Source organism: Pleurodeles waltl, chromosome 7, assembly GCF_031143425.1.
Source record: "Pleurodeles waltl isolate 20211129_DDA chromosome 7, aPleWal1.hap1.20221129, whole genome shotgun sequence".
Taxonomy (NCBI): domain Eukaryota; kingdom Metazoa; phylum Chordata; class Amphibia; order Caudata; family Salamandridae; genus Pleurodeles; species Pleurodeles waltl.
Genome location: NC_090446.1, coordinates 833080192 through 833368549, shown reverse-complemented (window position 1 = coordinate 833368549; position 288358 = coordinate 833080192).

Genomic DNA, 288358 nt, shown 5'->3' with positions numbered 1-288358 from the left:
ATGAATAGTGATGATGAAAATTCTAAGCCCCAGAGATAGAATGTGAAACTACAAATCAGGAATAACCTTTGATTGCATTTTTCCAGATGTTCACAGTGAAAGAGCTTCATCCTGATTTGCAGGGAACGGTTAAAGAGAAAGTGTGGTATTTGACGGGAAAGGAAGAAGGTTTGATAAAGGGAGTTGAGCCAGTTAAAGTTACTGTGAAGCCGAATGCAGTTTTCTCTCAACTTCCACAGTGCCACATGCCGCAAGTTCTCCTTATGAAGTTTGCCCAGATAATTGAAGACTTTATAAGGCAAGGGGTTCTGAAGAATGTATTGAGCAGCCCATGTAATTCACCAATAACAGGTTTGCAAAAGCCCTGTGGGAAAGTTTGGGTTGTTCAGGATTTGATAAAAATAAATGAGATTGTGGTCAAATTTTGTCCTGTGGTGCCAAATCCAGCTGTGATAATGTTTCAGATTTCATGAGATGCTGAGTGGTTTGCTGTCATTGATTTGTCACAAGCTTTCTTTTCTGTGTCTCTTCATGAGGATAATCAATTTCTCTTTTGTTTCAAATTCCTGGATTGTTTATTGCTGGTGCAGAATTCCTCAAGAGTTTTCAGAGTCACCTTCCATATTCAATCAGATCTTGAAAAAGAATTTGGAGTTGTTGGAATTGCCTTTCCAATCAACCTTAGTGCAGTACATTGATGACTTGCTGATTGCGTCCAAAACAAGAGACGAGTGCAAGTATGATACTATTGCCCTGTTGAATCATTTGGGAAAGAATGGTCAGAAAGTGTCTCCGCCTAAATTGCAGTACTGTCAGAAGGTAGTGAAATACTTGGGTCACCAGATTGAGATGGGTTCAAGAAAGATATCCAGAGAAAGGATTACCACCATATTGCAGATAAATCACCTAACCACACACTGAGATGTCAGGATGTTTTTAAGGATGGTAGGTTATTGTCGAACAGTGAATTCCAAATTTTTCAGTCATTTGGAGACCATTGCTGAAGCTGACTCATAAGGAAGTCACTGATCCCATAGTGTTAGATCAGGCTGGAATGAAAGCGTTCACTGAATTGAGAGAGAGTCTGTGGAATGCTGCAGTACTGGGTATGCCTGATTACACAAAACCTTTCACGTTGTTTTGTCATGAGCGTGATGCATGTTCTTTGTCTGCCTTAACAGAAGTTTATGGAGGTGTAAACCACCCAGTAACACATTTTTCAGCTACTTTGGACCCAGTTGCAGCAGCCTTACCAGGTTGTTCGCATGCAGTTGCAGCAGTTTGTCAGAGCCTTACACAGTGTGAAGGGATTGTGATGTGACATCCCCTGACTGTAATGGTCCCTCACTCTAATGAGATTCTACTTCCAAGGATGAAAACACAATATTTGACTGGTGCGAGATTGACCAGATATGAAGTGAGTATTTTAGGGACACCAAGGCCCATATTTATACTTTTTGACGCAAAACTGCGCTAACGCTGTTTTGCGTCAAGAAAATTAGCGCCGGCTAATGCCATTCTGAAGCGCCATGCGGGCGCCGTATTTAATCAATGACGTTAGCCGGCGTTAGCCGCCGGCGCTGCCTGGTGTGCGTGGAAAAAAACGACGTACACCAGGCAGCGCCGGCGTAGGGGAAAATGGAGTTTGGGCGTCAAAAAATGGGGCAAGTCAGGCTGAGGCAAATTTTTCGCCTCAACCCGATTTGCGTCATTTTTTTCCACTCCCAACCCCCATTGAAATGACTCCTGTCTTAGCAAAGACAGGAGTCATGCCCCCTTGCCCAGTGGCCATGCCCAGGGGACTTATGTCCCCTGGGCATGGTCATTGGGCATAGTGGCATGTAGGGGAGCACAAATCAGGCCCCCCTATGCCACCCAAAAAAAAAAAAAAAATACCTACCTGAACTTACCTTAAGTTTCCTGGGATGGGTCCCTCCATCCTTGGGTGTCCTCCTGGGGTGGGCAAGGGTGGCAGGGGGTGTCCCTGGGGGCATGGGAGGGCACCTCTGGGCTCCTTCCGAGCCCACAGGTCCCTTAACGCCTGCCCTGAGCAGGCGTTAAAAAGTGACCCTAACGAGGGTAGACGTCATTTTGTTTGACCCGCCCACTCCCGGGCGTGAATTTTGCCCGGGAGTAATAATACGACGCACATGCCTCGGAGTCAATTTTTTAAACGTGAACGCCTACCTTGCATCTCATTAACGCAAAGTAGGTGTCCACGCTAAAAAATGACGCAAACTCCATGGACTTTTGCGCTAGACGCGTCTAACGCCAAAGTATAAATATGGAGTTAGTTTTGCGTTGGAATTGCGTAAAAAAAAACGACGCAATTCCGGTGCAAACGGAGTATAAATATGCCCCCAAATGTGTTATTAAAAAGATGTACAGTGCTGAACCCAGCAACCTTACTTCCAAATGAAAATGTCAAAATTGAGCAAGTGGAAGATGTTGAGCATGATTTTCTTGAAGTAACTGTTTTGTACACAAAACCGAGACCTGACATTAGAGATACCCGATTGGAAGAAAATGACCAAATCATCTTCCTTGATGGATCTTGTCTGAGAGACAATGCAGGGACACTGAGAGCAGGATATGCTGTGTGCAAAATTTCAGGTATTTTGGAAGCTTCCTGGCTTTGAGGAGTGTATTCTGCCCAAGTAGCGGAACTGACAGCCCTTACTAGAGCGTGCCTTGTTTCTGCTCAGCTGAAGGTTACAAACTATACAGATAGCCAGTGTAGATTTGGAATAGTCCATGACTTTGGCCAGTTGTGATCACAGAGAGGTTTAACGGCTTCTTCTTGTTCACCAGTGAGAAATGGTGAGAGAATTAAAGAATTGTTACATGCTATTCAAATGCTTGACAAGATTGCCGTGGTGAAACACAGTGCACATCTGAAGTCGCAGGACTTTGTGTCAGTGGGAAATGGATATGTGGATCATTTTGTAAGGTTTTGCACATTGAACTGTATCTCATTCAAAGATATGTGGGAACTTTTATCTGAAGAAGACAAAACTTGTACAAGCTATGCATTGAAAATAGTTGACACTTTGGAAGAGTTGAAAACGTTGCAGAATAATGTTGACAGGGAGGAAAAACGTTCATGGAGCAAAATGAAATGTGTGCAAAGACAATATGAATTGTGTGTTTCAGAAGAAGGTCAATTGGTTTAAACAAATAGCCTGTTGTCTCAAATGACGAGGTACTATCATGGTCAAGCACATATTGGGAGGGATGCAATGATTCGATTGTTCAAAAATGATTGGTTTAGCCCAAAGTTTACACAAGTTGCTGAAGCAGTTTGCCATCGTTGTGTCATTTGCCAACTCCATCTTCCTTGCAATAGATGTCTGCTGCATCTGTGATCCGAATAGCTGTGGCTCTACCCAGATGATTTCCTCTACCATTACCCTTAGCTCCTCCTCTGAGAACCTGGGGTGTCTTTGTGGTGCCATGGGTGTAGTGTGAGTGGTATGTGTGAGGGTGTGTGGGGTCATGTGTTGGGGTGTGTGCTGTGCGGTGCGTGGATCTTGTATTGGTGATGGTGTTATGTGGCTCAGATTCAGTGGATGCTCCTGGCTTGTCTCTCTTTCACTTGCCAAAATGTTTGGGGTGTAAAGGGTTGTGGGTATTGTGGGTGTGTGCTTTATAGTGTTGTGGGTGTGTGGGTGTGGTGTGTGTATGTGTGTCAGGTGTGTGTAGTATGAATTGTCCAATGTGGTGTAGTTTTGTTAGTGTGTGTGTATTTTGAGAAAAGCGGTGTGTACCGCCAATGGTTTACCGCTGTTGAATGTCCGCTGCAGTGATTCGTGGGTCATGGTGCTGTGGGTGTATTTCTGTTGGCGTAACTGTGTGGGTTTTGGTACCACCAGTTTATCACTGACCTTTGGGCTGGCGGACTTGTGTGGGTGTCTGTTTAGTGGCGGATATCTCTGTGTGGGTCATATTACCCGTAGCGGTATACCGCCGCGGTCACAATATGTTGGCAGCAGTCAGCATGGCGGTAAACGGCACTTACCGCCAATGTTGTAATGAGGGCCTTAGTGTCTTATCTATGTACAGCCCCATTATTTGTAACTGCTGACTATTTCTCGGACTTTGTCTCCCAGCTTGATCTTAAGTGAAGTTGACTCCTGATTGACATTATTTTTGTTTTATATGTGTTCATTTCTAATTTGCTGGCCTTGGCATATTCTGCTAATTCTGTAAGTGAGCACTGCAGACCCACTCTTGTTTGGCTTAGTAAGACAATTTTTTTGCATAGGAGAGGTGAGTCAGAGTTAATGGGCATTGTTACAGTGGGTGAGAGTTTATCTGGTCAAGCCTTGGGGACAAGCCAGCCTCAAAGAAATTGAACAAGCGTAGGGTTAGAATGCACCCTTGTTTGAGGCTCACTTCTGGATAAACCTCCCCCCATTTTAACTTGGATCCAAGTGCTGGTGTACAGCTGCACTATAGAATTCAGCATCCTATTCTGGAGTGCCCACTGCCTGAGCTTTCCCCACAAAAGACCTAAATCCGCACAGTCAAATGCTGCTTTAAAGTCTACAAGGCCTAGATGCAGCTTTTTTCTTTAGGCTTTTGCTTTTGTCTGCAAGTACTGTGTTGACTAAGATATTCACAGTGTACCAAATCCTCTCTGGAAACCTGTTTGATTCATGGGAACAAGGTTATTGCTGTTAAACCATTCTATACATTTCTCCCAAAACAGCATTGCATAACGTTGGGCCTCTGAATCTACAAGTGCGACGAGCCTGTAGTTTGCAGGATCAGATCGATCTCCACCCTTGAAGATCAGATTTATTATTGACCCTCTCCAGCTGCTCGGGATCGTGCCAGTTCCTTCCACCTCAATATAAAATGGTGATAGCGGATTTGCCCAGGATTCAGGGTCAAGCTTGAAAATTGCCTGTGGGTTGCTATTTGGTCCTGGAGCACCATCTGTATGTACTGCCTGTAACACTTGTACCACCCTCGCTGGTCTGTAGTGTTTACCCGGGGGTAGGTGGACAATCCGGGATGCTACAGATGTCGGATGTATCCAATAGAACATTACTTTGTACTGGGTTTCCAGATTGCAGGCTCTTGGTGAATACCTGGGTCAGATGGACTACCCAGGCTTTCTATGGCACGCTTGGGCCTCTGTTGATACTGTTTACTGTTTCCCAGAAAGCTCTGGTGTTAACATGGTTAACATTGAAGAGCAATGTTGCCAAAACTCATTGAAGGTTTTTTTTCTGGTCTTTTGTATAATTTCCTTATATTTTTTATTCTCTCCCATCCATGATTTGGAGCATTGAGTTTTCCTGCCTCCCTTATTAACTGTCTTAGCTCTTTTCTCAGGGTTGTGGTCTTTCCTCTCAGGCAGTCCTTCTGCTGGATCACATACCTCCTGTTGGAATGTAGAATGGGTAAGTGTGTCAGCAACCTTGTTGAAAATAATGCCCAAGCTCCCATTATAGTACTATTGGAAGCACTGCTATTCTCCAGTATTTCCTTTGCATTGTTAGCCAGCCTCAGTAGAGAGAGATGTGTCCACCTTAAGTGCTTTAGGTTGGTTTTATTTAGGATTCCTACTTCCACTGGTGCAGTCGAGTGATTTGGAGGGTTCAAATTTAACTCAAGATGCTGATACGTTTGATCACTTCGTTATATGTATTTAACTATATATTTCTTTAAATGTTTTAATAGTGGCAGGGAAAGGGTTGTATAGTTAATAATTGGTCTTGCACCATAGTGTGTAAACCTGGGGGGGGGGATTGTCATCCTGGCTTAGACCATTATTAACTAATGCCCAGATGTTCCAGGGCAGTGACTAACATTTTCCTTTGAGGTCTGTGATTGTTCCTGGGTAGCCTGCCTGGAAATACCTGTCCAGATTGCATTGTCCGCTGCAAAGTTATCATCTTCATCTGGAGCATCTGGAGTATGTAATAGATTAGTGTTAAAGTCACCTGTCATTAGTATTTCCCAGGTGGGATTTGTTAACCTTAACTCCATTATCTAATTGATTAATTTGTTGAAAAGTGCTGACTTTTCCAGTTCATTAGGATGGTCATACACATTAAATAGATCACAGTTCTTGCAAGCTGATTATATTGCACGGTGAACTTAACTATTTGCAGATTTTAGCCAATCTGGAAAATTGCTCAGAGGTGGCTTTTGTGATGTTGACACATAGACCATAGGCCTCCTTTTGGTCTCCCAGTTCAGTGTGGCTTCCTGGATGCAACATGATGTAGGACTTAACCAGCCAGATGAACTGGATTGATCAGTCAAGTCTCTTGAAGTGCAATAATGTCATATTTTCCCCAGTTTTTGGGGAGCGCCATCACTGAGTTTGCATTTCGCTTCTGCGAAGTTCCAAGACAGGATGCATAAAGTACTTTGTGAGAATTACTTGTTGCTGGTTTTGGAAGCCTTTCCTGGGGATTGCTGGTCTCTTAATTTGGAAGTCACTCTTTTCTTGGAGCGTTTACAGCTGAGGCAAGCTGATGCAGTTGGTCATGATTTACATCCCCTGGCTCTTTGATTTCTGATTGTGTGCCTGTTCCAATTGACCCACAGATTCTTATAAGAATGACTACACTGAGGAGAGTCTTGGTTCGAATATTGATCGTTGGACCTGTTTTTGTAAAGTTGAAGGGTAGAGTAGTTTAGTTGGTTTTCAGAGTGCTATACCCCATAATTCAAACTGCTGGGCTTCACTGTTAATTAAGAGCACTGTGCCTTCTATTGTCCATGTAGTAAGAGTTTGTTACAGCTGACCGTGATCTTCAGTGGTTAAGAATTTGACTGATAGCAGGTTTAATGATTTGATGGGGTTCAGTGTAGGTATGGTAGCAAACAGCCTCATAATATTGCCTCTTTTCAGAATGTCATGCTGGCCTTGTGAGGTATACTGAGGCTAGATGACTTGCTGATAATTATTTGTTGTTTCCCAAGGAAACATGGTTGAGACTGGAGAATGATGTGGAAGATCTAGGCCGTTATTTAGCGGGTGCATGATGTTGCTTAATCTGGCCATCCTTTGGATATTGATTGTTGCTTCAATCTTGTCATTTGAAGGGGAATAGGTGAAAGACTGTCCCCTATGAATGGCTTCCTGAGGATTATCCACCAGTGAGCTGTTTGATAATGTGACAGTACAGCCTACCAAAGAATGGCCACCTGCATTTCTGTTCCTATTGGCACTGGTTTTATTTGTAGAGGAAAGTGAATTTTCAACTACCTGGTTCGGCATCTGCTGCGGGTTCTTTTTTATAACAAGGGGGATAATCCTGTTTGGTTCAGAGGTTTGCATGTGATACTGAAGGTGGTTGCTCTTCAAACCATCTTTCTGTGCTGCGGCAGGTGTTTTTAAAGCAATTTCATGGCCTCTCTGCACCATATCTGTTCTGTAGGTTATTACGTATGATGAATTTGATAGATCTAAGCATAACTACTTTGACTTCTGTAGGCTCTGATCCAAGCCCAGTTCCTTGAATGTAATTTAACGCACCTTTTGCAATGAATAAGACCTTTCGGTTGATGCTTGTCAAACAATCAATCAATCATAATACTTGTGAAGCACGACTGGCCACCCGCTAGGGTCTCAAGGCGCTGGGGGTGGGGGAAGTGAGCGAGAGGCTGTCGATGAGCAGAGGGGATCAGGTGAAAAGCTAAGTCTTTAGGTCCTTTCTGAATTGTGATAGGGTGGGAGATCTTCTGAGGTGGATGGGAAGGGAGTTCCAGGTCTTGGCGGCGTGGTGGGAGAAGGATATTCCTCCAGCTGTGGCCATCCAGATGCGTGGGATGTGGCGAGTGCGAGGTCAGTGGAGCGGAGCTATCTGGTGGGAGTATAGAAGTGGAATCCTTGGCAGAGGTAATCTGGTCCATTGTTGTCGATGGTTTTGTAAGTGTGCATGAGAAGCTTGAATGTGATTGTCTTGTCTATTGAGAGCCAGTGCAGGTCTCTCAGTAGAGCGGAGGTGTGGCTGTGTTTGGGGGTGTTCATGATGAGATGGGCAGAGGTGTTCTGAATGCGTTGCAGTCGGTTCTGTAACTTAGTGGTGGTTCCGGTGTAGAGTGCGTTTCCGTAGTCTAGGCGGCTGCTGACGAGGGCCTGGGTGACTGTTCTTTTGGATTCGGTTGGGATCCATTTGAAGATCTTCGGGAGCATGCGCATGGTGTTGAAGCAGGCAGAGGAGACTGCATTGACTTGACCGTTCATTGAAAGTGTCCAGGATGAAGCCGAGGTTGCAGGCATGGTCGGTGGGGGTCAGATCGCTTCTGAGGGCAGTTGGCCACCAGGAGATGTCCCAGGCTGGGGGATTGTTGCCGATGTCGAGGACTTCTGTTTTTTTGGTGTTAAGCTTGAGGCAGCTCTCCTTCATCTAGGTGGCGACTGCCCTCATTCTGTTGTGGAAGTTGGTTTTGGCTGTGTGCGGGTCATTGGTGAGGGAGATGATTAGCTGAGTGTCGTCGGTGTATGAGACGATGTTGAGTGTGTGGTGTCTGGCGATGGTGGCAAGGGGGGCTATATAGAGGTTGAGGAGAGTGGAGCTCAGAGAGGAGCCTTGTGGGACGGTGCAGATGATCTTAATGGCCACAGTAGAAGGGGGAGTCAGACTCTTTGGTCCTGTCGGAGAGGAAGGAGGTGATCCATTCTATGCTTTGTCTTGGATGCCGGCATCGTGGAGACAAGTCTGTAGCGTGCAGTGCGAGATGGTGTCGAAGGCGGCAGACATGTCGAGGAGGATGAGAGCCACAGTCTCACCCCTGCCTAGGAGGATGTGGATGTCGTCTGTGGCGGCGAGGAGTGCGATCTCGGTCTGTAGTTGCTCCGGAAGCCTGACTGTGAGGGGTCCAGGATGTTTTTGAGTCCGATGTGTCTGGTGAGTTGTCTGTTGACAGCCTTTTTGATGACCTTAGCTGGGAAGGGTGTTATGAGTCTAGTGAGCTTGAGTGAGACCACTTTGTCTCTGGGTTTTTTAAATCCTCTGGTTCTTCATTCCTGTATGAGATTAATGAAGTGTTTGCTGTTACTAATCCCTGATTCCGCTGCCTCACTTCAGAAATGGGGAATAATTTATATCACTCATGTCACCCTTTGCTTTCCATCGAGAGTTTATTCTTGCCTTCCAGGCCTGCTTCTTATGCCTTTTTGTTTGCACTAGAGTCATGGGTTCACTCTGTTTACTGGCACTTGACATGGATGTCTCAGCGATTGTACCATCATGCTCTGTTGTCCTTGCGTTCGTGAGCCTATTAGCTATAACGTCCATTTCACAGTCCTTCCTCTCCATTATGATACTAGTTATTATGGCTAGAATTGTGTTTAGCTTATCAATGACTGGACGCACCCACAGACATCTTGCTGAACTGAGTTTTTTTTCCCTTTACACCTCTTCAAGTCTTTCATCCAGTGTGGTGTTAATGCCAGAAATGTGGATGGCTATAATATTTATGAGGTCAATAAGAAGATCAAATTTGTCTGAATACATGTTTAGTGCCATTATTATGGTTTGTAGAATATTTACTAGTGAGAGGTGTAAGTTCTAGATACTCTCCACCTGTAAGAGAGAGTGATTCACATTGCAATGTATGCCTTCTTGTACATCGTTTGTGTCAATGATTGAGTTTGAATATTTCTCTGCTGGGGACTACACAGAGGATACTGAGACTTTACCAGTCGGCTTCACATCCATACTTGTATCTGGTTGGATTACTGGGTCAAGGTGACGCGAGATTTCTATGATTGAGTGGGTGGTTGCCCACCATGTTGATGGTCTTGACCTCCATCACTTGTACAAGATCCATGTTGAGACTGAATGTAGCCAGGAGTTATCTGCCTCTCTGGCTGAGTTTCTGTCACTTTCATGGATGTGTAACTTCTGCATAGGAGAGTACAAAGGAGTGTGAGTTGAACCTGTGGCTTGGGTCTTGGAGCTGAGTGTTGTCATTTTGGAGCATGGACCTGAGCCTGCTGATGTTTCTCCCTGAGGTTTCACCTGTTACTGTGGCTTTTATTAGCACTACCTCTCTTGTGTGTTGGAAGAGCCACTGATCTGTTGCAGTTGACACTGATTTATGTGGCATCAATGGGATTAGCAGAACCTCAATGTTTTCTGGCATTGCATAGATAGCTGCAGCTGGATCGTGAATTTACTAATACTGTAATTGTTTGTGTTACCAAAGAATGTTTGAATGAGCAACATAAATGGGCTAGCTTTGCCTGTGCTAGTCTTTGTTGTGTCGAGTGAAACTCCATCCATCTTAAGCTTCTTTGAGGGCTTTTTTAGATTCCGGTTCTTTTGCAAAATGTGTTGTGTGCCCTTGCCAGATTTCATGAACCCTTTTGGCTTGAAGTAATTTCATTTTCCTGTGCCTTAATAGGCTTCAGGGGACTTTACAGCTTTGAACTTAATCAAGCACAGTCAATCACAGCTAAGCCCCACCCTGAGGAGCAGAGGAGAGAGAGTATACTTCCTGAATCTGCTGGGAACTGCTTCACTTCCCCACTCATGTTTTCAGTTGCCGAAGAGTGCTGAAGGGTGGGGGAACAGGCACAGACACGCCTTCCTGAATGGAGCCAGTGGATTGGAGAACAAGACAGGGGAGAGCTGGCTCTAAGCTCCTTGGTCTTTTGGTCCTGAGGCACCAGTCTCTGCAAAGGAGCAGAAGGGTGACGGTGTACAATGGCACCTAGGCAGGCCACTTCTGTAAACCACAGGGCTCATCCCACACTGTGGAAGCTAGACCACAGCGTCGCCTTTACAACTTTGATGCAGTCCTGTTGTGGCTGTATTTATAGCTGTAGTTGCTGTCAGTGCCAGATGGTGATGGATGGTGCCTTTCCCTGCTGTGGGGCTGCTACTGGGCTGTTGCTGGGCACTCTAGTTCCCTGCTGGCGTTGGATTCTGCAATTGAGGCAGATTAGAGGGACTAATAATGCACCGTCCGAGGCTCTACTCTGTGCACAATTGTGCTTTATCACTTCCTGTTTGTGTCGCATCGTTTCTTGCTCTGTGCTGTCTCACCAGCACAGATGCTTCAACAGGGCAGGACAAGCCAGTGCGTCAATGTGGCCGTGGACCTCTGCGGACCTCTGTGTCCGTGGACCTCTGCGGGTGACTGATGGTGAGTAGACAGCAAATAGATAAAAACTTTGGAGGTGTGGGGAGGCTTGTGGAGGTGTCAGGGCAGAGACTGCATTGCAGCGGGGGCGCAACAAGAGTTACCTAATTTGTGATGTTTCAGTGTTCCAGCAGCTCGGAAGCCAGCAGCCATAAGTGACCTCCCCTTGACCTCCTTGCAACGTCCTTGCTTCTTGCAGTGTCCCGGCTTCTTGCCTCATAGTATCGTAGCGTATTAGCATCTCGGAGTAGAAAGTAGTACTCAAAACGCAACATAGAGCCATACTAAGGTAGAGTCAACCCTTCCAATCTGGTTACACAATGGGCATATTGAGGATTAGGAAAACAGGCAGATAAGACAAATACTGGACAATTAGGCATACTGGAACATTTTGGAAACAGGTTTGAGGGTATTGTTTTGCATATCTGTGTTGTAAACTAAGTGTGAAGCCATAGACCACATTTTTTCTGTAATAAAAGTATACAAAATATAGCTTGAAGATAAATATTGCATACAGTTTTTGGGTGTTGATTGACAGTCCAGGCAGTTATTGCAACTAGATCATGCACCAAACACTCATTTGCAGCTAATAAATGCAGGTCATGTTTAGTATGCCTCAATGATGGACCTACTGAACAACAATACATCAATTATATTGTATACCATTGCATACCACACGCAGTCGCTAAACAGTTCACACAAAGGGAAAGTCAGTGATGTTTAGGCCTGGGTGCAATTGTATTTATTTACTAGTAATTAAGGACATTTGGTAAGTCTACATTATTGTGAGCTCCAATGACTAGACAAATGTAATCAGAAGATTCAGCTGTCATTTCACACTCAGGCTGCAGTACTTTAGTGTGAGGGTCACTAGTCAGCATTTCGAGTAGATTTTTTACTCAAGCAACAGGGAAATAAGGTTGAAATATATTTTTGAGTTGATATGTTATCCTTTGGGGGTTGTTTTAGCACAAAATGCACTTTTTATTTCATTTTGGTAAGCAGGAAGGAAGTGCCGTAAAGAGTGGGAGGCTATTGTACATACAGTAGTAACTTCCCCTTCTTCTCCTAAAGACTCCTCTCTCTTCTTTGCCCATGTACATGGGAATCTAAACTTGTTGGGAAAAATAAAATAAGCGTTTTATGGAGGTGGCCTGTAATTTGGGCTGGAGTAGAGGGACATGTAGGATTAACCTTTTTTTAAGGGGCAATGCTTGCATGTTTTGATGGTGGAGGCCAAGGTTTAAATTTACATTTTCTGCTTTTTCTTTTATGTTTTTTTAACATTTAAAGTTATTTGTTTTTCATTTTACTGTGATGTAGTTTTCTTGGTTGATGCCTAGTCTCCCTACTCAAGGCCTTGGGACTATTTTATATGCATTTTACACATTCTCACTACTGCTGTGCTATATACTTTTTAAAAACATTTAGGGGGTTGTGGATGGCTTTAGATTAAATGCAAAAAGTAGTTTATTGTAAGAAATTATGATATTGCCTGGGGGGGGGGGCAGAAGCCTAATGCAGTCAACTACCACGATCCACTTTTCTTTGTCTAGGTGTCACTAAATTAACCTGTGCTTAACCCTCTGGTAGCTTGGCAAAAAGCTGTCAGGCTTAACTTAGAGGAAATGTTTGATGCATTTAAGCAGCACACAGATAGCAATAATGTGAAAGCAGAACATAAAATACGTTTTAATAAATAAAATGATAACAGAATGACAAAAATCCATAACTGGATATGTTCAATTTTAAAGTTTTAAGTGGAAATAGCACCTAAAAATACAAAGTGCTACTCGTGGTCACCTGGTCGTAATAGACAAAGAGAAAGTCACAAGTTCAGGCCAATCACGGGAGATTGGGCATAGGATACAGGGACCAGATTAGTCCCACATAGAGTTCCAATCATGGTAGAGGAGTCCGCAAGAAGCATGTAGAGTATTGCGGATAGTTGTTGCTGTAGCACGAAAAGCAGGCTGAGCAGCATGGTCTGTTGTCTAAGTATTGTGAAGAGCTGGTTGGGCATTGCAGAAGGCTGTTGTTGTAACATTGCACTGGCAGTCACTGCGGGCAGTGGTTGATGTAGTTTGAAGTGTTGCTCTCATGCTGCTGATCATTGCTGGTGGTCACTAAAGCGCAAAGAGTGAATCTCTCTTAATCTTTGTGTTAGCGGCTATCGTGGGTGGTGGTGTGTTGGTACGAACTGACTCGTTTGTGCTCACGGGGAGCTCAAAGTTCAGCATTTTCACTTTGGCTTTCAGAGGAGTACTCTCTGATGCCCGCCAAGGGTGCAGTACCTGGGAAGGCACCGCTTAGGGATTAAGGAATCAGTCCAGCAGAGGTGTTGCATGGCTCACATTAGGTCTCCATTTTGGAGATTCCCTTTTTAACTTGACATCTTTTTCTAATGGACATTTCTCATAGTGTTCTACTAACACAAGAATGTACAGCTTATATGTTATTTTCTTGGTAGACACTGTCACCCTTTAGTCTGCAGATCCATACCAGGCATATAAAATCAGTAAGCGATGACTTTGTTTTCCTTTTCTGTGGTCGTTAGGATTCAACTCGCTTTTGCTAGACAAACCAAAGTGTCAGTTCTGCACCTCTGTCACAGTATGATAGAGAGAGATTATTATATATACAAGATACGTGCTACACTTGTTGAGAGGAACACTTCACACCAGCTGATCATGGAACCGCTGTGAACTGTGACTGAGATGCAGCCCTACTGACTTTGACCTCCAACCTGCTAAGGAAGATAACCTATACACAGAGACTGACTTCCTGACACATAACACCAAGGTATGGGGGTAAGACTATCCCAACTGATCTGGCAGAAGTGTACTCCCGCTATGCTCTCTTTAGTATTGTATTTGATACAGATAGGAGCCAGCAAACATTAGTAACAATTAGCATGGTTGAATTGTTTGTATTATTAACCATTCTAGCGACACTGATTGCACTAACATGCCCTGCTTTTTATGCAAGCATGCAATGCTTTCAATAAATGTTTCAAAATGCTTTTTCCAATCTTTCATATGTTTACCTTGGGCATGCAAGAGTGGCCAGTTGGAAGGGTAGATCTTTTTCCATGAATTCCTTGGGAATCAGAGTATCATGTTCGGAGTTGCCAACAATCTCTATTTTTCTGGTAAATTTAGGGGTTTTGGGTGTGGCACCATGAGATAGCCAAAACAAACCAATAATTTCATGGTTATATAGCTAACCTAAGGGCCTGATTTAGATATTGCCAGACGAGTTGCTCTGTCACAACAGTGAGGGGTATCCAGTCCGCAAAAATCAAATTCCTATTATATCCTATGAGATTGAGATTTCAGCAGACATAATATTTGTCACCGTTGTGACAGAGTAACTTGTCCACCAACATCAAAATCAGGCCCTACGTTTCTATATTCTGAAGTATTTGTTGTTGTATACACAGTCCTACTAACCTCATAGGAACCGTGCAACAGAGGCTAGAGGGCTCAGGCAAGTCCAGTTGCAGGTCAGGCAGGTTCAGTTATGGCAGATATGTTGGGCAGGTGCATGGAGGCCTCTGGAACCTGTTGCATCCCTGTAGCTCACACAGGAGGTCAACCAACTGACAAATGAAGTCACTCAGGTTAGCCTGCGATGAAGGCAAGCAGGTCCACTCTTCCTTCTCAAACAGTAAGGGAGTCCTCAGCAGCAGGACAGTCCTCCTTCTCTAATGTTCGCATGGCCAGGAATGTTCAGAAGAGTTGGTCTGAGTGTCAAAAGTTTTGTCTGGTGCTAGTCTTCATGTGTAAGAAGACACCCTGTCCTATCTCCACATCTGGTTCTAAAACGTTCTTTCCTTCCCCTGTCAAGGCTCCAAGAAGTAGAAGTCTGGGGTGATAAAAGGCAGGTGTCAGGTTCATTTGTGTGTGCCGGAGGCAAGTCTATTGGAGTACAAGTTGGGCAAGGTACAGCTCTGTCCCCACTCATCCTGGGAGGATGGCCCATCGTTCCCACATGTAGTTCCCTTTATGTCACTGTCTGAAAAGAATACACAATCCAACAGCAAGGCCTCTGACAGATATGTGGCCAAGGATACTGGTGGAAAGCAAAAATGGTTAGAATAAGAAAATGTCAACTTTCTAAGTGTCATTTTCAGAACTATGACTTAAAATCTGACTTTAGAAGTAAAGATGGTTGTAGATTACAACTCACTTACAGCTTATCAGCATGTCTCTCTATTTGCTCCCAATTAAATGTTAGCATCTATTAAATTCAATAAGGTAACCCAGTATTACCCAAAGGGAGATATATGCCTTAAAACAGTGAAAAATGGCTTAAGGGGTTTTCACTACCAGGGCATGTAAAACTTAAGCCCTCATGTCCTACATTTTAAATGCAATGCCCCCTGACCAAAGAGTCCTTAGAGGTGGCATGAAATAAAAAAAGGAAGGTTTATTTTTCAAAGTCAGATGGTAGTTTAAAACTGCACAACAGGCTGCAGTGGTCAAACCTGAGACACGTTTAAAGTGCTACTTTAAGAGTTGGCATAACAGGTGCTACAGACCCATTAGTAGCATTTAATTTAAAGGCCCTGGGTACAATGTAGTACCATATACCAGGGACCTACAAGTAAATTAAATGTGTCAAACAGATGTAGTCCCATTTTATCATGTTTTCAGGAGTGAGCACAAACATGTTATTACCTGTTAGCAGTGATGAATTGCACAGAGTAATAGAGCCAACAAAAGTGAGTTCAGCAAAACAAGAGGGATAAAAGCAAAACGTTTGGGGGGACTCTGCAGAGGGCAAAACATTTGGGGGGACTCTGCAGAGAGTGCTAGGTCAAACAGTTCTTTATTTTTATTTTATTTTTTTGGGGTGAGCCTGTTGCTGGCTAGGTTTAGTGTGGTTCCTGAATATAAGTTCCATGTAGCCAGACATCTTCCTTTGTTCTCGGCTAACTTCTTCTTGCCCACCATTGTTTGTGAGTTTGTATATCTGACATGGTTGACATTGCGGTTGAGGATTTTTTTAAATTAAGTTAATTTTCATTTTTTGGTATTGCTGATTTCATGTTGGCGGGTAAAGGGCAGTTGCATTTGAGGGACCAGACACATTAGGTACATAGGGGGTCATTCTGACCCTGGCGGTCACCGACCGCCAGGGCCAACGACCGCGGAAGCACCGCCAACAGGCTGGCGGTGCTTCCTGGGCCATTCTGACCGCGGCGGTAAAGCTGCGGTCAGAAAAGGGGAACCGGCGGTTTCCCGCCAGTTTTCCCCTGGCCCAGGGAATCCTCCATGGCGGCGCTGCTTGCAGCGCCGCAATGGGGATTCCGATCCCATTCCCGCCACCCTGTTCCTGGCGGTTGTTACCGCCAGGAACAGGATGGCGGGAACGGGTGTCATTGGGCCCCTGGGGGCCCCTGCACTGCCCATGCCACTGGCATGGGCAGTGCAGGGGCCCCCTAACAGGGCCCCATAATGATTTTCAGTGTCTGCTTTGCAGACACTGAAAATCGCGATGGGTGCCACTGCACCCGTCGCACACCAGCAACTCCGCCGGCTCCATTCGGAGCCGGCTTCATCGTTGCTGGGTCTTTTCCGCTGGGCCGGCGTGCGGCCTTTTGGCGGTCGCCCGCCGGCCCAGCGGGAAAGCCAGAATGACCGCCGCGGTCTTTTGACCGCGGTGCGGTCATTCGGCGGTTCCTGCCAGGCAGGCGGCTACCGCCGCCCGCCGCGGTTGGAATGACTGCCATAATATCTTAGGAATCCTTTTTCTGCAATGGTACAATATGTTTTTTTCTGAGGGGGGAAGGTTCTCAAGACAGAACAGGGTAACTGCCCTTTGCTCTCCATGCCCTTTCTTTGCTGGCCATACAGAAGTGGCCATTTTGTGGTGCCAGTGTGTGTTTGCAATAGGATGCTGTGGGAAAACTGGGATGATTGCAGAAACCCCCTAACTTTCTTCCCCCAGTTTTCACTCATACTTGTGTTTTTCTGACTCTGATGGTGCCCTGGGCACTGCTAAACAGTCCCGGGGCTTGTGCTCTGGTTAAAATAGATATGCAAATTAGGCTAATTACAATTGTCTGTATTGCCCTATCTACAAGTCCATAGTATATGATAGGGCATGTAGGTTTAGGGACCCCAGCATAGGTAGTACACCAATGGTTGCACTACTGTGGTGCCCAGTGTCATTTCAAAGGTAGACTTGCTTTGTTGGCTGCTTTTAGGTTAAAGGTAACCCCAAAACCAACTTTGGAATTAAAAGTACTCCCAAAGTCCTAAGCCACCTCATTTTTACATATAGGTCGCCCCTAAGGTGTGCCCTAAGTGCTTCCAGGTTTGGGTGCATTATAACTATAAGCAGGAATTTATAAATTCCAATTTAGAATGTTTTATAAGCCCTGGTGAGAGAAAAAAAAAGCTACATTTGTTTGCCCCCATTGCAATGAACGGCCTCCATAGGCTAACATGGCAACAATTTAGTTTACAATAATAAAGTCTGATTTTCCATAGGAAGGAGCTTAATATGGCAAGTGTAGTATCAAATTAAAAGTTATAATAATTCCAACAACTTGCCAATGTTGAACTTAATATAACTTGTACCTAGAAAGAGTAGTTTTAGAACCCTTATCAAAAGTTAACAACTTCAGCCATGTAGTGCACTTCTCTGATTGCTTTTCCTCTGGCAGCCTGATCCAGGCTGCCTTGATGAGGTGTGAAGTGGCCTGGGCTGAAACAAAGGAAGCACCTGGTGGTAGGAAATGCCTCAGCCAGACAACCCGGTGCCCCTTGATTAGATTAAGAGAGTGCCGGAAAGGGGTGTGGTAAGGGAAACTTAGCAACACTAATGGGTGAACTCAGCCAGATCTAAATTCTAAGGTTGTTTTTTTTCCATCTTGGATTTTGGAGGAATGTTGTTCCCTAGGATTGATTTTTGCCACACTTCCCAGGATGTCATCACTCAAGAGGGAGATGGCCTGCGCGTGATTGGACAAAGCCCCCCTGCTCCTCCACCTGCCACCCCAGAAGCAAGGATAAATATGGCAGAGCTGCATCCAACTTCACATCCCTACAGGAACAAGTCAAGAAGAAGAAGGACTACCCTTTTGGACCATTGGCCTACAATTGCACACTGCACTCAGAAGTACTGCACCAGCTGCACACTTGGGCTTCACCAAGAAAGGGACTTTATCTGACTTCTACTGCTTCAAGAAGGCATTCCCTGTATGTTACAGGTAGAAAATTTCTGACCAGAGTCCCCCGCATCAAGCCCTGAAGAAACTGACCAGCTGACCAGTGGTCATTTTTGGATTGAAACAGGTGCATACTGGGAGTTGGAGTCCTTACCCCCAGGGAGCAAATCAGAGCTTCTGGAAACTTTGGGTAAGTTTTGGACACCTAAAGAACCCTAAAATAATTTCTGGAAAAGATCCAGAAGTTTGGCACAACTTTAAAAAAAAAGCTCCATAAGTGGACCAACCCGACTTTGTGAGCCAAGCCGGCCAACGTCGACCCTGACCCAGACTCACTTGCGGGTTCATCCCATTGAAAAGCTCTGGAGCCCCAGACTTTCAGGATTTCACCAGGGGCTTGTGGAAAGCCAATCTGACGATGTCACATCAAAATTGGCTTGCTGTGGAGGGTTGTCTGATGTCAGAGAGGAAAAGCCCCCATAAAATGTTTAAGTCCGAAGGTAAAAAGTTGACCGAGGCCTCCCACGCAGTGTATCAAAGAAGGGCTCCAGAGAGGTCGGCTTCAACTTCGACTTTGTCCCGGCCGATGATTTCCGTCCTGAAAAAGTGTCTAAGTCCGAATGTAAAACTCTTCTCCAAGGCCTCCTGTGACACATATCTGAAGAGGCTCCAGCGAGGTCGGCCTCAAATTGTGACTTTGTCCCAGTTGGTGAAAGATCTTCAAAAATTCTTCTAAGTCCGAAGGCAAAACTTTAACCGAGGCCTCCTGCTCAGTGCAGCAGAACAGGGCTCCATCGTGGTAAGCCTCATCTTTTGACTTTGCCCTGGTCAAATGCGACCAGATGATCGGATTCGCGCTTTTGTTTTTTAAGCACTGGAAAACAGTTAATCTTTCAAAATGTATATCTCTGGTTCCCTTTATTGGATTTTTGTGTTTTTAGTGTCATTCTAAAGATATACATATAATCTAATTTTATAAATTGGTGTTGGATTTTTATTGTTTTTTGTTTTACATATTTACTATTTTGTGAATGCTAAATGGTTTACACACCTGTCTCCTAAGTTAAGCCTCACTGCTCATTGCCAAGCTGCCAAAGCTTGAGCTGGGATTAATTTATTGAGATCCTGACTGGAACTATTGGGGGTTTGTGGCCTATTGCTAAATGTAGGTACTTACCGGCCCTAACCAATAATCCACTTTCCCACAGATGCCATGTGTTCTTTGTTTTCCATGCCTCCTACCTGCTGGCCCTGTGACAGTGGCTATTTTATGTAGCCAGTAAGCTTGTGTGTGTGGTGGCCATTTTGTCTTTGTTTTCTTTGCCCCCTTCTTTGCAGGCCCTGGCGTGACCACCATTTTGTGGAGTCAGTTAACATGTGTGTGTTTGGTGTATTTTTTGTCTTTGTTTTCAATGACAGCCAGTGTGTGCTTCATTTAATTTGTTCTACTGTTGAAAGCCATTTTTCTAGTAATATTGATAAATGAGGCCTATGACATTTGTGCTCATTTTTTTCTATTATCATGATATTTATTTGTGCTTGCTCTGTCACACCCACTCTCACACTTAGACACACACTCTTACACCCACTCTTACATGCAGATACACCCTTCACAACTACTCTCACAGCAAGACACACACTCTCACACCTACTCTCACACCCAAACATGCATTCTCACACCCACTTTCACAACCAGGCACAGCCTCTCACACCCACTATCACACCCAGATAGACACTCCCACACCCAGACAAACACCTACAGACTCAGTCTCACACCCATACAGACAGACAGTCTTGGCAGGCCACAGCCTGTGAGGGAAATTGTGGCCACCGTTTTTGTTTTATTGAGAAAAGGTTCCCAGGACTAAAATGTACACAGAACTGCATTTGAAGGAACTCCATATATATATGAAACAATACTTAATAATGGATATAAAATTAAATACATGTGTCGATTTTTGTTGTTTTTGACATCCGTGGGTGGATTTGTGGATCTGAATAACGTTTTTTTTTAAAGGGAATTAAAAAATAAATATATCTATGGTAAATGGATTGTCTCTGAAAAGATCCCTTGTGCTTATGATGTGTAGGTGATCACTGCACTTGAAACAGGTGGGAGTATATTAAGTTCTGCAGGAACATCCTGTTGCCTTTGTCTGTTAGGTGAATTCCATCATTTCTATATATACTATCAATATTAAAGAGTAAATTATTGTGGTATATGGAGCTCATGTTATGTTCTCTGAGGAATGCAGAAACAGATGTATTAACATGTTCCTGAATTTATCTATTTGCGGACAGAATTAATTTGACCACTTCCACTTCTGCCTTTGCCAAATGTTAGAAAATACTAAGGCAGTGTGCGGGAAAAGTGCACTTTTTCCAAAGGTGTCCTTCATTAGGATTTCCAATCCTACCCCAGTAACTGTGCCCAGGTCATTGGCACCATAGTGCACAAGCATGATGCCCAGATGTTGGCAATCCTTAATGCTTTCAACCAGGGTAAGCAATTCATGCCACTTTAAACATCTCTGGGTTCTATTAGGCAGTTTTGACATTAAATGCAGTTCAAATGGAGGGTACTAGTTACAATTCGAAAGAACACATTTGTTTGTCTGTTGTAAATATGTTGGTGCATGAATCTAGGTAGTGATTTTGTGAGAAAAGTTACTATATGTTGGATTGGGTTTTAAGAAATTAGAGAAATTATCTGTGTTTAGGATATGTTTATTATTTGTAATATTCAACCACACCTGCTACATTTGCTTTAAAAGTAAGCTTGGCGGTCTCAGAAACTGTTATGAACGTGTGACCTCCTGCTGCAAGAAAATGTAGCAAACTATGTTACCATGGTAGCACAGCTAGAGGAGCACGAGCGGAAGGAAATGAAAATAGACTAGACTGTGACTATGTAGTTGTTGTTCTACTGAAAAAGACATATTTAAAAGTGTGATTAGGTATGAATACATTTCTTATTCAAACAAGAATATATATGGCATTGTTTGACAATAAATAGCAAAAATAAATGTTGTACTTCTGTGTGGATCTGCAGATCCCTCACACATTTACATGGGGTCACTCTGAGCAGCACTGCAGATTAACGGATCCGGCCTAAACCCCTATCTAATTAGGCTATCTTTTGGAAAGTGTTGGAAAGGGTTAACTATTGCAGCCAGTCATAAGTGGTATAAGTTAAATATGAAAGAGAGATTGTGATTGATATTCTGACTGAGTAACCTTGAAAGCAAAGTTGAAAAGGCTGCCATTTAGGTTGCCTTGTATGAAAGTGGTGTACCATTCTTCTGCTTGGCTTTTGCACATTTTCAGTGAGAAGAAATTCTAACTGATACTAATAGACATAGAGACCAAGAAACACACTTTACAGGTATGTGTACTAAAATTAAGTTTAATTCAAAATGCATTAGTAGAGGCATGAGTGTATATAAGGTAAATGAAGAAGACTAGCATGTTGATAAAAAGTACAAAGTAGAAGGCTTGTGATTAAAATAGAGAAACTAGAATAATCATCAAAGAAAGAACTAAATGCTCTACATGGACTTAGAAAACTTACTTTGCAAGCATTAAAGTTTATTTTTACGTTAGAACAGTTACCCCTCAGCTAGGTTGTAGCTGGGCCACATAGTAGGGTGCTTTGTGATCGAATGGTGAAACATGTCCTTCTGACTTTCACAGACTTAGATGCACACTTGAAGACCAATATGGCTAGTTATATATGCAATCTCCCACTCATACTCCTACACACACACCAATCTACAAAAGGGTAGAGCTTCTCACATACCCAGTCAGAAACAGAAAGAGTTATTTATACAATCATGCAAACACCACACAGCAGGTATTATTGGAGCAGTGTCAAATCCAGTTGGGTACTCTTACAGTCTCTCCAATATGTTGTGAAGAACTCACACAATCTAGTCTATTTACACAAGTAGTCATTTAAACACAGTTTGGTTGTACTAATGCAGAGGCACAATGCGCAGTTTTACTGACAAGTCGACTTGGTATTCAAGTGTGCTTTGCCAAGAATTAAACTCTCCTTTTACTATACAAAACTTACACCTCAGCTATTTTGTAGCTAGGCAATATAGCAGAGCCCTTTGTGCTAAAAAAGTGAAATGTCCTTCTGAGTTTAACTGAGCTAGATGAACACTATCACACCTCTATGCCCTGTTCATAGGTTGTTTCTCCCCCATACTGCAACTCACATAGCTATTTATTAAAAGATAGATTCACTCACACACCCAGACAGACACTGAGGCCCTCATTACAAGTTTGGTGGACTTTTCGGAAGACCGCCATGCTAATGGCCGCCAAAAGACCCCCAGTGTTGGCTATATACCTACCACCGTATTATGAGTCACATACTGGAGACCGCCCAAAAACAGTCACAAATTCGACACCGCCAGGCCGACCAAGGTTGAGAGAGAGGCGGTCCAACCACCAGCCCGCCACGCTGACAATACCCTGCCCTCCATATTACAAGCCACAAATCTGCACAGTGGTCATTGCATGGCAGAAAACCATTGGCATTATGAACTTCTGCACTCAAATTGTCACCTGTACCAGAACCCAACACCACATTGGACAGTATGAATATCCCACACCTGAGACACATACCCATACTACAGAACCTACACCCTCCACTATAATACACACCACCACACAACCCACAATCCTTTCCAACTACAACCACAGACAGACAGTGAGGAGCCACAAACCCATCACCTACCACTTATACTCCATAGGCAAATATACACCACACACACAGCACACATCACACAACTGCACCATCAACACCGCACACACATCACAACTTCACTCAAACCTCACAATACACCAGCACACAAAACTAAGTACCCTCCACACCCCATCAAGCACCAAACAACCCACCCATGCAAACAACACCCCCCAAAACAACAGCACAACCACCATGTCCCCTCAAAAGCACCCATGAGTCACAGACAAAGAGTTGAGAATCAAGGTAGATGAAATTGTCAGGGTAGAGCTGCAACTGTTGGGAGCACATATCCAGCAAACATCCTTAGCCAAGAAAATTGAGTTATGGTGGAGGATAGTTGACTAGGTAAACTCAATGGGTACCCATCCATGCACAAGGGAGGACTTCAGGAAGAGGTGGAATGACCTCATGGGGAAGGTGTGTTCCATGGTTTCACTACACAAAATTGCCATCAACAAGACTTCACACCGTGGGAGGAGAAGGTCCTGGACATCATGCATCCACAGGGCTTGACTGAAATAACTGGAGGATTGGCTTCTGATAAGTCAACATAACTACCCTGCACCAACGACTTCTATATAGCATGCATCCCCACCACCCCATCATTCCCCAATTTACCCAAACTCAAATTTCCGGTCGCTACGCCTGTGCTGCATCGATCTTCTCCTTGCGAAGTCGGGCTGAGTCATTCCGGTTTGGCGTGCAGTGAAGTTTTCACTGCGATGCAGGCTGTGTGTCGTTTTCTGCAGGCTGTGCATCGATTTCTACTGCACAGAGAGTTCTTCTTGCAGGAATGAAGTCTTTTTGGTCCTGAGACTTCAGGGAACAGGAAGCAAGCTCTATCCAAGCCCTTGGAGAGCACTTCTCAGCACAGCCAGAGAGCAACAAGGTATCAGGGCAACAGCAGGGCAGCAATCCCTCTTAGAAAAGCAGTCAGTTGTGTCCTTTGGGCAGCCAGGCAGTTCTTCTTGGCAGGTTGCAGGTTCTGGTTCAGGTTCTTTTCAAGTGTCTGTGACAAGAGTGTCTTGTCAAGAAGTGTCTGAGTTGGTAGGGTCAGAGACCCTGCTTAAATACCCAAATGTGCCTTCAAAGTGGGGAGACTTCAAAGAGTGGCTGAGAAGTGCACAAGGTCCCATTTCAGTTCCATCCTGTCTGCCAGGGTCCCAGTAGGGGGTGTGACAGTCCTTTGTGTGAAGGCAGGCTACTGTCCTTTGACATATAAGTGTCAGGCCCTCCACCCTCCCAGCCTCGGAAGAATGATTCAATATGCAGATGGATGCAATTGTGACTGAGCATCCTGTGTTTTGGGTTGTCTGAGTGAATGCACAAGAGAACTGTCAACTAAACTTAGCCAGACGTGGATTGGAAGACACGGAAGGATTTAAGTGTAGAGAAATGCTCACTTTCTAAAAGTAGCATTTCTAAAATAGTAATATGAAAATCCAACTTCACCATTAAGCAGGATTTTGTATCACCATTCTGGCCATACTAAATATGACCTGGCTACTCCTTTCAGATCAGGATCTACCAATAAAACAGTGCATGAGAGCAGCCCTAATGCTATCCTATGAAACTAGCAGGCCTCACAGAAGTGTAAAACGAATTTAGGAGTTTTACACCACCAAGACATTTAAAACACACATGTTCATGTCCTGCCTTTTCCTTACATAACACCCTGCCCTATGGGCTAACTAGGGCCTACCTCTGGGGTGACTTATATGTAGGAAAAGGGAAGTTTAAGGCTTGGAAAGTACGTTTAAATCTCAAGTTGAAATGGCAGTGAAACTACACACACAGGCACTGCAAAGGTAGGCCTGAGCCATGGTTAGTGGACTACTTATGTGGGTGGCACAACCAGTGCTGCAGCCCACTAGTAGCATTTAATTTACAGGCCCAGGGCACATGTAGCGCACTTGACTAGGGACTTCCAAGTAAATTAAATTAGCCAAGTGGGTATGAGCCAATGTCACCATGTTTTAAGGAGACGGCATATGCACTTTAGCACTGATCAGCAGTGGTAAAGTGTGCAGAGTCCTAAAGCCAGCAAAAATGAGGTCAGAAAAAGAGAGGAAGGAAGGCAAAAAGTTTAGGGGTGACCCTGCAGAAAGGCCATTTCCAACACACACCCTCTTGACTGTCCCCTGTCATGTTCCTATGGCCACTTGGATACTGGGCCAGTACTAATCACAACTGGTCCCACTACTCTGCAGATGTCATCCACCATGACCCCACTCATCACCCATTTCACTTGTGTATCACAATAAACAGCATTGAGCACAGCTACTGCTTACCTGTCTTTATTGTAACAAGTATGATTTACTGTTGTACAAAATGTCATTACATTTAACACATTTAAAATTAAAAGTCTGGAAGATGGACAGAAGAGGGTGCAATGTGCAGGGAGTATGACAGTAGAACAGACATATTCTGAAATCTTGTGTCAAGGAAGCCAATAGTCAAGCCAGGAACCAGAGCAGCACCACCCAACAGTCCTGCAAATAGACCAAGACAGGGACCACCATCACTATAGGTGTCAATGTTGCACAACCAACATAAATGCAGTACACTGTTGAGCTTCCTAGTGCGAGTAGCAAGTGGAATGTTAACACATATTAACATCTCAGACCCACAAGTTCCAGACATTCCTTCCCAATGTTACATCTCTCACAGCTGATGTTACTCCACTAAAGGGAAGTCCCACCGTCAGTAAAAGTTATGTTTCATAAACGTCCATTGTCTACATTCAGCATAGGTATCAATACTGATAACCACTATCTGTGTGGCCATCCAATAGCAGTTGACATTGCAGTACAGGGAACATACAACATGCCCAAGTCATTGCAGATGTGATTCAAGACTACAGCACAGTAAAATTAGCTCTGACATCAGAACAGTAACACCCCTCCTGATGGCCAGCATGTTCTCCCCCAAACCCACACCGTGGGATAGCTACACTGATGGCACACATCAGGAGGAGCAATTTCACAAGGCAGACAGCAGTACAGTACATATACAACAGAATGAACACAGACCTGTATGTCATAGGAAGTATTGTTGGATCAACTCTGTTCTAATGTCTGTTGCATCCTTATTATATGCGTCCTCATCACTGTCTATGTCACCATTATCAGCCAGTTGTCCAGCGGCCACCTCCTCAACATCCAGTAATGGGATATGAAATTTCAGGGCAGCAACTATCTAGCAGATGTTTAGTGGTCTGTAGAGCAGGGCACCTCCTGAGACGTGTAGACACCAGCATCTGGGCTTCAGTAGCCCAAAGGTCCTCTCGATGTCATGCCTGGTCCTGCCGTGGGCCTCATGGAAACAGTCCTCCCCATCTGTAGTTGGGTATCTCACTGGTGTCAGCAGTCATGGCAGATTAGGATAGCTAGAGTAACCTGTGTGCACAAAGATTGGACACATCACAATACCAGTAGAGCAGATGGCAGAATGTGAAGAGAGGTGAGATAACAGATGCACACATACAATTGGATACATACCAATGAGCCAGGCCCTCTCTCTCTGCAGTTGGGCTATCATGTGTGGGACATTGCTGTTCCTCAGAATGTAGGAGTTGTGCACAGAACTAGGAAACTTGGCCGTCACTTGAGAGATATACTGATCAGTGAGACAACCACCTAGACATTTATGGAGTAAAAGTTTTTCCTGTTCCTGTACACTTGTTCATTGGCCCTGGGAGGAACACAAGCAATGTGAGTGCCATCTATGGCCCCTATCACATATGGGATATGTGCCATATCATGAAAGTCAGCTTTAACAGTGGGCAAATCTGCATGTTGGGGGGACCTGATGTAGCTGTCCAGATGTTTGAGTAAAGCACACAGTATATCCTTCAACACATGGCTGAACTTGGGCTGTGACATCCCTGCTACCAAGCCCACTGTGATCTGGAAGGGGCCTGAGGCAAGGAAGTGTAGCACAGACAACACCTGAACTGTTGGAGGTATTGCATAGGGATTACGTATGGCAGGCAAGAGATCTGTCTCCAACTGGGTACACAGTTCCATGATTTATGACGGTTCAGATGATAGATCTGCATGATGTGTCTTCCTTCCAGGGTAGCAGGATCAACAAGGGTCCGGTACAAAGGTGCATGTCTCATTGTCACCATATCACAGAGTCTGGGAATGGGAGAGAGGAATAGCCACAAGTTCACAAGCCACTGAACACAATACACGTACCACACGTACCACACAAGAGTAGTGTGGACATCACACTTAATCCATATGCCCATGTTGACAGACCCTATATGCCATCATTGATGACAGTTTCATGGACAGACAGACAGTTTGGCAGACACAATACACTCAAAACTTCCATGTAACAACACCCTAGCTGGGGATGTCCTCCCAATGAGGGAGGAGTGCCCATCGGACCCTGACCCCCTTAATGGCCTGCATTTTGGCGGTGGCCTACCCTGAGGTGGATGGGCACTTGAGGGCAGCACAGCAGCCGCAAGGGGGTAAGTACACACTCACAACTCGCTAATGGTAGGCATGTATGGGGCTGGGTAGCCTAGTGGTATGATGTGGTATAGATTATTGGTACTTGCACATTGGCTAATAGTAGGAGCCACCCTGGCAGGATTTGTCTCGATTACGTCTGCCAATACATAGCAGATAGTGACTCATGAGGGGACTTACTCCTATGTTTGAGTTTGTCTGTTTACATTACACATCTTTTGAGTGACCAGCTCAATTGCAATCAGTGATAGTCTGCCACTATGACAAAGGACATTGGTGAGTTCTTAATCAGCTGCCTCATACCAAAGGTTTAGATGGCTGGAGGGGTCAAGATATTACTGTAAACATTAACATTGTTTGTTGGCATGATACCTTGCATTGCAGGAATCATATGGGTAAGGAGTACAGGGTATGTCAATGTAAACGACCATGGTATTATGGCAAGTACTGTGCTACTATGCATTGTATGACCCTTCATCAAGTCAAAGTGTGCCAAATGTTACCACACCAGTAAGTTTTTACGGCTTAGCTTCAGTTTGCCCTGTGATTTCACCCAGATGTGCATGTCAATGTAAAGGCATACAATGCCATGGCACACCACAGACTTTAAGATTGTTACTCTGGGTGAATGATGGGTAAGTATTGACCCATTGCACCTTTTCTTTCTCTCCAACCCACCCTCCCTCTCCTCCTCTGTTTTTGTGTACATCAGCATCATCAGGCAAAGGAGAAGGGGCACCGGCGAGTGGGGAAGCTGCAGCCTACCGGACCCAGGAGGCTGAGACTAGTGGAGCTGAGGGGACCAGTGGGACAGAGGGTAAGGGGAGTAGCAAGGGGGGAGACCGGATCATCAACATCCTCTTTGGATTCCTCCTCCAATGGATGCTCCCTGGCAGTGGTGGACCCATCTGGGACCAGCCCAGTACCATCCTTGTCCACTACCCCCCTTACCAGCAGAGCCCTCCCTGTAGCTCCCTACCCAGTTGCCTGTGCTGGCTCACCCAGGAGGGTGGGCATCACCTTCTCCACAGGCACCTTTGCCCCTGTCCCAGTCAATCCTGCTGCCCTCAATGAGGAGACTATTGACCTCCTGAGGTCCATCTCTGTGGGACAGTCAACCATCATGAATGCCATCCAGGGACTAGCATGGCAGATTCAACAGACAAATGCCTACCTGAAAGGCATTCACAGTGCTTAGGCTGGCCTGCACAGATCCTGTCAGGCTCTGGCCTCCTCATTGATGGCAGGTAGTGTCCCTTCGTCTTCTGTCTCCCCTCCAGATACCTGTGCCCAATCCCTCACCCCTCTCCCCACACCCATCCATAGTACACAGTCAGACTGCCATTTATCCACCTCAACAGACACGGTTTGAAAGACAAACACAGGCACCACAAATCACACTACTGTCATGCACACAGACAACATACACATGCAGACACAATAAAATCCACTCCCTACACAGACTCCTTTACCACCTCCTCCCTCACAGATACTACACCACTCAGACCTGATATCACCACATCAACACTCATGCATCCACCCTGGCATCTCCCTGCATCTTCTCCCCCCTACTCCCAGTACACATAAACACCCGTACACACATACCCAGCAGACACTCAGCACACACATGGCATCCACCCACACACCAGCACCCAATGCAAATACATGTTCACATCTCTCAAGCACTCCACTCCCAAACGTTTTCCCCATCACCGCCCTTGTGTTCCAAAAAAAGATTTATGGATGAGTTTTCCCCTATTCCCTCTCACTGACCCAGTCCCGGTTTCCCCCAAGCACCCTGCTACCTTCCCCAGACCCAGTCTTTCCACCTCCCAGTCTTCCCATCGACCCCCCGGTACTGCCCATCCCCCTACAACACCAACAACTTTGACCCCCACAAATGCTAGGGAGGGCCTTACCAAACTCAAAACAGAGGGCCCTCTCCCTAAGTCAAACCCCTCCAAACCCCTCCAAAACCTAAACCAAATCCCCCACACCCCCCATCACCCCGAGGTGCCTGTCTGCCCCATTGATGTCCCTGCCATGTGGAGACCACTGCAGTCAGGAGTCATTGAGAACATTTGGACTGGCCAGTAGGCCCTTTTTGTGTATAATTATTTTTTCACATCTATTTATCTATTTTATGATATCTGTACCACTTAGCCATTGGTGTTGATGGTTACAAACGTGTTCTGGCTTACCTTCCACATGTATGTGTTGTACATGTACGATTTGGTGTGTGTCTTCTTTGTATGTGATGTGTTTGTGTAGCAGCATGAGTTGTGTAGGTGAGTTGTGCTATTAACTTGTTGTGATGTATTGTGTTGGTGTTGTGTGGCATTGTGTGGTAGTGGTGTGTGTGTTGTGATGCATCTGTGGTGTACTTTGTGTGTTGGGTGGACAGGGTATTTGATCAGACACGTTGTTTGGTCATATTATAGTTTGTATTGGTTGTGTGCTGTGGTTATGTGTTGCTGCCAGTATGTGTTTTCCTGTAGAGGTGTGCTATGTGCCTCTCTGAGTATGCGTTTGTGTGGTTATGATTGTGTTGTTGTTGTGTGACTCGGTGGTGCTGTGTGTAGATGTGTTTGACAGTGCTGCTAGGGCGCCGTGTGGTGTGTTTATAGAAAGTGTATGTTAGCCATGGTATGTTTTATTTGTGTGTGGGTGTGTGCATGTAGATGTGTTTGTGTGTTGGTACCAGTGTATTTTTGTGTCTGTGTGTGGGCATGGTTAGCCGTGCCGGGGTTTTGTGTTGTGTATTGGTGTGAACTGATTGCCTTCCCTCCTGTGTGTGCTAGGTGGGTGTACTTATAGTTGTTGTCTTTGTCGCTGGTTCTGGAGTAGTATGGTCGGCAGAAACATGGTCTCTGCTGGCCTAAAGATACCTGCAGTCGGCCGTGGCGGTCTGTCTGCACTGGTGGTACTGGCTGTATATTGGTTGTGTTCTGTTTGGAACATCGCCACCGGGCCGCCAGCGGTGCGACTGTCATCTCCACTGTGGCGGTCATGTGACTGCCAAACTCGTAATGACCACCTGAATGAGCCACTTATACATTCATAGACACATACAGACAGCAGCTATGTGTGCTGCGGTATCCGACCTAGTTGGCAACTGATACAGTCAGTCTCATATGTATTAAACTACTCTCATAACCTAGTTGCTCATTCAGACAATTAGTCCTTTAAACATGGTCCGGGACTACTACTGGTGAGCCTGAGTGTACAGTTTTACTGTCAGCTAAACTTGGCATTAAAAAAGCTGCTTGACAAACCTTAAACTCCTCATTTAGCACACAAATCTCAGCCCTTAGGTAGCATGGAGGTAGGGTATAGACCAGGGTGCTTTGTAATTTAAATGTGAGACATGTCCTTCTGAGTTTAGCTTCCTTAGATATCCACTTACAGACCTCTGTGTCAACGATATATACACTCTGCCGCTGTTGGAAAATGGGCTATTTGTGAGGGCAGGTAGGTACCTACACTTACTTAGGTCCAGTTAGGTCTCAATAAATTAAACCCAGCTCAACCCTTGGTAGCTTGGCAATGAGCGACAAGGGTTAACTTAGGAGACAGAGTTTAAAGCACTCAAAAATCAAAATACAGTAATTAAATAAAACACAGGAAACAGTTTAAAAATCCAAAACCAATTTGTAAAAATAGATTATATTTTTATCTTTAAAATGACATAAAAACGAATAAAATCGGATAAGGGGAACTGGACATATGATTTTTTAAAGAATTATTGTTTTTTAGCGCCTAAAAACAAAAAGCGCCAACCGGGTCATCTGGTTGCACCTCGACCGGGGCAAAGTCAAAGTTTAAGGCCAACCGCGATGGAGCCCGACTCGGCTACAGCCCGCGGGAGGCCTCAGTCAAAAGTTTACCTTCGGACTTAGGGGGTGATTCCAACCATGGCGGTCGGTGATAAAGCGGCGGCCAACCCGCCAACAGGCATGCGGTCCAAAAAATGGAATTCTGACCCTGGCGGGAACCGCCAACACAGCCCGCCACCTTAACACTCCGACCGCCACGGCGGGACACACAAACAGCGCGGCGGTCACCGCCAACAGGCAGGCGGCAGACAATGTACCGCCCACACTATCACAACTCACCAATCCGCCACCTTTTCCGGGGCTAGAGCCCCGCTGATAAAAACACGGCGGAAACAGACTACGAACGGGAAAACGCTCACCTATACACACTCCACGAGGACGGAGAACAGCATGGAACCCGAATTAAACATCCTACCAGCTATTGTCTACCTGCTCATCAACCACGAGTACGAACGCCGGCGCAGACAACAACGGTGAGTACTGCACCTACGACACAGGGGAAGGGGGAGGAGGAAAGCTTACGGGCACACACATATGCGACCCCCCCCAACTATCTACACACCAATGCAGAGCACCAAGTCACAGTGACACCACCCAAACCCCCCGGAATAATGCAAAGACATAATTGAAGTGAGAAACAAAATTTATGTATAAAATAGGTTCTTTGAAGTCATGGTAAAATAGCAATATGAATTGTAAAAAATCAAGTAAGAACATTGCGAAACCGATAAACATAGGCAATAAGTCCTGCACAGTCACTTAAATTTCCACTGTCCGTGGGCCAAAGTGTATCAACACATGGGCAAAGCCCACACAGGAGACCTGAGTCCGTTGGAGAGAACACTGCTGGGGCATCAGATGACAAAACTACAGGCACCTCAGGGGGAAGGGAAGGGGGGGCACCTCAGCCACATGAGTCCACGACGCCAGATCCACGAAGGGTCCACCATGCCCACTGCTTTCTCCTGGGGAGTGCAAAGCCACAGTCTCACAAGTCTCTACAGTGGGTGGTCTGCCCACTGTGCCATCCTGGGGAGTGCAGAGACACAGGCCATCAGGTGGATTACAGACTCCACAGGTAATGGAGGAGGCAGGGTGTCCCGAGTGCAGCGTGAACACTAGCTCGACACAGAACCCGCACTGTCAATGGGCCATCGGTGCTTGACAGGAAGGGCCCAGCGGAGCGGTGCTTGACAGGAAGGGCCCAGTGGAGCGGTGCTTGAGACGGCGGGGCCCAGCGGAGCGGTGCTTGAGACGGCAGGGCCCAGCGGAGCGGTGCTTGAGCCGGTGGGGCCCAGCGGAGCGGTGCTTGACAGGAAGGGCCCAGCGGAGCGGTGCTTGAGACGGCGGGGCCCAGCGGAGCGGTGCTTGACAGGAAGGGCCCAGCGGAGCGGTGCTTGAGACGGCGGGGCCCAGCGGAGCGTTGCTTGACAGGAAGGGCCCAGAGGAGCGGTGCTTGAGACGGCGGGGCCCAGCGGAGCGGTGCTTGAGACGGCGGGGCCCAGCGGAGCGGTGCTTGACAGGAAGGGCCCAGCGGAGTGGTGCTTGAGACGGCGGGGCCCAGCGGAGCGGTGCTTGAGACGGCGGGGCCCAGCGGAGCGGTGCTTGAGACGGCGGGGCCCAGCGGAGCGGTGCTTGACAGGAAGGGCCCAGCGGAGTGGTACTTGAGATGGCAGGGCCCAGCAGAGCGGTGCTTGAGACGGCGGGGCCCAGAGGAGCGGTGCTTGAGCCGGCGGGGCCCAGCGGAGCGGTGCTTGACAGGAAGTGCCCAGCGGAGCGGTGCTTGAGACGGCGGGGCCCAGCGGAGCGGTGCTTGAGACGGCGGGGCCCAGCGGAGCGGTGCTTGACAGGAAGGGCCCAGCGGAGCAGTGCCTTACTGCATCGCGGGGCCCTCTTCAGCGGTGCCTTTATGCACAGCGGGGCCCTCTTCAGTGGTGCCTTTCTGCACGGCGGGGCCCTATTCAGCGGTGCCTTTCTGCACGGCGGGGCCCTATTCAGCAGTGCCTTTCTGCACGGCGGGGCCCTATTCAGCGGTGCCTTTCTTCACGGCGGGGCCCTCTTCAGCGGTGCCTTTCTGCACGGCGGGGCCCTCTTCAGCGGTGCTTGTCCAGTCATTCAAGGGAGCCAGACCTGGCCAGGACTCCCTGCTTAGTCGCCCTTCGACCATGCAGTTGCTGGACCCTTCTGTGACGGAGTCCTGGGCCCGTGGGTGTCCTCCCTCACACCCGGGATGGGGCTTGTGGGGCCCTCCTGGTCCGCGCCCCTGCTGGCTGACTTCTCTGCCCTGCTGCCCTTGCCCTCCTTCGATGAGGCTCTCTGGCCCTTGCCTCCCCTGGATGTTGTGGCAGGTGACGGCCCAGGACTTTGCTCCTTGGGGGCATCTGTGTCAGTCTTCTCGCGGCGGCCCTTGATTTTACGGGTCCTCTTTCCAGGGGGGGGCTGGCTGTCCCCTTGCTGCTGGCCGATGTATCAGTGCTGGGAAAGGGTGGACTCCAAAACCCGTGCACAATGGTGACACTTGAAGCAGGGCTGGTGGTGGCTGAGGTGCTCTTGGGACTCTTAGCAGATGGAGTAGGTGGGTCAGGTGGGGCAAAGAGGTTAAGTTTGGAGAGGTAAAGTTTTTTAGGACCAATGTAAAGGGTAGGTGTAGTGGGTATGGGAGTGGAGGAAGAGGATGTGGTTGTAGGAGAGTCAGGTGTGCTGTCTTTGGGTGCAGGTGCTTGTGAGGTAGGCTGTCGTGAGGTGGTTGGCTGTTGGGTGGGTGGCTGCCTGCGTTAGTGTGTCTTGGAAGAGGGGGTGACAGACACAGTGGGAGAGGACTCAGGGAATGTGTAAATGGCAGTGGGGGTGGTGACTGCACGTGTGCGGACTGTACTGGAGGGTGTGCTGGTGATGGAAGTACTGGCTGATGGTGGTGTGCATGCAGGTGTGAGTGGAGACGTCACAGGGAGGGAGGAGGGAGACGAGGAGGAGGGGGACACAGAGGTGGTGGTGACTGTTGGCATGTCTGCATCTGGGTGTTGCTTGGGTGATTGCTTGTGTGATCTGTGGTGCTTATGTCTGGATGAGCTGCCCTTGGGTGTTGCGGTGTGTGCAGGCTGGTCTGATGGTGTGGATGGGATAGGCTGAGGAACAGGAGACAGAGACAGGGTGTAGGCAGTTAGAAGAGGGAGGCTGGAAACAGGGACAATGGCTGCCGTCAGTGCTGAGGCCAGAGCATTGAACGATCGTTGATGGGCAGCCTGACCCGAATGAATGACCTCCAGGTATGCATTGCTCCGATGCACCTCCCTCTCTACCCCCTGGATGGCATTCAAAAGGGTAGACTGCCCAACAATGATGGTCTGTAGCAGGTCAATGACCTCCTCACTGAGGGCAGCAGGGGTAACAGGGGCAGGGCCTGAGGTGCCTGGGGCGAAGGAGATGCCCGCCTTCTTGGGCGAGTGGGCACGGAGCGAAGGCTGAGGGGCTGCTGGGAGGGCGGAGCTGGTGCGCTGGGTGGCGGCTGTACCTGTAGAGGCGGGGGGCCCGGATGTTGCCGCCACCGCTAGGGAGCTCCCATCCGAGGACGTGTCGGTGTCGCTGGTGTCACCACCGGTCCCTGTTGTGGTGCTCCCCTCGCCCTCCGTATCACTGGTGACCTCGGTGTCTGTACCATGGCCCACCCGGGCCTTGTGAGTTGCAGCTCCCTCGTGCTCCGATGCCAATTCTCCTCCGCCTGATGATGCTAATGCACACATGCACAAGAAGATAAAGAAAAAGGGTGGGGGGAGAAATAAGAGCAGGTTGAGTGCATGCATTGTCAACACCGTTGGCGGAGAGGACAGACACAGGAGCCTCATGCACTACGCCACGCAATCGGGGTACACTACTCAGTACTTGTGACTAAGCCAACAGGTCTATGGACAACAAATGCGCACATGGGTGATGCTGGACCATCGATTGCTGTACTTGGCACCCTACAGAGGTGGGGGGCGGGGGCACAGGGCCATGCCTAAAGGAGGGGACTACACTACAGAAAGCGCCCAGGCCTAATGTCACCCACAGCCCTCCTCCCCCACCCAGACGCCTCCACTGCGTGTAAAGATAGCAGAATGTGCTGGTACTCACCCCCTTGTGTCTGCTGTGATGTCCTCACGCGCCCATCCAAATCGGGGTAGGCCACCGCCAGGATCCGGGACATCAGGGGGGTCAAGGTACGACTGGCACCCCTCCTACGTTGGGAGGCCATCCCCAGCAGTGACTCGGCGGTCTTCCTGGTCCCGCGGCGGATGTCCTCCCACCTCTTTCGGCAGTGGGTGCCCCGTCTGTTGTGGACCCCCAGGGCCCGGACTTCCTTGGCGATGGCACGCCAAATGTCGACATTCTGATGGGCGCTGACCTATTTGACATGTACAGGGTGGAATAGGAAATATCATCATTTTTCTGCATGTTAGATGTGATTGCCCCCCCTCCCTAACCTTGCCATGTGGCACATGCTCTCATCTGTCGTGCCTTGCACTACTCATTCTCTCCCCACCCCACCATCTTACATCCACCATACACAACCCAGGCATAGCCCATTCAACGTGCACCCAGTGTACTTACCTGTTGGTCTGGAGGACCGTAGAGTAGCGCATACTGGGGGAGGACCCCATCCACAAGTTTCTCCAACTCTTCAGAAGTGAAGGCAGGGGCCCTTTCCCCAGTCGCAGCAGCCATTGTCTCTTCCAGACCGAGGTCACAGCAGCACTTGCAGTATAGGTCCTCTCCTGTGGATGATCAGGTCTCGAGTGATTAATCAGATAGAAAATGGCGGTCACGCCCGCAGCGGTGCGTGCCGCCGCGGTGCGTACCGCGACCGCCGGCGCACCTCGTCATTGGCTCCTGAAACCCATAGGGTTCAATGTTAACCAATGCGGCTTCGCACAGCGGTCTTCGACCGCCTACCGCCATGGTGTGCCACGCCAGCGCATTGACCTCACATCCCACTGTCACACTTCTCAGGTCAGGCAGCCACCATTTCAAGGGCCCTCATGGCTTAATTTCTACTGCGTCACACAGGCCTAGGCCTTGCATTGCCACTCATACAAGCCATTCAATGCATAGCGATTCGTGTACTGTGCAAGCTGTGGTTACGTACCTGTGGGTTGCTTGACTCTGTACTCCATGTTGTCCTTCCTAGGCACCGTCCGCTGGGACTTGCGAGGAGAAGGAAGAATCCTCCCGTGTACCGACCGCTGGTGGACCTGTCGACAATGGAAGAACGACATATTATACTTCGATACCGACTTGACCGAGCCACTATACATGAACTGTGTGCCCAGCTGGAGCCAGCCCTGATGTCCCCCATCCGCCAACCCACAGGAATTCCCCCTCTGGTGCAGGTTCTGTCAGTCTTCCATTTTTTGGCAAGTGGGTCTTTTCAGACAACAGTGGCCATGTCATCAGGGATGTCTCAGCCTATGTTTTCTAAGATTTTGTCCAGAGTGTTGTCTGCCCTGATGAAATACATGCGGAGCTACATTGTTTTCCCTGAGGAGGGTGATTTGGCCACTGTGAAGGGTGATTTCTATGCCCTTGGACATATCCCCAACATCATTGGTGCCATTGATGGGACCCATGTGGCTTTAGTACCCCCAAAAGACAATGAGCAGGTGTACAGAAACAGAAAAAATTACCATTCGATGAATGTGCAGGTGGTCTGTTTGGCTGACCAGTACATCTTCCATGTAAATGCCAAGTTCCCTGGGTCAGTGCATGATGCGTATGTTATGCGAAATAGCAGCATCCCTTATGTGATGGAACAGCTACAGAGACAACGTGTGTGGCTAATAGGTGATTCTGGTTACCCCAACCTGCCTTGGCTATTGACCCCAGTGAGGAATCCCCGGACCAGGGCAGAGGAACGGTACAATGAGGCCCATGGGAGAACTAGGAGGATCATAGAAAGGACCTTCGGGGTCCTGAAGGCCAGGTTCAGGTGCCTGCATATGACAGGTGGATCCCTAATGTACTCACCAAAGAAGGTGTGCCATATCATCGTGGCCTGCTGTATGCTTCACAATCTTGCATTGCGACGCCAGGTGCCTTTCCTGCAGGAGGATGCTCCAGATGGTGGTGTTGTAGCAGCTGTGGAGCCTGTGGAGAGTGAAGAGGAGGAAGACGACGGGGACGACACGGACAACAGGGACACAGTTATACAACAGTACTTTCAGTAGCACACAGGTAAGAATCACCCACGCCATTTTACATTTACTTCAGGCCTCCTGCATCTCTACTTTCTGTGTTTCCCCCCAGTTCCTTTTAACAGATTTTTGACTTTCCCTTCCCTTTTCAGAGCTGTATGACCCACTGCGTGACTTCTGCTTTGTTTGCCCATGGACTAAAGCTCTTTGACATAGGTATGTTGTCATCACAATGTAACTGAACATTATTGAACCGTTATGTGTAATACATTTGTTAAGAATACAAGCAGACTCCAGATTTTTGAAGTGCAATTAGTGATTTCTTTTTAGTGCTACATATAGGTCCATGATAGTAAAACGGTGATGGGTGGGGGTGGAGTAATGTCCATGGCAGAGTCCAGTTCTCAGTTTCACAGGTGCATTGTCCATATGCCTGTGGAAGGATGGAGCAGGGGCTGTTTAAGGTTGGACAGGGTGACAATGTGGGACAGTGGGATGACATCAGGGGGTATCTTATGCTGGCGGGGGTCTTGGCATCCTACTCTGTCTTCTTTTGTGATCTCAGGTTCCTCTTGCGGGGTGGTTGTTCTTCAGCAGGAGGTGGGGTTCTGGTGGCCTGTCGTTGTGTGGGGGCCTCCTGTCCACTAGCGCCGGCGGAGGTGGTAGGCTGTTCCTGGTCCAGGCTAGTGACAGGGGCTCTTTGGGGTGCCACATGGTCCTGCAATGTGGTGACTATCTGGTTGAGGGCCAGGACTATGGTCCCCATTGCGGAACCAATGTTCCTGAGTTGGTCTCTGAACCCCATGTACCGTTCCTCCTGCTGTGCCTGGATCTCCTGGAACCTGGCAAGTACCGTCGCCATCGTCTCCTGGGAGTGGTGGTATGCTCCCATGATGGTGGTGAGGGCCTCTTGGAGAGTGGGTTCCCTGGGCCTGTCCTCCCCCCCCTGTCGCACTGCAGCCCTCCCAGTTCCCCTGTTTCCCCGGGCCTCTGTCCCCTGGACGGTGTGCCCACTACCAATGCCCCCAGGACCCTGTTGTTGGCGGGGTGGTGGGTCAGCCTGGGTGCCCTGTAGTGGCGGACACACCGCTGATTGACACGTCCTGGAGACAGAGGCATGGGCCCGCTGGGTGGGAGCTGTGCTGATATTCCCAGAGGGGGTTAGGTCTGCTGTGGCCTGTGTCTGTGTGTGGGGAACCGACTGTCCAGAGGTCCCCGATGGTCCGGGCTGGTCATCAGGTTCTAGGTGGACAGAGCTGCTGTCATCACTGGGGGCCTGTTCTGGGGGTGGCATGGACAAATCTGGACCCTCCTGGCCAGTGTGTTGGCGTTCGGGCCCTGCAGGGGTAAAAGAGTATGGTTATTGCTTCTGTGTGTGCCATGGCGTGCGATTTGTGGGTGCCCTTGTCCCCCAGTGCTGGCATTCCCTTGTGGGAGGAGATGTGAGGGTGGTTTGTGGGGGGGGATAGGTATGTGCAGTGGTCATGCATAGGTGATGGGTGTCCATGGTTTGTGTTGGCATTCAGGGTTTGGTGTTGGGTTGGGTGGGTTGTGCTGGTGAGACATTGGCAGGGAGGATGTGTGCTGGGGGTGAGGGTGGGGGTGTGGGTTGGCATGCTGGTGGTTGGGGGGGTGAAGTAGTTGAGATTAGACTTACCAGAGTCCATTCCTCCGGCTACTCCAGCGAGGCCGTCAGGATGCAGGATGTTAAAGACCTCTTGCTCCCATGCTGTGAATTCGGGTGGAGTGGGTGGGGGTCCGCCGCTAGTCTTCTGCACAGCGATGTTGTGTCTTGACACCATCGAGCGCACCTTCCCCCGTAGGTCGTTCCAGCGCTTTCGGATGTCTTCCCGATTTCTGGGATGCTGTCCCACAGCGTTGACCCTGTCGACGATCCTTTGCCATAGCTCCGCCTTCCTGGCTATTGTGGTGTGCTGCACCTGTGTGCCGAAGAGCTGGGGCTCTACCCTTATTATTTCCTCCACCATGACCCTGAGTTCTTGGTCCGAGAACCTGGGGTGTCTTTGGGGTGCCATGGGGTGGTGTGGATGAGGTGTGGGGTGCTGTTTGTGGTGATGTGAGTGGTGGTGTGTGGTGATGTGTGCGTAGATGTGGTGTGGGTGATGATGTTGGGTTCCTGTGTGTGTTGTGGTTTGCGTTCCCTGTGCTCTCTCTCTGTGTATTGTGCCTTGTCTCTGAATTTCGATTTGTGGGGGTTTGTGGGTGATGTGGGTGTGTGTTTTATATGGTGATGGGTGTGTGGGAGTGGTGTGTGTATGTGTATCAGGTGTGTGTATTTTGAATTGTCCAATGTGGCTGTGTTTTGTATGTGTGTGTGTGTATTTTGACCGCGGCGGTGTGTACCGCCAATGGAATACCGCGGTTGAAAGACCGCCGCCGGGATTCGTGGGTCGTAATGGCATGGGCGTGTTTGTGTTGGCGTGACGGTGGAGGTTTGGTCATCTCTAGTTTATCGCTGCCCGCTGATGAGGCGGCCTTCCGTGGATGTCGGGTTTTTGGCAGTTTGCCAGTTGGAGGTCAGAATGACCGTGGCGATTTACCGCGGCAGCGGCGGTATAATGGCGGACTTCTGACCGGCGGTAAGGGCCTTTTACCGCTGAGGTCAGAATGACCCCCTTAGTCTCTTTTCTGAAGATTTTCTTCAGCGGGACGAACCTGCCAGTCCAATACCACCTCCTGGAACTCTTCTCCGGATCCGCATCGCGGGAATCCTGGGTGGAGATTTTTACCATCGGACTTAGTTGTTTTTTCGAGGTGAAAATCCATCAACCGGGGTAAACCTGGATCTTGATCCGACGTCCTTGGAGCCCTCCTCGGATGCGCTGTCTGGGAGGTCCCGGTCAACTTTTTACCTTCGGACTTAGGGCCTGATTACAACTTTGGAGGAAGGTGTTAATCCGTCCCAAATGTGACGGATATGCCACCAGCCGTATTACGAGTCCATTATATCCTAAGGAACTCGTAATACGGCTGGTGGTATATCGGTCACATTTGGGACGGATTAACACCTCCTCCAAAGTTGTAATCAGGCCCTTATTCTCTTTTTTGGAGATTTTGTTCACTGGGACGAACCTGCAAATCAGGCCGGGTCGCGGTTGAGGCAAGCCAGCTAGACTTGCTGCGGCGGGTCGTTCCCTCTATGGAGCTTTTTTTAAAAAGTTCTCCGAACTTCTCCAAACTGGAGGGGACTCTGGTTATCAATTTTTCACCTGTAGCAAACAGGGAGTCCCTCCTTGAACCAGTTGAAGCCAGGCAAAGTCCTTCTTGTGGTGAAGCCCAAGTGTGCAGCTGGTGCAGTCCTTCTGAGTGCAGGTTCCAGATGCACGCCAGGGGTCCAGCAGGGCAGTCCTTCTTCTCCTTTGGTTCTTCCTTGTTGGATGTGGTAGGGAACTGAGGTGTGCGTGCAGGTCTGCCAGTTTTATCCTTTATCCTGGGTGAAAAACAGGGGGGTCCTGATTCTCCAATCAGGTGCAGGGTCCTTCCCCCTGTGATGACCACTTCCTGGGAAGTGTGGCAAAAATCTGTCCCAGGAGGCAACATTCTTCAAAAATCCATCATGGCTGAGAATTATTTTTGGAGGTTACATCTGGTTGAGCCCAACCACTGGTGTGGCTAAAAATCATAAACACACCCCTCTCCTGCCCTCTCCTAATCTAATCAAGGGGGTACCTAGTTGTCTGGGGTTGCAGGATGTGGGTGTGTTGCTCCAAATGTCTTTCTCTGCCTTTGAAGACCAGTTTGGCAGCCCTCCCCCTTCCTGCCTCACCATCTGCTGAGGGGAAATTCCCTCCCACAAGCACATCTCTTTGTGTGAAGCCAGGCCACTTCACACCTCATCAAGGCTGCCTGGCCAGGCTGCCAGAGGCTGGCCAATCAGAGCACAGCAGCAAAAACAATGCAGGGCTGAAATTGGCAACTTTTCAGGTAAAGTTTAAAACTTTTTACCTGAAAAAGTTATATTAAATCCAACAACTGGAAGTTGTGGGATTTATTATAACAATTAATTTGATACCAAACTCTTGGTATCCCTTACTTAAGGGGACTTTTAAAATTAAAATAAAGTCTCCCCATTCTAGCCTATGAAGGCCATTCACTACAATGAGGAAAAAACAACTTTGGCTTCTTATAGTTGCATGGCACCCAGCCCTAGGGGCACATAGGGCACACCTTAGGGGTGACTTATATGTAAAAATAAGGTAGTTTAAGGCTTTGGAACTACTTTTAATTCCAAAGTCGAATTTGCATATAACTTTAATTTAAAGCAGCCAGCAAGGCAGGCCTGCCAAATGCCCCTGGGCACCTCAGTAGTGCACCTATGGGTGCACTACCTATGCTGTGGTCCCTAAACCTACATCCCCTACCATATACTAGGGACTTATAGGTAGGTTGACTTAGCCAATTATAATTAGCCTAATTTGCATATTGATTTTACACAGAGCACAGGCCCTGGGACTGGTTAGCAGTACCCAGGGCTCCCTCAGAGTCATGAAAACACCAGCAAAAAGTGGAAAATGGGGGCAAAAAGTTAGGGGGGGTTCTGCAATCAGCCCTGCTTTCTCACACAAGCCCCCCCAGCCCCCCCAGCCCACACGCCCAGGAGACTCAGCCCAACCCCGGGAGAGTCTTCCTGGCTTGTCAGGCGAGGAAGACAGTGAAGAGAACAGGCTGTCCCTTTGCAGGGCCTACTCTGCCTTACATCCTCCTGCCATGGCCACTCCCTCTGGGTAGTGAACCCATCCCAACAGTGAAAGGACCCATCTCAAACTGAAACTCCCCTCTAGGGGGGTCTTCCTCCTCTCTCTCTGCCAACTTGGGTAGTGAGGTGCCCACCTCCCCTACTCCTAACTTTGCTAGGGCAACACCTAGCTTACCCAAAGAGGTCACCAAACACTTGAGCAACCCCACAGTGACCAACAGGGTCAGGGGGCCTACTTTGCTTTTGGCTCTGGGGTCTGCCTCCCAGGCCAAGTGCAGTGCTGCCAGAAAGGTTAGCACCCAGCAGAGGCTACTGACAGCTGTCAGTACCCAGAACCACACCATAAGCTCTCCACTGACAGGTGGCTGAGCTACTTTAGGGGCAACTGTGGGGTCCTGGCACCTTGCTTGCTGTCTTGAGTAGGGGGTACCACCTCCTGTGGTAGACACCCTCCTTCCACTCTCCCTTCTGTCAGTGTAGGGGCAACACCCTGCATCTGGACAGCTGCCTGACTACTCAGGACTTCCCCTGGGGTCAGGTGAGGCCTCACCAGTGCCAACTCTGGGCTCCCCCCCAACGGGGGCAGAAGGCCTTTGGCTCTCTGGAACTCTCTTTAAGAGTGGCCTACCCTTCCTTTTCTTCTTTCCTTATCTTGGGGACCCCTGTCTCCTAACTGTAGGGACTGACTCCCAAGGACTTTGGGCTGGGGGGCGCCCTGGGCGACTGCCCCATCTGGGACCAGACTCACCTCTAGGAGGTCATTGGCCAGGATACAATCTAGGGGGAGGTCAGAACTGACTACCACCCTAAACCAGTCAAGGATACCCTCCCTCTCTAGGGGCACTATGGCTACAGGTTTGTAGGTGACCTCCCCTGTGGCTATCCTGACTTTCCTGGTCTCTCCTGGGAGATACATGTCTGGGGTCACTAACCGATCACTCACTATAGTATGACTGGCACAGGTGTCTCTCAGGCCAGTGGTAGGGATTCCATTCACCTGAATTGGGTGGAAGTGCCTACTCCCACCCTCAGGGATCACCAGCTTACCATTTGGTCCTGTCTCCCAGGTCAATGCTAGGAGGACTTCATCATCTGAGGAGTCGTCCTCCATGTCTACACTGGACGTCCCAATGCTAACCACCTTCTTTAGACAGGCTGCATCTCCCCTGAAATGACCTGTCTGCTGACAGTCAAAGCAAGCCTCACTGTCCAAGAGTTTTTTAACCCTGGGTCTCCCTGTCTCTGCTTGTCAGAGTAGGAGTTGGATTTACTCCTCTCCTTCTTAGGGTTCTGGGGGTAGAGAGAGAGAGCTTCTATGGTGGGCTTACCACCTCCCTCCTTAGGTGTTTGGGGACCTGACCCCCCCTTCTTGGAGTCTTCCCCCTGGGACTTTACAACCACCCTGGTTTTCAACCACTCATCAGCTGCCTCCCTCAGCTCTCTAGGGTTGGTCAGCTTAGAGTCCACTAGATGCTGGCGTAACCTTTCTTGGATACAATTGGTCAAGATGTGCTCTCTCATTATCAGATTTTTATAACCCCTCATAAGTATTTACTTTGTCACCATGAATCCAGCCCCCTAGTGCCTTAACTGAGGTGTTTACAAAGTCAACCCAAGACTGGGTATTGACATTCTGGGTGTCCCTGAACTTCATCCTATACTGCTCTGGGGTCAGACTAAACTTCTTGGTTAAGCACCTCTTCATACTAGGGTATGAATCTGCCTCCTCCCCACTTAAGGTCAGAAGCCTATCCCTCCCTGAGTTGGGGACCAACTCCCATAAAAGTGAACCCCAGTATTGAGGCCTAACCCTTCTCATTTGGAGTGCCCTCTCAAAGGCCTCCAACCACTTGTATAAGTCATCCCCCTCTACATAAGCAGGAACCACCCCCTTGGGTAATCTGGGGCAAAAACCCCCACCCATGGACACCTCAGCTTCTCTGTCGCTGCCGCCATCTCTTTTCTCTTTCGTTGCCCACTTTTTCTCTTCTAGGGCCAGCTTCTGTGCCTCCGAAGCTATAAATGCTAGCTGGGTCTCCAGCTCTCTTTCCCTGAGGGACAGGTTCTCTCCTCCTGAAGGGACCCCCTTACCCCAACTAGCTTTGGGTCTGCCCCTAGTTACTGTATGTAATGAGGACCGGTCTTCCTCATCCTCTCTTAGGCTCAGATGCCCTCCCTCCCCTGAGTGGTTAGAGCTAGCATCCTCCCCTACTTCTCCCTCCTCTGGAGCTTCCTCTGGGTCTACCTTTTGGGCCTCAGCCCATGCTGTCAGGGATTTGATCAGGACATGCTTCCTGAGGTCAGTGGTTGCAGGCAACCCCCTTGCAGTACACAACCCCCTAAGCTGGACTACTGTCAGTGTGGGTAGGCTAGCCAGATCAAGCTCCATGGTTCCCTAGTTTTGTGTCAACAAAAACTTTTTGCAAAAATTGGAAACAAGAATTTAGAAAAATCACAAAAATTCAATAATTGAAAACTCCAAATTAAAACTTTAAAACAAAAATTGCACTAGGACAATTTAAAGGATTTTTAATTTGTTTTACTTAAAACTGTAATGTGATACTGAACACCAAAACAGGATCCCACCACTGCGCACCAAACATTTTGGAAAATGGGCTATTGGTAAGGGCAAGTAGGTACGTTCACTTAGCAACAGGCCACTAACGTCTACTTAGGTCCAGTTAGGTCTCAATAAATTAAACCCATCTCAACCCTTGGTAGCTTGGCAATGAGCGACAAGGCTTAACTTAGGAGACAGTGTGTAAAGCATTAAAATATCACAAAACAGTAATTAAATAAAACACAGGAAACCGTTTAAAAATCCAAAACCAATTTATAAAAATAGATTATACTTTTATCTTTAAAATGACACAAAAACGAATAAAATCGGATAAGGGGAACCAGAGAGATGATTTTTTAAAGAATTATTGTTTTTTAGCGCCTAGAAACAAAAGGCGCCAATAGGGTCATCTGGTTGCACCTCGACCGGGGCAAAGTCAAAGTTTAAGGCCAACCGCGATGGAGCCCGACTCGGCTACAGGCCGGGGGAGGCCTCGGTCAAAAGTTTACCTTCGGACTTAGGGGGTCATTCCGACCCTGGCGGTCCATGACCGCCATGGCGGAGGGCAGCGGAAGCACCGCCAACAGGCTGGCGGTGCTATCTGGGCTATTCTGACCGCGGCGGTAAAGCCGCGGTCAGAAAAGGGGAACCGGCCATTTCCCGCCGGTTTTCCCCTGGCCCAGGGAATCCTCCATGGCGGCGCTGCTTGCAGCGCCGCCACGGAGATTCCGACACCCTTCCCGCCAGCCTGTTTCTGGCGGTCTTCACCGCCAGAACCAGGATGGCGGGAACGGGTGTCGTGGGGCCCCTGGGGGCCCCTGCACTGCCCATGCTACTGACATGGGCAGTGCAGGGGCCCCCTCACAGGGCCCCATACAGATTTTCACTGTCTGCTTAGCAGACAGTGAAAATCGCGACGGGTGCCACTTCACCCGCCGCACCCCTGCAACTCCGCCGGCTCCATTCGGAGCCGGCTTCCTCGTTGCAGGGGCTTTCCCGCTGGGCCGGCGGGCGGCCTTTTGGCGGTCGCCCGCCGGCCCAGCGGGAAAGTTGGAATGGCCGCTGCGGTCTTTTGACCGCGGGGCGGTCATTCGGCGGTAACTGCATGGTGGGTGGCGGTCCGCGGTCAGAATGACCGCCTTAGTCTCTTTTCTGAAGATTTTCTTCAGCGGGACAAACCTGCCAGTCCAATCCGACCTCCTGGAACTCTTCTCCGGATAAGAGTCACGGGAATCCTCGGTGGAGATTTTTACCTTCGGACGTAGTAATTTTTTCGAGGTGAAAATCCTTCGACCGGGGTAAACCTGGATCTTGATCCGACGTCCTTGGAGCCCTCCTCTGATACGCTGGCTGGGAGGTCCCGGTCAACTTTTTTCCTTCGGACTTAGGGGGTCATTCTGACCCCGGCGGGCGGCAGGCGCCGCCCGCCGGGCGGAAACCTCCAAAAGACCGCACCGCGGGCAAATGACCGCGGGGGTCATTACACCTTTCCTGCTGGGCCGGCGGGCGATCTCCAAAAGATCGCACGCCGGCCCAGTGGGAAAGCCCCTGAAAAGAGGAAGCCGGCTCCGAATGGAGCCGTCGGATTTGCAGGGGTGCGACGGGTGCAGTGGCACCCGTCGCGATTTTCAGTGTCTGCAAAGCAGACACTGAAAATCTTTGTGGGGCCCTGTTAGGGGGCCCCTGCACTGCCCATGCCAGTGGCATGGGCAGTGCAGGGCCCCCAGGGGCCCCACGACACCCGTTCCCGCCAGCCTCTTCCTGGCGGTGTAAACCACCAGAAACAGGCTGGCGGGAAGGGGGTCGGAATCCCCATGGCGGCGCTGCAAGCAGCGCCGCCATGGAGGATTCCCTGGGCCAGGGGAAAACCGGCGGGAAACCGCTGGTTCCCCTTTTCTGACCGCGGCTTTACCGCCGCGGTCAGAATGACCCGGGAAGCACCGCCAGCCTGTTGGCGGTGCTTCCTCTGCCCTCCACCCTGGCGGTTTGAAATCGCCAGGGTCGGAATGAGGGCCTTAGCCTCTTTTTGGAGATTTTCTTCACCGGGACAAACCCGCAAATCAGGCCGGGTCGCGGTTGAGACAAACCGGCTAGACTTGCTGCGGCGGTTCGGTCCCTCTATGGAGCTTTTTTTCAATAGTTCTCCAAACTTCTGGGGCTTCTCCCAGATGTTCTTTTAAGGTTCTTTTGGGGTCCACAGCTCACCCCAAGGCTCCAGAAGCTCTGAGATGACCCTTGGGGGTGCGGACTACAACTCCCTGAATGCACCTGGCGCAAACTCCTTTCTGGCCACTGGGCAGTGGTCAGTTGGTTGATTTCTTCAGGAGTTGGTGTAGGGGACTCTTGTTATCAATTTTTCACCTGTAGCAAACAGGGAGCCCCTCCTTGAACCAGTTGAAGCCAGGCAAAGTCCTTCTTGTGGTGAAGCCCAAGTGTGCAGCTGGTGCAGTCCTTCTGAATGCAGGTTACAGGTGCAGGCCAGGGGTCCAGCAGGGCAGTCCTTCTTCTCTTTTGGTTCTTCCTTGTTGGAATCTGATGGGGATCTGAGGTGTGGGTGCAGGTCTGCCAGTTTTATCCTTGCTCCTGGGTGAAAAACAGGGGGGTCCTGATTCTCCAATCAGGTGCAGAGTCCTTCCCCCTGTGATGAGCACTTCCTGGGAAGTGTGGCAAAAATCAATCCCAGGAGGCAACATTCTTCAAACATCCATCATGGCTGAAAATTATTTTTGGAGGTTACATCTGGCTCAGCCCACCCACTGGTGTGGCTAAAAATCATAAACACACCCGTCCCTGCCCTCTCCTAATCGAATCAAGGGGGCACCTAGTTTTCTGGGGTTGGAGGATGTGGGTGTGTTGCTGGGTTGCTCCAAATGTCCTTTTCTGCCCTTGAAGACCAGTTTGGCAGCCCTCCCCCTTCCTTCCTCACCAACTGCTGAGGGGAAATTCCCTCCCACAGGCACATCTCTTTGTGTGAAGCCAGGCCACTTCACACCTCATCAAGGCAGCCTAGCCAGGCTGCCAGAGGCTGGCCAATCAGAGCACAGCAGCAAAAACAATGCAGGGCTGAAATTGGCAACTTTTCAGGTAAAGTTTAAAACTCTTTACCTGAACAAGTTATATTAAATCCCACAACTGGAAGTTGTGGGATTTATTATAACAATTAATTTGATACCAGACTCTTGGTATCCATTACTTAAGGGGACTTTTAAAATTAAAATAAAGTCTCCCCATTCTAGCCTATGAAGGCCATTCACTACAATGAGGGAAAAACAAATGTGGCTGTTTTTACCTCACCAGGGCTTATACAACTCTTTTTATAAGGTCCCTGTTTATAGTTAATTGGCACCCAGCCCTAGGGGCACATAGGGTACACCTTAGGTGCGACTTGTATGTAAAAATAAGGTAGTTTTTATTCCAAAGTCGAATTTGCATATAACTTTAATTTAAAAGCAGCCAGCAAGGCAGGCCTGCCTTTACAATGACCCTGGGCACCTCAGCATTGCACCTATGAGTGCACTACCTATGCTGTGATCCCTAAACCTACATGCCCTACCATACACTAAGGACTTATAGGTAGGTTGACTTAGCCAATTATAAATAGCCTAATTTGCATATTGATTTTATACAGAGCACAGGCCCTGGGACTGGTTAGTAGTACACAGGGCACCCTAAGAGTCAGGAAAACACCAGCAAAAAGTGGAAAATGGGGGCAAAAATCAAAGCAAAAAGTTAGGGGGCCTCTGCAATCAGCCAGCCCTGTTTTCTCACAGCCACCCACACTGCAAATTATATTCCTACCAGCAAAAGGATAGAGGCACTCACACTCACACTCCCAGTCAGATACTGAGAAAGTCACTTACGTATTCAAGGACACACCCAAACACCAGTTATGTATTTAGCATCATTGGAGCCAGTTGTAGGCACAGTTAAATACCCCTGTACTCACTAATACAGCCAATGAACAATTTATGTAGTCACTTACATTCAGATTTAGTGGTCTATATAATTACTAAAAGAGCCATATATTTATATACTGTCAAATCAACTTAAACATCTAGTACTCACCCATAGAGTTTCTGATACTCTCCTTTACACATGGAGGCAATTACTGACACATCCTAGCTATCTATCTAGAAAAATAGTCCTTTAAACATGGCTTGGGCTTAGTACTGTACTTCCTGAGTATCACCTATTTATAAAAGGATGGAGCCACTGACACACCCAGTCAGGCACAGAAAGAGTCACTTATACATTCATGCTCACATACAGACAGCAGGTATGTATGCTGCAGTATAAGACCTACTTGGTAACTGATACCGTCACTCTGAAATTTAGTCAAGTACTCTCATAATCTAGTTGCTCATTTAGATAAAACGTCCTTTAAATATGTTTTGGGCCTACTACTGGTTAGCCTAGTGTGCAGATTTACTGTCAGCTCAAATTGCCAATAGAAAACCTGCCTGACAAGCTTTAGACTCTCCTTTTACTACACAAAAGTCACTGCTTAGTGAGGCTGTAGGTAAGCCATAGACGAGGGTGGTTTATCATTAAAGGGCAAAATGTCCTTTTGAATTTAACTGACTTAGATTTGCACTTGCAGACCCTTATGCCCAGGTATATATGCGCTCTGCCACCCATACTGCAAGTCATATACTGGTCAGACACTGAAAGAGACACTTAGGCCCTCATTACAACCCTGGCGGTAAATCCCACTTTCCGCCATGCTGAAGACCACCAACATACCGTTGCGGCTGTGGAATTCCGCTACAGGTATTACGACCCACATCTCGGAATACGCCACAATACAGACACCCACACAAGTCCGCCACAACAAAGGTCAGTGATAAACTGGTGATACCAAAACCTACACCGTCATGCCAACAAGAATACTCCCACACTATCACGACCCACAAATCAATGGGGCAGTCATTCAGCTGCGGTAATCCATTGGCAGTACACACCACCATACTCAAAATACACATACATTTACAAAACACAACCACATTGGACAATTCAAAATACACACACCTGACACACATACACACACCACACCCACACACCCTCAACACTATAAAACACACACCCACATTACCCACAAACCCTTACAAAGAACAATTTTGGAAGAAGCCCAGAGAGAGAGATTAGCAAACACAACACCAGCATCTACAGGCACACAACACCATCACTCATACAACATCCACGCACCTCAAACAACACACACCAACACATCCCCCCACACATCACAACAAACAGCACCTTACACATCACCCACAACACATCATGGCACCTCAAAGACACCCCAGGTTTTCAGAGTAGGAGCTCAGGGTCATGGTGGAGGACATCATCCAGGTAGAGCCACAGCTTTTCGGATCACAGGTGCAGCACACCTCCATTGCTAGGAAGATGGAGCTAGGGCGGAGAATCGTCGACAGGGTCAATGCAGTGGGACAGCATCCAAGAACACGGGATGACATCAGGAAGAGGTAGAAGGACCTACGGGGGAAGGTGCGTTCTGTGGTTTCAAGACACCAGATTGCAGTACAGAGGACTGGCGGTGGACATCCACCTCCTCCCCCACAACTAACAACATGGGAGGAGCAAATTGTGGCAATAATGCATCCTGAGGGCCTCGCAGGAGTAGCAGGAGGACTGGACTCTGGTAAGTCATATCTTTACTACTATATCCCTCCAACCCACCTGCATGCCATCACATACCCTCACTCTCACTCCCTTCACTCCATCATCTCACATATGTCCCACTATCACAACCCACTCATCCCAATACCAAGGCCCAGCTTGCAACACCTATGCATGGACCACCATCACCAAAGCATGTCCAGTACAGATACCCACACAGACCCCAAACCAACTATCACAAAAGAGCAAACACAATGATGCAAGCACAAGAGTAGAGGGTACCTCACCCAATGCACAGGATGGCACACACAGATACTAAAACAATGTATTTACACCCCAACAGGACCCATACCAAACATCACCGGACAGGAGGTGCCAGACATATCCAGTCCCCCAACAGAAGAGGCCCACAGTGATGACAACAGCTCTGCACGTCTGGATCAAGATGACCAGCCCGGCCCATCAGGGACCACTGGACAGTCGGTTCCCCTGCCACTGTCACAAGCCACAACAGAGCCTCCGCCCTCAGGAAACACCACCACAGCACCCACCCAGTGGGCCCATCTCTCTGTCCCCAGGACACGTCAATCAGAAGTGTGTCCACCACTACAGGGAACCCAGGCAAACCCACCAAACCAAGAAAATCAGGGACCTGAGGTCAGTGGCAGTGGGCACACAGTTCAGGGGACAGAGGCACAAGATAACAGGGACGCTGGGAGGACTGCTGTGTGACAGGGGGAGGACAGGCCCAGGGAACGCACTCTCCATGAGGCACTCTCCAACATCATGGGAACATATCACCATTCCCAGGAGACATGGACATGGTACTGGCCAAGTTTCAGGAGACTCAGCGGCTGCAGGAGGAACACTACCTTGGGATCAGGGAGGACTTGAAATCCATCAACAACACCCTGGTCACCATTGCAGGGGTGCTGGCAGACCTTCTCAACACCAGAAGGGATACAGTGGGACACAAATGGGCTCCTGACACTAGCCTGGACGATGAATAGCCCTCCACCTCCGCCGGCGCTAGTGGACAGGAGGCACCGACAGAGGACCAACAGGCCACCCGCATCCAACCCCCTGCAGAAGGAGAACCACCCCGCAAATGGTCCCTCGAATCCAGGAACAAGAAAGAGAACATTGACAAGACTCCCGTCAGGAAATAAGACCCTCCTGAATGTCATCCCTTCTGTCCGACTTTGTCACCCTGCCCACCTTAAACTGCCATTGCTCCCCTTCCTATGCCCCATTGGACAATGCACCTGTGAGACCAAGAGACTGGACTCTGCCATGGACAATCCTCCACCATTACCCCAGCCCATTGCACACCCCCCTCCACTTATTAGCACAGAAATAAACACCCTTGAATCATAAAACAATTACGTACTGGGACGGGTAGATGGAGGGGGTTTGGGAGTGGAGGAAGAGGTAGTGGTTGTAGGAGGTGTCCGTTTGCTGACTTTGGGTGAAGGTGCATGGGCTGGAGGCTGTCATGAGGTGGATGGCTGGTGGGTGGGTGTGTGACTGCGTTTGTGTACTTTGGGAGGAGGGCTCACAGACACACTGGGAGAGGACACAGGGGATGTGTGAATGGTAGTGGGGGTGGTGACTGCACGTGAGCGGTGTGTGGTGATGGGCGTGCTGGTGATGGAGGCAGTTGCTGAAGATGTAGTGCATGCAGGTGTGAGTGGAGACGTGACAGGGAGGGAGGAGGGAGACATGGAGGAGGGGGACACAGTGGAGGCAGTGGATGTTGGTATGTGTGCATGGGTATGATGCTTCTGTGAGTGTCCGAGGGATGTGTGGTGCTTATGTTTGCCAGAGCTTCCCTTGTGTGTTGAGGTGTGTGCATGCTGGTCTGATGGTGGGCTTGGGATAGGCTGAGGTACTGGGGATTGGGTCTGGGTGGAGGAAGTTAGAGGGGGGAGGCTGGACACAGGGACAATGGCTGCCATCAGTGTTGAGGCCAGAGTCTGAAATGCTCGCTGTTGGGCTGCCTGGCCAGAATGAATGCCCTCCAGGTATGCATTTGTCTGTTGCAACTGCCTCTCTACACCCTGGATGGCATTCAGAATGGTAGACTTCCCAACAGTGAGGGATCTGAGGAGGTCAATGGCCTCCTCACTGAGGGCAGCAGGGTTGACTGGGGTAGGGCCTGAGGTGCCTGGGGCGAAGGTGATTCTCACCCTCCTGGCTGAGCGGCCACGGGGCACAGGCTGAGGGGCTGCTGGGAGGGCGGTGCTGGTAGGAGGGGTGGTGACTGTACCTGTAGATGCGGGGGCACAGAGGGGCCCACTACCGCAAGGGAGCTCCCATCAGAGGAGGAGTCAGTGTCGCTGGTCTCTGCTCCAGTCCCCGCCGTGGAGCTCCCCTCGCCCTCCATCCCACTGGTGAATTCTGACTCTGTTGTCTCGCCCTCCAGGGCCAAGTGGGATGCAGCTCCCTCCTGCTCTGGTGGCACAGCTCCTCTGCCTGATGATGCTAATGCACACAAGAACATCGAGACGACAAAAAAGGTGGGGGAAAGAAAGTAGAAAGACATGTTCAGTGCATGCAACACCGCTACCGTTGGTGGACACTACAGACACAGCAGCCCTCTGCACTACCCCATGCACTTAGAGTTCCCTAATTTATCAGAGGGACATGGGGTACATGGCCTATGCCCGATTGCTGCACACATGGAAGTAACAGGAGCCTGACTAGGTGTAGATGGCTCTTACTACTGGTGGGGTTGGGGTGCCACTTAGACTGCCTCACAAAGGGTCCTTGCCTACAAAGCTCGCCCTAGCCTAGGGGAACCCACTGCCCACCTCTCCCACCCAGACACCTCCAAAGCACGCAGAGTCAGATGGATGTGACGGTACTCACCCCCTTGTGGCTGCTGTGATGCCCTCAAGCGCCCATCCAACTCCAGATACCCCACCGCCAGGATCTGGAACATCAGGGGGGTCATGGTGCGACGGGCACCCCTCCCACGTTGGGAGGCCATCCCCAGCTGAGCCTACGCCATCTTCTTGCTCCAGCGGCGAATGTCCTCCCATCTTTTCCGGCAGTAGGTGTTCCATCTGTGGTGGGCCACCAGGGTCCGGATGTCCTTGGCGATGGCACGCCAAATGTCCTTCTTCTGGTGGGCGCTGACCTACAGGGATAGTACAGGGGAAAAGGAAAACCTTAACCGTCCGGACCGTCACAGTCATTGTTCCCACCCTTGCCCTGACGCACATACACTCACTGTTGTATCATGGACGCCTCATCTGCCCCCCTATCTCCCATCCACACCACTCCAAACAGGCACTGCCCATGCAGCATGCTCACAGTGTACCCACCTGTTTGTCTGGAGGACCATAGAGTAGCGAGTTCTGGGCGAGGACCCCATCCACTAGTTTCGCCAACTCCTCCGATGTGAAGGCAGGGGCCCTTTCCTCAGACACTTGAGCCATTGTCGCTTCCAGGCTGAGGTCACAGCAGCACTTGCAGTGTAGGTCCTCTCCTGTCGAAGATCAGGTATCAAGTGAGTGAACAGAGAGAAAATGGCGGTCACATCCGCGGCGGTGCATACCGTCACCACCGGTGTACATCGTCATTGGCTCCTGGGACCCATATGGTCCAATGTTAACCAATGCAGGATTGCACCGCAGTCTTTGACCACTTACTGTGACGGTGTACAACGCCAGCGCAGTTACCTCATATCCCCTTGTCCCACCTTACAGGTCAGGCAGCCGCCATTTCAGGGGGCCACATGGCATTAATTTTTAATGCGTCACACATATCTAGGCCTTGCATACACACTAAGACAGGCACATAGCGGATTGACAATTGTGTGAAATAAAGTTGTTTTTTGGTACCTCAGTGTTGGCTGAACCTCTGATCCCTGTTCTCTTCCATAGAGCACGTCCGCTGGGGCACGTGAGAAGATCGCGGCATCCTCCGGTGTACAGACCGCTGGTGGACCTGTCGACAATGAAAGTGCGACATGTAATAGTCTTCTACAGACCTGATCGGGCCACAATCCAGGAACTGTGTGCCCAGTTGGAGCCAGACCTGATGTTAGCTATCCACCATCCCACATGAATCCCACCTCTAGTGCAGGTCCTGTCAGTACTCCATTTCCTGGCAAGTGGGTCTTTTCAAACAACAGTGGCCATACCATCAGGGATGTCCCAGCCAATGTTCTCTAACGTGTTGTCCAGAGTGTTGTCTGCCCTGCTGAAACACATGCGCAGCTACATCGTTTTCCCTCAGGTGGAGGATTTGCCTACAGTGAAAGGTGACTTCTATGCCCTGGGACATATCCCTAACATCATAGGTGCCATTGATGGGACACATGCAGCCTTGGTACCCCCCGCAGGAGTGAACAGGTGTACAGAAACCGGAAAAGCTACCATTCTATGAATGTGCAGATGGTGTGTTTGGTTGTCCAGTACATCTCCCATGTGAACGCCAAGTTTCCTGGCTCAGTGCATCACGCTTACATTCTGAGGAATAGCAGAATCCCTTATGTGATGGGGCAACCCCAGAGGCACCGTGTGTGGCTATTAGGTGAGGACAAGGACCCTATACAGTGTGAATAGTTGTCTGGGTCTGGGGTTGTCCCTAAGGGTTAGTGTGTGTCTAACAGTTGTCACTCGACATTTGCAGGTGACTCTCGTTACCCCAACCTGTCATGGCTACTGACCCCAGTGAGGAATCCCAGGACAACAGCAGAGGAACGCTACAATGAGGCACATGGGTGATCTAGGAGGGTTATAGAGAGGACCTTTGGCCTCCGGAAGGCCAGGTTCCGGTGCCTCCATATGACAGGTGGTTCCCTTTACTACTCACCAAAGAAGGTGTGCCAGATCATCGTGGCCTGCTGTATGCTGCACAACTTGGCTTTGCGACAACAGGTGCCTTTTCTGCAGGAGGATGGTCCTGAAGGAGGTCTTGTGGCAGCTGTGGAGCCTGTGGACAGTGAAGAAGAGAAGGCAGAAGAAGAGGACATAGACAACAGAAACACCGTGATCCAGCAATACTTCCAGTGAGACACAGGTAAGAAGACATCACTGCCTCCTACATCTGATAAAATTGTTTCACCTCCCATCTGTCTGTCACTTTCACCCAGTGTATGGGCCCCTATTTGTCACTTTCCCTTTCGATTTCACAGATGTGGGTCCCACTGTGTGACTTCTGCTGTTACCTCATGGACTAGAGCTGTGTGACATAGGTATGTTGACAATAGTATGGACATTGCTGTTTCCCGCAGTTATTGCAAATACACATTTGTGAAAGCACAGGCTGACTCCAGATTGTTTTATGGTTCAAGAGTGTTTATTTAAGTGCTAAATAGTGGAGGGGTTGTAAAATGGTCAGGGGAGTCCAGTCTATTGGTCTCACAGGTGCATTGTCCAAAGGGTCATAAGAATTGGAGCTAGGGCAGTTTAAGGATGGACAGGGTGACAAAGTGGGACAGAAGGATGACATTCAGGGTGGTCTCATTTCTTGGTGGGGGTCTTGGCATTGTTCTCTGTCTTTGTCCTGGATCTCAGGGACCGCTTGCAGGGTGGTTCTCCATCTGCAGGGAGTGAGGTGTTGGTGTCGTGGTCCTGTGGTGGTGCCTCCTGTCCACTAGCACCGGCGGAGGTGGTGGGCAATTCATCGTCCAGGCTAGTGTCAGAGGCCCCTTGTTGTGCCACAGTGTCCCTCCTGGTGTTCACGAGGTCCTTCAGCATCCCTACTATGGTGCCCAGGGTGGTATTGATGGATTTGAGTTCCTCCCTGAACCCCAAATACTGTTCCTCCTGCAGCCACTAGGTCTCCTGAAACTTGGGCAGTACTGTTGCCATTGTCTCCTGGGAATGATGGTACACTCCCATGATGTTGGAGAGTGCCTCATGGAGAGTGGGTTTCCTGGGCCTGTCCTCCCCCTGTCGCACAGCAGACCTCCCAGTTCCCCGGTTTTCCTGGGCCTCTGTCCTCTGAACCGTGTGCCCACCGCCACTCTCCCCCAGGTCCCTGTTTTTCTTGGGATGGTGGGTTAGCCTGGGTTTCCTGTAGTGGTGGACACACTGCTGCTTGACATGTCCTGGGGACAGAGGTATGGGCCCGCTGGGTGGGTTCTGTGCTGGTGTTTCCTGAGGGGGGAGGCTCCGTGGTGGCCTGTGACTGTGTGAGGGGAACTGACTGTCCTGAGGTCCCAGATGGGCCGGGCTGGTCATCTAGATCCAGTTCGACAGAGCTACTGTAATCAGTGTGGGCCTCTTCTGTGGGTGGAGTGGACATGTCTGGAACCTCCTGTCCAGTGACGTTGTATAGGGGTCCTGCAGGGGTGTAAAGGCATGATTATTGCATCTGTGTGTGCCATGGTGTGCAATGGGTGGGTGACCCTGTACCCCAGTGTTACTTTCTTGTGTAGGACCTTGTGTGATAATTGTTTAGGGGTCTGTGTGGATATGTGTAGTGGACATGCATTGGTGATGGGTGTCCATGCTTTGTTGTTGCATGCAGGGCTTGGTGTTGGGATGTGTGGTTTGTGATAGTGGGACATATGTGAGGAGTTGGAGTGATGGGGGTGAGGGCGAGGGTGGGGGTATGTGATAGCATGCAGGTAGGGTGGGGATACGGTAGTTAAAGATTTGCCTTAACAGAGTCCATTCCTCCAGCTACTCCTGCGAGGCAGTCAGGATGCAGTATAGCCAAGACCGGCTCCTCCCATGTTGTTAGTTGTGGGGGAGGAGGTGGGGGCCAGTCCTCTGAACTGCAATTTTGTGTCTTGTGACCACGGAACGCACCTTCCCCCATAAGTCGTTACACCTCTTCCTGATGTCATCCCGTGTTCTTGGGTGCTATCCCACTGCGTTGACCCTGTCCACGGTTCTGCACCATAGCTCCATCTTCCTAGCTATGGTGGTGTGCTGCACCTGTGATCCGAATAGCTGTGGCTCTACCCGGATGATTTCCTCCACCTTGACCCTGAGCTCCTCCTCAGAAACCCTGGGGTGTCTTTGTGGTGCCATGGGGTGGTGTGGGTGATATGTGAGGTGGTGTGTGTTGTGATGTGTGGGGTGATGTTTAGGGGTGTGTAGTGTTTTGTGCGTGGATGTTGTGTGATTGATGATGTTGTGTGCCTCTGCACGCTGGTGTGGTCTTTGCTTTGCTGTCTCTCTGCTTCTGCCAAATTTTTGGTTGTAAGGGTTTGTGGGTAATGTGGGTGTGTGCTTTATATTGTATTGGGTGTGTGGGAGTGGTGTGTGTATGTGTATCAGGTGTGTGTATTTGGAATTGTCCAATGTGGTTGTGTTTTGTAAATGTGTGTGTATTTTGAGCGTGGCGGTGTGTACCACCAATGGAATACCGCAGTTGAAAGACCGCCGCATGGGTTCGTGGGTCGTGATAGTGTGGGAGTATTCCTGTTGGTGTGACGGTGGATATTTGGTTATCGCCAGTTTATCACTGACCTTTGGTGTGGCGGACTTGTGTGGGTGTCTAGATTTTGGCAGATTCTGAGCTGTGGGTTGTAACAGCTGTAGTGGATTTCCGCTGCTGCAGCGGTGTGTTGGTGGTCTTCTGCACAGCGCTAAGTGGGATTTCCCGCCAATGTTGTAATGAGGGCCAAAGTTTTCTAATTATACAGTAACTAATATAAAATGTATAGATGTATATAGATTTCTACAACCATTTAGAAACGTAATTGACCACTTATGTGGAAGAAGTACATAGGCCCTCCTTACGAGGCTGGCGGTCATGAGAACACCACATTACGAGTTGTGGGGCTTGGCAGACGCCAAGCCTCCACAACTCCACCTGGCCCGCTGATGCGGTTGCACCGATATGGCCGGCAATAAGCACCTCCAACCCGGTGGCAGACCTCAGCCTTACTGCCGGATTACGAGGCTGCAAACCTCCAGGCTTTCTGTGGTGGTCACCACGCCACGAAAACCCTGCCGGTCATACACCCAGAGACAGGAATCTCCATTCCTGTCACTGGCACACACATGCACACATGTCCCCACACATGCACACATCTCCCCCACCCGTCCACACACTCACAAACACCTCTTCACGCACGCACGCATTCACATACACACCCATTCAGCATATGCATACATCCACACAGACACCCCCACTCACTCACAAACAGGCACTCAGACACCCTCACTCACTCACAAACATGCACTCAGACACCCCCACTGACTCGCGTTCATCCACACCGACACCCCCATACACACCCCCATACACACACACACACATTCACATTCACTCACATACATGCATGTATTCACCATGTCCTCCACAGACACGCACACATGCACCACCAAACACAGACACCCTCTTTCGGACGCCCACTTACCTTCTCCGTCAAGGAGGATGTCTGGGAGAGGATGGGTCCTGCCAGTCTTGCATCGCCAGCACCACCATGCCAGCAGGACTCCACCAAGCCGTATTACGGCTTGTAATATGGTGGGCGGAGTCCTGCTGCCGTGGTGGTGTTGGCGACGCAACCACCAATTCAGAGTCGGACTTCTGCCCAGAAATGGGAAGAAGTTCTCCAAGGACTCCAAATATGGTGGGCAAAAGACCGCCAGCACTGACTGTGTTTTGCCTGCAGTGGCTTCGGCGGTCTTGGAAAAGTACCACCAAAGTCATAATGAGACCCATAGGCCCGGATTAAAACCACCGGGACCACTGTGGGGAGAAACCGCTGGTCCCGGTGGTGCGACCAAGGTGTTTCCTCTGCGGTCGTAATTCCCTGTGAAGCACCGATAGCCTGTTGGCGGTGCTTCCTCCAGAACAGCCCTGGCCGTCTTTGACCGCCAGGTTTGTAATGACCCCCATAGTGTTAAAAGTAGTAAATCTAATGAGAAAACAGAGATTTTGACTTGCAGACAGAAACAGTTTAAGGAATTAATAGTAAAATGTCTCGAAACAGAAGAATTGAAAATTTGCTAAAGAAAATGAAAAAGCATAAGAGAAGAAGTGCAGTACCAAACCAAAAACAACATATTGAAACTATTGTTCAGAAAACAATTGCTGTGAAGGGGAAATTTGTTTTCTTAATATTGAACAGAATGAAGACACTAGACAAAACAGCATTGTACTTGAGGAAAAGAACATTAAGATAAAGGCTTATTAACAAAAGTGTTTGTAAAGATTTTAAAGGTGAATGGATGCACACATCTAGTACAGAACTGTTTTTTAATGAAGAGCACTACTTACAAGAGAGCACACATGTGAATGCAGTTGACACAACTAGTCATTTCTATAAAGTAAAAGATGGTACTCCCAAAGAAAAGGAAGAGATAGTTTCTAGGAATGAAGAAGAAGTGATAGCTGATGAGGTACAAAGAAGACATAGGCAGGCCCCCGTGTACAAGTGGAAGTTAGCAGTATCTGCACTGTACATCAGAAATCAAATGATAAATCGAGAACTTTCCTAGGATAATTTTCATGCAGAAAACTGAACCAGAAAATTATAATGCTGCAAGGATTAGATCCATTCACAGTTGGGGAAATGCACAAAGTTACAAGGGCATTCGCTGGCATGTCTTTCAGAGAAATTGTGCAAAAACACTTTTCCTCATTTTAGAATGTGAACTGTGCATTATTAAAAAATGTAAAATGTAGTAAGGAGACTTTACTTTTTAAAAGACACAGCTTTATGTTCAGGAGAGATGAATAGAGCACTATTACATGGTACCATGGCAGAGGTAGAGAAAGTTTATGAAGATGTTCCGTTTTGTTTCTTCAATCCCGGAGAGGCGTGTAGGGAATATGAGGAGGTAATGACTGCAGATGTGGAGTGATAGGACACAGAGATTAGTACTGATAAATTTGCACAAGAGATAGTCAAGTTCAACCCAGTAACTTCAGAAAAGAAGAGTGTGTTTGCATTTGTTGCCGCCGCACTCACTACAAAAGCCAAACACGTAAAGTGATTGTAATTTCTAAAACTGAGACGACCACACACAATTATCCTTCTAGTAACTGACCCATGCAAACATTGACTGACACACTAATACAGTAATTCACACACTTATAACGTATTCTGTGTTTACAAAATCCTAGATATTCACTGAAAAGACATAGGTTACAGGTATGTTAGAGTAAGGAAACAGAATTAAACAAATACAAATTTACTGAAAAAAGGGTATTAGGACTCTATAGTTGCGTGAATGGCTCTTTGGGTGTATAAGTTGGTGTTTCAGTAATAGGATGAATGTGCTTGAGTGAGTGTTTGTGTGAGTGAGCGAATGGGTGTCTCAGTGGTTGCAAAAATGAGTGAGTAGGTGTTTGAGTACTTGTATGGGTCTAGGAATGGGTATGTGAGTGGTTGTATAGGTGTGTGAGTGAATGTGTGTGAGGTTGTATGGAAGTGTGAGTGGGGGTGTGAGTAGTTAGGTGGTTGATGTCACCAGAGATGTCATCTGAAATGTCATCAGTGATGTCACTGACAATGTCATGAGTGATGTAATATGTGAGGTCATAAGCAGTGCAGTGCAGGGGTGTAAATTATAGTTAGGTGAGCTAAAACTGCTGAATTTCTTTGGTTTTGTAAGTTTGAAATGTCAGCCTAACTATAACAACCTTGAAGCATTTGTTTTTTTTAGTGAAAAAAATATATGTGTTACCTATTTGCAGTCACCAGAAGGTAATGGTTAAGACTTAGTTTCCATAGGAAGAGCGATTTTTGTTTGGCCAATAAGTTTGACACTGCTTGACGATTCTTCACAAAGTTTTAAAACATATACTTCAGTGGGTTCAGTTGCTTGATCTGTCAAGCGGGGCCGAGAAACAGGGGTGTCCTAAAACATGTTTTCCCATGCATTCTCCCAAAGGGATTTTAATCATGGCTGAAGCTGGAACAGCTGGACGGACTTATACCAAATTTGGCAGACAGCTAGCTCTTGGTTCGAAAGCACACTTTTTGTGATTTGGTGTATATCCATTCAGTGGCCTCAGAGATATTAAGGCCCATATTTATACTTTTTGACGCAAAACTGCGCTAACGCAGTTTTGCGTCAAAAAAATTAGCGCCGGCTAACGCTATTCTGAAGCGCCATGCGGGTGCCGTATTTAATCAGTGACGTTAGCCGGCGTTAGCCGCCGGCGCTGCCTGGTGTGTGTGGAAAAAAACGACGTACACCAGGCAGCGCCGGCGTAGGGGAAAATGGAGTTTGGGCGTCAAAAAATGGGGCAAGTCAGGCTGAGGCAAATTTTTCGCCTCAACCCGATTTGCGTGATTTTTTTTCACTCCCAACCCCCATTGAAATGACTCCTGTCTTAGCAAAGACAGGAGTCATGCCCCCTTGCCCAATGGCCATGCCCAGGGGACTTATGTCCCCTGGGCATGGTCATTGGGCATAGTGGCATGTAGGGGGGCACAAATCAGGCCCCCCTATGCCACCCAAAAAAAAAAAAACCTACCTGAACTTACCTTAAGTTTCCTGGGATGGGTCCCTCCATCCTTGGGTGTCCTCCTGGGGTGGGCAAGGGTGGCAGGGGGTGCCCCTGGGGGCATGGGAGGGCACCTCTGGGCTCCTTTCGAGCCCACAGGTCCCTTAACGCCTGCCCTGAGCAGGCGTTAAAAAATGACGTAACGAGGGTAGACGTCATTTTTTTTGACCCGCCCACTCCCGGGCGTGAATTTTGCCCGGAAGTATAAATACGACGCACATGCCTCGGAGTAAATTTTTTAGACGTGAACGCCTACCTTGCATCTCATTAATGCAAAGTAGGTGTCCACGCAAAAAAATGACGCAAACTCCATGGACTTTGGCGCTAGACGAGTCTAACACCAAAGTATAAATATGGAGTTAGTTTTGCGTCGGAATTGCGTAAAAAAAAACGACGCAATTCCGGTGCAAACGGAGTATAAATATGCCCCTAAAGGGCATAGATATCTAGGGATGCAGATCCTTCGTGAATCCAACTGTCCCCCTGCTGAAATCTCATTGGCTGCCAAATTTACCAACAAGGAAGTGTTGGAAGCCATTTCGGTAGGAGGCAGAGCGCCAGCTGAGTCCATGGGGGCTTTGAAGCTCTCCGCACAGTCCTATTGCACACAGGGTACCTAGGACACCTAGGAGAGATGGCCAGGCCCTGTGAGATGGGTTTCCTAGGGCCAAAATTTGCCCCCCTTCCCCAGAACCCATAGTTCTCACTTTTAATTGCTACAAGTATGCAAATGGTCAAATCACCAGGATGCTGCACCTGCTTGGCTGGCACTGTCCACCTCAGTAGTATGGAAAGGTGTTAGACCTGACAGCCTTAGGGTGGTCACCCCCAACTTTTTGCCTGCCTCCCTCCACTTTTTGGACACTGTTTTTGCTGGTTTTTAGACTCTGCGCACTTTACCACTGCTAACCAGTGCTAAAGTGCATATGTTCTCTCCCTTTAAACATGGTAACATTGGATCATAACCAATTGGACTATTTAATTTACTTAGAAGTCCCTAGTTCTGTGCATTATATGTGCCCAGGGCCTGTAGGTTAAATGCTACTAATGGGCCTGCAGCACTGGTTGTGCCACCCACTTAAGTAACCCCTTAACCTGGTCTCAGGCCTGCCATTCAAAGGCCTGTGTGTGCAGTTTCACTGCCAATTCGACTTGGCATTTAAAAGTACTTGCCAAGCCTAAAACTCCCCTTTTTCTACATATAAGACACCCCTAAGGTATGCCCCAGGTAACCCATAGGGCAGGGTGCTGTGTAGGCAAAAGGCAGGACATGTACCTATGTAGTTTACATGTCCTGGTAGTGTAAAACTCCCAAGTTCGTTTTTACACTGCTGTGAGGCCTGCTCACTTCATAGGCTAACATTGGGGCTGTCCTCATATATTGTTTGAGTGGTAGCTGTTGATCCGAAAGGAGTAGGAAGGTCATCTTTAGTATGGCCAGAATGGTGATATAAAATCCTGCTGACTGGGGAAGTTGGGTTTAATATTACTATTTTGGAAATGTCACTTTTAGAAAGTGAACATTTCTCTGCACTTAAATCTTTCTGTGCCTTACAATCCACATCTGGCTGGGTTTAGTTGACAGCTCCTTGTGCATTCACTCATACACACCCCAAACACAGGATACTCAGCCTCACTTGCATACATCTGCATTTTGAATTGGTCTTCCTGGGCTGGGAGGGCGGAGGGCCTGCTCTCACACAAACGACTGCCACATCCCCTTCTGGGAACCTGGCAGACAGGATTGAACTGAAAGGGGACCTTGTGCACTTCTAAGCCACTCTTTGAAGTCTCCCCCACTTCAAAGGCATATTTGGGTATATAAACAGGACCTCTGCCCCTTCCAACTCAGACACTTCCTGTAGAAGAAACTTGTAACCAGAACCTGCATCTTGCCGAGAAGAACTGCCTGGCTGCCCAAAGGGCTCATCTGACTGCTTTCTGTGAAGGGCTGCTGCCTTGCTGTTGCCCTGCTGCCTTGCTGCCCCCTGGCTGTGGTGAAGAAGTGTTTTCCAAGGGCTTGGATAGAGCTTGACTCCTGTGCCCTGAAGTCTCAGGACCAAAAAGACTTCTCTCTTGCACTAGACTCCTTGTGCGGTGAAAATTCAATGCACATCTTGCTAAAAACGACCCACAGCCTGCCCCGCAATGAGAAATTCATTTGCACGCCGAACCGGAATGGCACAGTCTGACTTCGCAAGATAAGATCAACGTGGCGCCTGCGTTGCGACCGGAACATCGACGCACAGGCCACCGGATCAACGCACAGCTGACCTGGGATGTCGCAGCACAAATTCCAGAGGGGAAATCGATGCAACACCTGCCACACGGAAGAAACTTCCACGCAATGCCCACTGGAATGACTCCACTCCAGAAGCCCAGCATTCCACGCACAGACCCCCGGGCATCTGAAAACCCCGCAACCCAAAGAGGATCCATGACCGAGCACCGGAAATCAACGCACAGCCATGCCTGCGTGGGAACTGAACAAAGCATCACAGTGTGCAGCCCGAGAAATCGACGCACACCCCCTTTGTTTCCACGCTTCTCCTCCTCTGCGGCCCATTGCGGAGATTTTTCATGCGAACCAGGAACTTTGTGCTTAAAAGAGACTTTGTTTGCTTTTAAAAGACATAGGCCCTCATTCCGACCCTGGCGGTTTGAAACCGCCAGGGTGGAGGGCAACGGAAGCACCGCCAACAGGCTGGCGGTGCTTCCAGGGCTATTCTGACCGCAGCGGTAAAGCCGCGGTCAGAAAAGGGGAACCAGCGGTTTCCCGCCGGTTTTCCCCTGGCCCAGGGAATCCTCCATGCGCCGCCATGGGGATTCCGACCCCCTTCCCGCCAGCCTGTTCCTGGCGGTAAAATCCACCAGGAACAGGATGGCGGGAACGGGAGTCGTGGGGCCCCTGGGGGCCCCTGCACTGCCCATACCACTGGCATGGGCAGTGCAGGGGCCCCCTAACAGGGCCCCACCATGATTTTCACTGTCTGCTATGCAGACAGTGAAAATCGCGACGGGTGCTACTGCACCCGTCGCACCCCTGCAGCTCCGCCGGCTCCATTCGGAGCCGGCTTCCTCGTTGCAGGGGCTTTCCCGCTGGGCCGGCGGGCGATCTTCTGGAGATCACCCGCCGGCCCAGCGGGAAAGTCAAAATGACTCCTGCGGTCATTTGACCGCGGTGCGGTCTTTGGGCGGTGCCCGCCGCCCGCCGGACTTGGAATGAGCCCCATAATGCACTTTATATCACTTTTCAGTGATATCTCTACATTTACTTATTGCATCTTTGCTCGTTTTGACCTGCAACTATCCAGATAAACATTATATATTTTTATGAACACTGTGTGGTATATTTTTGTGGTGCTATATTGTGTTATTGTATGAGTTATTGAACAAATACTTTACACATTGCCTTCTAAGTTAAGCCTGACTGCTCAGTGCCAAGCTACCAGAGGGTGGGCACAGGATAATTTGGATTGTGTGTGACTTACCCTGACTAGAGTGAGGGTCCTTACTTGGACAAGGGGTAACCTGACTGCCAACCAAAGACCCCATTTCTAACAAAAGGTCTTCCCGCCTTTTGCCAGGATGATGTAAAGCTTACCCAGAGGGCCCCAGTGCACTTCCTGCTCATTTTTGTGGCGTGTTCTTGATGCCAAGGGATATGAGGACATCTCCAGAAAACAAAGAAGCATTTACATCAAATAGATAAGAGGAAGGACCCTGGTTCGTGGAGCTTTACGTCTAGTCCCATAGAGAAAGAAGCAACAGGAACAATCATGTTGCCAAACCACATAAAACGTCACTGGTGACAATTCCTTGTGCTACTTTACACAGCTGTAGTGTAGAATACACACTGGACATTTACCCAAGGAGGCAGAAAGAACTACACTTGGGTAGACATTTTGTGCAAAGCTGTGGACTCTGGTTGGATAAAATGGAGCTGAGGTTCCTTTGTGGCTGAGTCACTCACACAGCTACTGACACACCCACACAGACACTTATACACCCACTCACATAGGCACTCAGACACTCATGCAACCATTTGCAGACCCACTAAGAGATTCATGCACCCACTCACAGACCCACTCAGACACTCACACACCCATTTACAGACCCACTGAAACATTCATGAACCCACTCACAGACTCACTCAGGCTCAGACACCCACTCACAGACCCACTCAGATATTCGTGAATTCACTCCCAGTCCCAGTCAGAAACCCATGCACTCACTCACAAATGCACTCAGACACTCATGCACCCACTCACAGACCCACTGAAACACTTTTGCACCCTCTCATAGACCCACTCAGACTCACACACTCACTCCAAGACCCACTCAGAAACTCAACCCCCCTAACAGACCCGCTCAAACACTTATGTAACCATTCAAAGACCCACTCAGAGACTCAGAGACTCACTGACAGACCCACTTAGATACTCAAGCACCCACTCACAGACCCACTGTTACATTTATGCACCTAATCATACACCTAACCACAGAGTAGTCACTCACATACCATTCACAGAGACACTCTCACAACCACACTCACACCCAGAGACTCCCTCTCACACCTATGTGAACACCCAGTCAGACTCTCTCACACCTACTCTCACACCCACATAGACCACCTCATACCCACTCTCACACCCAGAGACACCCTCTCACATCCAGAGAAACAGGCCCTGTGGCCAATGCCAACTGCGCAAGGCTGAAGGCTGCGCACTGTGTAAGGTTGGAAGGTTCCGGGGTTGGTCACAGGGCCTGGTTGCAGGTTCTGAATTTACTCATACAAAACCTTAGAAATTCAGCAGTTAGAGTCATTTCAAGTAACTATAACTCATGGCCTAAGGTAACTGTAACTTGCGCCCCGCCATGCACAGTTTTTTCTTCATTAATGTGACTACTAATGATTCATTTATATTTTTTAAATTGTTATTCACATTATCATGAGTGCTGTAATATATGGGTTATAGTTACTTGAAATAACTCTAGCTATATCTGCTGAATTTCTATAGTTTTGTATGAGTAAATTCAGAACCTAACTATAACATCCCTGTAACCCTTTTTTTTAGTGAATTTCTAAGTTTTTTCAATTCTACTTCCTAACTATAACATCCCTGTAACCTTTGGTTTATTCAGAGAATTTTTATGTTTGTTTAGCATAAAGTAATTTAAATTAAGACACATTAATCCAACCGCTGGCCTTAAGCTGTGCATGGCAGGGGATTGCCCCAAGGCCTGCAGCCAAGGCCCTATAACTACCCAACCCTGCACTGCCCTGTGGCCAACCCCTATAACCACCCAACCCCATGCCACACACCAAGTCCCTATAACCACCCACTGCCATGCGGCCCCCCTCCCCAGGCCCATCTCATCCCCAGGGACCCCATCCCCTGATGCCCAGCGGTAACATTGTTCTTTTTGGGGTGAAGGAGCCAAAAGAGCCCCCTGGGCCTATTTTGGCCCCAGGGTCCCCATCCCCGGGATCCACCACTATTAATGGTAAAGGGAGACCACATGGCACCCCCTCCCTTGGCCAATTTTGGCCCCAGGGACCCCAATCCCCAGGCCGGGTCATCCCACCTGGGTGGCCTCCTGGGCACCCAGTGTGCAATGGGACCATGGGGGAGCCTCTAGGCCATGGTCCAAGGCAGCTCCCTGCCTCCTGCAGGAGCTGCCATTTCTGTCACAGAGAGGGAGCTGCTAAAGAAGCAGCTCCATCTCTGTGAGATCAACAGCTTAATCTAATTTCCTGCCTGCATCTCTGCGGATAGGGAAAGAGATGAAACCTTTGCTTCCAGAAGGTGAAAACACTTTGGCAGCTCTCGCCTTCTGGTTTGCTCTGACTTGGCAGAAGCTGTCAAAACTCCCATTAATTCAGAGCAAACAGTTTTGTCCCAGGGGTGGGCACCCCTGGAGATTGCAGGAGCCGGTCCCGGAGGATGGCAGTCCCCAGTGCCATCTGGTTCTTTGAGTGGGGACGCGTGGTACCTTCTAACATTAGCCCCGGGGAGGTGGTGGTCCCTGAGGCGAGGGGTCTGCAACATACCCCCTTATCTTTCTTTAAATGCAGCTCCAGGGAGGTGGCGGTCCCTGGGGCTATGGGGGGCTGCATGGCTGCCCTTAAGTTCCATCAATAGTCCCCGGGGACGTGGCACCATAGAAATTCAGTTATAGTTAGAGTCCTTTGAAGTGACTATAACTCTCTCCCTAAGGCAACTATAACACACGCTCTTGCCATGCACAGTTTTTTTATCAATAATATTATTTCAACCATTACAGTGATATTAAAAATGCAATACAAGATTTCATCAATGACATAATATGTGGAGTAATTAGCTGTTAATAGCGAAGGCGCTAGTTATAGTTACCTTAGGCAGTGAGTTTTAGTTACTTGAAAGAACTCTAACTATAACTGCTGAATTTCTATGGTTTCTATGGTTTTGTATGAGTAAATTCAGAACCTAACTATAACGTCCCTGCAACCTTTGTTTTTTTCAGTCAATTTCTATGTTTTTTTTAATGTAAAGTAATTTAAATTTCTATATGTTATTCCAACCCCTGCCTCTGGCTGTGCACAGTCGGTATTGGTCGCAAGGCCTGGCCTTGCAGCCAGGCCTTGCAGTCAAGCCCTTATAACCACCCATCACTGCACCACGCATGGCCTTTGGCCGTGCACAGCACAAGTTGACCACAGGGCCTGTCTCTGTCAGAGGATGTCTGAGTGGATGCATGAGTGTCTGAGGGGGTGTATGGGTGGGTGTCTGAGCCACTGAGTGACTGTATGAGTGAATACATTAGTGTATGAACGAGTCTGTTGTTTTTCATTCAAATTTTTCTATATTGACAAATGTTTTGCAAATATTTGGTGGAAATTTGCAAATTTTCACAAATATTGCACGCCTTGGTGCAAAATTATATTAAACCTAAATTTTGCCCATAAAACACACCTACATCATACCTTTGTGCTCAGTGTACCTTCACCATAACCCCTTGTGCCACTTTCAATTTGAATTTTCACCCCCAGGAACCGTGTCCCGTGAAATAAATTGCAGTCGCAACATTCTAGCCAGAATCCGGTCTGCCAATTGCAATGCTTCTTTTCGCACGTGTAGTCTCGAAAATCTGTGAAATACGCAAATTATTCGAAGCCAGAGATATACAAATGCATTTGCCCTTAAATATCTCCTAAACTACTGAACGGATATACACCAAATAACGAAAAGCATAATCTGTGTACCAGCAGCTAGCTTTCTAACAAATTTAGTGTAATTCCGTCCAGTGATTCGTCCAGTGATTCGGGCTGTAGACGTGTTGACAGGCCCTACGGAAATTAACATGGGAAATGCTGCCTTTTTCTCTGCCCCCCCTTGACAGATCACCCTGAAACTTCCTGTGTGCAGCAAGAATCACCTGGCCAACTTTTTTGGGAAAGTTTCATCAAACGGTGCCAAAGATCTAGGCAAGTCAAAAAATGCTGTTTCTATGGAAACATGGTCCTTTTTATAACTACCTACTGGTGATCTCCAGTAGGTAATATATCTAAATATCTATCTATCTAGATATTATATATATATATATATATATATATATATATATTTTTTTTTTTTTTTCTTCTTTTTTTTTACATATATATCTCTATATATATAGATATATCTTACATATTGGCGGTCACCACTAGGTAGATATAATTAGGATCATTTTTTCCATAGACTGAGCATTTTTTATTTTGCCAATAGCTCTGCCACCGCTTGACGAATTTTCAAATTGTTTTTCAAAACGTATAATTTGGTCAGTTTATCTGCTGTCTTGAAAGTTTCGGTGAGATCCGTGAAGTGGGGGCCAACATAAAGGAGGGGGTCCCAAAACACTTTTTCTCCATTCTGTCATTATGGGGATTTTTAATTCTTTAGACACGCCCACAGCCCGAACCGCTGAATGGAATTACACCAAATTTGACATGAAGCTAGATTCTGTTCCGCAGATCACGCTTTTTTAGTGTAAAACCATTCAGTAGATTTGGAGTAATTTAAGGACAAAAAATATAGATATCTAGCACAGCCAATTTGCGACCTAAAGTAACTATAACTCGTGCCTTCACAATACGCAGCTATTTACTCCACATTTTATATGATTGATGACACCTTCTATGGCATCTTTGATGTAATCACTGCAACATTTGCAATAAAATTATTGATCAGAAAACTGTGCATGGTGAGGGTGAGAGTTATAGTTTCCTTAGGTCGTGAGTTATAGTTGCTTGAAATAACTCTAACTATAACTGCTGAATTTCTAAGGTTTTGGCAAGTAAATTCAGAACCTCACTATAATGCCCCTGTAACCTTTGCATTTTTCAGTCAATTTAGATATATATAGAGATATATCTGTATATATAGATTTATGGCTATAAATATTTAAATGTATATATAGCTATCTAAATGTATATAATAGCTAGCTATATATATATATATATATATATATATATATATATATATATATATATTAAATTTGGCAAGAGGGTTATACCACCTATTGTAAATAATAAAATGTGATAGAGTGGACCAGTGTGCATGGCACAGATGGTCAATCAAGGAGGGCACACCTACTATTTGTCCCCAGTTGCCTTACAGTTAGAGATAAGAATGACTATTTTAAAGTTTGGTTTAATCATTGACTTTGAAATGAGCAAATGCTGTCTGTTGCAGAAAAAGTCTTTGTTTCCTAATATGAAGCTAAAGAACAAAATATGTCTCCAATCCTGATACTTTGTTTAATTTCCTTGTTGGGCTGCCAGTGAAGATTTAAAAGATCTCCTTATATTATGTATCACTTCCATTAATGAAGCAAACAAAAAGGGACTTCACACTATTAACAGATACCTTATTTTCACAAATGAGTATTACCAAATGAATGCATGTTGTGGCGGATGGGATGGTCTGGTAATATACACTTGGGAATGTCATGTTTGAGGAGACCATAATGCTTGCCTTTCACATAATGGGATATATACTTTTAGTTTTCTTCTGTTAACTGAAGCCCATCATCTCTAGGTTCTTCTGAGAACAACTTGTGTATTTACAAAGACTAAACTAATCATCAATTTATTTTAATTTTCTTGTCAACACTACAGGACTATCTATTTCAAGTGAAATTTTAAATTCCATTGACAACAACCAGAAGAAGGACTATTGACTATCTGCTTCTGTGAAAAACAAGAGACCTCATGGAGGACTATCCCTGTATACTTGAGAGGTGATTGTATTAGGGAAATGCAGAGCAGTGCAGATGTATTTATGGTAAACTGTAAGTGTCTGAATTGTGGACTGCATGACTGGATGCAGCACAATTTTGTTCTTTTTAGAGTGATAGCCGGATACATGAAACTAGTTTGCTAGGATTGGTTGTACAAATTGTCTACTCCCACTAGTTAATAGAACACCCCTGCAGCAGCCTATGCCGTCTTGCTGTTTAGGCACCATCAGGCTGACATTGACTCACCAATATCCACTTTTTAATTTTGCACTCCATTGGTCATCAACTCTGCCATAAGAATGCTCCAAAGTGCGCCAACTCTGCGATTTAAGGATGCACCCAGAACGAACAATGCCAGAAGAACACACATGCACCGTCCATTTGCATACAGTATAATTTTTGATTTCCTAGCTATAACTTTTTTTTAATTGAGGGTCCTCCCTATTTTGCATTTTGTAGGCTTAGATTGCAAATCGCTTAAGTAATTTTGGAGTCTAGAGGATAAAGAACTGTTTGTGTTTGGTAACAGAACTGCCAACTTCCTTCCACAACAGATGTCATAGGCTCCTCAATTTCATCAATGTTGTGTCTGTCTTCCACTCACCTTTACCTAATGCCCTCTACCAATCTGTTCAGAAAATCCCTAAACATCTTTTTCCAGGTTGTGTGATCAGTTGAGTTGTGTGTTAAGTTCCACCATCAACAGATCTCACATTTAGTGGGGTGCCACACCTCCTAGCCAGGCATGAAAGCAACATTGTAGAGCAGAGACTTAAATATCCAACAGGTGTGCACTTTTTTCCACAATCTATGCCCCTTGTATTCTACTGAAAGAACCTTCTTCTGAGACCTCCTGACAATTTCGGAGACGTGAGGTGCCCATTTTGCTTACTTCACTAAGTAACTCCACACTATGTTGGAATTTTTGTTTTATTAAGGTAGTCACAATCTTGGATTTGTCATGTATTCTGTGTTTTCTTCACAACACACAATCTTATTCATAAGAGTTTACTTTTTACTTTGGAAAATCAAACACCTTTTTAGACTCTTCTCCTGTTTGTTGTCTGTTCAGGCTTTGGTGCTCTGACCGGTGGTCAGACTAATAACCATAAACTTATAGTTACCTGACTCACGTTTTCCGTTCTGGTGAAAGTCTTGTAGGTAGTTAGACATGATTACTTGAAGAGTTATATGCCCCAGTAATCAAAGCAGTTAACTCAACTCCATATACAAGTATGTACCAATAATCACAACAGTTTACTGAACTTATATTTAAACCTTGGCATCATATATATCATTGAGGTACATAGATGTGGAGCTCTGAATAGTAAATCTTTACTTCCCTATGTATACCTGCATTCATTATGTTCTGGTAGTCAATATTTTGGCCATGATATTTTGGCAGGTTGATATTTTTGTTCTCAGTATTCTTGGATGCAACTGATGGAGCGAGGATTCTTAAATCGCAAATGTTGGGTTTAATCATCACACAAATCCTGCTACTAGTCGCTTAAACCTGTGTTTCGTCACCGTCAAGGGAGATTTGGGAGCAATCATTTGCATACATTTCCATAACAAACAAGACCAATGGGGCTCCACAGGCAATGACCAAGAGAATTATAGTAAGTAAAAGAGATGTATCAATATAACAAATTTATTTAATCTCAGGTCACCAATTCATCAAGTATTCACATTTAAGCATCATTACTACAAGTTTAAATGGTCCAGGAGTCATTATCTCAGAATAAGGAAAACTAGAACATTAACAAGAACTACACAATGAATACAAAATATCCAAAAAGTATGTTCTATAAAATTATTTTCTAAATTAAGCAGGTATAGATTGGAAAATGGCATTTTGTTAGCCAAATAAGGTAAGGTGTGAGCTTCAGAAAACTAACAAAGGTCTCTGATGAGAGAATCTTAATGCTTTGGGATAAAGCATTTGCTCATGGGTAGTAGAAATAAGTTGAGGAAGATCTTCTCAGTTCAAAGTCAACAAACATTTCCTCTCTAGTTCAAGGAATACACACTAATATTATTATTATTATTTAACAAGGCGCTAGTTTGCAACATTACAGCTTGTTCTCACTCTCAGGAGCCAGTCATATTACACAGACTCTGGGAGCAGGTAAATGCTCCTCTTTTCCAGGGCTACGGAGTAGTCCATGCATGGCTGTTTCCTTGAATTGTTACACTGGACAGACTGCTAAGTAGTCAGCTCTTCTGATGAGTTGGTCTCCCATCCTGGCACCTCTTACTTTAGATGAGACCCTTACTATCAGCCATGTAATACCTAACAATAAACTATTCAGTAGCTAGCAAAAGGCATTTGGAAAATCTCAGCATGTGCAGTGGAAAAACACAGGAAGTGTTCAGGTCTCTTAGCCTTAAACATGTAAAATACCACATTCAAAATGACAAAGAAGTGGTTAACCTTAAGTTACACAGCATGTTAACTCGAGTGCCGCAAATAATGACTAAATGTGATCACTTTACTACAAATCATATAATAAATATGCATACGTTACTCAATAATGTAAATCACACTTAGCTAATAAGTGGGTTAATTGTACAACTTACAAAATTGTGATTCTCCACAACCATCAGACAAATTATATCATTGCTCCTGTTCCTTTCTCAAAGCCGTACAGTAATCTTCCTTGCATGCGATATGAAAACAACCAAGCTTACTATTTCTACAGGGCAAGCTCCAACAGTAAGGGCACTGTGAGACTGGACACTGTAAGAGGAAAGTATTATTATTTCCTTATCAGTATTCTCTACTTTAGAGTGCTGAACTGCAACATTCATTCTTATTATCCTTTCTCCTGAATTTTCCTAAGGAAACAATTGCAAGTGTTTCTTTTTCCCAAGATCTTCCTATAGAAGTAAAATGTTCAGACCCATACTTATACTTTTTTAGCTCCGCATTTGCGTCATTTTTTTTATGAAATACAATTATATTTTGTGTTTACACCACTTTTGAGTCAAAAAATGATGCAAATGCGGCGCAAAAAAAGTATAAACATGGGCCTCAGTTTCTTGGAATTAGGATGTTGTTTAATATCCAGTCTATTCGCATGCCTTTGCTTATTTTATTTTTGCTTAGTAACAAAATGCACGGATATTTGCTGTTGAATGATGTAGGACCTTACAGCTCCAATAGCTAACCGGGATTTAGGGAATGTGCACTATTCAGAGAAGACCTACTCGCCTTAAAGCATTTGTATACCCTACTCAGTTCTCACTTCTCTAAAGTCTCAGAGGATCCTTACTGCATTGTGAGAAGGTATGTGGAGAGAGGGAGTATCATAATTTTACGTAATCCCACTTCTAATAAACTATTCCCTTGTAATAAAGCTGATGCAGTTACCTTCTCTCTCAGTGTTTGTTTCCTTCAGTTTTAGAAGGTGTCATTACCCCCCTCTTAAAAAATGTACCAAAATGTTACAATCATTGATATTATTTCGTATCCTTTCTAAACTCCGCACAAGGAAGTCCTGCTGACCCATGGTCTGAATAAAAAAGGCATCACAACAACACACAGTGCAATGTTTCTTGATATAGTTATTCTTCCCAATCCATTCACACATGAAAGATATCTGACAGCACTGCATGCGTAACTGTGATGCCACCACTGTGAAGGATCATTCTGCTCACAGCTATAAAAGATTAGATGGACTTCTTTTGGAGCTAAGCATATGATTAAATCTCAGATAGAGAAATAAAACAGAAAAATAATTGCACAGAAAGCTTTGTCCGGTAATCGTGGGATTGTGAAGCAAAATGACTGGCTTGGAATCAATAATCCATCCTTTAGGCAAGAAGGCACCCAGCGCATGAGAAATGAACTATTTTAAACTGATTCAAGATAACCTACGAATCTCAACGAGCACTTGTATTATTTTATTATTTTTCTGAAGATGTTCTTCTTTTAACTGCTCAGTTGCTTTATTTCTTCTTCCATTCTATATTACTTTTATTTCTTCTATTTTCCTTTCTTTGTTTACCTTTTCACCTTTCTTTGTTTTTCAGTCTTTCGTTTTTCCTTTGAGCAGCATGGACAAACAGCAGGAAAATACCACGAGTCCACTTTTTACAAACTAAACACCATTTCCCTACACTCCTGATGTTCACTACAGGCACAGGCAGACACCCGCCATTCAAGAGGCCCCTCTCAGCCTAAAGCCTACGAATATATGTGAGATATAAGAGTCAGAGGGGCCCTCTCCTAAAATTATGCATGGGGCCCCCATCGTTTTGTGCTACACTACTAATTCACTGCTGATCCCTATTTGCATCTAATATCCTTCGCTCCATTATTTTTCCTCTTGAATTGTTTTATTTTTTTTACTTCAGAACCTAATGTTCAATTCTTCTGACACCTCCATAGTTTTTACTGCTTCACTAATGTTTTCCCCTTTCAACTCATTGGCCTGCAGACATCTAACCATTTCTTCACAACATTTTCATTTTCAGGGAACGTCCTCTCTACAAATCACAATGACTTCTAGCTCTTCATTTGGTAGAATCCTGATTACTTCTGCCTCTTCGGCTTCCCACTCTAAATGCATCTGTCTTCCTATGTGCCGTCTGGGGACCTTCAGGCAATCTTAATATCATAGTCATGAGGAACAGAAGATCCCCCTTTAACCTTCACAGCTATACATAACTTCTGGCTCACACTGCACCCCCATTGGGCTTTGGCATTTCTTTGTGTAGATTTTGATACCTTCTGTGAATTATGTTTCATATGCCTGATATTCTGTGGCATGCCTCTGACTGATTGATGGCCAATGGCTCGTCTTTCCTAGCACAGCCAGAAGAACTTCTTATATGGAAAAGCGTCTGTGATCTTCTTGGTATCAACGTTTAAAGCATTGTTATGTATGGCTTCCATAGGAAGCCCCCATTGTTTACACTACATTTTAAATCTGTAACTCAGCGATATGATGTTGCAACCGTTGATAACAAAATTTGTTACCCAAAGCACAACTGCACCACGAGGGACTAATAAGGCAGGGATGATGATAGGGGTTTTATAGGAATGGCGGATGAGGTATTTTATTCACATTTGGGTCAGGGAGGAGATGCCATATTATGTATGGATCACTATTACTTCGCCCCTGTGTAGCTGTTGAATGCAGCTGCAGATCATTTGGACAGCCAAACATAACATAAAATCAGGGACAGGCAAAATGTGAATTACAGGGATGTTTTTCACCTCAGGGATCTTAGTGACTTCATAGACAACTCAAGCTTTGTTTTTGTTATCTATTTGATGTCAGTCAGAACCTCTCAGAGTACAACATCTCCATAATTTACAGTTCCTCATCTATTATTCTATATGTTAATTTGTTTTGTCATTTTCATTTGCACATGCAAGTGATCCATATATCACCTGTTGATCTATAGAATAATGTAGCTTTCCTTGTGATTGAAATTTGAATTCATCATTGTTATAAATGAGATTTCTGTTATCAGAGTATGCACTCTGTACAAGCAGGAACCACCATTCTAGTCAGGGTAAGTCAGATACACATGTTAAATTAACCTGTGCTTACCCTCTGGTAGGTTGGCACAGAGGAGGCAGGCTTAACGTATGAAGCAATGTGTAAAGTATTTGTGCAACACACACATCCACACAATAACACAATGCAAACACCACAAAAAGACTCCACACAGGCTTAGAAAAATTGAGAATTTTTATCTGAGCAAAGTATGACCAGAACTAAACCGAATCAAAAATAGTGCTTAGAAGTCACTAGCAGTCAAAAGGTTACTTGACATCATGAGTGAACGGTGTAAATCCAAAGTTCAGGCCAACTTCGATGGAGGGTAGTCCGGCTTCAAATTCCAGACAGGTCCCGCTGACAAAGTACCTTGGTTGGAGCAAGAGTTGATGTCGAAGAATCAATGTGAGGAGTCAAGGAGGTGCTGCATCATCATTGATCTAATGGATGGAGGCAAAATGTTGGTGGCAGTCCATATAGTCAGTGAAGGCTTTGGCATGAAAACCCTTTATGATGCTGGCTCTGCATTGATGTCGAGTCACGCTGTCCATCGTCGTCTAGCATCCAGTCCGTCAAGGCGATGTTGTTGAGCTGCGTCTGTGTCGGGAGGTGATGCATCAGCTCTGGTTGGCACAAAGCTCCTGATGCATTGACACTAAGGTGAAAGAACCTGCAGAAACCTACGTTTGAGACCCTGGAGGGACCACCTCAGGCAAGGGTAGGACTCACAGCTGGCACAGTTTAGCAGCACCAGGAGAATTGCTGGCAGTCTTTGATGTCCCTTTGTCTGCAGAAGAAAATGGGGCAAGTCAGCAAAACCTTGGAGTCACTCTGGCTTCAAATGAGACGGGTCCAGTCTTTGTCCTAAGCAGTGCAGATATCTGCAGGCAGCAGGGCACCTCAGCAAAGCAGAGAAACAGTTCCGTAGGTCAGTTGATTGAGGCAGAGTGGCTATCCTTTACTCCAGCAGAGTTCTTCACAGTTACGGTAGTGATCTGATTTTAGGGGATCAGAGACCAGGTTATTATACCCTAAAGTACCTTTGATGTAGGGGATGCCTTCTAAGAAAGCCTCTGAAGAGCACATGGAGCCTTTTCAGCCCAGCCCTGTCTGCCAGGCTATCTGTGGGGAGGGGGTAATCAGTCCTTTATGTGGGGTCAGGCCATTACCCTTCAAAGTGTAAGTGTGAGGCAATCCAATCCTTTCTGGCCAGGAAGACTCTTCAGTTTGCACATGAATGTAGATGCATTTGAGAGTCCTGTATTTGTGGCAGTCTAGAGGGAATGCACACATGCAGCTGTCAACCAGCCCAGCTCAGATGTCAAGTGGAGACAGGCTGTCAGGCACACAGAGCAGTAAGAGCAGTTTACTTGCATTTCTAAAATAGTAATGTTCAATTCAACTTTAGCAGGAAATAGGATTCATCATTACCTTTCCAATGATATCACACATGATGTAACTACTCATTTATGATCAGGAGTTACATCTTAAACATATATTAAGGAATTCCACATGCTGGCCTATGAGATGTTTAGGCCTCACAGTAGCGAAAAACTTTGGAAATATTTCACTACCAGGGCATGTAAAATGTAAAAGTGCATGTCCTGCCTTTTACTTACATAGCACCTTTCCCTATAGACTACATAGCTTCTAGCTTAGAGGTGACTTGTCTGTAATAAAAGGGGAGTTTAAGGCTTGACAAAAGATTTTAAATGCCAGGTCAAAGTGGCAGTGAAACTGCACACACGGGATTTGCAATGGTAGACCTGAGACATGTTTAAGTGCTGCTGAAGTGGGTGGCTCAATCAGTGCTGAAGGCCCACTAGTAGTATTTGATTTACAGTCCCTGTGCATATGGTATACCATTTTTCAATGGACATATAAGTAAATTAAATACTGCAATTGTGTACACACCCCTATTAGCATGTTTTGGGGAGAAGCACATGCACTTTAGCACTGGTCAGCAGTGGTAAATTGCTCAGAGTTCTAAGGCCAACAAAAAGATACAGCAAAAACTGGAGATAACAGGCACAAGGTCTGGGGTAGTATGACCCTAAGGATGCAAGGTCTAACACATATCCTCCCAGCTCAAAATGGTGAGAGCTACCAAAACTCCAGGGAGTTTTCGTCTCTAAGGTGGAAAAACTTAGATAGACCAACAGCATTGGCGTAGTCTGCCCCAGGTCTGTGTTCAACCCTGAAGTCCATACCCTGTAGGGAAATGGACAACCTCAAACGTTTTGCATTCTCACCCCTCATTTGCATGAGCCACTTGAGAGGCCTGTGGTCAGTCTGAATCAGGATTTGAGTTCCAAACAGGTATTGCCTCAACTTCTTCAGGGCCCTAACCACAGCAAAGGATTCTCTTTCTAAAGCACTTCACGTCTGTTACCGGGGTGTTAACCTCCTAGAGACAAAGGCTACAGGTTAGTCCAGGCCTTCCTCATTGAGCTTTGATAACTCTCTGCCTATGCTATGCTCTGAGGCATATGTATGAATGTTAAACTCCTTGGAGACGTCAGGGGCCTTGACCACAGGGGCTGTGTAATGGCTTGCTTCAGAAAGCCAAATGCTTGTCAGTATGCCTCTGTCCAAATCACATTTCTTGGCTGTTTCTTAGAAGTCTTCTCTCTTAAGGCTGGCCCTCACCTTATCTGACAACCTGTAAAAAATATTCTTGAAAGGAAGGTTGTCTCCTTTGTCCTCATCATGGGTACATAGGTGGGTAATCTCAGGAGTAAAGGAGAAGCAAGAGGAGTGCTGGCAGTTCCTCTGTTGTTCAGAGTTAGAGAGGTGCAAAGGATTACTCCTTCCACAGATTCATCCTTGGAGGCTAAGATGTCAGGGAGCGGTTCAATTTTTTAATCCTCTTCTCCATCTGTCACCTACAGCATGGTGAACTCAGACCTCTGAAAGTGTGGTTTGAGGCAACTGATGTGGTGCAACCTGTAAGGTTGCCTGAGGGTCTTAATGTCCACCCTGTAGACGGCCTTATCCTTCTTCTCAATTACCTCATAGGGCTCAGTCCATCAGTCATGAAGGGGACTGGGTTCCACAGTTTCAATTACCCACACATTCTGCCCAGACTGTAACTCAACAGTGGTAGAATTTTGGTCACACCACTTCTTCATCGCAGTTTGGCTGGCTTCTAAGGTGTCAGAAGCTAGCTTTCAAAACAAAGCCAGTTGGCTTCAGAAGGGCAGCATGCAGCTCACTACATCCTGGAGAACTTTCCTGGGTGCTTGCTCTTACCACTCCTTCACCCAGCTGAGAGGTCCTCTAATAGGGTCACATATAGAAGCTCAGAAGGGCTTAAGCACATTCCCTTCTGTGGTACCTGCCTGTAGGAGAACAACAGGCAGGACAGGAGGATATAGCATTTTTTTATCAGGCCCTCAGTCAAACTTCTGAACATGCCTTTCAGGGTCTTGTTGAGTCTCTCAACAAGCACATTGGTTTGAGAGTGGTAAGGGGTAGAAAACATGTAAGTTACTTCACACTGTTTCCACATGGACTGCAAATATACAGACATGAAGTTTGTGCCCCTGTCAGACACCACTTTATTGGGGAAACCAAGTTAGGTAAAATTCCTCATCAGAGCCTTTGCCACTGCAAGTGCAGTGGTAGTCCTCACAAGGATGGCCTCTGGGGACCGGCATGGCATGATACACCAGAGCCAGGATAACCCTGTTTCCTGAAGCAGTCTGGGGATCCATAGATCCAGCAATGTTGATGCCCTCCCTCTTAAAGGAGGTGTTTAAGGCAGGTAAGGGGGTGGTTTCAGCCTGTACCTTGTCTTCCCACTGGCCTGGTTGGTCACACAGGTTCTACAGAACGCATCTGAGAGGTCTTGATCCTAGCCCAATAAAAGTGGGGAACAAGCCTTTCAAAGGTCTTGTCTTGACCCTAGTGTCCTGCTAGGGAAATCTCATGAGCCAGCTCCAATAGAAAGGTCCTGTAGCATTGGGATACCACTAGGATCCTTGATGTTCCACGCACAGGAACCTTAGGCTCACTGTAAAGAAAGTTGTCCTCCCAGTCATTGTGAAAACTCCAAGAGACATCGCCTGCTGCTTGGCTTGTTTCCTCATGCCCTTAAGAGTTGGGCACTTCCTCTGTGCCCTACAGAACTCCTCCTTGGTGGGCTCTTCTTCTACATGCTAATCAACAGGTGTGGACAGGTCACTAAGAGAATAGGTCCCTCCTCAGTGGACTCTGGGGCACCCACCACAGGTGCCCCATTCATTTCACTAGGCGTACACCGAAAGGCTGGTTTCCCACACCCTGTGCCTTTCCCTTTTTTTAGCAGCTGGCTGGGCCATTATAGGAGGCCCCAGCCGTTTCTGACTCCCCTCCTGGACAGCCATGGACCTTATGGTAACACAGGTAACACAAATCCTATCAGGTAACCCCAACATCTCCACATGAGCCTTGATTTCCACTTCTTTCCAGATAGAAGACTCCAGGTCATTACCAAATAGTCTACAGGGATGGCTAGGCTCCCAGCATCCTTGAGAAGATCTGAAACCCCCCCTCCTACTTTAATGGAATAAGTGCCACTGGATATTGACCATCTCTGTTGTCAGCTACCACAACTTGGTGGAATTCATGGGGAATCATTTGCTCTGAGGATACCAGCTGACCCCTTACTATAGTCATGCTGGAAACTGTTTCTCTCAGAACTTCAATGTCTATCCCCATTGATGATGACACATTACCTATACGTGTTAGTATTTGATAGCACATGGCTCTTAGGAACCATCTCACTGTCACCCAGTGACACTAGGTTAACCCCACTTAAACTATCCTCCATTACCTGAGATATACTCCTCCCCCACAGCACCATGGTAGCCACCCCTTGGTTCTTACCTCCAGTGGGAGGGTGTGATCTTTTTGGACATTTGGGGTCCCCTTTGTAGTTTCCATACTCACTGCACTCATAACACTTGAGATTTAGGCTGCTGACTTTTGTCAGGGTAGCTTTGTTTCTGGTGGCCAGATTGGGAATACAAACTGGACCCTTTCCCCTGTGAGTTGTTTTGGGGGGCTTTCAAGAATCTCCTCCTTTTTATCTCCCCCCTCTTTCTTCTGTTGGGAACCCTGACCACCTCTTTAGGAGTACCCTGCAGATACCTTCTTGGACAGTATGGTGCTGAATCAGAGGTCTGTCTCTTCAGCAAGCTTCCTGGAGTCAGTCGGCTTGCTAGCCACAAGGTCTTGGTGCAGCTCCAGAAAATAATTATCAAGAATGTGCTCCTTTAAGAATAAGTTGTACGGGGGGCGTGGCTGGACGCCATGATGGTAGTAGCCTCTCCGTGAGGCTCCCGTCCTTCTCTCCCCATCTCGGGGGATTCTGACCTGTGTAGGCTCTACAACCCAGCTATCAGTGGGGCTAAAGATACGTGGAGTCCAGCGTCCACATTGTCTGAGTTTTTTTGGACCTGATGACCGGCTCCTGGGACGTCTAATTCGGGCAGCTTGGAGCCGCGAGAGATCCAAGATGGCGGCCGCCATCTTAAATGCCTCATGGACGTCTCCTGAAAGCAACCAGGAGCATCTCGACAGCCAGACTCCGAGGAGGTGAGTCCTAGAGCTGCCGGAGGTGGGGAGCCGGCCCGGGGGAGCTGCGCGGGGGCCGTGGAACACCTGGGGCCCCAGTGAAACCCTGTCTGACGAGAAACTTCCGGTTGGGGAGCTCTCGACCAATTCCGACCGCAGCGGAGACCTGGGGTGACTCCGGCCGTGAAGAGCAACTGGACTGCAGTTGACATTGCGGTCAGGCGTCTGGATCGGAACTGCTGTGACTGAGCAGCTCGGTGTTACGGGAAACGCAGAACAGTGGCCACCGCCCTGAAACCATTCTAATTGCTGCCTGAACACGCGCGGGAGCCCTTCGCTTTTCTTGCTACGAGGTGAGGGGCTCTAGAGTTGTCGAGGGCCGGGAGCTGAATTTGGGAAGCAGTATGAATCCCTGGGCCTGCTAATAGCCAAGCAGAGACCATACCTTCACGGCGAGTTGGGGGGCCCTGCCGGTCCTCGACCCCTAGGGGGCCCGGAGTGGATCTCTTCACTGTGCGGGTCACACCCTCTGTTCTGTACATATGGGAGCGGGGGTCTCCCTCACTCCGTCTCCCTGCTAATGAGGCTACCCCCCTGGCATTAGAGGGAGAGGCCGAGCTGTGCTCTCCGGAGGCCCTTTTGGAGTGGATCGACGCTAGGGGTGGAACACAGACACTGTGGTACTGAAAATTCTGGACCCGTGTTATAAGCGTCGTCGTATCACAACGATTTTGGTATCAGCAGACCGGGAATGATTAGAATAGTATGCACAAACATTGTATTCATATTCGGGTAACGAAATCACCCGAATATCAGAGTTTCCGTCTTGAACCCTCGTGTTCCATTTAAAAGACAGCCATTTTGTGATTGCCCTCAAATAGGCCAATGTCTAACGCTGAAAACGAGTCTGAAGGACACGTACATCTTTGCTGACTCCTCTGTGACCTGGGCAAGCTGACTCCACTGCCTGAAGCCAAACCTGTTCGGCCAGTTTCTTTCCCAGTGGCCGAATGAGATTAGTATCAAGGCACAACACATCATAAAACCTTTCATCACACACAAACCATGCCTAATCCTACACACACCTGTCCCTGTTTCTTTCTTTATGACTTGCTTTACAAGGAGGAGGTGCCCGTTTATATTGGGGGTCCGTCGATATCTGATGAAAGTACTAAGCCTTGCCGGGTAATTGATTGAGGGCTGGACAAACTGAAATATGGGCTTGTCATCATAACCCTGCTATTTCTATGTAGTGAAAATATGTGAATGGTCAACTGTAAAATAAGGAATGTTTGCCCAAAGCATAATATTTTGTATAAAAGAGAAGGTTAGCTTTGCAAAGAGAGCAGTCTCCTGAGAATATACACCGTGTTGTACTTCTAGGATACCTGTTGCTGGCTGCAGCCAATAAACAAGATCTTTGACTTCACCAAGAAGACTCTGTGTTTCTGTAGTCTGAAACAGGAAGGACTCGAAGTCTTAGGGTGTGTTCCCTGGCACCACTGGGTTCTGAAAAACCCAGTACTTCAACACCCTGGGCGGTGAACTGACCGGGGAATCGATTGGGAATCCTCCTAGAGACTCCAAAGGAAAAGATTTGCTGAGCAGAGAAGGATAGACCCATATGCAGCACAATCTGATCCTTTGCATGAATGGGGTCCCACTGAACAGAGGCATAACTACCCACAGTGAACGCACTGAAGGATACACAAGATGGGTAAAACGGGCCAGAGAAGAGATACTGAAACTAAAAATTGACCTTCCTTGTGAGAGATGACTGACCTGGGAGATCCCATGGACCCCACCCCCGGGGGGGGGAGAGGGGACCTTACCCTTCAGCATGACCTTTTAGCTATCTCGGCCTCCTGAGTGGCGCTGGAAGGAAAAATCGACGCAGTGGCCTCTGACCTCACGGTGCTCATGGATGACCACCGTCGCCTGGCCGAGAAAGTGACTGCTACAGACAAACAGCTTTAGGATCTACATCCTGAGATTAAAGACAATCCCAAAATGACACAACAAATGGAGAAACGGATCCGGGCGCTAGAACTACATGCAGAAAACGCAGAAAATCGATCTTGACGAAACAATATCCGAGTGATTGGACTACCTGAATGAACTGAAAAATCTAATCTGGTGGAGTTTCTTGAGCGCTGGCTGAGGGAGGAAGTGGCCGAGGATGGTTTGTCTCCCTTCTTCACAATTGAAAGAGTGCACTGAGTCCCGGCTCGTCCCCCTCCCCCGCGGGCTCTCCGGAGACCAATAATGGCTAAACTACTTCATTACAGGGACTGAGACTACTTTCTTAGCCAGAGCAGGAGGAGAGGAGACAGCACGCTAGATAACCAAGTGGTCCGCATCTTCCCAGACTTCTCTAAGGAGGTACAGAAACAGAGAGCTTCCTTTAGGGACGCCAAACAAAGACTCCGCAAAATGGGGATCCAATATGGAATGATGTTCCCTGCCAGACTGAGAGTAGTGACCAAAACTGGCATACAATTCTTCAACACAGCAGAAGAGACCTGGCAATAGATTGACATGCAGCCCCTGGAATAGGGTCCGTACAGACCTGAGACCTCCCAGCCGGAACTACAGAGGAAAAACAGTCACAGCCGAACCAGCAGGGTGGGTAGCCCATCTCCGATGGAAATACTGAAAGAGAGACAAAAAGCGATGGAGGCAGCTGCTTCCCTGGGGAATTCTGACCGGGGCTCCTATAGACAGACCCAAGAAGAACCTGAGCAATCGGAATCTGAGCAGGAATCGGAGCTGTCGCATTCGTCGGACAGGATCGGACCTGACGTGACACCTGGCACTTCAGACTGTATCACCTGAGGGGACCCCTTCCGGGCCCGCTCAAAGAGAACAATAATGCCCAGGAATGGGAAAATGCTGCAGCTATAGTGATGACAAAGGACTATACCGGGATTGTCTCATGGCCCTGCGGCACAACGGCAGCTGAGTCTGCAGGAGAACAGGAACAATGTTAGCCCCGTATATCATTCACCCTGAGACGGGGAGACGGTGTCACGGTGCACTTTTGATTCAAGATAAGAGCACCCCCTACTTTGACACTCTGGTTACATCTTTTTTGGTTTGGGCGAGAGAAGTTCCTACTTTTGTCCTGGGGATGGGGAGTTGGGTTGTTAGTTGTAGGGATTTAAGGGCGGGGATAACTGAGCTTTTGAAATAATTTATTAAGAAAATGGAGCTAACATGTGAGTCTATTAAAATGGGAGGAGTGAATGTTAATATAGACAAAGTGATATTTAACCAAGGAGGGGGGAGAAGTCTCCAAAATGATAATGCTAAACTCATATAAATACCTCACATGGAATATAAGGGGCATGCATTCGATGGCAAAAAGATATAAGGGGCCGTATTTATACTCCGTTTGCGCCGAATTTGCGTCGTTTTTTTCGACGCAAATTCGACGCTAAACTAACGCCAACTAACGCCATATTTATACTATGGCGTTAGAGGCGAATAGCGCCAAAGTTCCCGGAATGTGCGTCATTTTTTAGCGTGAACCCCTTCCTTGCGTTAATGATATGCAAGGGAGGCGTTCCCGTCTAAAAAATGACTCCCAGGCCTTTACGTGGTATTTATACTCCCGGGCAAAAGAGACGCCCGGGAGTGGGCGTGGCTAAAAACGGCGCATTTGCGCCGCTTTTTAACGCCTGGGTCAGGCATGGCGTTAAGGGACAAGTGGGCTCAAAATGAGCCCAGAGTGCCCTCCCCTGCCCCCAGGGACCCCCCCTGCCACCCTTGCCCACCCCAGGAGGACACCCAAGGCTGGAGGGACCCACCTCAGGGACATTCAGGTAAGTATTTTTTTATTTTTTTTTAATAATTTTTTTTGGCATTCGGGGGCCTGATTTGTGCCCCCCTACATGCCACTATGCCCAATGACCATGCCCAGGGGACAGAAGTCCCCTGGGCATGGCCATTGGGCAAGGGGGCATGACTCCTATCTTTACAATGATAGGAGTCATGTTGATGGGGGATGGGCGTCGAAAATAAATGGCGCAAGTCGGGTTACGACGATTTTTTCGACGTAACCTGACTTGCCCCATTTTAAGACGCCCATGCGCCATTTTCCCCCTACGCCGGCGCTGCCTGGTGTACGTGGTTTTTCTCGCGCACACCAGGCAGCGCCGGTCTGCTTGCGCCGGCTAACGCCATTCAATAAATACGGCGCCCGCATGGCGCTTCAGAATGGCGTTAGCCGGCGCAAAACTTTTTGACGCTAAACTGCGTTAGCGCAGTTTAGCGTCAAAAAGTATAAATATGGGCCAAGATCTTTTCATACCGACAACGAAGGGGAATTCAGATAGCAATGCTCCAAGAAACGTATCTGACCCAGGCAGAGGGAAAGGCATTACAAAAGCGATGGAGAGGTCAGGCATACTTCACCTCTTACTCTGCGTTTGCCAGGGGAACTCTAATTTGGATCCGGGTGGGGGTCCCCTTCCAGATGCTGGATAGCCTCGTAGACCCTGAGGGCAGATTTGTGGCAATTCGGGGCAGGTTGGAGGGTAGGGACCTGGCGTTGATTAAAGTATATGTGCCCAACACTGATCAAGGAGAGTTCTTTACAAGCATATCTGGCTTATTGGCCCCTTACTTACAATCCTCAGTAATACTGGGGGGATTTCAATTGTGTGGGAGACCTTATTCTGGACATACCGCACCCGCCACTGCATGATTCACCACTAATAAGAGTGGCCCGTCATATCACGACCTGGCAAAGGAACTGTGGGCTGATTGACGCCTGGTGCAGATTACATCCAGATGAAAGGGATTACTCTTTCTTTTCTCAGCTACATGAGTTGCATGTTAGATTAGATGCATTCCTCTGCACCTCAGATGTATACCCCCAGGTACACAATGCGGAATACTTAACCCGCACACTTTCTGATCACAACCCCCTTTTATTATCAATGAGAAGGGGATCCCCCATCCCCAGCATTCCCACTTGGAGGCTAAAACCCGAAACTCTCTAGGACCCGCTCTTCCGAGAAGAGTTGCGGCAACAGATCACTCAGTTCTTTGAAGATAATGACACATCTGCTGTTAATCCCTTGAACAAATGGAATGCTTTTATGGTGGTGATAAGGGGAGGTGTATAGCGGGGGTGGTGGAGGTGCGTAGGACTCTATTAGGGGACACAGAACGTGCTGAGGACAAATTGCGGGAGGCTGAGAGAAACAGACCTGGGAACCCACACCTACAGAAATACATTTTGGAACTTAGGGCGGAAGTAGCAGATTGTACAGAACGCCTCCAGTGCTTCGATTATAGAAGTTACCTTGCACGTGTGCATGGAGAGAGAGACAAAGCGGGCCGTCTACTTGCATGGGTAGTATCACAATCCCTCAAGTCTCCAGTCATAATGGACTTAACCACGGAGCAGGGGGTTCACATATACAGACAAGAGCAAATCAACTCACCTTTCACATCCTTTCACGAACACCTATATAAGAGTAGAGGCAATCACTCCACGGGGACCACAATGGGTTACCTAGCAGGGCTGCAGTTGGGCTCACTAATGCCTGATGTCCCAGGACAACCAGAAGGGCCCATCACACAAACAGAAATCAGAGAGGCCATAAAAAGTCTGGCTAGAGGGAAAACCCCGGGGACAGATGGTCTCCCTATCAAATTTTACGCCACTTACATAGACATACTCTCGCCGGGGCTAGAAAGCCTATGCAAACTGCCAAAGAATGGGGCAAACTACCAACAACGGCCCGGGAGGCGATTATAATTCCCCTCCTCAAACCCGGTAAAAACTCTACAGAGGTAGGGGGCTATAGACCTTTGTCCATGTTAAACCTTGATCATAAAATTCTCAGTAAAATGTTAGCAACCAGACTGCTCCCATATATGACCACATTGATACATCTGTATCAGGCAGGCTTCATCCCGGGGCGAAGCAGTGCCAGCAACATCTGCAGACTGCTAACCATCATGAGAGGCCAGTCGGCCAGGACCTCACCCACCGGAGTTCTTGCAGTAGACATAGAGAAAGCTTTTGACAGTTTGGACTGGGAGTTCCTCTATACAGTGATGGCCTGACTTAAAATAGGGCCCGATTACATCTCCTGGGTGAAACTCTTATATACTAAGCCCACGACCAGAGTGCGCACGGGACAGACAATATCCAGAAGCTACATGGTTGAACAGGGTACCAGGCAGGGCTGCCCCTTGTCTCCGCTTCTATTTGTCTTGGCAATGGAACCTTTGGCAGCTGCAGCTAGGGTGGGAGGGGGGGTCCGGGAATATTGGCAGGAGGCGAGAGATATCGTATTGCCCTTTATGCAGGCGACCTTTTAATATTTCTAGAAGACGTGCAGAGAGATCAGCCCCGGGCACAACGTCTGTTATCTCGGTTTGAGGGATGCTCGGGTCTGAAGGTAAACTGGGACAAAACTGGTCTATTCCCGCCAGGCACCCCCACTGAACTTAGATCTGGGTATCTCTGATTAAACTTCAGAGACAATCCTCAGACGGCGGCCTGGCAGTACCGGATTTTAAATCTTACTACTGGGCGTCTCAACTTCAATGGTTAGCTCAATGGAGGTCAAGTAGAGCGGAAGCGAGATCAGCTGTGAAGGCGTTTACGCCCCCAGAACCCAGATTGGTTGAGGTCTTGTTGGGAATCCCTGGGGATGCTAAACAAGACCCTCCTGAATTAAAAATCCTGACTCAATGCTGGAGGACTTTTCTGCGAAAAAGCGAGGTGGAGTTTCCCTACTCTCCAGAACTGTCCTTTTGTCACTATGGGCCCTACGGCACCGGGGCTCGTGGAATGACCTTAAATATTGGGTGGAGGCCGGGATCCTTACGGTAGGTGAACTATTTAAAGACGGGATGCTGATGCCCTTTGAGGCACTTAGGGTGGAATTTGGACTACCAGGGGGGGCACTTTTTACTGCATGGGGCATCAGTGGCCTGCATCCGTAGACACTGGCGGGAGAAGGGGGGAACCCCCTACACAAGCTGCATGCACTTATCTGGCTTCCGCAACTAGCAAACACAAGGCAGTTTTGACTCTCTACGGCCTATTACGGGCAGACAGAATGGTCCCCCTGACCCTACTAAGACAAACATGGGAGAAAGACCTAAACCAAGATATTCCCGAAGAGGAATGGGAGCGCATCCTGAAGGGTCTAAAGCAAAACGAAATGCTAGATTCAAACTCATAAATGTTTAGGTGCTCCACCAAGCATACTTGACACCAGCACGTATTAGCAAATATTTTGGGAAGGTGACCAAGTGTTGCCCCCGATGAGGCTTGTTGGGGCTGAATTTAAGCACATGTTCTGGGATGGTCCCAGCCTGGACCACTACTGGACGGAGGTACTCCTAACCCTGTTGCGACTTATAGAAAGAGAAATGCCCTGCACTATGGGTCACTGCCTCTTGCACTGGTTTCCACACTCTGCTAAGAATAAAGTCTCCGACAGGTTTCAAGACCTGGTCCTCTCACTGGCTAGGCAAGAGATCGCGGCATCTTGGAAAAACCCAAGGGGACCCAGAACGTCCCAATGGAAAAATGAGTTGTCTAAGTGGGCAAGTAGCGAAGGGACTATTCTACACTGAGAAGCCAAGCGAGGAATCAGACCTCTAGAAGTTGCTGCGGGATGGGAGATTTTACTTGAGACCCTTAAAGCCAAAACCCAGATTTGATCACCCCCCCGGTGGTTCACTTTTCACCTCAGGATTCTGTCCTTAAAGTGTCATGCTATGCACAGCGCCACAAAGAGACCTTAAGCACACCATAGAGCTCAATAAGGGAGGGAATAGGGGTGGGATAAGGGGGGAAGTTAATGCTTAGTATTAAGTTAGAATTTCACTGTGTATGAACATTTGATTTGATATTCACAAAAGTCACATGACTCGCCTGTTAATTGTAAATGTGAGTGATAATGAATAATTTTCGATTGTCTGTTTGCAAATGAAAACTTAAAATCACAATAAAATATGGCTTAAAAAAAAGAATAAGTTGTACAACCCTTCAACATCATCAAACTTGCTGTCTCTTACTCAGTGTCAACATCAGGGCAGTGGGTGACTAAAATGCAAAAACCCAGCCTTTATGCAAGAGCATAATTCATGCATTGTGTTTATATGCAGTATGTTAATCTTTTGCATTGCAGACTTTAACCTTGAAAAAACACTAGTAATGATGTTTGCATTAACTGTTCTTTTGTAAGGTATTGCTGCAGACTTACTGAGTGTGTTATGGTGTGGTCCATTTCTAGGGCCTTCCAGAAGCTTTCTCTGCAGCATGACTGGGTGTGGTTGTGGGCTGGGCCAGACTCTCTATAAGGGAGCTAGCCCAGCTCCACATGGTCACTATTCAGAGGTTCCAGCGCAGAGCAGCAGCATTTTCCTGAGCTCCTGTTCCGGAGGCCTGCCTTGGCATTCCAGGCCTGCCCCACATTCTTTTGGTGATCGTTGAGGAAGGTGGTAAGACGGAGGTCGGGCTGGGCACCCGACGCCCTTCTAAGAGACTCTTGAGTTTTGGGGCCTACTCGTAAAACTTTCAGAGTACGCAAATCATTGCTCTGATTCAGATCTTGGTGTTCGGATCGGCAAAGGCTTGCGCGATTCATTCCCACATTTAAACCTTGATGTTCAGATCGCTTAAAGAGTGCGCGATCATTTCATGGCATTTGCATATTCTTGTTGAGATCAGCAGTGTGTGCGATTCATTCCCGCATTTAAATCTTGATGTTCAGATCGCTTACAGAGTGTGCGATCATTTCATGACATTTGCATATTCTTGTTGAGAGCGGCAGTGTGCGCGATTCATTCCTGCATTTAAACCTTGGTGTTCAGATCGCTTACAGAGTGAGCGATCATTTCATGGCATTTGCATATACTTGTTGGAATCGGCAGTGTGCGTGATTCATTTCCCGCATTTAAATCTAGGTGTTCAACTCGCTTACAGTGTGCGCGATCATTTCATGGCATGTGCATGTACTTGTTGGAATCGGCAGTGTGCACAATTAATTTCCCGCTTTTAAACCTTGATGTTCAGATCGCTTAAAGTGTGCGCAATCATTTCATGGCAATTAAAACTTTGATGTGTAGTGTTTCCTGAAATGCACACGATTATCCAGGGCCTTTGAATTTTCTGCAAAGGAGTTAAATTCAAGATGTTACATTCTATGTGCATGTTAAGTCCTTAGTACAATTCCTATTGTTTTCCAGGGAATGTTCAGATTACCTTTTGTCCTCATGTAAAGAGGCAATGTTTGTTCTGAAACATAATTCTAGAAGGTTCTTATATTCCTAGACAGTATGTGACATTTCATGAAAAGTTCATATGAAACATTGTATGAACCATTCTTGATTCCTTCCCAGGTACCCAGACATCTTGAGGTCTAGTTATAGTCCTATCTAAAGTTATCCATGGTTACAGTATGACAATGCTTAGAATCATAGTCTAGTGAAAATCAATGTGATAATATCTTGAAATTGTGTTGTTTAACCTTTTGCTTCCTAAAGGTCTCCTTCCCAGCTGTTCACATCCTAATCCCCTTTTCCCCCGCTTGGACTCTTTCAGGCTATGTGATATTTCTGTCAGAGTTTTGGAGCTGTCTAGTGGTGGACATGTTGGGAGCGTACGCAGGCCCCGAGGATCTGGTCTCCCTGACACCCAGCCCTTCAGTGCCTTACCAGCATAGTTCAAGAAATCCACCATGTTTGTGTAGAGAGCTTGTGACTAGCCCTAAACTGCTGCTTACACTTCTCAGGTGTAAATCCAAACGTACTGATTAAAATGGTCTTCATGGCAGTGTAGTTGGTTTGGTCTTTCACCTCTAGTGTAAGGAGGGTTTCCCTCCCCACTGTAGGATTGTACCGCCAAAGACTACTCCCCAGGCCCCCAGGACTTCTCTGGGACCATGTGCACTTTCAAAGTCAGTTCATAGGCTGCCAACCATTTATCTATGGCATTCCCCACATTGTAACTGGCCACCATATCTTTTGGGATATGGAATTTGGACTCATGTGCAGACACTGCAGGTATGCTGCCAAAATTAAGGATGTTGCTGGACCCCACTTGAAGAGCTCTAATATACAGCTCCCTGAGGCTTAGCTTATTGGCCATCTGTCTTTCCTCCATGGACAGCTTCTTCTCCTCAAGCGTTGCTTCTTCTCAACCTTGGCAAGGATCACTCCTTGTCCTTCTGCATCCTGACTCTAGTCTTTGTTTCCTCTTCTCCCTCCTGTCTGCCAGCTCCTCTAAGGACAGGCTTCTTGAAGAAACACTACTGCTTGTTCCATAGTAGACTACTGGTCCTGAGAGGAAATTACTCCCCCTACTCACTGGAAGGTCTTGTATGTGATCCTTCCTCAGTAGCAGATCTCTCATCATCCACTTCTCCATCTGGGTGAGCCTCTGCCCTTGCTCTCAGGCTTTCTGAAACTCTGCCTTCTTGGCACTTCCCTTGTAGAACACTCCTTTATCCTGACAAAACTCCTTAAGCTGAGCCACTGTACATGCTTCTAGATTGGCCAGCTCAAATTCCATGTTGCCAGGTAGGACCACAGAGGTTGTATAAAATAAAATCGGACTTACAAGGTCATTGAAAAATGAAAAAGAAAAGCTCAAACTGGTCTCAGAATAGAGTTGCAGTGAACAATAAGTTACTATATGGTATTACACAAACACAAATCCTATTCTCACCGCTGATCACAAGTGTTGGAAATGGGGTTTCTGGTTGTCAGAATGTTAATATTGGGAAAGTCGATGTTGTGCTCCATGACACAATCACATATACCAACAAAACCACATCACTATTAGGTAATAGACCTGCTATGAACTCTCTATCAATACCAACTCCAAGACATGTGGTCAGGTAGGCTCTGAGACCTAGGCCTGAGATTACTGACTACAGGTCACAGGTGGGGCAGCACAAAGCTGGCAGACAAACGTGTGAACATGAAACACAGATCACAGATAGGGCAGCAATACCACAATGGTCCGAGTAGATTGGTCCCCATAAAACACACGTGGCCGGAGGAGTACAAACATTCCCAAACACCATAAAGTCAGATGCCACATGAAGTTAGGAAACACAACAAATCAGAACACAGCACACACTGCACAACAGTGATCACATGCCCCTCAGACCTGACATCTGGAGACATTACTTACTGGCCCACACAGTGTCCATGCAAGATCAAGGCTTACCTGTCTTTGTTATCAGGACCTCATTTATGACTTCATGACAACTGTTCACATTGTTCACCCCAAAAGGAATTCTGTAATTGTTTTATTATACCCAAAGAAATGTATACAACACTGTGCAGAACACAAGTACTTTGAGATAGTCCTCAGACTCTGGTCGTGTAACTGTTCTCCCAGACGTAGGGGCTCTTATGACTTTGGTGGGAGGCAGAGGCTCCCTGCCAAAGTCCCCCATAAGGATGACCACCTATGTGGACGTCCCTCCGTGGGCCCTAGCAGGAGTTTCCTGAAGGGTGGCCCTCAGCCCGGCAGGAAACTCACAACACATTGACACCAGCTCATAATCGAGCCGGCGGCAATTTTGTAGTGCGTCAGTTGCGACAGCACACATTGCGTTTTTCACTGCCCGTAATTTGGGCACTGTAAAAAAGAATGGGACTGTCCATGGGGGCCCCTCCACTGCCCATACCAAGTCCATAAGGCTCCCAATGTCCCCTTTCCACCAGCCTTTCCATGGCGGTCGGATTGCCATGCAAAGGCTGGTGGAAAGGTGACTCGTAATGAGGAGGGCAACGCTGCTTGCAGCACTGCCCTTGTGGATTATGACTACTGAGACAACCAGGCTGTCGACTGGCAGCAACCTCGCATTCCCAGCAGTCAGACTGTAGCGGCTCCACCAAGGTCATAATGTGGAGGTTGGACTGCCACTATGGCAGCGGTCCGACTGCCATACTCGTAATGAGGGCCGTAATGTTTAATTAAACAAACCTTCCTGTTTTGCCAAATGCCACTTGTCTTTTGTTTTTTCAAGGTAAATTCCCATTCAAGCAAAAAGGGTATACACCCTGTACAAGCAGGAACCACCACTCTAGTCAGGGCAAGTCAGATACACACTTTAAATTACCCTGTGCTCACCTTCTAGTAGCTTGGCACAGAGGAGGCAGGCTTAACTTAAGAAGCAATGTGTAAAGTATTTGTGCAACACATAAACACAAACAGTAACACAATTCAAACACCACAAAAGGACTCAATGCAGGATTAGGAAAACAGAGGATTTTGGTCTGAGTAAAATAACACCAAAATAACAAACATCCAATCAGCAGAAGTCGAGATATTACTTTTTAAAGATTAAACTAAAAATAATGCTTCAAAGTCACTAGCACTCAATGGGTTACTCGAGTTCACAAGGGACCGGTGCAAATCTAAAGTTCAGGCTGACCGCGATGGAGGGTAGGCCGGCTACAGAATCCAGACATGTTCCGCTGACAAATTACCTTGGCTGAAGCAAGACTCAATGCGAGGAGTCGAGGAGGTGATGCGTCATTGTCAATCCCGTGGATGGAGGCGAAATGTCAGCCCCAAACCGTGCAGTCAGTGAAGGCTTTGGCATTAATCCCTTTTACTATGCAGACACTGCATTGATGTCTAGTCACACTGTCCATCAGTATCAAGCCTGCATTCCGTCAAGGCTACTTCAGCATCAGAAGGAGCAATGCTCTGGCTACAGTCGATGCAAACCCCCTGATATGTCAAGGTGGAAAATGTTGCAGAAACCCACATCTGAGGCCCAGGAGTGGAGGAGGGCACCTCAGGCAAGGGTATAACTCACAGATGGCAAAGTAGTTCAGCAGCACCAGGAGAGTTGCAGCATTTTGTGATGTCTCTGAGGCTGCAGAAGATCAGGGGCCAAGCCAGCAAGTCCTTGGAGTCCCTCTGGGTTCAAATAAGATGGGTCCAGTCCTTGTCTTCAGCAGGGCAGAGATCAGCAGGCAGCAGGGCAGCTCAGCAAAGCAGAGAAGCAGTACCTTAGAACAGTCAATACAGGCAGAGTGGTAATCCCTACAGCACAGCAGTCATTACTCCAGCAGAGTCCTTCCCAGGTCCAGTGGTGATCTGATTTTAGAGGGGCAGATACCCTGTACCTATTCCCAAAAGTGCCTTCGATGTAGGGGATAAGTGTACCCTCTGAAGAGCATATGGATCCCTTTCAGCCCAGCCGTGTCTGCCAGGCTATCTGTGGGGGGAGGGGGAGTAATCAGCCCTTTGTGTGGGGTCAGGCCACTACCCTTTGAAGTGTGAGGCCCTCCCATCCTTCCTGCCCAGGAAGACTTATCAGTATACCTATGAATGCAGATGCAGTTGAGTGTCCTGTGTTGTGGCTCTCTGAAGGGAATGCACAAATGTGGCTGTCACTCAGGCGAGTATTGGAGACAGCCTGTCAGACATACAGATCAGTAAGAACAGAAAAAAGGCCAATTTTCTAAAAGTGACATTTCTAAAATAGTATTGTTAAATCCAATCGTACATTCCAATAATATCACACATAATGTAACTACTCCTTTGATCATGAATTACAGCTGAAACATATACTAAGGAATTCCCCATGCTGGTTTATGATAAGAGTAGGCCTCACAGTAGTGGAAAACCATTACCAGGGCATGTAAAAATTAAAGGTACATGCCCTACTTTTTACTAAAACAGCACTGTGCCCTATGGGCCTACCTTAGAGATAACTTATATGTAATAAAATGGGAGTTTAAGGCTTGACAAGAGATTTTAAATTCCAAGACGAAGTGGCAGTGAAACTACACACACAGGTTCTGCAATGGCAGGCCTGAGTCATGTTTAAGGGCTATTGAAGTGGGTGGCACAATCAGTACTGCAGGTCCTCTAGTAGCATTTCATTTACAGGCCCTGGGTATGTTGTATATCACTTTACAAGGAATTTACAAGTAAATCAACTATGCCAATTGTGCATCCACCAATGGTACCATGTTTAGGGGAGACATCCATGCCCTTTAGCACTGGTCAGCAGTGGTAAAGTGCTCAGAGTCCTAAGGCTAGCAAAAGGACACATCAAAACAGGAGATAAAAGGTTAAAGATCTTGGATAAGACCACCCTAAAGATTCCAGGTCTAATAATCATGCATTCTGGCACAATACAAAGCAGCCTGAATTAGAATTTTCTTGACATGAGAACTGAAGCACAATAATGCATATCTATCACCTAGATAAAATGTGGCATGATTGTTAGAAATATAAATAAGACTTCCCTTGCTTCTTTAAAAATAAATATGTGACATTTGCAAAGTTGGCTGCTGTTAAATTTTCAACATTTGTTCAAAAATCTTTCAGCTGGGAAGCTTAAAAAAAATCCAGCTGTACAATCCTCAATAAAGTAGGTTTTGCATATTTACCTCTTCCCACAAAAGACCTTGGTTATTACCTGAAAAGTTGTAACCAAAACATTTTGGCAGCAATCATTTATCCACATAATTCTTTCCTGAGGTTTTCTCATAAGGCACAGTTTCGTGAAAGGACCTGCAGTTTCGCCATTACACAAAGCACTAATTTTAACTACTTCACTGACAGGGTGTGCTTCCCTGGTACTAAGCTCGTTTTGCCATTCAATGTTGTGTGTGCTTAATAAATCATATTTATTTTCTATCAAAGATACCAAGGTCAAATATGCATCCTTTTTTCTTTCGTCTTGGCGATAAAAAAAGTATCTAGCCTTAGCAGTTTTTGCTATAGAGACCAAAAAGGATACCCCAAAAGTGTGATTTTTTAAATGGAAAATGAGGACCAGAGCTGTGCAAAAAAAAGTCTATGGGGGTCATTCCGACCCCGGCGGGTGGCGGAAGCCGCCCGCCTGGCGGGAACCGCCAAAAGACCGTACCGCGGTCAAATGGCCACAGCGGTCATTCTGACTTTCCTGCAGGGCCGGCGGGCGACCGCCAGAAGGCCGCCCGCCGGCCCAGTGGGAAGGCCCCTTCAAAAATGAAGCCGGCTCCGAATGGAGCCGGCGGAGTTGAAGGGGTGCGACGGGTGCAGTGGCACCCGTCGTGATTTTCAGTGTCTGCATTGCAGACACTGAAAATCATTATGGGGCCCTGTGAGGGGGCCCCTGCACTGCCCATGCCAGTGGCATGGGCAGTGCAGGGGCCCCCAGGGGCCCCACGACACCCGTTCCCGCCATCCTGTTCCTCGCGGTATTTACCACCAGGACCAGGATGGCGGGAAGGGGGTCGGAATCCCCATGGTGGTGCTGCAAGCAGCGCCGCCATGGCGGATTCCTTTGGCCAGGGGTAAACCGGCGGGAAAACGCCGGTTGCCCTTTTCTGACCGCGGCCAGAATGGCCCAGGAGGCACCGCCAGCCTGTTGGCGGTGCTTCCGCGGTCCCCGGCCCTGGCGGTCATGGACCGCCAGGGTCGGAATGACCCCCTATGTCTTTTTTTTACAAATATGGCTTTGAAAAAAATTGTTGCTTGCTAAGACTGCGTTTTTCCCAGCTTTCAGAAAGAAAATTGAAAGCACGTTTTTTGCAATTTTGTAAGTGGTGGTCTATCTTTTTATTTTTGCAGTTTTCTATCTACTTTGTTTCCTATATATTTTATTGGGGAAAGAGGTGTGAAAAGCACGGGTCAAGCCAGAAAACTAAACATTTCTGAAAAGTAGACCAATTATGAATGTAGCAAAGCGTTATTTGCATAGAGCACTCAAGATTTTCCCAAAATAAAGATTTTTGCAATAAGAATATAGTGATTAGGCGACACATAATTAGGAGAAACAGACATTAGAACAATGTTTGAATGAAGGATTGCTGTGCATTTTTCAAATATAATGTATGCAAGTATCTGAGTTTAGGAATGTGGGTTATTCGTTTAACCACCAAATTTGGAAAATCAACAACACTCTCATTGCTCTCATGGCTTTTTAAAAATGTGTTTTTGTCACCACTGACTTATAATTGGAGGCTAAAAAATCTACTGAAATTCAACAGATAGCAATGGAGGTGTACCCCATCCACCTTCCCACATGCTTCCTAATAGGGAAGCCTCCTAAACCACGATCCCTAAACAACAAGGTGCGTTGTCCACAAAAGCGGAACACCACTTTCATGAACAACGACCCTGTTTTCCTCCGCCTTAACCACGGGTGTCCTGACAATCAACATCCATGGTTAAGGCAGACGAAAACAGACTCAGGATCGGCTTACCTGACGCTGTCAGGTAAGTGGGGCTGGGGTAGTTTTAGGGGTGGGGGCAGTTTTATTTTTTTAGGGGCAGTGATAGGGGGTCGGGGTAATTTTAGGTTTTAATGGTGGGGTGGGGGGTCGGAGTAGTTTTAGGGGGGTTGGGGTAGTTTAGGTTTTAGGGGTGGGATTGGGCTAGTCTTAGGTTTTAGGGGCCGGGTAGGGGCCAGGTAGTTTTAAGTTTTAGGGGTGGGGACGGGGGATCAGGATAATTTTAGTATTTAGGGGTGGGTTGGAGGGTCAGGGTAGTTTTAAGTTTTAGGGGCTGGGGTGGCAGGGTCACTGTAGTTTTAGGGGCGGGGTGGGGGTTAGGGTAGTTTAGGTTTTAGGGGCAAAGGTGGGAGGTCAGGTAGTTTTAGGTTTTAGGGGTGGGGGTGGGGGGCTGCAGTAGTTTTAGGGGTAGGGTGGGGGTCAGGGTGATTTTAGTTTTTTGGGACGGGTGGAGGTTTGGATAGTTTTCGTTTTTAGGGGTGTGGATGGGGGTTACGGTAGTTTTAGGGGCAGGAGTGGTGAGGTCGGGGTAATTTTAGATTTTAGGGGGCGAGGTTGGGGAAGTTCTAGGTTTTAGGGGTGGGATGTGAGGGTCGGTGTAGTTTTACGGGGCTGGGGTTTTGGGTAGTTTAGGTCATACAGGTGGGGTGGAGCGTCACGGTTGTTTTCAGTTTTAGGGCCGGGTGGGGGGGTTGTGGTAGTTTTAGGGGCAGGGGTGGGGTGTTGGGGTAAATGTAGGTTTTAGGGCTGGGGTAGGGGATCACGGTAGTTTTCGATTTTAGCAGCGGGGAGGAGGGTCGGGGTAGTTTTAGTGGTGGAAGTGTGGGGTTGGGGCAGTTTAGGTTGTAGGGGCGGGGTCATGGTAATTTTAGTTTTTAGGGGTGGGGTGGGAGTCAGGGTAGTTTTCAGGGCAGGGGTGGGGGTTCAGGTAATTTTAGTTTTTAGGAGAGTGGGTGGGGGTCTGGTAGTTTTAGGTTTTAGGGGCGGGTCAGGGTAGTTTTAGTGGCGGGTGTGGGGTTGGGGTAGTTTAGGTTTAGAGGGGGTGGTGGGTCGCAGTAGTTTTAGGGGTGGTGTGGGTGTCAGGGGGGTCTCATGCTGGAACCATGAATGCCGTTCCACACATGCCTTTACAACGAAAAATCGCTGTTAAGGCATTCGTGGTAAAGGCATTAGTGGTAACAATGCGGTCATTGTTCCGACCGCATTGTACAGGCATGAGTGGTTCCAGCATGAGTTGTTCCAACATATAGTCTTCCTAATATGTACAGTTGCCCTGTTGGCAGGTATGGTAAAGAGTAGAAATACACTGTGGAAATGTGAATATTTTTTCTTTTAATTAAAATCTTTCTTGGCATGTGGGTACTGTAATATTTGGGGGTTTAGCTAGTACCAAGGTAACATACAAATCTGAGACATTTCTAAAGAGTAGAAGCCTACAACAGTCCAAGGTGGTGTTGCTTGCAAAAGCCCTGCCACCCACTGTTTCCACTTTACTTCGAATAAATATGCTACACAATGTATGTGGATGGGCCTATCCCCCAGGACAGGAAAGCCCCCAAAACATACAGAGGAATTTCAAATAATTACAGTCATTCTTGGGATTTGGGTAGCTGCAGTATTTGAACCTGGGGTTGGTAGACAGAAAGAGAAACATGCCTGCTTGAAATGTTTCCAAAAACTTGACACATGGAGACATCCAGGCATTGTTTAGATCCTGTTATTTCTTCTTACCTATAAGGTCCAGCAAATATAAAACCTTGGGTAAAATCACAGAAGCTCCTAACACTTTTGAGAGGAAATGTTCTAGAATCTATCTGTGCACTATTTATCTCAGGAGAAACCACACATTTGCATCATGGCTTTTATGGTCAAAAGGAGGTTGGCATACTTGTGCTTGGGACAAGCCAAGGCTGGTTTAAAGAGTGCTTGTGCTAGTCACTTCTGGGTGAGCTGGTGCAGAATTTCTGTGAGGAAAGATCAGAGACAGAATGAGAAGTCACACTCTCATAAGCCTAACACCTCTCAACTGTATTTGATGGGTTTTTCTTAACTGTTTGTTTATTTGACCAATGGGTAATTGTTTTGTTAAGGTTCCTATGCCCCTTACCATCCTATACAGGTCTGAGGTCCCTAATCAGCATCATGTTGAATAGTCTGGAAATACCTCTCCTTGCATGTGGTAGCTCATAGGTTGTCACATCTTTAGTCCTTACCACTATAATCAGCCAGTCTCTGGCACCACTTGTTTTTTTGCTTGTTCTGGATTGACCAAGGTAGGGGCGACCCTTTCCAGTAGCCATGATTCTGCTGATAATAAAACACCAAGCAGGCCGTAACTTCCAGAAAGAGTCCCAGAGGAAATCCCAACTTGGGAAAAACCTCAGAATCAAGGACTCCTGGAAAAAGAAGAACCAATAGCACAAACAAGAACTGGTACAATCTGCAGGTGGAAAAAGAACAGGAGGAATCCAAATTCACAGGATACGGGAGCGAGGAGCACAACCACGAAGGAAGTGTTTGCAATGCAAGGAATAGAAAACCAACTTGTGCTTATATACTGAAAAACAGGAAGTGACATACAGGAATTATTGAAGACACCATCTTGGATTGGGAAAGACCACATTCGGATGAATGAAAAAATAGCCATAGTATAGAAAGGTAGTGAGCAAAGCAGTAAGGGAAAGGAACACACACTCTTGGGAAGAAGAAACATGGCTAAGACAAGGAAAAGAAAAAAGTAAGAAAAAAGAAGAAAAGAGGAAAACAGCAAGAACTGGTAAGCAACTAAAGAGGGCAAGAGTGAGGGCAGCATAAACAGTGTCCAAAGGGAAAGTTTAGCCAAAAAGCGGACCGTGGCAGAAATGGCCATCCAAAACATGGACCACCGATCTGACCGCGGCCCGTACGTGAGGCGCCACCAGTCTTCGCAGCGTTACATAAGTAGTACTTCAGTTCTGAGTTTCCAACTGCAGCCTACCTTCATCTTGTTCAGTCCGCCAGTGGATTTCAGGTAGATGAGGTACTAGCTACAGTGGGTGCACTATTTTGGAGGGTAAGTATGGTCATTTACTCACAGTGATGGCCGTATATTTCCTTCATCCATTGTGGCTTCTGATGTTTCCTAAACTTTAGTACTATTCCTCATGGCAGAGAGATTGTCTATTTGTAACAGTCTATGCATTATGTTAATCAAAGTACTAATGGTTTGATTGTAAAATGATGCACTGAGACTGCATTTTAGGGTACATTAGTTTGAACTAGAGACATAGACATAGGTGATATTGAAGTTTAATTAAATGCTTGAAGGATATAGCTGAGATTATGTTATAGTTTAGACTCTAACAATATTGAATTTCTAATAATTATTGCTTTACATATGTTTTACATACATATGCAAAAATAGAGAATTACAGCTCTGGGTTATACTGACTAAAATGCACTAACAGGGTCATTTTGTTAAACGTTACTGTAAGACAAGTGTTAGTGAAGACTTATAAATGTAAAATTTATAGTTTGTGTGTTAAAATGTTGTTAGACCTGACAGCCTTAGGGTGGTCACCTCTACCTTTGTGCCTGGATCCGTCCACTTTTTAGATACTGTATTTGCTGGTTTCAAGTCTCTGCACACTTTACCACTGCTAACCAGTGCTAAAGTGCATATGCTCTCTCCCTTTAAACATGGTAACATTGAATCATACCCAATTGGATTATTTAATTTACTTATAAGTCCCTAGTAAAGTGCACTATATGTGCCCAGGGCCTGCAGATTAAATGCTACTAGTGGGCCTGCAGCACTGATTGTGCCACCCACTTAAGTAGCTCCTTTACCTTATCTCAGGCCTGTGTGTGCAGTGTCACTGCCAATTCGACTTGGCATTTCAAATACTTGCCAAGCCTAAAACTCCCCTTTTTCTACACATAAGTCACCCCTAGGTAACCAATAGGGCAGGGTGCTGTGTAGGCAAAATGCAGGACATGTACCTATGTAGTTTACATGTGCTGGTAGTATACAACTCCTAAATTCGTTTTTACACTGCTGTGAGGCCTGTTCTCTTCATAGGCTAACATTGGGGATGCCCTCATATGTTGTTTGAGTGGTAGCTGCTGATCTGAAAGGAGTAGGAAGGTCGTATTTAGTATGGCCAGAATGGTGATATGAAATCCTGCTGACTGGAGAAGTTGGATTTAATATTACTATTTTAGAAATGCCACTTTTAGAAAGTGAGCATTTCTCTGCACTTAAATCCTTCTATGCCTTACAATCCATGTCTGGCTGGGTTTAGTTGACAGCTCCCTTGTACATTCACTCAGACACACCCCAAACACAGGATACTCAGCCTCACTTGCATACATCTGCATTTTAAATGGGTCTTCCTGGGCTGGGAGGGCGGAGGGCCTGCTCTCACACAAACGACTGCCACATCCCCTTCTGGGAACCTGGCAGACAATATTGAGCTGAAAGGGGACCTTGTGCACATCTAAGCCACTCTTTGAAGTCTCCCCCACTTCAAAGGCACATTTGGGTATTTAAACAGGGCCTCTGCCCCGACCAACTCAGTCACTTCCTGGAGAAGAGAACCTGAACCAGAACTTGCATCCTGCCAAGAAGAACTGCCTGGCTGCCCAAAGGACTCACCTGTCTGCTTTATGTGAAGGACTGCTGCCTTGCTGTTGCCCTGCTGCCTTGCTGGTCGCTGGCTGTGGTGAAGAAGTGCTCTCCAAGGGCTTGGATAAATGTTGCCTCCTGTTCCCTGAAGTCTCAGGACCAAAAAGACTTCTCTCTTGCAACTGGACTCCTTGTGCGGCAAAAATTTGATGCACAGTTTGCTAAAAACGACGTACAGCCTGCTGCCGTGGTGAGAAGTTCACCGCACGCTGTACCGGAACGACACAGCCCGACTTCGCAAGGAGAAGATCGACGCAGCGCCTGCGTTGCGACTGGAACTTCGAAGCACGGCCCACCGGATCAACGTACAGTCGGCCTGGGACAACGCAGCCAGACTTCCAGAGGGGAAATCGACGCAGCGCCTGCCGTGCAGAAGAAACTTCCATGCAACGCCCACCGGAACGATGCAGTGCTTGTGACTACGCTCCACAAGCCCAGGATTCCACGCACAGACCCCGGGGCATCTGAAAACCCCACAACCCGAAGAGGATCCATGACCGAGCACCGGAAATCGACTCACAGCCATCCCTGCTTGGAAACTAAACGACACATCAACGTGTGTGGCCCGAGAAATCGACGCACACCCCCTTTGTTTCCACGGTTCTCCTATTCTGCGGCCCATTGTAGAGATTTTTCACGCAAACCAGGTAACTTTGTGCTAAAAAGAGACTTTGTTTGCTTTTAAAAGATTTAAGTCACTTTGGGCCTCATTACAACCCTGGCGGTAAATGCTGCTTACCGCCTTGCCAAAGACCGCCAATATACCGCTGCAGCTGCAGAATTCCGCCATAATGCAGACACCCACACAAGTCTGCCACACCAAAGGTCCGTGATAAACTGGCGATATCAAAGCCCACACCTTCATGCCAACAATACGCCCACACTATCACGACCCATGAATCAATGCGGCGGTCTTTCAACAGCGGTAATCCATTGGCGGTACACACCTCCGTGCTCAAAATATACACACATATACAAAACACAACCACGTTGGGCAAATCGAAATACACACACCTGATACACATACATACACCACACCCACACAACCAATCCAATATAAAGCACACACCCACATTACCCACAAACCCTTACTACTCGAAATTTGAAAGCAGGCCAGAGAGAGACACTACCTAAAACAACACCAGCATCAACAGACACACAGCACCATCACCATCATTACACTTACTGCAGTCTCTGGCCTCAGCACTGAGGGCATCCATTGTCACTGTGTCTAGCCTCCCCCCTCCAACTTCCTCGACCCAGACCCAATCCCCTGTACCTCTGCCTATCCCAAGCACACCATCAGACCAGCCTGCACACACGGCAAACACACAAGGGAAGCTCAGGCAAACATAGGCACCACACATCCCACAGGCACTCACACAAGCATCACCCACATACAGACACAGCAACATCCACTGCCTCCACTGTGTCACCCTCCTCGTCGACTCCCTCCTCCCTCCCAGTGTCGTCTACACTCTCACCTGCATGCACTACTACTACAGCCACTAGGACTCGCACCAGCACACCCACCACCACACCCCGCTCACCTGCACTCACCACCCCCATTACCATTTACACGTCCCCTGTGTCCTCTCCCAGTGTGTCTATGACGCCCCCTCCAAAAGTACACAAACGCGGGCACACACACACACCCAACATCCATCCACCTCACGACAGCCTCCAGAACATGCACCTGCACCCAAATCATCAAAAGTTACACCTCCTACAACCACCTCCTCTTCCTCCACTCCCAGACCCCCTCCAGCTACCCGTCCCAGTGTTCGTCAGAAACTTTTCCTGAGCAACGTTGACCTCTTTCCCACCCCCCCTCCAATTCATAGGTCCCGTACTAGCACCTCAGCCAAAAAATCTCCGGTACCAGTGGTGCCTGTTAGAGATATGTGGAGTGCACCGGGTACCAGGGCAGCCAGTGAGACACAGAGCTAAAGCACAGCCAGTCCCCCCATGTGAAGCACCAGAAGTTGGACAGTGCTCGACGGGATAGAGGGAAGACTCCAGCCGGCAAAGCCGCTCACAAGGGTCACGGGGGGAGTGTCGACTCAGCTGTGACTCCTCCCAAGGTGGGGAAGGGGCAGAAGAAAGTGCCACCAGTCCCCCTCTATAACCAGTGGAGAACAGCATCCACTACCTCAGTCCTTAACAGGATGAAGCACTTTGGGCACCAGTCCCCCTCCAGAACCAGTGGAGACTCATCCACTTGAGAGACTGTGGCTTTGCACTCCCCAGGATGGTACAGTGGGAAAACCACCCACTGTAGAGACTTGTGAGACTGTGGCTTTGCACTCCCCAGGATAAAGCAGTGGGCAAACCACCCACTGAAAAGACTTGTGAGACTGTGGCTTTGCCCTCCCCAGGATAAAGCAGTGGGCAAACCACCCACTGGAGAGACTTGTGAGACTGTGGCTTTGCACTCCCCAGGATAAAGCAGTGGGCAAACCACCCACTGAACAGACTTGTGAGAGTGTGGCTTTGCACTCCCCAGGATAAAGCAGTGGGCAAACCACCCACTGAACAGACTTGTGAGACTGTGGCTTTGCACTCCTGAGGATAAAGCAATGGGCAAACCACCCACTGGAGAGACATGTGAGACTGTGGCTTTGCACTCCCCAGGATAAAGCAGTGGGCAAACCACCCACTGAACAGACTTGTGAGACTGTGGCTTTGCACTCCCCAGGATACATCAATGGGCATGGAGCCCCCTCGTGGATCTGGCGTGGTACAGTCATCCGGCTGAGGTGCCCTCCCTTCCCTTCCCCCTGAGGTGCCTGTTGTATTTCGATCTGATGCCCCTGCAGTGTTCTCTCCGTTTTGCTCAGGTATCGTGTGTGGGCCTCACCCATGCATTTTGGGCCCATTGGTCCACGGACATTGAATGGTGCATACCTGCACTACTAACCGTGATGTATATTTTGTTTAATGTGTATATATATCTGTATATATTAGCTTACTGTATTTTGATACATCACAATGGTTGCACTCATTTCCTTTTGTCTTTGCATTCTTCCGGGGGTGTTGGGGGTTGTTACTGTGATGTTTGGATATGCATTGGTGTGTGTGTTGTAGTGGGTGAGGGTGGGGGTGGGGGTGGGGGTGTTGCGTGTGTGTGTCCCTGACTTTTGCCTCCCCCCTCCCCTATGTCGTAGGTGCAGTACTCACCGTTCTCTTCAGCGCCGGCATTGCTGATGATTGTACAGGAGCAGGAAGACTATTGCAGGGAGTATTTGGAGTTCCGGCTCCATGGTGCCCTCCTTCCTCGTGGAGTGTGTAGAGGTGAGCGGTTTCCCTTTGAAATGGCTGTTTCCGCTGTGTTTTTATCCACGGTGAATCCGCCCCGGAAAAGGTGGCGGATTGGTAGGTTGTGATACTGTGGGCGGTACTTTGTCTCTCGCCTGTCTGTTGGCGGTGACCGCCCCGCTGCTTGTCTGTACCGCCGTGGCGGTCGGAGTGTTAAAGTGGCTGTCTTTGTTGGCGGTTTCCGCCACGGTCATAATTGCCTTTTTTTTCCGCCGACCTGTTTGCTGTCTTACCGCCGCTTTAACACCGTCCGCCAGGGTTGTAATGACCCCCTAAGTCCGAACGTACAAAGTTGACTGGGACCTCCCAGCCAGCGTATCCGAGGAGGGCTCCAAGGATGTCGGATCACGATCCAGATTTACCCCGGTTGAAGGATTTTCACCTAAAAAAAATGACTACGTCCGAAGGTAAATTATCCACTGAGGATTCCCGCGACACGTATCCAGAGAAGAGTTCCAGGAGGTCAGATTGGACTGGCAGATTCGTCCCGCTGAAGAAAATCTTCACAAAAATGACTAAGTGCGAAGGTAAACTTTTGACTGAGACCTCCAGCGGCCTGTAGCGAGCCAGGCTCCATCTCGGTTGGCCTTAAACTATGACTTTGCCCCGGTCGGGGTGCAACCAGATGATCTGATTGGCGCTTTTTGTTTCTAGGTGCTAAAAAAAACGATAATTATTTTTCAAAAATCATATCTCCGGTTCCCTTTATCTGATTTTATTCGTTTTAATGTAATTTAAAAAATAAAAATATAATCTATTTTTATAAATTGGTTTTGGATTTTTAAACTGTTTCCTTTGTTTTATTTTATTTCTGTTTTGTGATATTTGAATGCTTTACACTCTGTCTCCTAAGTTAAGCCTTGTCGCTCGTTGCCAAGCTACCATAGGTTGAGCTCGGTTTAATTTATTGAGACGTAACTGGACCTAAGTGGAGGTTAGTGGCTTATTGTTAAGTGTAGGTACGTATCTGCCTTTACTAATAATCCATTTTCCAACACCTGCAAATATCGAGGGACAACTGTTAGACACACTCTAACCCTTAGGGACAACCCCATACCCAGACACCTATTCACATTGTATTGGGTCCTTGGCCTCACCTATTAGCCACACACAGTGCCTCTGGAGTTGCCCCATCACATAAGGGATGCTGCTATTCCTCAAAATGTAAGAGTAATGCACTGAGGCTGGAAACTTGGCATTCACATGGAAGATGTACTGGTCTGCCAAACACACCATCTGCACATTCATCAAATGGTAGCTTTTTCTATTTCTGTACACCTGTTCACTCCTGCCGGGGGTACTAATGCCACATTAACACCCCCTCCAAAGTTGTAATCAGGCCCTAAGGGGGTCATTACAACATTGGCGGTAAAAAACGCTTACCGACGTGCAGAAGACCGGCAATACACCGCCGCGGCCCCGGAAATCCGCCACAGCTATTATGACCCACATCTCGGAATCCGCCGAAATTCAGACACCCACACAAGTCTGCCACACCAAAGGTCAGTGATAACCTGCCGAAAACAAAACCTCCACCGTCATGCCAACAGAAACACACCCATGCTATCACGACCCACGAATCCACGCGGCGGTCTTTCAACCGCGGTATTCCATTGGCAGTACACACCGCCACGCTCAAAATACACACACATCTCCAAAACACCGCCACATTGGACAATTCCAAATACACACACCTGATACACATACACACACCACTCCCACACAATCAATACTATATAAAACACACACCCACATCACCCACAAACCCCTACGACCAAAAATGTTGACAAATACCAGAGAGACAGCACAGCATAGACAACTCCACCACACAGAGGCACACAACACCATCACCCACACAACATCCACGCACAAAACACCACACACCACTACACATCACCACACTCATCACCACATACACCACCCCACACATCACCTACACCACCCCATGGCACGGCAAAGACACCCCAGGTTCTCCGAGGAGGAGCTCAGGGTCATGGTGGAGGAAATCGTACGGGTAGAGCCACAGCTATTTGGATCACAGGTGCAGCACACCTTCATAGCTAGGGAGATGGAGCTATGGCGAAGAATAGTCGACAGGGTCAACGCAGTGGGACAGCACCCAAGAAATCGGGACGACATCAGGAAGAGGTGGAACAACCTACGGGGAAGGTGTGCTCCGTGGACTCCAGGCACAACATTGCGGTACAGCGGACTGGCGGCGGACCCCAACTCCTCCCCCACAACTAACAACATGGGAGGAGCAGGTCTTGACCATTATGCATCCTGAGGGCCTCGGAGGAGTCGGTGGAGGAATGGACACTCGTAAGTCAAACCTTAACTATCATATCCCCCACCCTACCTGCATGCTATCACACACCCCACTCTCACCCCCTTCCCTATCTCTCCAACTCCTCACTAATGTACTAATAACACAAACCACCAATCCCATCACCAAGCCCTGCATGACACAATAAAGCATGGACACCCCTCACTAAAGCATGCCCACTGCACATACACATAACACCCCCCCAACCATCATCACACAAGCCCCTACACAGGAATGCTAGCACTGGGGTACACGCTCACCAACCCATTGCACACCATGACACACACACATGCAATAATCATGCTTTTACACCCCTGCAGGACCACTACCCAACGTCACCAGACAGGAGGGTCCTGACATCTCCACCCCACCCACAGAAGAGGCCCACAGTGATGACAGCAGCTCTGGCCAACTGGATCCGGATGACCAGTCTGGACCATCGTGGGCCTCGGGACAGTCGGTTCCCCTTGCACAGGCACAGCCCAACACAGACCTTCCCCTCTCTGGAAACACCAGCACAGCACCCACCCAGCGGGCCCATACCTCCGTCCCCAGGACACGTCAATCAGCTGTGTGTCCACCACTACAGGGAACCCAGGATAACCCACCACCCCAACAACAACAGGGACCTGGGGACAGTGGTAGTGGGCACACGGTCCAGGGGACGGAGGCACAGGAACACAGGGGAACTGGGAGGGCTGCCGTGTGACAGGGGGCGGACAGGCCAAGGGAACCCACTCTCCACAAGGCCCTCTCCTCCATCATGGGAGCATACCACTACTCCCAGGAGACGATGGCTACAGTCCTGGCCAAGTTTCAGGAGACCCAGTGCCTGCAGAAGGAACAGTATTTGGGCTTCAGGGAGGAACTCAGAACCATCAGCTCCGCCCTGTGCACCATCGTAGGGGTGCTGAAGGACATACAGAACACCATGAGGGACACTGTGGCACTCCAAGGGGCCCCTGACACTAGCATGGATGATGAACTGCCCACCAACTCCACCGGCGCTAGTGGACAGGATGCCCGCCACAGGACCACCACACCAGCACCCCACCCCTGCAGACAGAGAACCACCCCGCAAGCGGTCCCTGAGATCCAGGAACAGGACAGAGCACGATGGCAAGACCCCCGCCAAGACATGAGACCACCCTGATTGTCATCCCACTGTCCCACTTTGTAACCCTGTCCATATTGGAACTGCCCAGCTCCACTTCCTATGCCCATATGGGCAGTGCACCTGTGAGACCAATAGACTGGACTCTGCCATGGACATTCCTCCACCATCACCCCTCACCATTTTACCACCCCCTCCAATAATTAGAACTTCAATAAACACCCTTGAACCACAAAACAATCTGGAGTCAGTCTGTGATTTAGAAAATGTGTATTAACAATGACAGTGACAAAATCCGTTCTCAATAGTAATGTCAACATACCTATGTCACACATCACAAGCCCACGACGGATGCACGTTGGTAACCACACCTGTGAAACCGTAATGGAAATGTACAACTCAGTTACCAAATACTGGTTGAAATTGACAGACAGGATAGAGGTAGAAGTGTGAAAGTACTTGTAGTAGTCAAGAAAGTGTTCTCACCTGTGTGTCACTGGAAATATTGCTGTATGACTGAGTCCTTGTTGTCAATGTCTTCTTCCTCTGCTTCCTCCTCATCACTGTCCACAGGCTCCACAGCTGCCACAACACTGTCATCTGGACCATCCTCCTGCAGAAAAGGCACCTGGCGTCGCAAAGCAAGATAGTGAAGCATACAGCAGGCGATGATGATCTGGCACACCTTCCTTGGTGAGTAGAATAGGGAACCACCTTTCATATGGAGGCACCTGAACCTGGCCTTCAGGAGGCCGAAGGTGCGCTCGATCACCCTCCTTGTCAGCCCATGGGCCTCATTGTAGCGTTCCTCTGCCCTTGTCCTTGGATTCCTCACTGGGGTCAGTAGCCATGACAGGTTGGGGTAACCAGAGTCCCCTAATAGCCACACACAGTGCCTCTGGAGTTGACCCATCACATAAGGGATGCTGCTATTCCGCAGGATGTAGGCGTCATGCACAGAGCCAGGGAACATAGCATTTACCTGGGAGATGTACTGGTCTGCCAAACATACCATCTGTACATTCATTGAATGATAACTCTTCCGGTTCCTGTACACCTGTTCACTCCTGTGGGGGGGGACCAGAGCTACATGGGTCCCATCAATGGCACCTATGATGTTAGGGATATGTCCAAGGGCATAGAAGTCACCTTTAACTGTAGCCAAATCCTCCACCTGAGGGAAAACGATGTAGCTCATCATGTGTTTCAGCAGGGCAGACAACACTCTGGACAACACGTTGGAAAACATAGGCTGGGACATCCCTGATGCCATGGCCACTGTTGTTTGAAATGACCCACTTGCAAGGAAATGGAGCACTGATAGCACCTGCACTTGAGGGGGGATTCCTGTGGGATGGCGGATTGCTGACATCAGGTCTGGCTCCAACTGGGTACACAGTTCCTGGATTGTGGCACAGTCAAACCTGTAGGTGATGATTAAATGTCGCTCCTCCATTTTCAACAGGTCCACCAGCGGTCGGTACACCGGAGGATTCCGCCATCTCCTCACATGTCCAAGCTGACGGTGCCTAGGAAGGACAACAGCGACCACAGAGTCAAGCAACTCAGAGGTATGTACCCACAGCTACACTGAACACGAAACATAATCCAAAAAGTTGTCTGTAAGTGTGTTGAGTCCAGGCCTAGGTATGTGTGACGCAGTTGAAAATGAAGCCATGTGGGCCCCTGAAATGGTGGCTGCCTGACCTCTAAACTGGGACAATAGGATGTGAGGTACCTGCGCTGGCATTGTACACCGTCGCGGTAGGCAGTCGAAGACCGCTGCGCAATGCTGCATTGGTTAACATTGGACCCTATGGGTCCCAGGAGCCAATGACGAAGTGCGCCGGCGGTGATGATACGCACCGCCGCGGACGTCACCGCCGCAGACGTGACCGCCATTTTCTATCTGTTGAATCACTCGATACCTGATCTTCGACAGGAGAGGACCTATACTGCAAGTGCTGCTGTGACCTCGGTCTGGAAGAGACAATGGCTCGTGCGTCTGGGGAAAGGGCCCCTGCCTTCACGGCACAGGAGTTGGAGAAGCTCGTGGACGGGGTCCTCCCCCAGTACACGCTACTCTACGGTCCTCCAGACCAACAGGTGAGTACATAGGGTGCAAGTTGTATGGGCTATGCCTGGGTGGAGAGGGCTGGTTGTAAGAAGGAAGGGGGCAGAGTTCTGAGAGCATGAAGGACTGTGAATGCATGTGCCACATGGCAAGGGCAGGGATGTGGGCCACTCACTTCGACGGTGCAGTTGGTAATGACTTCTCTACTTCCCCTGTACATGTCATGTAGGTCAGCGCCCACCAGAAGAAGGATATTTGCCGTGCCATCGCCAAGGACGTCCGGACCCTGGAGGTCCACCAGAGACGGAGCACCCATTGCCGTAAAAGATGGGAGGACATTCGCCGCTGGAGCAAGAAGACGGCGGAGGCTCAGGTGGGGATGGCCTCCCAACGTGGGAGGGGTTCCCGTCGCACCATGACCCCCCTGATGTTCCAGATCCTGGCAGTGGCCTACCCTGAGTTGGATGGGCACTTGAGGGCATCACAGCAGACACAAGGGGGTGACTACAGTCTCATTCAGCTGACTTTGCGCGCAGTGGAGGGGTCTGGGTGGGGGAGGAGGGATGTGGGTTTCCCTAGGCCTGGGCGAGTTCCGTAGGGTAGGCCCCTCCGTAATGCAGGCCATGTGCCACTCCACCCCACCTCTGTAGAGTGCCAAGTACAGGTATACATGCCCCTGTGTCATCTATGTGTGCAGATGTCGACCATAGCCATGTAGGCCATATCCCAGGAACTGCATCTGTAGAGCCCAACAGCAGGGCGTAGTGTAGGGGGCAGCTGTGTCTGTATTGTCCTCCAACGGTAGCGGTAAGCCATGCACTCAACCTGTCTTTCTTCTGTCGTCCCCCCTTTTTGTGCTCTCCCTGTTCTTTTGTGCATCAGCATCATCAGGTGGAGGTACAGTGGCACCGGAGGACGAGGGGGCTGCATCCCACATGGCCATGGAGGGCCACACCACGGACTCAGAATACACCAATGGGACGGAGGGCGAGGGGAGCTTCACGGCGGTCACCGGATCAGCAACCAGCGACACGGACTCGTCCTCCAATGGGATCTCCCTTGTGGTGGCGGCAACATCTGTGCCCCCCACTTCTACAGGTACAGCCGCCACCACCCCTACCAGCACCGCCCTCCCAGCAGACCCTCAGCCTTCGCCCCCGTGCCCGCTCACCCAGGAGGGTGGGCATCACCTTCGCCCCAGGCACCTCAGCCCCTGCTCCTGTCACCTATGCTGCCCTCAGTGAGGAGGCCATTGACCTCCTCAGGTCACTCACTGTTGGGCAGTCTACCATTGTGAATGCCATCCAGGGTGTAGAAATGGAGTTGCAACACACTAATGCATTCCTGGAGGGCATTCATTCTGGTCAGGCTGCCCATCATCGAACCCTATAATCTCTGGCCTCAGCACTGATGGCAGCCATTGTCCCTGTGTCTAGCATCCCCCCTCCAACGTCCTCCACCCAGACCCAATCCCCTGTACCTCTGCCTATCCCAAGCACACCATCAGACCAGCCTGCACACACGTCAACACACAAGGGAAGCTCAGGCAAACATAGGCACAACACATCCCACAGGCACTCACACAAGCATCACCCACATACAGACACAACAACATTCACTGCCTCCACTGTGTCACCCTCCTCGTCGTCTCCCTCCTCCCTCCCAGTGTCGTCTACACTCTCACCTGCAGGCACTACCACTACAGCCACTAGCACTCGCACCAGCACACCCACCACCACACCCCGCACACCTGCACTCACCACCTCCACTACCATTTACACGTCCCCTGTGTCCTCTCCCAGTGTGTCTGTGACGCCCCCTCCCAAAGTACACAAACGCGGGCAAACACACACCCAACATCCATCCACCTCACGACAGCCTCCAGAACATGCACCTGCACCCAAATCATCAAAAGTTGCACCTCCTACAACCACCTCCTCTTACTCCACTCGCAGACCCCCTCCACCTACCCGTCCCAGTGTTTGTCAGAAACTTTTCCTGAGCAACGTTGACCTCTTTCCCACCACCCCCCCTCCAATTCACAGGTCCCGTAATAGCACCTCAGCCAAATAATCTCCGGTACCAGTGGTGCATGTTAGAGGTATGTGGTGTGCACCGGGCACCAGGGCAGCCAGTGTGACACGGAGCCAAAGCACAGCCAGTCCCCCCCCTGTGAAGCACCAGAAGTTGGACAGTGCCCGACGGGATAGGGGGAAGACTCCAGCCGGCAAAGCTGCTCACAAGGGTCCCGGGGGGAGTGTCGACTCAGCTGTGACTCCTCCCAAGGTGGGGAAGGGGCAGAAGAAAGCGCCAAAGTCTGGGAAGGGCAGCACGGCGGAGAAGGCCGCCATCATCTCCACTGCCCAGGAGGCCACCGCCAGCCTGATCGTCACTGGTCAGGAGACCACCGCCAGAGTCAGTGCCCAGGAGGGCAGTCCCATCATCACTAGTCAGGAGACCACCGCCAGAGTCAGTGCCCAGGAGGGCAGTCCCATCGTCACTGGTCAGGAGACCACCGCCAGAGTCAGTGCCCAGGAGGGCAGTCCCATCGTCAGTGGCCAGGAGGCCACCGCCAGAGTCAGTGCCCAGGAGGGCCCCGGCAGCCACAGCCCCGCTGGGCAATGAGGGACCGCCATGGCAAATACCGCTGCACATGTCAGAGACAGCAAAGTCAAGCTGAGCAGGGCAAGCACCGCTGAATAGGGCAAGCACCGCTGAACAGGTCAGAAACTGCAAAGTCAAGCACTGCTGAACAGGGCAAAGACCGCCATGGCAAGCACCGCTGAACAGGGCAAGCACCGCCAACTCAAGCACCGGTAGTCCATGTGCGGCAGGGGCAGTGACATAACTGGGACCGTCACGGGGAGAGTGAGGCACTCTGGGCACCAGTCCCCCTCCAGAACCAGTGGAGAACAGCATCCACTACCTCAGTCCTTAACAAGATGAAGCACTCTGGGCACCAGTCCCCCTCCAGAGCCAGTGGAGAACAGCATCCACTACCTCAGTCCTTACCAGGATGAAGCACTCTGGGCACCAGTCCCCCTCCAGAACCAGTGGAGACTGTCATCCACTTGAGAGACTGTGGCTTTGCACTCCCGAGGATATAGCAGTGGGTAAACCACCCACTGGAGAGACTTGAGAGACAGTGGCTTTGCACTCCCTAGGATAAAGCAGTGGGCAACCCATCCACTAGAGAGACTTGAGAGACTGTGGGTTTGCACTCCCCAGGATAAAGCAGTGGGCAAACTACCCACTGGAGAGACTTGAGAGACTGTGGCTTTGAACTCCCCAGAATAAAGCAGTGGGCAAAACACCCACTGGAGAAACTTGAGAGACTGTGGCTTTCCACTCCCCAGGATAATGCACTGGGCAACCCACCCACTAGAAAGACTTGAGAGACTGTGGCTTTACACTCCCCAGGATACATCAATGGTCATGGAGCCCCTTCGTGCAGCAGTGGCATTGTGCGTTCATCTAGCTGAGGTGCCCCTCCTCCCCCTCCCCCTGAGGTGCCTGTTTCATTTCGATCTGATGCCCCAGCACTGTTCTCTCCGTTTCCAGCCAGGTATCATGTGTGGGCTTTGCCCATGCATTTTGGGCCCAGTGGTCCACGGGCAATGATTGGTGCACTATCCGGAATTGTGTAGTTGGTGTACATAATTGTGTTTACTGGATTTTGAACTTTGATAATGAGATTTCACATGATTACATTTGTTCAAATCAATTCCTTTTGTCCTTGCGTTCTTCCAGGGGTTGGGGGGTGTATGTGTTTTGCAACCACGAAAGGAGCTAGGAAGTTCTTCTTCATGCAGAAGATGTCCCAGGGTTTGCTGGAGGATGCAGAGTTGTTTTTTTGGCAAAATACCACAAACAAGCCTTGCTAGCGGCAAGAGTTGCGGTTGAAGAAAAAGGGTGCTGCCCGGGCCCAGGAAGGACCAGGATGTCGCCACTTGGGAGAGGGAACAGAGGGGTCCCTCAGCAACATAGAGAGCCCATGCACAGGCAGGAAGCACCCGCAGAAGTCCTTGAACATGGGTACAAGAAGACTGAACACAGCGGTGGCCTCAACACTGCAAATGGAGGTCCCACGACACTGAAGATCAACTCAGGGAGCTGAGCATCGCAGGACAGAGTGCTGGGGACCTAGGCTCTGCAGTGCATGCAGGATTGTTTGGAAATGTGCACAGAAGCCTTTGTAGCTGTAGAACATGCGGTGCACAGGATTACTGTCTGGGAGGGGAAATTCCTCCAAATTCGAACACTTGGACCACTGGACAGCCTGAGTCACTTGGGTCCACCACCTGTGTTCCAGGGGCCACGCTCATCAAGATGAGAGGGGTCCCAGAGTACCAGTGAAGCTGAAGTTTGGTGCCTGCTGAAGCAGGGGAAGATTCCGTCAACCCACAGGAGATTTCTTTGTGGCTTCCAGTGCAGCATGAAGGCAGGCATCCCCCAGAGCATGCACCACCAGGAAACAGTCGAGAAAGCTGGCAGGATTAGGCACTGCAATGCCGCTGGTAGTCTTCTGGCTACTTTGTTGCAGTTTTGCAGGCGTCCTGGAGCAGTCAGCGGTCAATCCTTGGCCAGAAGTTGAAGAGAGAAGTGAAGAGGAATCATGATGAATTCTTGCAAGTCGTTATCTGAGGAAAAGCCCAATATAGAGACTCTAAATAGCCTTCAGAGGAGGATTGGCCACCCTGTCAGGTAAGCACCTATCAGGAGGGGTCTCTGACATCACCTGCCGGCACTGGCCACTCAGAGGCCTCCAGAGCACCCTCACACCTCTGGAAACAAGTTGGCAGAGGTCTGGGACACACTGCAGGAGCTGTGGGCACCACCTCTGGGGTGGGGATGGACAGGGGAGTGGTCACTCCCCTTTCCTTTGTCCAGTTTCACACCAGAGCAGGGACTGGGGTTCCCTAAACCCGTGTTGACTGGCTTATGGAAGGAGGGCAGCATCTGTGCCCTTCTAAGCATTTCTAGAGGCTAGGAGAGGCTACCCCTCCCCAGCCTTTAACACCTGTTTCCAAAGAGGGAGGGTATAACACCCTCTTTCAGAGGGAATTCTTTGTTCTGCCTTCCTGGGCTGCCCAGACCCCAGGGAACAGAACCCTGTCTGTGGGGTGGCAGCAACTGTAGCTGCAGAGGAAACCCCAGAGAGCTGGTTAGGTAGTACTGGGGGTCCATAGTGGAGCCCCCAGGGTGCATGGAACTGGCTCCCCAATACCAGATTTGGAATGGGGGCAATTCCATGATCTTAGACATGTTACAAGGTCATATTCGGAGTTACCATTGTGAAGCTATATATAGCTATATAACCTATATGTAATGCACATGTTTAATGGAGTCCCCGCACTCACAAAGTCCGGGGAATTGGCCCTGAACTATGTGGGGGCACCTTTGCTAGTGCAAGTTTGCCCTCACACTTAGTAACTTTGCAATGGCAGTCCTGTGTAAAGGTTTGTCTGAGCTCCCTATGGGTGGCAAAAGAAATGCTGCAGCCCATAGGGATCTCCTGGAACCCCATTACCCTGGGTACCTAGGTACCATATACTAGGGAATTAGAAAGGTGTTCCAGTTTGCTAATTTAAAGTGGTCACTAGCCTATAGTGACAAATGTAAAGGCAGAGAGAGCATGAGCGCTGAGGTTCTGGTTAGCAGAGCCTCAGTGACACAGTTAGTCACTACACAGGTATACACATTCAGGCCACAAACTATGAACACTGGGGTCCTGGCTAGCAGGATCCCAGTGAGACAGGCAAAAACATACTGACATACATGTACATTTTGGGTAACATGACAAGAAAAATGGTACTTCCCTACTCAAACCCCCCACCAAACGAGGGACAATAAGGCTAACCTTGTCCAGATGAGTCTTCATTGTCTAAGTGGAAATATCTGGAAAGTCCATCTGCATTGGAGTGGGTACTCCCAGGTCTGTGTTCCACTGTACAGAGCATTCGCTATAGGGAGATGGACCACCTCAACAATTTAGGGTTTTCACCTTTCATTTGTTTAAGCCATAACAGAGGTTTATGGTCTGTTTGAACAATAAAGTCAAATCAAATCAAATCACAAACATTTATAAAGCGCGCTACTCACCCGTGAGGGTCTCAAGGCGCTAGGGGGAGGGGGTTACTGCTCCTCGAAGAGCCAGGTCTTGAGTTGCCTCCGGAATGCGAGGTGGTCCTTGGTGGGCCTGAGGTTGGTGGGGAGGGAATTCCATGTCTTGGCCGCCAGGTAGGAGAAGGATTTCCCACCTGCCGTGGTGCGGCAGATGCGAGGGACGGCGGCGAGTGCGAGGTTGGCGGAACAAAGTTGACGGGTGAGCGTGTAGAAACTGAGGTGACGGTTAAGGTATTCAGGTCCCTTGTTGTGAAGGGCTTTGTGTGCGTGGGTGAGGAGCCGGAAGGTGATCTTTTTGTTGACGGGAAGCCAGTGCAGGTGTCTCAGGTGGGCGTAGATGTGGCTGTTGCGGGGTATGTCGAGGACGAGGCGGGCGGAGGCATTTTGTATTCGCTGCAGACGTTTCTGGAGTTTAGTGGTGGTTCCTGCGTATAGGGTGTTACCGTAGTCCAGGTGGCTCGTGACGAGGGCGTTGGTCACTGTCTTTCTGGTGTCGGCGGGGATCCAACGGAAGATCTTTGGGAGCATGCGGAGGGTGAGGAAGCAGGAAGATGATACGGCGTTGACTTGTTTGGTCATGGTGAGAAGTGGAATACCAAAGAGGCATGGTCACAACTTTTTCAAGGCCCAAGCCACAGCAAAGGCCTCCCTCTCTATTGCAGACCAACGCTTTTCTCTAGGGGTCAACCTTCTGCTGATAAAAGCAACAGGTTGATCCTGGCCCTCAGTGTTTAGCTGTGATAGAACTGCCCCTACCCCTAATTCAGAAGCATCAGTCTGAACTATGAATTATTTGGAGTAACAAGGGCTTTTTAGGACAGGTGTAGAGCACATGGCCTGTTTGAACTCATCAAAAGCCTTTTGACAGCTAGCTGTTCATAATACCTTTTTAGGCATTTTATTAGATGTAATGTCATTAAGAGGGGCAGCTATAGTGCCATAATTCTTTTTGAACTTCCTGTAGTACCCAGTGAGGCCTAGGAAGGCTCTCACTTAGGTTTGAGTTGTAGGATCTTCCCCTGCAGTGGTGCAATCTGTTCTCCACCTACCAGGTGGCCCAGATAAACCACTTCCCCCTTCCTTCCCTATCTGGCACTTTGAGGCCTTGATATTGAGGCCTGCCTTTTGCAGGGCCTCTAAAACGTTCCACAGGTGGACCAGGTGATCATCCCAGGTGGAGCTAAAGACAGCTATATTGTCTATATATATACTGCACTAAGGGCTTCCAATCCTTGGAGGACTGTATTCACCAACCTTTGAAAAGTGTCAGGCGCATTTTTCAATCCAAAGGGCATAACTGTGAACTGATAATTCCCCCCATGGTTAAAAATGCAATCTTTGGTTTAGCATCTTCTGATAATTTAATCTGCCAATACCCTGTAGTTCAATCAAAAGTGCTTAGATACGTGGCAGAAGCCAGTGTAACTATCAGCTCATCTGCCCTGGGTATAGGGTGAGCATCAGTTTTTGTTACTTGATTGAGACCCCTATAGTCCACACAAAACTGCATTTCCTTTTTTCCATCTTTACTATGAGGTTTGGGGACAAGCACCACTGGGTTGGCCCAGGGGCTTTCAGAGTGTTCAAACACTCCAAGATCTAACATTTTCTGTACCTCTTGTTTAATACAGTTCCTGACATGGTCAGGCTGTCTATAAATCTTACTTTTGAAAGGTAAACTGTCTTCAGTATCAATTGTGTGCTCACACCAGGTAGTTGTACCTGGTACTAGTGAGAAGAGGTCAGAGAGCTGATCAAGGTGATTTATGCAGTTGTCCTTCTGCTCATCAGTAAGGCAGTCTGCAAGTACAACTCCCTCCACTAAGCCATCAGCTTCAGTGGTAGAAAAGAGGTCAGGAAGAGGGTCACTCTCTTTCTCCTGCCCCTCACCCGTGGCCATAAGCAGAGAGAACATTATCAACAAGTCTCTATGACTAAGGAGGAAACACAGAAAAAGGAAATTGAAAAAGTGATTAATGAGGGTTTAATGAAGGGATGGATTTGTGAAAAAAGGGGGAAAGTTCCTTATGATTGAGAATTCCATCATTCCAGCCTTCTAGGGATGACCTAAAATTCATAAGAACTTGCTGAACCCACTGTTGAGACCAATAATATCATGTATTGGGTCCCTGTTGGAACCTCTCAATAAATATGTAGATAGTTTTTTAAAACCTTTGGTCTCACAACAAAAATCATATATTAGAGATTCAGCTCATATGATATCTACAGTGGAAGGTAGGGAATTCAATAAACATAGGCAGTTCCTTGTTACTTTAGATATAGTAGCACTTTATAGAAATATTTCACAAGACAACACGATTGAAGCAATTAGGAACAACAGATATGAGGGGAGCCAACAAGGAATTTATTATGAAGTGTGTGACCTTGGTGCTCAAGAATAATTTTTATTTTTATTCAAGAATGATCTCTACTTACAGCTCAAAGGGACAAGTATGGGGGCTACTTGTGCTCCGAGTTTGGCCTGTCTCTATGTGGGGGAATTTGAGAAGAAACATATATAATGAGGTAGCCCCTTTCTTTGAAAATATTTTGATTTGGCATCGGTTTATAGATGACATCTTCCTTATCCCCTTCTGTGCCAAGGACGTAATGGTTACGTCCAGAGGCACAGTTCTCGTGTGCCCTGGACGTAATCATTACATCCTGGGCACAGAGCCCAAAGGGAGCACTAGCGCTCCCTCTGTGGGGTTCCCCTCCTCCCCCCAAGGCAGGGATGGGAGGGGAATCCCTTCCCCTTCCACCCCCGACCCCCCCAACCCCCGTGACTTCAGCGCACAATTGCGTGCTGATTGTCACAAGGCCTCCTCCCATTGCGTTGGAAGCTCAGCTTCCAGTGCGATCGGAAGAGAAATGCTTTGCATTTCTCTTCTGATCACGTGGAGGAGGCTGGAGAGGCTTCAAAGGAAAGGAAATGAATTTCCTTCCCTTTGAGGTCTCTCTCAGCGTTTTAGCAGCCGGATTGTAAAGCAATCCGGCTGCTAAAACGCCCACTAGACACCAGGGATTTACATTTTTAAAGGAAATTGGCATAAGGGAGCGACCCCTTGGGCGGGGGAGCATTTTTTTAAAGGCCTTTTCTGCCCCCCCCCCCTCTATTATTAGGCTGATCTGCCCCAGGGGGGCAGAAGCCTTTAGGCACCAGGGATCATTTTTTGTTTTTTTAAATGTTTTTTTGTGTGTGTTTTTTTAGAGGTGGGGAGCGACCCCTTAGGCAAGGGTCGCTCCCCTAGAGGGCAAATTATGTTTAGGCCATTTCTGTCCCCCTTGGGGGCAGATTGGCCAATTTTTATAAGGCCAATCTGCCCCCAAGGAGGACTGAAACCACTAGACACCAGGGAGTTTATTTTTTTTTTTGTGTGTGAATTTCACGCAAGGGGAGCGACCCCTTAGGCAAGGGTAAAAGTTCCCCTGGGGGGAACATTTATTTTAGGCCATTTCTGCCCCCCTAGGGGGCAGATCAGTCTATTTTAATTAGGCCGATCTGCCCCCAAGCGGGGCAGAAACCACTAGGCACCAGGGATATTTTTGTTGTTGTTGTTGTTTTACAGATGGGGAGTGACCCCTTAGGCAAGGGTCGCTCCCCTGGAGGGGCAAATTGTCTTTAGGCCATTTCTGCCCCCTTTGGGGGCAGATCGGCCAATTTTAGGTCAGAAACCACTAGGCACCAAAGTTTTTTTTTTTTGCACCAACGTCAGGCAAGGGGAGCGACCCCGTAGGCAAGGGTCGCTCCCCGGGGGGATGAAGAGCAAATTTATTTTAGGCCATTTGTGCCCCCCCGGGGGCAGATCGGCCTATTGTTATTGTTTGTTTTTTAGGGATGGGGAGCGAGCCATTAGGCAAGGGTCGCTCCCCTGGGGGGGCAAATTTTATTTAGACCATTTCTGCCCCCTTTGGGGGAAGATCGGCCGATTTTAGGTCAATCTGCCCCCAAGGGGGGCAGAAACAACTAGGCACCGTTGATCTTTTTTTTTGCGCCAATGTCACGCAGGGGGAGCGACCCCGTAGGCAAGGGTCGCTTCCCGGGAGGGGGTTGGGGGGCAAATTAATTTTAGGCTATTTCTGCCCCCCCGGGGGCAGTTCGGCCTATTGTTAGTAGGCCGATCTGCCCGGGGGGGGCAGAAACCTCTTGGCGCCAGGGCTAATTTTTTTTTGTGTTTTTTTTTTTGTTTGTTTGTTTTGTTAGAGATGGGAGCGACCCATTAGGCAAGGTTTGCTCCCCTGGGGGGCAAATTGTATTTAGACCATTTCTGCCCCCCTTAGGGGCAAATCGGACGATTTTAGCTCAATCTGCCCCTAACGGGGGCAGAAAAAACTAGGCACCGGGGATCTTTTTTTTTTTGCGCCAATGTCACTCAGGGGGAGCGACCCCATAGGCAAGGGTCGCTCCCCAGGGGGGTCAATTTATTTTAGGCCATTTCTGCCCCCCCTGGGACTGGCTGAGCTAGAGGCTAAAATCCACAGGTAGGCACTTTGCAAAAAACACATCTATTTTCTGTGAAAAAATGTGATGTGTCCACGTTGTGTTTTGGGCCATTTCCTTTTGTGGGCACTAGGCCTACCCACACAAGTGAGGTACCATTTTTATTGGGAGACTTGGGGGAAAGCTGGGTGGAAGGAAATCTGTGGCTCCTATCAGATTCCAGAACTTTCTGTCACCGAAATTAGAGGAAAAAGTGTTTTTTTGGTCAAATGTTGAGGTTTGCAAAGGATTCTGGGTAACAGAACCTTGTCAGAGCCCCACAAGTCACCCCATCTTGGATTCCCCCAGGTGTCTAGTTTTCAAAAATGCACTGGTTTGGTAGGATTCCCCAGGTGCCGGCTGAGTTAGAGGACAAAATCCACAGGAAGGTACTTTGCAAAAAACACCTCTGTTTTCTGTGAAAAAATGTGATGTGTCTACATTGTGTTTTGAGCCATTTCCTTTCGTTGGCGCTAGGCCTACTCACACAAGTGAGGTACCATTTTTATTGGGAGACTTGGGGGAACACAGAATAGCAAAACAAGTGTCATTGCCCCTTGTCTTTCTCTACATTTTTTCCTTCCAAATGTAAGGCAGTGTGTAAAAAAGACGTCTATTTGAGAAATGTCTTGTAATTCACATGCTAGTATGGGCACCCCGGAATTCAGAGATGTGCAAATAACCACTGCTTCACAACACCTTATCTTGTGGCCATTTTGGAAATACAAAGGTTTTCTTGATACCTATTTTTCACTTTTTATATTTCAGCAAATTAATTGCTGTATACCCGGTATAGAATAAAAACCCATTGCAAGGTGCAGCTCATTTATTGGCTCTGGGTACCTAGAGTTCTTGATGAACCTACAAGCCCTATATATCCCCACAACCATAACAGTCCAGCTGACGTAACGGTATGTTGCTTTCAAAAATCTGACATTGCAAGAAAAAGTTACAGGGTAAAACGGAGAGAAAAATAGCTGTTTTTTTCACCTCAATTTCAATATTTTTGATTTCAGCTGTTATTTTCTGTAGGAAGCACTTGTAGGATCTACACAAATGACCCCTTGCTGAATTCAGAATTGTGTCTACTTTTCAGAAATGTTTAGCTTTCTGGGATCCAGCATTGGTTTCTCACCCATTTTGGTCACTAACCGGAAAGAGGCTGAAAGCACAAAAAATAGTAAAAATGGGGTATGTCCCAGTAAAATGTCAAAATTGTATTGAAAAATTGGGTTTTCCAATTCAAGTCTGCCTGTTCCTGAAAGCTGGTAAGATGGTGATCTTGCCACCACAAACTCTTTGTTGATGCCATTTTCAGAGAAAAAATCACCTTCTGCAGCTCTTTTTTCCCATTTTTTTGAAAAAAAACAAAATTTTCACTGTATTTTGGCTAATTTCTTGGTCTCCTTCAGTGGAACCCACAAAGTCTGGGTACCTCTAGAATCCCCAGGATGTTGGAAAAAAAAGGACACAAATTTAGCATGGGTAGCTTATTTGAACAAAATGTTATGAGGGCCTAAGCGTGAACTGCCCCAAATAGCCTAAAAAAAGCTCGACACAGAAGGGTGAAAAGACCTGGCAGCGAAAGGGTTAAATGGGAAGGATCTTGTTTAGATCTAGATGAATTTGTGTCATGGTAAAATTTAGGTGATACTAACTTAAGATTTACAGCTCATGTTAGTAATTCTACAGTGGATTTTTTGGATGTCTCTATTAAGGAGAGTGATGGCATTTTGGAGGTTGAGTTATTTGTAAAACTAACAGATAAAAACACTCTCCTTCACTACTCTAATTTCCACCCAAGAACACAACAGGAATGCATCCCGTTTGGACAATTTCTGAGACTGAGGAGAAATTGTACCACCCTTGATGATTTTCATAAACATTCTACGGTTCTGAAAAAGAAATTAAAGAATAGAGGGTATCCACATAAATTAATCAGTCATTCTTTTAAGAAGCTTGTTTTTACAAAAGGGAGAGCATGTTCGAAAATGAATGGAGGAAGAAGCAATTGGATAGGATTGTATTTGCTAGCCAATTTAATGGTATGAGTAGTAAGATAAAAAATATTATAAATAGGAGTTGGCATGTACTAAATATAGAAGGAGGAATCCCATTAGATAAACCTATTTATGCGTTCAAACTTAATAATAATTTGAGAAATAGGTTAGTTCATACCTACAGAAAAGAACATCAAGGGAGACAATTCAATCTGACGGGTGGTGAAGTGAAGGGGAACTATAAGTGTGGGAATTGCAGTAGTTGTGAGACTCGCATAGAAGAAAAGTTCATTGAATACCGGGGTTTCTAAGTTACACCAGGAAATATGAATAATTGCCATAGTAAAAATATTGTATATTTAATTTTATGCCCGTGCATTTTGGGTTACGTGGGTGAAACAGGGACAGAATTAAGGACCCATTTATGCGAACATAGATCAGCAATTAGAACAGGGAAAATGAATGCACCGTTGGTGGAATTTTTTTTAGAGAAGGGACACACAGAGAAGAATGTACAGTGGTTTATTTTAGAGAGAATTTGTCCTTAGAAAAGATGTGGCAATTGTGAAATATTGAGAAAGCAGTGAGAATTGTGGTATATTATTAGGTTGGAGAAGGTGAAGACAGGGCTGACTAGTAAGGAAGATTGGGATAAGGCAGTCCACCTTTACTCTTAATAAGAATCTTGAACAGTTGGGCATTTTATCTGAACTAGGTCCCTTTTTGTAGTAATAATGGGAGGGGGAAGAAGATGGATTGTGGAACCTTGTCATACAGGGACAGGTTTAGATAATTTTGCAGTAAGACATGAATCTTATGGGACTCTGTAGTAAAGAGTATATGAAATTAGGTATTTGGGTTGGTATACAGTTATATTATATCTTTCTATATAGAGATTATGAGAGTAGATTATCATGTTCATATATTTCTTTGCGCCTCAATGAGTGAATAGTGTAGTTGGTTATTGTATATACCGCGATTGCAGGAATCCAAGATGGAGGGTATTTTTCCATGCAAATGGGGTTAGCGGTATAGTCTTGTAATAAACAGGAAGTGGACCTCATGGGAGAGGAAATGAGTATGAGGTTGGAGGTTTCCCCTGATTGGTGCATGCAGGGGTTTAAACTCTCCCCCTCTAGGAATAAAGGAAGTGCGAGGAGCAAGACGCTATAATAGAGAAAAAAAGAGAAGCACGAGGATGCTGGTTTGCAAATAAACAAGCACAAGTTAGAGTTTAGATTATGGGGTACGGATATAGATATCCGTTGTTTAATCTACATAATAGTATGGTTATTCTCTTTATATATTATGCCTAAGTGTTATTTAGCAGTGTAGCTCAGTATAGCTTTGGGAACAAAATTGGCCGCCATTTTGGAACGTTCACATATGATGTACAAATGTTTGGCAGTAGGCTATATTAAAACCGAAATGTGTTGCCATTTGCAAGTTTGTAGAATACAGGTGTTTTTAACAATATAATAGGGCATTTTGGAAATATTTATTGTTAAATAGGTAAATTCTGTGTCTACATTTAAATAATGAAGCTCACATCTGGAGGGAATAGATGGGGTGGGATGTGGACCCAGATCCTAAGTGTGAAGTCTTAGAAAACAATTGTTTTTGATGTTCGAAATAAAAAAATATATGGATTGGGAAGGTGGTCCATGGCGGTGTAAACGGGGTATTCTGAAGTATAGAAGTGTGTTGGTTAGAGTTCCTAGTACCCTATAGGCAGAAATGGGAGAGACGGATTTATTATTAAATAAGATGTTAATTTACACCCACTTATATTTGAGACATATATCTAATTGGATGATACTGGACTCTATATATTATTTAAAAGAGTCTGGAGAAGAAGTGGACTCCTTGGTAAGTCCTATGGACAACATGGGTATTCACTTTTAAGGTGTTTTACTATTTCTGGTAAAGGTTTCTCTCATCTTTTATCTTCAGAAAAGACTAATGTATAATGAAATGAAACTGGCTACGCATGTGATGTGTAACCTTTAGTGTCACTTTTCTAGTATCTCTACATTCTACTTAAGGGTGAGATAAATGGGGTGATTCATGTGGTGTATAAGTCATACTGGACAGCATGATATAATGTCTAGAATACTATGAAATAATTGGAATCATTAAGAGACGGGACCCCAATAACTTATTGCCTGACTGCATTTGTTTTGTCCATTCAGAAACTATTCACTATTTTCTTTTTTGAATATTGCGGAGTAAAAGCAAGACTCGGATATGGACTTGTGATATGGTGAGAGCAGTGATCTGTCTTATTTATGTTTGATGCAGGTGAGTGTGGAGATGCACCGATGGGAGAGTAGTAGATCTGTTTTGTTGTTTTTTTAAATTTAATTTAGATTAATGATTGTTTGAAGTGCTTACTTCCATGAGACTCTCATTATAAAGGAATCAGGATTTTTTCCTCCTTTATAGTTTTATATGTAAGAAATGGGGACTTTTAATTGGAATACTTTTCGATTGGAGAGGTGGAAGGAAGAAAGGGGTTATGTGATATGTGGGAGATTTATATATTTTTGTTGTCTGTCCCCTTAGAGACCTGAACAGTACAGGTTGGGAGCATATTCATTTGTCCTGAAGAACGTGGGGGAAGAATTTGTGTATAACCACTGAAACGCGTCAATGCTAATTGGACTGCTGGACCCACTGGAACGGGCCAAAAATTCAAATAGGGATTGTGCATAAGAATTGATTGGCCTGTATATATCAAGACTGGGACAGCTGGAAGACAATAAATGAAAACGGATGTCTTGTTTTCTCCTGTGTGATGGTGTCTTTTATATGTTTGGTCTCTATTTAAGAATTTCTATGTCTTTTCTTGTTATGGAGAGTTTGATATTGTAATTTTAAGGGATTTTGTAATTTTCTGGAATTATTTCATTGAATTAACCATTTTACTGATTCCTTTATTTGAGATTAATCATTGGAGTGAGTGATTGGGCGATATAGTATGTGGTATATTCGTGAACAGTTGTTGAAGTGAAAGCGTGTGTTGATTGGTTGTTATTTCCCCTGGGGACTTTTTATCCTTTTTGCTGTGTCACGGTGCCCTGTCCCCGTGGGGTGGTCTACTAAGGAGGTCCTTTCTCAGTTTTTTGGCATGAGCAGGGTTAAGTCAGCCCTGTCATAGTAAGGTTTAAGGCGATTGACATGAAGCACCCTAGGGGGGCTTCTGGCAGTGCCCAGGTCTAGCAGATAGGTGACCTCACCTTTCTTTTCCACAATCAGATGGGGTCACCCCATTTGTCCTGGAGAGCACTTGGTGCCACAGGCTCCAATACCCACACCTTCTGTCCTGGGTTGTCCTGAGTCAGGGCAGCCTTCTGGTCATGCCATTTCTTTTGGAGCTCTTGGCTGGTATGAAGGTTTTTACTGGCCTTTTTTCATGTACTCAGCCATCCTTGAGCTGAGGCCAAGAACATAGTCCACAATGTCTTGTTTGGGAGCTTTTAAAGGTTGTTCCCAACCCTCCTTCACAAGAGCAAGGGACCTCTTACAGGGTGACCAAAGAGGAGTTCAAAGGGGCTAAAGCCCACTCCTTTCTGGGATACCTCCCTGTAAGACAAAAATGAGGCATGGTAACAGGACAGCCCATCCCCTGCTGAGTTTTTCAGGGAGTCCCATGATCATAGCTTTGAGACTTTTATTAAATCTATCAACCAACCCATTTGTCTGTGGATGATAAGGAGTGGTGAACTTGTGGGTAACACCACACTCCTTCCACATTGCTTTTAGATATGCAGACATGAAGGTACTATCTCTGCCTGATACCACTTCCTTAGGGAAACCCACTCTGGAAAGAATTCCCAGGAGGGCATTTGCCACTGCCGGAGCTGTAGTGGTCCTTCAGGGTATAGCATCAGGATCCCTAGTGGCATGGTCCACTACCACTAAGATGAATCTGTTTCCTGAAGCTGTTGGAGGGTCAAGGAGGCCAACAATGTCAATCCCTACCCTCTCAAAGGGCACCCCAACCACTGGAAGTGGAATTAAGGAGGCCTTAGGTGTGCCACCAGTCTTGCCACTGGCTTGGCAGGTCACACAGGAGCGACAAAACTCCTTGATGTCCTCTGACATATGAGGCCAATAAAACAGTGGAACAAGTCTGTCCCACGTTTTACTTTGGCCCAAATGCACAGCCAAAGGAATGTCATGTGCCAAACTCAGAAGAAACTCTCTATACTGCAAAGGGATGACCAATCTCCTGGCAGCTCCAGGTTTAGGGTCCCTTGACTCTGTATAGAGAAGGCTATCTTCCCAATAGACTTTGTGGGTATCAGTGACATCCCCATTCTGCTGTTTGACAGCTTGCTGTCTGAGACCCTCTAGTGTGGGACAGGTCTGTTGTGCTACACTCAGCTCTTCCCTAGGAGTCCCCCCTGCACCTAAAAGCTCAACAGTGTCTGCTGTCAGCTCATCTGGTGTAGGTTCTGCACAGGGAGAGTATTCCTCTTCCTCAAAAGGAGAATCTTCTGGAGAGGGAGTGATAGTGGGCAAGGATTTACCCTTTCTACCCCTATCTTTTGGGAACACTTAGTCCACTTTTCCAGGATCCAAGATTCCCTGTCCTAATTGCTTCTGGGCCTGAGCCCTTGTGAGAGCAGAGATATGCCCTGGAATGCCCAGCCTTGCTGCATGAGCCTCCAACTCCACTTCAGCCCAAGCTGATGTCTCCAAATCATTTCCTAGTAAGCAGTCTACAGGTAAATCAGTGGCTACCACAACTTTCTTTGGGCCAGTAAACCTCCCCCACCCCCAGTTGAGATTCACAATAGCCATGCGGTGGCTAAGAGTGTTGTTATGGGCATCAGTCACTTGGTACTGCTGACCAAGTAGGTGTTGTTCAGGGCCAACCAATTTCTTTATCACCATGGTGACACTGGCTGTTGTGTCCCTGTAGGCCTCAACACCATTTATTAGGGGTAGTTGCTTGTATTTACCCATATTAAGGGGACAAGCAACTAAGGTGGCAAAATCAACACCACCATCAGAGACCAAAACAGCCTCTGTGGTCTCCATAACTAGACCAACCCCCACTACATTACCAATGGTGAGCCCAGCTACACCCTTTGGCTGGCTTTTTGTAGTGTTCTTCCTACCACCATTGCTATTACTAGGGGCACTAGTTGGCGCAGTGGGGGTTGTGGGGGTGGGAGCCTTGGTGTTTTTCTTTGGACAAGTGGGATAACTTGCCCAATGGCCTTTACTTTTACATAGATAACACCATGGCTTCTTTTGATTGTGTGAAGAGCATTTGGACCCACCTCCCCAGAGGATTTTTGTGGCCTGATGAAGACTTAGACTTCTTTTTGTCTTTGTCCCCACCCTTGTCATTAGAATGACCATCCTTCTTCTTGCCATCCTTGTCACCCCCTGTATGAGCTTTTCTGCTCACTCTTGTTCTAACCCATTTGTCTGCCTTCTTTCCCAATTCTTGGGGAGAGGTCAGATCTGAGTCTACCACGTACTGGTGCAACAAGTCAGACACAATTAGATTATGCAGGCTTTCTTAGTCAGTCACCTTACTGTCATGTAACCATCCCTCCAAGGCCTTCACTAAACAGTCTACAAAGTCTGTCCAATCTTGAGAGGACTCTTTTCTGGCATCTCTGAACTTTATCCTGTATTGTTCAATAGTTAAGCCAAATCCATCTAAGGGTGTATCTTTCAAAACTTTGTAATTGTTGGCATCACTCTCCCTGACAGTAAGGGGTCTGTCCCTACCTTTGCCAGTGAAAGATAGCCACAATATAGCAGCCCACTGCCTTTGAGGGACCAACTGTCCCATACAGGCCCTCTCAAGTGCAGAAAACCACTTGTTTATGTCATCCCCCTCCTTGTAAGAGGGAGGGGCAATCTTATGCAGGTTTCTTGAATCTGTTTCTCTAACAGGATGACTATCAAGATTTCTGCTGTTGCTTCCACCATGGGGAACTAACCCCAACTTTTGTCTTTCTCTCACTATATCTAAGGATTCCCTATCTAAGGCCAACTGATGATTTCTTAGCCTCAGTCTGGCCTCTTCCAACCTCAGCTTTCTGAGTTCCCTGTCTCGGGTGTTATGCCCAGGGTGGGAGGTTTGGGAATTCTCTGACACAGAGGTCATGTGAGAATGGGCAGAAGTGGACCTTTCTCTGACTACATGAACCGTAGTGACCTGGCCTTTTGGAGTGAAAGGTGCCCTACTGTTGTGTGACCCCCTCCCACTACCAGCTTCACTAGGTGGCCTGACAAGTGAAAGGTCTTTGGAAGTGCCCTCCCCTGAGTTCTCAGGACTCTCCCCTCAATCTATCTGGGTACCCCCCTCCTCTACCTCCTGATCCTGGGTTTGACCAGTCTGACTCTGGTCACTTTCAAGGAGAAGGCTAAGAAGGAAATCCCTAGTAGTGTTCTTACCAATCCCCAAACTTCTTTCTATACAGAGACCCCTCAAACTTTGAAAGTTTAGATTATCATAAGTTGTCTTCACAACTTTGGGAGTGGCCTCTACCACAGACATGGTGAAAACAAAGAGGTTAGGAGTTAGAGAACAAGTTTAGAAAACTTTTAAAGAAAAGAGAAAAACTTTTAAAAACTTTTTAGAAACTTTTTAGAGGGAAAGTAAGACTGTTAAGTTTACTTGTGTATATTTTTAAGCATGTAGAAAAAGGTTTTCTTATGAAAAGCACCAATGACAAAGTGGTAAAGCAATTACCAGTACTTATCCCGCCGCTGCACCACCAATGTAGGAGGCTGGCCTGGCTTGTAGTGGGCACCAATGGCATTTACACCTTATGCCAGGTCCAGTTATCCCTTATTACGAGAGTGTAGTAGTGTTCCAGCAGAGCAGCTTAGGCTGATAGAGGTAGCTATAGCAGAGCAGCCAAGGCTGAACCAGGAGACATGCAAAGCTCATGCAATACCACTTATATCACATAGGAACTTTTTCATAAGAAAGACAATACTCATAGTTACTAAAAATAAAGGTTTTTTATTTTGGTGACAATGTACCAAAAATATCTCAGAGTATATACTCCCTTAGGAGGTAAGTAACATACACAAAATATACACAACTAACCAAATCAGGTAGGTAACACAGTCAGAAAATAGTGCAAACACTGTAGAATGCAATAGGATGCCTAGGGGCAACACAAACCATATACTAAGAAAGTGGAATGCGAACCACGAATGGATCCCCTAGGATAGTGTAGTGTGTAGAGGGTTTCTGGGAGTGTAAGAAAACACTAAGAGTGTAAAAGATACCCCACCCCAAGACCCTGGAAAGTAGGAGTAAGGTACTACTATTTCCCCAGGAACACACTAAAGTCGTGATAAAGGATTTTGCAAGGACCACAATAGACTGCAAAGCACTTAAGACGGATTCCTGGACATGAAGACCTGCAAAGGAAGGAGACCAAGTCCAAGAGTCACTAAAGTGTCCAGGGGGGGCAGGAACCCACTAAACCCCGGATGAAGGTGCAAAATGGCTGCCTCTGGTTGGAAGAAACTGCAGGTTTTGCAACCACGAAAGGAGCTAGGAAGTTCTTCTCCAAGCAGAGGATGTCCCACGGCATACTGGAGAATGCAGAGTTGTTTCCTTGGCAAAATACCACAAACAAGCCTTGCTAGCGGCAGGAGTCACAGTTGGAGAAAAAGGGTGCTGCCTGGACCCAGGAAGGACCAGGATGTCGCCACTTGGGAGAGAGGACAGAGGGGGCCCTCAGCAATGTAGTGAGCCCATGCACAGGCAGGAAGCTCCCGCAGAAGTCCTTGAACACGGGTTCAAGAATACTAAACATGGCAGTCTTCTCAACACTGCAAAAAGAGGTCCCACGACACCGGAGATCAACTCAGGGAGCTGAGCATCGCAGGACGGAGTGCTGGGACCTAGGCTCAGCTGTGCATGCAGGATCTCTTGGAAATGTGCACAGAAGCCCTTGTAGCTGCAGAACACGCGGTGGACAGAATTACTGTCTGGGGAGGGGAGGCAAGGACTTACCTCCTCCAAATTCGGACACTCGGACCACTGGACAGTCTTGGTCACTTGGGTCCACCAAAATGTAGAAATGCACATATCTCCCCTATGTATTTCATAAACGTTAGAGTTAAATCACAATTAATTAACACATCAATATTTTATTTCCACAAAATATATAGTTGTGATATCATGAAAATATGGGAAAAAACTGATATGCAACAATTCCCCCATATAATTACACATACTGAACATATATATATATATATATATATATATATATATATATATATATATATATCGCTATGACCAAACATATGGAAAACATATATACATATATAGTATAGATCTAAAACATCAAAGACTGAAGCCAGACAACACCAAGACAACAAAAAAAAGAACAAAATATCACATACATATAATCAAACACAGGTTTCCTATATACAAAAAGATATCATACTACATATACCAAGAAAAACTATTCAAATGTAACAATACAGTGAATCTGTGCACCTCGTTGAGCAAAACTGAACCATGATCAACACCATCGTTGTTCTCCAAACTTTTCTGAGAATCAAATATAAATGTTGTTCAAAAATAAATGTCCATAAAGCATGTTCATGTCATTGTACAGAATGTTCCAAAGATTGTAAATACAGGTTCATATAAATCCAATTTGGCCTTTTCCTGGTCTTTGAATCAAACCACCATCACAAGCCTGGATAGTGGTTGTTGTTTCGGTGGACTTACACCAACTAATTTGGTCCAATTTATTTATGCCACTTTCGTCAGGGCAATACATCAAAATGAACAACGTGCTATGTTTCTGAATCTAGATATAAATTCAAACATAAATATAATTTCAAATTGTATAACTATTACACAGGGAATTATTGTTTGTTCCATCTGTTCCCCTGATATACATAGGTGTGGGAGTGAAAATTCAGCTTAAACGAAAACCAATCATTCTGTCTTACTACCCAAGTGACCCGCAGTAGCATCACTACGCGTGAGCTTCACCAGTTAGAAACACAATAACATACCTCTCATAGCTGATTATGTCTAAAATAGGGAGCAATTCCATGAAAGACTCCCAAATACGAGGGACTGTAGAGCTAAACAGAAAAGTCATGGACATCAAACTTTACCAATATCATTCCATCCATATCAAACCTATATGCAATATGAATACTCCAAACTCCAGATACCGCCTTTGGTATGACCCCCAAGTCAAGCATTACCAGAACTACCAAAACAAACTGACATATATGTAAAATTGGGGGTAACATGCCAAGAAAGATGGTACTTTCCTACAGCAACTGTGCACCCATGTGCTTCAAATGTGTAGAATCTGACGCACTGGGGTGCCCCTGCATTCGCAAACATTTTTTGCATCAATCTATCTGAATTCTTGTCAAATGCAGTGACTCCTGTACTAATAGTCAGATGTTTTCAGAGTTTTTCAGGCATTTGAATTATGATTCAATACAACACAAGCTGCTGGTAAAGCAAACAACTGCCTCCGAAGAGGTGCCCAGGTGCTAGCAGTAAAGGTCAGGAAAAAGAAGGACTGAGGTTGCTATACAGCTTCTATAACATAAATGGAAGGGAAGCACAGCACTGTACCACCAGTGACTGTTTAGGCCAATAGGACACTGGTGTGAATATTTAAATGGGGATTATGATGTTCACCAGATCTTAAGGGCGTGATTTTCAAAAGTTCATTGGATTGGATGCTGCTAGGTTTAGAGAGCACTTCGAATGACTTGAGAATCATAAAGAATCCCTACAGTGCTCTATGCAGTCTGCAGGAGTCTTTGAATATGCATTGAACCCCGTTATGTCATATTTCTCCATTTGAAACTTACAGAAGGTGGAAAATTCTGCATACATAAATCTGGTGCAAATGTGCTATACCATGCAGAATATTTGACCTCACAACGATTTTCTCCTTAGGGAGACCTCTTTCCCTACTTTACCTGCAAGTACTACTTTATCACTTCTATACTCTTATCCTGGAAAATGCCTGTTCCTGACAGGAACACAAATGTGTTTCCAGGAAGTACTTAATTTGTGAAAAAGAGGAAGAGGTGCAGTGTGCCAACGTTTTTCTGAGGAACCCACTATAAATGTTTCTAAGTTCCATTTAATGCCTTTTTTCGCTCCCCAACCATGCGCATTCTGGGGGTCATTCTGACCCCGGCCGGCGGCGGAAGCCGCCGGCCTGACTGGGACCGCCAGATTACCGCTGCGCGGTCAAAAGGCCGCTGCGGGTATTCTGGGTTTCCCGCTGGGCTGGCAGGCGACCGCCAGAAGGCCGCCCGCCAGCCCAGCGGGAAACACCCTTCCATGAGGATGCCGGCTCCGAATGGAGCCGGCGGAGTGGAAGGGGTGCGACGGGTGCAGTTGCACCCGTCGCGATTTTCAGTGTCTGCATGGCAGACACTGAAAATCTTGGTGGGGCCCTGTTACGGGGGCCCCTGCAGTGCCCATGCCATTGGCATGGGCTCTGCAGGGGCCCCCAGGGGCCCCACGACACCCCATACCGCCATCCTGTGCCTGGCGGCCAAAACCGCCAGGAACAGGATGGCGGTATGGGGGTCGGAATCCCCATGGCGGCGCAGCAAGCTGCGCCGCCATGGAGGATTCCCCAGGGCAGCGGAAAACCTGTGGTACACCGCCGGTTTTCCGTTTCTGACCGCGGCTGTACCGCCGCGGTCAGAATGCCCAAGGGAGCACCGCCAGCCTGTTGGCGGTGCTCCCGCGGTCGTTGGCCCTGGCGGATTTTACCGCCAGGGTCAGAATTACCCCCTCTGTCTCTTAATACATTCTTGCTGGTTTCCTTTCATCCACGCACTTTTTGGGGGTCATTCTGACCCTGGCGGCCGGTGGCCGCCAGGGCCACCGACCACGAGAGCACCGCCAACAGGCTGGCGGTGCTCCCACGAGCATTCTGACCGCGGCGGTTCAGCCGCGGTCAGAAGCGGAAAGTCGGCGGTCTCCCGCCGACTTCCCGCTGCTCGGGGGAATCCTCCATGGCGGCGGAGCGCGCTCCGCCGCCATGGGGATTCTGACACCCCCTACCGCCATCCTATTCCTGGTGGGTCTCCCGCCAGGAACAGGATGGCAGTATGGGGTGCCGCGGGGCCCCTGGGGGCCCCTGCAGTGCCCATGCCAATAGCATGGGCACTGCAGGGGCCCCCGTAAGAGGGCCCCACTGTGTATTTCAGTGTCTGTAATGCAGACACTGAAATACGCGACGGGTGCAAACTGCACCCGTCGCACCCCTGCAACTACGCCGGCTCAATTCTGAGCCGGCGTCCTCGTTGCAGGGGCATTTCCTCTGGGCCGGCGGGCGCTCTTTTGGAGAGCGCCCGCCGGCCCAGAGGAAATGTCTGAATGGCCGCCGCGGTCTTTTGACCGCGGTGCGGTCATTTGGCGGCTCCCTCCAGGCGGGCGGCTCCCGCCGCCCGCCGGGCTCAGAATGAGCCCCTTTATGTCTCTTCAGTACATTCTTGCTGTTTTCTTTCACCCACGCGTTCTCCAGTTTTTTTTCTCTGCTTCACTATTTTCTGTTGCTCCTTTCTTTTTTTCTAATCTATTTTGCCCTCTATTTGGTCCTGGTTCAAAGTCTGGCGAGTTAAAATAAGACCCATTCCCCAAAAACGAATGCTGGCCCACATCATCAACAGCTACCAGAGATAGATCCATCCCCGTTTCGACGGTGGAAAGCTGTCAGCAAAGGTAATATGAAAATCTACATACATAGAAGTCTCCTCATTCGCAAATTCGCTGTTACTTTAAAAGAAAGTAGCATGCTTACACATTTATCTTTAACGTAGATTTGCTAAAGTTTGTGTGAATGGTTTTTCTTGCAGTATAACTTGCCATGATTGCCATGATAGTAACAATAGGCTGCGTTTCTCTGAGATGTGTTCAGTCATCAGAGAGGCACGTACAACATTGTGCTTACATTGTGAATAAATGTTATCATGATCTAGTTTCAGCATCCGAGCAGAGCTCACATTCTGACTCAAAGCCAGATTTCGGTGTTCGTTGTTTCCCCTAACGTGGGAAGGCAGCTTTCAGGGAATGTGAACCTCGCCGACAAGTCAGACCCCAGCCTTAGAGCTGCCCGTGGCTTCGAAACAAGTTGCTTACAATAAAAAGAATCCCATTAATATTAAGCACTGTCCTGCTGTGGCAAACAGAGAACAAAATCAGAGTCCTCGCAGAGCCCTTGGACCACAATCAAAGGGAAGCTCGTATTCATTTCCACTGCATGAGAATTGATGTATTATTTAGAGATCGTGGGCTTGAAGATTCACAAACGACTTATTTTGAGCTTCCAAAAAATCCACTTTTTGCGTTATTTTTGAGTTATTTGTAATTAAGCTTTAATATCACTTCACCTTTTTTTCCACAGAAATATAGATCATATTTTTAAAATTCACAAGAGAGGATGGGGAGAATATCTCAGGAGACCACGGCATGAGAGAAGTGTGAACTCATAGCCACCATTCCGTCCGGTGAGAATTAAGGGAACCATCTCATCGTATATATTGAATACACGCGTTCCTTTCAAAACTAGAGTTATAGATCGTGAGCATTTTTGTTATATAACATTGCAAAACAGTTTGAAAATGCAATATATGTGTGGTCTAAATGGAAAGAGTTGATAATATTTTTACACTTTTACCAGGCGTTTTGAAGCAATGAGAATTTTATTTGAAATAAAAGGAAATGCGTCCACGTCGCTTCAGTGAGGATTCAAATTGATCTTAACTTCATATTTGTAGTTTAGATTTATTATTATTATTAGTGTCAGAAAGAAGGAGATGGGGCTTTATCAAGATGCTGCTCACTGGATCTTCAATAGCTGCTGACCACTCAGCCATAAAAAAGAAAAGTGTTTCCAGTTGTGTGTGTAGCCAAACACCGTCTGAAGCTCATTGCTGACAGCGATAGAGAATTCATGTAACTGTCCCAGGGCACGTGCACCAGGCCCTTTTTTATTAGCAGGGTCACCTGACTGAGAAGGACAGTCCCAGGGCACGTGCACCAGGCCCTTTTTATTAGCAGGGTCACCTGACTGGTCATGCCTGTGATGGTTGGGTGTGGGATGAGGGTAGAAGCCAGCCCTTAACAGAGTGGCTGGTGGAAACTCTAGAATGTGTCCAGCAGGACACTACAGGTTTCGCTGTCTGATCAGATCTCAGGCTTGTATGATGTCTGTTTAGGCCTCACTGAAGTAGCCGATGGGGACAGTAAGATGGGGCATGTCTCTGTTTGTAGCAACATCATCATTGCTTTCCAGGAAGAACCCTAATCATAAAACTTCTCTTGAGTAGCAGTGATTAAATCCTGCAGTTCCTGGAATAGGGTAGAGTAGTTCATGCAATGCTAATATATATATATATATATATATATATATATATATATATATATATATATATACACACATATATATTCAGTATATTCACTGAAAAAACCAAAGGTTATAGGGACGTTGTATTCAGGTTAACACTTCAAAGCTACAAAACCAGTGAAATTCAGCAGTTATAGTTAACTGAACTAACTATAACTTGTGCCCCCACAGTGCACTGCTCAAGACTTCACATATTCCATCACTCATGACATGGTCAGTGACATCATGCATGCCCCGGAGCGTGATGGTCCCACTTTTTTTTTTTTTTTTAAAGATTTGCTCTGAGGTGGTGGTCCCCACCCCCAGTAGCTTTGCATAAATGCCACCAGGACTTGGCCCACCCGGGGGCTTCACGATAACAAGGCGCGAGAGCCAGTGCTTCATTTCTTTTTTTTTAACCTTAGGTTGGATTTGCAGATCTGCCGTGGATCTGTCTGTATAAGCCTGGGGGGGTTCCACCAAAGCTAAGGGTCAGGGTGTGCATACCCTAGCCACTTTTGTATTTTTTAATATTTTGTTTTGGGACTCAGCTTCAGCCAAGTCCCAAGATGGCTGACAACTCTTCCGTTGTTGAAGTGTTATCAGCCAATCATATCTCTGCACAAGATCATATGGCGTCGCAAATCCTTTGCGTCCCTATATATTCATGTTTGGATTTCTTTAAATTTCTCAAAACTACTGAATGGATTTACACCAAATAACAGAAATGGCTCTTTCTGGACCAAGAGCTACCTTTCTGCTAAATTTGGTGTAATTCCGTCCTGTGGTTTTTGCGCTATCACTGTTCAATTTTCATTTTAATTTTTTTCAATTAACTTTAGAAAAGCTCTAAAGTTCAGCCCCCTTTATCTCAGCCCCTACTTGACGGATCACCACAAAATTTCCCAGACAGCAGCTCATGTGAATGACAAATGTTTTTGGAAAATTTAGTGAAGATCCGTTGAGGGGTGTAAAAGATATAGGCAAGCAAAAAACAGCTTTTTCTATAGAAAGTAGGTCCTAACTATAATTACTTGCTGGCTGCCGCCAGTGGGGTATCTATCTATCTATCTATCTATCTATCTATCTATCTATCTATCTATCTATCTATCTATCTATCTATCTATCTATCTATCTATCCATCTATATGTGTATATATGTGCATATGTATATATATACAGAAAAACACTTCAGTTCGGCATTCCCTCTCTGCACCAGAACGTCAACGGTGCCAGTCTATGTATGCGCGCCACTGCATCTTAAATCAAACACTTTCTTCCGTATTTTGGAAGGACAGCACTCCACGAGCATAAAAGATTTGAATGTTTATTCACCAACAGGAACGCGTTTCGGCGTTGCCGCCTTCGTCAACCTGGGGATCGCCATCTTGGCTGCATTTAAATATCATCTAATCACAATACACACTATCAAAATGCACTGAAAAGAAACCAAATTTCCAACATTTGTCAAAAATGTTGCCTTTGTTACACATTAAATCATTTGTCTGTTCTAACAATTATTTCGTTTTAAAAGTCTTTCTTGAATTCGTCTCCCTAACGATGTTGTTGGGTTACACAATAACTATACGCTAGCAACTGTAATCGCTTCATTTCCAACATTTTTTCCCCCAAAGAGCTAATAATGAATATACACAACTTCTCAATGATAATTCACTCAAAATACCTTGTATCATATTACATAACTTTGCTGGATTAAAATATTTTTTGCTAACATTAACAATAAATTAAACACAGTCGCTCGACCTGTAATGTAAAAACGTCCAAACTTGTGTGATGTCAACATGTATACATCAAATTTCCATAATATCCAGCATTATTTCATGTAATTCATTAATAAAATCTAATCTTTGTAATACTTAAGTTCGTTTGGCTGGTCTAACACTTATTGACTTTTAAATGTCTTTCTTGAATTCATCTCCATAACGGTGTTAATAGGTTACACAATAACTATGTGCTAGCAACTGTGATCGCATTATTTCAACGCTTTGTCAAAGCACTAATAATGAATTTACACAACTTCTCCATAATGATTCTCTCAAGATACCTTGAATCATGTTGCATAATTTAGTTGAATACAAATATCTTTTGCTAACGTTACTGCTAAATTGAACACAGTCGCTAGACCTGTAATGTAAAACCATCCAAACGTGTGTTATCAACATATATACATCAGGCTTCCTAAATGTTGTGCATTGTTTCGGATAATTCATTGATAACGGGTCTTTGACCACTTATTTCAACTTTCTACACCAAATTGTGTTCACCGATCTATGTTAAAGTCACATTAAGATTTTCTGTTATTACTGTGATACTTACAACATGCCCAATACTTATACCCTATAGCTTCATCTCCGATACCTGTTTCAATAGAGGTGGATGTACAACTCTTCACTAGTGTTTAACCCGTGTGGTTCTTTGGTATCTAAAGCTAACATGTACTTAGACTCAAATTTTCTTAAATTCTTTTCTCTGTCTCCTCCCCGAATATCTTTCTTTATTCCATCTATTACACTGTACCTAACATCTTCTATTGTCCCCCCATGAAACTCATGTATGTGTCGGGCAACAGGGTAAGAATCATCTTTGTTCAATATAGCTCTCAAATGTTGCAAAATTCTCTTGTGCACTTGCAATTTAGTGCTACCTAATTACGTTTTGGGACAACTACATTTTAGGATGTAAACTACACAGTCACTTTTACAATTGTATCTTCCTTTAATAGAATGAACTATTCTATCTCCTCTTGTGATTGCTTTGATATTTTCTCCATTTCTAAAATTCTAGTCACCTCTCTGCCCCCGCCGGGAATAAGAACAACACGGAGAAGGCAGTGCAGGCACAAGGGGTGAGTTTATGACGGGGTCGGAGGACGCCTGAGTTGACGGCACACCGCGAGCCGGTAAGCACTGCGATAAGTTTTATTTATAAAGCGGAGTCAAACGTCGTTATGATAATCGTATTATACACACTATTGTATTATATATTGAATAAAACGACACACGAGCATTATAAGGAGAAGTTATAATTTACACTTTTGAACTGTATATGCCTAAAGAGAACAACATGGCTAGCAAAACCCAAAATACCTATGGAAACCGAAAAATAAGAGCGGAATTAGCATTTTCTAAACCAAGCACTGGGGACAGAAACCAATTGAGTGGAGAAAGAGCAAAGGGATGATTTGACATTTATGGAACTTTTAAGGAACTAGAAAAATTCAAAAAAGATAGTTATATAAATGGTGGGAATGTGAATCTCTCAATAGATATTTGGAAGGAGAGATAATCCCAAAAGGACTACGGATTTTTATCATGCCAACATATGAAGAACCTCATCCAGAGTTATTGAACAAATGGGCAGCCCACAATGCTTCAAGCTCTGCAGGAATGATGAAAACACTAAAGAAAAGGTGATGGAAAAAACTGAGAGCCTTGTTAAAGAAATTGATACATTTTCTGACAAAAAGTTGGTTGAATCATTGAACTCCACTATGGAGGAACGGTTAGCTAAAACTGAGGAAGAAATCATTCAGAAAAAATCACGCAAATTTAACAGAGATACAATTGACTATGAGACGGGACAGATATATACTTTTGCGAAAAAGTTTGATTATTGAAGGAGAAAGAAAGGGAATGAGTCATCAACAAAAGTGGTAAATACTGAAAGAAGGAAATCAACTGATATATGTGAAAGTTATGACACAGACTTTGAGGAGTCTGCACGTATTAAAGTCTATACTTCGCTGCAAGAAGAATTTGATTTTTTGAGGAAAGATCGAAGAACAAATCACAGACCATGGCAGGGAGCAGGCAGACCAAGAGGAAGAGGCAGAGGCAGAAAAGACGAGGGGGGGAAGAGAAACATATATCAAAGAAGGCGAGAAAATGACTCGAAGCAACAAGCAGTACTAACAGATGAGAAGACCGTATTAAATCTATCTGATGTCATTTTGGAGGAAGAAGATGTTGGAAATTTATCCCTAGGCCTCTCTTTCTGTCAACCCAATGGTTTTGATTATGAACAAAGTCGCATGGATCTTTTCCTGTTTATACGTAAATTAAAATTGTTGAAAATTCATAAAATCAGGAAAAGGAAGACACTTCAAATAAGTGAGTCATTAGAACAAGAGAGTGAAGATATTGTTGACATGGGGAGAGATAATTTGCTAATAGAAGATATAACCTTTATGAGAGAACTATGGGAACTGGAAGAGAATACTATGGAGGCCACAGATGAAGAACAAGTAGTTTTAAGACTGGAGTCAGAAGGAGTACGACTAGATAAAGAAGGTGCATCAGGTCTTAAACTCAAATCTAGAACTGTTCTAGCTCCTTGTGGAGATTTGATTGATCAATTTTCTGATACAATAATCAAAGGGTTAAAAGTTCTAAGACTTAAAGAAATGAGGAAATCAATGAAAAATAGAAGCAGGTATTATAAGACATTGAATAAATTGTCAAAGAATTCACAAATTGTAATTCGAGGCTCAGACAAAGGAGGAAATATTGTGATTTGGCCGCTACAAGGATACATGTAAGAAGCGTATAAACAGCTAAACGACATAACATGTTACAAGAGGATTGACATGAAACATGTAGAAGATATAAAGTGTAAATTTGATGTTAAATTTAAGCAATGGAGAGACAAAGGACTTATCAGTGATCAAGAATGTGGATGTCTGAGGGTTGATTTTCCTAAAGTTCCAGTCTTTTATTTCATACCTAAATTTCATAAAGATGCTGTAAGACCACACAGGAGACCCATAGTATCTATTAGAGGGACCCTGTTTGAGTTTATGTCCCAATATATTGATACATTCTTACATCCTCTAGTAAGGAATTTATCTTCATATTTAAAAGATAGCACAGACTTTTTGATGTTAGTTGGGAGAAGAAATTTTGTTGAGGACGCTTGATGTGACAGCTTTGTATATTAGTATACCACACAATTTAGGGGTTAAAGCTGTTGAGTATTTTCTGAGAATAAGACCCATCAATTTTTATCAACACAGCAAAATGCTAAGTCAAATGATACAATGGTGTTTGCAACATAACATGTTATTCTTCTTCAATAATGAGATTTTTGAGCAACAATGCGGAACTGCGATGGGAACGTGCTTCGCTCCAAGCTATGCCAACTTATATATGGGTTGGTGGGCGGAACAAATATTAAATAATCCCCCCCTAGATAAATGGAGTGATAACATCATCATGTGGCTAAGGTACATAGATGACATGTTTGTAATCTGGAAAGGAGGTTACTGCCAGGAAGTTTATTGAGGAGATTAACATGAATGATTGCAATCTAAGATTTATGGGGAAAGTTCACACAAAAGAAACTGAATTTTTGGATGTGAAAGTGACTATTGAGAACAATAAAATGGAAACAACAGTGTTTAGAAAACCTACCACGGGGAATAGTATATTACATGCTACCAGCCATCATCCCCAACCTTTGAAAGATAATATCCCTTTTGGCGAGCTATTAAGGGTGAAAATAATTTGCAGTACAGAAAAGAGTTTCAAGGTGATCCAGGATGAAATGGTTGAGAGATTACAGAGTAGAGGATATTCTGAGGCTACATTGGATAGAGCTATCAGAAATGTTAAATCCCGATCAAGAGATACTTTATTGTTTGCCACACATACAAGAGAGAATAAAAATACAAACAGTGACAAGGGGAAAATAACACGGCTTACAGTACTGCTCACATGCAAATGAGAAAACTGTTGCATAAACACTGGCATATGCTAAGAAGTGATCCTGTTATAGGTGAGGATTAATGAGCAAACCATTAATTACCTACAGGAAAGGGACTTCTATGAAAGATATATTGGTAAAAAGCAATGTAAGACAGCAATTGACCAACAAGAGTTGGCTTAGCGTTCAGGACGGTTTCTACAAATGTTCCAAATGTAAGGCTTGTAGAAATGGAGAAAATATAAAAGCGATCACAAGAGGAGATAGAATAGTTCATTCTATTAAAGGAAGATACAATTGTAAAACTGACTTTGTAGTTTACATCCTAAAATGTAGTTGCCCCAAAACGTATGTAGGTAGCACTAAATTGCAAGTGCACAAGAGAATTTTGCAACATTTGAGAGCTATATTGAACAAAGATGATTCTTACCCTGTTGCCCGACACATACATGAGTTTCATGGGGGGAGAATAAAAGATGTTAAGTACAGTGTAGTAGATGGAATGAAGAAAGATATTCCGGGAGGAGACAGAGAAAAGAATTTAAGAAAATTGGAGTCTAAGTACATATTAGCTTTAGATACCAAAGAACCACACGGGTTAAACACTAGTGAAGAGTTGTACATCCCCTTCTATTGAAACAGGTATCATAGATGAAGCTATATGGTATAAGTATTGGGCATGTTGTAAGTATCACAGTAATAACAGAAAATCTTAATGTGACTTTAACATAGATCGGTGAACACAATTTGGTGTAGAAAGTTGAAATAAGTGGTCAAGGACCCGTTATCAATGAATTATCCGAAATAATGCAGGACATTTAGGAAGTTTGATGTATATATGTTGATAACACACAAGTTTGGATGTTTTTACATTACAGGTCTAGCGAATGTGTTAAACTTAGCATTAACGTTAGCAAAAAATATTTGTATTCAACTAAATTATGCAACATGATTCAAGGTATCTTCAGAGAATCATTATGGAGAAGTTGTGTATATTCATTATTAGTGCTTTGAAAAAGCGTTGAAATAATGCGTTCACAGTTGCTAGCGCATAGTTATTGTGTAACCTATTAACACTGTTAGGGAGATGAATTCAAGAAAGACATTTAAAAGTCAATAAGTGTTAGAACAGCCAAACAATTTAAAGCATAAGAAAGATTAGATTTTATTAATTAATTACCTGAAATAATGATGGATATTAAGGAAGTTTGATGTTGATGTATACATGTTGACATCACACAAGTTTGGATGTTCTTACATTATAGGTCTAGCGACTGTTTTAATTTATTGTTAATGATAGCAAAAAATATTTGAATCCAACAAAATTATGTAATATGATACAAGGTATTTTGAGTGAATTATCATTGAGAAATTGTGTATATTTATTATTAGCTCTTTGGGGGATTTTTTTCTCGAAATGAAGCAATCACAGTTGCTAGCGTATAGTTATTGTGTAACCCAACAACATTGTTAGGGAGACAAATTCAAGAAAGACTTTTAAAACTAAACAATTGTTAGAGCAGCCAAATGATTTAATGTGTAACAAAGGCAAGATTTTTGGCAAATATTGGAAATTTGGTTTCTTCTCAGTGCATTTTGATAGTGTGTATTGTGATTAGATGATATTTAAATGCAGCCAAGATGGTGATCCCCAGGTTGACGAAAGCGGCAACGCCGAAACGCGTTCCTGTTGGTGAATAAACATTCAAATCTTTTATGCTTGTGGAGTGCTGTCCTTCCAAAATACGGACGAAAGTGTTTATTTTGAGTTATTTCAAGTAACTATAACTCGTACCCTAAATTAACTATTGTCTTGAGCCCTTGCCATGCACCGTTTTCTTATTGATAATTTTTTTGCAAATGTTGCAGTGATAATATCAAAGAGTCCATAGAAGATGTAATCAATGATATAATTTGTGGAGTAATTAGCTGTGCATGATGAAGGTGCGAGTTATAGTTACCTTAGGGAGCAAGCTATAGTTACTTGAAAGAAATCTAACTATAACTGCTGAATTTCTAGTATTTTGGACAAGTAACTTCAGATCCTAACTATAATGACCCTGTATCCTTTGAGTTTTTCAGTGATTTTTTTTTACTTTGAATTACTATAGATTAATCCAACCACCACTGCGCACAGCCTGTGACCCGGCCCTGCAGCCAAGCCCTTAAAACCATCCAACTCTGCGCTGTGCATGGCCTTTAGCCATGTGCAGTGGGCTTTGGCCACAGGGTCTGCCTCTGTGAGTGGGTGCTGGAGTGTCTGAGTGGGTCTAAATGTGGGTGTGGAGTCAATGAGTGGGTCTGAGTGGGTGCATGAGTCTCTGAGTGCACGTATGTGTGAATTAATTAGTTATGAATGAATCTGAATGGTTTCTTTGTAAATTCTTTTACATATTCTTGAATATTCTCAAATATCCTTGAATATTAAAGAATAATCTTGAATATCCTTGAATACTCAAGGATATTCAAGGATATTCTCAAATATTCAAGGAAATTAGGGATATTCAAGGATATTCGTGAATATCGCACATGGCGGAAAAAAATCATTTTATACCCATAATTTGACCCTAAAACATCCCCACATCATGACCCTGAGGTCCAGATACCTCCACGCTGACCCTTTATGCCAACTTATCATTTCTATTTTCAATCCTGGGGACCCTCTCCTATAACATAAATGGCTGCAAATTTCTAGTCGGGTTGTGGCATGTCAATAACAGCGCTTCTATTCACGCTCACATTCACCAAAAATCACAAACGTTCATGATTTATTTGCAGCTAGAGATATAAAAATTTGAATTTTCCTTAATTTCTTGTAAACTTCTGAATGGATTTACACCAAATAAGCAAAAGCACAATCTGCGTACAGAAAGCTAGCTTTCTGCCAAATTTGGTGTAGTTCCATCCAACGGTTCGGGCTGTAGTTGTGTCTAAAGGTCCAATGGTAAGTAGGATGGTAAACATAACATTCCGCACGCAAAAAAAATCACCAGGGCAATTGAAAAAAAAAGGGTTGTGAAGATTCATCAAACGGTGCCAAAGATATAAGCAAGTCAAAAAACACTTTTTCTATGGAAACATGGTCCTAACCGTAACTACCTTCTTGCGGTTGACAGTAAGTAGCTGCTGTGTTGAAAGTTTGGGGGGAATTCTTCAAGCGAGAGCTGTGAAAAAGGGGTAGTGCCAAAATACATTTTCCCATAGGGTCTTTAGACCTGAGTACAGACCGAACCGCTGAATGGAATTACACCAAATATGGCAGGAAGCTAGATTGTGCTTTTTGTTATTTTTTTTAAATATGTTCAGTAGTTTTTGAGTTATTAAAGGAAAAAGGAATGCAGATATCTGGGTGGAGCCTAAGCACAGCTCTCATGTTGCAATCTGATTGACTGTCAGGACATCAACCAGGAAGTGCTGGCAGCCATCTTGGGACCAATATACATTATAGCAACCCACTGAAATGCATGGTAATGAATGTCAAGTTTTGAGGGTCCTAAAAAGAAGAACAAATAAAGGGTGATAACTGAATTTAGTTGCAATAAAAATAATTTTTGGGTAGTACCATCTTTATTTCAGGAATTGGGGTGTGTTCTAAGATGATTTTACCCTCTGAAAAAGCCTTCTGCTGGGATTTAATGACTTGACAGAAAATTATTTTTTTCATGGTTTTCCCAAAGAGGTTATGGAAGGTGCTCCAAAAGCTAAAAGGAGAGCATATTTTCTGTAGATTCACACTATCTTTCTCAGCCATATGAGACTCAAGCCTCACTTTCTCAGTGAAACCTTTACTTCCAACAGGAGCAGCCTGTCAGTTCATAGCTGCCAAGATTTCATATTGCTATGTGTGACATTTTGTTAATTTCAGTGTAAATATGAGTGATATTTCAACAACTAAGTGTGACACTTTCTTGCCAGCAAAATGAAACAATGAAGTAGGGAAATATCTAAAGATCAGAAATTACACCCATATGAGCAACGAGAAACTCTAAGAAGATCTTGAAACTTCTACAAAGCGCCATAAATGGAAGGACAGTTCACTAACATCGTGACTTTGTAACCTGATTGTAAACCAAGTCCCCAGCACAGATCTCTCAGCTGCCAGTGAGCTTTTTAATATAAGAATATGAATCTCGCCTGACTTGCGGAATCTACTCCAGATAGGCCGCTGGCTGAATTATTTCAGAAGGGACAGTCCTGCGCAGTATAATAATTAAAATCAACAAATATTAGCAGGAGTGCACACTGCCCCCAGGGTCCATACGTCATGTGGCGCCACCCGCTTTTAACAGGACTGAGTCAGAGTGTGCACTGCATGACTTGCTAATCAAAATTACAGTTACCATTATGACAGAAGTGCTTTAGGACAATACCATCACTTACTCAGCAGCTCGCTCAGTGGTTGGAACCTACACACACCGCAGACACCTAGCTGAGAGCTGCAGTTGCAGTACCTGCATCAAGTCAGTGTGACTGAGTGAGTGGTGGTACTGTCCTAAAACACATGTTCACTCTACTTTTGATTAGAGGGCTGTGCAGTGCAGCCCTGGCAAGTCTGGATCTGTGTAGCTCTGATTCAGCACTGGTAAGCAGCTGGCAGCCCAAATTAGATACCCTCTCCAGTTGTGATGGATATCTTGTCCACCGTATTACGGTCTCCATAGGATTCTCGTGCCCCCGCATGCACAGTCTTTTAATGAATATTTTTACAGCAAATGTTACAGGGATATTGATGATGTTACAAAAGATGCCATGAGTGCTGTAATATCTGGGGTAATTAGCTGTGCATTGCAAGAGCACGAGTTATAGTTACCCGAAATAACTCTAAATATAACAGGTGAATTTCCATGCTTTTGTACGTTTAAAATGTTAGCCTAACTATAAGGTCCCTGTAACCTTTGTCTTTTTTGTTGAATTTCTATGTTTTTTTTTATTCAATTACCTCACTATAACGTCCTAGTAACCTTTGTTTTTTTTTAGTGAATTTCCATTTTTTTTAACATAAAGTAATTTTAGTTACTATACGGTAATCCAACCACAGTCACACATGTCTTTCCACTGTGCACGGAGGGGGCTGCCCACAAGGCATATTCACGATTTTTGTAGTGAATTAAAAATCATGCTTTTTAGGTCTGGGGAGTCCCTGGGGGACCCATGGACCAAGGCTAGGGAGTTAGGGTAATGGTACCCTCTTCCTTTTCTTTTTTTCCTTTTTTTTTTATAGTTGGTTGAAGCTGAGCCACAAAATGGCTGACAACAGCCAATGTCTGCTCAACATCAGCAGTAGTGGCAAATTTGTCGCAACCCTATATATACAAATTTGGATTTCCTTTAAGTTCTCCTTAACTACTGAAGAAATGTATACCAAATAAAAAAAAAAAACTCATCTGCGAACCAAAAGCTACCTTTCTGCCAAATTTTGAGTAATGCCATCTAGCGGTTTGGGCTGCGGACGTATCTAAGGAGTCTATGAGAATTAACATGGGAAACCTACTTTTTTTGACCCCTGATTTTTTTCTCAGATCCCCCTCCCCCTTGAGGGAACATCCTGAATTTTTCCATGCAAAACACGACCCTAGAGGCCACTTTGTTTGAAAAGTTTTGTGATGATTCATCAAACGGTGCCCAGGATATAGACATGTCTGGTTCTAACTATAACTACCTACTGGCGACTGTAAGTAGGTAACATACACACACAGACAGACAGACAGACAGACACACACACACATATTTATTTATATATATATATATATATATATATGTGTGTGAGTATATATAGATATCTGTGTATGTATATATATGTATATATATATATATATATATACATACATATATATGTATATATATTTATATATCTATATATGTGTGTGTATACATATGTGTGTGTATGTGTGTGTGTGTGTGTATATATATATATATATATATATATATATATATATATGAAAAGATAAGTTTCTGTTCTAAATAAAAAACCTTAGAATTCCCAGAAAAAAAACTAAGGTTAAAGTGATGTTAAATGTTAGGTGACTATCACAGTGACAACATCATGAAAACAACGCTAATGTGGCGCAAGGAGGTGCTAGGAGCTCTTAAATCTGCCCCTAAGTGTTGTATTCAGCATGGCTGTGTGAAGCTCTAGGTGGCATGACTGGTCCAATAGGGAGTTACATAAACAGTGATAAGTAGTGTGGTGAGTGCTTGAGTGGTGAAGTTAAAGGGTTTATGTAAGTAGCTGGTGGTTCACATATGTAATATTGTAAGTATATTTTAGAACTAATTACCATTGTAAGTAAATTCTTCTATAACATGCCTACTGTGAATACATTGTGTGAGCAGATTGGTTCAGTGCATGCTGATATCAGTGTGTTCAATTGGAAAATGTGAATGCATGGTAATGGGAACTGTGGGAAAACTGTTTTGCAGAAGCCCCTCACTTTGTGCCCCCATTTTAGCTGATACTGGTGTTTTCTGAATGTGACTGTGCCATGGGCACCGCTAAGATAGTCCCAGGAAAAGTGCTCTGTGTAAAATGGTACATGCTAATTAGGCATGATTATAATTGGCTCTGACAGTCTACCTATAAGACCCTAGTATATATAGGGCATGTAGGTTTAGGGACCCCAGCATAGACGGTGTAATGTCCAGTGTCATTATAAAGGCAGGCCTGACTTGCTGGATGCTTTTAGGTTAATATTAACCCTAAATTCGACTTTGGAATTAAAAGTACTTCCAAATTCTCAAACAACCTTTTTCATGCATATAGTCACCCCTAAGGACTCACCTAGACATCTCCCAGGGTTGGGTGCAGTGTAAAATTAAACATGGTCTTCATAAAATATGTTTTATGAGCCCTCGTGAGGGAAAAAACAGCCAAATTTGTTTTTACCCATTGTACTCAATAGGCCCCCTTGCAAACATGGATTGTGAAATAATAGTCTTATTTTCTAAAGGATTTAGCTAAATATAGCAAGTTTGGTAACAAATTAAATGTTATTATATATCCAACAACTTGCCAATGTTAAATGTAATATAACTAGCACAGTTAGAACTATTTCTGAAAGTTACCAAATTCAACCCTACTACAGCAGATAGCATAACAGGATGGGGGAAGAGTAGCCATACTGGTCTTCAAAGAAGGAAAAGTCACTTGGGACAGAAACTAGACCTCCCACATTTCCTGCAGCCCCACACTACTAGATGCCACTTCATTATATTAAAAGAGGATCTGGAAAGAGGTGTGTTAAGGGTAACTTAGCCACACCAGTGGGTGGACTCAGCCATATCTAAACACTAAGACAGAATTTTTGTCATCTTGGCTTTTTGAAGAATGTTGCTCCCTGCGATTGATTTTTGCCACACTTCCCAGGAGGTGGTCACTCAAGAGGATGGGGTGCATTCTAGGAACTGAAGTCCCAACTTCCAAGGAGCAACTCAGAGCTTCTGTAACCTAGTAGCAAGTTTTGGACACTTTGAGGACCCAAAAAGTACTTCTGAAAGAAGATCCAGAAGTTTGGAGAAGTTTGGAGCAACTTTGGAAAAATGCTCCAGAAGTGGACCAAACTGACCTCGAGAGTCGAGCCAGCCACCTTTAACCATGACCTGGCCTGAATTCCAGGTTTATCGGGCTGAAAAGCTCTGGAGCCCTAGGCTTCCAGAACTTGACCGAGGACTCGCAGAGAGATAATCTGACAACGTCACATCGAAATCAGCTCAGAAATGTTTCTAAGTGTGAAGGTTAAAGTTTGGCTGCAGCCTCCCACGCAGTGTATCTGGGAGAGGCTCAATTGTGGTCAGCCTCAACTTTTGACTTGCCCCAGTCAAAGAAAATCTCAAAAAATCTTCCAAGTGTGAAGGTAAAATTTTAACCGAGGCCTCCCGTTCAGTGTATCCGAGCAGGGCACCATCATGGTAGGCCTCAAATATTTCTTTGCCCCGGTCGAGGGTGGCCAGATGTTCCTGACACACCCTTTTGGTTTTTAGGCCCTAGAAAGCATTTTATTTTCATTTCATCTATACAAAATTCATATCTCCAGTTTCCTACATTGGATTTCTGTCATTTTGGTGTCATTTTAATTATAAATATATTTTCTATTTTTATAACTTGGTGTTGGAGTTTTATTGTGTGTTGTACTTTACTTATTTACTCTTTTGTTGGTTTAAATGCTTTAAAAGCCTGTCTCATAAGATAAGCCTAAGTACTTGTGGGACAGGCTACAAAGTGTTGAGCAAGGATTAATTTACTGAGACCTTGACTGGACCGAGTAGGGGTCTGCAGCCTATTGCTAATTGAAGGGACCAACCTGCTCGTATGTAGGAGGCTGGCCTGGTGTGTGGTGCACTTACGCCTTGTACCAGGTCCAAGTATACCTTATTAGTGTAATGTAGTCAGTGTCTATAAGCGAGGCTCTCTAGAGGTAGCTGTGTTTGAGCAGCCAAGGCTTATCTAGGAGACATGCAAAGCTCATGCAATACCACTGTAGTCAGGTCCATACTTATACTTTTTGGTGCAAACTGCGCTAATGCAGGTTTGCACCAAAAAGTATAGCGCCGGCTAGCACCATTTCTAGACTGTGGCCAGGTGCCAAATTTATGGAATGGCGCTAACCAGCACTAAGGCCCTGTTAGTCTCCATGGAAAGGACGCTAACAGGGCCGCCGGGGAGGCGTAAGGGGAACCGGGGCATGTGTGCCAAATTATGGCTCTACACTGTTTAGAGGCAAAAAAGTTGCCTCCTGGCAGTGTAGCGCCATTTTCTGGCGCACAACCCCCATGGACATGGCTCTTGTATTAGTAAAGACAGGAGCCATGAACACCACCCCAATGGCCATCGTCCCCTGGGCATGGCCATTGAGGCCAGCGCTGTGTATGGGGCCCCAAGTCAATGCCCGAGCGGTGTTGGGCAAACAAAAAAATACTCACCCGGACTTACCTTGGATGTGTCCACCATCCTTGGGTGATCTCCTGGTGTGGGTAGGGGTGGGCGGGGGTGTCCATGGGGCCAGGGAAGGGCACTGACCATGGAAATCTGACTACAGGTCCCATTACGCCTGCCCAAACTGGGCATTAAATAATGGCACTAAGCAAGCTTATCGCCATTATTTAAGGCCCCCATCCCCGTGCTGGATTTTAGCACAGGGGAATAAATATGGCTCAAAGGCCACATCGTCTTTTTCTGGATGAGAACGCCTACATTGTATCTCATTGACGCAAGTTAGGTTTTCCCCTCCAGAAAACGATGTAAACTCCATAACTTTGGTATAAAGTATAAGTATGGAGTTAGGTTGGCGCTGAATTAGCGTGGAAAAAATAACGCTAATTCAGCACAAACCAAGTATAAATATGGGCCTTAGTACTTACACACTTGAAAGAAAACACTCAGTGTTTCTAAAATAAAGGTACTTTATTTTGATGACACAAATACCAAAAATACCATAGAGACTATACCCCCCATAGGAGGTAAGTAATACACACATTATATACACTAGTTTGCAGAAATAGGCATAAAAACAGTTAGAAAACAGTGCACTTAGTAAAAATCACAATAGTTAGAAATGGGCCTGGGGGAGCAAAAACCATATACTAAGAAAGTGTAAAGTGAAGGTCGGTCTCCCACCTAGGCAAGTGTAGTGTGTAGAGGGGAGCTGGGAGTACTAGGAAAGCCCAAAGGTAAGTACCACAACCCACCCCAGCAACCAGGAAAACAGGAGTAAATAACAGTAAGTTTCCCAGAACACACACAGAGAAGGAAAGAAGAATATTGCAAAACCCAGAAGAGACTGCAAGACACCATCAGTAGATTCCTGGACAGGAAGACCTGTGGAAGAAGGGGACAAAGTCCAAGAAGCACAGCAGAGTCTAGGAAGGGCAGGAGCCCCTACCCACCAGGATGAAGATGCAAGAAGAGAACCACTGGTGAAGAAGAGTCAGCACTGCACCCAAGAAGACGAAGTTGGGATTCTGGAGGATGCAGGTGATTTCCCACGCCGGAAAGAGGATTGCAGTTGGGTTTGCATCATCGGAGTCTGCTAACAAGCCTTGGCACATGCAAAGCTCGTGGTTAGGGGAAAATGGCGCTGCAGGAGGACAGGAAGGACCAGGTGAACTCTACCCAGGACGTGAAGTCAGAGGCGGCCCTCAGCAAAACAGAGAGCCCACAGAAGACCAGGCAGCACTCACAGGAGTCCCACAGGATGGGGACACAAAAGTCGCTGTAGAGGCCCATGCCACACTATGAGAAGGGGTCCCATGCTGCTGGAAAATCACTCAGGGAGCTGTGCATTGCAGGATGGAGTGCTGGCAGCTGGAGCTTTAGGATACCTGAAGATCTTGAGGAAATGATGCCAACAAGACTTAGCAGCTACAAAGGACAATGTGCACAGGTGTACTGTCTAGCGTGGGAAGGCAAGTGCTTACCTCCACCAAAGATGGCCATTTGGAAGAGAGGACCATTGGGGCCACTTCAGTGTACCACTCGTGATGCATGTTCCATGCAGCTCAGCAGGAGAGGGGATGCACATAGCCAGTCGTCATTGCAGTTGGTGCCTGCAGAAGCAGGGGAGTGACTCCTTCACCCCAAGGGAGATTCCTTCTTCCTTCTGGTGCAGGCTGAAGATGGGCTGTCTTCAGAGTATGCACGACTGGGGAAATGTTGCAGTTGCTGAAAGGAGCAGTGGATACAGTGTTGCAGAAGGTGTCTTGCTTTTTTGTTGCAGCTTGTAGGGTCCTGAAGAGTCTAGATGCAGTTTCTTTGGTCAGAAGTCGAAGTGGATGGTGTGGAGGATTCCTGCTGCTGCTGGATTCCTGCTGCAATCCAAATCTGAGGAACCACTACAAAGGGGAGACCCTAAATAGCCCTGAAAGGGGGATTGGTCACCTAGCTAGGTGACCACCAATCAGGAGCGGGCTCTGACATCACCTGCTGGCACTGGCCACCCCGATGCTCCCAGAGTTCCCTGCCAACCTTGAATCAAATATGGCAAAACCCAGGGACCCTGTGGAGGAGCTCTGAGCACCACCCCTGGGTAGTGATGGATAGGGGAGTGGTCACTCCCCTTTTCCTTTGTCCAGTTTTGCGTGAGAGCAGGGACTGGAGTCCCTGAACCACTGTAAACTGGTTTATGCAAGGAGGGCACCAAATGTGCCCTTCAAAGCATTTCCAGTGGCTTGGAGAGGATACCCCTCCCAAGCCTGTAACACCTTTTTCCAAAGGGAGAAGGTGTAACACCCCTCTCCCAAAGGAAATCCTTTGTTCTGCCTTCCTGGGCTCGAGCTTTTCAAGCAACAGGACTTATAATGGGGCACCAGTGTGCCAATTGTGAGTGAAATAAAGAGTGATAACAGTTGCCAACAACACAATTTAAGGGAGAGACCATAACTACTGGGGTCCTGATTAGCAGGATCCAGTAGAGACAGTCAAACACACTGACAAACAGGTCAAAAGTGGGGATAACCAAGCTAGAAAGAGGCCACTTTCTTACACTGTAACAATAATCCACTTTCTGGGGTCGTGGCCAAACCACCAACCATAATATGGCTCTGAAGCTCTGGCAGAGGATCCTTTAGCATCGGTGACTGAAGACGTCAGGGACCTCAAATCGGGCAGATGACGCCCGATATGTGGTGAGGAATGTCGGAGCACTAAGTGGGAGGCCGCGGCAGCACATACAAGGAGCGCGGTTGCGGTATTTGTTGCAGTCCATGTCTATCTACCGGCACACCTTAGAGGCCCGAGGCGACAGGGGCCAAGGATGAGCCTGAGGTGGCTGGGCCACCCAGGTGGTGCCATACCACCAGGGGGACGACCAGCTGCCGGCCCCTCTCCCCTCAAACTACTCAACACCAGTTCCGGCTGTTCCGACACTCGGCTGAGAGGGCCGACATGATGTTGTGGTCGGTTGCGGCCTCCTTCGAGACTGGCTAATTTACTCTCCTCACATGGGATATCTGACTTGTGTACCGGGGCCGGCTTCCGCGGTCCTCCTGCGGGTGTTATACCCCAGTTGGTGGCCATGGGCTGTGGCGACCCAAAACAACAGAGACTCCCATTTGAGAAAAAACAGCAAACAGACATGGCCACAGCTCTGATGTGAAACCCTGAGGAGGCCCAGAGTGGTCAGGTTTGTGGCCAGTTGTTGGGAGCGGAGGCCATATTGACAGAGTTGAGGGCTGGGTTTTGCACCTTTGACAATAGATTTGATTCCCTGACCACCAGACTCGATAGCATGAGAGGTCGCCTGGACAAACAACAATCATGCCTGGAGGGTGCAGAGGGTCGAACTTCCGCCACTGAGGATGACACAGCGTCACTGCAAAAGCGTCTTGAGAAGGTGGAGGGGAGGCTGAAGACTGTAGCCATAAAGATTGAGGATTTGGAGGCCAGAGGGCAACGCAACAACTTGCACATTGCCGGAATTGCTGAATCTACTAATATTGTCCGGCTTGACTTATTTTTAGAGAAGTTGCTGACAAATCTATTAGTGCTCGGAGGCTTCACCTCAACCTTCGTGGTGGAACGAGCACACCGTACCTTGGGCTCTAGTCCACCCCCTGGGGTTCCTGCGCACTTGATAATCGCCCATCAGCTGAATTTCAGGGACCGTGAAACCGCCCTCGCACTTGCTAGAGAGAAAGCTCCTTTACAGTATCAGGGTGCCACAGTGTCCCTTTTTCCTGATTTTATGCCTATGGTGCAGGAAGCCAGAAGAAAATTCACCAAGGTCAAAGCTTTGCTTCGTAAAACTGGTGTACGTTAAGGCATGATCTATACAGCCTGGTTGAGGGTTGAGGTCAACAGTAAAACGCGGTACTTTGACAACCGCAAAGAGGCCATGATTTTTTTATAAGCAACATCCTCGGCCAACTGGCTCGCCCCATGACTCTCAACGTGGCAATAATGATCCAGATGTGGGACCCACCTCAAGCATGGAGCTCTTCCCGACTGATTAGATGAGTCTTTTTTAACCCATACTGCCACCAGTTTCACGACCATGCTATCTATCCTTTGATTGCCATACCCCACTACTGCTTCGGACTTCTCATTGGTTCATTACCATGTTCCGTTTGGGCTGTTTTCACCCATATTGCACAGTCAATTGTACTTGCATGGTGGAAGATTCCTATGGTTGCGTTTCCATGCTCCCATGGTTTATACCACAATCCCTTTTCTTAGTCTTAAAGTTATTTGTTTAGCGTCCTGTGCATTTCACCTGGTAATTGTAGCCTGGGTGTGGGTGGTGGGAGGAGTGTTTCTGCTCCCAACTGATGCACTGTAATGTTGTTTGGTTTTTTAATGCAGTCCGTTTTCATTCACACAGTTTAGGCAGATGGCATCACATGATCCACATGTAGAAATGGTAGCCTCCTCACACACAAATGCTTTGGGACTTACTTTCATGTCCTGGAACGTGCGCGGTTTAAACAATCCCCGTAAATGCAGGATGGTGCTGAAATACCTTTGCAGTCATGCAGTGCAGGTTGCGTTCCGTCAAGAGATGCACCTTGGAGCTGGCGTGGTGCCCCAATTTGCCACAACTTTGGGTCCCCACCAGAACTTTACAAGTTATAGCACCTACTTCCTTGGAATCTTTATTTTGGTCCACAAATCTGTGTCTTTTCTACCACCGTTGAACCAGGTGGATTCGGCGGGCAGATATGTAATGGATGTGGGGCTGTGGGAAAAGCACAGGATCCTGCTAGTCAATGGTTTTGCGCCAATACTAACGCCCCTGAATCTTTCACGACATTCACTCCCAAATTGATTGGTTTGACGTCGATCATATCCTAATGGCCGGTGACCTTAATTTGGCAATAGATCCAGCGTTGGATACCACTTCTCATTCCCCATCATCTAAGTCCCTCTCCCTAAGGGCGTTGAAGGACCTCTGTTCCGCTTTTGCTTTTCATCACCCTTGGTGACCGCACGGCTCGGGTACGTTAGCATATACTTTCCGCTCTGCTCCCCACGGCACCTGGTTGCACATTGATTATCGACTTCTTGTGGGTACCACTGCACAGTGGGCCACGGCGGTTCAGCATTTCCTGCGGACCCTATTTGACAACTCCCCGGTATTGTTAACTCTTTCTAAACCTGCGGTCTGCAGTGTTAGAACATTTTGAGGATCCCAGACATGGCATTGTTGGACGCGCCATTCTGTTCATCTTTGCTGAAATCACTGCTTGACTTTTTTAAATTGAATGAGGGGTCAGTGGACACTTGGGCGATGTTGTGGGATGCCTTTAAGGCATATCTCAGAGTTATTTGCATTTCAACACATGCTGGTTTTCTACGTGACATACGTAATGGTCTTGCATGGGTAAAGGCGCAGCTAACTGACTTCGACCGTGAATCCACTGATGTTGATGCTGCCTCCCATCTGGGTCCTCGTAGGCTTCTGCTTGAGGAGTTTATTGACCTGGCAGAGTGAGAGGTGCAATACATGAGCAAGTATACCAAGGCCTTTAGATATGGGGAGGGAGAGAGACCCTGAAGACTACTTGCCAGATTGATCTGACCATCTTGTCCCGTATTCTATATCCTCTAAATGCAAAGACCTGACAGCAGTATTGCTGCTGGCACCACTGAGGGTATGGCAGAGTTTTATAAATATTACTTAAGTCTTTATACTGAGAGAACTGAACCTTTGGGTTCGACATTACAGGACTATCTTGAAGATAGCGATATGGCCTGGTTGTCATCTGCCCAACAGCAATTTCTTAGTGAGCCCTTCTCTGTCGAAGAGATATCACAGCGATAGATTCTTTGGCTGGGATACGGACCCTGGGATTGGATGGGTTCACAGAGTGTTCTACAAGCAATTTAAGGATATTCTTAGCCCTCACCTCCTTTCCATTGACCTACGCACTATATTCACAGAGCTAAATAGAGTGTCCTGAGGTTCCGGCTACGGTTGCGTTATTAGAAGCTGAAAAGCCTTTCTGCATGCAGTCCTTCGAAAGCTCAGGTTCCCCGGGGCTATACCAAATTGATCTTTCTGCTCTAATCAAGGCCCACAGCAGCAATACAGCTCAATGCAAGTCATCCCCATTTTTCCCTTTAACAAGAGGCACATGGCTAGGTTGCCCCCTACCTCCCTTGCTTTTCATTCTGGCTATGGACCCATTAATGCGGCACTTGTGCTATGGTCATATGCGTAGAGGGCTGCGATGGACTACAGGACAGATGTTGGTGTCGCTATACACGGACGATATCTTGCTGTTTGTTCATCATACCGAGCTCAACCTTGCACCAATATTGGAAGAGGTGACTCATTTTGGTGCTTTCTCAGGGCTCCATATCGATTGGGCTAAATCAGAGCTTTTCCCATTGATTAATGCTGCTCAACCGCATTAGACAGGGTTCCTCTTGCACTGGTGCCCTGACTCGGTGAAATACCTTGTTATTCACTGACAGGGAGCAGGTACTGCGGCTCAATTACAGGCCTGCGGTGGAGAGACTTACTGCCCAGATGGACAGATGGGTAAAACTACCGATGTCCATGGCAGGCTGAATATCACTCCTTAAAATGGTGTTATATTTGTTTTTAAACATTCTGATCCCGCTAACCAATACCTTTTTTATAACACTCTGTATCCTGACTACCCATCTGGTGTGGGCTGATTGCCATCCATGCATTCGTTGGGAGGTCTTGACTCTCCTATATGAGCGGTGTGGATTCGGTGTTCCGCACTTCCAGCTCTACTACCTTGTGGCACAGTGCCACTACACATATCATTAGTATCATCCGGATGCTCGTCTCCCATACTCTATCCTGGAGAGAGACCTTTCGGCCCTCCTGTCTGGGTGTGTCCCATTACAAAGCAGTGATATTCAAACTCTCTCTATGAACAGCTGGGCACAGCGCAAGCTCACTCGTGTGCTTCAATGCAACACGCTATATTCGCCTGCCTAGGCACTCATGAATAATCCATTTATTCCTATCAATAAAGGGACACTTGTCCAGTGCACACTACGCACTTTCCACCTAGATACCTTCGGAATGTTTTCACATATGACCACATATTCTCGTGAGCCACAGATACTCAATTCACTGCACTTACATCATTTCATGCAGGGCGCTGTGCGGTCACCCTATGACACATATCCTTTGACTCCTACAGAGTTGCCTCCTCTTACCTTGGTGGAAACTGCGGACACTGGAGTATGCTTGCTATCCAAACTTTATCTATCTTGTATTACACTTGTATTAAAGCTCTTCCGATACTGGACACTCGACTCAGAAAACACTGGGAGAGGGCTCTAGGTCGTCCAATATCGCAGAAGGTGTGGGACGCATGCTGCGCACAGACCAGGTTTGTCTCTTCAAATCAGCGTCATAAATGAGTCCACTTTAAATTTATTAGGAGAATATACATCACACCCAAAGATGTTGCGTCTAATAACCACTCTCCTGATTGCCCGAAATGCAATGCTCCAACTGCTGATTTTCTTCACATGGCCTGGACCTGTCGGGGGATCAGTTCTTTCTGGTGCAAGGCGTATGACAAATTGTCGGCTATTGTCAATTGGCCTCTGCGACCGGATCCTCTCATAGATCTTCTTGGATACACAGGCCAATTACCCAAGTCCATTAGACGCCTCACTGCACTTTCACTACTGTTGGCTAAACAAGAGATAGCGCTCAGATGGGGTTCCAAAAATGTGCCCAATTCACATTCTTGTCTGGCCAGTCTCACATATGGTGATATAGACAGTGAATGTTACGGTACTTTGCAACCTTTAAGTTCCAGACCTAAGGAAATCTGGCAATCGCTGAGAAACTACTTGCTTTCACTTACCACTTCCCCTCCAACGTCCCAGGTGCCTGTTGATGGCAGTCAAGGTTGAGCCCACCCTGCTCATGCTATTCACATTGTGTAAAGATTAATTTACTTATGTCTGCATGCCTGGCTTGTTCACAATTTTGTGGATGACATTGAAAAGTATGACATGTACTGATGATTATCTTTCCCTCTCTGTGATATCACTTCCATGTTTGAACTGTATTGCTGTTCATTTGTTCCCTGCATATTTCAAAATGATAAATAAAAATGTTAAAAAAAATCCCCCCCCCAAAAAAAACACTTCCAACAGGAACCAGCAATGCTGCAAAGTGCTGTAGGTGGGTGATGGTGAGCTAATCATGTAAAAGTGGGTAGAAATGGCTGAGCGATGCTAGACATAAATGGTTTTCTAAATGCCAGTGTTGCCTGAATTTGTCTAACCGTATTGTGAAGGGAACAGTGAATGGAAGAGAGACACAGGAAATGGCGGGTACCCATACTTTATAATGGAAGTAGTACAGTGAGCCATTAATTTGCAAGCTAGTAGGTGGAGAAGGAAGTATGCTGGTAATGACTGGTAATGTGAATGGTTGAGTGGTCTTGTAACTGGCCCAGTGGATGGATGAGTAGTGGAGTGATTGACTGCATTTGAATTGGTACTTTTATGATGGTTTATATTGTAATCAGCTTTGTGTGTGAAGAGTGATGAGTATTGCAAATGACTGACAATGAGAGAATGGTTTGAGCAACCGGTCATGCGATAACTAGGCAGTGTTATGAGTAGCTTTTTAAACTACCTGGTGACATGGTTGGCTGATGCTGCAAGAGAGTGTTTCTTTTAGGTAGATGGGTATAAATGAATGGCATAATCAAGTGGTAATGCAAATGTGTTTGAGTAAATTATGATTTTTTCCTGTTTGTAGTTTTAGTGAATGAGTGGTGTGATTGAATAAGTAATGGATTAGTGTTAGACCTTGCATTCTTGGTGTGGTTTACCCCCTAACTTTTTGCTTTCAATCCTCCTGTTTTCTGTCTTTGTTTTTGTATTTGAACTGCATACGTTACCACTGCTAACCAGTGCTAAAGTGCTTATGCTGTCTCCTTAAAACATGATATAATTGGTTTGTTCCCAAATGGAATACTTATTTTACTAGTAAGTCCCTAGTAAAGTATCAATTAGCTGTGCCCGGAGCCAGTTAAATACATTATACTAGTGGGCTTGCAGCACAGATTGTGCCACCTACTTAAGTAGCCCTCCAAACATCTCAGGCCTGCCGCTGCAGCCTCCATGTGCAGTTTTACACTGCCATTTCAACCTGGCAAAATAAACCTTTTTCCAGGTCAAAACCTTTCTTTTTAATACATCTGTCACCACTATGGAAGTCCCTGGACATCCCAGAGGGCATGGTGCAATGTACTTAAAAACTAGGATAAGCACTTTTACGTTTTGCATGCCCTGGTAGTAAAAAACGTGTACATTGTTTTTTTACTACTGCAAGGCATTCCTTTCCCATAGGATAACAGGGGGGCTACCTTAACATTTAATGAGAATTTCAAAATTGGAGCCGGTAACCAGTTCCTTTTTGTGTCTTTGAAATTGTTATTACAAATTCGAACTTATGGCGAGGTTGTATTTTAAATTGCAGTTTGAAACTGCCTTTTTTAGAAAGTGATCATTTTCCTGTCTTGGCAGTTTAGTGCCTGGACAGACCCTCACTGGCAGGATAAGAGGAAGGAGTGAGGCACAACCCAACTTCCACAAAGGGCTGCATACCTCCTGTAGTTAGTCTGGAGCCAGGACAAGGAAGGCAGATCACCTGTGTACTTCAAAGACATGTCTCTACAAGCTTTTCCCTAAAGGCACAACTGGGTACATTGGACCTCAGCCATCAACTCTTCAGTACACTTCTGGAACTTTGGAAGAAGGACTTCTGAGCTGCCAAGGGACTGCCTTTCTGTTGGACTGCTGCTCTGAAGAAACCGCTGCCTTTTTTTGCTAATATGCTGCCTGCTGCCATCTTACCTACTGGAAGTGATAGCATCCATCTAGCGGGGTTATGATATTGGATGAAGATTACGATTCTGTAGCTGACAGAAGCTTAGATCAACCTACGCAACCATTCAATGGGTATTTACCACTTACAGTTGCAAGAGTCTTCACTAAGGGTATGTTGGACAGGGGTCTGACAGACAGCTGGTGAATACAACATGGTCAAGAAAAGGACTACCTTTTTTATTCTAGCCTACGTGATGTACATGCATGAATGCATAAGGTGTTTTGTACTGTGAATGTGATGCAATACAAGCCCACATCAGAGCATCTTGGTAGGGCACTATGGGATCACAACAATCTTTTTGTCACTAGGCAACTAAGGGTGCCAATTCCCTATTTCAAACTAGAAATGATAGCCTAATACATTGACTGATGTTTAGAGTGTCATTGAGATATGTGGTTTTGTGGTATATTGATAAAAAACAGTGCTCTGCCTCTAGTGTTCTAGTAGAATGGGAGGCACTTAGGGTGGTGGTACAAGGCTATGGTATGGATAAGACTGTGGATGTTAGGAAAGAGTTGGAACCCAAATTAATCACTATTTACAATACCATGCATGGTTTAGAACTAGATGACTGCCAAGTCCATGTTCCAAAAACTCAACTGGCAGACTGTAGAGAACAACATACACCGATGACTGAGAAGTTGGGCTGCCACAATCTCAAGGCATACATTCCAAGTATACATAAGAAGAAGGGCAAGCCAGGAAGAATTTTGGCATAGCTGATCTCTCCTTAGAGCAGTGGAATACCTGAATTACTCAAATCTTGATGCAGGAATGGTGGCAGACTCTGAACAAGATATTGTTGATGTATTCACTGAGTATTACGCACTGCAATATGGAGTCCCTATAGAAGTACCAGTAGAGGAGCTGGGGTCCTTCCTAGACAGGGTGCTCCTGGTTGCCCTGGGTTCAGAAGAGGTGGAGAGTTTGGGGTTTGCATCACTGCTGCTGAGATTCCAGGGTCTATTAAAGCTTTAGCTAGTAGGAAGACTCTCGGGTCCGAAGGGCTACTGGCTGAATTATATTAGTCCACCCTGATCCCAGAGCTCATTGCCCTTTACGCAAGCATTGTGGAGGAAGGGGAACTACCCTTATTGACTAAAGAAGTCTTGGTAGTGCAATTACCCATTCCAAGTCAGTGGGAGAGAAGACTTCCTCATTAAGGTCACCATCCATTTTCAAAAAGGACTTTAAAGTTCTTAACAAAGTAACAATTGCAAAATTGTACCCATACCTTACCACCCTGGTTCATACGGATCACAATAGGTTAGCTTCTGCATGTAGCACTTCTCTCTGGACACTTTAAAGGGTTTTACCTAAGTCAGTAAGTGGTTTTAGTAAATGGTGGTGCAAGTGACTTTGGAGGAAAGAGCACTGCCTTATGTGGCTCAGAGGTATTGTCAGTATCCTTAGTTATGTGTTGATAGTGGGAGGCATGGCAAGTGATCGAACTTGAGAAATGAAATGAGTGACATTAAAATTGCTGTGGTGAGTATAATAGAGTAAATTGTGGTTGATGAATGGAGTCGCTTTGGTGTGAGGTGAATAAAATAGTCCATAATTAAGGATAATGGTCCAGTCGCGGGCTGAATTCTCATAGCTTAATTGTTACATTTAGGTTTAAGGTATGAAAATGTAACTTCAGTGGATATTCTGAAATACCTGTACAGATCCGGCCCATACAGGCCTATGTTGGACACTCCAATTTGTTGTCCCCTCCAAATTGCCTGCTGACTTCAAAAAACGCATTTGACTAAGAACAGAACTGCCTTGTGAATGTAATGTGGTTACACTCTTTGTACATCCGTGCTTCCACAAGCTACAGCATCCATCCTTTGGGCCACACATATGAAGGGAAGAGGCTTCGCTGTCATCCATAAGTGCTCCTGGTCCTGCACCTTAGCCAAGCAAATAGCTCTCAACTCCAAGGAGCTGATGACTTACAATTTCACTATTCTCTGCAATTCAGACTGCCACCTCCCATCTCATCTACAGGCCTCCTGAGGAGAATAAGAACTTCATTGATAAATTATTAGATCTTCTCACCACCTCATTCATCCAACATGCCCACACAACTGTTGTGGTTGACTTCAACCTCCTAAAAATCACAAGCTAAAAAAAAGATACACTTTCTTCAACCTCATTGATACACTGGTGCAGCATGTCACCCATCACACAAACTCCAAAGGCTACATCTATCACATTGTCTTTCTGACTAACAATCCAATGTAGCCTCCCATTCCCTTACACTGGACCGACCATATTGCATACCATATTTCCATGCTTGAAGTGCTAAAAACAAACCGTGGTTGACACAATAATTGAACAAAACATCAAGTTGCAAATATTGTAATACCTTAATATCATGTCAAGAATGTTGCTAAAACAAGAATATTGTGTAACAGAATATTGTTAAGCATATCTTTTTTAAGTATTTCATATCATTTTAAATATTTCTTTTTAACATAGTTTTCTTAAAAGTAGTTACTAATTATGTCATTTTTACATTGTTTTGATATATGTTAGTTGAAGTAATAATATTGCTAGTATACATGTTATCATTGTTTTAAATACAAGTGTGAAATTAAAAAAATATATATATAATTTATAATGTAGGGGGATGTTGGGTGTCTAGAGGAATAGCAGAGGAAGCAAATTAAATTATAATTTATTTATTTGTATTCTTAATTGTGCTTTGCAAATCTTTTGTTTTTATTTCTTAACAATTGTGTCAATTGTTTTATTTTTAATAGTGATGTGATGAGTGTATTTTAAATTTATTGCTTATTAATGCATATCATATTATACATTTTTACATTTCATACATTTGTTTTAACACATGGTTGATTGTATTGGAGGGGAATAGGGTGGGAAGGTTACTTAAACCAAATACTTTCATAATAATGGTAATTAATGTTTAATGTTTGCTATATTATGTGCTTAACGATCAGTTTTTTTATTTTTATATTTCTTGTTTTAAGTATTTTAATGGTATATTTATATTCTGACAATTTTTAAAGTAATCCATATTTCAGTAGTGGCTGGTTTGTTTTTTTAGGCATATAGGATGAGAAGTTATTATGTGTTATTTATTGTTAATGATATTTAAATAGTGAATGGTAATTATACATGTGTTTGATGTAGGCAACATTATGCACTTATTTGTTTTATTTGTAAATAATTTATTGCTAAGTCTTTTTAATGTAAATTCATTTGAAATATATTTTTAATGTACTGTATTTGAAATGTCAATACTTTCCCTACTGTTGTACAGATCTGAGTGTTAGTATACCTAACTATCAAGAGCCTTTTGACATTAAATATAAGGAAGAACTACCTGAACTTCAATGCTTGGCTGTGCCATCTTGGAAACCTGAAAAGGAAACAAAAACAAAAGAAGGATTGTTATCCCCAAATAGAACCAAGGAGATAGTAGAAGGACACGAGGATGCAGACACAGGAGATAAAGGGGAGGAGCCTAGAGGTGAGGAGGAAAGGAAAACATCAAAAGAAGTGTGTGAAATATGTTTGCTTAGAGAGATAAGACACACAGTTCTGACTGAAAGTGGGAGACTAAGAACAGGGGCAAGAGATGAACCAAGGAATATTACTTTACAGGCTCCTACCAGAGTAGTGACTCCACCCACCATGCTCCAGGAAGAGCGTGGCTAACCCAGGTACTTTGGACAGTATCTAGGTGGAGGAGGAAGAAGGGAATCACACAAAAGCAACTAGAGAGTTGTGGTCAATAAGTACTCGTAATTAAATCAAGTGCAAATGTTTATTTTTGATGTGCCAAACTATTGTTCTGAGTCTTGTTTTTTTGTTGTATAAAATTTAGTTTAGAAAGAGCTTTCTTTTCCTCCTGCAGTCAAAAAGGAGCAGGGTACCAGAAAGAACCTTACTTTCTAGTAATGATAAGGTCAATTAAGGGAAACAACTCAACTACAATATAGCCAAGACAAAGCTGCATAGTAAAAGCAGGAAGAGGACGTATGAAAACAGTGAAAGACAGAAAACTTTATTTTGAAATTGAAGAGATGCAGGAGACTGCTCTAAAAGGCTAATATAGGAAAAGAAAGACAAGAGTTTTTTATGCAAAAGAACACTCGCCAGTGGTTTATCTTTTGTTTTGTTGATGGCTCCGGGAACGGTGGACTCCTTCAAAAGAGAATCACCTGAAGAGAGAAGAAAGAAAAGATAAGAAACAAAGACTGAAACAAGAATAATTAAATATAACTTAAGTTACAATTTATTTCTTTTCATGGTTGTTCACAAAAAAAGGTACAAATATAACCCTTCACACAAGGTGTCCAACTTATCTTGGAAACTGCAAACTAATAACCGGACTCTGTGAGCACTTTTAATCCTTTCTATTAATAATACATCATTTTAGCTGCCAATTGAATTTCCCTATTGTGTGTTTTTAACTGATATTGCTGTTTGTCCCCCATTTTTAGAAGGCTATATGTTTTTACCTTCTTTCTTTTGCCGGGGCTACTTTTTTTAGAAAGGACAATTTTTTCTTGGAATTACTTTTTATTGGGGGTACATTTATGTTGTTGGGGGCATCGTTTTTGCTTGACTAGAGCATCGGAGCCCGTGTTCAGTGGCTACCTGTAGCTCCGTCTTTTTAGCTTTTTACTTCCTGATTGGGACTTGCCAGACTGCCATTTTGGTTAGCGGTCTAGTTGTTCTGTCCTCTGAGCCTCGATTGGCTTCCCTGGTGCACTTAATGCCGGACGGACGCCGGTCGGGCACCATAACAGGACTCTGTGAGCACTTTTAATCCTTTCTATTAATAATACATCATTTTAGCTGCCAATTGAATTTCCCTATTGTGTGTTTTTAACTGATATTGCTGTTTTTCCCCCGTTTTTAGAAGGCTATGTGTTTTTACTTTCTTTCTTTTGCCGGGGCTACTTTTTTTAGAAAGGACAATTTTTTCTTGGAATTACTTTTTATTGGGGGTACATTTATGTTGTTGGGGGCATCGTTTTTGCTTGACTGGAGCATCGGAGCCCGTGTTCAGTGGCTATCGGTAGCTCCGTCTTTTTAGCTTTTTACTTCCTGATTGGGACTTGCTAGACCGCCATTTTGGTTAGCGGTCTAGTTGTTCTGTCCTCTGAACCTCGATTGGCTTCCCTGGTGCACTTAATGCCGGACGGACGCCGGACGCGCAGCGGGCGCGCCAAAGGCAAGCCCATCTGCGCCCGTCTGCGCCCCGAAGTGCCCAGAGCCCTGAGATGCTGCTATTTCTGCTATAAATATTTTAGTTTATTCTTCCTCGCAGCTCCAGGCACTGAGAAGTACAGGGTTTTGTCCATCCCTTTCAGGTACTTCTGGGCCCCATGCCTTTCCTTTTTGTTCTGGCTGTTCTTGGCCTCACATGATCTCCTTACCCTCTGGCACCCCTTCTCCCCAAATTAGCAAAATGCTGTCGCTTAACTGTCGCTCTCTGCCAGCTCACTCCTTACACATTTATACTCTTTTAGAAGACCTTTCTCCTGATGCCCTGTTTCTTACTGAAACTTGGTTGGGTGATGACTCTGTAGTGGACATCTACAACTCTTTACCCTCTACTTACTCTATGGCACACGTGGATCGACCCCTTGGAAGAGGTGGCGGTATAGCCATTATTTATAAAAACACCTTTAGGTGCGTCACATCCTCCTTTGATATTCCAGACTGTGAAAGTTTAATTTTCTCTCTTTATCTGTCCCCCACTTTTACTTTCTCTGGAATGCTTCTCTATCGGCCTCTGGGACCTGGTACTCGCTTTTTAGACACTTTACCTGAGGTTGTAGCCAGTCTCATTTGTAAATCCCCTTATTTTACTATCCTTGGGGATTTCAATATCCATCTTGATAATGAAGACTGTCCTCAAGCTAAATTACTATTAGCTTCTCTCACTGCGCTTGACTTAACTCAACATGTAATTGGATCCACTCACATCAAAGGCCAAACTTTGGACCTTATATTCAGCAATTTCCCTGATCTTACTGCCCTGCCTCCTTTGCCTCTAACTTGGACAGATCACTCCCTTCTATTTTTTTCTTTCCCCTATAATGTTATGCGAGATCTGCAATCTAGCTCTTTAACCTCCCGGCGCATCTGGTCAAAGCTGGTTTCCAGTGAGTGGCGCGCTGCTCTCCAAGCCTCCCTTAGGTTCAATAGCTTTCCTGCCTCTGCCTCTGCCTCTGCAGATTCGTTTGATGAGTGGATTTCCTCCTCTTTGGATGGTATTCTGCCTATTAAATCAAGAGTCAATAAGCTATCCCATAAGGCTAAACCCTGGTTCTCTCCCTTCTTATTAGAATTGAGAAAGAAATGTAAAAAATTTGAAAGAATCTGGAGAAAGAATTACAGCCCCTCCGACAGAGAAGTTTATAGGCAATCCATCAGACTCTATCACCAAAATATCAAAGCCGCCCAGTCCATCTACTATGGCACTAAAATAGAAAACTCTTCCTGCTCACAGAAGGAAATTTTTCAGATCTTTAAAGAACTCACCATAACCCCTATGCCAGCCCCTCCCACAGAGGCCTCCATTGAATATAGTAACCGTTTGGCATCTTATTTCCATGATAAAGTCATCAAGATATATTCTGGGTTCTCTTCCTCTCTTCCCCAGGAGTCATCAGAAGATCAAGCTATGGACCCCGCCTTTTCTGGAATTTCACTAACTGCTTTTGCACCTCTTACGGATGCCGTAACAGCCAACCTCCTCCTCAAAATTAAATCGGGCTCTCCCCTTGATCCCGCTCCCCCAGCCATTCTCTCGCGGGTTTCAGATATTGTTTTTCCTCCTCTCACAAAAATACTGAATCACTCCTTATCTTCAGGTTCTCTCCCTTCATCTTTCAAGCACGCCAATATTAAGCCTCTTCTAAAAAAGCCTAAGCTGGATCCTTCTTTATTGGAGAATTATAGACCTATTGCTCTTCTTCCCATCTCAGCAAAAATCCTGGAGAAACATGTCAACTATCAAATAACCAGTTACCTGGAGAGCCACGAACTCCTCCACCCTACTCAAATGGGGTTTAGAGCTCATCATAGCACAGAGTCAGCTCTCCTTACAGTGACGGAGTCAGCCCGTCAACTTTTGGATCAAGGGGCTTACGTTGCCGTCATTCTACTTGATCTTAGCGCAGCTTTTGATATGGTGGACCATAATCTTCTCTGCTGCAGGCTCTCTGAATTAGGGATAGGAGGTGTAGCCCTGTCTTTGCTCTCTGCCTTCCTTAAAGGAAGATCCTTTCAAGTTTTGGATCAAGCCTTTTTCTCTGAGATTTTTCCATTGACTTGTGGAGTCCCTCAGGGCTCCTCCCTGAGTCCGACTCTTTTCAATGTTTATCTATCCCCACTGGCTAAAGTGATTGTTCCTTATAATTTTTCCTTGGTCACCTATGCCGAAGATACCCAGCTTGTGGTATCACTATCTAGTTCTGGGGATTCATCCGCGGCCAATCTTTCTTGCTGTATGAAGGATATTGGAGACTGGATGATTTAAGCTTAAATTTAATGATGGAAAATCAGAAGTTATTGTGTTGGGTAACGGTTCCCCAGCCTCCCCCCTCTCATCGCACTCAGAGGTTTTTAACAACCTTCCTCCCCCCAAGGCTCAGGTAAAAAGCCTTGGTTTTTGGTTGGATTCTCGCTTGACTATGGATTTTCAAGCTAAAAAAGTCTCTTCTACATGTTTTGGTATCTTAAGAGTCCTTAGGAAGGTTTTTAACCTTCTACCCTCCACAGCTAGAAGAATCCTTGTTCAAACTCTGATTCTTTCCCGCCTTGACTGCGGGAACTCTCTGTTTTTCAGTTCCCCGGCCTATGTGATAAAGAAGTTGCAGACAGTACAGAATGCAGCAGCCAGGCTCCTTACTGATCTTCCCAGACATCTGTCTGCAAAGCCGGCTCTTTCAATACTCCACTGGCTCCCTATCAAGCAGCGCAGCCACTTTAAAGCCCTGTGCATTGTTCACAGGGCCCTCCATAATAAGGGTCCGATGTTCTTTAGAAAACGGATCCTTATCTATTCCCCCTCCCGAAGTCTGAGATCTTCCTCCTTCCGACATGTTAATATCTTTCGGTTCAAGAGAGCTTAGGGAGCCAATTCCTTCTCCACCAAGGCCGCCAGCCTTTGGAATGCTCTTCCCTCTGAGCTCCGTCATGAACCCTCAGAACAGATTTTTAGGAAGAAACTCAAAACTATCATTTTTTGTAGCTAATTTTCTGGATCTTCCTTGTCTCTGGCAGTAGTCATGTTATGTTAGCGCTGGGATGCCTTAGGGTAACTATGCGCTTTATAAGTCCATAAACTAAACTAAACTAAACTAATACTAACCCATCAGGAGACCATCACTTTACCTTCTGTTGCTTAAACTAGAGTGAGAATAGTAAAACTAACCCCTCTTGAGTCTAACACTTTCATTGCCGTTGCTTAGACTGTAGTGGGAATAGTAAATACAATCGTCTGGAGGCCAATACTCTTCCTACGATTCCATATAATGGAGTGGGAATACTAAATCAAGAGATTTCAAGGTACATACTTTGTGTAATGTTTGTAAATGGTTATTTATATTAATGTATTTCCTAGTATCTTATACTATACATATTTATAGTTTATTTTTAGGAGAATTATTTTCTTTTAAATGTCATTTAAGATCAATGTATTTGTTTAATTATTTATTATTTTTATTATTTTATATATGTTTTAGGATATGTTTGAGGGTGACAATATTTTTTTAACCTTTTTAAGTTGTACTTTTTTTATAGTTTTAATGATACATACATGCCTATATGGTTTATATATTAAAATATTAACATGTTTATATAAAGTGTGAACTTTTGTTAATATTTTTCTATTTTTTCTAGTTGATTTTTATAAACACACACACATATATGTCCATCCCTATATATATGCACACATGCATATAATATATATATATATATATATATACATATATATATATATATATTGTTAATATGTTTTTCATAATACTCTTAGAACTTTCATATAAATGTTTTTTTAATATTTTAATTAGTGTTTTGTTTTTGGATCAATATTTATGTTTATATATGTATGCACTTAATAATATGTTTAACTGTAATAATATTTCAAATATATTACTTTAAAGTTTATATGTATTTAAAAACAAGATTTCTACCATTTTTTTTTTGACAATATACTCTTCTAGGCATGGGCAGTACAGGGGCCCTCCTGTGACCCCCTGTATCTGTTCTGCGCCAGCCTTTCATGTGACTTCAGTGCTACCCTGGCTTCTTACTACCTGCTTCACCGTCAGCCCATCAGGAACATTGTGCCCAGTGAAGATGGCAGTGATTTGGCAATCCAACTGCCAAACTCTTAATTTGCCGGTCAGATAGCCAAACCGGCTGCTGACATGTCCCCCACTGTCTGGCAGGCTGTTGACCGCCACACTCGTAATGAGACCCATAATGTTTAGGATGGAATTTATTTATATTTCAATATTTCTGTTCTCAATATTACAACATACAACTGGTCAACGCAAAAGAGAAGCCCAAACCTTTTGATCCTTAAAAGACTTCGCCACAGACAACCTAATGCTTGAGCTCATCTCTCACCCTATCAACTCCATATCTAACATCAACACCCTTCTAAACAACTTCAGCAACTCTTTGTAAAGGTATCGGAACATCCGTGTCACAAATACAGCATGAAAGTGCAAGCCATAGACTTCAACACTATAGTAATCCAAAGACCTTGCTGACACTAAAGAATCCAGCTACAAATATAAAAAAGTTTTAAAACCAGAACTCTTGATGACCTCTTGATACTGAAGTCCCTCCTCTCAAAACTCAGAGAGCTCATCACACAAGCCAAAGGCAAGTACTATACCAAGATCATGAATGAAACCTCCCTCAGAAGCAGACCACTGCTCAAGATACTGAAGCACTGAATCAACCTTCTACTAAACCCACCTATTCCTTACTCCACATACTAGTTCAATGCATCAACCTTTTCTTCAGTGACAAAATTACAGAACCTCTGGCAGCACATCATCTACTTGCTTCAATTCTTATACCCACCCCTTCCTGTAGAATCCTGCAGTGGGAGGACTTCAAACATGATTTCTCCAATACCTTGCTAAAATACTCAACATCTTCATAGCCACTTCTTCTGAAGATGACATATTACAACACTCTGGCCCTCATTATGACTTTAGCGGTCTTTTACTAAGACCGCCGAAGCCATGGCGCCAGAATATCACCAGTGCTGGCAGTCTTCCGACCACCTTATTACGAACACTGAAGGTTTTCTGTCACAATTTGGGCAAAAAACCTCCAGTAGTCGTGCTGGTGATCAGAGACACAGAGGCAGTTCCACCGCCGACATCGCCCTGCCAAAAGGACTCCGCCTGCCGTATTATGACCTGTAATATGGCCTGTCAATGTCCTGGTGGTGGGAGCGTCGGGTCTCGTCCCCTCAGGGAGGATCACCTTGTTGGATGAGGTAAGTGTCCTCCGCAAGGGGAGGGGGTTCAGGGTGTGTGAATGGATGTGTGTGAGTGTGTGTATGTGTGTCACGAATGGGTGGAGGGAGGGGGAGTGTTTGTGCATGTGTGTGTGTCTGTCTGTGTGTAAATGTGTTGATGGTGATGCATGTGTGGGTGAATGTGAATGCTGGACCGGGGTGCATGTGTGCATGCATTTAGGCAGGGGTGGGAGTTGTGTGTGTGTATGTATGTTGAGGAAAGGAGGGGTTGGGATGGAGTGTGTATGCATGTCAAGGCGGGTGAATGTAGTGAGTGCATGTGTACATGTGTGAGGGGGTGTTGTGCGTGTGTGTGTATATGTGTGTATGGATTTGGGGGGAGTGTTGCGTGTTTGTGTGCACATGAGTGTAAGGGTGTTGTGAGTGTGATTGAGTGAGTGTCAGCGTGTGTGTGTCTGTGGGTGCGTGCATATATGCGGGGTGGGGGGTTAGTATGGGGATCGGGGTGAGGCATGAGTACATGTATGCATCGAGGTTCACTACTGGTGCAGGGGGTTGGGGGTTACTCGGGTGTTTGGGGAATGTGGTAAGGGAAGAGTGGAGGGGGCTCTTGGGTAGATGGGGGTAAGCGAGTTGTGTACTGGCTGCAGGAATGCAAATTCCTGTTGCTGGTAGACTATCCACCAGGGATTTCATGGCGGTGCTACCACCACGAAATCCGTGGCGGAAAGGGGACTCGTTATTCCGCCGACGGTATTGGGTGGACCGCCGGATCAGAGATGCTGATCTCTGGCCCGGCACTCCAACCACCCTCGCAGGACCAGTGAGGATGTGGCAGTTTAGCACAGGCCAAAGAGCAACAGTCATAATGTGGGGGTCTTCACCGCTGGCCTGTCGGCAGTGAGACCACCACTGCGGCGCTGGCGGTCTTTGGACCAACAGGGTTGTAATTAAGGCCTCTGTCTAGTGATGCTCTCTTATCCCTAGTTACCATTGTCAGTTACTCCCTCACTCAAAGCATGTTCCCAGAAGTTCTCAAGACAGTCCAGATCCTCCCTCTTCTGATGAAATCTACACTGGACGCCAAAGACTGACCTATCACTCACCTACCATTCATCAGCAAGACCATTTTTGAAGATGTCTTTGTTTCAACTCCAAGACCACATCAGTTGTGACCATTTCCTGCACGACTACCAGTGGCTTCAGATTACCCTGCAATACAGAGACTGCAACCTTACACTTCATGGGGGATGCCCTTATGACCATGGATGAAAATCACCCAACCTGCTTAAATTGCTGAACCTGTGAGTTGACTTCCTCATAGTTGACCCTCCTACCTTCATGTGCATCTGGCAGTCTTGAAAGAGATTCACTGGCAATGTCCCTCACTGGCTCGACCCCTACCTTTCCAACCAACACCAGTTTGTTCATGTGGGCACCTCTAGGTCACAAAAGATCCCTATTCACTTGTGGAGTACCCCAGGACTCCATGCTGTCTCCTATCATATTCAACCTATAAATGAAGCCACTTGTGGCTATACTCACTGATACCAGCATCAAGATTCCCCAGTACACCGATGATACACAACTCTACTTAAAAGTCTCCTCTGCTTCAGACATTCAATGCCTCAAACACAGCTTGCACATCAATCAGACCTGGCAATCTAGCGCCCAACTAAAACTCAGCCTAACCAAGACAGAATTATTCTTATTAGCCAGGAATAATAAAGTAAATACAGTACAAACCTGTCTCAAAGACATGAACCTTGATGGCTTCAAACCTTAAATGTGAAGTCACTTGGAGTGATCCTGGCCACTTACCTCACCCTCAAGAATCACATTGTCAAAAAAAACAAAGACAGTCTGATACAAGCTTTCTCTTCTAAGGAAAGGTGACATTTCTTCCAGAAAGGAACATCAGATGTGCTGTTCAACCGTTTTAGATGTGTATCTAGCTATTCCCTTCCCTATGGCCTTCCAGACATCACAATGACACTCTTAGGGGCATATTGTTGCTGCAACACTTCTCATCAAGGACTGAAAAGAATGATAACATCACTCCCACCCTGATGGAAACTCCATTTTTCCCCTTACAGCCTGCACCATCTTTCCAACCAGCTTCATCATTTACAGAGCCATCACTATAAGCACTCTCACTTGTGGATAAGCTCACAATATCTTGTGAATCTCTGCACACCCACAGCCAGCACAACATCAGACCTCAGAGTAAGAAGTAGAGAACGATAAAAACAAGACAGAAGGTCTTCCATGTAAGCACCCATGATCTGGAACAACATCCCGGTATCTATCAGGACCGCTCCAACACTGCTCCTGTTTATAAAGAGTTGAAGACTAAATTCTTCAAAAGAATTCTACAATAACTGTCTACAACCCAGGTTGCTCTCCTCTTGGTGACTGAATTAATGCTTATTTTTGACTATGTACAGCCCTCCACTGCCTTTTGGCTAAGTTTAGGAATAAGATATACCATTTACATACATACAAAAATCCATACCTATACACATACAAACATAAATACATGTATACTCTAGTGATAATAATAATGGAATAACTATAATAATCGTAACAGTAAATTCTAAATTAATTTTTTGCAGTTGTAATTGCCAAGCTGTGTGAACTATAGCACATAAGCATTAATGTACATAAATCCAAATGACAGTTGTTATAATTTTGTGCACAGTTACATGTACCTTCATGATCTAAATGATTGTAGATTTTGCAAAGAACCATGATTCAGATATATTAAATGGTCTCACCATTTTAGTAAGTAGGTGGAAACACATTAGTAGATTTGGCCCCATAATGTCTAAGACATTATTTTATTTTAAATAAATAAATAAAAAATACATACAAATGCAATCCCCATTAAATGCTGCTAGTTAACCCTTTATAAGTGGTAGCTACACAATCCAGTTATGAAATGTATTTTTTTCATTTGATTCATATATGTCCACTCTAGAAAAAACTGCAAGTTGTAATAGTGACATACAATTATCAACTGAAACCAACAGACCAGCAGATAAGATGAATTATAATCATGTAGAATGTAGAATCTCCGCCCTCATCGCAAAAACCGGTCCAATAGAAGCTATTCGTCACTGGTCAAACATAATTCTACAAGGAATCAATGAATTATTTTAAGGTTAATGCAGTTTTACTGAAGATTAGTGATTACTTAAAAATCATCACTTGGACAACATGAAGAGCGTATTGTACGAAGGTACTTGGAATTCCAAAGCCAGCATTTCACAAAAACACAAGTTGTGTGATCATACAACCCCATGGTTAAAATGCATCAAATCATGTTTCTTTAGTATGTCTTTTGTAATCATTACAAATCACAACAGAAAGGGCATGAAAGTAGCACCACACCACTATTTGGGTTTTGTAATTGACTAGTTCAGTGGTTTTAAATTGGAGTTAAAGCTGCAAACCATTGAATAGGTTACTGACCTCCGAGTTCGGTGAAAACTGATTTACAAAATGGAAGGGTTCACTATGGAACTTAGGAGGAGCAGCCAGGACTCAATGAGCACTGCCTGCTCCCCCAATATTTTTCAAAAACCGAAACACTATGGGGCAGATTTAAGGAAATTGGAGCTGCACCCAGAGCAGCATCACTTTCCTTGCACCCCTTAGTGCCCCCCTACCAACACCATGTATGTGCCATATCTAAGATACTGCATACCATGGCGCAGGGATAGGGGCAATAGCACCAACATTTTTGACGCTATTGATGTACTGTTCAGAATTAGTGTCAACATTTTGGGGCAATCCCTGAACAGTACATTGGGGCCTATTGTAAACAATAGTGTGCCACCTTTTAATGCCTGCTCTGAGCATGCATTAAAAGTGCCAGAAAAAATAACGCTAAGAAATCTCTTAGATTGCTTTTTGCCTTTTTTTTTCACCCCTCCTAATAGGGGTGCAGACTTAATGTAGTGCAAAGGATTACAAAGTGGAGCAATGCATATTGTGACACTTTGAAAATATGGCATAGGGAAAAGGCCCCTTAAATCAGGGCCAATATTTGAAACCAGCCCCTGGACCTAGGCTGCTTTTAAAATTAATGTTTCCCATGTATTAACTGAAATTCACAGAGGGAGTTCTGCTGTCTCTTTCAGATCCCCATCATTACATTTGCAACCAATGGCAGAGTGACTAATGTTCATTAGGCAGGTCATTTTGAGAAATGTTGTGAATGTGCAATTCGTATTGTGGCTTTTTAGCATATAGGCCTCAATACAAATTCCAGTCCCATTTACAAAGCAGTCAAGAAGCAAACCGCACTTCTCTGGTTTGAGAATGAGAAGGATCTCTCAGCCTAAGGGTAGAGTGTCTACAAATCTCTCATTAAGTTCCTGTAAAAATATACTTTCTGTTACCATGAAAATGATTCTTTGTACTTAGAAAGATACATAATACTGACAACCTCCCCCTTTTTCCTCAGTTAAAGAGAAGATTATGTCCTGTTGCACACATTTCCTACTCTCTTTAAGAAAATCTTACTTTCTTTCCGCGCCAAAGTTTGTCTTTTTCCGAGTGGAGGAAACACAGAAAAAGTTTACTGCTATTAACCATCTCATTTAGCAGGCCATTACTCTTAGCTGGAAGCCTCTTCTTTATTCTCTTTTGGTTTAGCCCTAGGTTTGAAACGTGAACCCACCAAAATCACAACTTTTTGTTGAAAATAATATCCAAACGAAGAGAAAGAGGTTTAATTGAGCATTTGATGAGCCTTAGTTTAGTGCAAGTCCTCAAATCCCTGAGGTCACCTAACAATCAATAAACGTTCATTGAGTGACCATAAAATATTTTGTAACTGAGCGTTGGTTGAGTGCTTCCAAAGATTAGAAGTTAGCACCAGAGACTATTTGAAAGTACGGAATCAATATTCAACTAAAGCTTTGTGTTTTACATATTCATCTCTTGACTCATTTACATTTTTACCAAGTCTTACTGTAGAAACAGAGCTGAGGGCTTGATTACTAATTTGGGGGGGCCGGGGACCACCATGGCTGCCGTGGTAGTCCAACAGCTGCTGTGTTGGCAGTTGCACCACCGTGTTATGATGCATTCAATTCAACAGACTCCAGACCGCCATGATCCTGCCGCACCTCTAGGCAGCACAGACTGCAGTGGTAGCGAGATATGCCAATGAGCCTGTCAGAGTCAGTGTTTCTGTGACATTATGATGTTGGCTTCCCTACGTAACTGTGGCGGTCCAACCACCACATCCCAGTTGCCGAAAACAGAGCCATTAAAAGAAGAAACACCTGCAGGCAGCATCACATGTCCGGTGTTGCCATGGAGCTAGGCATACATATACTGCCACTGCTCCCACTCATAGATGGAGTCCCAAATCTACACCGCCATGGATGCAATCTATGGTAAGACCACACACCTATCCCTAAACTCAACAACAGATTGACGAACTGCATCCACGTGGAATGGAGGTTGTGCTCAGTGGACCAAGTATAATTTTTTGTGTCCTGGGTCGGAGTCTTACACAACAAATTACCCTATCATAGCCCCATGACACCCCCTGTGACATGTCTGCACATCCCAGTTTCAGGGACAGTGAAGTGTACAAAATATTGTGTCACACAACAGGAACTCCACATCAGCATCACACCTAATTGAACTGACACCTTCACATTGCTCACATACCATGGCCTGTCTTGATATTGAAGACACATGTGTATGTATGTGTCATTTAACTCAAACACCTCTTCCATGAAACATCCGTGTAATGGACCCACACATATCACCCACATTGCAAGAGAATGGAAGGTCAACGCGATGCACAATATTTTGTGAGGTAAATGTCCAAAGCTGACACTGTAAACTTTACCTGTAGAATTGATGTGGGGGCATCAGGGGCACCCCAGGAATGATGCTGCTCTGGGACATATTTCACTATTGCACATGCCCCTAAAACACTATTTGCACAGAAACTGGGCCTTCGTGTATCTCATGGACAGCCTGTCATAGAGCCAAGTGACATGCCAATCTGCCAAAATTGTAAGTGCAAGTCAAGAAAGCAAATAGAACAGCAACATCATGGGTCACACATGCAGATGAAGTAGCTGGAAGGTGCACACATGAAAATGGACACTTGGTCAGTCAAATATGTAGGAAGGTAGCACAATTGAACATCCTCCATATGTGGACAAACAAAACTCTAGCTTCCACACATGATATGAATGTCCAGTCAACATCAGGGGGGCACATCTGACACAATACATGTTGACATTGGCCAAGCCAAGATGAAATACTTACCATGTCAAACAAAACACAATGCAATGACACTCCAATTGGATTACTGGCCACATATCTATCCAGTGAACAGCTATCCTCAACTGGTTGACACCAGCACTGCCCCAAAGTCATATCTTGCCAACCAGATCAAATGAAACAGTAATCATATATCCAATACCACATGATGATGAAATAATGTCCAAATAATTCTCCCATGTACAGTAGTCAGAAGAACCCATGTCACACTGGACAAAATCTCCAATGGTCACTTCCCTATATGTACATTGTCTAAATAGACTCATGGAGGTTGTACTAATGTTTCTTTGATAGATAACACATCTTGCACAGACATGTACAATGGAGACAAATTAGGCAAAATGTCAGGGAGATTTGTATACAAATATACACGCCTCAATGAATCAGCACTCTCCAAGGAAATTATCTCTCTTGATTGGTACTACTGACAAAACCATACTCAGTTTGCAGATGTAAAAGCCAATAGTCATTTGAATGTTGTAGAGGCCCAGGAATTCTTAAGTACCTGTAGATTACCCTTAACCTGTTGCTCAATGGGAAGGCACATCACTGTTCCTTTATGTCATGAAAACACAGATTCCCTTGAATGAATGGTTGTATACAACCACATACGATTCCCACATTACTGAAAGGCACTCCCTGATGCATGTCAACAGCTAGGCAATGAACCGTTGCCATTAAACGTGTGCCAAGATTCTACATCAATTGCATGGAAATGCACATTGTGAGTACAAACTGTAGTCTAACCTGTCATGTCCTTCATTGCTTCTGCAATTGTGCATGACATATTACATGGAGTGATGGGTGAGGGTATGTGTGAGCCACCAATCAATGGTGGCACACTCCTGTCTGTGGTACCACATGAACTGTAGCCCCATGACATATATCCAATTCCAAACACATTTTGGCATGCACACATATGTAAAGGAATCAGACAGCATCCCATGAAGATGGGTAGTTCATGCATGAAACAGCAGTGAAAATGATATGGCAAAAGTGAAAGGTACACATGCTAACATGTAGGCACAAGAAATGATGGTAACAGTGATGTCATCAAAATATTTTCACTGGACATTTACTACTTACCAAGGGAAAGAATTGATCTGTGACAGTCCCCAAAGAGCAATGTATGCTCTGTCACATGTATGAAAGCCACCTTCACATGACAGACAGTAGTAAGGCACCTGCATTCGTGTCACACTGAAGACAAGTAGCCTGTGGGGGACATATGCCAATATACTCACTTGAGCAGACACATGGCTAAATACAGTGATCTATTATTTCATGTTGTTTGTTGTTGTGGCTGACACACTGAAGACGAGTGGACTGTTGGGTACAAATGACACCCATAACAGCAAATACCATGACCTGATTGATCACTGTACTTAGTCATGTGTTGGCCCTGGAGAGTTAATTTGTTGTGGACTGTACTCTGTTGTGTCCTAGATCACTGGACCAATAAGCAAGGCACATCAGCAGGCACCAGCTTCCATAACTATACAAACAATTACTCATCTTGTGTGTTACACATGACCCATCTCCAATCTTCAGGAGGAGATGGAAGACTCTAACACATCAATTTGGCAAGAATATGCCCAGGACTCACCCCCTTGTAGTTGCTATGTTCCCCTTAAATGCCCATCAAGCTCTGTTTAGACCACTTCCAGAATGTAGGCCATTAGGGCGGTCAGGCTCTGATATGGGCCCTGCCTACATTGGGTGGACATCCCCAGCTGGACCTCTGTAGTCTTCTGGACCCAGCATCTCAGATCGTCCCACCTCTTTTAACAGTGAGTGCTCCGATGGCTATGGACCCCAAGGGTCCACACCTTCTGGGTGATGGCTACTGAATCCTTTTTTTCTGATGGGTGTTGACCTGTATAGATGCAAGAGACAAGTCAAAAGATTACAAATCCAATGTTTGGTCAAATGATTGTGTCACATGCATTTCAGAAATACCTAGCCTAAACGGTTTGTAATTGTCAACACACCACTAGTGTAAAGCACGCATGATTATATGTACAGGAACAGGAGTCCACACTTTTGGAGTCTTCTGTAAACTAACCCACTACTTTGCTCGTGGCCTACACTGACTAAGCAAGCCTACTGATATCAGGTAGCCCAGGCTCAAACAACATGTACTGTGATGTGAGTCACAATGAAACACAACACACCATTGTGTAAACTCCTTGGGCCTGACTGGACAAACACGTTTACATTCAGCCACATTGACTCAATGCATTCAGTCCTTACATACAACTACCATAGTATAGACTTCACCCTAAGACTTAAGTGACAATGAAAGGGCTGCCCTGGGGGTCATGGAAGTCTTGTCCCTCTACATGTGCAGACATGTGAACTTCCCACTGTAAACTCATACTACATCAGGGTGGGCTTGTGTAATATGTACTTGTAGCACAGAACACACCTTTTACCACATTTGGCATTCCTACAGAGATGACATCCAACAAACTAAGGTATGTTTGGTCTGATTGTTTGCATATAACCAAGTTAATGAGCATGCCCTCCCTGCAATCAACCAACTATCTGCACTGTTGGTTTGTCACTTGTGTAATACACCTGTACTGGACAAACATGGCTTATGAAAAGGTGACAACAGAGCTGTAGGAGTAAGGGACATGTCATAAGTCAATGACACACATCTGCAGTGAGACAAAACGCACATATGAACTAGGTCAGGGAGTTACCTCAATACCCATTCCTAATGCAGCCATTGGACAAAGGCCTTCAGGACACGTTTTTCCACTGGAGATTCTTTTTGGCCACATGCCAGGATCTACAGGTTAATAGGCAATGGACCCGGTGCAACAGCTACATAGCCTCAGCAACTCTGCCCCAGCCTAGCCTACGTCCATATTGGGAAATACGTTTGACAGGCCCTGGTCTCTGCAGGCTGAGCATATAGAACCCACATTACACTCACATTTCCATCACTTCAATGCATGAGAGTACATCATGTGCACATCCTGTATATGGGTTGTGGCTTGTGTGATACTCTGAAAGGGACAGTGAGTTTTATATGGTTCTCACACAACGGCTTGGCAAGGTCAGATGTGAGCTGAGTGATCTGTGGCACTATACACATTACATACAAGATCCTTAAATGACTCAAACAGTGTACATGCAGAGCTTATTCTGTGATGCACATATATGTTGTTTCACATTTACAAACATCATATCCAAATATATGTTATTGTATGGCTGTAAAGTCTCCTTGCCTGGATTTGTAAACGCAACACAAGGAGGACCCACATATCACACAACACATTGGTAGAGTGAAATACATAGAGTGCTTGTCTCCACCTTCTGCTTTATGTACATCCCATGTATGGCATTCATAATGTGACAACAGACACCCAAAAGGTCTTAATGAGGAAAGGATGATGTAGAACAGAGACAAATGTATATAGGAGGTTCTTACTTTCTCCTCTGCGGAGCCATAGAGCTGACCATATAGGGGAAGAACCTCCTCAATTAGCCTTTCCAGCTCTCCCAGAGAGAAGGCAGGGGGCCTTTCACCGGCATGGCCTGGCATGATTGCTTCCAGAGGCAGCACACAGCAGCTGAAGTGGTGGAGGTTTTGATTGCAGGAGGGTCAGGAGTCAAGTGAGGGAATTTGTAAAACGCAGCGTACATGTACGCCACGTATGTGGTCATCACTACCACTGGCACAGTCATTGGCCAGTGACCATCACAGGCAACAACGTTAGCTTATGGCTATGTATGCAGCGATTGAAACTGGCCACCATGTGGTCAACTTCCTCTGGCAGCCGTGGGCGGTTCCTAATGTCCAGGTAAGTAGGTCAGGCATCCAGCATTTTGATGGTTGGAAATATAGCATTGGGCCCTGATAAATGTGTCAGAACATCAATATATAAGTCTGATCACCACAAACATTCAAATGCAGCCTTGTTGTGTCGGTTCTACTACACAATCACCAGTGTAGGGAGTTGCTGGTCACAGATGGCATAAAACGGTGGTTCCTGGTTTACCACTGGTGACTGTATTTTTGGCTGTCGGAACAGACTGTTAAATTTTGAGGGGCACATGAGGTGCATATAGTTGGGTGAAGCCCAAATCCATGTTGTTGACACATATGTAGCTAGCCATGGGTTTCACAGTTGGCCCATGAGTAGTAGACAGCTGTGATGTGTAATGGGTGTAATGTTTTCCAGTTATTCCTGCTTTGTCACATGAATTGTCTCCTATCATTCATGTATGTTGGTGTGGTCACATTGACTAATGCTACAGGTCATTTAATGTTAAAAATAGGTACCTTGGGAGAGGGAGGAGGCAACAGGCTCCAGTGTACCATCCTTTGCTACACCTTCAAACCATGGAAGAATGTCACGTCATCTAACAGTCCCGTCTGAGTTGGCGAACTATTGTGGATTTATGGTGTCAGTTGGAGCCAGATCTAATGCCTGAAAACACAAATCCAACATGCATATCACTCATTGTGAGACTCATGGCAGTATTACACTTCCTGGCCACAGGGTCCTTCCAATATATAGTGGTCATCGCTGGCGGTATGTCCCAAGCTATGTTCAGGCGTGTGTTAAGAGATGTGCTATCAGCAATGATGAAACATATTGACAGTTATATCATGTTCTCCAGGCGTGAGGATTTTGCTGAAGTGAAGGCTGACTTTTGATGGTTTTGGTCCTCTCCCACATGTGGTGGGAGGCATTTATGGCACACATATTGCCTGTGTGGCACTGCAGGCCAAGGAGCAAATCTATTGAAACAGGAATAACTTCCATTCTATCAATGTGCAAGTTGTCTGCTTGTCAGATCTCTAGATCACAAATGTCTGTGCCCGGTTCCCTGGCTAATCCCATTAATCCTTTGTAATGCAGAACAGCACCATACCCCAGCTGATGTCACAACTGCAACTGGAGAGGGCCTGGCTGGTTGGTAGATCACATCTGTTCTGATGTTGGGTGTCTAATGTCAAATGCTACAATCATGAAGCGAGTGACTCATTGTGGCACTACTGACTGATTCTAAAACAGGAGACTCAGCATACTCAAACCGTTCTTGGTTATTAACACTGCTGAGGAATCCAACTTCACCATGGGACTTCTGCAACAGTGAGGCCCATGAAAGAACACAGTGAACAGTGGAGCGGGCTTTTGGACTCCTGAAGGCCACATTTTCCTGATTGGACAAGACCCAGAGAGCCCTCCTCTACTCACCCGTGAAGGTGTGTCAGATAACCGTGGCATGATACATGCTTCATAAAATCGCCCTGCAGAGGAATGTCCCTTATATCCCAGAGGAGGGAATGACTTAGCTGACACCGGGTGAGAATCCTGGAATGCCAAATGAAGATGATAGTGGTGAAGTGGAAGGAGCTGACTTGCGACAACATCTCATCCACAGCTTCTTCATGAGTGTAAGTATGTCAAGATATGTCATGTCTTTGACTGTACAATGAATTATCATTCCAACTATGCAAAAGGGTGTTTGATGAGCAAGTTTTGACACGTTCACATTTTGATGATGTTGCTTTGTTTGTGTCTGAATTTTCTGATGGACTTGCTATGTGGCTTGTGTCATATGTATGATTTCATAACTATACTTCTTGATTTGTTCTTTGTTCAGCTACATTCACCATGAGATTTTCATTTGGGCATTTCAGAGTTGTGAAATTGGCAGGTACATTGTGCTGTTGGGACATAGAAAGTCGACATGGATTGTTCCTGGGAAGGTTTATCACAGACTTTGGGTGTTGACGATCTGTGTCAAGACAGCTTGCACAGCAATAGGATGGAAGTGCAGAAGTCTCCATTGGACTTGTTTGTTGTTGTGGAGTGTGTCATCATGTTGTGAGTACAAATGTTGTGGTAGGCCATTTTCATGTCAGTTTCCCTTAATATTGGCTAAACAGCCTTTTTGTTTGAACTTTGTGTAGCTGTTAGTGTGTTCAATCATTGTATCCCAAAGTGCATGTGGCACATCACAGCTAAATATTTGTCATACCACCAGATGCAGAAACACTGTATTGTAATGACCCTCTGATCATGAATTGATGTACTGCCATCTGTCCTGGTGTTGCATCCTAAGAGGTGGGCTTCCTTTTGAGAACTAGGGGATCTGGCTCAAGCTGATGACATCAACAATATCCAATTGTTTCCTATGTAACAGGACACTGTCTGTTATGTCCATCCCTACTATGTTCAGGGGTTCTGTACCAGTATATTTTGTGTCTTACACAGTCTGCTATGGGCATGTTTCAATTTCAGAGTCTCTGGCATCTTGACAGCCTATGTGCTGAACAATGTAATAAAATATCTTCTGTAACAAGATGCTTGTATGCATGTGTTGGTATGCAATGGTTGTAATCATGGGCTGGACACTGTGTACATGCAACATATCCCTGATTGCACAAGTAGCTTGTATCTTCATTTTATGGTTCTCATGGTCTTACATATCTACATAGCTAAATGGGAAATTTAAGACAGCAGACAATCAGTTTGTGACAGGTGTATTTATTGCAATGACCATGCATAAAAGTAAAACTGAGAAAGAAAGAAACAAAAATGTAAAGGCCAGTAATGGAGAATGAAATCATTTGAGTAGATGCCACACCACTGGAATTTTAAAGTCCAGACTGTTCTTCCCATTGGAACTGGAATGTGGTTCAGGATCAGTCCACAGAGTGCATGTGCGGCACACAAAGGAAGACATTGAGAAAGAGGTTTCTAGCTGGCGGTGGTGGGTGTCTTGCCATCCGAACCTCCTAGATTCCTGCATGGACATCCCTGCTTGCAAGGGGGTGGGGTCAGCTGCTGTAGAGGCAGGGGTGTCTGAGGGTGGTTGTACCTCGGGCAGGGCCTCCCTTCCAGTGGCTTCCATAGATGTTATTGGGCTTGAGGTAGTTTGGCAAGAGGAAGGGGTAGATGGTGGTGGAAAATACCTGGCCAGGGTTGTGTGGGAGCACCTTAGCACCCCTATTAGGGTGTCCATGTTGTCATTGTGTGAACCAATTTTGCTATCATGACCCTCTGCAGCTGCTTCATTTCCATCGGTTCTGTTAACACCTGGCACATCGCACCTTGGTACTCCTGATAGACCCCCAAATGTGACTGATGGTATCCTGGTCAACAGCAGCCCCAGTTGCCTCACTCCACTGGCCCACAGTATCCTCCCATGCACTCTACCCCCAAGTCTATGTGTCCTTGGCACAGGGTGCCCTCTCCAACTGGGTCCTGGACCCTCAGTGTCAGGAGTGTTGAGCTGCACCTCAGGATCCAGGACTTGGGCTGCAAGAATGGTGAAACTCTGCTCGGAACACAGGTTGGGTGGCACATTGTTGCTTATGAAGTTGATGCAACAGGGCTGGAAGGTGTTGTTGGCGGGTACTATGAGACTCCCTGTTGCCGTTTGACCAGGTTGTCCAAATGGGCCAGGACTGTCCGCCACATCCACAAGTCCAGGAGTGTTGTTGTCACTGACGGTTTCAGCCAAGGGTGGAGTGGGGGTCTGTTCTGTGGGAGAGATGTGCACAGTGTCTGTGGCAGTTCCACTTGTTGATGAAGGAGGTACATTGTTACTATTTGAAGTTTAACATCTAACGCCAAATGTTTTGTGTTACAGTAAGCAGAGACATTGGACATTCTTAAATGTTAGGTTAGCATATTGTGCCATGTTACCATGGTATTGGAGTATATAACATGACATGTTTGAAGCTTGCCTAAACTACTAGACTCAAGCAGGTATGCTGATCAGTTGCACTTTGGGTGATAGGATGAAAATGACATCCTACCAACAGTGAAGCCAACACAGTGGCGAGGCAACATGTGCCTTTGACCATTTGGAGGCCTAATTGAGTGAGATACAGGCAAACACACAACAATTTTGTTATATATATAACTGCAGTCATCATGTGTATAGTGCTGTGTCAAAATATTAGCTGTGACTACCAATCTAGTGATGCAGCTCAAGGCCTTAGGAATACTTGATGTACACACTTGGTAAGGTTTCATTCCTGTCCTCAGTCATCTAATCCTGTGATATCCGGTCAAGATGGAGCTAATTAGACAGACATGTCTCTGAGTTAAGCATGATCTGTATATTTCTCACTCCCAGGTGAGTAAACTTCAATTTAGAGTTAACAAAAAGGTGTATTTGGGCAAGTGAACACTGGGCTGGTGGGTGGAATACTGAAATAGGGCCTCCTGGGAGTTGCAGTCCGGTCACTCCCTCTACTTCACACATTTGAGAAATGGTATCCTCCGAGATGAGTACACTTCAATTGAGAGTTCACAAACAAGGGTATTTGGTAAGTGAACACTGGGCTCGTGGTTGGAGTTACTGAAACAGGGCCTCCTGTGAATAGCAATCAGGCCACTCCACACGCTTGACAAATGGTAATCTCCTAGGTGAGCACACTTCAATTGAGTTTTAACAATGTTGTTGGGTCCAACAATACACATTGACAGTGTTACATCTCAGATACTTTAAGTAGTGAATGCTGGTGAAGTACACAAACAACACTGTGGCAAAAGCTGAGATGAAAGCATGCAGGGCATTGCAGTTTTGCAACAATTTTTGTGTTGTAACTTGCTACACTACACTCCTCCAGGTATTCCTGTCAAGCCCTCAAGATGGCCAAGACTTTCTCCTCCTAGAGAAAGAGTTGTAATGAGGCACTAGGAGGGCCACCACCAGCCTTGTTGGCCTCCATCTGTTACCTGGAGACCAGGTAACACACCTTGCCCCTCAGGTCATTCCACCTCTTCCTAATGTCCTCCTTTGTGTGCAGGGTGGTGCCTACAGCATTCACTCTGTTGGCAATCCTTTGCCACATTTCCATTTTCCTACTGAGAGGAGTAGGCTGGACTTAAGCTCCAAACAATTGAGGCTCTGTTCTTATCATTGCATCTACCATGACTCTCAAGTCATCTTCAGAAAAACAGGGATTTATGGAATGTGACATGGTTGAAAATTAAAGTGAGTGACAGGGACCTACTTAATATGGTAAGTGAAATAGAGAGTGAATAGACCAAAGCGTGTTCAAGGTGTTAAATGGAATGTTGAAAAAAGGGGTGGCTCATCTATCAACATTAACAAAAAGGAGGTATGATGTCTTTTTTGCAGGGGAGATGCAAAGGATTGTGGTCTGTGAAGGGGTGTTTTTACAGTGTGACTTGCTGTTGTGTCCACTGGGCCACTGTGTGTCAGCTGTATTGTTTTTGAATTCATCCAATGGGCACTTGTCTGTTGCATTTCTGAACACGTACTGCGGCGGTCGACAGTCATTGGCTTACCGCCACAAGGGGACCACTAAGTCCATTGTTTGTTTGTAATAGGCTCGGCTGTTGTCCGCTGCGTTGATGGCGCTGCAGGTCGGTTTGACAAGATAGCAGACCGCCACAGCTCTGAGTGTCTGTATTTTAGCTTGGTGGGTGGCAGTTCTGCCTGTATACATCGTAATACAGCAGGCTTGCGACTGCCTGTGCAGCGTTCTTTTTGGGACAGCCAACATGGCGTTCTGGCGGACCGACCCCCAAACTCGTAATAGGGCCCTTAGTCAAATCCTTGTTTAATAAACATGCTTATAATCGTATTGAGCTTTATAATGGGGTTTGGGAAGATGTTCAGCTAGCTGTGAATAGGTGGTCACAGAGCTCTTTTTCAACATTTTTATAGGGCATGGTAGGATAATTGATGAGTAAAAATGTGAGGTTACCCAGTTACCTTAGAGTATTTTCCAAACTAAGTACTTAGGGGGCAGATTTATGGAAAGTAGCGCTACACCAAGTGCAGCTCCACTTTCCCTGCACCAGTTATTACCCCCTTACTTCCACCATGTCTGTGTTGTATTTTTAATACGACGCGCCATGGCGCAGGGTAGGGGGCAGTAGCATAATTTATTATGATGCGATTGATGTACGCTGCAGGAGTAGCACCAAAATATTGGCGCTACTCCTGCAGAGTACTTAGGGCCCCATTCTAAAGAATGGAAGCCCTCTTTTAACACCTGCTCTTGAGCAGGCGTTAAAAGTGTCATAAAAATGGTGCAAGGAAATCTCATAGATTTCCTTACACCATTTTTCTGGCTCCCCTAATGGAGCCTAATGGACTCCATTAGGCATGGAGCCTAATGGAGCCTGCTGCAGGCATAATGTATCACAAACTGTTACAGGATGGTGCAATGCTTCTATTGCACCACCCTGTAAATATGGCGCTGGATTTCGGCCTCATTGGGCCACATTAAGGAAAAGAATTATGAACTTCATGTGGCACAAGGTGGTGCTAGGGCATTATAAATATGCCCCTTAGTGTTGTACAGTATTTGTGAATTCCTAAAACATATTACCACAACACAAATATAACAATAAAATATCACAGTGGGTATAAATCATGATGAAATACCATCATAAAACGTGTGTGGTGATACTGAACACATGAAGCCACAGGTAATAAAGTGTGTCTTTGCTATTCCACTAGTAGTACTACCTTTAGAACCTTGAGGCCTATCCCTAGTTAAAGACCCAATATGCTTCTCATAAGTATTTTTACCTCAACCCAAGATCAGTATCCGAATATTCTACTAAGTACCCCAATGATCTCACCTCTCATCCCATATCCATTGGCTAGATTGCTCACTCAAATTCTGCAACCTATTTACCAGATATTTTACTACATCCCTCTACCATTTGAGCATGCTGATGCCGAGTTTCGAATCCTTGTGCCCCAAACTATCCTCTTTACTCTAATAAGTTATGCCTACCTTCAGCATTCACAGCACCAAAAGACCAGACACCAGCATTCTTCAAGCTTGAGAACGTTATCAACTTTTTGAAGTCCCTATCACTCAGCACCCAAATATCCATTGCTGACCAATTATGGTACATTTAATCCGTTCTACAATATTTAACAGTTTACTTTCTTACTAGCTGTAGAAACAATATCCTATCCAATGGTATAATGGCCATTCACTTAACTATAGCTCCCCAAGGCCCATGTTTCTTCACTCTAAGGAGCTTATTGCTCTTTCCTTGCTCCTATGTGAAATCTGTAAATGATGATAGGGTGCTTTGGGAACAATTCATGATAATGATATCAGGCATGGTAGGAGTAAGTCTTTTTTTAAAGTTGGCAAATTGCCAGGGACAGCAAAACATATGCAGGAGAACGTAAGTTAATGAAATGTTGCACAAGTTATTGTGTGTTCTGACATGAGGTTGCATTTCACTTGTATGGCCAGGCACCTGCATGCATTACAAAGATAAAATTCTAACATACCACTAAACAGGGATTAACATCCACATTATCTCAGTAACCATAAGAACCAACAACTCCTTCAGTACACTAACTTGTCATCACTAATCAACTCACTGATGTGCCTGCTCATCAGGGCCAGACTGGGAACCAATTGGAGCCCTGGCAATTTTGTCAGACCACCCCCGCGTCAGAGGGGCATTGGGGGATTAAGAGGGAAAGGAGTGATGAAGCACTGTTGCTTTTGTTCTTTTCTCACTGGAGGCAGATATTGCAGCACTGCTTCAAAACCAGCCCCCAGTAACAAAGCCAGTCCCCACTGCTGAAAAACTGTCCCCCACCCTTCAAGCCTACCAGGAAAATATCTGATGCCCGCTAAGGCCTCTCCGGCCCTTGTGCTCAACTCCCTTTCAATAACCGTTGCTAAACTCACTTTCAACACCATTATGAGTTTTAAAATGAGATAATATTTGTGGGAAAAGAGATATATAAGGTACTTCAGCGATCAAGCGAAACAGTGTGGGTCATGCGGCAAAAACCCAAAGGTTGGGAGGAATAAAACTTTTTCTTTCCGAGCTCATGTATGGCGTTTGGCGTAACTTGCAATCTCTTTTATATTCTTTTGCAAAATTCCCTAACAATGACGTAAGTTGCATGAAATGGCACCTAATGCAAAAGCACAATTTCGTGTCTCAAAATGGACACTAGGACACTCTTTGCACAAGACATTCTTGTGGTACTATTTATGACGTGAGTGTCCATTTTGACTAGGGCCTGCCACTCATCACTCGTGGTTGCTTCTTCTCCCACCCATCACATTCCAGTGTAACCTGTTCCTTCTCATTTGTTCTATTTGTTTTACTATATTTTTACTGTCTGTCCTGTTACCTTAGAGCTATCCTTTTATTTTTTCATTATTTTAGTGCCTGTGAATTTATCACTTCCTGCCCCCAATTCGTGGCAGGCAAATGCTCTTACTTTCTCTGGTACTAAGCGAGTGTCACATTGAGAAACTTTTCTTTCTGAGGTAGACGTATGCTCACGTTTTGTAGAGAAAAGGTACTAATAAATGTACTTTCATGTTATTTAAAACAATGGTTCTATTGAATGCACATTCAATTCATAGGTTAATTGTTACAGTGCTAAAGTCACATTCCCATGCATTACCAAAATACACGACAAAACTGACATGAAAAAAACTCGTTTTACTGCCTAGAGATTGCATGAGGCAATTGCCATGCATAGGAAACAACTCACCTAATATTAAAGAGGTCTCTTCAATGTGATTTTACTTTACTACAGTAATGGATTGTCAGAACTGCTTTCAGAGGGCCATGGAAAATGCAGGAGTTACTGGGCACAACTGTGGCGGTTGAGGCCTTTTTCTCCTGAAGTTCGGGGCCTGGCCTACCATGAAATCCGAGGAACCAGGCCAAGAAGCCCTTCTGCCCTTGACTCTCAATAGTAGGTGTGAAAAAGCAGTCAAAGGCACCGTGGGGAGGGAGTTGTTAAAAGTAGATACCAGTTAGTGAACATGACTCATAACTCAAACAGAGCACAGCAATTTCAATAAACCAAGGTCCAGTCAAATGCTAATTATTATATTACAATTAATAAGAGGTATTTTGCTTCTAACTGTACACATTCAAAAGAGCATTACAACATTCATGTGCAATATTTAAATCCCCTTGAGGTCGGGGCTCCAGTGTTTCACTGGCAAATCCCTTCCTTATCTGCTCTTCTTAATGTTGTCAGGGTTCTTCACAATTCACTTGTGGCCACATCCAGGGAATTCTCACTAATAGGTCTTACTCAAGAGTTCACTCCATCTTTTAGAAAGTAGTCAAAAGTGTCTTTGTTGCCACAGCATCTTTATCAAATAGTCCCCTGGGTCCCAGTAGGCCTGCAACAAGTCTTACCTGCTCCAGCAGCAATGAAGCATTCAGCATATCACTGGGTCCCCAAACATAATGATTTGCATTGCTCCAAACCTACTTGGTCGAGTCTGGCCGCATGTGGGATGAGCAGCAGCACTTGACAGGTGCAGGCTCTCTCTGAGCTTGCACAGTCAGCTCCAGCAGTCATCAGAGGTCCACCTGTGCTCCTGATAGGATAGTAAGGTAAGTTTAGTGGTCTTCAAAGGGAGATTAAGGTTCTTCCCATCTGGTCCTAGTAGTGTGGTGATAAACTCTTGGTGTCATCCTCAATCCATGGGATAGATAGCGGGCAGTTCTTGATACTTTTTTTGACCCATGGTTGCAGTTTTCAGTTCTCTGGGTTGCGGTCCAAATTTAACAGCTCACTTGGTAACATACATGGTAGCCACAGTACCTGCAGACAACTCACTCATCTTTACTGCATGGCAGAATCCTCCTGGCATATGGGGTCACCACTAAGGCTCACACGGGTCGTGTCACTTGTTAGAAGCAAATATCTTCCACTGAGGTCCCTCCTGGCTTACAGGGGTCACCAACCTGATTTCTGCACATGGGCAATGGCCCATTGGTTGCAATAGCTGTCTCTTCCTTCCTTGCATGGGGAGTCCTCTTGACAGGGCTCCCCACTGGACCTAGTTCCCTTCAACACTCTCCTCTCCCTCACAGGGCACACCCATCATGGCAAGAAGGCAAGTGCTGGTGCTCCAGACTTTAAATCATGTGGTCTTGCTTTCCCTGGGTGATGTCCTCTCACCAAGTAGGAAGAGTAGCAGGCCTTGGCCCCCATCCCTGATCACAGGCATAAGCCTTGAAGAGCTTCCCTCCTCACACAGCCTATCTGGCTGCTTGGCAGATGAAAATTTTTGGGAGTCTCACCCTCCCCTTCTTTTAGTCTATTCCCAGACACCAAATGTGATTTAGGGTCTCAGTCTTTAAAGTTGTATGTAGGGGTTCTGCTTCTTTCCAAGTGTACACTTTTCTCTTCCTCTTGAAATGCTTTCTATCGCAGCAGGAGACTCTGAAGCCATTAGTCCCAAAACACAGGTCATGGAAGTGACTGTAGTTCACATCCTGATGTCAGCTACAGTGATATGTGCATCACAATGTCCTCTGGGCTTTAAGCCCTACTCTTTATGAATCCCTTATCAGCTGCAGTTCAAAAAGGTACCGACAATAGTAGGCAACACCACATTGGACAGTTTGAATACACCACACCTGAGACACATATACAAACCATACACACCTGCACACAGCACTATGAAACACCCCCCCCACACCCATAATCTCTTGTGAGTCCTACAAACAGCACACATAGCAAAGACATATTCACACAGATGCCATACACCACAGGCACTTTCCCACTGCACACTCAGCACACATCACACAACTACACAACTGCACGTTTTGCACTAGGCACACATCACACACCAACACCACAACCCACCTGCACCCACATCCAAACAACCCCACCCCACCAACCACCCCACACCATACCCTACATACACTATACCCCTCACAACATGGCACATCAAAGTTGAGGGTCATGGTAGATGAAATCATCAGCGTAGAGCCACACCTTTCCGGAGCCCAGGTCCAGTAAACATCGTTGGCAAGGAAAATGAAGTTATGGCAGAGAATCATTGACAGGGTCAACTCAGTGGGCACACACCAACACACAAGGGAGGACATCAGGAAGAGGTAGAACGACATATGAGGGAAGGTGTGTTCCATGGTGTCCAGGCACCAGATTGCCCTGAACAAGACTGGCAGTCGTCCCCCACCTATACCTCCACCCCTTGAGTAAACATCCTGTGAGGAGAAGGTCTTGGACATCATGCATCCTGAGGGCCTGACTGGAATCATCAGAGGGATCGACTCTGGTAAGTCAACAACATCCCCCAGCCACCAACCACTCCTGCCTATCATATGTCCCCACCACCCATCACTCCCCAATCCACCCATCCCACACTTCTGCATCCCCCTAGGCACCCCAAGCCCCTCCCCTGAATGCCACACCACCCCACTGCCACCATCCCCACACAGCCACCCCCTAATGCACAGATACCAAGTACAATGCCAAGCATCACAGCTCCCACAATGCAACACTCCCAACACATCAGAGGATCACAGTCCCACTTCACAGAGGAACACCTGCATGGAAAACCGTACCACATGCTACACCAACTGGCAGCCTCTACTGCATACCAACACATGGCAATGATAGCAATGTTATCCACTATCTTCAACACTCAATGGCACATTGAAACTATGGCACAATCTGCATCCCCTAAACAATGTCTGCATGACTGCAGCTGTCATTGCCATCACTGAGAAGCAAGTCAGGATACACCATGCATCATACGATGTGGCCAACAAGTACATCTCCAAAATGGTACTAACTCCCTTTCCATCCACCAGTGGATGCCTGGACAGTGACAACTTGACTGGCCCATCAGGGATAACTGGTCAGTCCATAACCAGCAGCCCCACCATGGACACTCCGGACTCCCCCTCCCATGTGGCAACTACACTGCCGCCAGCCTTATGTCCCCAAACCAGTGCCCCAGGGATGGGTCAATCAGAAGTGTCCCCCAAAGTACAGGGGTCTGAGTCAAGGGCACACACTCAAGACAATGAAGGTCCAGGTGCTACTGGGAGTGAGCACACTGTGCCAGGGGCACAGGCACAGGGGGCCAGGGGTAGTAGGAGGGGACCTAGGGTCCAAGAGATGGGGCAACCACAACAACAGACTGCCCATGCAGCCCTCTCCCAAGGCATGGGTGCATAGCACCAAACCCAGGACACAGTGCGCCACATACTCACAACCGTACAGGAGAACCAGAGGCTGCAGAGGGAAAACCATCAGGAGGCCATGCAGCAGTTGCAGGCCCCCAATGTTACTATGGCCTCAATTGCAGGAGTGCTGAAGGAACTGACCACATCCAAAGAGAGCCCTCCACTACAGCGGCAGCTAGTGGACTGGAGGTTCTGGTTGAGGACCCACAGACTACCAGACCACCAGCACCACCTCCCTGTTGCTGAGGGCCACCCATGCAAACAAGGATATCCAACCAGACATCCTAAAGGAACTGAAGCCAAGGCCAACACTACCGCCAGGAAGTGACCCTCTCCTGAACATTCTCCCTTGTGTGCAACAGAGATGCTCTGTTGACTGTCCACTGTCATCTCTTCATTCTCCCATGGCCCCCATACTAGACCAGGACTACACAAAGCTGTGATGACTACACTGATGAGTTCACTCAACATGACCCCACTCATCACCCCTTCCACGTCAGTAACAAATAAACACTATTTAGCACAGCTACTGCCTATTTCCTTTATTGTACGAAATACCATTACTGTGGCATAACATGATTAACTGTCAACCCATTGTCCTAGCAAGGTTTATGAGAGTAACAGAAGGAAGAGCAATATGCAGCATGGATTATAATGGATCAGGCAGAGGCTGGACACACGTGTTAAGGGAGGCAACAGGAACCAGAGTACACCGCACAAATTCCCTGCAAGAAGAACAAGACAGGGACAACAATCACTATAGGAGTGAAAAATGCACACACAACACACATGCACTACAATTACAAAGTCCCATGGGTGAGTCGGTATGTGTCAGCTCTAACCAAATGCCCATGTCAGACCCACATTCCCAAAACAGCCATCCCCAATGGTTCTTCTATCACAGCAGACAAAGCTAAACTTAAGGCACTGCCTCCCATTGTGGACTCAGGATAGGTAGCAATACTGCTGACACCACAATGTATAGCACACATATTGCAGTTGATATGGCAGTCAAGGGAACAATGGAAAAGCACAAACATGTCACATGCGAAGCAACACAACAGCAGGGTGTTAATTGGACTGAAATGTGCAGATTAACAACTGCACTGATGGGGAAATGTGACCCCCCAAACCCACCCAGAGGTCGACCCGCACCCAATTCAACCAGTGCTAACTGACACCAGGAGGATCTATGTCACAAGGCAGCCAGGAGTACAGGTCACATAACATACATCTGATACGTACCTGTAGCTCAGTGGAATTATTGTCATATCAACTCTGCCCTGGAGTCAGCTGCATCCTCATCATCTTCATCCTCATTACTCCCCATGTCTCCTTCATCAGCCACTGGTCCAGCTGCCACCTCCTCTGCATCCAGCAATGGGATGTGACATTTCAGGGCCACATTGTGTAGCATGCAGCAGGCATCTACGATCTGTCACACTTTCAGTGGTTTGTAGAGTATGGTACCTCCTGAGATGTGTAGACAATTAAATCTGGCCTTCAGTAACCCAAAGGTTCTCTTGATCACACGCCTTATCCTACTGTGGCCCTCATTGAAACGGTTTTCAGAATATGTACTTGGATGTCTCACAGGTGTTAGTAGCCAGGGTGGGTTGGGATAGCCAGAGTCATCTGTGTGCAAAGAGGTAGGACCCATGTGAAGACTGGGAGGGAGATAGAGCAGGGTGTGAAGAGAGTTGGGTGTACAGGGGCACACAGACAAATGTATACATACCAACAAGCCAGGCCCGGTCCCTCTGTAGTGGCGCCATCATGTGTGGGACGTTGCTGTTCCACAAAATGAAGGAGTCATGCACAGAACCAGGGAACTTGGTTGTAACTTGGGAGATGCTTTGGTCAGCAGGACACACCACCTACACATTGATAGAATACAAGTTTTTACGGTTCCTGAACACTTGTTCATTTCTCCTGGGTGGTACCAAGGCAATGTGTGTGCCATATATGGACCTTATCACATGAGAGACATGTGCCAAATTGTAGAAGGCAGCTTTGATAGTGGCTAAATCATTATGTTGGGGGAACCTGATGTAGCAGGGCAGATGTCTTAGCAGGGCACACAGTACATCCCTCAAAACGTTACTGAACATCGGCTGTGACTTCCATGCAGGCAAGCCCACTGTCATCTGGAACGACCCTGTGTAAAGAAAGTGGAGGACTGACAACACCTGTACTGTGGAGGTATGGTATTTGGATGACGGATAGCAGGCAACAGATCAGGCTCCAATTGGGTCATCAGCTCCAAGATGGTCTGACGGTTCATGCGATACGTCTGAATGATGTGTCGCTCTTCCAGGGTGGAAAGGTCGGCTAGGGGCCAGCACACAGAAGCATGTCTCATCCTCAACATTGCACTGTATCTGTGAATAGGAGAGGGAGAAGTCAGAATAAGTTGCATTAACTGTGTGGACACAGTAAACCTGTGTAACAGTCACAATATTTCACCAATGATGGACCTAACATTCAGCCACTATTCAGTAAATACATGTTAAGAGGCAACCACCTGTCCTACATGCACAGGACAGATGGAAGTGACTTAATACCGTTAACGTTAGACGTCATGGCATTAGGCGGTTGCAACCACTGTACAACTCTTCATTGGATAAAATGGTTGTCTATGGGAGACTGGAGCCAATGGGGATTGCTGCCAGCGGTGACGGTGATGTCAGCTGTGGACGTGACTGCCATTTCATGTGGCAATGGTCACTTGACCCCTGTCACTCCTGCACACAAGATCTCCACTGCATGTGCTGCTGTGTTCTGACTCTGGTAGCCCAGATGCCACATTATGCAGGTGATAGGGACCCAGCCTTCTTCCAAGAGGAACTAGAGAAGCTTGTGGATGGGGTCCTACCCCTATATAAACAGTTGTGTCCGGCACCAGAGCAGAAAGTGAGTCTAATGTCACAGTCCTGTCTGATAGTAATGTGCATGTGGATGTAAGCATTCGGGAAAAGGCAGATAGAGTGGATTCATGGAGATGCGTGAGGAGTCTGAGCTTTAGTGGCGTGAAAACATGTGAAGGTGGGCATAAGATGTGTGAGATGTGTGCTGTCCACTGCTGTCCCTGTGATGCCACTCTACATGACTTTGTCATTCTGTCTGTGTCACCCATGCAGGTCAGCGCCTATCAGAAGAAGGGGATTTGTCGGGCCATCGCCAAGCAATTGCAGACCCTGGGGGTCCATGCCCGGCGGAGCACCCACTGCAGAAAGAGGTGGAAGGACCTAAGACCTTGGGCCCAGAAGACCAAGGAGGCCCAGCTGGGATGTCCTCCCAAATAGAAAGGGGTGCCCATAGGACCTTGACCCCCCCTAATGGCCTGCATGTTAGTGGTGGCCCGCCCTGAGGTGTATGGGTGCTTGAGGGCAGCACAGCAGCCACAAGGGAGTAAGTACACACTTGCACCTCATTAATGTGTTGCTTAGGTGGGTTTGGGTTGAGGACTAGTGAGTATATGTAGCGTAGGTACTAGGTAGAAGCCTGTATTGGTATCACAGAAGTGTGCCCATACCATGCAGACAGTGACTTATAATGGCAAGTACTTCCAATGTGTAATTTGTGTGGTCACCCTCAACCAGGTTTTGGAGCTCAGCTCAAGCCAACATCATGAGTACACCTGAGGTGCCAGGGCATTGTCATCCCTATTTGTCTAACACTGTGCCAGGGGAGATTAGTGAGTCCAAATTCTGCTGCCATGTACTGTATGTGTAGTTAGGCAGAGTGGGGCAAGATGTCACTGTTCAAATTGTCAATGGCATATTAGGCATGCCACCTACCCATGCAGGATCCAGTTTTTACAGGAGCACAGGAATTGATTCCCTAAATGGACACGTGTGTAGTTGTCATATAACTGGGCAAGTGTGACAAGTGTGACTCACATCAAGTACATGGGTTGCATTGTACCAACATCAGCATAGCTGTAGTTTCCCCCATGGTGTCCCACTTTTGTAGCATGTATAAGTGAGGGCATGGCTTGGCATGGTATGGCAGCAGATAATTATGTTGTTACTCTATATGACTGTTGTGCTGGCATTGACCGATTGCACCCTGTCTCTCTCTCCCTCCCTCTCCTCCTCTTTCTTGATGTGCATCAGCATCATCTGGCGAAGGAGAAGGGGCACCGGCGAGTGGGGAAGCTGCAGCCAAAGGGACCTGGGAGGCTGAATCCAGCAGAGCCGAGGGGACCAGTGGGACGCAGGGCAAAGGGAGTGCCACAGGGGAGACAGGATCGACCACATCATCTTCTGATTCCTCCTCCAATGATGGCTCCCTGGCTGTGGCGGACCCATCTAGGACCACTCCAGTTACATTGTTGCTTGCCAACCCTCTTTCCAGCACCACCCTCCCTGTAGCTCCCCACCCAGTTGCCTGTGCCCACTCACACAGGAGGATGGGCATCTCCTTTGCCGCAGGCACATCTGCCCCCACCCCAATCAGCCCTGCCGCCCTCATTGAGAAGGCTATTAACCTCCTCAGATCCATCTCTGTGGAACAGTCAACCATCCTGAATGCGATCCAGGGACTGGCACTACAGATGCAGCAGATCAATGCATTCCTAAAAGGCATTCATGGTGCCCTGGCTGTTTCGTTTCAGGCCCTGGCCTAATCATTGACAGCAGTCAGTGTCCCTTCTTCTTCCGTCCCCCCTCCAGCTACCTGTTCCCAATCCCGCATCTCTCTCCCCTCACCCATCCAAGGCACACCTTCTAACCCACATGCATCCACATCAAAAGACACTCATCCACACGCCACCACCACCATACACACACACAACATTCAGATGTAGACATGACACCATCCACTCCCTACACTGTCTCCCTCCCATAGGTACTACACAACTCACACCTGCAGTCACTGCCTCATCAGTCCCAGATCCTGCCACAAGTGCATTCACTTGCACGATCACCACAACATCAGACCCGCATTCATGCACCCCATACACCAGATGCACACTCAGCATGAATGTCAACACCCCCACATGCAGCACATCCACCCTACCTGCAGACACAACCACACCATTCACTCACACATCCCCCTGCCATCTCCCTGCACTTCCTCCCCCTCCTCACACTAAGGGCCATATTTATACGTTTTGACGCAAAACTGCGCTAACGCAGTTTTGCTCTAAAAAAATTAGCGCCGGCTAACGCCATTCTGAAGCACCATGCGGGCGCCGTATTTATTGAATGGCGTTAGCCGGCGTTAGCCGACCGGCGCTGCCTGGTGTGCGTGAAAAAAAAAAACACGTACACCAGGCAGCGCCGGCGTAGGGAAAAATGGCGTTTGGGCGTCCAAAAATGGGGCAAGTCAGGCTGAGGCCAAAAAATCGTCTTAACCCGAATTGCGCCATTTTTTTTTGGCGCCCAGACGCCATTAACATGACTCCTGTCTTAGCAAAGACAGGAGTCATGCCCCCTTGCCCAATGGCCATGCCCAGGGGACTTCTGTCCCCTGGGCATGGTCATTGGGCATAGTGGCATGTAGGGGGGCACAAATCAGGCCCCCCTATGCCACAAAAAAAAAAATACTTACCACAACTTACCTTTTCTTCCCTGGGATGGGTCCCTCCATCCTTGGGTGTCCTCCTGGGGTGGGCAAGGGTGGCAGGGGGTGTCCCTGGGGGCAGGGGAGGGCACCTCTGGGCTCATTCTGAGCCCACAGGTCCCTTAACGCCTTCCCTGACCCAGGCGTTAAAAAGAGGTGCAAATGCTGGGTTTTTTGCCCCGCCCACTCCCGGGCGTGATTTTTGCCCGGGAGTATAAATACCACGCACATGCCTGGGAGTAATTTTTTAAGACGGGAACGCCTACCTTGCATATCATTAACGCAAGGAAGGTGTTCACGCAAAAAAATGACGCTAACTCCATGAACTTTGGCGCTAGACGCGTCTAACGCCAAAGTATAAATATGGAGTTAGTTTTGTGTCGAATTTGCGTCCAAAAAAACGACGCAAATTCGGCGCAAACGGAGTATAAATATGCCCCTAAACGCCCACAGTCACCCACCCAACAGTCATGCAGCACACGCATGTCATCCAAGCATGCACCTGCACCCAAATCACCTCCATGTGCACACCTCTCAACCACTTCCTCTCCCTCCACTCCCAAACCTTTCTGCCATGACTGTCCCTTTGCCCTCAAAAAAACATTTCCTTCGTGAATTTTCCCTGTTCCCTACTTGTGAACTCTTCCCTGCCCCTTCAAGTGCCCTGTTTCCTTCACCACACCCCTGACTTCCCCCTCCCAGTCCTCCCCTGATTGTAGCCATTCCCCTATCCTACCTAAGACTTCCACCCCCACCAAGTCCACAGTCACCCCTCCCAAACCCAAGCCCACTCCCCCATATCTAAGTCAAAGCCCAAACCTCCCCCATCCAAGCCTAAGGACCCCCTCCAAACCCAAACCTAAGGACCCCCCTCCAATCCAAACCCCTGTATTCCCACCCCTGAGGTGCTTGCATGCCTGATTGATGCCCCTGCCCAGTGGTGGCCAGCAGTTTGCCGTCAGGAGTCAAGTTGGGCCCTTATTCTTTGCCCAGTCTGCAAGGGGCAATATGGACATTTTGGACTGGCCCTTGGGCTTTTTTGTACATAGTTATTTTTTACAGTTGTTACTCCTTTTAATATATCTGCACAAATGAACCATTGGTGTCGGTGGTTGCAACTTTGTCCTTGCTTTCCTTCAACATGTATGTTTCATAAATATGCAATTTGGCATGTGTGAGTGTGTGTATGTGTGAGTGAGTGTTGGTACAGGTGTTTGTTTGCATGTGTGTGTGGTTGTGACTTGCCGTGCTGTGTGTGTGTGTGTTGAGTGTGTGTACTAATGTCCTTCCCCTCAGTGTGTGCTAGGCGGATGTACTTATAGTTGGTGTCTTCGTCGACGTCGCTGGTCCTGGAGTTCAATGGCCAGCAGGAGCATTGGGAAGACCTGCAATTCACATGCCAAGGCACCTTTTCCATTTTGAATGATTAGTGTCCGCCCCGGAAATCCTGGCGGTGTGCAGTCTTGTAATTTAGTCTTGGGATACAGCCTCACCACCTGCCTGGATATACCTGCTGCGGAGGTCCTTCACAGTGAGGGTTCGGGCAGCGACTTGGCTGTATTCTGTTGGTTCTATCCCCATGCTCATGATATGGCGGTCTGCCCCACAGATGCCATGGCGCTGCGACCGCCACCTCCACGGCCCAGCAGACTCGTAATGAACACCTAGGTGAGCAATTTTCCTTGACAGATCAAGAACAAACAGCTAGCAACGAGAAGGGTGTGTCCAACATGATGTACACCCTAGATTACTGGACGTAATCACACTGCTTTTAGACATTAAATTGTTTACCTACCATAAATGGCAAAATCGAGACATTGATGGTCAGCATTGACACAGTGAAAAAGCATTTTGACAAACATGAAGCCAGATCAACATGACAAAGTGCTTGCAGTCAAAAGTATTGGCAGTAAAGCATCTATCCATGTAGCAGGGTCGATGTCATGCAAAATGCTCTACTGCTACCCAGCAAGACAGGGCTGCTTAGGAAAGAAAAATAAAAATTAGTCCAGAAGCCATGCGGAAAACATGGAGCCTCGTATGTTTTCAGTGCTCTTGAGGAGGGCTAAACATCGGAAAAGGCATTACGTATGCATGCTTTTTACAAATGAAGTGAAGTGATTTTTAAAAGGCAAGCCCAAGAACCAATGAAAGTTACAGGCATGACATGGGTGTGCTTAAAAGCCCACTTAGAGATTACAAAAGGGGCAAGAGTGCTTGTGCACTTGACCCAAAAAAGGACCTGTTCACTCCCAATGATCACTACATGTTATGCTGCCACCACCACGCTTGGGCTGTGAAATCCTGGTGAAGATGGAAGCCTTCCAACACTGTGAGGGCAGTGCTAGGGTGCCTCTCTGATTCCAAAAAGAGCACAATTCTTGTGACAGGCCAATGGCATGGCATATAGACATGATCTGTGTTTACTTATGACAACAAAAATCAGCATTAGTGATCGAACTTTACTACAGTTGGGCACTTAGGGCAGGGGTACATGTCTATTACAGTGCAGATGACTTTTCTATCCCAACAAATATATTTTGTTATAGTAAATACTCATAAACCATATGATAAAAACTTTGGCTCCTTCAGGGAAAGATTTGCAGTAATCAGTCACGCAAAATCCAAGAAAAAGCAGAGGCCCCAAAAGTGTGATTTTCCATTTTATTTTCTTTGGAAAGTTTGCTCTCTAATTCAGAAAAAATCGCTGAATGCAAGCACATCCAATCTGGCACAAAGTTAGTATTTTAATTCAGAAAGTTTGCTTTTTCTGGTTTGTTGTAACTACATTCATGAGCTTGCAAGAATTTAGCATTTAAAAAAGAGATCAGGTGGGCATGAATGGGTAAGCTCTGGGAAAATGCTAGAGACAACAGGAATGTGAGGTAGGGAGTACCACAGCATCTTCAAAATAGAAAGAAAATAGTTGGTTCTGATTTTCTGCAGAGACTTTCTTTCCCATCTGCCATTTCAGTACCACTGATTCGGAGGCGTATCTGCAGACCATAACAATGCAATTGGCTGGATTAATTGTGGGATATAAATATTGTATTGACCATTACAGGACTTAGGTTCTGAAAATTTGGGTGAATAGGTGCATGTGTAGAGAGGGTGAGTGCACCCGGACCCCCTAGCCTTTGGCCAAAAGGCCATCCCCTGTATGTTAAAGAAAATAAAAAGTTCTTAGTGATTTTACTGTGGTATTACTGTGGGACCCAATGAGGCACACGTTTGGTGCTATAGAATGACTGTGAGTCTCACAACACATAGCAACCTGCTCTACCACGTTGTGCTGACCCATGCAGGCTTCATATGAGAGTTCTTCTTCCTCAGTAGCGATTCCTGTACTTTGTGAACAGCACCACCAAATGATGCTTGCAAAGGAATGAAACACCTTGGTAGAAACATTTGTAGATTGGCCCCCTGCGGAGGTTCATATGCAGCAGAGGGGGTTGGCTCTCAAAGGCGATTGTATGCAAGGCCTAGCCAGAAGCCAGAAGCCAGGCCCTGGAGCCAACTTCCTGCTGTGCCCAGCAGGGAGGTTGACACCATTCAGAGTGTGGGGCACAAATATCCTGTGGGGAGGGGGTTGCTGCTGACCCCCTATGGGTTGTTGTGTGCAGGGCATGACCACAGTCAATGCCGGGGTCAATTTGTGCTGTGCATTGCCTTGGCTGTGTGCGGTATGGGTTTGGCCATCTGCAGGTGTTTTGGTGTAGGATATCAGTTCAGTATTTCCTCTGTTGAGCACAGCCATTCCCCATGTACACCAAGGGGCTGTAAGGGTTGACTGTTCACATGTGGGTGCACGTCCAAAGGCAGTGGCAGAGTATTGCCTGCAGGGGTTGGGTGCAAGGTCTGGCCTGAGGCCTAGTCCTGCAACCAACACACTGCTGCACATGGCCAAAGCCCCTGTACAGCAGAGGGGTTGGCCACCTGCTAAGGGGTGGATGCTGGACTCAGTCATATGTTGAACTAATCAGGTTAGATTTATTTCTTCATGAGCAGTTTCCCCATATATATCTTGTAGTGTTTTTAAAAAAAAGATATTTATTTACTGTAAAATAATTGTTTTTTCGCTTGCTATATTTGTTGGAAGCTTGCCTGGTGTGTGGTGGGTACATAAGCTACGTATACCTTATGCCAGGTCCAGGTATCCCCTATTAGTGTAGTGTAGGCAGTGTTTAGAAGCCAGGCTCTCTAGAGGTAGCTGTGGAAGAGCAGCCAAGGCTTATCTAGGAGACATACAAAGCTCATGCAATACAACTGTAGTCACACAGCACTCACACACATGAAAGAAAAAACTCAGGCGGTCATTCTGACCCTGGCGGTAAAAACCGCCAGGGCCGTGGTCCGTGGGAGCACCGCCAACAGGCTGGCGGTGCTCCTTTGGGCATTCTGACCGCGGCGGTACAGCCACGGCCAGAAACGGAAAGTCAGCGGTGTACCGCCGGCTTTCCGCTGCCCAGGGGAATCCGCCATGGGGATTCCGACCCCCATACCGCCATCCTGTTGCTGGCGGTTTCGGCCGCCAGGAACAGGATGGCGGTATGGGGTGTCGTGGGGCCCCTGGGGGCCCCTGCAGTGCCCATGCCAAAGGCATGGGCACTGCAGGGGCCCCCGTAAGAGGGCCCCACTTAGAATTTCAGTGTCTCGCGACGGGTGCTATTCGGAGCCGGCTTCCTCGTGGAAGGGTGTTTCCCGCTGGGCTGGCGGGCGGCCTTTTGGCGGTCACCCGCCAGCCCAGTGGGAAACCCAGAATGACCGCTGCGGTCTTTTGACCGCGGTACGGTCTTCTGGCGGTTCCCGCTTGGCGGGCGGCTCCCGCCGCCCGCCAAGCTTGGAATGACCCCCTCAGTGTTACAAAAATAAAGGTACTTTATTTTAGTGGCACAATACCAAAAAGTACTAGAGAGGCAACCTTCCAATAGGAGGTAAGTAACACACTAAATATACACATTAGTAATCAGCAATAAGCATAGAAAGTGATAGAAAACAGAGCAAATTCAAATAGACAATAGTGACACTAGGGGGAGCCCAAACCATATCCTAAAAAAATTGAATGCGAACACAGGACCCCAACCTAGGTAAGTGGAATGTGGAGAGTATAGCTGAAGGTACTAGGAAACCTCAAAGGTAAGTACCACAGTGCCCCCTAGCGAACAGGAGGAAAGGAGTAAATTACTGTATTTTAATCAAATCACCCAAAAGGAAGAAAATGCATCACCCAGATAAGACTGAAAAAAGCAGTGCTGGGGGCTGGGCTACAGAGAGCCTGAAGATCCCTTGGAAGAGATGCAAACAAGTCTTGGCAGCTGCAAGAGATGAGGTGCACGTCAGTGCTGTCCTGCGGGGGAAGGCAAATCCCTTCCTCCTCCAAAGTTGGACAGCTGGCAGAGAGGACCAAGAGGACTACTCCAGACCACCACCTGTGATGCAGGATCCATGCAGCTCAGGATGAGAGGAGAGCCAATGTTGTCGAAGCTTAAAGGAGCCGTGGAAACTATGTTGCAAGCAGAGTCTTCGTCGTGGATGCAGATTGTCAGTTCCTGGAGGGTCCAATCGCGGTTCCAGTGGCTAGAAATCAAAGTAAGGTTGCAGAGGAGTCCTGCTGGAATCTTGAAAGCTGAATCTGAGAACCCACCAAAGAGAGAGACCCTAAATAGCCCTGAAAGGGGGATTTGTCACCTAGCATGGTGACCACCTATCAGGAGGGGGCTCTGACCTCACCTGCCTGACCTGGCCACTCAGATGCTCCCAGAGGTCCCTGACAACCTTGGATTCAAGATGGCAGAACACAAGGACCCTTTTGAGGAGCTCTGGGCACCACTCCTGGGGTTGCGATGGATAGGTGTGTGGTTACTCCCCTTTCCATTGTCCAGTTTCATGTCAGACCAGGGGCTGGAGGTCCCTGAACTGTTGTAGACTGTTTTATGCATGAAGGGCACCAAATATGCCCTTTAAATCATACCAGTGGCTTGGAGAGGCTACCCCTCCCAAGCAATGTAACACCTACTTCCAAAGGGAGAGAGTGTTACTCCCTCTCTTCTAAAGGAAATCCTTTGTTCTGCCTTACTGGGCTTGAGCTGTCCAAGCAGCAGGAGTGCAGAAACCTGACTTAGGGGTGGTAGCAGCTTGGGGTGCCTGGAAAACCCCAGAAGGCCAGTAGGAGCAATACCTGCTGGGGTCCTCTAAGGAGCCCCCAGAGTGCATGGAATCATACTTCCAATACTGGCAACAGTATTGTGGTATGATTCTGACATGTTTGCTACCAAACATGCCCTGATTCAGAGATACTAGTATGTAGCTGGACAGTACAGGTAGTGAACTGTGTCCAGTACACACATAAAATGGCATCCTCCCACTCACAAAGTCCATGAAAATGGCACTAGAGTTTGTCGGGTACCTCTGCTAGTGCAGGGGTACACTCACACACATGTACTTGCACACTACCCTCTGGGCTAGGAGGACCTGCCATATGGGGTGACTTATAGTGACCTGGTGCAGTGACCTATTGTCACAGTCACCAGATCCTCGGGGTCTGTGCACGTTCCCAACACTTCCACCACAAGACAGCTCCAATACTCTGATTAGATTTATCGCAGAGTCTAAGAGAGTCCAAGTGGGGAAAAGGGGATTAGGACGGGAACAGCTGGGAAGGAGACCTGTAGGAAGCAAAAGGTTAAAACACAACATCAAAATTACATCTCATGAAATCAGTACCATGCTACAACTCTAAGCTTCGTCTTTTCCGAAAAACATGAACAACCCTAGAATAGTCCTAAAACTGACTAGGCTTTAGATGAGCGAATGCCTGAGGAGGAAACAGGAAAAGTTAAATAGGACTTTCAGATTCGAGTACTTTCTTTAGCATGAGAATCAGGAAACACTCTGAGCTATTTCTAAACAACCATATGAATCTCCTTTTAAGAATATATATCAGGAACACACAGCATTACATCTAGAACTCTGGTATTGTTGTGTTCATCTCAGAAAAACATTGGGAAGTGAATTGCGCACAGTGCAGATTTTTATATGAGTATTAAACACCATAAAGGATTGTGCACCATGAAATCACACAATGTAGATTCAAGGAATAAATCACGCAATGTGTCAACTTGAAATGCTACCAAGAAAATGTCTTAGAATAGTAGCGCACAGTAATTTACATTATTTATACACGAGGAAAGAATTGCACGTCTTGCCGATTCAAATGCCACCATACAAATGCCAAGAAATGGTAGCGCACAATGAACAACATGAAAAGCACTCAGGGAAAGAATTGCGCGTCTTGTCGATTCAAATGCCACCATGCAAATGCCAAGAAATGGTAGCGCACAATGAATAACATGAAAAAACACTCAAGGAAAGAATCGCGCGTGTTGCCGATTCGAATGCCACCATGTAAATGCCAGAAAATGGTAGCGCACAATGAACAGCATGAATTACACACGAGAAGTGAATCGCGCGTTTTGCCGATTTGAATGCCACCATGTAAATGTCAAGAAAAGGTAGCGCGCACAATGAACAACAAAGTTAAATGCTCATGAAACGAGTTGCACGTCTTGCCAACTCGTAAAACATCATGTAAATGTCAAGAAATATCAGCGCGCAATGAACAACAATGTAATAATAAAGTCAAATCTTTATGGAATAAATTGCGCGTCCTCCCTATTTGCAAACCACTATACAAATGTCAAAAAATGGCAGCACACAAGTAATCTGTTATTCATTTAAGAATTAAAATCAAGAATATGAAAATTCTCAATTACGGTGTTGGGAAATGTCCAAACACCGTCTTACCGCCTGGAAACAGTGATCACCAATGAGAGATGAGTGCAGAAGACTGGAAAATCCAAATAGGCCGCCGGGACAGGAGCTCAGGAAGAAGCTGCTGATCTGCACCGGGACCTCTGAATAGTGAGCACTGGAAGTTGGGCTGACTCTCTTTTATAGAGTCTTGGACCAGCCTAGAACCACGCCCAGGCATGTTGCAGGGAAAGTCTCTAGAAGGCCCTGGAAAGGGACCACACCCTAACACACTCTGAATGTCTGCAGCAATACATTGCAAATGTACAGTATTTATAAGCACCTTAAAAATGAATCTTTTGGATGGAATTCTGCAATGCAAAAGGTTAAACAAGAACATATCATCACAATGCATAAATTACTTTATCTTGCGAGTGTTGGGTTTTTGCATTCTAGATGCCCTTAGAGCGCGCACTGTCCTGGTGTTGACACTTATGGTCAAAAAGGGTGCATGCACCCTCTCACGTAGGCTGCAATGGCAGGCCTGCTGAACACTTTGCATGGGCTCCCCATGGGTGGCATAATACTTGCTGAAGTCCATGTGGATCCCCTGGTACCCCAATGCCCTGGTTACCTGTGTACTATATACTAGCGACTTATATGGGAGCACCAGTATGCCAAATGTGGGGTGAAAATGGTACAAGTTACCAAGTAAGAAGGGAGAGAGCATAATCACTGGGATCCTGGTTAGCAGGATCCCAGTGAACACAGTCAAACACACTGACAACAGGCAGAAAATAGAGGTAACATGCCAAGAAAGATAGTACTTTTCTACAATACTGAAATTCCTGATGCATCCATGGACAAGGTAAGGAAGCTACCCTAAAACATTCTGCAAAATGAGTATTTGTCACGATCCACAGTAGCTGTGTTGTGTCTTATAATGTTATAATCTCACTTAAAAAAGCACCAGTATTTTTGAGTATTTGGGAGCGCTAAGCTATTTAAGTGGGGTTCCAAACAGGAGTTCAGGGTGTGTATGGCTGTTGTGCTGTTTGAGTCTGGACAGCAGATTTTTTTTGTCTGGTATGGTGTATTCGACCTGGTTTAGGCTGGATTTGGGCCTGTTTTTTATTCTTTTTCCTTATGAATGTGTTTCTGGTATTTTCCCGTAGAAATCTGATACTCATTTGTCCTCTAATTTTGAAGCCTTGCTTTTTGTCTTGTTTTCATCCATTCTAGCTCAACAAATCCAGATGAATACCCACCACTACCCGGTCATATAACTACTTTTAGCACCTTGCTCCCATCATATCCCTCTCACATCCTTAGGACCCTTATTAAAGAACAAATACCACATTTCTCAAGAAAGACATCACAGTGCTGCTCCTCCCCCAAATCACACATTATGCTGTCCCATTCCCTTACTCTCCCCAGTTGCTCCTCTTTTCTCCTACAAACAAATACATCTCCATGCTTCTTCAAAACTCATGAGATTCCAACCTCCCTTTGACACTTCTTGATCTCCCAACTGATATTCATCATTGTGATGCCTCTCCCTAATTCCACAACTGGATGTCAGCTAGTGGCATTCACTTGCACCCCCCCACTTCTATGACTTTGATTGCCCCATAACTTCAGCATACTAGTGCCATTGATAATGCAGTGTGATTGATAACATTGATCTGTTAGTAACACTGAGACACTGCTAAACTTGAGCCATTCATAGTTTTGAGTCATAAATCATAATATGCTTCTGATAATACCGAGTCACTGAAAATAACAAGCTATTATTGATAATGAGCTACTAATGATACTGAGGCATTGAATATATTGAGCCTTTGATAATATCAAGTATGTTATTATCATTGTATTGATACACTAATGATACTGCATTGTTGATGCTCATTTTACTGGGACAATGAGAATTGTGAGCCTTGTACGTATGTTATATTGGTGGTGATATTGAGCCATTTATGATTTTTTGACTCTGAGAATGCAGGGAAATCATGCTCATACACTAGTGACTCATACCATGTAGCTATTTTGACATTCATTTTGTGGGATTGTCAGGTAAAATATACAGGTGTGCTTTTGCATAATTAAGCGTAATTTCAGCAAAATTACTTACAATTTTCCACGAAATGAAAATCTTTCATTTTATGCTATAGTTTAGCATGAAATGAACCCTTGCATGAATCTTTGGCATGTGAATTCATTGACATTGGCACTGTAAATGTCAGCCACTCACAATCTGTTGTTCCTGTGCATTTTTGGTAAATGTTTACTGCAAATGGCGTGTACTTCCTCAAAGTGCTAAAATAGAGTAATTTTGGGACCTTCATTTAACAGGCATAACATGAAATTTCCAAAATTATGCATATTATCCCGCCGTAATTCAAATTTCACACAGGCCTAATAGTGATGAGCATGTTGTCTGACACTTGCCATTCCTGATGTCAAACCCCTTAAATTGTGGAAACATTAAATATTGATTTCTGGTATCACAGCTTGGTAGGATAAACTTCTTTACTGTGTAGCCTGTCAGAGAATGCAACCTCCGTAAAATAACCAAGGTGGATTAGCACTTGCCACAGAGGAGGTGAAAGGAGAAGTCATGCCAAGGCTGACTTTAACGTTCACTTGTTGCATTAGATATAACTAACAATTCATCCAAGAGCCCACGATACTATTCAGACAGTGGATTCTCCTCAAGATGTCTTTTTCTCCAGATTGTTGATAATTAACTTTTGCCAACAAACTCTAAAACAGGCTCTTACTTTGTGAGGAACTTAAGTTTGTTTGCTTTGTTTGAGAGACTTGTGCAGTGTTGAGTTCAATACATATGACCGTTCAATTTTCCAATCAGTCTTCTCCTCTATCAGTGGTTTAAAAATGCAGATTATGGAACAAACGCAGGATAGGTCATATCACTGACAAGCAATTTGCAAGACTGGTACTCTAGATTTAGCATAGAGAGGAATAATTATTTAAAACATTTGTTTCCACAGAAGATCAGCATGGAATAGCATTCAAAGCAGAAATGGCATTGTCAGCAGCAGTAAACGAATCAAACAAAGGCCCAGAAGGAAATCTAGAATAACACAGAGAAAGCCTGTGCTGAACTAGAGCAGGCATGCAATGTGTGTGGTGTGTGTATGTGTGTGTGTGTGCTTGTGTGCTTATACAACTTAAATGAAGGTGTATCTATATGGTATGGTATGGCTGTTTTTATTCCTTGCCACTCTAATAACGTACCTATTTCTCATTTTCTTTTCATCCTTTCATTGTGCACACTTTCTTTTACGTTACAGCATGATACATCCTTATGATAGATAGCATGTTTTGATCAGTATGGTAAAGTATTTTATGTCATGCTTCTAAGGAAAATTTAAAAGAAATGCTATAGGCTTTATCTATAAAACCGTAGGTGTTGGTGAGTCCTCTTGAGTGATAAAGAAAAATAGATTGAACACTGAATTGATAGCACTGTTGGTTTCAATGGCCTCTGGTAGATAACCAGGTGTGAATTGCTTTGAGAGTAAATCTGTTCTAACTAACACTTCATGACATTTGCAGCCTGCAATGGGATTAAAATCTGCCACTCTTTAGGGAATGGTGTATTTCACGACACTTTTTCGACACATAAAAAACTAAGCTGGGGAATATTGCGGATGGAAATGTGATGCGTTAAGTTCTTAATGATCAGCGATATAATAACGTTAATAACACAAAAAACACATTCAAACTGTCCTGTACTTTTCCTCAGTCTCTTTCCCTGGAGCAGTTATAAACCGTGAAACACAGCAGCACAGATTAGCACATAACAAGGAGGAACAGATCAAACACAATACAGTTGTCATCACTCTGCAGCGTACAAATGAAACAGCTCAGGTATAATAGCAAAATACTACATCAAATTATTGCTGGTGCCCGGTGAGGTTATCTGCAAAACATATGTTAGTGAAGGAAAACGCTGGAATGTGAAAAATATAAATAATGAGGAGGCTTAACAAACGCCTTAAAAATACATCAATCAAATGTAATTAAATCAACTCAAAATGCCACATACAAGAATTAGATTTCAAAATCTAACACCTCAATTCCCTGAAGTTCTGAACAAATTTAATAACATTCTTAAGATTTCAGGATATCCTGGAATTTCTCATGAAAGTGACCACGATTTTCTTACTTCAAGTTCCAGAAATTTAGGGGCATATTTATTCTCTGTTTCAAAATGTTTGATGTACATTTGGTGCAAACCATGCACCATATTTATACTATGACGCCCAACCCCGCGGACGTCAAAATTCCTCCATGTGCGTCATTTTTTGGATGCGGGAAACTGCCTTGCGTTGATGACATGCAAGGTAGGCGTTCCCGCCCAAAAAATGACTTTAAGGCCTGTGCGCCTTATTTATACTCCAGAATCATTTTGATGCCCAGGAGGAGGCGGGCCTTAAAAAATGGCACACAGCCTGATGTGCGCCGATTTTTAACGCCTGTGTCAGGGCAGGCATTGAGGGACGTGTGGGCCCAATTCCCTGGTCTCCACCCCTGGAGGACACCCATGGATGGGGGGACCCATCCCAGGTAAGTACAGGTAAGTTGAGGTATTATTATTATTATTTTTTTAACGTTGCATAGGGGGGGCTAATTTGCGCCCCCCTACCTGCCACTGTGCCCAATAGCCATGCCCAGGGGACAGCAGTCCCCTGGGCATGGGCATTGGGCAAGGGGGCATGACTCCTGTCTTTGCTAAGACAGGAGTCATTTCAATGGGGGTTGTGCGTCAAAAAATGGCGCAAGTCCGGTTTGAGCCATGATTTTTTACTCAAACCTGACTTGCACCATTTTTTGACGCACAACCCCCATTTTCACCAGCGCTGCGTGGTTTGAATCTTTTTTTTTTACTCAGACCAGCCTGCAGTACCGGCTAACGTCAATCCTTAAATAAGGCGCCCGCATGGTGCGTAGGAATGGCGTTAGCCGGCGGTAATTTTTTTTACGCAAACCAGCGCCAGTATGAATATGGCCCACAATATTTTTTTGTAATTGCAATTTAAATGCTTTTTTCATTACTCCTCACACAAACTGATCTATACACAGAGTATTTTCCAGAGGACCTTATTTTTTTCTAAATCACTAATGCTATGTTTGTTTAGAAAATAATGTTTTCTGACTTTTGCTTTTGAGACCTCTAGCTACTGCTTTTCAAGGTCTATACTTCATTCCTCATGTTTACCAGTCATGCTAAACTATGTGTGTGAAGGGGTCAATTGGCACTACTGCACTTACTTGGTGCTGGTATCTCTAAGTGGTTGAGAAATTCTTAATGGAGAAATGGGGGCCATATTTATCAAGGTTTTGCATCGCCTTTGTGCCATACACATAAGGGTGACACAAAACCTAAGTGAGATTTATCAAACCAATCCAGGCCACCTTGTGTGGACACCATGACTTGCTAAATCTAGATTAACAAAAGGCAGCTCAAATCACTTCCTTGCATACCTCTGCCCCAGTGAGGTGTTCCATGGATGGATCGTGGGTGTTCCCATGCATTCACCCATGGATTTTGGAGCATACCCAGTTTTAACATAAGTATTAGACCTGGTAATGCATCAAACTGCTATGCCTTCCCAGGGGCAGCATTGAAGGAGAAATATCCTTATTTCTCCTAATTTTTTCCTCTTTCTATGAGTACTTCATTTTACGAGTACACACATTGAAAGAGGAAAACATCTCTCAGGATTGTTTTTGTGCAGTAAGAAGTCCCGTTTTGCACACAAGAATCCTGTCTACAACAGAGAGACCCTTGCACCATGGCTCAAGGGTACCTTTGTTGGAGCTAGGTAGCCAAAAGTGTGTCAGTGCTAGGAGAGGAATGTGTTTATAATGTTAAATACTGCACATTCCTGCCCTTTCACTTTCACACAGTGCGGGAAGGTGGCTTACTGCATGAAAGATTGTTAAATCTGTCTAAGGGGGCAGTGTTGTGACATCTTTCTAACCCTGCCCACCATCTTATGAGTTGAGTGGTCCCTCCTAAGGGCGAGTCAAGGGTATATGCTACACAGGTCATGGAATGAGTTTAGAGACGGGATGTGGCCCGGGACACAGAGGTAGCCATCCTGGCCTACTCCTTATGTACTTGGTGGCATTTACGGGTTCACCCAATTGTCCTCACTAGGGAAACCATAAGGGGGAGTCACTCGAACAGAGGAGCAGTTAAAAAAAGGATTTTGAGTGACATGGACATATATGTTGTTAGGAATAGTTTTCAACCTGGCAAACTTTTACAGGACAGTTTAAAAAAAAGTGTTTTAGTTGATATTAAGACGGCTTCAAGTTCAGAACATGGTAGCAAAAAATGAACGGAGTTGCTGTGGTGATGGATTTGCCACCAAGTGGACAAAACAGCTTAGATGTGAGTTGATGGTAAAATGAATAGGAGTATGGGGAAAAACAAATGTTAAAGCATGTGACTAGAGGACACTGGGGAACTATCAGATCTGAAAACGGACAGGAAAATTTGAAATATTTGAGGTTTATCGATATTTTGTTGATATTTTCTGAAGATTTAAGTTTTTTAAATATAAATATTGGTATTGTATTAGTGAGATAGGGGTTCCCTTTACACTATAAAAAGGTTTGTGTTACTTTTTGCAACACCCGCTTCATTAAAGTAGTCATTCATCATACTGGGTGCCTTCTCACAAAAATCTCAGCTGTGCTGAAACCTTTATCAGGGACACCTGGGTGTTCTTTTCCTTCATGTTTGACTTTTCAGACCCATGGAATAACTAGAATATTCTCTACAGCAGATTTTAGTTTTTTCACAGAAATAGGTGTCCTATCAAATACTAGCGTCTGTATACTACTTGATGGTGAAAGAAACCCCAGATTTTACTAAAGAAACGCGGGCAAGTACCATGCTTTTTCCTAAACTTGGAGCCTGTTGTAAAGTTTGGTGTAGAGTTACTCCGTCTCGAACGTGACAGATATCCTATCCACCCTATTACATCTGTCACAGGATAAAATGCACATGTAATAAGGCGGACTGGATACCTGTCACGTTTAGACAGAGGGTCCACCAAACTCTAAATCAGTACATTATTTTTAAAAGAAGACATTTAGGGAACACAGCAACGCATTCTATCAATTCCTTGGAAAGAAACTACCAAGTGAACTAAGAAATATCAGATAAAACTTCACACGATTTAAAAGCAATTCAATTTTGTTTGCAAATCGGCTTTTTATTATACCAAAGCCATCCAAATTGCACATATTGTTAAAAAAACAGACATGTTTTCAGCACTTTTATTATAGTACTTTAGGGAAGGAAGAAGAGTTGTAAGTAGAGAATGTCGCAACATAGTGTGTCAACGTTTGGGCACAGCTGTGAATGATGGTTTTACGTCCTTATAGAATGGTAGTAACAGTGACATAGTTTGTAGACCGAAATTACAATTTCAGTCTAAAGAGCTCTGTTTATGTGCTCGTATCATAAAACAGTCGCACATTGACATAAACAATTTATCATGCGGAAGTGCTGCTCTTTTTAAGGTTTTGATACCAACAAACCTTGCATGCTTAAGTGCAACTAGTTTACAAATCGAATTTATAAGGCAGTGGACTTTAGCTTGAAATTGCATCTTCCAGGAATTTAAGGTGCATAACAGGAACGAGAAATAAAATTACACCGCGGGTAAAAATATGGGGCAAATGAAGCATGAGGTTCCTGGAAAGAGACTAAAGATTAAAGGGGAGAGGACTAGACTGTGAGTTATTTCTTTACAAATTTCAACATATGGGATTACGAGGAAAAGGAGGATACTTGGGGCCAGATTTACAATGAACTGGCGCAGCGTGGTGCTGCGCCAAAAACATCAGCACTGCATCAGTTTTGAACTGCAGGAATGCACTGTATTAACAAGAATATGGTGCACCCCTGCATTTCCCCCTGCACCGGTGGTAAATTTAGCTGCCAGTGCCAATGCAGGCACCCTTGCACACAGTGCAATGGTGTCTGTGTTGAGGGGATTGATTGTTTATGTGCAGGACGGCGTCCCTTCCTGCACTTAAAAAATCATTCATTACCATTTTGCTCTTTCTATGTGTGCTGCACGATGCAGCACACATAGAAGAAGCAAAAACGAGGAGAAATGAAAGCATTTCTCCTCGTTGAGCCATGCTGGAGCCACCCCTCGGGTGGTGGTGTTTTTTGGCGCTGCCACAGATTTAAAGATTCTTGTAAATCTGGGACAGCGTCAAAAGAAATGGGTGTTGCGGTGGAACACCCACAGCAACATGCATTCAGGCCCCTCTGCCACAGAAAACTGCATTGCAGGAGCTTATTTACAAGGTGGCGTTAAGCCACAAAAAGGGATTTAGCTCCACTTTGTTACTATGTGTAATGCACAGCACCACCGGAGCGTCACAAAAATTAACTGTTGGACCTGGCCCTTTTACAGGGTCATTCCCCAGACTTTTTGGTTTTTGCCTCCTTATTTTTCTGACCTTTGTTGGCTGACGTTTTGACTCTGAGCACTTTTTCACTGCTAACCAGTGCTAAAGTGTATGTGCTCTCCCTTACAAAATTGGTATGGTTGGCTTATACCTAATTGGCATATTTAATTTACCTATAAGTCCCTTGTAAAGTGGTATCCCTTTTCTCATGGCCTGTAAATTAAATGCTACTAGTGGGCCTGCAGCGCTGCTTACGCCACCCACTGAAGTAGCCTCTCAAACTAATCTCAGGCCTGCTAGTGCAGGGCCTGTGTGCACAGTTTTCTGCCACAGGGACTGGGCATCTAAATTTACTTGCCAGGCCCAGAACTCCCCTTTAACTTTATGTAAGTCACCCCTAAGGTATGCCCTAATTAGCCCTATGGGCAGGGTGCCATGTATGTAGAAGGCAGGATATGTGCCACGTTGCGTGGCCAGCCCTGGTAGTGACAAACAGCCTAACTGGTGTCTCATTGCTGTGAGTGCTGCCCTCTCATAGGATTGCATTGGAAATGCCCTGCCTTAGATGTAAGGGGTATTGTCTGATTTATGAGGGGTAGCGTAGGCATATTTGGTATGGTTGTGATAGTGATGAGAAATGCTGCTTACTGGCATAGGTGTATTTTTTATTACTATCACAGAAATGCCACTTCCAGAAAGTGTGCATTTATCTATGCTTATGACTTTGGTGTTTTGCAGCTTGCCTCCAATCCACGTCTGGGCAGACTGACAGTTGGGGCTTTGTGCATACTTTTCAGACAGCCTGAACACAGGGAGGGTGGAGGTGTCACAGAGGTGCATCTACATATTGTAAAGCCTTCCTGGGCTGAGAAAAGGGAGAGGCGGGGCAATTTGTAAAGGCTGTGCCCTGGCTTCACACAATAGGGTTGTTTACCCCCCCACTGATGTTTGGAGCCTGTGCTGGAGGAGAGAAAGGGCACTCCCAGAACCAGTTGTAACTGGTTGGAACCCCCTCTACTCCCCATTGTAAAACACACTGAAAACTTAGTATAAGTACAGGGAAATGTTCCACACATTTTAGACATCATGGGCCATATTTATACTTTTTGACGCAAAACTGCGCTAACGCAGTTTTTCGTAAAAAAAATTTGCGCCGGCTAACGCCATTCTGAAGCACCATGCGGGCGCCGTATTTAATCAATGACGTTAGCCGGCGTTAGCCGGCGGCACTGCCTGGTGTGCGTGGAAAAAAACAACGTACACCAGGCAGCGCCGGCGTAGGGGGATATGGAGCTTGGGCGCCAAAAAATGGGGCAAGTCAGGCTGAGGCAAATTTTTCGCCTCAACCCGATTTGCGCCATTTTTTTCGTCTTAGCAAAGACAGGAGTCATGCCCCCTTGCCCAATGGCCATGCCCAGGGGACTTCTGTCCCCTGGGCATGGTCATTGGGCATAGTGGCATGTAGGGGGGCACAAATCAGGCCCCCCTATGCCATAAAAAATAAAAATAAAAAATACCTACCTGAACTTACCTTAATGTCCCTGGGATGGGTCCCTTCAGCCTTGGGTGTCCCCCTGGGGTGGGCAAGGGTGACAGGGGGTGTCCCTGGGGGCATGGGAGGGCACCTCTGGGCTCCTTCAGAGCCCACAGGTCCCTTAACGCCTGCCTTTTCCAGGCGCGAAAAAACGTCGCAAAAGCGGGCGTACGTCATTTTTTTTGACCCGCCCACTCCCGGGCGTGAATTTTGCCCGGGAGTGTAACTACAGCGCACATGCCTCAGAGTCAATTTTTTAGATGGGAACGCCTACCTTGCATCTCATTAACGCAAAGTAGGTGTCCACGCTAAAAAATGACGCAAACTCCATGGACTTTGGCGCTAGATGCGTCTAACGCCAAAGTATAAATATGGAGTTAGTTTTGCGTCGGAATTGCGTAAAAAAAAACGACGCAATTCCGGCGCAAACACAGTATAAATAGGCCCCCATATGCATCACTTTGGACTCCAGGAACCTTACCTGGAGCTGGACAGGACGCCGTGGGAAGGACTCACCAGGACCACCTTGGACTGCTGCTGCTCTGCTTGCACCCCCTTGCTGTGATGACCTGCTGCTGGGTTCTCCAGTCCTGTGCCCCCTCCTTCATTTGTAGTCTCCAGAGGCAGGGTGCTGTGGCCCCGACCTCTGTATAACTTCTGCACCTCAAGGGTGCTGCTGCGATTGTGTAGCACTTCTAGAGTGCTCCTTTGGGACCTCAAAGCGCTTTTCTACAAGCGCGCCTTGCTACCTGAAGGAAACTCACAGCTGCCGTCCAGGCTGTAGATTTGGGCAATAACGCTTTTATAAGCCTCCTCTCAATTGCCCCTAAATCACCGCGCCACCTGGCCATATAATTTCTACCCAGCGCGAGGATCGCACTCTCTCCAGTACCCCCGGGGCACCAGAAGAAGCCAAGTGGAGCAAGCGTGCTCCTGTCGGTGCCCCCAGGTCACGGTCCGCTCTTGGGAGCGCCCCCGGGGCACCATCCGCATCTGATTCCCTAAGAATGGAAAGTGGCCCAGGCACAGCTTAGGACACTTGCACACCACGTTGGGTGCAGGCGAGTGCCTTCTCAGGCCCTGGAGGGGTTCGAGCTTCAAAGAAGCCACATTGCAGGACTCGGGGAAGGTGTGGGGAGCGCCCCCCTTCCCCTGTCTCTGCAGTAGGAGCAGGATGCTCCTGTTTCTCTTCCCTCAACCAAACAGGTATTGTTTCTTACAAACCAGGAAGGGAGACCTCAACGGAGGCCCCCTCCTTCTTGCCCTAATTGTTGTTGGACCTTGCCTGGCCCCCACCCCGAGGACAGGGTGTGAGGAGGCCGAGGCAAGCCCCCATCTGCATTGTGGGCCCCTGCAGGGCCCCGTTTTCTACCAGGACTGGGTGCTGACCACCCCTCTCCCCCAGGAGCACTGTGTGGCCCCCGTTGAGCACACAGGAGCACCGGGAGCCCCCTATGGTCCCCCTTCTAGACACAGGGAGTACCTCTTCACCAGGAAAGAAGGCACTTTTTAGGGATATAGTGACTCAGTGAGCCAAGTATGGACCTAGGGGAATCTATATGATTTACCTGCTTTTCCTGCCAGTACATGTATGTGCTAATGTTCTTTTTAAGGGCATGACATGCTGATATGTATTTTTATGACTTGTGAGATGTTTTCTAATGTTCCTTTTATGGGTATTTAGGAGCTATTCATGATAAGTGCATAGAATTCTTACTGTAATTCCTGACTACTGCTTATGTTGCAGAATCCCAAGTACTTACGTGTTCTAATGTAACAACTGCGTATTCTTGCAGAGTATTAGTAACTTGTGTAACGTTCTGACAACTGCTAAGGTAGCAGGATATTACTTACGTGTAATGCTGGTCTAATTATATTTTGTGCAATACAGTTTATTTTTACATAGCTCATTGTTGCGTTTACTTTGTGGTGTACATTTTGCGTCACATGTTGTGTGTGTTGTGCAAACGCTTTACACATTGCTTCCGGGTTAGGCCTGACTGCTCGTGCCAAGCTACCAAGGTGGTGAGCAGGGGTTCTCTTGGACGTGTAACTCCCTTGCCCTGATTAGAGTGGTTGGGTTCTGCCTCGCTTAGGTGCATACCCTAGCCAACCAGAAACCTTGTTTCTATTAGTAACGCTCCAGTGGTGATATGGGGCTTGTAAATATTCCCCTGCACTCATTTAAATCGATTTAGTCCCCCTGAGTGTAAAATAAGAAGAATTCCAAAAAGGATAATAGACTAGCATACTGGTGTGGTCTGGTATGGTCTACATCTTATACTCCAAAAAATAAGAAACACAACAGAATGCTACCTTAAATATAAAGCAAGGAGTGATAACTTGCCATCATCTGATATTCCTCTAAATATAGTGAGATATCATTGATATAAGAAAAGCGCAATTCTGCTTTAGAGAGAACGTAGAATATTAGTTGGCTGGATTGTAGTCCACCACAAGTGATAAAGGCACTATCTTGTTAGGTCTAGTTAAAGGTTTCAGTAATAATTTAAGTCTGAGCTCACAATGTGGTAGCTATGGTCGAGAGCAGACAGGCTTAACTTAGAGAAAATGTGTAAAGAATTTAGGAGTACCAAAACAGTTAGAAAATGAAAAACACAACACAATACAAAATTCTACCTAAATTTATAAACATAGGCAGTATTTTAATGAGCAGAGTGATACCACAATAGCAAACATCCAATAAGGGCAAACAAAGATATATATTTTGTAAGATGTAGGTAAAAATAGGTCTAAACAGCACAAAGAAACAATAGTGCAGCTCATCCAGCATATTTATGAGATGCTTCCACCCGCTTTGTGCCTTGAATTGCAATGCAATGGTGGCACAAGGTCAAAATCACATTCATAAAATAACGCATTTGCAAAGTATTATGGGGGGCAAAATCTGGCCTGAAAGCAGGTGTGGCATGAAACATTTGGGCCCATATTTATACTTTTTGACGCAAAACTGCGGCAACGCAGTTTTGCGTCAAAAAAATTAGCGCCGGCTAACGCCATTCCGAAGCGCCATGCGGGCGCCGTATTTATTGAAAGACGTTAGCCGGCGTTAGCCGCCGGCGCTGTCTGGTGTGCGTTAAAAAAAAAACGACGTACACCAGGCGTAGGGGGAAAATGGCGTATGGGCGTCCAGAAATGGTGCAAGTCAGGCTGAGGCAAAAAAATCGCCACAACCCGATTTGCGCCATTTTTTTACGACGCCCAGCCCCCATTGAAATGACTCCTGTCTTAGCAAAGACAGGAGTCATGCCCCCTTGCCCAATGGCCATGCCCAGGGGACTTCTGTCCCCTGGGCATGGTCATTGGGCATAGTGGCATGTAGGGGGGCACAAATCAGGCCCCCCTATGCCACAAGGTGGGTCCCTCCATCCTTGGGTGTCCTCCTGGGGTGGGCAAGGGTGGCAGGGGGTGTCCCTGGGGGCTTGGGAGGGCACCTCTGGGCTCATTCTGAGCCCACAGGTCCCTTAACGCCTGCCCTGACCCAGGTGCTAAAATCCGGCGCAAATGCGGGTTTTTTAGTCCCGCCCACTCCCGGGCGTCATTTTTGCCCAGGAGTATAAATACGACGCATATGCATCGCAGTCATTTTTTAAGACGGGAACACCTACCTTGCATATCATTAACGCAAGGAAGGTGTTCACGCAAAAAAATGACGCTAACTCCATGAACTTTGACGCGTCTAACGCCAAAGTATAAATATGAAGTTAGTTTTGCGTTGAATTTGCGTCGAAAAAAACGACGCAAATTCGGCGCAAACGGAGTATAAATATGCCCCTTGATGTATGCAATATAGGCAGTACTTGCAAATTCTGACAAAAATGCTATGCACTGCTATTTATGGGTTTATCACTGCATTAAGCATCTCCGGGAAGCACAACACAAAGCCCGAAATGTGCCAGAATTGCTGCGCATCGGGAAACCAGGAGTAGGAAATGATGCACTGCACATCACAAACATTTTGGCAATCTCTTCTACTCTATGGAGGTCCTCATTCCGCAACTAGGAGTAGTGGGGAGACTACCACAACATAGGCAGCAAAGGAGGAGGGAGTGTGCAGTCCGGCATTGACCTCAGGAGGAAGAGTTCATAAGATTCAAATACTCAGGTGGGAGTCTATCATTGAATTGCTGCGGAAGATTGGGCCAAGTCTCCAGCCACCAGCTGCAAGGCCTAATAACATCCCCCACATGTGAAACTTATGGCTGTGTTCCTCATGCTGGCATCAGGTTCCTTCCAGATCACAACAGCCGGATTGGTAGGAATCTCACAGGGAGCATTTTTGTCATGTCTCTCCTCTTTCTTGGATGGCATCATCCAACTCACACCCCAATATTTTCTATCCCCCAAAACTCAACAACAACAGAACACCAAGCAAGGATTCTATATCATAGCTAGATTACCACATGTCCTTTGTGCAATGGACTGGCCTTGTGCAATGGTGCACCCAGCTACAACATCCCAACAATTCTGTAACATGAAGCACAAATATTCTATCAATGTCCAGGCCATAATGGTTCACCAAGGGATGTTTATCAATGTGTTAGCCAAATATCCAGGGAGTGCACATGATGCCTTCAACTTCCGCCACAACATTATAGATGAGCGGTTCCAGAATGGGAGATATGGGAATGGCCTACTCATTGGTAAGCTAAGCAAAAATATACACCATACTAACTAATAAGTTGTAATGTATGACATAATAGCCATCTCTGTGTTTATGTATAGAGCACGTGTCATTTGCATATAGTGGGAGTAATGTACTCCAACATGAAGACAAAGTTCCATTGTGTCTTTCCCTCACTAAGTCTGCCATTTTTGTATCAAAATAAAAACTGTGTGTAGTATTGTCTTATCTCACGCTGTGTGAGTGGATAGAACCACATATTCTACATTGGTTAACAAATCAGCACACAAATCCTGTGGTACACAGGTTGTCAACCTGAGTACAAAGTATATATTAGCTAAGTGTGAGATGAGTGTATGGTCAATGGTGTACGAAGTCTAGGTTTCAGTTACAGTACCACTACAATAATGGTTTTTGAACAAATCTTGTGTTCTTAAGAAAATGTCTCAGACATGGCAGTAAACATGTATGTTGACCAAAGTACCAGGAGCAATACAGGAAGAAGTAGTTGTAAATTCCATTTGAGTCATGCACTGTAATTGTAGGTTCAATTAATGTGTGACTGTCAATTTTAGGTACCCGTATGAAACCAACACTACAAGGTACACTGTCATTCATAAAGTCTGGGCCCAAACATACACATAATCATCAACCCACATTGACATACCACATCAATGTGATGGATGAGCGATTTTATTGCACAAGTTAGCTACATTTCTTGCATCTCAGTCCATCAGTGCAAAAGTCAGAAATTCAAAAGATATGCTGTACAACATGTCACACACCAGTAACTAACACTTATTAAAACCACCCAGAGTAAGGTATCACAATGTGCAAACTATATAACTATCCATGTAACATGTTGGGAATTCACACATGTACTAAGTAAATAACCGTGCTAAATCAAGTGAACCAATCCAAACCTGTGCTAATGTCATGTAGGCAAGCAACTACATCAGATGTATCAAAAGGACAAATCTATGTGTGTGTTTCAAACATGTTGGCACTGTAACAACCTATGTAGGGCTGAATATATGCCAGATAATCTGATTAGTAGTTTGTCCTATAACGAGTTCAAATAACTTAAAGCTGTTAAAAACATCCTAAAGTACTTCTCATAGAAATCTACTTCCCAAACATGAGAGTCAGCATGTAGAAGTGTCTAAAGTAACAGGACTTGGTCAACACTTGCAATGAGACATAAAACTTGATGATACATGTGTAAACCAATGGGCAATGGTATTTCAGGCACATTGTTCAAATCTGTTAGAAATGTGGATGCATAAACCAGCAAACATAAAACACATCAACAGTTTATGTTTCTGTAACAGTGTGCATAATTATTTTCTGTTGTATTTTTGTACTTTTAGTGGACCAAGGATAAGGATTGTAGCACTGGGTCAATACCCCATTCACCCATCCCCAGATAGAGGCAGAAAAATACTATAAAATGGCACACACCAAGACCGGGAATAGTGTGGAGAGGACTTTTGCATTGATATGTCTGGGGGAAGACTGCTGTACTCTCCTCCCATGGTCTGCAAAATAATCCTCCTCTGTGCTGTATTGCACATCATCAATGTTAAATCAAAAGCCCAGTGGGATCATGAACCAATACATATGGAGGGAATGGACGAGGATGTAGACAGCGAAGGAGACATCCAGCACACATTGGCTGGGCAGTATAGTCATGATCAGATTGTGGCTAATTTCTTTAGCTAAACAAAACACCTGATGGTAAAATACAGAAATTATATTGACATATCAACATATAAATAAATCTTTAAACAAATTTCATTGTGTTGTCACTATATTAAAGTCAGCGTAAAAATCAAGTCACTCACATCTTTTTAACTAGATGCAGGTATCAAAATGTAACAATCATGTTGTCTGAGCTGTTAATCAACATGAGGCCATAACTAAAAATAAATCAATCAATCCAGCAATCCAATGTGATGCAGTGTATTGCATGAAAGGGAGAGGGTAGGATTGCCAAATATCTACATAATAATAGTCCATTCCTGTCCTCACACAATTAAGTAGTACAGTGCAGCACATCCAGCAGTCTTGCAGTGTTCTGAAACAGCAAAAAGTGTTTCATATGGTAGCCTGTGATGGAACACAAATCTCTCAAAATGTCAGTATGTGAGGAAAACTCCTCATTGACATTGTTTCACCAATGGACTAGCATGCAGAATGTCAGCACTTTGCAGGAGTTAATGTTGTTGAAGGTACTATTACAACTAATGAATGACAGTTGTCATGGACAAAGTTCTAGTCACAGGAGTAAATGTTAAAATGTCATATGTAAAAAAGGAATACATGTATTGTTGGAGATACACTAAACACTACGCATGTGACACCTTTCTGGGGAAGAGTGATGTTAATACTACATCTTGCCAGAGTTCTCAAAATATACATTTACCACGCTTTGAACACAATAACCGCATGAAGTAGCAATGTCTGACATTAACCAGGAAAAAAAACAAGGGAAATATTTGTCTAACATCTAAATCAAATAAAATCAAATCATTAACATTTATAAAGCGCGCTACTCACCCGTGCAGGTCTCAAGGCGCTAGGGGAAAAAAGGGGGGGGTTACTGCTGCTCAAAAAGCCAGGTTTTTAGGAGTCTCAGGAATGCGGAGTGGTCCTTGGTGGTCCTGAGGTTGGTGGGGAGGGAGTTCCAGGTCTTGGCTGCCAGGAAGGAGAAAGACCTCCCACCCGCCGTGGAGCGGCGGGTGCGAGGGACGGCAGTGAGCGCGAGGCCAGAGGAACGGAGGAGGCGGGTGGGGACGTAGAAGCTGAGGCGTCGGTTGAGGTATTCCGGTCCCTTGTTGTGGAGGGCTTTGTGTGCGTGGGTGAGAAGTCGAAAGGTGATTCTTTTGCTGACTGGGAGCCAATGCAGGTGTCTCAGGTGTGCGGAGATGTGGCTGTTGTGGGGTACGTCGAGGATGAGGCGGGCCGAGGCGTTTTGAATGCGTTGCAGGCGTTTTTGGAGTTTGGCTGTGGTCCCAGCGTAGAGGGTGTTGCCATAGTCCAGGCGGCTCGTGACGAGGGAGGGGGTCACGGTTTTTCTAGTGTCGGCGGGGATCCAGCGGAAGATCTTGCGGAGCATGCGGAGGGTGAGGAAGCAGGCGGAGGACACGGCGTTGACTTGCTTGGTCATGGTGAGAAGAGGGTCCAAGATGAAGCCTAGGTTGCGTGCGTGGTTTGCGGGGGTCGGTGTGGTGCCGAGGGCCGTGGGCCACCAGGAGTCGTCCCAAGCGGAAGGTGTGTTGCCGAGGATGAGGACTTCCTTTTGTCAGAGTTCAGCTTTAGGCGGCTGAGTCTCATCCAATCTGCGACGTCCTTCATACCCTCTTGTAGGTTGGTTTTGGCGCTGGCGGGGTCCTTGGTGAGGGAGAGTATAAGTTGGGTGTCGTCGGCGTAGGAGGTGATGATGATGTCGTGCTTGCATACGATGTCGGCGAGGGGGCTCATGTAGACATTGAAGAGTGTCGGGCTGAGTGATGAGCCTTGAGGTACGCCGCAGATGATCTTGGTGGGGTCTGAGCGAAACGGATGGAGGTAAACTCTTTGGGAACGGTTTGAGAGGAAGGAGGCGATCCAGTCCAGGGCCTGGCCTTGGACCCCGGTGGAGCGGAGGCGGGTGATTAGGGTGCGGTGACAGACGATGTCGAAGGCAGCCGAGAGGTCGAGGAGGATGAGGGCGACTGTTTCACCGTTGTCCATCAGGGTTCTGATGTCGTCTGTGACTGAGATGAGGGCGGTTTCTGTGCTGTGGTTGGTTCGGAATCCGGTTTGTGAAGGGTCGAGCAGGTTGTTGTTTTCCAGGAAGGTGGTCAGCTGTTTGTTGACGGTCTTCTCTATTGCCTTGGCTGGGAAGGGCAGGAGAGAGATGGGGCGGAAGTTTTTCAGGTCGCTCGGGTCAGCCGTAGGTTTCTTTAGTAGGGCATTGACTTCGGCGTGTTTCCAGCATTCGGGGAAGGTAGTAGAAGAAAAAGAAGAGTTGATGACGGTCTGGAGGTGCGGGGCGATGATGTCGTCGACTTTATTAAAGATGAAGTGAGGGCAGGGGTCCGAAGGGGCGCCGGAGTGGATAGAGTTCATGATGGATTTGGTTTCTTCAGTGTTGATGTGGGTCCAGTCGCTGAGGCTGATGGCCGGGGGTGCGGGTTCGGTGATGCTTGGTTGGATCTGGTGTCCGAAGCTGTCGTGGAGGTCGCTGATCTTGCGATGGAAGAAGGTGGCGAGGGATTCGCACAAATCCTGTGAGGGCATGACGGCGTTGGCGCTGGCGTTGGGGTTGGAGAACTCCTTGATGATGCTAAAAAGTTCTCTGCTGTTGTGGCTGTTTTTGTCCAGTCTGTCGGTGAAAAAGTTCCTTTTGGCAGCGCGGATCAGGTGGTGGTGTTCGCGGGTAGCGTTCTTGAGGGCGGTCATGTTGTCAGCGGTGTGGTCCTTGCGCCAGGCCTTTTCGAGGGCGCGACACGTTTTCTTTGATTCTTTGAAGGTGTCAAAGAACCAGAGAGGTCTTTTGGTGTTGGCCTGTCGATGCGTGCGTTTGAGGGGAGCAAGGTTGTCTGCGCAGTTGGAGATCCAGTTCGTGAGGCTGAGGGCTGCGTCGTTGGGGTCGGTGGTGAGGGTGGGTTGGTTGGCGGCGAGTGCGGAGAAGAGTTGCTCTTCGGGGATCTTGTTCCACTGTCGGCGAGGGGTGGGTTGAGTGCGGAGGTGGTGGGTCTCGCGTCGGAATGTGAAGTGGACACAGCTGTGGTCGGTCCAGTGTAGAGCGGAGGTGTGGCTGAAGAAGATGTGTTTGTTGGCGGAGAAGATAGGGTCAAGCGTGTGTCCGGCGATGTGGGTGGCGATGTTCACCAGTTGCTTGAGGCCGAGGTTGTCGAGCAGGGCGGTAGTGTTGGAGTTGTTGTTCTGTTCCAGATGGAAGTTGAGGTCGCCTAGGAGGATGTAGTCCGGCGAGGCGAGGGCGTGCGGTGAGATGAAGTCGGCGATGGCGTCGCTGAAAGGGGCGCGCGGTCCGGGGGGATGGTAGACGAGGGATCCTCTGAGGGTGGTCCTGGGGTCGGTGCGAATCTGAAAATGCAGATGTTCAGCGGCGAGAGGGGTGTCTTCGGTGGAGGTGGTGACGCTGATGGAGTCTTTGAAGACGATGGCGATACCTCCTCCTACTTGGTTGGTGCGGTCTTTTCTAGAGATCTTGTAGCCTTCGGGGATGGCAGTGGCGATGTCTGGAGCTGATGAGGCGTTCATCCAGGTTTCCGTGATGAAGGAGACGTCCGGAGCTGTGGAGTCCAGGAGGTCCCAGAGTTCAACAGGGTGCTTGTGGACAGAGTGTGCGTTGACCAGGATGCACTTGAGGTGGTTGATGGCGCGTGGGCTGGTGGTCGTGGTAGTTGCGTGGTGGAAGATGCATTTGCAGGAGTTACAGGCGAAGGGTCCATGGGTGCGTTTGGGGTGGGCTTGGAAGCAGGTGTTGGAGCGACCGGGGTTGAGGGCGTGGAGGGTGGAGGGGTCGTAGCGGGTCAGCGGGGTACAGGAGAGCTGGGGACCAGGGGTCGTGGCGCTGGGCGCGGGACAGGCGCAGACGGGCTTGCTTCAGCGGCCGCCATAAGAGGGAGGAGGTGGGGGAGGGGTCAGCTGGGGGCGAATGGGAGCAGGGGGTCGGGGGCGTGCAGGAGGTCGCGGTGGGAAAGCGCGAGGGAGGGGGGACAGGTAGAGTGAGAAGAGCTGGGGGAGGGGGGTCTAAGGGTGGAGGGGGGTGAGTGTTAGAGTTTTAGGAGAATAGGGAGATAGATAGGAGTAGGGTTGAAAAGATAGGGGCGGGGGGTGGTAGAGGTGGGTGAGGGTGAGAGGTAGAGTGAGAGGATAGGAAGATAGGTAACAGAGGGGGTGTCGGGACGGGGGGAGAGATAGGGAAAAAGATAGATGGAGAAAAAGGTGGAGAGAGAAAAATAGGTAGATAGGAGGAGGGGGTGAGTGAGGGAGTTTGATAGAGAGATAGGTAGAGGAGTGAGGGAGGCAGGTAGCGAAAGGGTAGATAGAGGTGATAGTGAGGGGTAGGTGAGTGAGGGAGGGGGGTGAGGCAGAAGCAGGAGGGCAGAGACAGGGGCGGGAAGAGACAGAAGTCGAAGAAAACCGAAGAACAGAAGAACACAGAAGAGCAGAAGAACCCAGAAGAGCAGAAGAACACAGATGAACAGAAGAGAAGAACACAGAAGAACACAGATGAAGATACAGGAGACGAAGAAGCAGAAGAGCAGAAGAACACAGAAGAACAGAAGAGAAGAACACAGAAGAACAGAGGAAGATGCAGGGGACGAAGAAGCAGAAGAGCAGACGAACAGAAGATCATCAGAGAAGATGCAGAGGAAGACGAGCAGAAGGCAGAAGACCACAGAACAGGATGAGGAAGAATAGAGGCGACAGGAGAGGCTGAGGAGCACACAGAAGAAGAGAGAAGACGGGGAAAAGAAGAGTACAGAAGAAGATTGCAGAGGAGGAGCGAGGAGGAAGAGACAGAGAGGAGGAAAAGAAGCAGGAGCAGGAGAGAGGGTGAGTAGCGCGGGGCAGGGCAAGGGGCTGGGAGGTGGGGGGTACTTACTGTGAGGTGGGTCTCAGGAACTCAGGAACCTGGAGGAGCTGGAGGAGCTGCAGTGGCAGGGGGAGCGACCTACCCTTGGGTCAAGGGACGCTACCACAGTCGCGCAGCGGCCGCCATAAGAGGGAGGAGGGGGGGAGGGGTCAGCTGGGGGCGAATGGGAGCTGGGGGGCGGGGGCGTGCAGGAGGTCGCGGCGGGAAAGCGCGAGGGAGGGGGGGACAGGTAGAGTGAGAAGAGCTGGGGGAGGGGGGTTTAAGGGTGGAGGGGGGTGAGTGTTAGAGTTTTAGGAGAATAGGGAGATAGATAGGAGTAGGGTTGAGAAGATAGGGGAGGGGGGATGGTAGAGGTGGGTGAGGGTGAGAGGTAGAGTGAGAGGATAGGAAGATAGGTAACAGAGGGGGTGTCAGGACGGGGGGAGAGATAGGGAAATAGAGAGATGGAGAAAAAGGTGGAGAGATAGAAAAATAGGTAGATAGGAGGAGGGGGTGAGTGAGGGAGTTTGATGGAGAGATAGGTAGAGGAGTGAGGGAGGCAGGTAGCGAAAGGGTAGATAGGGGTGATAGTGAGGGGGAGGCGAGTGAGGGAGGGGGGTGAGGCAGAAGCAGGAGGGCAGAAACAGGGGCGGGAAGAGACAGAAGTCGGAGAAAACCGAAGAACAGAAGAACACAGAAGAGCAGAAGAACCCAGAAGAGCAGAAGAACACAGATGAACAGAAGAGAATAACACAGAAGAACAGAAGAACACAGAGGAAGATACAGGAGACGAAGAAGCAGAAGAGCAGAAGAACACAGAAGAACAGAATAGAAGAACACAAAAGAACAGAGGAAGATGCAGGGGACGAAGAAGCAGAAGAGCAGACAAACAGAAGATCACCAGAGAAGATGCAGAGGACGACGAGCAGAAGGCAGAAGACCACAGAACAAGATGAGGAAGCAGAGAGGCGACAGGAGAGGCTGAGGAGCACACAGAAGAAGAGAGAAGACGGGGAAAAGAAGAGTACAGAAGATGATTGCGGAGGAGGAGCGAGGAGGAAGAGACAGAGAGGAGGAAAAGAAGCAGGAGCAGGAGCAGGAGCAGGAGAGAGGGTGAGTAGCACGGGGCAGGGCGAGGGGCTGGGAGGTGGGGGGTAATTACTGTGAGGTGGGTCTCAGGAACCTGGAGGAGCTGGAGGAGCTGCAGCGGCAGGGGGAGCGACCTACCCTTGGGTCAAGGGTCGCTACCACTGTCGCGCAGCGGGCGCCATAAGAGGGAGGAGGGGGGGGAGGGGTCAGCTGGGGGCGAATGGGAGCTGGGGGGTGGGGCGTACAGGAGGTTGCGGCGGGAAAGCGCGAGGAAGGGGGGACAGGTAGAGTGAGAAGAGCTGGGGGAGGGGGGTTTAAGGGTGGAGGGGGGTGAGTGTTAGAGTTTTAGGAGAATAGGGAGATAGATAGGAGTAGGGTTGAGAAATAGGGGGGGGTGGAAGAGGTGGGTGAGGGTGAGAGGTAGAGTGAGAGGATAGGAAGATAGCTAACAGAGGGGGTGTCGGGACGGGGGGAGAGATCGGGAAATAGATAGATGGAGAAAAAGTTGGAGAGATAGAAAAATAGGTACATAGGAGGAGGGGGTGAGTGAGGGAGTTTGATGGAGAGATAGCTAGAGGAGTGAGGGAGGCAGGTAGCGAAAGGGTAGATAGGGGTGATAGTGAGGGGGAGGCGAGTGAGGGAGGAGGGGGAGGCAGAAGCAGGAGGGCAGAGACAGGGGCGGGAAGAGACAGAAGTCGGAGAAAACCGAAGAACAGAAGAACACAGAAGAGCAGAAGAACCCAGAAGAGCAGAAGAACACAGATGAACAGAAGAGAAGAACACAGAGGAAGATACAGGAGACGAAGAAGTAGAAGAGCAGAAGAACACAGAAGAACAGAAGAGAAGAACACAGAAGAACAGAGGAAGATGCAGGGGACGAAGAAGCAGAAGAGCAGACGAACAGAAGATCACCAGAGAAGATGCAGAGGACGACGAGCAGAAGGCAGAAGACCACAGAACAAGGTGAGGAAGAAGAGAGGCGACAGGAGAGGCTGAGGAGCACACAGAAGAAGAGAGAAGACGGGGAAAAGAAGAGTACAGAAGAAGATTGCAGAGGAGGAGCGAGGAGGAAGAGACATAGAGGAGGAAAAGAAGCAGGAGCAGGAGAGAGGGTGAGTAGCGCGGGGCAGGGCGAGGGGCTGGGAGGTGGGGGGGTACTTACTGTGAGGTGGGTCTCAGGAACTCAGGAACCTGGAGGAGCTGGAGGAGCTGCAGTGGCAGGGGGAGCGACCTACCCTTGGGTCAAGGGTCGCTACCACTGTCGCGCAGCTGCTGCCATAAGAGGGAGGAGGGGGGGGAGGGGTCAGCTGGGGGCGAATGGGAGCTGGGGGGCGGAGGCGTGCAGGAGGTCGCGGCGGGAAAGCGCGAGGGAGGGCGGACAGGTAGAGTGAGAAGAGCTGGTGGAGGGGGGTTTAAGGGTGGAGGGGGGTGAGTGTTAGAGTTTTAGGAGAATAGGGAGATAGATTGGAGTAGGGTTGAGAAGATAGGGGAGGGGGGATGGTAGAGGTGGGTGAGGGTGAGAGGGAGAGTGAGAGGATAGGAAGATAGGTAACAGAGGGGGTGTCGGGACGGGGGAGAGATAGGGAAATAGATTGATGGAGAAAAAGGTGGAGAGATAGAAAAATAGGTAGATAGGAGGAGGGGGTGAGTGAGGGAGTTTGATGGAGAGATAGGTAGAGGAGTGAGGGAGGCAGGTAGCGAAAGGGTAGATAGGGGTGATAGTGAGGGGGAGGCGAGTGAGGGAGGGGGGTGAGGCAGAAGCAGGAGGGCAGAGACAGGGGCGGGAAGAGACAGAAGTCGGAGAAAACCGAAGAACAGAAGAACACAGAAGAGCAGAAGAACCCAGAAGAGCAGAAGAACACAGAAGAGCAGAAGAACACAGATAAACAGAAGAGAAGAACACAGAAGAACAGAAGAACACAGAGGAAGATACAGGAGACGAAGAAGCAGAAGAGCAGAAGAACACAGAAGAACAGGAGAGAAGAACACAGAAGAACAGAGGAAGATGCAGGGGACGAAGAAGCAGAAGAGCAGACGAACAGAAGATCACCAGAGAAGATGTAGAGGACGACGAGCAGAAGGCAGAAGACCACAGAACAAGATGAGGAAGAAGAGAGGCGACAGGAGAGGCTGAGGAGCACACAGAAGAAGAGAGAAGACGGGGAAAAGAAGAGTACAGAAGAAGATTGCAGAGGAGGAGCGAGGAGGAAGAGACAGAGAGGAGGAAAAGAAGCAGGAGCAGGAGAGAGGGTGAGTAGCACGGGGCAGGGCGAGGGGCTGGGAGGTGGGGGGTAATTACTGTGAGGTGGGTCTCAGGAACCTGGAGGAGCTGGAGGAGCTGCAGCGGCAGGGGGAGCGACCTACCCTTGGGTCAAGGGTCGCTACCACTGTCGCGCAGCGGCCGCCATAAGAGGCAGGAGGGGGGGAGGGGTCAGCTGGGGGCGAATGGGAGCAGGGAGGCGGGGGCGTGCAGGAGGTCGCGGCGGGAAAGCGCGAGGGAGGGGGGGTTAGGTAGAGTGAGATGAGCTGGGGGAAGGGGGTTTAAGGGTGGAGGGGGGTGAGTGTTAGAGTTTTAGGAGAATAGGGAGATAGATAGGAGTAGGGTTGAGAAGATAGGGGAGGGGGGGTGGTAGAGGTGGGTGAGGGTGAGAGGTAGAATGAGAGGATAGGAAGATAGGTAACAGAGGGGGTGTCGGGACGGGGGGAGAGATAGGGAAATAGATAGATGGAGAAAAAGGTGGAGAGATAGAAAAATAGGTAGATAGGAGGAGGGGGTGAGTGAATGAGTTTGATGGAGAGATAGGTAGAGGAGTGAGGGAGGCAGGTAGCGAAAGGGTAGATAGGGGTGATAGTGAGGGGGAGGCGAGTGAGGGAGGGGGGTGAGGCAGAAGCAGGAGGGCAGAGACAGGGGCGGGAAGAGACAGAAGTCGTAGAAAACCGAAGAACAGAAGAACACAGAAGAGCAGAAGAACCCAGAAGAGCAGAAGATCACAGATGAACAGAAGAGAAGAACACAGAAGAACAGAAGAACACAGAGGAAGATACAGGAGACGAATAAGCAGAAGAGCAGAAGAACACAGAAGAACAGAAGAGAAGAACACAGAAGAACAGAGGAAGATGCAGGGGACGAAGAAGCAGAAGAGCAGACGAACAGAAGATCACCAGAGAAGATGCAGAGGACGAAGAGCAGAAGGCAGAAGACCACAGAACAAGATGAGGAAGAAGAGAGGCGACAGGAGAGGCTGAGGAGCACACAGAAGAAGAGAGAAGACGGGGAAAAGAAGAGTACAGAAGAAGATTGCAGAGGAGGAGCGAGGAGGAAGAGACAGAGAGGAGGAAAAGAAGCAGGAGAGAGGGTGAGAAGCGCGGGGCAGGGCGAGGGGCTGGGAGGTGGTGGGTACTTACTGTGAGGTGGGTCTCAGGAACTCAGGAACCTGGAGGAGCTGGAGGAGCTGCAGCGGCAGGGGGAGCGACCTACCCTTGGGTCAAGGGTCGCTACCACTGTCGCGCAGCGGCCGCCATAAGAGGGAGGAGGGGGGGAGGGGTCAGCTGGGGGCGAATGGGAGCTGGGGGGCGGGGGCGTGCAGGAGGTCACGGCGGGAAAGCGCGGGGGAGGGGGGGACAGGTAGAGTGAGAAGAGGTGGGAGAGGGGGGTTTAAGGGTGGAGGGGGGTGAGTGTTAGAGTTTTAGGAGAATAGGGAGATAGATAGGAGTAGGGTTGAGAAGATAGGGGAGGGGGGTGGTAGAGGTGGGTGAGGGTGAGAGGTAGAGTGATAGGATATGAAGATAGGTAACAGAGGGGGTGTCAGGACGGGGGGAGAGATAGGGAAATAGATAGATGGAGAAAAAGGTGGAGAGATAGAAAAATAGGTAGATAGGAGGAGGGGGTGAGTGAGGGAGTTTGATGGAGAGATAGGTAGAGGAGTAAGGGAGGCACGTAGCGAAAGGGTAGATAGGGGTGATAGTGAGGGGGAGGCGAGTGAGGGAGGGGGGTGAGGCAGAAGCAGGAGGGCAGAGACAGGGGCGGAAAGAGACAGAAGTCGGAGAAAACCGAAGAACAGAAGAACACAGAAGAGCAGAAGAACCCAGAAGAGCAGAAGAACACAGATGAACAGAAGAGAAGAACACAGAAGAACACATAGGAAGATACAGGAGACGAAGAAGCAGAAGAGCAGAAGAACACAGAAGAACAGAAGAGAAGAACACAGAAGAACAGAGGAAGATGCAGGGGACGAAGAAGCAGAAGAGCAGACGAACAGAAGATCACCAGAGAAGATGCAGAGGACGACGAGCAGAAGGCAGAAGACCACAGAACAAGATGAGGAAGAAGAGAGGCGACAGGAGAGGCTGAGGAGCACACAGAAGAAGAGAGAAGACGGGGAAAAGAAGAGTACAGAAGAAGTTTGCAGAGGAGGAGCGAGGAGGAAGAGACAGCGAGGAGGAAAAGAAGCAGGAGCAGGAGAGAGGGTGAGTAGCGTGGGGCAGGGCGAGGGGCTGGGAGGTGGGGGGTACTTACTGTGAGGTTGGTCTCAGGAACTCAGGAACATGGAGGAGCTGGAGGAGCTGCAGCGGCAGGGGGAGCGACCTACCCATGGGTCAAGGGTCGCTACCACTGTCGCGCAGCGGCCGCCATAAGAGGGAGGAGGGGGGGAGGGGTCAGCTGGGGGCGAATGGGAGCTGGGGGGCGGGGGCGTGCAGTAGGTCGCGGCGGGAAAGCGCGAGGGAGGGGGGTACAGGTAGAGTGAGAAGAGCTGGGGACGGGGGTTTAAGGGTGGAGGGGGGTGAGTGTTAGAGTTTCAGGAGAATAGGGAGATAGGAGTAGGGTTGAGAAGAAAGGGGAGGGGGGTGGTAGAGGTGGGTGAGGGTGAGAGGTAGAGTGAGAGGATAGGAAGATAGGTAACAGAGGGGGTGTCGGGACGGGGGAGAGATAGGGAAATAGATAGATGGAGAAAAAGGTGGAGAGTTAGAAAAATAGGTAGATAGGAGGAGGGGGTGAGTGAGGGAGTTTGATGGAGAGATAGGTAGAGGAGTGAGGGAGGCAGGTAGCGAAAGGGCATAGGGGTGATAGTGAGGGGGAGGCGAGTGAGGGAGGGGGGTGAGGCAGAATCAGGAGGGCAGAGACAGGGGTGGGAAGAGACAGAAGTCAGAGAAAACCGAAGAACAGAAGAACACAGAAGAGCAGAAGAACCCAGAAGAGCAGAAGAACACAGATGAACAGAAGAGAAGAACACAGAAGAACAGAAGAACACAGAGGAAGATACAGGAGACGAAGAAGCAGAAGAGCAGAAGAACACAGAAGAACAGAAGAGAAGAACACAGAAGAACAGAGGAAGATGCAGGGGACGAAGAAGCAGAAGATCAGACGAACAGAAGATCACCAGAGAAGATGCAGAGGACGACGAGTAGAAGGCAGAAGACCACAGAACAAGATGAGGAAGAAGAGAGGCGACAGGAGAGGCTGAGGAGCACACAGAAGAAGAGAGAAGACGGGGAAAAGAAGAGTACAGAAGAAGATTGCAGAGGAGGAGCGAGGAGGAAGAGAGAGCGAGGAGGAAAAGAAGCAGGAGCAGGAGAGAGGGTGAGTAGCGCGGGGCAGGGCGAGGGGCTTGGAGTTGGGGGGTACTTACTGTGAGGTGGGTCTCAGGAACTCAGGAACCTGGAGGAGCTGGAGGAGCTGCAGCGGCAGGGGGAGCGACCTACCCTTGGGTCAAGGGTCGCTACCACTGTCGCGCAGCAGCCGCCATAAGAGGGAGGGGGGGTGGGGTCAGCTGGGGGCGAATGGGAGCTGGGGGGCGGGGGCGTGCAGGAGGTCGCGGCGGGAAAGCGCGAGGGAGGGGGGGACAGGTAGAGTGAGAAGAGCTGGTGGAGGGGGGTTTAAGGGTGGAGGGGGGTGAGTGTTAGAGTTTTAGGAGAATAGGGAGATAGATTGGAGTAGGGTTGAGAAGATAGGGGAGGGGGGATGGTAGAGGTGGGTGAGGGTGAGAGGTAGAGTGAGAGGATAGGAAGATAGGTAACAGAGGGGGTGTCGGGACGGGGGGAGAGATAGGGAAATAGATAGATGGAGAAAAAGGTGGAGAGATAGAAAAATAGGTAGATAGGAGGAGGGGGTGAGTGAGGGAGTTTGATGGAGAGATAGGTAGAGGAGTGAGGGAGGCAGGTAGCGAAAGGGTAGATAGGGGTGATAGTGAGGGGGAGGCGAGTGAGGGAGGGGGGTGAGGCAGAAGCAGGAGGGCAGAGACAGGGGCGGGAAGAGACAGAAGTCGGAGAAAACCGAAGAACAGAAGACCACAGAAGAGCAGAAGAACCCAGAAGAGCAGAAGAACACAGATGAACAGAAGAACACAGAGGAAGATACAGGAGACGAAGAAGCAGAAGAGCAGAAGAACACAGATGAACATAAGAGAAGAACACAGAAGAACAGAAGAACTCAGAGGAAGATACAGGAGACGAATAAGCAGAAGAGCAGAAGAACACAGAAGAACAGAAGAGAAGAACACAGAAGAACAGATGAAGATGCAGGGGACGAAGAAGCAGAAGAGCAGACGAACAGAAGATCACCAGAGAAGATGCAGAGGACGACAAGCAGAAGGCAGAAGACCACAGAACAAGATGAGGAAGAAGAGAGGCGACAGGAGAGGCTGAGGAGCACACAGAAGAAGAGAGAAGACAGGGAAAAGAAGAGTACAGAAGAAGATTGCAGAGGAGAAGGAAGAGACAGCGAGGAGGAAAAGAAGCAGGAGCAGGAGAGAGGGTGAGTAGCGCGGGGCAGGGCGAGGGGCTGGGAGGTGGGGGGTACTTACTGTGAGGTGGGTCTCAGGAACTCAGGAACCTGGAGGAGCTGGAGGAGCTGCAGCGGCAGGGGGAGCGACCTACCCTTGGGTCAAGGGTCGCTACCACTATCGCGCAGCGGCAGCCATAAGAGGGAGGAGGGGGGGGAGGGGTCAGCTGGGGGCAAATGGGAGCTGGGGGCGGGGCGTGCAGGAGGTCGCGGCGGGAAAGCGCGAGGAAGGGGGGACAGGTAGAGTGAGAAGAGCTGGGGGAGGGGGGTTTAAGGGTGGAGGGGGGTGAGTATTAGAGTTTTAGGAGAATAGGGAGATAGATAGGAGTAGGGTTGAGAAGATAGGGGAGTGCGGGTGGTAGAGGTGGGTGAGGGTGAGAGGTAGAGTTTGAGGATAGGACGATAGGTAACAGAGGGGGTGTCGGGACGGGGGGAGAGATAGGGAAATAGATAGATGGAGAAAAAGTTGGAGAGATAGAAAAATAGGTAGATAGGAGGAGGGGGTGAGTGAGGGAGTTTGATGGAGAGATAGGTAGAGGAGTGAGGGAGGCAGGTAGCGAAAGGTTAGATAGGGGTGATAGTGAGGGGGAGGCGAGTGAGGGAGGAGGGTGAGGCAGAAGCAGGAGGGCAGAGACAGGGGCGGGAAGAGACAGAAGTCGGAGAAAACCGAAGAACAGAAGAACACAGAAGAGCAGAAGAACCCAGAAGAGCAGAAGAACACAGATGAACAGAAGAGAAGAACACAGAGGAAGATACAGGAGACGAAGAAGCAGAAGAGCAGAAGAACACAGAAGAACACAGAAGAACACAAGAGAAGAACACAGAAGAACAGAGGAAGATGCAGGGGACGAAGAAGCAGAAGAGCAGAGAAAACAGAAGATCACCAGAGAAGATGCAGAGTACGACGAGCAGAAGGCAGAAGACCACAGAACAAGATGAGGAAGAAGAGAGGCGACAGGAGAGGCTGAGGAGCACACAGAAGAAGAGAGAAGACGGGGAAAAGAAGAGTACAGAAGAAGATTGCAGAGGAGGAGCGAGGAGGAAGAGACAGAGAGGAGGAAAAGAAGCAGGAGCAGGAGAGAGGGTGAGTAGCGCGGGGCAGGGCGAGGGGCTGGGAGGTGGGGGGTACTTACTGTGAGGTGGGTCTCAGGAACTCAGGAACCTGGAGGAGCTGGAGGAGCTGCAGCGGCAGGGGGAGCGACCTACCCTTGGGTTAAGGGTCGCTACCACTGTCGCGCAGCGGCCGCCATAAGAGGGAGGAGGGGGGGAGGGGTCAGCTGGGGGCGAATGGGAGCTGGGGGGCGGGGCGTGCAGGAGGTCACGGCGGGAAAGCGCAGGGGAGGGGGGGGACAGGTAGAGTGAGAAGTGCTGGGAGAGGGGGGTTTAAGGGTGGAGGGGGGTGAGTGTTAGAGTTTTAGGAGAATAGGGAGATAGATAGGAGTAGGGTTGAGAAGATAGGGGAGGGGGGGTGGTAGAGGTGGGTGAGGGTGAGAGGTAGAGTGAGAGGATAGGAAGATAGGTAACAGAGGGGGTGTCAGGACGGGGGGAGAGATAGGGAAATAGATAGATGGAGAAAAAGGTGGAGAGATAGAAAAATAGGTAGATAGGAGGAGGGGGTGAGTGAGTGAGTTTGATGGAGAGATAGGTAGAGGAGTAAGGGAGGCTGGTAGCGAAAGGGTAGATAGGGGTGATAGTGAGGGGGAGGCGAGTGAGGGAGGGGGGTGAGGCAGAAGCAGGAGGGCAGAGACAGGGGCAGGAAGAGACAGAAGTCGGAGAAAACCGAAGAACAGAAGAACACAGAAGAGCAGAAGAACCCAGAAGAGCAAAAGAACACAGATGAACAGAAGAGAAGAACACAGAAGAACAGAAGAACACAGAGGAAGATACAGGAGACGAAGAAGCAGAAGAGCAGAAGAACACAGAAGAACAGAAGAGAAGAACACAGAAGAACAGAGGAAGATGCAGGGGACGAAGAAGCAGAAGAGCAGACAAACAGAAGATCACCAGAGAAGATGCAGAGTACGACGAGCAGAAGGCAGAAGACCACAGAACAAGATGAGGAAGAAGAGAGGCGACAGGAGAGGCTGAGGAGCACACAGAAGAAGAGAGAAGACGGGGAAAAGAAGAGTACAGAAGAAGATTGCAGAGGAGGAGCGAGGAGGAAGAGACAGAGAGGAGGAAAAGAAGCAGGAGCAGGAGAGAGGGTGAGTAGCGCGGGGCAGGGCGAGGGGCTGGGAGGTGGGGGGTACTTACTGTGAGGTGGGTCTCAGGAACTCAGGAACCTGGAGGAGCTGGAGGAGCTGCAGCGGCAGGGGGAGCGACCTACCCTTGGGTCAAGGGTCGCTACCACTGTCGCGCAGCGGCCGCCATAAGAGGGAGGAGGGGGGGAGGGGTCAGCTGGGGGCGAATGGGAGCTGGGGGGCGGGGCGTGCAGGAGGTCACGGCGGGAAAGCGCGGTGGAGGGGGGGGACAGGTAGAGTGAGAAGTGCTGGGAGAGTGGGGTTTAAGGGTGGAGGGGGGTGAGTGTTAGAGTTTTAGGAGAATAGGGAGATAGATAGGAGTAGGGTTGAAAAGATAGGGGAGGGGGGGTGGTAGAGGTGGGTGAGGGTGAGAGGTAGAGTGAGAGGATAGGAAGATAGGTAACAGAGGGGGTGTCAGGACGGGGGGAGAGATAGGGAAATAGATAGATGGAGAAAAAGGTGGAGAGATAGAAAAATAGGTAGATAGGAGGAGGGGGTGAGTGAGTGAGTTTGATGGAGAGATAGGTAGAGGAGTAATGGAGGCAGGTAGCGAAAGGGTAGATAGGGGTGATAGTGAGGGGGAGGCGAGTGAGGGAGGGGGGTGAGGCAGAAGCAGGAGGGCAGAGACAGGGGCGGGAAGAGACAGAAGTCGGAGAAAACCGAAGAACAGAAGAACACAGAAGAGCAGAAGAACCCAGAAGAGCAGAAGAACACAGATGAACAGAAGAGAAGAACACACAAGAACAGAAGAACACAGAGGAAGATACAGGAGACGAAGAAGCAGAAGAGCAGAAGAACACAGAAGAACAGAAGAGAAGAACACAGAAGAACAGAGGAAGATGCAGGGGACGAAGAAGCAGAAGAGCAGACGAACAGAAGATCACCAGAGAAGATGGAGAGGACGACGAGCAGAAGGCAGAAGACCACAGAACAAGATGAGGAAGAAGAGAGGCGACAGGAGAGGCTGAGGAGCACACAGAAGAAGAGAGAAGACGGGGAAAAGAAGAGTACAGAAGAAGATTGCAGAGGAGGAGCGAGGAGGAAGAGACAGCGAGGAGGAAAAGAAGCAGGAGCAGGAGAGAGGGTGAGTAGCGCGGGGCAGGGCGAGGGGCTGGGAGGTGGGGGGTACTTACTGTGAGGTAGGTCTCAGGAACTCAGGAACCTGGAGGAGCTGGAGGAGCTGCAGCGGCAGGGGGAGCGACATACCCTTGGGTCAAGGGTCGCTACCACTATCGCGCAGCGGCCGCCATAAGAGGGAGGAGGGGGGGGAGGGGTCAGCTGGGGGCGAATGGGAGCTGGGGGGCGGGGGCGTGCAGGAGGTCGCGGCGGGAAAGCACGAGGGAGGGGGGTACAGGTAGAGTGAGAAGAGCTGGGGAGGGGGGTTTAAGGGTGGAGGGGGGTGAGTGTTAGAGTTTCAGGAGAATAGGGAGATAGATAGGAGTAGGGTTGAGAAGATAGGGGAGGGGGGTGGTAGAGGTGGGTGAGGGTGAGAGGTAGAGTGAGAGGATAGGAAGATAGGTAACAGAGGGGGTGTCGGGACGGGGAGAGATAGGGAAATAGATAGATGGAGAAAAAGGTGGAGAGATAGAAAAATAGGTAGATAGGAGGAGGGGGTGAGTGAGGGAGTTTGATGGAGAGATATGTAGAGGAGTGAGGGAGGCAGGTAGCGAAAGGGTAGATAGGGGTGATAGTGAGGGGGAGGCGAGTGAGGGAGGGGGTGAGGCAGAATCAGGAGGGCAGAGACAGGGGTGGGAAGAGACAGAAGTCAGAGAAAACCGAAGAACAGAAGAACACAGAAGAGCAGAAGAACCCAGAAGAGCAGAAGAACACAGATGAACAGAAGAGAAGAACACAGAAGAACAGAAGAACACAGAGGAAGATACAGGAGACGAAGAAGCAGAAGAGCAGAAGAACACAGAAGAACAGAAGAGAAGAACACAGAAGAACAGAGGAAGATGCAGGGGACGAAGAAGCAGAAGATCAGACGAACAGAAGATCACCAGAGAAGATGCAGAGGACGACGAGCAGAAGGCAGAAGACCACAGAACAAGATGAGGAAGAAGAGAGGCGACAGGAGAGGCTGAGGAGCACACAGAAGAAGAGAGAAGACGGGGAAAAGAAGAGTACAGAAGAAGATTGCAGAGGAGGAGCGAGGAGGAAGAGAGAGAGAGGAGGAAAAGAAGCAGGAGAGAGGGTGAGTAGCGCGGGCAGGGCGAGGGGCTGGGAGTTGTGGGGTACTTACTGTGAGGTGGGTCTCAGGAATGTGGAGGAGCTGGAGGAGCTGCAGCGGCAGGGGGAGCGACCTACCCTTGGGTCAAGGGTCGCTACCACTGTCGCGCAGCGGCCGCCATAAGAGGGAGGGGTCAGCTGGGGGCGAATGGGAGCTGGGGGGCGGGGGCGTGCAGGAGGTCGCGGCAGGAAAGCGCGAGGGAGGGGGGGACAGGTAGAGTGAGAAGACCTGGGGGAGTGGGGTTTAAGGGTGGAGGGGGGTGAGTGTTAAAGTTTTAGGAGAATAGGGAGATAGATAGGAGTAGGGTTGAGAAGATAGGGGAGGGGGGTGGAAGAGGTGGGTGAGGGTGAGAGGTAGAGTGAGAGGATAGGAAGATAGGTAACAGAGGGGGTGTCAGGACGGGGGGGAGAGATAGAAAAATAGATAGATGGAGAAAAAGGTGGAGAGATAGAAAAATAGGTAGATAGGAGGAGGGGGTGAGTGAGGGAGTTTGATGGAGAGATAGGTAGAGGAGTGAGGGAGGCAGGTAGCGAAAGGGTAGATAGGGGTGATAGTGAGGGGGAGGCGAGTGAGGGAGGGGGGTGAGGCAGAAGCAGGAGGGCAGAGACAGGGGCGGGAAGAGACAGAAGTCGGAGTAAACCGAAGAACAGAAGAACACAGAAGAGCAGAAGAACTCAGAAGAGCAGAAGAACACAGGTGAACAGAAGAGAAGAACACAGAAGAACAGAAGAACACAGAGGAAGATACAGGGGACGAAGAAGCAGAAGAGCAGAAGAACACAGAAGAACAGAAGAATAGAACACAGAAGAACAGAGGAAGATGCAGGGGACGAAGCAGCAGAAGAGCAGACGAACAGAAGATCACCAGAGAAGATGCAGAGTACGACGAGCAGAAGGCAGAAGACCACAGAACAAGATGAGGAAGAAGAGAGGCGACAGGAGAGGCTGAGGAGCACACAGAAGAAGAGAGAAGACGGGGAAAAGAAGAGTACAGAAGAAGACTGCAGAGGAGGAGTGACGGGTAAGAGACAGAGAAGATTAAAAGAAGGAGGAGCAGGAGAGAGGGTGAGTAGCGCGGGGCCGGGCGAGGGGCTGGGAGGTGGGGGGTACTTACTGTGAGGTGGGTCTCAGGAACTCAGGAACCTGGAGGAGCTGGAGGAGCTGCAGCGGCAGGGGGAGCGACCTACCCTTGGGTCAAGGGTCGCTACCACTGTCGCGCAGCGTCCGCCATAAGAGGGAGGGGTCAGCTGGGGGCGAATGGGAGCTGGGGGGCGGGGGTGTGCAGGAGGTCGTGGCGGGAAAGCGCGAGGGAGGGGGGGACAGGTAGAGTGAGAAGAGCTGGGGAAGGGGGGTTTAAGGGTGGAGGGGGGTGGGTGTTAGAGTTTTAGGATAATAGGGAGATAGATAGGAGTAGGGTTGAGAAGATGGGGGGGTGGTAGAGGTGGGTGAGGGTGAGAGGTAGAGTGAGAGGATAGGAAGATAGGTAACAGAGGGGGTGTCGGGACGGGGGAGAGATAGGGAAATAGATAGATGGAGAAAAAGGTGGAGAGATAGAAAAATAGGTAGATAGGAGGAGGGGGTGAGTGAGGGAGTTTGATGGAGAGATAGGTAGAGGAGTGAGGGAGGCAGGTTGCGAAAGGGTAGATAGGGGTGATAGTGAGGGGGAGGCGAGTGAGTGAGGGGGGTGAGGCAGAAGCAGGAGGGCAGAGAAAGGGGCGGGAAGAGACAGAAGTCGGAGAAAACCAAAGAACAGAAGAACACAGAAGAGCAGAAGAACCCAGAAGAGCAGAAGAACACAGATGAACAGAAGAGAAGAACACAGAAGAACAGAAGAACACAGAGGAAGATACAGGAGACGAAGAAGCAGAAGAGCAGAAGAACACAGAAGAACAGAAGAGAAGAACACAGAAGAACAGAGGAAGATGCAGGGGACAAAGAAGCAGAAGAGCTGACGAACAGAAGATCACCAGAGAAGATGTAGGAGGATGACGAGCAGAAGGCAGAAGACCACAGAACAAGATGAGGAAGAAGAGAGGCAACAGGAGAGGCTGAGGAGCACACAGAAGAAGAGAGAAGACGGGGAAAAGAAGAGTACAGAAGAAGATTGCAGAGGAGGAGCGAGGAGGAAGAGACAGAGAGGAGGAAAAGAAACAGGAGCAGGAGAGAGGGTGAGTAGCGCGGGGCAGGGCGAGGGGCTGGGAGGTGGGGGGTACTTACTGTGAGGTGGGCCTCAGGAACTCAGGAACCTGGAGGAGCTGCAGCGGCAGGGTGAGCGACCTACCCTTGGGTCAAGGGTCGCTACCACTGTCGCGCAGCGGCCGCCATAAGCGGGGGGGAGGGGTCAGCTGGGGGCGAATGGGAGCTGGGGGGCGTGGGCGTGCAGGAGGTCGCGGCGGGAAAGCGCGAGGGAGGGGGGGACAGGTAGAGTGAGAAGACCTGGGGGAGGGGAGTTTAAGGGTGGAGGGGGGTGAGTGTTAGAGTTTCAGGAGAATAGGGAGATAGATAGGAGTAGGGTTGAGAAGATAGGGGAGGGGGGTGGTAGAGGTGGGTGAGGGTGAGAGGTAGCGTGAGAGGATAGGAAGATAGGTAACAGAGGGGGTGTCGGGACGGGGGAGAGATAGGGAAATAGATAGATGGAGAAAAAGGTGGAGAGATAGAAAAATAGGTAGATAGGAGGAGGGGGTGAGTGAGGGAGTTTGATGGAGAGATAGGTAGAGGAGTGAGGGAGGAAGGTAGTGAAAGGGTAGATAGGGGTGATAGTGAGGGGGAGGCGAGTGAGGGAGGGGGGTGAGGCAGAAGCAGGAGGGCAGAGACAGGGGCAGGAAGAGACAGAAGTCGGAGAAAACCGAAGAACAGAAGAGCACAGAAGAGCAGAAGAACTCAGAAGAGCAGAAGAACACAGATGAACAGAAGAGAAGAACACAGAAGAACAGAAGAACACAGAGGAAGATACAGGAGACGAAGAAGCAGAAGAGCAGAAGAACACAGAAGAACAGAACAGAAGAACACAGAAGAACAGAGGAAGATGCAGGGGACGAAGCAGCAGAAGAGCAGACGAACAGAAGATCACCAGAGAAGATGCAGAGGACGACAAGCAGAAAGCAGAACACCACAGAACAAGATGAGGAGGAAGAGAGGCGACAGGAGAGGCTGAGGAGCACACAGAAAAAGAGAGAAGACGGGGAAAAGAAGAGTACAGAAGAAGATTGCAGAGGAGGAGCGAGGAGTAAGAGACAGAGAGGAGGAAAAGAAGCAGGAGCAGGAGAGAGGGTGAGTAGCGCGGGGCAGGGCGAGGGGCTGGGAGGTACTTACTGTGAGGTGGGTCTCAGGAACTCAGGAACCTGGAGGAGCAGGAGGAGCTGCAGCGGCAGGGGTAGCGACCTACCCTTGGGTCATGGGTCGCTACCACTGTCGCGCAGCGGCCGCCATAAGAGGGAGGGGTCAGCTGGGGGCGAATGGGAGCTGGGGGGCGGGGGCGTGCAGGAGGTCGCGGCAGGAAAGCGCGAGGGAGGTGGGGACAGGTAGAGTGAGAAGAGCTAGGGAAGGGGGGTTTAAGGGTGGAGAGGGGTGAGTGTTAGAGTTTTAGGAGAATAGGGAGATAGATAGGAGTAGGGTTAAGAAGATATGGGGGGTGGTAGAGGTGGGTGAGGGTGAGAGGTAGAGTGAGAGGATAGGAAGATAGGTAACAGAGGGGTGTCGGGACGGGGGGGAGAGATAGGGAAATAGATAGATGGAGAAAAAGGTGGAGAGATAGAAAAATAGGAAGATAGGAGGAGGGGGTGAGGGAGGGAGTTTGATGGAGAGATAGGTAGAGGAGTGAGGGAGGCAGGTTGCGAAAGGGTAGATACGGGTGATAGTGAGGGGGAGGCGAGTGAGGGAGGGGGGTGAGGCAGAAGCAGGAGGGCAGAGACAGGGGCGGGAAGAGACAGAAGTCGGAGAAAACCGAAGAACAGAAGAACACAGAAGAGCAGAAGAACCCAGAAGAGCAGAAGAACACAGATGAACAGAAGAGAAGAACACAGAAGAACAGAAGAACACCGAGGAAGATACAGGAGACGAAGAAGCAGAAGAGCAGAAGAACACAGAAGAACAGAAGAGAAGAACACAGAAGAACAGAGGAAGATGCAGGGGACGAGGAAGCAGAAGAGCAGACGAACAGAAGATCACCAGAGAAGATGCAGAGGACGACGAGCAGAAGGCAGAAGACCACAGAACAAGATGAGGAAGAAGAGAGGCGACAGGAGAGGCTGAGGAGCACACAGAAGAAGAGAGAAGACGGGGAAAAGAAGAGTACAGAAGAAGATTGCAGAGGAGGAGCGAGGAGGAAGAGACAGAGAGGAGGAAAAGAAGCAGGAGCAGGAGAGAGGGTGAGTAGCGCGGGGCAGGGCGAGGGGCTGGGAGGTGGGGGGTACTTACTGTGAGGTGGGTCTCAGGAACTCAGGAACCTGGAGGAGCTGGAGGAGCTGCAGCGGCAGGGGGAGCGACCTACCCTTGGGTCAAGGGTCGCTACCACTGTCGCGCAGCGGGCGCCATAAGAGGGAGGAGGGGGGGAGGGGTCAGCTGGGGGCGAATGGGAGCTGGGGGGCGGGGGCGTGCAGGAGGTCACGGCGGGAAAGCGCAGGGGAGGGGGGGGACAGGTAGAGTGAGAAGTGCTGGGAGAGGGGGGTTTAAGGGTGGAGGGGGGTGAGTGTTAGAGTTTTAGGAGAATAGGGAGATAGATAGGAGTAGGGTTGAAAAGATAGGGGAGGGGGGGTGGTAGAGGTGGGTGAGGGTGAGAGGTAGAGTGAGAGGATAGGAAGATAGGTAACAGAGGGGGTGTCAGGACGGGGGGAGAGATAGGGAAATAGATAGATGGAGAAAAAGGTGGAGAGATAGAAAAATAGGTAGATAGGAGGAGGGGGTGAGTGAGTGAGTTTGATGGAGAGATAGGTAGAGGAGTAATGGAGGCAGGTAGCGAAAGGGTAGATAGGGGTGATAGTGAGGGGGAGGCGAGTGAGGGAGGGGGTGAGGCAGAAGCAGGAGGGCAGAGACAGGGGCGGGAAGAGACAGAAGTCGGAGAAAACCGAAGAACAGAAGAACACAGAAGAGCAGAAGAACCCAGAAGAGCAGAAGAACACAGATGAACAGAAGAGAAGAACACAGAAGAACAGAAGAACACAGAGGAAGATACAGGAGACGAAGAAGCAGAAGAGCAGAAGAACACAGAAGAACAGAAGAGAAGAACACAGAAGAACAGAGGAAGATGCAGGGGACGAAGAAGCAGAAGAGCAGACGAACAGAAGATCACCAGAGAAGATGGAGAGAACGACGAGCAGAAGGCAGAAGACCACAGAACAAGATGAGGAAGAAGAGAGGCGACAGGAGAGGCTGAGGAGCACACAGAAGAAGAGAGAAGACGGGGAAAAGAAGAGTACAGAAGAAGATTGCAGAGGAGGAGCGAGGAGGAAGAGACAGCGAGGAGGAAAAGAAGCAGGAGCAGGAGAGAGGGTGAGTAGCGCGGGGCAGGGCGAGGGGCTGGGAGGTGGGGGGTACTTACTGTGAGGTGGGTCTCAGGAACTCAGGAACCTGGAGGAGCTGGAGGAGCTGCAGCGGCAGGGGGAGCGACATACCCTTGGGTCAAGGGTCGCTACCACTATCGCGCAGCGGCCGCCATAAGAGGGAGGAGGGGGGGGAGGGGTCAGCTGGGGGCGAATGGGAGCTGGGGGGCGGGGGCGTGCAGGAGGTCGCGGCGGGAAAGCACGAGGGAGGGGGGTACAGGTAGAGTGAGAAGAGCTGGGGAGGGGGGTTTAAGGGTGGAGGGGGGTGAGTGTTAGAGTTTCAGGAGAATAGGGAGATAGATAGGAGTAGGGTTGAGAAGATAGGGGAGGGGGGTGGTAGAGGTGGGTGAGGGTGAGAGGTAGAGTGAGAGGATAGGAAGATAGGTAACAGAGGGGGTGTCGGGACGGGGGAGAGATAGGGAAATAGATAGATGGAGAAAAAGGTGGAGAGATAGAAAAATAGGTAGATAGGAGGAGGGGGTGAGTGAGGGAGTTTGATGGAGAGATAGGTAGAGGAGTGAGGGAGGCAGGTAGCGAAAGGGTAGATAGGGGTGATAGTGAGAGGGAGGCGAGTGAGGGAGGGGGTGAGGCAGAATCAGGAGGGCAGAGACAGGGGTGGGAAGAGACAGAAGTCAGAGAAAACCGAAGAACAGAAGAACACAGAAGAGCAGAAGAACCCAGAAGAGCAGAAGAACACAGATGAACAGAAGAGAAGAACACAGAAGAACAGAAGAACACAGAGGAAGATACAGGAGACGAAGAAGCAGAAGAGCAGAAGAACACAGAAGAACAGAAGAGAAGAACACAGAAGAACAGAGGAAGATGCAGGGGACGAAGAAGCAGAAGATCAGACGAACAGAAGATCACCAGAGAAGATGCAGAGGACGACGAGCAGAAGGCAGAAGACCACAGAACAAGATGAGGAAGAAGAGAGGCGACAGGAGAGGCTGAGGAGCACACAGAAGAAGAGAGAAGACGGGGAAAAGAAGAGTACAGAAGAAGATTGCAGAGGAGGAGCGAGGAGGAAGAGAGAGAGAGGAGGAAAAGAAGCAGGAGAGAGGGTGAGTAGCGCGGGCAGGGCGAGGGGCTGGGAGTTGGGGGGTACTTACTGTGAGGTGGGTCTCAGGAACGTGGAGGAGCTGGAGGAGCTGCAGCGGCAGGGGGAGCGACCTACCCTTGGGTCAAGGGTCGCTACCACTGTCGCGCAGCGGCCGCCATAAGAGGGAGGGGTCAGCTGGGGGCGAATGGGAGCTGGGGGGCGGGGGCGTGCAGGAGGTCGCGGCAGGAAAGCGCGAGGGAGGGGGGGACAGGTAGAGTGAGAAGACCTGGGGGAGTGGGGTTTAAGGGTGGAGGGGGGTGAGTGTTAAAGTTTTAGGAGAATAGGGAGATAGATAGGAGTAGGGTTGAGAAGATAGGGGAGGGGGGTGGTAGAGGTGGGTGAGGGTGAGAGGTAGAGTGAGAGGATAGGAAGATAGGTAACAGAGGGGGTGTCAGGACGGGGGGGAGAGATAGAAAAATAGATAGATGGAGAAAAAGGTGGAGAGATAGAAAAATAGGTAGATAGGAGGAGGGGGTGAGTGAGGGAGTTTGATGGAGAGATAGGTAGAGGAGTGAGGGAGGCAGGTAGCGAAAGGGTAGATAGGGGTGATAGTGAGGGGGAGGCGAGTGAGGGAGGGGGGTGAGGCAGAAGCAGGAGGGCAGAGACAGGGGCGGGAAGAGACAGAAGTCGGAGTAAACCGAAGAACAGGAGAACACAGAAGAGCAGAAGAACTCAGAAGAGCAGAAGAACACAGGTGAACAGAAGAGAAGAACACAGAAGAACAGAAGAACACAGAGGAAGATACAGGGGACGAAGAAGCAGAAGAGCAGAAGAACACAGAAGAACAGAAGAATAGAACACAGAAGAACAGAGGAAGATGCAGGGGACGAAGCAGCAGAAGAGCAGACGAACAGAAGATCACCAGAGAAGATGCAGAGTACGACGAGCAGAAGGCAGAAGACCACAGAACAAGATGAGGAAGAAGAGAGGCGACAGGAGAGGCTGAGGAGCACACAGAAGAAGAGAGAAGACGGGGAAAAGAAGAGTACAGAAGAAGACTGCAGAGGAGGAGTGACGGGTAAGAGACAGAGAAGATTAAAAGAAGGAGGAGCAGGAGAGAGGGTGAGTAGCGCGGGGCCGGGCGAGGGGCTGGGAGGTGGGGGGTACTTACTGTGAGGTGGGTCTCAGGAACTCAGGAACCTGGAGGAGCTGGAGGAGCTGCAGCGGCAGGGGGAGCGACCTACCCTTGGGTCAAGGGTCGCTACCACTGTCGCGCAGCGTCCGCCATAAGAGGGAGGGGTCAGCTGGGGGCGAATGGGAGCTGGGGGGCGGGGGTGTGCAGGAGGTCGTGGCGGGAAAGCGCGAGAGAGGGGGGGACAGGTAGAGTGAGAAGAGCTGGGGAAGGGGGGTTTAAGGGTGGAGGGGGGTGGGTGTTAGAGTTTTAGGATAATAGGGAGATAGATAGGAGTAGGGTTGAGAAGATGGGGGGGTGGTAGAGGTGGGTGAGGGTGAGAGGTAGAGTGAGAGGATAGGAAGATAGGTAACAGAGGGGGTGTCGGGACGGGGGAGAGATAGGGAAATAGATAGATGGAGAAAAAGGTGGAGAGATAGAAAAATAGGTAGATAGGAGGAGGGGGTGAGTGAGGGAGTTTGATGGAGAGATAGGTAGAGGAGTGAGGGAGGCAGGTTGCGAAAGGGTAGATAGGGGTGATAGTGAGGGGGAGGCGAGTGAGTGAGGGGGGTGAGGCAGAAGCAGGAGGGCAGAGAAAGGGGCGGGAAGAGACAGAAGTCGGAGAAAACCAAAGAACAGAAGAACACAGAAGAGCAGAAGAACCCAGAAGAGCAGAAGAACACAGATGAACAGAAGAGAAGAACACAGAAGAACAGAAGAACACAGAGGAAGATACAGGAGACGAAGAAGCAGAAGAGCAGAAGAACACAGAAGAACAGAAGAGAAGAACACAGAAGAACAGAGGAAGATGCAGGGGACAAAGAAGCAGAAGAGCTGACGAACAGAAGATCACCAGAGAAGATGCAGAGGATGACGAGCAGAAGGCAGAAGACCACAGAACAAGATGAGGAAGAAGAGAGGCAACAGGAGAGGCTGAGGAGCACACAGAAGAAGAGAGAAGACGGGGAAAAGAAGAGTACAGAAGAAGATTGCAGAGGAGGAGCGAGGAGGAAGAGACAGAGAGGAGGAAAAGAAACAGGAGCAGGAGAGAGGGTGAGTAGCGCGGGGCAGGGCGAGGGGCTGGGAGGTGGGGGGTACTTACTGTGAGGTGGGCCTCAGGAACTCAGGAACCTGGAGGAGCTGCAGCGGCAGGGTGAGCGACCTACCCTTGGGTGAAGGGTCGCTACCACTGTCGCGCAGCGGCCGCCATAAGCGGGGGGGAGGGGTCAGCTGGGGGCGAATGGGAGCTGGGGGGCGTGGGCGTGCAGGAGGTCGCGGCGGGAAAGCGCGAGGGAGGGGGGGACAGGTAGAGTGAGAAGACCTGGGGGAGGGGAGTTTAAGGGTGGAGGGGGGTGAGTGTTAGAGTTTCAGGAGAATAGGGAGATAGATAGGAGTAGGGTTGAGAAGATAGGGGAGGGGGGTGGTAGAGGTGGGTGAGGGTGAGAGGTAGCGTGAGAGGATAGGAAGATAGGTAACAGAGGGGGTGTCGGGACGGGGGAGAGATAGGGAAATAGATAGATGGAGAAAAAGGTGGAGAGATAGAAAAATAGGTAGATAGGAGGAGGGGGTGAGTGAGGGAGTTTGATGGAGAGATAGGTAGAGGAGTGAGGGAGGAAGGTAGTGAAAGGGTAGATAGGGGTGATAGTGAGGGGGAGGCGAGTGAGGGAGGGGGGTGAGGCAGAAGCAGGAGGGCAGAGACAGGGGCGGGAAGAGACAGAAGTCGGAGAAAACCGAAGAACAGAAGAACACAGAAGAGCAGAAGAACTCAGAAGAGCAGAAGAACACAGATGAACAGAAGAGAAGAACACAGAAGAACAGAAGAACACAGAGGAAGATACAGGAGACGAAGAAGCAGAAGAGCAGAAGAACACAGAAGAACAGAACAGAAGAACACAGAAGAACAGAGGAAGATGCAGGGGACGAAGCAGCAGAAGAGCAGACGAACAGAAGATCACCAGAGAAGATGCAGAGGACGACAAGCAGAAAGCAGAAGACCACAGAACAAGATGAGGAAGAAGAGAGGCGACAGGAGAGGCTGAGGAGCACACAGAAAAAGAGAGAAGACGGGGAAAAGAAGAGTACAGAAGAAGATTGCAGAGGAGGAGCGAGGAGTAAGAGACAGAGAGGAGGAAAAGAAGCAGGAGCAGGAGAGAGGGTGAGTAGCGCGGGGCAGGGCGAGGGGCTGGGAGGTACTTACTGTGAGGTGGGTCTCAGGAACTCAGGAACCTGGAGGAGCTGGAGGAGCTGCAGCGGCAGGGGTAGCGACCTACCCTTGGGTCATGGGTCGCTACCACTGTCGCGCAGCGGCCGCCATAAGAGGGAGGGGTCAGCTGGGGGCGAATGGGAGCTGGGGGGCGGGGGCGTGCAGGAGGTCGCGGCACGAAAGCGCGAGGGAGGTGGGGACAGGTAGAGTGAGAAGAGCTAGGGAAGGGGGGTTTAAGGGTGGAGGGGGGTGAGTGTTAGAGTTTTAGGAGAATAGGGAGATAGATAGGAGTAGGGTTAAGAAGATATGGGGGGTGGTAAAGGTGGGTGAGGGTGAGAGGTAGAGTGAGAGGATAGGAAGATAGGTAACAGAGGGGTGTCGGGACGGGGGGGAGAGATAGGGAAATAGATAGATGGAGAAAAAGGTGGAGAGATAGAAAAATAGGAAGATAGGAGGAGGGGGTGAGGGAGGGAGTTTGATAGAGAGATAGGTAGAGGAGTGAGGGAGGCAGGTTGCGAAAGGGTAGATACGGGTGATAGTGAGGGGGAGGCGAGTGAGGGAGGGGGGTGAGGCAGAAGCAGGAGGGCAGAGACAGGGGCGGGAAGAGACAGAAGTCGGAGAAAACCGAAGAACAGAAGAACACAGAAGAGCAGAAGAACCCAGAAGAGCAGAAGAACACAGATGAACAGAAGAGAAGAACACAGAAGAACACCGAGGAAGATACAGGAGACGAAGGAGCAGAAGAGCAGAAGAACACAGAAGAACAGAAGAGAAGAACACAGAAGAACAGAGGAAGATGCAGGGGACGAGGAAGCAGAAGAGCAGACGAACAGAAGATCACTAGAGAAGATGCAGAGGACGACGAGCAGAAGGCAGAAGACCACAGAACAAGATGAGGAAGAAGAGAGGCGACAGGAGAGGCTGAGGAGCACACAGAAGAAGAGAGAAGACGGGGAAAAGAAGAGTACAGAAGAAGATTGCAGAGGAGGAGCGAGGAGGAAGAGACAGAGAGGAGGAAAAGAAGCAGGAGAGAGGGTGGGTAGCGCGGGGCAGGGTGAGGGGCTGGGAGGTGGGGGGTACTTACTGTGAGGTGGGTCTCAGGAACTCAGGAACCTGGAGGAGCTGGAGGAGCTGCAGCAGCAGGGGGAGCTACCTACCATTGGGTCAAGGGTCGCTACCACTCTCGCGCAGCGGCCGCCATAAGAGGGAGGGGGGGGGGGTCAGCTGGGGGTGAATGGGAGCTGGGGGGCGGGGGCGTGCAGGAGGTTGCGGCGGGAAAGCGCGAGGGAGGGGGGACAGGTAGAGTGGGAAGATCTGGGGGAGGGGGGTTTAAGGGTGGAGGGGGGTGAGTGTTAGAGTTTTAGGAGAATATTGAGATAGATAGGAGTAGGGTTGAGAAGATAGGGGAGCGGGGGTGGTAGAGGTGGGTGAGGGTGAGAGGTAGAGTGAGAGGATAGGAAGATAGGTAACAGAGGGGGTGTCGGGACAGGGGGAGAGATAGGGAAATAGATAGATGGAGAAAAAGGTGGAGAGATAGAAAAATAGGTAGATAGGAGGAGGGGGTGAGTGAGGGAGTTTGATGGAGAGATAGGTAGAGGAGTGAGGGAGGCAGGTTGCGAAAGGGTAGAGAGGGGTGATAGTGAGGGGGAGGCGAGTGAGGGAGGGGGGTGAGGCAGAAGCAGGAGGGCAGAGACAGGGGCGGGAAGAGACAGAAGTCGGAGAAAACCGAAGAACAGAAGAACAAAGAAGAGCAGAAGAACTCAGAAGAGCAGAAGAACACAGATGAACAGAGGAGAAGAACACAGAAGAACAGAAGAACACAGAGGAAGATACAGGAGACGAAGAAGCAGAAGAGCAGAAGAACACAGAAGAACAGAAGAGAAGAACACAGAAGAACAGAGGAAGATGCAGGGGACGAAGAAGCAGAAGAGCAGACGAACAGAAGATCACCAGAGAAGATGCAGAGGATGACGAGCAGAAGGCAGAAGACCACAGAACAAGATGAGGAAGAAGAGAGGCAACAGGAGAGGCTGAGGAGCACACAGAAGAAGATAGAAGACGGGGAAAAGAAGAGTACAGAAGAAGATTGCAGAGGAGGAACGAGGAGGAAGAGACAGAGAGGAGGAAAAGAAGCAGGAGCAGGAGAGAGGGTGAGTAGCGCGGGGCAGGGCGAGGGGCTGGGAGGTGGGGGGTACTTACTGTGAGGTGGGTCTCAGGAACTCAGGAACCTGGAGGAGCTGGAGGAGCTGCAGCGGCAGGGGGAGCGACCTACCCTTGGTTCAAGGGTCGCTACCACTGTCGCGCTGCGGCCGCAATAAGAGGGGGGGAGGGGTCAGCTGGGGGCGAATGGGAGCTGGGGGCGGGGGCGTGCAGGAGGTCGCGGCGGGAAAGCGCGAGGAAGGGGGGACAGGTAGAGTGAGAAGACCTGGGGGAGGGGGGTTTAAGGGTGGAGGGGGGTGAGTGTTAGAGTTTCAGGAGAATAGGGAGATAGATAGGAGTAGGGTTGAGAAGATAGGGGAGGGGGGTGGTAGAGGTGGGTGAGGGTGAGAGGTAGAGTGAGAGGATAGGAAGATAGGTAACAGAGGGGGTGTCGGGACGGGGGAGAAATAGGGAAAAAGATAGATGGAGAAAAAGGTGGAGAGATAGAAAAATAGGTAGATAGGAGGAGAGGGTGAGTGAGGGAGTTTGATGGAGAGATAGGTAGAGGAGTGAGGGAGGCAGGTAACGAAAGGGTAGATAGGGGTGATAGTGAGGGGGAGCCGAGTGAGGGAGGGGGGTGAGGCAGAAGCAGGAGGGCAGAGTCAGGGGCGGGAAGAGACAGAAGTCGGAGAAAACCGAAGAACAGAAGAACACAGAAGAGCAAAAGAACCCAGAAGAGCAGAAGAACACAGATGAACAGAAGAGAAGAACACAGAAGAACAGAAGAACACAGAGGAAGATACAGGAGACGAAGAAGCAGAAGAGCAGAAGAACACAGAAGAACAGAAGAGAAGAACACAGAAGAACAGAGGAAGATGCAGGGGACGAAGAAGCAGAAGAGCAGACGAACAGAAGATCACCAGAGAAGATGCAGAGGACGACGAGCAGAAGGCAGAAGACCACAGAACAAGATGAGGAGGAAGAGAGGCGACAGGAGAGGCTGAGGAGCACACAGAAGAAGAGAGAAGACGGGGAAAAGAAGAGTACAGAAGAAGATTGCAGAGGAGAAGGAAGAGACAGCGAGGAGGAAAAGAAGCAGGAGCAGGAGAGAGGGTGAGTAGCGCGGGGCAGGGCGAGGGGCTGGGAGGTGGGGGGTACTTACTGTGAGGTGGGTCTCAGGAACTCAGGAACCTGGAGGAGCTGGAGGAGCTGCAGCGGCAGGGGGAGCGACCTACCCTTGGGTCAAGGGTCGCTACCACTCTCGCGCAGCGGCCGCCATAAGAGGGAGGGGGGGGGGTCAGCTGGGGGTGAATGGGAGCTGGGGGGCGGGGGCGTGCAGGAGGTTGTGGCGGGAAAGCGCGAGGGAGGGGGGACAGGTAGAGTGGGAAGATCTGGGGGAGGGGGGTTTAAGGGTGGAGGGGGGTGAGTGTTAGAGTTTTAGGAGAATATTGAGATAGATAGGAGTAGGGTTGAGAAGATAGGGGAGCGGGGGTGGTAGAGGTGGGTGAGGGTGAGAGGTAGAGTGAGAGGATAGGAAGATAGGTAACAGAGGGGGTGTCGGGACAGGGGGAGAGATAGGGAAATAGATAGATGGAGAAAAAGGTGGAGAGATAGAAAAATAGGTAGATAGGAGGAGGGGGTGAGTGAGGGAGTTTGATGGAGAGATAGGTAGAGGAGTGAGGGAGGCAGGTTGCGAAAGGGTAGAGAGGGGTGATAGTGAGGGGGAGGCGAGTGAGGGAGGGGGGTGAGGCAGAAGCAGGAGGGCAGAGACAGGGGCGGGAAGAGACAGAAGTCGGAGAAAACCGAAGAACAGAAGAACAAAGAAGAGCAGAAGAACTCAGAAGAGCAGAAGAACACAGATGAACAGAAGAGAAGAACACAGAAGAACAGAAGAACACAGAGGAAGATACAGGAGACGAAGAAGCAGAAGAGCAGAAGAACACAGAAGAACAGAAGAGAAGAACACAGAAGAACAGAGGAAGATGCAGGGGACGAAGAAGCAGAAGAGCAGACGAACAGAAGATCACCAGAGAAGATGCAGAGGATGACGAGCAGAAGGCAGAAGACCACAGAACAAGATGAGGAAGAAGAGAGGCAACAGGAGAGGCTGAGGAGCACACAGAAGAAGATAGAAGACGGGGAAAAGAAGAGTACAGAAGAAGATTGCAGAGGAGGAACGAGGAGGAAGAGACAGAGAGGAGGAAAAGAAGCAGGAGCAGGAGAGAGGGTGAGTAGCGCGGGGCAGGGCGAGGGGCTGGGAGGTGGGGGGTACTTACTGTGAGGTGGGTCTCAGGAACTCAGGAACCTGGAGGAGCTGGAGGAGCTGCAGCGGCAGGGGGAGCGACCTACCCTTGGTTCAAGGGTCGCTACCACTGTCGCGCTGCGGCCGCAATAAGAGGGGGGGAGGGGTCAGCTGGGGGCGAATGGGAGCTGGGGGCGGGGGCGTGCAGGAGGTCGCGGCGGGAAAGCGCGAGGAAGGGGGGACAGGTAGAGTGAGAAGACCTGGGGGAGGGGGGTTTAAGGGTGGAGGGGGGTGAGTGTTAGAGTTTCAGGAGAATAGGGAGATAGATAGGAGTAGGGTTGAGAAGATAGGGGAGGGGGGTGGTAGAGGTGGGTGAGGGTGAGAGGTAGAGTGAGAGGATAGGAAGATAGGTAACAGAGGGGGTGTCGGGACGGGGGAGAAATAGGGAAAAAGATAGATGGAGAAAAAGGTGGAGAGATAGAAAAATAGGTAGATAGGAGGAGAGGGTGAGTGAGGGAGTTTGATGGAGAGATAGGTAGAGGAGTGAGGGAGGCAGGTAGCGAAAGGGTAGATAGGGGTGATAGTGAGGGGGAGCCGAGTGAGGGAGGGGGGTGAGGCAGAAGCAGGAGGGCAGAGTCAGGGGCGGGAAGAGACAGAAGTCGGAGAAAACCGAAGAACAGAAGAACACAGAAGAGCAAAAGAACCCAGAAGAGCAGAAGAACACAGATGAACAGAAGAGAAGAACACAGAAGAACAGAAGAACACAGAGGAAGATACAGGAGACGAAGAAGCAGAAGAGCAGAAGAACACAGAAGAACAGAAGAGAAGAACACAGAAGAACAGAGGAAGATGCAGGGGACGAAGAAGCAGAAGAGCAGACGAACAGAAGATCACCAGAGAAGATGCAGAGGACGACGAGCAGAAGGCAGAAGACCACAGAACAAGATGAGGAGGAAGAGAGGCGACAGGAGAGGCTGAGGAGCACACAGAAGAAGAGAGAAGACGGGGAAAAGAAGAGTACAGAAGAAGATTGCAGAGGAGAAGGAAGAGACAGCGAGGAGGAAAAGAAGCAGGAGCAGGAGAGAGGGTGAGTAGCGCGGGGCAGGGCGAGGGGCTGGGAGGTGGGGGGTACTTACTGTGAGGTGGGTCTCAGGAACTCAGGAACCTGGAGGAGCTGGAGGAGCTGCAGCGGCAGGGGGAGCGACCTACCCTTGGGTCAAGGGTCGCTACCACTGTCGCGCAGCGGCCGCCATAAGAGGGAGGAGGGGGGGAGGGGTCAGCTGGGGGCGAATGGGAGCTGGGGGGCGGGGGCGTGCAGGAGGTCACGGCGGGAAAGCGCAGGGGAGGGGGGGACAGGTAGAGTGAGAAGTGCTGGGAGAGGGGGGTTTAAGGGTGGAGGGGGGTGAGTGTTAGAGTTTTAGGAGAATAGGGAGATAGATAGGAGTAGGGTTGAGAAGATAGGGGAGGGGGGGTGGTAGAGGTGGGTGAGGGTGAGAGGTAGAGTGAGAGGATAGGAAGATAGGTAACAGAGGGGGTGTCAGGACGGGGGGGAGAGATAGGGAAATAGATAGATGGAGAAAAAGGTGGAGAGATAGAAAAATAGGTAGATAGGAGGAGGGGGTGAGTGAGTGAGTTTGATGGAGAGATAGGTAGAGGAGTAAGGGAGGCTGGTAGCGAAAGGGTAGATAGGGGTGATAGTGAGGGGGAGGCGAGTGAGGGAGGGGGGTGAGGCAGAAGCAGGAGGGCAGAGACAGGGGCAGGAAGAGACAGAAGTCGGAGAAAACCGAAGAACAGAAGAACACAGAAGAGCAGAAGAACCCAGAAGAGCAAAAGAACACAGATGAACAGAAGAGAAGAACACAGAAGAACAGAAGAACACAGAGGAAGATACAGGAGACGAAGAAGCAGAAGAGCAGAAGAACACAGAAGAACAGAAGAGAAGAACACAGAAGAACAGAGGAAGATGCAGGGGACGAAGAAGCAGAAGAGCAGACAAACAGAAGATCACCAGAGAAGATGCAGAGTACGACGAGCAGAAGGCAGAAGACCACAGAACAAGATGAGGAAGAAGAGAGGCGACAGGAGAGGCTGAGGAGCACACAGAAGAAGAGAGAAGACGGGGAAAAGAAGAGTACAGAAGAAGATTGCAGAGGAGGAGCGAGGAGGAAGAGACAGAGAGGAGGAAAAGAAGCAGGAGCAGGAGAGAGGGTGAGTAGCGCGGGGCAGGGTGAGGGGCTGGGAGGTGGGGGGTACTTACTGTGAGGTGGGTCTCAGGAACTCAGGAACCTGGAGGAGCTGGAGGAGCTGCAGCGGCAGGGGGAGCGACCTACCCTTGGGTCAAGGGTCGCTACCACTGTCGCGCAGCGGCCGCCATAAGAGGGAGGAGGGGGGGAGGGGTCAGCTGGGGGCGAATGGGAGCTGGGGGGCGGGGCGTGCAGGAGGTCACGGCGGGAAAGCGCGGTGGAGGGGGGGGACAGGTAGAGTGAGAAGTGCTGGGAGAGTGGCGTTTAAGGGTGGAGGGGGGTGAGTGTTAGAGTTTTAGGAGAATAGGGAGATAGATAGGAGTAGGGTTGAAAAGATAGGGGAGGGGGGGTGGTAGAGGTGGGTGAGGGTGAGAGGTAGAGTGAGAGGATAGGAAGATAGGTAACAGAGGGGGTGTCAGGACGGGGGGAGAGATAGGGAAATAGATAGATGGAGAAAAAGGTGGAGAGATAGAAAAATAGGTAGATAGGAGGAGGGGGTGAGTGAGTGAGTTTGATGGAGAGATAGGTAGAGGAGTAATGGAGGCAGGTAGCGAAAGGGTAGATAGGGGTGATAGTGAGGGGGAGGCGAGTGAGGGAGGGGGGTGAGGCAGAAGCAGGAGGGCAGAGACAGGGGCGGGAAGAGACAGAAGTCGGAGAAAACCGAAGAACAGAAGAACACAGAAGAGCAGAAGAACCCAGAAGAGCAGAAGAACACAGATGAACAGAAGAGAAGAACACAGAAGAACAGAAGAACACAGAGGAAGATACAGGAGACGAAGAAGCAGAAGAGCAGAAGAACACAGAAGAACAGAAGAGAAGAACACAGAAGAACAGAGGAAGATGCAGGGGACGAAGAAGCAGAAGAGCAGACGAACAGAAGATCACCAGAGAAGATGGAGAGGACGACGAGCAGAAGGCAGAAGACCACAGAACAAGATGAGGAAGAAGAGAGGCGACAGGAGAGGCTGAGGAGCACACAGAAGAAGAGAGAAGACGGGGAAAAGAAGAGTACAGAAGAAGATTGCAGAGGAGGAGCGAGGAGGAAGAGACAGCGAGGAGGAAAAGAAGCAGGAGCAGGAGAGAGGGTGAGTAGCGCGGGGCAGGGCGAGGGGCTGGGAGGTGGGGGGTACTTACTGTGAGGTGGGTCTCAGGAACTCAGGAACCTGGAGGAGCTGGAGGAGCTGCAGCGGCAGGGGGAGCAACATACCCTTGGGTCAAGGGTCGCTACCACTATCGCGCAGCGGCCGCCATAAGAGGGAGGAGGGGGGGAGGGGTCAGCTGGGGGCGAATGGGAGCTGGGGGGCGGGGGCGTGCAGGAGGTCGCGGCGGGAAAGCACGAGGGAGGGGGGTACAGGTAGAGTGAGAAGAGCTGGGGAGGGGGGTTTAAGGGTGGAGGGGGGTGAGTGTTAGAGTTTCAGGAGAATAGGGAGATAGATAGGAGTAGGGTTGAGAAGATAGGGGAGGGGGGTGGTAGAGGTGGGTGAGGGTGAGAGGTAGAGTGAGAGGATAGGAAGATAGGTAACAGAGGGGGTGTCGGGACGGGGAGAGATAGGGAAATAGATAGATGGATAAAAAGGTGGAGAGATAGAAAAATAGGTAGATAGGAGGAGGGGGTGAGTGAGGGAGTTTGATGGAGAGATAGGTAGAGGAGTGAGGGAGGCAGGTAGCGAAAGGGTAGATAGGGGTGATAGTGAGGGGGAGGCGAGTGAGGGAGGGGGTGAGGCAGAATCAGGAGGGCAGAGACAGGGGTGGGAAGAGACAGAAGTCAGAGAAAACCGAAGAACAGAAGAACACAGAAGAGCAGAAGAACCCAGAAGAGCAGAAGAACACAGATGAACAGAAGAGAAGAACACAGAAGAACAGAAGAACACAGAGGAAGATACAGGAGACGAAGAAGCAGAAGAGCAGAAGAACACAGAAGAACAGAAGAGAAGAACACAGAAGAACAGAGGAAGATGCAGGGGACGAAGAAGCAGAAGATCAGACGAACAGAAGATCACCAGAGAAGATGCAGAGGACGACGAGCAGAAGGCAGAAGACCACAGAACAAGATGAGGAAGAAGAGAGGCGACAGGAGAGGCTGAGAGCACACAGAAGAAGAGAGAAGACGGGGAAAAGAAGAGTACAGAAGAAGATTGCAGAGGAGGAGCGAGGAGGAAGAGAGAGAGAGGAGGAAAAGAAGCAGGAGAGAGGGTGAGTAGCGCGGGCAGGGCGAGGGGCTGGGAGTTGGGGGGTACTTACTGTGAGGTGGGTCTCAGGAACGTGGAGGAGCTGGAGGAGCTGCAGCGGCAGGGGGAGCGACCTACCCTTGGGTCAAGGGTCGCTACCACTGTCGCGCAGCGGCCGCCATAAGAGGGAGGGGTCAGCTGGGGGCGAATGGGAGCTGGGGGGCGGGGGCGTGCAGGAGGTCGCGGCAGGAAAGCGCGAGGGAGGGGGGGACAGGTAGAGTGAGAAGACCTGGGGGAGTGGGGTTTAAGGGTGGAGGGGGGTGAGTGTTAAAGTTTTAGGAGAATAGGGAGATAGATAGGAGTAGGGTTGAGAAGATAGGGGAGGGGGGTGGTAGAGGTGGGTGAGGGTGAGAGGTAGAGTGAGAGGATAGGAAGATAGGTAACAGAGGGGGTGTCAGGACGGGGGGGAGAGATAGAAAAATAGATAGATGGAGAAAAAGGTGGAGAGATAGAAAAATAGGTAGATAGGAGGAGGGGGTGAGTGAGGGAGTTTGATGGAGAGATAGGTAGAGGAGTGAGGGAGGCAGGTAGCGAAAGGGTAGATAGGGGTGATAGTGAGGGGGAGGCGAGTGAGGGAGGGGGGTGAGGCAGAAGCAGGAGGGCAGAGACAGGGGCGGGAAGAGACAGAAGTCGGAGTAAACCGAAGAACAGAAGAACACAGAAGAGCAGAAGAACTCAGAAGAGCAGAAGAACACAGGTGAACAGAAGAGAAGAACACAGAAGAACAGAAGAACACAGAGGAAGATACAGGAGACGAAGAAGCAGAAGAGCAGAAGAACACAGAAGAACAGAAGAGAAGAACACAGAAGAACAGAGGAAGATGCAGGGGACGAAGCAGCAGAAGAGCAGACGAACAGAAGATCACCAGAGAAGATGCAGAGTACGACGAGCAGAAGGCAGAAGACCACAGAACAAGATGAGGAAGAAGAGAGGCGACAGGAGAGGCTGAGGAGCACACAGAAGAAGAGAGAAGACGGGGAAAAGAAGAGTACAGAAGAAGACTGCAGAGGAGGAGTGACGGGTAAGAGACAGAGAAGATTAAAAGAAGGAGGAGCAGGAGAGAGGGTGAGTAGCGCGGGGCAGGGCGAGGGGCTGGGAGGTGGGGGGTACTTACTGTGAGGTGGGTCTCAGGAACTCAGGAACCTGGAGGAGCTGGAGGAGCTGCAGCGGCAGGGGGAGCGACCTACCCTTGGGTCAAGGGTCGCTACCACTGTCGCGCAGCGTCCGCCATAAGAGGGAGGGGTCAGCTGGGGGCGAATGGGAGCTGGGGGGCGGGGGTGTGCAGGAGGTCGTGGCGGGAAAGCGCGAGGGAGGGGGGGACAGGTAGAGTGAGAAGAGCTGGGGAAGGGGGGTTTAAGGGTGGAGGGGGGTGGGTGTTAGAGTTTTAGGATAATAGGGAGATAGATAGGAGTAGGGTTGAGAAGATGGGGGGGTGGTAGAGGTGGGTGAGGGTGAGAGGTAGAGTGAGAGGATAGGAAGATAGGTAACAGAGGGGGTGTCGGGACGGGGGAGAGATAGGGAAATAGATAGATGGAGAAAAAGGTGGAGAGATAGAAAAATAGGTAGATAGGAGGAGGGGGTGAGTGAGGGAGTTTGATGGAGAGATAGGTAGAGGAGTGAGGGAGGCAGGTTGCGAAAGGGTAGATAGGGGTGATAGTGAGGGGGAGGCGAGTGAGTGAGGGGGGTGAGGCATAAGCAGGAGGGCAGAGAAAGGGGCGGGAAGAGACAGAAGTCGGAGAAAACCAAAGAACAGAAGAACACAGAAGAGCAGAAGAACCCAGAAGAGCAGAAGAACACAGATGAACAGAAGAGAAGAACACAGAAGAACAGAAGAACACAGAGGAAGATACAGGAGACGAAGAAGCAGAAGAGCAGAAGAACACAGAAGAACAGAAGAGAAGAACACAGAAGAACAGAGGAAGATGCAGGGGACAAAGAAGCAGAAGAGCTGACGAACAGAAGATCACCAGAGAGGATGCAGAGGATGACGAGCAGAAGGCAGAAGACCACAGAACAAGATGAGGAAGAAGAGAAGCAACAGGAGAGGCTGAGGAGCACACAGAAGAAGAGAGAAGACGGGGAAAAGAAGAGTACAGAAGAAGATTGCAGAGGAGGAGCGAGGAGGAAGAGACAGAGAGGAGGAAAAGAAACAGGAGCAGGAGAGAGGGTGAGTAGCGCGGGGCAGGGCGAGGGGCTGGGAGGTGGGGGGTACTTACTGTGAGGTGGGCCTCAGGAACTCAGGAACCTGGAGGAGCTGCAGCGGCAGGGTGAGCGACCTACCCTTGGGTCAAGGGTCGCTACCACTGTCGCGCAGCGGCCGCCATAAGCGGGGGGGAGGGGTCAGCTGGGGGCGAATGGGAGCTGGGGGGCGTGGGCGTGCAGGAGGTCGCGGCGGGAAAGCGCGAGGGAGGGGGGGACAGGTAGAGTGAGAAGACCTGGGGGAGGGGAGTTTAAGGGTGGAGGGGGGTGAGTGTTAGAGTTTCAGGAGAATAGGGAGATAGATAGGAGTAGGGTTGAGAAGATAGGGGAGGGGGGTGGTAGAGATGGGTGAGGGTGAGAGGTAGCGTGAGAGGATAGGAAGATAGGTAACAGAGGGGGTGTCGGGACGGGGGAGAGATAGGGAAATAGATAGATGGAGAAAAAGGTGGAGAGATAGAAAAATAGGTAGATAGGAGGAGGGGGTGAGTGAGGGAGTTTGATGGAGAGATAGGTAGAGGAGTGAGGGAGGAAGGTAGTGAAAGGGTAGATAGGGGTGATAGTGAGGGGGAGGCGAGTGAGGGAGGGGGGTGAGGCAGAAGCAGGAGGGCAGAGACAGGGGCGGGAAGAGACAGAAGTCGGAGAAAACAGAAGAACAGAAGAACACAGAAGAGCAGAAGAACTCAGAAGAGCAGAAGAACACAGATGAACAGAAGAGAAGAACACAGAAGAACAGAAGAACACAGAGGAAGATACAGGAGACGAAGAAGCAGAAGAGCAGAAGAACTCAGAAGAGCAGAAGAACACAGATGAACAGAAGAGAAGAACACAGAAGAACAGAAGAACACCGAGGAAGATACAGGAGACGAAGAAGCAGAAGAGCAGAAGAACACAGAAGAACAGAAGAGAAGAACACAGAAGAACAGAGGAAGATGCAGGGGACGAGGAAGCAGAAGAGCAGACGAACAGAAGATCACCAGAGAAGATGCAGAGGACGACGAGCAGAAGGCAGAAGACCACAGAACAAGATGAGGAAGAAGAGAGGCGACAGGAGAGGCTGAGGAGCACACAGAAGAAGAGAGAAGACGGGGAAAAGAAGAGTACAGAAGAAGATTGCAGAGGAGGAGCGAGGAGGAAGAGACAGAGAGGAGGAAAAGAAGCAGGAGAGAGGGTGGGTAGCGCGGGGCAGGGTGAGGGGCTGGGAGGTGGGGGGTACTTACTGTGAGGTGGGTCTCAGGAACTCAGGAACCTGGAGGAGCTGGAGGAGCTGCAGCAGCAGGGGGAGCTACCTACCCTTGGGTCAAGGGTCGCTACCACTCTCGCGCAGCGGCCGCCATAAGAGGGAGGGGGGGGGGGGTCAGCTGGGGGTGAATGGGAGCTGGGGGGCGGGGGCGTGCAGGAGGTTGCGGCGGGAAAGCGCGAGGGAGGGGGGACAGGTAGAGTGGGAAGATCTGGGGGAGGGGGGTTTAAGGGTGGAGGGGGGTGAGTGTTAGAGTTTTAGGAGAATATTGAGATAGATAGGAGTAGGGTTGAGAAGATAGGGGAGCGGGGGTGGTAGAGGTGGGTGAGGGTGAGAGGTAGAGTGAGAGGATAGGAAGATAGGTAACAGAGGGGGTGTCGGGACAGGGGGAGAGATAGGGAAATAGATAGATGGAGAAAAAGGTGGAGAGATAGAAAAATAGGTAGATAGGAGGAGGGGGTGAGTGAGGGAGTTTGATGGAGAGATAGGTAGAGGAGTGAGGGAGGCAGGTTGCGAAAGGGTAGAGAGGGGTGATAGTGAGGGGGAGGCGAGTGAGGGAGGGGGGTGAGGCAGAAGCAGGAGGGCAGAGACAGGGGCGGGAAGAGACAGAAGTCGGAGAAAACCGAAGAACAGAAGAACAAAGAAGAGCAGAAGAACTCAGAAGAGCAGAAGAACACAGATGAACAGAAGAGAAGAACACAGAAGAACAGAAGAACACAGAGGAAGATACAGGAGACGAAGAAGCAGAAGAGCAGAAGAACACAGAAGAACAGAAGAGAAGAACACAGAAGAACAGAGGAAGATGCAGGGGACGAAGAAGCAGAAGAGCAGACGAACAGAAGATCACCAGAGAAGATGCAGAGGATGACGAGCAGAAGGCAGAAGACCACAGAACAAGATGAGGAAGAAGAGAGGCAACAGGAGAGGCTGAGGAGCACACAGAAGAAGAGAGAAGACGGGGAAAAGAAGAGTACAGAAGAAGATTGCAGAGGAGGAACGAGGAGGAAGAGACAGAGAGGAGGAAAAGAAGCAGGAGCAGGAGAGAGGGTGAGTAGCGCGGGGCAGGGCGAGGGGCTGGGAGGTGGGGGGTACTTACTGTGAGGTGGGTCTCAGGAACTCAGGAACCTGGAGGAGCTGGAGGAGCTGCAGCGGCAGGGGGAGCGACCTACCCTTGGTTCAAGGGTCGCTACCACTGTCGCGCTGCGGCCGCAATAAGAGGGGGGGAGGGGTCAGCTGGGGGCGAATGGGAGCTGGGGGCGGGGGCGTGCAGGAGGTCGCGGCGGGAAAGCGCGAGGAAGGGGGGACAGGTAGAGTGAGAAGACCTGGGGGAGGGGGGTTTAAGGGTGGAGGGGGGTGAGTGTTAGAGTTTCAGGAGAATAGGGAGATAGATAGGAGTAGGGTTGAGAAGATAGGGGAGGGGGGTGGTAGAGGTGGGTGAGGGTGAGAGGTAGAGTGAGAGGATAGGAAGATAGGTAACAGAGGGGGTGTCGGGACGGGGGAGAGATAGGGAAAAAGATAGATGGAGAAAAAGGTGGAGAGATAGAAAAATAGGTAGATAGGAGGAGAGGGTGAGTGAGGGAGTTTGATGGAGAGATAGGTAGAGGAGTGAGGGAGGCAGGTAGCGAAAGGGTAGATAGGGGTGATAGTGAGGGGGAGCCGAGTGAGGGAGGGGGGTGAGGCAGAAGCAGGAGGGCAGAGTCAGGGGCGGGAAGAGACAGAAGTCGGAGAAAACCGAAGAACAGAAGAACACAGAAGAGCAAAAGAACCCAGAAGAGCAGAAGAACACAGATGAACAGAAGAGAAGAACACAGAAGAACAGAAGAACACAGAGGAAGATACAGGAGACGAAGAAGCAGAAGAGCAGAAGAACACAGAAGAACAGAAGAGAAGAACACAGAAGAACAGAGGAAGATGCAGGGGACAAAGAAGCAGAAGAGCAGACGAACAGAAGATCACCAGAGAAGATGCAGAGGACGACGAGCAGAAGGCAGAAGACCACAGAACAAGATGAGGAGGAAGAGAGGCGACAGGAGAGGCTGAGGAGCACACAGAAGAAGAGAGAAGACGGGGAAAAGAAGAGTACAGAAGAAGATTGCAGAGGAGAAGGAAGAGACAGCGAGGAGGAAAAGAAGCAGGAGCAGGAGAGAGGGTGAGTAGCGCGGGGCAGGGCGAGGGGCTGGGAGGTGGGGGGTACTTACTGTGAGGTGGGTCTCAGGAACTCAGGAACCTGGAGGAGCTGGAGGAGCTGCAGCGGCAGGGGGAGCGACCTACCCTTGGGTCAAGGGTCGCTACCACTGTCGCGCAGCGGCCGCCATAAGAGGGAGGAGGGGGGGAGGGGTCAGCTGGGGGCGAATGGGAGCTGGGGGGCGGGGGCGTGCAGGAGGTCACGGCGGGAAAGCGCAGGGGAGGGGGGGGACAGGTAGAGTGAGAAGTGCTGGGAGAGGGGGGTTTAAGGGTGGAGGGGGGTGAGTGTTAGAGTTTTAGGAGAATAGGGAGATAGATAGGAGTAGGGTTGAGAAGATAGGGGAGGGGGGGTGGTAGAGGTGGGTGAGGGTGAGAGGTAGAGTGAGAGGATAGGAAGATAGGTAACAGAGGGGGTGTCAGGACGGGGGGGAGAGATAGGGAAATAGATAGATGGAGAAAAAGGTGGAGAGATAGAAAAATAGGTAGATAGGAGGAGGGGGTGAGTGAGTGAGTTTGATGGAGAGATAGGTAGAGGTGTAAGGGAGGCTGATAGCGAAAGGGTAGATAGGGGTGATAGTGAGGGGGAGGCGAGTGAGGGAGGGGGGTGAGGCAGAAGCAGGAGGGCAGAGACAGGGGCAGGAAGAGACAGAAGTCGGAGAAAACCGAAGAACAGAAGAACACAGAAGAGCAGAAGAACCCAGAAGAGCAAAAGAACACAGATGAACAGAAGAGAAGAACACAGAAGAACAGAAGAACACAGAGGAAGATACAGGAGACGAAGAAGCAGAAGAGCAGAAGAACACAGAAGAACAGAAGAGAAGAACACAGAAGAACAGAGGAAGATGCAGGGGACGAAGAAGCAGAAGAGCAGACAAACAGAAGATCACCAGAGAAGATGCAGAGTACGACGAGCAGAAGGCAGAAGACCACAGAACAAGATGAGGAAGAAGAGAGGCGACAGGAGAGGCTGAGGAGCACACAGAAGAAGAGAGAAGACGGGGAAAAGAAGAGTACAGAAGAAGATTGCAGAGGAGGAGCGAGGAGGAAGAGACAGAGAGGAGGAAAAGAAGCAGGAGCAGGAGAGAGGGTGAGTAGCGCGGGGCAGGGCAAGGGGCTGGGAGGTGGGGGGTACTTACTGTGAGGTGGGTCTCAGGAACTCAGGAACCTGGAGGAGCTGGAGGAGCTGCAGCGGCAGGGGGAGCGACCTACCCTTGGGTCAAGAGTCGCTACCACTGTCGCGCAGCGGCCGCCATAAGAGGGAGGAGGGGGGGAGGGGTCAGCTGGGGGCGAATGGGAGCTGGGGGGCGGGGCGTGCAGGAGGTCACGGCGGGAAAGCGCGGTGGAGGGGGGGGACAGGTAGAGTGAGAAGTGCTGGGAGAGTGGGGTTTAAGGGTGGAGGGGGGTGAGTGTTAGAGTTTTAGGAGAATAGGGAGATAGATAGGAGTAGGGTTGAAAAGATAGGGGAGGGGGGGTGGTAGAGGTGGGTGAGGGTGAGAGGTAGAGTGAGAGGATAGGAAGATAGGTAACAGAGGGGGTGTCAGGACGGGGGGAGAGATAGGGAAATAGATAGATGGAGAAAAAGGTGGAGAGATAGAAAAATAGGTAGATAGGAGGAGGGGGTGAGTGAGTGAGTTTGATGGAGAGATAGGTAGAGGAGTAATGGAGGCAGGTAGCGAAAGGGTAGATAGGGGTGATAGTGAGGGGGAGGCGAGTGAGGGAGGGGGGTGAGGCAGAAGCAGGAGGGCAGAGACAGGGGCGGGAAGAGACAGAAGTCGGAGAAAACCGAAGAACAGAAGAACACAGAAGAGCAGAAGAACCCAGAAGAGCAGAAGAACACAGATGAACAGAAGAGAAGAACACAGAAGAACAGAAGAACACAGAGGAAGATACAGGAGACGAAGAAGCAGAAGAGCAGAAGAACACAGAAGAACAGAAGAGAAGAACACAGAAGAACAGAGGAAGATGCAGGGGACGAAGAAGCAGAAGAGCAGACGAACAGAAGATCACCAGAGAAGATGGAGAGGACGACGAGCAGAAGGCAGAAGACCACAGAACAAGATGAGGAAGAAGAGAGGCGACAGGAGAGGCTGAGGAGCACACAGAAGAAGAGAGAAGACGGGGAAAACAAGAGTACAGAAGAAGATTGCAGAGGAGGAGCGAGGAGGAAGAGACAGCGAGGAGGAAAAGAAGCAGGAGCAGGAGAGAGGGTGAGTAGCGCGGGGCAGGGCGAGGGGCTGGGAGGTGGGGGGTACTTACTGTGAGGTGGGTCTCAGGAACTCAGGAACCTGGAGGAGCTGCAGCGGCAGGGGGAGCGACATACCCTTGGGTCAAGGGTCGCTACCACTATCGCGCAGCGGCCGCCATAAGAGGGAGGAGGGGGGGAGGGGTCAGCTGGGGGCGAATGGGAGCTGGGGGGCGGGGGCGTGCAGGAGGTCGCGGCGGGAAAGCACGAGGGAGGGGGGTACAGGTAGAGTGAGAAGAGCTGGGGAGGGGGGTTTAAGGGTGGAGGGGGGTGAGTGTTAGAGTTTCAGGAGAATAGGGAGATAGATAGGAGTAGGGTTGAGAAGATAGGGGAGGGGGGTGGTAGAGGTGGGTGAGGGTGAGAGGTAGAGTGAGAGGATAGGAAGATAGGTAACAGAGGGGGTGTCGGGACGGGGGAGAGATAGGGAAATAGATAGATGGAGAAAAAGGTGGAGAGATAGAAAAATAGGTAGATAGGAGGAGGGGGTGAGTGAGGGAGTTTGATGGAGAGATAGGTAGAGGAGTGAGGGAGGCAGGTAGCGAAAGGGTAGATAGGGGTGATAGTGAGGGGGAGGCGAGTGAGGGAGGGGGTGAGGCAGAATCAGGAGGGCAGAGACAGGGGTGGGAAGAGACAGAAGTCAGAGAAAACCGAAGAACAGAAGAACACAGAAGAGCAGAAGAACCCAGAAGAGCAGAAGAACACAGATGAACAGAAGAGAAGAACACAGAAGAACAGAAGAACACAGAGGAAGATACAGGAGACGAAGAAGCAGAAGAGCAGAAGAACACAGAAGAACAGAAGAGAAGAACACAGAAGAACAGAGGAAGATGCAGGGGACGAAGAAGCAGAAGATCAGACGAACAGAAGATCACCAGAGAAGATGCAGAGGACGACGAGCAGAAGGCAGAAGACCACAGAACAAGATGAGGAAGAAGAGAGGCGACAGGAGAGGCTGAGGAGCACACAGAAGAAGAGAGAAGACGGGGAAAAGAAGAGTACAGAAGAAGATTGCAGAGGAGGAGCGAGGAGGAAGAGAGAGAGAGGAGGAAAAGAAGCAGGAGAGAGGGTGAGTAGCGCGGGCAGGGCGAGGGGCTGGGAGTTGGGGGGTACTTACTGTGAGGTGGGTCTCAGGAACGTGGAGGAGCTGGAGGAGCTGCAGCGGCAGGGGGAGCGACCTACCCTTGGGTCAAGGGTCGCTACCACTGTCGCGCAGCGGGCGCCATAAGAGGGAGGGGTCAGCTGGGGGCGAATGGGAGCTGGGGGGCGGGGGCGTGCAGGAGGTCGCGGCAGGAAAGCGCGAGGGAGGGGGGGACAGGTAGAGTGAGAAGACCTGGGGGAGTGGGGTTTAAGGGTGGAGGGGGGTGAGTGTTAAAGTTTTAGGAGAATAGGGAGATAGATAGAAGTAGGGTTGAGAAGATAGGGGAGGGGGGTGGTAGAGGTGGGTGAGGGTGAGAGGTAGAGTGAGAGGATAGGAAGATAGGTAACAGAGGGGGTGTCAGGACGGGGGGGAGAGATAGAAAAATAGATAGATGGAGAAAAAGGTGGAGAGATAGAAAAATAGGTAGATAGGAGGAGGGGGTGAGTGAGGGAGTTTGATGGAGAGATAGGTAGAGGAGTGAGGGAGGCAGGTAGCGAAAGGGTAGATAGGGGTGATAGTGAGGGGGAGGCGAGTGAGGGAGGGGGGTGAGGCAGAAGCAGGAGGGCAGAGACAGGGGCGGGAAGAGTCAGAAGTCGGAGTAAACCGAAGAACAGAAGAACACAGAAGAGCAGAAGAACTCAGAAGAGCAGAAGAACACAGGTGAACAGAAGAGAAGAACACAGAAGAACAGAAGAACACAGAGGAAGATACAGGAGACGAAGAAGCAGAAGAGCAGAAGAACACAGAAGAACAGAAGAGAAGAACACAGAAGAACAGAGGAAGATGCAGGGGACGAAGCAGCAGAAGAGCAGACGAACAGAAGATCACCAGAGAAGATGCAGAGTACGACGAGCAGAAGGCAGAAGACCACAGAACAAGATGAGGAAGAAGAGAGGCGACAGGAGAGGCTGAGGAGCACACAGAAGAAGAGAGAAGACGGGGAAAAGAAGAGTACAGAAGAAGACTGCAGAGGAGGAGTGACGGGTAAGAGACAGAGAAGATTAAAAGAAGGAGGAGCAGGAGAGAGGGTGAGTAGCGCGGGGCAGGGCGAGGGGCTGGGAGGTGGGGGGTACTTACTGTGAGGTGGGTCTCAGGAACTCAGGAACCTGGAGGAGCTGGAGGAGCTGCAGCGGCAGGGGGAGCGACCTACCCTTGGGTCAAGGGTCGCTACCACTGTCGCGCAGCGTCCGCCATAAGAGGGAGGGGTCAGCTGGGGGCGAATGGGAGCTGGGGGGCGGGGGTGTGCAGGAGGTCGTGGCGGGAAAGCGTGAGGGAGGGGGGGACAGGTAGAGTGAGAAGAGCTGGGGAAGGGGGGTTTAAGGGTGGAGGGGGGTGGGTGTTAGAGTTTTAGGATAATAGGGAGATAGATAGGAGTAGGGTTGAGAAGATGGGGGGGTGGTAGAGGTGGGTGAGGGTGAGAGGTAGAGTGAGAGGATAGGAAGATAGGTAACAGAGGGGGTGTCGGGACGGGGGAGAGATAGGGAAATAGATAGATGGAGAAAAAGGTGGAGAGATAGAAAAATAGGTAGATAGGAGGAGGGGGTGAGTGAGGGAGTTTGATGGAGAGATAGGTAGAGGAGTGAGGGAGGCAGGTTGCGAAAGGGTAGATAGGGGTGATAGTGAGGGGGAGGCGAGTGAGTGAGGGGGGTGAGGCAGAAGCAGGAGGGCAGAGAAAGGGGCGGGAAGAGACAGAAGTCGGAGAAAACCAAAGAACAGAAGAACACAGAAGAGCAGAAGAACCCAGAAGAGCAGAAGAACACAGATGAACAGAAGAGAAGAACACAGAAGAACAGAAGAACACAGAGGAAGATACAGGAGACGAAGAAGCAGAAGAGCAGAAGAACACAGAAGAACAGAAGAGAAGAACACAGAAGAACAGAGGAAGATGCAGGGGACAAAGAAGCAGAAGAGCTGACGAACAGAAGATCACCAGAGAAGATGCAGAGGATGACGAGCAGAAGGCAGAAGACCACAGAACAAGATGAGGAAGAAGAGAGGCAACAGGAGAGGCTGAGGAGCACACAGAAGAAGAGAGAAGACGGGGAAAAGAAGAGTACAGAAGAAGATTGCAGAGGAGGAGCGAGGAGGAAGAGACAGAGAGGAGGAAAAGAAACAGGAGCAGGAGAGAGGGTGAGTAGCGCGGGGCAGGGCGAGGGGCTGGGAGGTGGGGGGTACTTACTGTGAGGTGGGCCTCAGGAACTCAGGAACCTGGAGGAGCTGCAGCGGCAGGGTGAGCGACCTACCCTTGGGTCAAGGGTCGCTACCACTGTCGCGCAGCGGCCGCCATAAGCGGGGGGGAGGGGTCAGCTGGGGGCGAATGGGAGCTGGGGGGCGTGGGCGTGCAGGAGGTCGCGGCGGGAAAGCGCGAGGGAGGGGGGGACAGGTAGAGTGAGAAGACCTGGGGGAGGGGAGTTTAAGGGTGGAGGGGGGTGAGTGTTAGAGTTTCAGGAGAATAGGGAGATAGATAGGAGTAGGGTTGAGAAGATAGGGGAGGGGGGTGGTAGAGGTGGGTGAGGGTGAGAGGTAGCGTGAGAGGATAGGAAGATAGGTAACAGAGGGGGTGTCGGGACGGGGGAGAGATAGGGAAATAGATAGATGGAGAAAAAGGTGGAGAGATAGAAAAATAGGTAGATAGGAGGAGGGGGTGAGTGAGGGAGTTTGATGGAGAGATAGGTAGAGGAGTGAGGGAGGAAGGTAGTGAAAGGGTAGATAGGGGTGATAGTGAGGGGGAGGCGAGTGAGGGAGGGGGGTGAGGCAGAAGCAGGAGGGCAGAGACAGGGGCGGGAAGAGACAGAAGTCGGAGAAAACCGAAGAACAGAAGAACACAGAAGAGCAGAAGAACTCAGAAGAGCAGAAGAACACAGATGAACAGAAGAGAAGAACACAGAAGAACAGAAGAACACAGAGGAAGATACAGGAGACGAAGAAGCAGAAGAGCAGAAGAACACAGAAGAACAGAACAGAAGAACACAGAAGAACAGAGGAAGATGCAGGGGACGAAGCAGCAGAAGAGCAGACGAACAGAAGATCACCAGAGAAGATGCAGAGGACGACAAGCAGAAAGCAGAAGACCACAGAACAAGATGAGGAAGAAGAGAGGCGACAGGAGAGGCTGAGGAGCACACAGAAAAAGAGAGAAGACGGGGAAAAGAAGAGTACAGAAGAAGATTGCAGAGGAGGAGCGAGGAGTAACAGACAGAGAAAAGGAAAAGAAGCAGGAGCAGGAGAGAGGGTGAGTAGCGCGGGGCAGGGCGAGGGGCTGGGAGGTACTTACTGTGAGGTGGGTCTCAGGAACTCAGGAACCTGGAGGAGCTGGAGGAGCTGCAGCGGCAGGGGTAGCGACCTACCCTTGGGTCATGGGTCGCTACCACTGTCGCGCAGCGGCCGCCATAAGAGGGAGGGGTCAGCTGGGGGTGAATGGGAGCTGTGGGGCGGGGGCGTGCAGGAGGTCGCGGCAGGAAAGCGCGAGGGAGGTGGGGACAGGTAGAGTGAGAAGAGCTAGGGAAGGGGGGTTTAAGGGTGGAGGGGGGTGAGTGTTAGAGTTTTAGGAGAATAGGGAGATAGATAGGAGTAGGGTTGAGAAGATATGGGGGGTGGTAGAGGTGGGTGAGGGTGAGAGGTAGAGTGAGAGGATAGGAAGATAGGTAACAGAGGGGTGTCGGGACGGGGGGGAGAGATAGGGAAATAGATAGATGGAGAAAAAGGTGGAGAGATAGAAAAATAGGAAGATAGGAGGAGGGGGTGAGGGAGGGAGTTTGATGGAGAGATAGGTAGAGGAGTGAGGGAGGCAGGTTGCGAAAGGGTAGATACGGGTGATAGTGAGGGGGAGGCGAGTGAGGGAGGGGGGTGAGGCAGAAGCAGGAGGGCAGAGACAGGGGCGGGAAGAGACAGAAGTCGGAGAAAACCGAAGAACAGAAGAACACAGAAGAGCAGAAGAACCCAGAAGAGCAGAAGAACACAGATGAACAGAAGAGAAGAACACAGAAGAACAGAAGAACACCGAGGAAGATACAGGAGACGAAGAAGCAGAAGAGCAGAAGAACACAGAAGAACAGAAGAGAAGAACACAGAAGAACAGAGGAAGATGCAGGGGACGAGGAAGCAGAAGAGCAGACGAACAGAAGATCACCAGAGAAGATGCAGAGGACGACGAGCAGAAGGCAGAAGACCACAGAACAAGATGAGGAAGAAGAGAGGCGACAGGAGAGGCTGAGGAGCACACAGAAGAAGAGAGAAGATGGGGAAAAGAAGAGTACAGAAGAAGATTGCAGAGGAGGAGCGAGGAGGAAGAGACAGAGAGGAGGAAAAGAAGCAGGAGAGAGGGTGGGTAGCGCGGGGCAGGGTGAGGGGCTGGGAGGTGGGGGGTACTTACTGTGAGGTGGGTCTCAGGAACTCAGGAACCTGGAGGAGCTGGAGGAGCTGCAGCAGCAGGGGGAGCTACCTACCCTTGGGTCAAGGGTCGCTACCACTCTCGCGCAGCGGCCGCCATAAGAGGGAGGGGGGGGGTCAGCTGGGGGTGAATGGGAGCTGGGGGGCGGGGGCGTGCAGGAGGTTGCGGCGGGAAAGCGCGAGGGAGGGGGGACAGGTAGAGTGGGATGATCTGGGGGAGGGGGGTTTAAGGGTGGAGGGGGGTGAGTGTTAGAGTTTTAGGAGAATATTGAGATAGATAGGAGTAGGGTTGAGAAGATAGGGGAGCGGGGGTGGTAGAGGTGGGTGAGGGTGAGAGGTAGAGTGAGAGGATAGGAAGATAGGTAACAGAGGGGGTGTCGGGACAGGGGGAGAGATAGGGAAATAGATAGATGGAGAAAAAGGTGGAGAGATAGAAAAATAGGTAGATAGGAGGAGGGGGTGAGTGAGGGAGTTTGATGGAGAGATAGGTAGAGGAGTGAGGGAGGCAGGTTGCGAAAGGGTAGAGAGGGGTGATAGTGAGGGGGAGGCGAGTGAGGGAGGGGGGTGAGGCAGAAGCAGGAGGGCAGAGACAGGGGCGGGAAGAGACAGAAGTCGGAGAAAACCGAAGAACAGAAGAACAAAGAAGAGCAGAAGAACTCAGAAGAGCAGAAGAACACAGATGAACAGAAGAGAAGAACACAGAAGAACAGAAGAACACAGAGGAAGATACAGGAGACGAAGAAGCAGAAGAGCAGAAGAACACAGAAGAACAGAAGAGAAGAACACAGAAGAACAGAGGAAGATGCAGGGGACGAAGAAGCAGAAGAGCAGACGAACAGAAGATCACCAGAGAAGATGCAGAGGATGACGAGCAGAAGGCAGAAGACCACAGAACAAGATGAGGAAGAAGAGAGGCAACAGGAGAGGCTGAGGAGCACACAGAAGAAGAGAGAAGACGGGGAAAAGAAGAGTACAGAAGAAGATTGCAGAGGAGGAACGAGGAGGAAGAGACAGAGAGGAGGAAAAGAAGCAGGAGCAGGAGAGAGGGTGAGTAGCGCGGGGCAGGGCGAGGGGCTGGGAGGTGGGGGGTACTTACTGTGAGGTGGGTCTCAGGAACTCAGGAACCTGGAGGAGCTGGAGGAGCTGCAGCGGCAGGGGGAGCGACCTACCCTTGGTTCAAGGGTCGCTACCACTGTCGCGCTGCGGCCGCAATAAGAGGGGGGGAGGGGTCAGCTGGGGGCGAATGGGAGCTGGGGGCGGGGGCGTGCAGGAGGTCGCGGCGGGAAAGCGCGAGGAAGGGGGGACAGGTAGAGTGAGAAGACCTGGGGGAGGGGGGTTTAAGGGTGGAGGGGGGTGAGTGTTAGAGTTTCAGGAGAATAGGGAGATAGATAGGAGTAGGGTTGAGAAGATAGGGGAGGGGGGTGGTAGAGGTGGGTGAGGGTGAGAGGTAGAGTGAGAGGATAGGAAGATAGGTAACAGAGGGGGTGTCGGGACGGGGGAGAGATAGGGAAAAAGATAGATGGAGAAAAAGGTGGAGAGATAGAAAAATAGGTAGATAGGAGGAGAGGGTGAGTGAGGGAGTTTGATGGAGAGATAGGTAGAGGAGTGAGGGAGGCAGGTAGCGAAAGGGTAGATAGGGGTGATAGTGAGGGGGAGCCGAGTGAGGGAGGGGGGTGAGGCAGAAGCAGGAGGGCAGAGTCAGGGGCGGGAAGAGACAGAAGTCGGAGAAAACCGAAGAACAGAAGAACACAGAAGAGCAAAAGAACCCAGAAGAGCAGAAGAACACAGATGAACAGAAGAGAAGAACACAGAAGAACAGAAGAACACAGAGGAAGATACAGGAGACGAAGAAGCAGAAGAGCAGAAGAACACAGAAGAACAGAAGAGAAGAACACAGAAGAACAGAGGAAGATGCAGGGGACGAAGAAGCAGAAGAGCAGACGAACAGAAGATCACCAGAGAAGATGCAGAGGACGACGAGCAGAAGGCAGAAGACCACAGAACAAGATGAGGAGGAAGAGAGGCGACAGGAGAGGCTGAGGAGCACACAGAAGAAGAGAGAAGACGGGGAAAAGAAGAGTACAGAAGAAGATTGCAGAGGAGAAGGAAGAGACAGCGAGGAGGAAAAGAAGCAGGAGCAGGAGAGAGGGTGAGTAGCGCGGGGCAGGGCGAGGGGCTGGGAGGTGGGGGGTACTTACTGTGAGGTGGGTCTCAGGAACTCAGGAACCTGGAGGAGCTGGAGGAGCTGCAGCGGCAGGGGGAGCGACCTACCCTTGGGTCAGCTTGTTGACCCTTGTCGCGCAGGGGCCGCCATAAGAGGGAGGGGGGAGGGGTCAGCTGGGGGCGAATGGGATCTGGGGGGCGGGGGCGTGCAGGAGGTCGCGGCGGGAAAGCGCGAGGGAGGGGGGGACAGGTAGAGTGAGAAGACCTGGGAGAGTGGGGTTTAAGGGTTGAGGGGGGTGAGTGTTAAAGTTTTAGGAGAATAGGGAGATAGATAGGAGTAGGGTTGAGAAGATAGGGGAGGGGGGCGGTAGAGGTGGGTGAGGGTGAGAGGTAGAGTGAGAGGATAGGAAGATAGGTAACAGAGGGGGTGTCGGGACGGGGGGAGAGATAGGGAAATAGATAGATGGAGAAAAAGGTGGAGAGATAGAAAAATAGGTAGATAGGAGGAGGGGGTGAGTGAGGGAGTTTGATGGAGAGATAGGTAGAGGAGTGAGGGAGGCAGGTAGCGAAAGGGTAGATAGGGGTGATAGTGAGGGGGAGGCGAGTGAGGGAGGGGGGTGAGGCAGAAGCAGGAGGGCAGAAACAGGGGCGGGAAGAGACAGAAGTCGGAGAAAACCGAAGAACAGAAGAACACAGAAGAGCAGAAGAACCCAGAAGAGCAGAAGAACACAGATAAACAGAAGAGAAGAACACAGAAGAACAGAAGAACACAGAGGAAGATACAGGAGACGAAGAAGCAGAAGAGCAGAAGAACACAGAAGAACAGGAGAGAAGAACACAGAAGAACAGATGAAGATGCAGGGGACGAAGAAGCAGAAGAGCAGACGAACAGAAGATCACCAGAGAAGATGTAGAGGACGACGAGCAGAAGGCAGAAGACCACAGAACAAGATGAGGAAGAAGAGAGGCGACAGGAGAGGCTGAGGAGCACACAGAAGAAGAGAGAAGACGGGGAAAAGAAGAGTACAGAAGAAGATTGCAGAGGAGGAGCGAGGAGGAAGAGACAGAGAGGAGGAAAAGAAGCAGGAGCAGGAGAGAGGGTGAGTAGCACGGGGCAGGGCGAGGGGCTGGGAGGTGGGGGGTAATTACTGTGAGGTGGGTCTCAGGAACCTGGAGGAGCTGGAGGAGCTGCAGCGGCAGGGGGAGCGACCTACCCTTGGGTCAAGGGTCGCTACCACTGTCGCGCAGCGGCCGCCATAAGAGGCAGGAGGGGGGGAGGGGTCAGCTGGGGGCGAATGGGAGCAGGGGGGCGGGGGCGTGCAGGAGGTCGCGGCGGGAAAGCGCGAGGGAGGGGGGGACAGGTAGAGTGAGATGAGCTGGGTGAAGGAGGTTTAAGGGTGGAGGGGGGTGAGTGTTAGAGTTTTAGGAGAATAGGGAGATAGATAGGAGTAGGGTTGAGAAGATAGGGGCGGGGGGGTGGTACAGAAGAAGATTGCAGAGGAGGAGCGAGGAGGAAGAGACAGAGAGGAGGAAAAGAAGCAGGAGCAGGAGAGAGGGTGGGTAGCGCGGGGCAGGGCGAGGGGCTGGGAGGTGGGGGGTACTTACTGTGAGGTGGGTCTCAGGAACTCAGGAACCTGGAGGAGCTGCAGCGGCAGGGGGAGCGACCTACCCTTGGGTCAAGGGTCATCTCATCACTTCAAGAACACAGAGATGGTAAATGTTAGAAGTTGGGTCTCAAGATGCATAGGAACACACCCTGTCCAAGTAGGGGCCACAATCATAGTCAGGGTAAGTCACAACACAGCGTAAACTATCCTGTGCTCACACTCTGGTAGCTTGGCACTAAGCAGTCAGGCTTAACTTAGAAGGAAATGTGTAATGTATTTGTGCAATAACTCATACACAAAAATCAATCAGAAGAAGTTTAGAATGAACTTATAAGGATTACATGTGAAAACAAGGCATAGCAGTCACTAGTGGTCAAAGGTTTACTTGAGGTCAAAAGGGACCCGAGCAAATTCAAATTTCACCCTGACCGTACTGAAGGGTAGGCCACTACAGAATCCCATGTGGGGTCTACTGAAACAGTACCTTGGATGGAGCAAAGTGCTGATGCGGTGGGCACAATGATTCAGTATTTTTCACGCAGTCAGATCTCTGCATTGTTGACGGGCTCTGCAATGCGTCACAGTGCAGCAGCAGCAGGGCAACAAGCAAGAAAGCAGTCATTTGAGCAGCACAGCAGTTCTTCTGGCAGAGGTTCAGTTCCAGGTCCAGAAATGTCTGATTTGAGGACGTCAGGAACCAGTAATTATGTGCAAAAGTACCTTTAGAATTGGGGAAGACTTCAAATAGTGGCTTTGAAGAACCCTAATTCTCTTTCAGCCCAATCCTGTCTGCCAGGCTATCTGTCCTTTGTGTGGGTTCAGGCTGCTACCTTTTCAAGTGTACGTGTGAGTACATCCACCCTCTCTGCCCAGGAAGACCCATTAGGATGCAGATGAATGCAGATGCATTTGAGTGTCTTGTGTGTGTGCCTGTCTGGATGGAATGCACAAAGGGAGCTGTCACCCAGCACGGATCAGAAGTGCATTGGAGACATGCTGTAAAGCACATGGAGCAATAAGAGCATAAACATGCCTGCTTTCTAAAAGTGGCATTTCTAAAATACTGATGTCAAATCTGATGTTAGTAATGAAGAGGATTTATCATTACCATTCCATAGATATGAAACATGATGTAGCTACTACTTTCAGATCAGGAATTACAGATTAAAGGTTTATTAAGGAATTCCTAATGCTGGCCTATGAGAGGAGTGTGCCTCACATTAGTGAAAAATGACTTTGGGAATCTTTCGCTACCAGGACATGTAAAACTTAATGGTACTTGTCCTGCCTTTTAAATACACTGCCCCCTGCCCTATGGGTTAGCTAGGACCTACCTTAAGTGTGACATGTGTAGAAAAAGGGGAATTTCAGGTTTGGCAAGGGGTTTCATTGCCGGTCGAAGTGGCATTAAATATGTACACACATGCCTTGCAATGTCAGGCTTGAGACATGTCTCAGGGGCTACTTGTGCAGGTGACACAATCAGTGCAGCAGGCCCACTAGTAGCATTTAAGTTACAAGCCCTAGGTACATGTATTGCACTTTACTAGTTACTTATAAGTAAATCATAAATGCCAGTTGGGTAGGAGCCAATATTATCATATTTAGGGGAGAGAGCACAAGCACTTTAGCACTGGACAGCAGTGGTAAAATGTGCAGAGTCCTAAAACTGGCAATAATAATATCAGAAAAGTGGAGGGTGGCAGGCAATTGTTTTTGGGGAAGACGGCCCTAAGGCTATCAAGTCTAATAATAAATGAGTGAAGGGTCCTTTTCAAAAGTCAAGCACAAATTATGTGTACATACACAATCTCACTGAATATGATACAAAGGAGATGTAGAGTATGAAACTGCCCCTACAGATTAAGAGTACTGTATCCCTGTCATCAAGGGAGAAGTATAAATATTAAAATACCCCTCACTTCAAACCAAAGCTGCTAAGGCACCAAGTAAACAAAGCATCTCATCACAAGCCTCTCCAGAAGAGATTTCTTACTCTTCTACCCAGGCACCTATCTGTTCATCCTTTCATCCTTCCTTCTGCCTTTTGATATCCACAATTTCACCTTTAAATTCTGTCATTCATTCATTCATTGTGGAGAAGTGTGGCTCAATGGTTAGAGCGGCAGACCCTGAAGCAGAGATCTGGCTCAAGACCAGGGTTCAAGTCCCGCTTCGGCAGGTCTTGGGCTCAATTCCCCTTGACCAGATAATTCTTGCCTCAGTGCTTAATCTAATTCATGGGTCACACTCTGCAACTCTGGGCAATAGCTTGCTTAATCTCCACAACAGCCCCAACAGCGCTTGGATGCCTGGCTTCACCCTGGGGTTGCTCAGGAGTGGGATACCTCACAGGGAAAAGCCAGGAGGGGTTCCATAGCGGTATGAGTACAGCGCCTTGAGACCCTAACGGGTGAGTAGTGCGCTATACAAGTGCTAATTTACATTTTAATTTTTACATTCATTCTTTCATCCATCATTTAATGTTTCACCATTCCGTCTATCACGTAACACATGGTTTGAAATGTATGTAAAACAGTGTGTACATGGTTAATGTGTGACTGCTGATACATTGTGTTCTACGTGGCACACTCAAAAACAGTTCAAAGATATTGTCGCTATAAACAGTGGTGTTGAATAATGAGCAGTGTCACACAGTGCTTCAAGTCAACTGTCTGTGCTGCAGTGCATGACAGGCAAATGGCAGGAATGTGCTGTATATGAAATATTATTGCTTATGCCTGTTTTTCCTCCTGTACTGGTGCCGTTTTGGCTGTCTGACACCAAACATGGTGGAAAAGTGTTTGTTTTGCATGCAGGAATGCTTTTTGCGCATGAGGGGCTACTTTCGAGCAAATAGAGAATACTGATATTTTCCTTGAGCTACATGTGTGGCTGAATTCAGCACACAATGAAAGAAAAAGTAACAAGGATATTTACATGTATTACTCTTTGTTACTTCTCCCCTAAAAAGGCAAATCTTTCTTGCACGTTCCCAGGTCCAGCAGTTCTGTTTAATCTGGAACTATGTCTAAAACCATGGGAGTTTCATGGGAACACTCATGAAACTCTCATGGAACGCCTTCCCAGGGCAGAGTGAGGCAGTGCAGTGATTTGTGCTGCGTTTCTTTACTCCTGATTTATGTTGCCAACAAGGGTCTCGTAAAGTGGTCTTGTCTGCCTCATAAATCTCTTTTTGGACTTGTGTTGCTTTTGCACCACCTTATGTGGTTCGAGAGCAACTCTAAGTGACTTACAAATATGCCCCTAAGTGTCACAGACACGAAAGAAAAACACCTGGACACTGCCATCTATCACTCTGACCTGCAGAGTTAGGCCACCCAAGTCCAGGAACTATGGAAGTGGCCCTGAGGTTTATGGTCCAGCAGAAGCAATGCTTCTACTGTAGATCCTACGCCTGCTCCCTGTTGCATGTATTCGAACCTGCACATTCCCCCTTTTGTGCAGCTTCAAATCTGTACACTGTCAATGTAGCAATGGTCCGAACCCACGCATCGCCCATGTCATGCAGCTTCAAACTTGTGCTTTGTTCATTTTGCGGGGGACTTATTTAATGCATCTCCACCATTGTGTGTAGCTAACTATACTGCAGAAGAATATCCATCATACAATAGCCATTTGCATAGCAATGCTCCAGAAAAAGTGCTACAATTTTCTGAAATGTGCATGACACTCCCAGGAAATGGCACAATGGGTGTGCAGGCTGTATACTAGGAAGTGTGCAAGTTAGTTACACTTTCTGTTAGTTTGGATTAAGTGTTAGAGGTATTTTAGAGAGTGTCTGGGCTTTTGAATTATTTTTGTCTTGTTGATGTCTGATCTCTCCCTGTTGTGTGATTTTGATACCTTTTGTGTCTTTTCATATTGTATTGCAAAAAGATTTGTCTTTATATCATTGGGTGTATGTCTGTATACATGTTTTTATGAATTACAGGTATGTATAGTTCTCAGGGGTGTTTCTTTGTGGTTTTGTATGTCAGGTAGGGAGAGGAACATGTCAGAGAGGGGCTTGAGGAACATTTTTTAAGAGGGCGAGTTTGGTCGGCTCCTATGTCTCATGATCTGTTACCTGCCCAGGATGCTGGCCTTTGGGGGTGGAGTCAGCCAGAGGTACCCACCCAAGGACCGGAAGGACAGGTGGGAGCATATGCGCTGGCACCTAAACAAATAATTTGGCCTGATTCAGACCACCATCCAAATAAAACATCGTTCGACTGACATGTTGGCATGGGAGTCTGATCTTGTGGACATTCTTGGACTGGAGATCGGATGCCCAGTAGGTATGTATTCAAGTACATATGTATGTACCATCTGCAGGAGTAATGCAGCTATTGCAGTCATGCAATAAGTAAACCAGGGGCAAATATAGAGTCAATCTCCATATATGTGAAATGTTTCATTTGTGCTGTATTGTGCTGCACACATACACATATTATTATGCCTCAGACAAATGTCAGTGTGCAGAAATGTTCTTAATGGGCCCATGGGACAATGATATCACCCATGTGTGATGATACATTGGGGCCTGATATGATGCTAAACAGCATTACTAAAACCTTCACATACATGTCTGAAGCATGCTTTAGGCATTTATTGATAGTTACCTCTGACCTTCATCATCCAGCCAGCTCAGCCCTGCAAGCAGACCAGCTGCATCCTATATTATTACAATGTATACATATGTGTGTCAAAAGTGTTGGATATATCTGAAATACTGGAATGACATAACTTTGAACATACAAGTTTGACTGTGTGTAACTGCACTATTTACAATGCAGTGTCTAATTCCTTGTCTTCTAGGTGGACATCTCCCATGCAATCAGGGTGAAGTAGACAGCTTCAGAGACCTCAATGTATCCAGTAAGTGTAATATGTACATTTGTATGGTTTTATGACATCTGTGTGTGATATATGTGAATTGTAATATTGTGATGTGTTTTGGGAGGTATCAACCACCTACAACCAATATGCAGTCAGTGTGCCAACACAAAAGAACTTAGCCACAGAATCATTTTAAATGAACAAGGAGGCATGTTATTGTGAATGTAGGGTCTGTTTATGCAGGCTCACAGGATATAAGAATCTTTACATCTGTTGTGATGTTAACCTATGTATAGTCTTGTTGCTTTTGGCACAGGAACCACATCTGGTGCATAATGTGCAGGTGTTCAATATAAACAAATTTGGTCGCACCACAAACCACAAAATGAAGAAATCATGTTTCAATATATGTAGAAGCAAAGTCAATGGAATTTTGAAATGCATGTCTGGGAAGGTTTACGTTGCATATGTTCAAAATTGTGCATGACAGAGGTGCTGATGATCCTCATTAACAATACACAGACACCAATACCATGTGTGAACAGGAAGGCATCACAAAATCACAGTAATGCAAAATGTGTGTAAATATGCCACATATATTCCTTCACCATGCAGCATACTACTCTCATAATTGTTGCATTCATTTTACCTCTCTTGCAACATAATTCCAGTGTGACTGACCATTGGTGAGACTAAAGATACCTGGTATGTTACACTGAAAATGTATGTAGACACATATCAGTCCCTGAATCTGTGTGTCAAAAAAACCTAATTTTAAAATCATGTACAACAGTGTCAGCAGGGTGTCAAATAACAAAGTGGGATGGCTCTGGCTGTCACCCACAAAAGTGAGTTTATCCCCGACTGAAAATCACTACATTGCCACAGAGTTGTGGGGAGAATAAAATGAGTACAAGAGCATTGCACATAGAGCAAAATACACCACAGACAATAAATCATTGAGAAAAAAAATTAATATTATTCTATTGCTACAAATCAAACCATCATATCATGAGAAAATGCAAATCACTATACATGCAATCTGATCATAAAGGGCATTTCCCATAAATCAAATTAAGCAGTAAAGCAGGCCAATAATTTTCATAACATGGATTCATTTATTAAAGTTACTGAAATTGCACAACCACTGAAGTTGCTGAGATTGCCAGCATGTGTTTTGCGGAATATCTGCTTCTGATCTGCTTCTTCAGTGCACAATCAAATCAAGTAAACGGACCAATGAAACCACCTTTGCTCATTGAGTGAATACTCAGCAATGCACATCAAAACTAATCAGTTGTAATTAGTAACTTATAAGAAGCCCAAAAACACTGAAAATATTAATTGTCTCTTGTGACATATTCCAAGGACTAGTTTCTCCTGGAGAGCGAGCCTGCACTTCGCTTCGCAATCCTCCGGTAATATTTCAGGCACCCTTGACCACGCACTCAATGGTGAAGATTAGCATTGCTGCAAAAACCTCCAAAAATAATTCACCAAAAAAAACACTGTTCATCTGGACAATGAGAGATGCTGTAAATGCTGTTTTTATAAGGCTAAGTTATTCAAAACCATCGATCTGACATTTGACAGAAATAAAAAATCATCACAAAATGTGTTACTGTCAGGGTGATAGTACATTATCCTACGGACTTTAAAAATATACAGTTCTCCAGCTACCTGTTGTAATCCAGGCTCAGAGGTACATGAGCCTCCCTTAGAGTAGGCCATATCATTAGTATGTGAAATGGTGTGACAAAGGAACATTTACACAGATGCCCTGGAGGCTGTAAGGTTGTAGGCCTGCTACTCTAGATAACCATGGTGTTGTCTAAATCATTACTAGATTGACTGAATGATGGATATTGTGTGGATGCACACATGGCTTGGGTTGGACATGACCCTTTTTAAAGTGTCATCCCTCGACATTTTGCCTTCCTCCTCCTCATTTCTGACCTTGTTTTGTTGGTTTTAGGATTGTAGGCAGTTTACCACTGCTGACCAGTGCTAAAGTGCAACTGCTCTGTACTCTAAAACATGGTAACATTGGCTCTCCACAATTTGCATATTTAATTGACCTGTAAGTCGATTATAAAGTGCACAATATATCAGCCCAGGGCCTGTAAATAAAATGCTGCTAGTAGGCCTGCAGCACTAATTGTGCCATCCACTAAAGTAGCCTTTCAAACATGTCTCAGGCCTGCCACTCCAGAACCTGTTTGTGCAGTTTTAAACTGCCTTTCGACCTGGCAAGCACACCCACTTGCAAGGCCCAAACCTTCCTTTTATTGCATTTAAGTCACTCCTAAGGTAGGCCCTCGTTACCCCCAAGTGAGGGAGCAGTGTTTCAAAAAGTTGGACATGTACTTTTAAGTTTGACATGTTGTGGTAGTGAAAAACTATTGAATTTCTTTTTCACCACTGCAAGGCCTATTTCACCCATAGGTTAACATTGGAGTTACCTTGAAGCACCCTTCAACTGTAACTTCCAATTGGGAAAATATTGACATTTGTAGTTTGGCATCTCTGGACCCACAATTTAAAAATCACAACTTATGAGGACGTTAGATTTTAAACTGCAAATCTGAAAATTACACTTCTAGAAAGTTGGCATGTTATGACTTTAACCATACTGTGCCTCTGCCTGTCTCTGAATACGCATCTTGGGTTGGTGACAGCTGGGCTTTGTGCATTACCTGTAGACAGTCACACACAATGGGAGCTTAGGTGTCACTTAATGGGCCTTAACGGGCCATTAACTGGCTTGATGGGGGGTAGTTTAGCACTGTCTCACTCACAACTGAATAGGGTTTTGCCTCTCCCCAATAATAAGTGCTTCATAACCCCATCTAGAGTCTCTGGAGCCAGGGAAGGAAGGGCAGGACTTTGTGATCGTCAAAGGCCTCTTTGAAGTCTCCCCCCACTTTAAAGGCCCATTTGTTATAAGTACTGGACCCTCAGCCCCCACCAAATCAGAACTCTACTGGAATCAAGGACATTCCGTCAGGGAGAAAGGCTGCTGTGCTGCCAGGAGTGATTGCCACTCTGCAACTCGATTGCTACGTTAAACTTCTGATTGCTGTGTGCTGTGCTGTAGGAGGTACTGCAATTTTGCTACTTAATTTGCTGTGTGACCTGCTGCTTCTGGCCTGCAGTTAGAAGGACTGGTCCTGTTATCTACATCCTTGAACTTAAGATCCTCCAAGGGCTTGGTGGCTATCCCCTGTTTTCCTGCAGCCCCAGGGGAATAAAAGAGTGCCTGCCACTCTCCTGGTGCCTTTGGACTCTGCCATCTGTGAGTCCTACCCTTGCCCGAGGTGCCTCCTCCAGTCTTGGGCCTCAGAAGTGGGTTCTGCAGCTGGTTTATGCAAAAACTGATGCATTGAGCCCTCAACATTGACATTTTGCTCCATCAAAGGTACTGTTTCAGCAGACCCTGAATGGGGTCTGTAGCTGGACTACTCTCCATCATGGTCGGCCTGAAGTTTTGGATTTGCACTGGTCCCTCACAACCTCTAGTGACTTCTAAGGACTGTTTTAACATTTAACCTTTGAAAATTCACATCTTGGCTTCTACTTAATGATTTTCTGTTGTGTTGGTCTTGTTTTACTCAAATCAGTTCTCTATATTTTTCTAAACTGATGTAGAGTCTTTTTGTGGCATCTCTTGCTGTGTTACACTAGTTATGTATTGCACAAATACCGTATACATTGCCTGTTAGGTTAAACCTGCCTGCTCTGTGCCAAGCTACCAGAGGGTGAGCACAGGTTAATTTAGGGTATTTATCCAACTTACCCTGACTATAGTTGTGGTTCCTAGTTGGACAGGGTGCATATCTCTGTCACCCAGAGGCCCGATTTCTAACAGCAGGGCTTTGGTCATATTGTTTTTTAGGTCTTATCTGTATGTCAGCCTGCAATGTGTATTTTTGTAAGCACATTCTGCTATTATAATTACTGGAAAACCTACCAAGTGTCAGTAAGTCTCAATGCATTGATTCAGTCTATTTGTCATTGTCTGGCCAGCTGGACAAACACACTAATATACAAATGGATTGGCACTGTAATGCCAAACTCATGCCTTGTATTTCCATAATGTCCCATTTCTTAGAGGGATTCATACAATGCAAGGTATAGAGTAATGTTGATGAACTGTGTAAAGGTTCATATGCAGGAGTTCAGTTACTGGTTAGCTACTTTAGACTGGCTAACACCAACGTAGCTAGCATGCATCATGAAGCTATATTCCCTGCATTATCGGCCACAAGGTTCCTGTACAGATGAGTACTCCAGCATCCATACACATACTACTTAGATGTATTGTCTAACAATGTTGGCCTATTTTCACACACATCATGTACATTTACAGCAAATTTCAGCCCACTTGCATGATGCTATACCTACCTGAGAGAAGACAAAGACTGACTTTTGTGTGACTTCCCACAGATGAAGAATCTCCAAGAGCTTCAACTGAACTTGCCTCCTGTTGTTGAAGTCTTAGGGACAACAAAGACTCCTCTTTGCCAGCACTTGGGCTTTCTGCTGAGAGTCCTGCCTGCCGAGTGATGACCTAACCTTTCTCGAGGCCTTTGAAAGGTGCAGCTGGTGAAGAAGGACAGAAATCCATGCAAAGACTGCAGTGCAGGGAACCTTTTGACATACCACCTGCCTAGCGGCTGACGAACTCGTTCTGCCAGCCTCACAACTAAAATTGACGCTCCACCTGCGTTGGGGCTGGGAGATCGATGCAACGCGGTTGGAGAAACGACACACAACACCCGCAGCAGTTGCTGTTAACGATGCAAGCCCCCATGCAGTGCTGTTTCTTGACCCCGTGCAACTGGATTTCAATGCAACAACGCTGGGTGTGGAAAATCAACGCAAAGCCTGCCCGGACCCGAGGTACCTGTCCAGATCGACTCATCGATCTCTCTTGTGGGAGAGAAGAAATGACGCACACCGACCCGACTAGAGGAAGAATAATGCCGGCTCTCGCTTGCGAGTGAGAAATTGATGCATTGTTGGCCTTTTTTGACACACACTCGCATGGCCGGCTTTATTTTGACGCTACCCAAGTACTTTTGTGAAATAACAATGTTCTCTCTGTTTTCTAAGGATTATTACTCTTATTCCTTTTAAAATTCATACCTTGACTTGTATATGTCAGATTTTTATCATTTTGGTCTTGTTTTGTTTAGATTAATATTTTCTAAACCTGTGTGGTGTCCTTTTGTGGTAGGTTTACTTAGTTACTCTGTGTGTTGGTACAAATACTTGACACCTTCCTTCTGAAGTTAAGCCTGCCTGCTTGTGCCAAGCTGCCAAGGCGGTGAGCCGGGGTTAGCTGAGGGTGATTCTCCTTTACCCTGACTA